The 288,358-nt window shown below is 48.5% G+C and overlaps 3 protein-coding genes across 4 annotated transcripts; 2 read left to right on the top strand and 1 right to left on the bottom strand.

Moving 5' to 3' along the window:
* Window positions 1-9,418: 9,418 nt before the first annotated feature.
* LOC115098276 (sodium/calcium exchanger 1-like) lies at window positions 9,419-71,989 on the top strand. Its single transcript, XM_029614784.1, has 6 exons — window positions 9,419-11,178; window positions 30,783-30,889; window positions 67,157-67,269; window positions 69,985-70,084; window positions 70,277-70,549; window positions 71,293-71,989. Exons 1-6 carry the CDS (start codon window positions 9,425-9,427, stop codon window positions 71,667-71,669), a joined length of 2,724 nt encoding a protein of 907 aa, XP_029470644.1. The 5' UTR covers window positions 9,419-9,424; the 3' UTR covers window positions 71,670-71,989.
* A 10,843-nt stretch (window positions 71,990-82,832) lies between these two features.
* On the bottom strand, window positions 82,833-197,826 carry PLCB3 (phospholipase C beta 3). The gene is made up of 33 exons (XM_029614783.1): window positions 197,634-197,826; window positions 160,811-160,888; window positions 146,939-147,007; window positions 145,629-145,769; window positions 145,054-145,133; window positions 144,331-144,384; window positions 143,979-144,054; window positions 143,469-143,569; window positions 137,222-137,388; window positions 136,951-137,097; window positions 136,583-136,740; window positions 136,321-136,403; window positions 136,073-136,157; window positions 135,460-135,637; window positions 135,225-135,329; window positions 134,939-135,009; window positions 132,904-133,000; window positions 132,647-132,731; window positions 132,361-132,485; window positions 131,829-131,983; window positions 131,337-131,498; window positions 131,022-131,121; window positions 130,307-130,411; window positions 130,123-130,211; window positions 129,649-129,778; window positions 90,822-90,857; window positions 90,457-90,673; window positions 90,178-90,343; window positions 88,675-88,751; window positions 85,871-85,960; window positions 85,539-85,596; window positions 84,662-84,748; window positions 82,833-84,361 (listed from the first exon to the last, which is right to left on the bottom strand). The coding sequence occupies exons 1-33, from the start codon at window positions 197,730-197,732 to the stop codon at window positions 84,044-84,046; spliced, it is 3,789 nt and encodes a 1,262-aa protein (XP_029470643.1). The 5' UTR covers window positions 197,733-197,826; the 3' UTR covers window positions 82,833-84,043.
* A 78,383-nt stretch (window positions 197,827-276,209) lies between these two features.
* On the top strand, window positions 276,210-283,686 carry PPP1R14B (protein phosphatase 1 regulatory inhibitor subunit 14B). 2 transcript variants are annotated; one of them, XM_029614781.1, is made up of 4 exons: window positions 276,210-276,703; window positions 281,095-281,181; window positions 282,284-282,316; window positions 283,157-283,686. In XM_029614781.1, exons 1-4 carry the CDS (start codon window positions 276,497-276,499, stop codon window positions 283,223-283,225), a joined length of 396 nt encoding a protein of 131 aa, XP_029470641.1. In that variant the 5' UTR covers window positions 276,210-276,496; the 3' UTR covers window positions 283,226-283,686. The 2 variants fall into 2 exon arrangements, with proteins under 2 accessions (XP_029470641.1, XP_029470642.1); XM_029614782.1 differs by having other exon boundaries at window positions 276,214-276,703; window positions 281,098-281,181.
* Window positions 283,687-288,358: the final 4,672 nt, after the last annotated feature.

Here is a 288,358-nt window from a genome sequence, read left to right as displayed (position 1 = left end):
TACAGGCAGCGCGCAAGCAGGCAAACCTACATGTTCCACGGTTCACCGATTTGCTTGGCACCGGATTATTCGGCAAGGGTTGCTGCCCTGCGCAGATCCTATGCCCCCCTTTGCAGCCAGCTCCTAGAGAAAAATATCCCTTTCTCCCTGCAATTCCCAGCTAAACTCCGGGTGAACTATGAAGGGAAGTGGATAACTTATGACACACTGGAAGTAGCTACCTCCTTTCCTTACTGGGTTAAACAAGTGACTTTATGATCTTATTACTACTGTGAGTGTTATTAAGGGTTAATTGGCGGTGGACGAGGGTCATGTATCTCTAACACATAGGATGATCTCCACATTAGGCTTTTTAAGTCTATTGGGTTTTCTAAGGGAATGGAGGGGGGGGGGGGGACGAGGGTACTGGAGTAACTGGGAAATATGCGCTCAAGCAATCAGAGTCTTACTCATTACTTCTATGGGAACACGGAGGGACCAACATAATCATAAGGGAAAGGAAAATGGTGATGGGGGAGGGTTAGGCTGGGAGCCCGACCCCTATTCCTACTCTCGCTGGTTTCAGCTATACAGTCTGTATTTCAATTCAAGACATGGCGGGAAAATATAGAATTATATCTTGGAACATCGGATGGGTTGGGATCACCCATAAAACGTAAAAAAGTATTTCAACAGCTGCAGAGACTAAAGGCTAATATCGTATGCCTACAAGAGACGTATTTAATTGCTTTGGAAAGCGCAAAGCTGTGTAGAGAGTGGGTGGACACTTGTCACTTTACTCCAGCAAAGGGCAAGAAAGGTGGAGTAGTGATAATAATAAATAAAAATAGCCAACTGACAGTTAATAAAGAAATAACTGACACTGAGGGGAGATACATTTTGGTCATGGGTACTTTGGCAGGGAAAAGCATCACACTGTGTAATATCTATGCCCCCAACACACATGACCCAGCATTTTACAATCATATCATTAATGTAATTCTGGCCAAGGTGGAAGGGGAGTTATTAGTGGTTGGTGACTTGAACTGTGTCCATGAGGCCCAAGGGTTATAAAGCTTGGGCAAACAATGGGGTAACCCTATGTGATGCCCTTGGAGCGGTCTAAGACAGGAGAAGGTCGGAGAACAGCCCAGGCTGGAGTCTGTTCTGCTTTTCAACAATTTAATTACAAAAAGCTCAGCAAGACAGAATCAAAATGGCTGCTTACCTCAGCAGACTGACAATGCAAGAACAGTTTTTCCAAAAGAGAATAGCACTCCATTACAGCCTCCTTCTTCTCCCTGGGGCCTATCTAACTCTCTCAGGGCCTCACCTTTGTATCCCTTACCTCAGGGAAACATCCCCACCCGAGGATCCCTTTCCTGTCTGTCTTAAGGTGGACCGGGCCAATAAGGCAGTCTGAGGCTCTCTGTCATATACTCTATCACAGGCAGTCTGAGGCTCTCTGTCATATACTCCATCACACTCTACTAAATAAAAGGTGGAAAGAAGGCAAAACGATTACCGGCATGGTTAAAAGGGGAGGTGAAAGAAGCTATTTTAGCCAAAAGATCTTCATTCAAAAATTGGAAGAAGGATCCAACAGAAGAAAATAGGATAAAGCATAAACATTGGCAAGTTAAATGTAAGACATTGATAAGACAGGCTAAGAGAGAATTTGAAAAGAAGTTGGCTGTAGAGGCAAAAACTCACAGTAAAAACTTTTTAAATATATCCGAAGCAGAAAGCCTGTGAGGGAGTCAGTTAGGACCGTTAGATGATCGAGGGGTTAAAGGGGCACTTAGAGAAGATAAGGCCATCGCGGAAAGATTAAATGATTTCTTTGCTTCGGTGTTTACTGAAGAGGATGTTGGGGAGGTACCCGTAATGGAGAAGGTTTTCATGGGTAATGATTCAGATGGACTGAATCAAATCACGGTGAACCTAGAAGATGTGGTAGGCCTGATTGACAAACTGAAGAGTAGTAAATCACCTGGACCGGATGGTATACACCCCAGAGTTCTGAAGGAACTAAAAAATGAAATTTCAGACCTATTAGTAAAAATTTGTAACTTATCATTAAAATCATCCATTGTACCTGAAGACTGGAGGATAGCAAATGTAACCCCAATATTTAAAAAGGGCTCCAGGGGCGATCCGGGAAACTACAGACTGGTTAGCCTGACTTCAGTGCCAGGAAAAATAGTGGAAAGTGTTCTAAACATCAAAATCACAGAACATATAGAAAGACATGGTTTAATGGAACAACGTCAGCATGGCTTTACCCAGGGCAAGTCTTGCCTCACAAATCTGCTTCACTTTCTTGAAGGAGTTAATAAACATGTGGATAAAGGTGAACCGGTAGATATAGTATACTTGGATTTTCAGAAGGCGTTTGACAAAGTTCCTCATGAGAGGCTTCTAGGAAAAGTAAAAAGTCATGGGATAGGTGGCGATGTCCTTTCAGTGGATTGCAAACTGGCTAAAAGACAGGAAACAGAGAGTAGGATTAAATGGGCAATTTTCTCAGTGGAAGGGAGTGGACAGTGGAGTGCCTCAGGGATCTGTATTGGGACCCTTACTGTTCAATATATTTATAAATGATCTGGAAAGAAATACGAGTGAGATAATCAAATTTGCAGATGACACAAAATTGTTCAGAGTAGTTAAATCACAAGCAGATTGTGATAAATTGCAGGAAGACCTTGTGAGACTGGAAAATTGGGCATCCAAATGGCAGATGAAATTTAATGTGGATAAGTGCAAGGTGATGCATATAGGGAAAAGTAACCCATGCTATAATTACACAATGTTGGGTTCCATATTAGGTGCTACAACCCAAGAAAGAGATCTAGGTGTCATAGTGGATAACACATTGAAATCGTCGGTGCAGTGTGCTGCGGCAGTCAAAAAAGCAAACAGAATGTTGGGAATTATTAGAAAAGGAATGGTGAATAAAACGGAAAATGTCATAATGCCTCTGTATCGCTCCATGGTGAGACCGCACCTTGAATACTGTGTACAATTCTGGTCGCCACATCTCAAAAAAGATATAATTGCGATGGAGAAGGTACAGAGAAGGGCTACCAAAATGATAAGGGGAATGGAACAACTCCCCTATGAGGAAAGACTAAAGAGGTTAGGACTTTTCAGCTTGGAGAAGAGACGACTGAGGGGGGATATGATAGAGGTGTTTAAAATCATGAGAGGTCTAGAACGGGTAGATGTGAATCGGTTATTTACTCTTTCGGATAGTAGAAAGACTAGAGGGCACTCCATGAAGTTAGCATGGGTCACATTTAAAACTAATTGGAGAAAGTTCTTTTTTACTCAACGCACAATTAAACTCTGGAATTTGTTGCCAGAGAATGTGGTTAGAGAAGTTAGTATAGCAAGGATTGGATAAGTTCTTGGAGGAGAAGTCCATTACCTGCTATTAAGTTGACTTAGAAAATAGCCACTGCTCTTACTAGCAACGGTAACATGGAATAGACTTGGTTTTTGGGTACTTGCCAGGTTCTTATGGCCTGGATTGGCCATTGTTGGAAACAGGATGCTGGGCTTGATGGACCCTTGGTCTGACCCAGTATGGCATGTTCTTATGTTCTTACCCTGGACCCCGTGGCTGGTGGGTGGAGGGAGGATTCTGCATTGAGAGTTGGGAGGATGGTTGGGAGAAAACTACAAACTATATAACAGTAAACCTGAAAAGGTACAAAAAAAAATGTTTCTTTTTTTCATTTTTCTCACAGTTTTTCATGGATGTTCCTTACAATTGGGATTCACAAGTATGTTTAGTTCCACAAGGGTCTAGTTTACCTGGGAGCCCACCTTAATACCTAATAATTTGTTTATAATTAATTAGTGGTTTATATGATAACTAGCTAGTTAAGGGGGCAGGTTGATGCTGTTACGATGATATGTATAGAATTTACATCTATTCAACGTGTTAGTAGGAAAGCGCCATTATGTGCTACAATCTCTTCTGTAGTATTGCGATATTTCTGTAATAAGACCATGATTGTCACACTCCCTGATGTATGTCTGCTACATGGTATGGTTTGCTGTTAATAAATATAAGTATACAAAAAAAAAAAAAAATAAAGGCCCAATATTATTTTTATTGTTAAGAATGACACAAGGGAAAGATACATATACTGTCTGAACAGAAATTGCATAAATAGTAAACATCCCACACCAAAACAGCACCAATTTCCATACTCAAACGTGAACACCTTACTTAAGAAAAGGCAACACTGAAAATATTACACCAGGCCTTAAGATATCAATACACCTCCTATTAGGAAAACGGACCAAGTCAGGCTACTATAGAGCCCTTCACAGAAACTACACGCCAGCAGAAAACCTCACTTGAATCTTGTGCTGACCCTCACCTAACAAAAAAAATAGAGAGACCAAAATGCACAACTAGAAGCATGCAGACAAAAACTGAATTGGAAACTGCGTCAAACCAGGGTCTCTGTATGCAGTGTAACAAAGGAAAAAGAAACATCACCAGTCCTTATAAAACAAATCAAGAAATATAAAATCAATAGCAGCAAAACCATACTAACAAAAAGAAAAGATTATTTCGAAACAGCTGATGAATGGAATATCCAATGATTAAAAACTCATATAAAAAATTTCTAGATACCAATAAAATATTTCAAAATAGCAGACACAAAGGCCCAATAATGAAAAATAATAAGGATACAAAAAATGTTTTGTTCTGCATTCCTGGGAACGTTTGATATCCAGGTGTCCTGAGATTGTTTTGAATTAGCAGGAGGAGGGATGGTTTGCTTGCAACTTTCTCCTCTCTCTCTCTCACACTGGCTTTCAATCGCTCACATAAACACATGCTTTTTCTCTCTTACTTATATAGGCTCTTAATTACATATTTACATACATGCTGTCTATCTTTTCTCGCTTACACACACACACTGGCTTTCAATCACACACATACATGCTGTCTTTTTCTCTCACACACAGACTCTCATTCACATGCTTACACACATGCGCCCTCTCTCTCTTTCTCTCATTTACACACAGGCTCTCAATCACATACTCACCTGCTCCCTCACCTAAACCAGCTCTCAATCACACACAGACACACATGCTCTCTCTCTTACTTATACACATAGGCTCTTAATCATACATTAATCATACATCGTACTAGTTCGCAGTTAAATTAGGCCTTTTATTTTATTTATCTATAAGTTCTTTATTGTTACTTTGTTACAATGTATTTCGCCCCTGAGGCAACAATTTTAGTTACTTGTAAACCGGTGTGATATGTATTTTATACAGGAACATCAGTATATAAAAATTATAAATAAATAAATAAATACACATGATCTCTCACACAGAAAGGATCTCAATCATACAGGCATACTCTTTCACACAAACAGGTTTTCAATCACAAACTTACACAATTCTGTCTATTATTCATGGCCTGATTCATAACCCAACCTCCACCTGGCTTTGTTCTTTACTGCGGATTTACAAACCTACCCGTCATCTACGTTCACTTACCCAAAATCTCCTAGATATCCCATCTCCTAAACAAGCGAGGCTAGATGTCACCTGAAAACGAGCTTTCTCGGTAGCCGGACCCATTTTGTGGAACTCCCTCCCCAACCCTCTTCGTTCAATTTCAAATTCTTCTCATTTCAAAAAATCACTCAAAACCCACCTGTTTCAACTAGCATTTAAAGCATTTACTCAAGACCAAACATAAAGTCTCTTTACACCCTCCCTTCCTCCACCCTCCCTTTCTTCACCCTCCGCCCTCCCTTTCTTCCCTATTTTCCCTTATTTTTCTTCCCTTCCCTTATTTTTACTTTTTGTACCTTTCCTCTCTTCCCCCCCCCCCCCGTCCCATTACAATAGCAGGTCCACGGCAACAATTATTTTTTATTTACTTTAGTAAATATTTGATTTATTTCTACCTAGAATTTTGCTCCAGCTATTAATTAATTTTATGTATTTTTTAACTTTGTTTATTTCTTATCGTTTTGTTATGATTTTTATTTCTATTTTTATATTTTTTATTTTTTATTCTATGTAAACCACTTTGACAAAACCGATTTTATAAAGTGGTATATAAATACTCTTAAATAAATAAATAAATACACATGCAGGTTCCCAATGGTAAACTTACATTCATGCTCTCTCACTCACAGGCAGGCTCTCAATCACAGACATACTCTCTTTCACATATACAGGCTCTCAATCATTCACATACATGCAATCTCTCACTCACACACACAGGATCTCAAACACACACATACTCTCTTTCACATATACAGGCCTCAGTCATTCACAATAAAGCAAGAGGGTAAGCTGTCTAAGAAAGCCGTTTAGGCAAATATGTAGGTTAGACCCTGAAGGTTGTCCAAGTTTGAGCTTTATTTGAATGGAGACATAAATATGTGTTTGTGCCCGACTCAGGCCGAGTTTCGCCCCACCTGGGGCTGCCTCAGGGTCTAAAATCAATAAATAAAAATGTGAACAATACAGGACATACATAAATAAATTAAAAATAAACCATGAAAATATTTAAAACATTGAAATGTGTAAGACCAGGTAACACATGAAAAACAAAATCATAAACAGAACTTAGACTAAAGGAAAAAAAGAGAAATGATGAATCAAGGGGCAAGAGATACAGTGAAAAATCATATTTTTACCTGTGTATAGATGAACAATATGCGTACCAGATTGTTCTCAAATTTAGTGCAACAAAAATCTAGCAGTCAGGTGGTCTGCAATGAATTGGAAAAAATGAAAAAAAAAAAGGCACCATAAGGCTCAATATAAAGTTAAAAAATAAAGTAATTAATAAACAAATATTAATAAATGAATAGAAAATTCAAATAATAATGAACAAAAAAATAAAATAAATTACTAGTGTAGTACAATAAGGCTAGCAGACACGAAATTTATATTGAGATATGTTTATCTAAAAATCTGTAAAACTGAAACTACTGAAACAACTGATTCAGTTTTAGAACTATCAAAATGTATAAATATTCTCTGAAGGGTCCCTATTGGACCCACACTAGTTCATCCCGGCTTTTTTATAATTGATACTGCATATTGCTAAAAATCTCTTCTGGTAACGCTACGCGTGAATGGCTCTGCCTCTCGGGTTAGGGCTTCACTCTGCTTTAAAAGAGACAACTCTGATGTGTGCTGTATGATTGTCAAAAAAAACCTAACAAAGGATTTCAACTTAATACCAAGTAGCCACAGTTACCTTTTACCGCTTTCAAAATGAAATTTAAAAGAAATTTAGAAACCTGGAAAACTTACTCAAATTGCCGCGGCTACCAACTGTGCACTGTATCGCCATCATAATAATTTAATATGGCTCCGATATAAACAAACTCGGCCTGAGTTGGGCACAAACACATATTTACGTCTCCATTCAAATAAAGCTCAAACTTGGACAACCTTCAGCGTCTAACCTACATATTTGCTCAATCATTCACATACATGCTGTCTCACTCACACACACACACACAGGATCTCAAACACATATGCTTGCTCATTCACTCACTCCTCCCCCTCCCCGAACTAGCGACAGCAACAGCCTCTTCCACTTCCAACCCTAAAGGCAGCAGCAGCCTCCTTCACTTTCAGCCCTCACAGAGAAAGGAGTCCCATCGGCCGTGGGGGGTTGACATTGTTCTTCCTTTTTCTCCGAGCCGCGCTGCTCATTCCCCAGGCTGCGCCTCTCTTTTCTTCTTCAGGCCGACGCTGCCCGCACTAGCATGGTCTCTTCTTCCCGTGCATGCACCCGCTGCTCACCACTTGCTCTTCCGAGCCATGGGGGGGGGGGGGGTGGGAAGAAGAGAGTATGCCGGTGCCTCTGACTCCAGCTGTCCTGCCGTGTTTTGCCTGGGCTATCAGCGTTTTAAACCCAGGCGGAGGGACCTATTTTGCTTGGGTGGGGGAGCAGCTAGGTCAGGGGGGGGACCGGGAAGTGTGGCGACACACCAGTTGAGAACCACTGGGGAAGAGGATAGGATTAGGGCCTGGCTATGAATGGGGTAGAGGGCAGGATTAAGATTTGGCTATGAATGGGGTAGAGGGCAGGATTAGGGTTTGGCTATAAATGGGGTAGGGGTAGGATTAGGATTTGGCTATGAATGGGGTAGGGCGAAGGATTAGGGTTTGGCTATGAATGGGGTAGGGGGTAGGATTAGGGTTTGGCTATGAATGGTAGGGGGTAGGATTAGGGTTTGGCTATGAATGGGGTAGAGGGTAGGATTAGGGTTTGGCTATGAATGGGGTAGGGAGTAGAATTAGGGTTTGGCTATGAACAGGGTTGGGCGTAGGATTAGGGTTTGGCTGTGAATGGGGTAGGGGGTAGGATTAGGGTTTGGCTATGAATGGGGTAGGGGACAGGGTTAAGGTTTGGCTATGAATGGGGTATGGGACAGGATTAGGGTTTGGCTATGAATGGGATAGGGGGTAGGATTAGCGTTTGGCTATGAATGGGGTAGAGGGTAGGATTAGGGTTTGGCTATGAATGGGGTAGGGAGTAGAATTAGGGTTTGGCTATGAACAGGGTTGGGCATAGGATTAGGGTTTGGCTATGAATGGGGTAGGGGGTAGGATTAGTGTTTGGCTATGAATGGGGTGGGGGTAGGATTAGTGTTTGGCTATGAATGGGGTAGGGGTAGGATTAGCGTTTGGCTATGAATGGGGTAAAGGGTAGGATTAGGGTTTGGCTATGAATGGGGTAGAGGACAGGATTAGGGTTTGGCTATGAATGAGGTAGAGGGTAGGATTAGGGTTTGGCTATGAATGGGGTAGGGGACAGGATTGGCTATGAATGGGGTAGGGAATAGGGTTGTCTTGCCAATTAATGCCTTTCCCTCCTCTCTTTTCTTCCTTTGTAGCCTCCTGTACTTTGACTGTGTTTAAAAATAATCCCTTGGCAGTGGAAGCTGCACATCCCACGTGCACACATTCAGCTATTCTGAGATCAGACTGGCAGGAAGCTCTCGTCGTTACACCCACCCTGGCACAGATAAAGGCTGAATGAGGCAGCAGAGTTAATAAGCATTAGAGATGTCTCTTATGGCCTATAATAGAAGTTAATAAGTGCTTTCAGTGATGTCTCTTACAGCCTATAATAGAAGTTAGTGGGTGCTGTCAATGATGTCTCTTATGGTGCATTGTAGAAGTTAACAGAGCCACAGGTGTTGTCTCTTATGACGTACAATAGAAGTTAACAGAAGCTGCCAGTGTGGGACTGAAATGGTATTGGAAAGTAGAAGGGGTGAGGAAAAGGTGTTTTAGCCATGGAAGAGTTTCCTTGGCTAACATACCTTCTCCTTTTTGATGGGCTATGATTCTTCTCAAATGGTTGTATCCTCTCAGTCTTTTATCATTTTTCCTCTGCTTCCCTTCTAGACAGAAGATATCCATAATGCCCTGCCCGCTGCACCCCTCCTGCTGGCAAATGACCCTACTGATACTCGCCCTCCTTTTCCATAGCCACTTGGCTGAGATGGAAGTTGACATCGAGGCAGACACTAAGAATGCTAGCACCTCTTGCCACAGTGTCACAGAATGTCAGGAGGGGGTTATTCTGCCCGTCTGGCTTCCACAGAACCCTTCTGCGGGTGATAAGGTGGCACGGGCCATTGTGTATTTTGTGGCACTGATCTACATGTTTCTGGGCATGTCCATCATCGCTGACCGCTTCATGGCGTCCATTGAGGTCATCACCTCCCAGGAGAAGGAGATCACCGTCAAGAGGCCCAATGGGGAGACCAGCACCACCACCATACGCATCTGGAACGAGACCGTCTCTAACCTCACACTCATGGCGCTGGGATCCTCCGCCCCTGAAATCCTCCTCTCCATCATTGAAATCGTTGGACACAACTTTGAGGCGGGGGACATGGGCCCAAGCACCATCGTGGGCAGTGCTGCCTTCAACATGTTTGTCATCATTGCCATTTGCATCTATGTGGTCCCTGAAGGCGAGACACGCAAGATTAAGCACTTGCGGGTCTTCTTTGTCACAGCAGCCTGGAGCATCTTTGCCTATATCTGGCTCTACCTGATCCTAGCCTGGTTCTCCCCTGGAGTGGTGGAAGTGTGGGAGGGGCTTCTGACTTTCCTCTTTTTCCCTATTTGTGTTGTCCAGGCCTGGATTGCAGATCGGAGGCTTCTGTTTTACAAGTATGTCCATAAGAAATACTGGACCGATAAGAACCGGGGGCTGATCATTGAGACAGAAGGAGAAGAACACTTCCCCAAATTGGACATCGAAATGGACAATTCTCACAAGGAGGCCTTGGATGGGATCCTTGTCAACCCAGAAGACAATAAGGACCAAGAGGATGAGGCCAGGAGGGATATGGCGCGCACATTTAAGGACATGAAGCAGAAGTATCCAGAGAAGGACATAGAGCAGCTCATTGAGATGGCCAACTACCAAGTTTTGATCCAGCAGCAGAAGAGTCGGGCCTTCTACCGCATCCAAGCCACACGCATGATGATTGGTGCTGGCAACATCCTTAAGAAACATGCCGCCGACCAGGCGCGAAAAGCCATCAGCATGCAGGAGGTCCGTCTGGACGAGGATGAACGAGTGACCAAAGTCTTATTTGAACCATCTCACTACCAGTGCTTCGAGAACTGTGGTTCCTTAGTGCTCTCTATCATCCGCAAAGGTGGTGATCTCAATCACACTGTCAAAGTGGATTTCAAAACAGAAGATGGCACTGCCAATGCTGGCTCAGATTATGAGTTTGCTGAGGGCACCCTGGTCTTTAAGCCTGGAGAGAGCCAAAAGGAGATCACGGTTGGCATTATTGATGATGACATATTTGAAGAGGACGAGTATTTCTATGTTCACCTAAGCAATGTCCGGATTCTGTGGATGGATGGGAGAACAGAGCCTAACGAGGCACCACCCAAGGCCTGTCTGGGTACTGCCAAGACAGCTACGGTCACCATTTTTGATGATGACCATGCTGGCATCTTTACTTTTGAGAGCGATTCCACCCGTGTGAGCGAGAGCATTGGGGTTATGCGGGTGAAGGTCATGAGGACCTCCGGCGCAAGAGGGAAAGTGGTTATTCCCTTCAGAACCATTGAGGGCACTGCAAAGGCCAGCGAGGATTATGAGGACATGATGGGGAAGGTGGAGTTCCAGAACGACGAGACGGCGTGAGTATTCCCCTCCTTTCTCATGGTCCCTGCTGCCCCCAGACAGCACTTGTATGGTGTCTGATGGCATCAGATGACAGTGTTCCAGAATATGTACGGTTCTAAAAGAAGTCGGAAGCCTCCATAAATCAACAGGGAGGGATTAACACATTCGGTGGAATGTAAAGTTACTAAAGCATTTCAGATGAGAAAGGACCATTATAGGAATATGCCCATTTGGATATGTAGACCTGTGATCCTGTTTTTATTAGGATAAACCAAAGTACAGCCTTATATACAATAGTGGTTTATGACATTGACCTGGTTATCATAGTTATACCCCCTGCCTCCCTTCATAAACTCAAATCATAATCCTTGTATATTTTCCATATGCTAATCTCCAGCTTTCTAATGGACATAGGCTCTCAGCTGTCAAGCAGACATCCTCCCTTCCCTCCTGGAGGAGAACAGAAGATGGGAGAGACAGATAGATGCAGAAAGAGGACTGACAGAAAGTCTTTTATCTCCCCTATCTATCCAGCAAGTTTCCTTCCTTTCGCCTCTACCTGGGTTTCTGCCTTTCTATCTGTCTCTCTCTCTCTCTCTCTCTCTGAGGAGAAAGGAAGGAAACGTGCTGGATAGATAGGGGAGATAAAAGAAATGAGAGCATCAGGAGAGACAGAGACAGACAAGAAGAGGTAGAAAAAGAGAATATTGAGAGAGAGAGAGAGAGACATGAAGGAGCTGGCAGAGGAGGAAACACTGAGAAAGTGACACCTCTGCTTTCTGGGTAACGCCAGGGTTGGCAGAGGGAGTGATGCCAGGTTTTCTCTCAAAGGAATGGGCACAGGCTCTCTGGATCCTGCCCAAGGGTGCCACAGTTAGGAAGCAGGTCACGTCCACCCAGGATAAACTTCCCTCATTGGCATTCTGCGGGCAGAGCCTCTTGCAGACCTGGGGAAATCAGTGAAAAAACAAAGCCTTCACAGTCTACTAAGCAGCCACGACAGTGCTGGTGGAGAGGGTCCAGCTCTGAGGAGAGGGGGTGGGAGCCTGACAGAGGGGCTGGCTTAGGCCTGGCGACATGCAAACAAATAGGGACACAGCAGGCCCAAAATTGCAAAGGATTCTGGGAAGCATGGCTCCTTGTCAGAAAGGAGTAGCTGAGCTGGGCCTGCTTTTACCCCCATTGCATGCTGGCACTTGTAGTTCCTAAACTGCAAATGAATGCATGCAGTAGGGTTTAAAAAGGCCTAGATCAGACTGTCCCTGTGACGATAGAACTATCGCATGGCCTCACTGTGAAGCTGCACCTTCTTCTGTGTCTTCACACACCATGGTGTGTGAAGGGACAGGAATAGATTAAGGATGCCTTGGTCCCTCTACTCCCATTACAGTTTACCCTTACCGTTAATCTAACCCTGTATGGACACTCCTTTAGACCTGGGCTCCAGGGAATTGTCCTATCCCCAGATTACTGAGGGGGGAATAAACGGCAGGCAGAGGTGAGGGAGCCCAATGATGCGAATTCCAATCCCCATGGCATGCTCTTACGGGGCAGTGTTGCCAAATGGGCTTGTTTTGTGCATACTATGACAGGAGTCTCTCAAATACACTGCTCGTGCTCTTGTTAATAATTGCATTGTGCCAAAAACTGCCTCCTTCTGGAGTTTATAGGATCTTATAAGCAAAGGCAACATAGCCAGCAGTGTCTGGAAGTCCTTTTTAATCAGGCCTGTGGTGCCCAGTACAACTGGGACTATTTCTGTATCTTTCTACCACATTTTCTTGGTCTGTGATTGCGTTTCTCAATACTTAAGGATCTTCGCTTTCTCCATGCATTGTACAAAGTAATTGCATCATACCGACACTCCTCTCCCAATGTGGGTACTGGGGTTGCCTCCCAGCTCAACTGAACAGGCTGATACGGTTCTGGCTTTGCCCCATTACTTATATCGATCTGTAGTTCTGCTTTTCCCATTGATTTCCCAAAGAAAGGCAGAACTGCGAATCTTAGCATGCACTGGATCAGCATCCTATTCAGCTGATCCTGGGTAAGGTGGCCATCCTAGAAAAGACTGTATAGAACTCTTTCACTGATGGTTAGGGGACAGGCAACAGGTCTGAATCATTCCATCTCGGTATCTCTAGGATCGTTTCTCTCCTTCCCCTCTCTCTATATCCCAGGCCACTCTCCTCCCCACGTACTTCACCTCCCCCACACACACACAACCTTTATTTGATTTTGCCAAAACAAAAAAAACCCAGAGCTGATAAATGCCTGAGATTTCAACATTGGCTGGTTCCTATCAGGTACTGAAAGCTTTTTATCTTAGGAAGGCAGATTCTGCTGGAAAATTAGATTTAAACTAAATATACAATCTTGGTTGTTTTTCAGGACTTCTGGAAAGGAGGCGAGTTTTACTGCTTCTCCTTACAGCTCCTCCTTACTGCGTGTGCGTACATGCATCTATTCTGGTGCACTTTTATATGTGTGCTAAGCTTTTATTTTATATGCATATAATATGTATGCAAACAAAAATAATATATACTACTCTGGACCACAGCCTTAATATGTCAAAAATTGTTCTATTATTATTACAAAACCCTTCTGCTTTATTAATTCCTTACCAAAGAAATCATACACATGCTGTTAACCCCCCCCCCAAGCAATTAAAAATATAATACACCATATACTCCGTACACACCACACTCATACCAATCACACGTTCATAACAATTAAAGCATACAACAGGCATCAAATTATATGAAACAAAAATCCTGAAGGGTGGTTTTAAACACACCTAACCTTCTTCAACATTCCCCTTTTATTGAACACACCTGATCTTTTCCTACACATGCACCCAGCCCCTGGCCTCCTCACGTCTGTGTACATATGGGTGCCTGGGTGTTAGATGTGTCTTCTATTTTGAGCCGGCAGGTTGTCCAGCTCACTGAGAACTGGGGCTGGGGTCCTGGCACCGTGAGCCTTAACTCACAATGACCTGGAGATTTTTACCTCTATTTTAAGAGATCCCACCACTAGTCTGGTCACTGGGGGCCATGTACCAGAGACTCCCCCTGGTGACCTGCAATCATGGGCCATAAATCTGGCCACCAGGTGTCACCCTTATTGAGACGACAATCCTCTCTGCCTAGCTCTTGAATTACTCTCAGGATGGGCATTGAGAGCTCTGGGAGAGAGGTGAGGTGGGATACAAGAGAATCCAAAGGGCATATTTTAAGAAACTCTCATTCTTCTGTTTTCCTGGGGAGAACAGTCTCATTGTGATGGAGATTCCCTGTACGTACCCGGATCAGTCCAGACTCCTGGGTTTTGCCTCCCCTCCAGCAGATGGAGACAGAGAAGTTTTAACAGACTCCGTCCTATACCCCTGAGGTGCCACCTAGAGTCTGTCAGTATTTTTCTGTCTCCAGCAGATGGTGGAGGTGCAAAAACCTTTAGTCTGTGTTTAGTGTTAGGTTTTTAGTTTTGCTGGTATTCGTTCCTTAGGGAATCTTTAAAAAAAAAGAGAGAAGATATCTCTTTAAGCCTCCCAGGGGGTTGTTAGGTCCTGGTGGGACCATCCCCCCCTGGTAACAGAGGGTCTGGAGCAGAGGGTTGGGAGCCCTGTGACTGCCCGCGGCTGAGGCTGATAACGGGGAGCCTGGTTCACTCACCCTCTGAATATCTGCACACAGGACAAAACAACGCTGAGGTGATTTATTTAATTTCTGAGCCGGCCTAGCGGTCTCTTTCGGACCTCCTTCCTTCCGATGCCGTTTTTGCCGTCCTTGTCAGTTCCTACGAGCTCCTGGGGGGGGTTTGTCTTGGTCGCGCTGGTTCTTTTTTCGGGCCCCGATCCTAATTTAGCTCGGGGATCATGCCGCATGGTGGCGGCCTGCGGGCCGGAGTTTGCACCGGGTGCTTGTCGGGAAGGGGAAGGCTCTTCGGGGAAGCCGATTCCGGCGAAATCTCATCGCAGCAGCTCTAGAGCACACAGGGACCCTGGGAGGGCAGAATTGCTGCGGCAGCCTCAGGACCCTTTTCTTCTCAGCGCAGGTACTGAAGCCTTACTGCGAATGTTTAGGGAGCAGGAGAAGGCTGCCCTGGGGGAGGGGAGCTCTCCGACACCTCTTTCGCTGGGTTCTGCTGCCCCTGGGGGGCGATTTGCAGGCAGCGCAGATCTCTTCCTCAGAGGAGGAATGGGGGAAGGACTCGGATGAGTCTTCTTCCTCGTTCTCCTCCGATTTTGTTTTGTTGCTGCATAAAGCCTTCAAAGCACGAAAAGCAGCAAAGAGCCAGGGTACTAAAGTACCTCGTGAGGTCCCGCCATCGCTGGGGGCTGGGACATGAGCTTCATCACTCCACAAGCGTACCAAGTCACACAGTGGCATGGAAGCCCCCAAGGCCAAACGCCCTCTCTGGTCCTTTTCCTTTCAGGTGCACAGTTCAGATATGGACGGGGTGGATGAAGGCGAGTCTCCTCCGCAAGCCCCTGTTGAGGGACCGGATGCGGATCAGGATCTCCAGCTCCAGCCGGCCAAGCCAGTAGATGCGCCTTAGAAGGTTTCTATCTCTTTAAAAAAAAAAGAAATAAAAAATAAAAATGTACTCGAGATTGTGAAAACAGTGGCAGAAGGCGCAGCAAGTTCCTTTGAGCCTCCCAGGGGGTTTGCAGGTCCTGGTGGGACCATCTCCCCTGGTATCAGAGGCAAAAGAGCAGGGGGTTGAAGACCCGGGGACTGCTACAGCTGGCGGGTGATACCGGGGAGCCCGGCTCACTCACCCGCGGCAGGCAGCTCAGCACAGCCTTCGGAGCACTGTGGAAAAAAAAAAAAAGGTAAAAGTGAGTTTTTTTTCTGGTCGGCTGGTCCAGCGTTCTCTCCAGCGCCTCTCTGCCTACCCTACCGCTGCTTTTCGGCTCGCGGCCCGGTCTATTTTTGGCTCGCGTACCTCAGTTGATCGGAGCTAAATGTAGCCCGAGGCTATGCCTCGTGGTGCGGCCTGCTCTGCGTGTGGCAGGGCGCGCACCCGCCTCTCTAGAGCCGGCATCTGTGCAGATTGTGTCTCGGGAGGTGAAGGGACCTCGGGGAGGTCCGCTGAGGGGAATCCCCGTGGCAGCAGCAGTTCTTTGCGGCGCCCGGAGCCTGGGAGGCTTACAGCTCAGCCGCAGCCACCTGATCCATTCCTGCTTAGTGCAGGGACGGAGGCCATTTTGAAAACGTTCAGGGATGCAGAGAGAGCCGCGATAGAGGCACGGAGTTCCCCGCGACCGGGGCCCTCCAGGGAGGGGGGCAGGTCGCAGGAGGATCGGGCTGATACTTTGGATGGTGATCCTGAGGGGGCCTCAGATGGGTCTTCTTCGTCGTTCTCCTCAGACTCGGTGACTTTTTTTCACAAGATGTTCAAGGCTCGGAGAGCATCCGAACGCAAGAGGGGCAAGGTCTCTGAGGTTCCCTCCTCCCCTAAGCGTCCCAAGTCTCTACTGGTGGGGGGCATACTAAATCTAAGCGCCCTCTCAGATCCGTGGCAGGTCCTGATGATTCGCCTTCGTTTGATGGAGGAGACCCTTCCCCGCAAGACCTTCAGGGGGTAGACACAGGCCAGGATGGTCAGCCCCTGGTGCCCAAGCAGGGAGGCGCTTCTGCGGTGGACGGTGATGATCCCAAGGTGGTACGCTTGTTCCGGAGAGATGAATTGGGTCCACTTATCCCGAATATTCTGGAAGAGCTTGGAATTGAAGTCCCGCAGGAGGCTTCGCGTACGGGAGCGGTGGATCCCGTGATGTTAGGTCTAAGAGGTCCGGCTCGCTCTTTTCCCTTTCATATATGTCGGTCACTGACCTCTTGTTCCGGGAGTGGGACACTCCGGATCTAGGTTTGAAAGTCAGCCGCGCTAGGGATAAGTTGTACCCACTACCGGAGGACGCGCTGGAGCTGCTCAGGGTACCCAAGCTGGATGTGGCAGTCTCTGCAGTCACTACAAAGACCACCATCCCAGTCACAGGAGCGACGGCCCTAAAAGATTTGCTGGACCGAAAGTTGGAGGTACAGCTTAAAAAGATATTTGAGGCCTTCGCCCTGGCAGTGCAGGAGGCCATGTGCAGCAGTTTTGCTCTGCGTGCGAGCCTGCGTTGGGTGCAGCACTTACAATCTGTGGCATGCCTTTCGGAAGCGGACGCAGCTCAGGCTGGTCGTTTGGAGGCGGCGGTGGCTTACAGTGCAGACGCACTGTATGATCTCCTGCGCACGTCGGGAAGAACAATGGTCTCCGCCGTTTCGGACCGCAGGCTCCTTTGGCTCAGAAATTGGTCGGCAGATGTCTCCTCGAAAGCTCAGCTGAGTTCCTTGCCTTTCAAGGGAAAGCTGCTCTTCGGCCAACAGTTGGAGGACATGATTAAGTCTGTGGGAGAGAATAAGGTCCACAGGCTGCCAGAGGACAGGCCAGGAGCAGAGACTCTCTTCCTCAGAGGTCTAGACTCCGGGGGAATCGTCGTTTTCGGGCCTCACGGTCTTCTGGATCCTCCTCTCGTCAGGCTCCCAGCCGTGACGGATTCAGCACGGTCCAGTCTTCTTTGGTGGCTGTGTCCAGATTACGACAGGGTGTGGATTTGGAAATTCCCTCCTGGATAGTGGTAACCACTGATGCCAGCCTCTCCAAGTGGGGAGCAGTTTGTTCTTTCCTAGTAGACTCCTGCACTCCAATCGTCTTCCCTGATTCTGGAGCTTATTGCTGTATCGTGTTAGGGGAGCTGCTGGAGCCCCTGTGTTCTTCACTGATAAACACCGGACACCTTGAAGGAGGTTAGGGCTGTTCAGCTTGGAGAAGAGACGGCTGAGGGGGGATATGATAGAGGTCTTTAAGATCATGAGAGGTCTTGAACGAGTAGATGTGAATCGGTTATTTACTCTTTCGGATAATAGAAGGACTAGGGGGCATTTCATGAAGTTAGCAAGTAGCACATTTAAGACTAATCGGAGAAAATTCTTTTTCACTCAACGCACAATAAAGCTCTGGAATTTGTTGCCAGAGGATGTGGTTAGTGCAGTTAGTGTAGCTGGGTTCAAAAAAGGTTTGGATAAGTTCTTGGAGGAGAAGTCCATTAACTGATATTAATCAATTATACTTAGGGAATAGCCACTGCTATTAATTGCATCAGTAGCATGGGATCTTCTTAGTGTTTGGGTAATTGCCAGGTTCTTGTGGCCTGGTTTTGGCCTCTGTTGGAAACAGGATGCTGGGCTTGATGGACCCTTGGTCTGACCCAGCATGGCAATTTCTTATGTTCTTATTGCCTCTTTTCAGTCATTCCCTGGTTGCTAGCATAGCCACACTTGCTCATGTGGTACCTAGGGTGAAGACGGGACCCCCCACACAGCTCCGCTGTGTTCCCAACACAGGAGTCGTGCCAAGGCACAGGTATAGCATGTGGCACACAGCGGGAAAGCAAAGCAAGCTCCTTCCAGCTTCAACATCACGTGTTCCCAGGCCCACTCTCGGATATCGGAACAAAATAGGGAACCTGATGGACGTTTTAGAAAGTTGCTAAGCTTGCTCAGGAGAAGGGGAGGGGGGGGGCGGAGTTGTTGCCAGCGGAAGCCTGAGTTTGGGTGGGGGAGGTTATGGCCCCCTACAGCTCCCTCCCTGTTTCAACGCCTGTTTTCAGCCCCTGTACACTCTGGGGCCGATGCAATAAAACATGCGTTAGAAAGGGTGCTTGCATTGAGCGCCCATTTTCCTGTTGCAGGCACAGCTACATCCCCTGGGCGCCCAGTGCGTTATTAAGATGAGGTACTGCGGTAACCACAGTACACACTTATTTTACCACAGGGAGTTTCGGCCAGCTGGCAATCCGACAGCATTCAAACCCTGGATAGACAAAGGAATATTGCAATGGTCGCACATCTGGTCCCCTGGGGGGCTGACCACCTTTCCTACACTCAGCCGCCAATTCCAGCTGGGGCCTGCTGATCTTTTTTCGCTACCTGCAGGTTAGGCACTTTTTTCTCAGGCATAGGGTGGCAGTTGACCTGGCAAAGGGTATTACTTCTTTTGAAAGTATGTGTCGTCATGCACATTTGGTTACCAAACATATATCCAATCTATACTGTTTATTAAGTGATGACTTTGCTCTGTCTGCGTCCCATATACAAGCGTGGCCTGCGGATTTACAATGCGATTGGACCAAGGAGGATTGGCTGCGGACATTTCACCTTCTGAGGAAGGGACTGATATCAACCCAGCACATAGAAAATGGATATAAATTATACTTTCGATGGTATGTCACCCCGTGTCTCATTCAGCGTTACTCGCCCAGCACTCAGGGACTGTGCTGGAAACTCTGTCAGGAGCGAGGTACTTTTTTTCATCTCTGGTGGCAATGCCCCAAAATTCAAAAGCTTTGGACATCTATATCGACTTGGATATCCACAATTCTGAATACACGCATCCTGCTTACACCAGCACAAGCACTACTGAATGAGGAACTCCAAGACAGATCTAGATTTCATAACAACTTTATTAAATTTGTGGCTACCGCGACCAGATGTGCTATAGCACATAGCTGGAAGGATCCTAGTGTCCCAACGCTACCAATGGTACAAGCATTGGTCCTACACACGCATACCCTGGGCAAGATCACAGCATTTCGCAATAAGTCGACCCATAACTTTCACAAGGTCTGGGGCCAATATGAACGATGGCTACGGATCTCTGTCACACAGTAAAGGCGGGGGCTTGTTGACTACAGGTTGGGAGCGCCTAGCTACCTGTGTACCAGCGCTGGGATATTAGACTCAAAGGGGTCTTCCTATCGTTTACGGCTGTTGTACTTCCACGGGACTTGTCATTCACCAGGTCTCTTTCTTCTTTGATGATCGACAGCATGTTTCTTGATTACTATGTGTCCTAATGTTATATATCAGCTACCTCTAAAGGGAGGGGAGGGGGTCTCCAGGGGGTATATTTGGGTAAAATGGCTTCCAGTTATGCTGTACATTAGCTTTCTTTGTTCTATAATGCTTGCATTTATTATGTACATGATGCATTTTTGACTTGTTTCATGCCAATAAAAGCTAAAAATGGAAAAAAAAAAAAAAAGATGAGGTACTGCGGTAAAAACGATGCGCAAGGGAAAAATTGTGCGTCTCTGGCACTCAAATGTATTGGGCGCCCAGAATTGCAATGGCTGTATGCATCCGTTTTTATCCCACTTCAGGCCGATTTCGCCCCTTGCTATTGTGCGTGTAGATTTGATGTATATATTTTGCGTGTAAAGTGTGCAGCCAGAATTTATTTTTTACATTAAGCCATTAAATTATACCTTTATTTTTAAACACCAAGAGGTAGATTTAAGTGTCGCAATGATACTTGAAGTAGGAGGAATCACAAACATCAGTATTTTTTAATTTCTCATGAGGCGCTTTGTTCGTGGATCGACTTAGCACCAGCTCCGTGATTGGAGTTAAGTTTGCCCCATTAAAAAGTTAGCATTGGTTGCCGGGCGATTTTCTGCATTGGGGGGTAATAGGTAATAGCCTCATCTACCTGGCATTTACATGTGATGAGCGCTATTGGCTATGCCTTTGTTTGGGCACGCATTTTGGACAAGCTAATCCCCTTATTGCATCAGGTGCTAGTCTAGTGCGTCCAAAACGTGCACATAACCGCACGTAAACCTGTGCGCATTTTATTGCATTGGCCCTTCTGTATGTTGGTGGAGTCTCCTCTGGTGTTTTCAGCCCCTGCGCTCTCTCTGCATGCTGATGGATTCTCTTCTGGTACTACCAGCCCCCCTCCCCTGCACTCTCTACAATTTGCTGGAGTCCCTTTGGCACCCTCAGCTCACTGATCAAAATCTCTAGAATATCTGAAAGTCTTCAGCCAGACTCCTGGCAAGCTTGCCTTAGCTGCTTCTTGGACCTCAGCCCTGCACTCTCCTGCATGTGCCTTTCCAGCTCTTCTCCGCTCCTAGTCCTCCTCCTCCCTTTCAGTTTAATGTCTGCTTTATGATCTTTACATTATTTATGTAGGTTGTAGGCAGAGTGCCAGCCCCGAGGAAGATGCTTAGAACGTGGAAAATCGAACATCAGCAAGCTTGTCTGTGTGTATTTGTGAAGGCGTTCTGTTTGTGTTAGAGAGAGAAAGAGACCATAGAGGGGCTGAGAATGAGAGCAGAGGATGTGTCGTCCCTCACCCCTCGCTGCATGGCTGGGCAGTGCTTCCTTCCCCAGACCTGATACTGCAGCAGAATGTTATCTGGCCCTAGATGGCGCAGAGCCTGCAGTCCCATCCCCTGGCTCTGCTGCAGCATGTTAAAACCATCTCAAATCTCTGCTAACTCCCATCATCAAGGCTCTTCGGCTAAACCTGGGGTCTCTCCACATCCATTGTTCTCTTTTCTACAGTCCTTTTAGCCCTGCTAGGAGTACTGACTCTACAGCCCTGGGGGTCTCTGCCGTAATTCTGGGTCTATAGCCTTTATCTCAGGGTGAATGGATGGTGGGCTATGTGACCCTGCTAGACCCATGGCCTCTGGTTATCATTCCATCATACAGATCCAGGCTGTGTACACGTATCATATAATCCTATGTATGTGGATCCATGGGAGTGAGTGAGTGAGCGGTGGGCTCACACACGGGGTGCAAGCCCTTGAATTATTAGTTGGTGGATTTCAGGCACGTCTGACTCCCCACCTCACCCTCATTCTCCTCTCCCCATGAGCTTCTGGCTAATACTGGTTGTGTTTCTGCTTCTATTTATATTCTGGCTGGGGGGATGGGGGGAATAATTTCACGCTCTTTTTAAATCCTAAAAGTGCTGATGACTCCAGATGTTTCAGTGCAAGGCACGCTGATGAGGGGAGGACAATGTGCTAAGAAGCTTTAAGTGTCTCACAGCAGCCTTGGGATGTGCTGAAACCCTAACACATAAAAGCTGGGCAGACGTTTAACCCTGATTTACAGGGTTTGCTGTTTTAAAGCGTGAAATAGGCAGCCCTGCTGAGGGGGACAGACCTCACATACGGGCCGAGACAGTGCGAACGCCCGCTCTCCCGGCGTGCGATTATCTTAATTTATTTAAATTAGGCCCGGCGGTAAAAAGAGGCGCTAGGGACACGCTAGTGTCCCTAGCGCCTCTTTTTTGACAGGAGCGGCGGCTGTCAGTGGGTTTGACAGCCAATGCTCTATTTTGCTGACGTCGGTTCTCAAGCATGCTGACAGCCATGGGCTCGGAAACCGGACGCCGGCAAAATTGAGTGTCCAGTTTTCGACCCGACAGCCGCCGGCCCATTTTACATTTTTTTTTTTACTTTTTTAAACTTTCGGGACCTCTGACGTAATATCGACATGATATTAAGTCCGAGGGTGCACAGAAAAGCAGTTTTTACTGCTTTTCTGTGCACTTTCCCGGTGCCCGGAGAAATTAGCGCCTACCTTTGGGTAGGCGCTAATTTCTGAAACCAAAATGTGCGGCTTGGCTGCACATTTTGTTTTCTGAATCGTGCGGGAATACCTAATAGCGCCCGCAACATGCATTTGCATGTTGCGGGCGCTATTAGGTTCGGGGGAGTTGGACGCGCTATTACCCCTTACTGAATAAGGGGTTAACGCTAGCGCGTCCAAAACGCGCGTCCGAGTGCCGGCTAACAGTGCCCTCCGTCGGAGCCCACTGTACTGTATCGGCCCGTTTAAGCCCCCCAGGGCTGTTGGATTCTCCGGCTTCAAGCACCCTCCACAGTGAGGCTCTTCTGAGAGGGGAAGGGAGCAGCATTCCCCTGCCTTATCTGTCCTGAGAGGCAGGGTAAATGTCAGGGCACCACAGCAGGAGCTGAGTAGTCCTGTCCTGTCCCTCCTGAGCCAGCAGAGACTCATTAGTAGGGCCGAGTGCTCCTGTAATGGGTGTCCGGGAGCCGGCAGAGACCCAGTAAAAGGGTCAAGTTAAGTATTCTTGGTGCAAGGACTGAGCCAGCGGGGCTCTTGTAAGCCGCCCTCCGACCTCCCGCCTCAGTGGAGGTCTCTGAATACTCAGCGCTGTACGGGGCAGGATGGGGGGAGGGAAGGGAAGGGGGTGGGGGGGGGGAAGCGCCATGTGCTGCCGCAGCGGGTCACTCCCTCCCTCTCCTGCTTGTCCCTGTCTTCCCGATGCTAATGATCCGGCTAAGAAACTAATTTCCAGGAAGAATGAGCGGGAAGAATAAAAAGCGCACGGCTCCTTGTTTCCACGGCAACCAGGCTATTCCCTGCACGGGTCGGAAGCGAGGCGGGAGGCGGGAGGCGGGAGAGGCCATGGTGGAGCTGCTGACGCCTGGCCGAACCCCCCCCCCCCCCCCATCCCCCACCCATCTCTATAGCTTTATCTACCCCCCCCCCCCCCCACCACCACATCTTTTTGCCCCAGATAGGTGGTATAGCCAGCTCCTCCCTTCCTCCACCCCAACTGGCATATCCTCATTTCTGTATGTGCCCCTCCTCCCTCCCCATGAGGGATTTATCCCTTGCCTGGCCCTGTTAACATCTCCTACGTTCCAATATAGGAGAGAAAGTCATCACAGAAACATAGAAATGACGGCAGAAGAAGACCAAACGGCCCATCCAGTCTGCCCAGCAAGCTTCGCACTTTTTTTTTTTTCTCTCACGTACTTATCTGTTCCTCTTGGCTCTTAGTAACCTTTTGGTTCTATTTCCCTTCCACCCCCACCATTAATGTAGAGAGCAGACGCTGTCAGGGAGAAGAGGCCTTTGGGGGCCGATGCAATAATTTTAGCGGAAAGCGGGTGCTGACTTTTCAGCGCCCGCTTTCTTAACGCCCGCGGGGGAGGGGGGGGGGCGCCATGCAATAGGCAAATTTGGGGGTCGCGCTAGCAAGGAGGCGCTAGGGTCGCTTGCACGACCTTAGCGCCTCCTTGCTAACGCGACCCCGCGGCGGCTGCCGGTTATGAAGACCGACGCCGGTAAACTCGGCATTGGTTTTTATAACCGGTCGTCTGCCAGTAATAAAAACAGACGCCGGGTTTACTGGCGTCGGTCTTCAATAACTCGGCGGTCTGCCGAGGGGTTTTTTTTTTTTGGTTTGTTTTTTTACTGAAAAGCAGTTTTTTCTGCTTTTCTGTACTTCTTTTACATGCGCTCAGCTTTTATCGCCTGAGACGCACATTTATTTTTTTGAATGCGGAGTGAATGGGTAATAGCCTCATTCACGTGCATTTGCATGTGATGAGCGCTATCTCATTCACTCCGCATTGGATGAGGGTTAAATAGGCGCTAATCCCCCTTTCCCTGTACGTACCAGGATCAGTCCAGGACACCTGGGTTGTGACTCCGCACCAGTAGATGGAGACAGATTAAAACTTGTGGGCGGAGCCATATATAAGCCCCTGTGCCAGTCACAGCCCCTCAGTCTTACTCTGTCTCCAGTAGATGGTGCAGGTCCAGTCACAGCCCTGCCTGACCTGATTCTGGTGTTGGTGTTAGTCAGGTTTGAATTTTTTGGGCTAGGCTTTTCTATTAGGCTTAGTTGTTTATATACCAAATTGGGGTTTTTTTCTTTTAATCTCTTAGTCCCGGGTGCCCTGCCTCCCAGGGGAGTTGAGAGGTCCTGAGGGGACTACCCTCCCCCGGTTGAGGCCGCTGCCAGGGTTGAGGACCCGGCTAAGCTAGTGGCAGCGTCAGGGGTGACACCAGGGAGCCTGGTTCACTCACCCCTGCAGGAATAAGGGCTTTTCAGAACCAGGGACAGCGTTTTTGTTTGTAAAAAAAAAAAAAAAAAGTTTTTACTTTTGTTTTTGCGGCTCTCTGTTACCTGCTGTCGCCGCTCCGTTTTTCTCGGTGGGGGGGCGTCATTGGCAGGGGGGAGGTCGCCGAATTGCTCTGTTTGTTTATTTTAAATTTTTTAATTTTTGTGGTAATTTTTTCGCCGCGGCCCCGTTTTTCTCCCGCGTTTTCGCCAGCATGCCGCGTGCTGCACAGTGCAGGGCCTGCGGCTCGGCGCGCGCGCGTCTCTCTAGGGACAGCCTTTGTTCAGCCTGCGTCCCGGGTGATGAGGGACCCTCGGTAGCGACGCGGGGGGCTCGTTCCCGGGTCGTGCGTTCGCCGTCGCGCGGTGGTAGCTCCGCTGACAGGCCTCAGGATCTTTTCCCGGTTAGTGCGGGAGTGGCGGCCATCTTGGCCACCGGCCGGGAAATTTCGCGGGAAACGGTGGGGGCCTCTTCCTTTCCTCCTGCGCTTTCCCCACAGCGTGTCACGGCGGGGGAGGTTCCCTCGGAGGGGCTTCGGTCCCGGGAGGCTTCCGAGAGTGATTCCTCGGATTCTGGTGATTTTTCTGAGGATTTTGCGCTGTTGCTGCGCAAAGTCCTCAAATACAAGCGCAGCAAGCGCATCCGGGGGAATGGCTCGCGTGCGGCCGACCACGGGTCCCCTCCACGGAAAAAGAAGACCAGGAAGGGTGCGGAGATCGCCCACGGTGCGTCCCGGGGGAAGCGGCCTCCCAGGGGGGTGCCGCAGGAATCGGATCCCGAGGATTCCCCTGAGGATGATACGGAGTCCGCCGAGGAGCCCCTGACGGGGGCCGGGAAGGCAGCAGTGGATGGTACTGCACAGCCCATTGCAGAGAAAGCTGCACAGGCTGCAGAAGGGGATGACCCCAAGGTGGTGCGGCTATTCCGCAGAGAGGAACTGGCACTTCTCATCCCTGGCCATTCTCCATGAATTGGGAATTGAAGCTCCTCCGGTGGTGGTCCGCCAGGAGGCGAATATGGATCCTGTTCTTCTCGGCCTCACAGGACCGGCGGTCGCCTTCCCTTTTCATTTCTTGTCCACGGATATCCTTTTCAAGGAATGGGATACTCCGGAGTTAGGTTTGAAAGTCAGTAAGGCCATGGATAAACTCTATCCTTTACCGGAGGAGGCGCTGGAGCTCCTCCGACTTCCAAAAGTGGATTCGGCGGTGTCCGCTGTCACGAAGAGGTCTACCATCCCTGTCACGGGAGTGACGGCCCTCCGGGATATTCAAGACCGAAAGTTGGAGGTACAGCTCAAAAAGATTTTTGAGGTTTCCGCCTTGGGAGTGCGAGCTGCCATTTGCACGAACTTCGCTATGCGAGCTAGTTTGCGCTGGGCCCAGGTACTGCAGGCGAATGCAGGTCTCTCTCCGGAGGAGGCTTCCCAAGCAGATAGGTTGGAAGCAGCTATCGCATATGGGGCCGATGCGCTCCATGATCTTTTACGCACTTCAGCTAGATCCATGGTGGCAGCGGTGTCGGCACGCCGCCTCCTTTGGCTGCGCAACTGGGCGGCGGATGGTTTGTCCAAGGCTCACCTCGGGGCATTGCCCTTCAAAGGGAAATTGCTGTTTGGTAAGGAATTAGATGACTTGATGGTTTCCCTGGGTGAGAACCGAGCGTTTAGGCTGCCAGAGGATAGGACCCGGTCGCGCTCTTCGTTTTCTGGCAGAGCCTGTTTCCGGGGTCCCCGGAAGTCCAGGCCGCAAAGATCCACCGGACCTTCGTACAGGCCGGCCTCTTCTCGAAACACTCACTGGCAGCAGTCCTTTCGGGGCAAACGTTTTGGCAGGCAAGGAGGAGCCCCGTCGGGTACGGGTTCCAAACCTTCGCAATGAAGTTCGGCCGGCCCATCCCTCGTCGCGCCCTCAGCACGCTGTCCCAAACGTGGGGGCGCGTCTATCCTTATTTCTCGGGGTATGGGCCAGCATGACGTCGGATCAGTGGGTCCTCGACGTGATAAGACACGGTTACGAGTTAGATTTTGCTCGCATCCCAGCGGACAAGTTCCTGGTCTCGCCTTGCAAGGATCCCAAGAAGAAGGCGGCAGTGCTAGACACCATCCGAAGACTAGAAAGCTTGGGGGCCATCTCTCCAGTTCCGGCCGATCAGTACGGCAAGGGCCGGTACTCCATTTACTTCATAGTTCCCAAGAAGGACGGCACTTTCCGACCCATACTGGATCTGAAAGGAGTCAACAGATGTCTTCGGGTCCCTCACTTCAAGATGGAAACCATTCGTTCGGTGATCGCGTCAGTGCGGCCAGGCGAATTCCTTGCGTCACTAGATCTCACAGAAGCATACCTTCATGTGGGCATCCAGCCAGCCTTCCAGCGGTTCCTGCGGTTTTGCATTCTGGGCAGACACTTCCAGTTCCGGGCTCTTCCGTTCGGCCTGGCGACAGCGCCTCGGACATTCACGAAAGTGATGGTGGTAGTGGCGGCGCACTTACGTCGGGAAGGCCTCCTGGTTCACCCTTACCTCGACGACTGGCTGATTCGGGCGAAGTCAGAGAGCCTGTGTCGGCAAGCGGTATCAAGGGTGCTACAATTCTTGCAGTCCCTCGGCTGGGTGGTCAACTACAACAAGAGTCATCTGGAACCCACTCAGTCCTTGGAGTACCTTGGAGCCGTTTTCGACACAAAACGGGGCAGAGTGATTCTCTCTCAGGATCGGATATGCAAACTACAGTCTCAGGTACGACGTCTTTTGTCTCAACACCGTCCGCGAGTCTGCGATTACCTGACAGTTCTCGGATCTATGGCCTCAACGCTGGCGTTAGTCCCTTGGGCGTTCGCTCACCTGCGGCCACTGCAGTCTTCATTGTTGTCCCGCTGGAAACCGATTTCAGAGGAATATTATCTTCCACTGCCTCTCGAGAATCAGGTGCGCTCCAGCCTGGGCTGGTGGCTGGATTCCAAACATCTCTCCTGTGGAGTATCTCTTCTTCTTCCCAACTGGACAGTGGTGACCACGGATGCCAGTCTTTCCGGTTGGGGTGCAGTTTGCCAAGAGAAATCGGTTCAGGGTCTGTGGTCAGAAGATCAGACCCGGTGGTCTATCAACCGCCTAGAGTTCAGGGCGGTCCGTCTGGCATTGCAAGCTTTTCTACCCCTTGTACGAGGAAAGGCGATCCGAGTATTGTCGGACAACGCTACCACCGTGGCTTACATCAATCGCCAGGGCGGGACGAAAAGTCCTCAAGTAGCAGAGGAAGCATGTTCCTTGATGGCCTGGGCAGAGCGGCATCTCAGCGATCTCGCTGCGTCTCACATAGCAGGAGCCGACAATGTCCAGGCGGACTTCCTCAGCCGACACCACCTAGATCCCGGAGAGTGGGAGCTAGCGGAAGAAGCGTTTCTTCTCATTTGCAGGACTTGGGGAACGCCCCACATGGATCTCATGGCCACGTGGAACAACTCAAAGGCTCCGAGATTTTTCAGTCGACGCCGAGAAAGAGGAGCAGAAGGGGTCGACGCGTTAGCACTTCCCTGGCCGGCGGAGGTGCTACTGTATGTGTTCCCACCGTGGCCCATGATCGGCAAGATACTGCGGCGCATAGAATTGCACCCGTCCAACGTGATCATGGTGGCGCCGGAGTGGCCGCGCCGTCCGTGGTTTGCGGACCTGGTCCAGTTGTCGGTGGCGGCACCCCTTCGTCTACAGGGGTTTCCGGGGCTCCTTCGTCAGGGTCCCGTCTGTTTGGAGGATGCGGATCACTTCTGTCTCGCGGCATGGCTTTTGAGAGGTATCGGTTGAAGCAAAAAGGTTACTCGGACGCGGTAGTTGCCACGTTGCTGAGATCCAGAAAACAATCTATGTCTCTGGCTTATGTTCGAGTCTGGGTAGTCTTTGAGGAGTGGTGCGTGGAGCGGGGTCTTAATCCCACTTCCGCTGCTATTCCCGATATTTTGGCTTTTCTCCAGGCTGGGCTGGCCAAAGGCTTAGCGTGCAGTTCCCTACGGGTCCAAGTCGCGGCGCTTGGTTGTTTGCGTGGTAAGATTCGGGGAGTCTCCCTGGCTCTCCACCCGGATATCTCCCGTTTCCTTCGGGGGGCGAAACACCTCCGTCCTCCTTTGCGGCTCCCTTGTCCTTCTTGGAACCTCAACTGGGTGCTCTCGTCCTTATGCTCAGCTCCTTTTGAGCCTCTGAAGCATTCTACGATCAAAGATCTCACGTTAAAGACTGTATTCCTGGTAGCCATTGCTTCGGCTCGCCGGGTTTCTGAGTTGCAAGCTCTATCCTGCAGAGAGCCCTTCTTGCGCTTTTCTGATTCAGGGGTTTCCTTGCGGACCGTTCCCTCTTTCTTGCCTAAGGTCGTATCGGCTTTTCATTTGAATCAATCGATTGAACTTCCCGCTTTCGCGGTTGGTGATTCTTCCGACCCGAAGTTGAGGGATTTGAGAAAACTAGATGTGCGGAGGTCTCTTCTTCGCTATCTAGAGGTCACAAATTCTTTTCGTTTAACGGATCATCTGTTTGTGTTGACGTCGGGTCCGAAGAAAGGTTCTGCGGCGTCCCGCACAACGATCGCCCGTTGGCTCAAGGAGGCCATTGGTTCCGCGTACATTCTGCGCGGTAAAACACCGCCAGTGGGTCTTCGAGCTCATTCGACGAGATCTCATGTGGCGTCCTGGGCGGAATCTTCTCAGGTGTCGCCTCAAGAGATTTGCAGGGCGGCTACCTGGAAATCGTTGCATACCTTCATTAAACATTACCGATTGGATGTTCAAGCTACTGATGCTGGGGGATTTGGAGAGAGGGTACTCCGAGCGGGACTCTCTGCTTCCCACCCTCGATAACTTAGCTCTGGTACATCCCAGGTGTCCTGGACTGATCCTGGTACGTACAGGGAAAGGAAAATTAGTTTCTTACCTGATAATTTTCGTTCCTGTAGTACCAAGGATCAGTCCAGGATCCCGCCCGCAGTGTGGCGCTATAGTAATGGAGAGTCCGCTCATTGTTGTTTTTTAATACGCTGACCCCTTCTTTTGTTCGCTCTCCCGGTTGGAGAGTCTGTTTTTCCTGTAGGGGTGTTGGAGTTATTTTACTTAGTAAGTTTCTATGGTTAGCTATGTTGGCTTTTGGATTTTTCTACTTTGACATTACGTATGACTGAGGGGCTGTGACTGGCACAGGGGCTTATATATGGCTCCGCCCACAAGTTTTAATCTGTCTCCATCTACTGGTGCGGAGTCACAACCCAGGTGTCCTGGACTGATCCTTGGTACTACAGGAACGAAAATTATCAGGTAAGAAACTAATTTTCCTATTGCATTAGGAGGAGGATTAGCGCCTATTTAACCCGTGTCTGACAGCTCGTGTGAGCGCACTGTATTGCATCGGCCCCTTAAGCAGCTGGAGCTTGTACAATACAATCTGTGGCTCCCGCCCCCACCAAGCCCTCATACCCACACACACCATCCCTCCCCCACTCCCACCGCACCCGTTCTTTCACACGCATCCCCACCTTGCTGCTCCCACATTCATCCTCATGGTTTCACATCCACTTTCTCATGCTCATCCTCACCCGCCAACCATACTCTTCCTCACCCTGCCCTGATCACACGTCCCATGTTCATTCCTCTTCCTTCTATCTCCTACTCACCAACACCTCTCTCATATCCCCCCATATTCTCTCATACTCACACTTACCCTTACCCACCTATTCTCTCACTGTCACTCTCAGCTCACTGCCTTGCTCTCTCATACCCTCCCTCACTTTCATTCGCTCGACCCCATGCTCGCATCTCCCGCATACTCTCCTTTACCTCCTGTTCTCTTATATTCAAGCCCCTTGCCCTCCTTCACCACCGTCTCAGAGTTTTGTTTGTTCTTTTGCAGGAAACTCATTGAGATCAAAATCATTGATGACGAGGAGTACGAGAAAAACAAGAATTTTTTCATCGAGCTGGGGGAGCCCGTTTTGGTGGAGGTTGGACAAAAGCCAGGTATCTGGGGACTGGGGGTCACAAAATGCAGGGACAGGAGGTATCAGCCTACAAGATGAGCTGAAGCAGCAAGGGCACAATAAAATTACCATGCAAAAGATAAATGCAGGATGTCAGAAAGGAGAGCACAAGAAAAAATACCTGAATAAGCTGAGAAAGGGCAGAGGTGGGATTGTAAAACTGAGAGGAGAAAAGGAGGAGGGTGTGGATGGGGACCAGGGAAAAGCAAACACTAAACAAATACTGTTGTTCAGTATTCACCAAGGTAGCAGGGTTAGATGTGGCAGCAAGGCGGATGCCATACCATTTGCGGGTTTGCATTTAACTAGTAAAATTGAAAGTGGACAAAGCTATGGGCCTGGATGGGGTACATCCCAGGCTATAAGGGAGCGCAGAGAGGCGCTGGCGCGAGGCCGCTGAAGGATTCGTTCCATAGATCTTTGGAGATGGGAGCTGTTCTGTGGGACTGGAGAAAGGGTGGATATCATCCCACTCCCTAAGGGTTGGCACCAGAAACTACAGACGAGTTAGGCTGGTCTTGGGAGTGGATACATAAATGGAGACTTTACTAATCCTGAATCCAGCACGCTGTGCGATGCAGGGCAGCTCGGTGGTAACCGAAGATTGTGTCTGATCGATTTCTTTCACTAGGTGACCAAAGACTTGAATTGCAGACGGGTGCTGGAGGTGGGATGCTTGGATATCAGTAAAGTGGGTTTTTTGTTTTTTTTTATAAAAGTAACACTCTCATCATATTGGTCCACTTGAATGTGTGAAAATAAAGGTTAACAGAAACAAAAAATGAAGGTGATTCCTTTTTACTGGACTAACTTAATACATTTTGACATCCATATTCAGTCATTGCTGAATTAAAAAATTAGCCAGATAAACGTATCTGGCTAACTTTGAAGGTACTCTCAGTAGTGTGGCTGCACTATTGAATACACCCAGCTATCTTAAAGTTAACTGGCTAGACTGAGCCGGTTAACTTTAGGACAGCACTTTGGCCTGACCAGATTAGCTGGCTGAAGTGTCCAGCTAACTCTGAATATTGGAGTTAGCCGGTTAATTTAGCCAGCTAACTCAACTCCTCCCTAACCTAGCCCCCTAAATTATTAGCTGACTAGAATTTAGCCAGGGAAGTGCCCAAATATTCATGCTTCTGAATATGGCCTTCTTCTTGACCAGCTTTCAGGAGCTATACTCCCTTTATTAGTTAAAAAATAAGGGGTTTTGAATATACAAATGAATCATGGGCTACATGACAATGATGGTGGGAAAGGGAGGAGCAGGTCAAGCAGAGTGATAACCCTCCCAGCACACACACAGCCTTTCCCTACCCAACACCATTGTAATGTAATCTGTGATGCACTTGTATATTCTAACACCTTCCTCTCTCTTTACTTGCTCATTGTATTTGACCTGGGGAAGAGAGCGCTAGCTCCTGAAAGCTGGTCAAGAAATGTGTGAAGTTAGTTCAATAAAAGGGTTTACCTTCACCCTAGAAATCCCTAGTTCCCTGTACGTACCCGGATCAGTCCAGACTTCTGGGTTTTGCCTCCCTTCCAGCAGATGGAGACAGAGAAAAACTTCGAGAGCACCCCCTCTTAACTGGGTGTAGCACCTGCCTGTCCTCAGTATTAGAATTCTCAAAGCAGAAAATGTATTGCAACCATTCTTGGAGGAGAAATCCATTACCTGCTATTAATTAAGTTGACTTAGAAAATAGCCACTGCTATTACTAGCTAGAGATGTGAATCGTATGCCCGATCGTTTCCGCTTTCGGTTTTGTGTGGCCGTGGGAAAATCTCGTATTCTTGCGGATCGGCCTTTTTTTTTTTTAGTGCACACTAAGCCGAAAAATGATTTTTTACGAAAATTTGGGGAAAGTTTTATCGGTTTCCCAATACATGATGAATTAGGAAATATCGTATGATATTTCCATTCGTCAAAAAAACGATGCACATCCCTATTACTAGCAACAGTAACATGGAATAGACTTAGATTTTGGATACTTCCCAGGTTCTTATGGCCTGGATTGGCCACTGACGGAGCAGCAGGTCATGGGTTAATGGTCTCTGAGTGTTGTGCCGCGGCAGCGATTCTCTGGCCCAGCCTAGCATCACCCTTTTTACCATGAAATGGGGCTCAGTGCGACCCGTTTCAAGCTTTGAAAAGAATGCTAGGGCTGCTGGGTGAGAACAAGGCATGTTCCTGGACAATCCCTACCACTTGGCGTGAACAATATATCTAATCAGTGAGTCCTCTGGAACGCAGTGTCCAGACTAGCAGTTTGTAATGAGAAACGTCTTCACTTTGCTGTAGTTGCAGACGTATGTGTTCCATGTAGCTGGGGCAAGTGATCTTCACAACATTTCACGCGCTGTCCGGTTCTAGAGGAGCAAAGCTGTTCTGGGACCTCTCTGCCTTCAGTTCAGCTTGCGGCAATGAGAAAGAGTCAGCTATCTCATTGCGCATTCCAGGAACATGCTTCACTTGCACAACAATGTTCGCGTGTAGACAGCATAAGACAAATTTCCTCAGCAACTCTGCCACAAGGAGACACTTGGAAGTCTGATTATTAAATGATTGAAATACTGCCTCGTTGTCATACCATAGTACCACTCATTGGCAGCAAAGGTCGCTGCCCCAGATATGTACAGCAACAACGATGGGGAAAGAGCTCCAAAAATGTGATATTTCTGGTTAGGCCATGCGCGATCCAGTTGTCTGGTCAGCACGCTGCACACTAATCATCCCTAAAATAGACACCAAAACTAATGGCACCTGATGCGTCAGAGTATAACTGAAGGTCTTTGCTGCTGACAGGGCTTGGGAGTCAGGCTGAGACTGTTATGGTTTTGAGGTGTTGGAGTGGATTCTTGGGTACTGAGGTGATGGCCACTCCCACAGGGAGGAACCGCGTGAGGAACCGCAGTACTAGGCTAGACTCTATACACGCAGACACAGAGGATAGAATTTTATTATACAGCTTGATGGCACTGCCCGGGAAGCGGGCAGCAGTGAAGATAACCCAGTGAAGCAGTCAGGGATCCTCAGCAGAGGAGAAAGTCTCTCACTTGAGTAGATGGTAGGCAGCACGGCGTAGCGGGAACAGGTCCCGGATGTAGAGCGGAACGCTGAAGCTGAAGACAGACTGAAGGTTAGTACTCACTGAAGCTGAAGCTGTAGATGAAGGTCCAGTCAGGCAGAAGTTGATCAGTGGCAGGTACCAGATTAGGGAGAGCAGGCCCTTGAGGAGTGAGTACCCGGTCTCCCAGGATAGGTACCTGAAATAGAGCAGAAGGGCCCCCGGTTAGAGAATTTATCCCAAAGGGCAGAGAGAGCTTCCTGCGACAGCTAGGAAGCAGCAGAGCAGCTTGGACTGAGGACTGGGTAAAAGAGGAAGTCACCGGCTGGAGGTAGAAGATAAGCTGATCATCCTACGGTGAAATGATGAGCTGGAAGAAGGATCCGAAATCCAGGGGCAGGTATCCGGAGACGTTAAGGACAGGTGGAACTCCAAGGAGAGAATGGGAGCAGAAGGGGCCGGAGGAGCGGGTGCCCAAAAGGTCCAGACGGTCAAGATGAAGAGAGAACGAAGGAGCAAGATCCAATGAGAAGAAAAATCTGTGAAACAAGAATATCCTGAGAAACTAGGAAACAGCAGACTGGCTCCTTGCTAACTCAGGGAATGAAGGTCGGAAGAAGCCTTAAATATCCTGCGTTGATGACATCATCCACAGGGCGGGGTCAGGGCTTCCCACCCTGGCCTCTTTAAATCCTTGTGGATAGCGCACGTAGGAACGTCCAGGGAGTGGAGCTTAAAGTGGGGTGGCGGCGCAACCGCAGTACCAGGCCCCCGCCCGCGGGACAGGCCGCAAAGCACTGCGAAATGCCGGAAGGTGCCCCACCTCTCCGCGGCGCGGTCAAAGAGACGGCTGGCTGGCAGGTGAGCAAGCTCGGTCGCATCTAGCTGGGCCGGGTGGTGCAACAGAGACATTATTGTCTCTGAGGAACTTGGACCAAAGCTTCAGGTCCTCTTTGATGGGCCTACTAACCCGCAAGTGATGATGGCCATGAATCAGGCCTACTGTGGACTGAATCAAATGACACAGGAATATCCTTCCCATTGGAATAACCCACACTGTGAAGGCAAGGCTGCCTATAAGGGACCTCATGTGTCTCAACGTGACTTTCCCACTGCGCAAGTTGGCGGCCACCAACTCTGACAGCTTCACCACTTTGTCCCGTGGGAGCCTAGATTCCATGCGCATAGAATCAAGCTCAATCCCCAGCAAAGTGAGGGCAGTTACTGGGCCAAGGGACTTGTCTTCTGCCAATGGGATGCCAAATCTGCTTGCCAAATTGCGAAATGTGTGAAACATCTTAATGCATTCCAGCAAATCCTTTTCCCTATGAATAGGAAGTCGTCTAGATAGTGAACTAGCGATGCTAGGCCGGAAGCCTCTTTAGTCGACCAGTGAAGGAATGTACTGAAGGTCTCGAAATAAGCGCAGGAAATCAAGCATCCCATTGGCAGACACTTGTCGTAGTAAAAGGTACCCTCAAATTGGAACCTGAGCAAATGGAAACTGCTCAGGTGCACTGGCAGCAGCCTAAATGCAGACTCTATGTCTGCTTTAGCCATGAGGGCACCCTGGCCACAGGATCTTAGTAAGGCCAACGCAATGTCGAAGGACGAATATTGCACTGAGCAGTATTCTACAGGGTTATGGTTGTTCACAGAAGCACCGAGTGGGTGAGAAAGGTTATTGTTGAGCCTTTATCTTCCGGGCTTCCTCTTGGGAATGACCATTAGCAAGGAGAGCACCAGGTGCTAATAAGGGAGGCTCAGCAAACGGGCCAGTTATGCACCCCAGCTAAACCTCCTTCCCAATTTTTTCCCGTACTATGTAAGCCAGAATGCAAGCTGAAGGTGCGTTGGCCACCTTAGTGGATTGTGGCTGATCCATGTGGGGAATAAGGAAACACTCTCGGCAACCGCTCAGTACTGTATTCACCGCGGCCCTTTTGGGATAGTGGGCCAACAAGGGCAGCATCACTTGCCACCTCACAGGTGTTGGGGCTAAGACGGGTTCCTTTTTCTCACTTATCGCTGCGTGGACATTTGTTGGCCTGGTGAAGTGCAGCGCATCAGCTGCAGATGTGTTTAAATCTGCAATCTGTCACAGAGCAAGCACCTCGGTTGAATTTCCAGCATGCGCCTGTAGCACCTTGTGCGTGCTTAGCCTGTCCATCGTGCACCAGCTCACTACGAAAGGGATGAAAACTGGCTTTTGCATCCATGGCCTGGGTAGACATTTTTGTGAGCTAAAGGCCAACATCGTGTCTTCCCCATGACATGGCGGACCTACTAGCCATTCTCTCATGGAAGGCCTCGTCGTAGTTGAGCCAAGCGAACCCACTGTATTCTTTGTAGGTGCCCAGGATAGTGTCAAAGTACGATAGCATGGACTGCATTGCGGCAGGCTTGGAATGCACCACCATGAGGTCAAACGAGCAAAGGCCCGTGCCCAATTAATGATCTCTCTTTGCGTGGGCTTGGTTGTTTCTAGTTCCTTTCTCCTCTCCCGCTTGGTCTGGCCCCATCTCCTATGCCCCTCCATCAAGCGGAACAAATCAATATAATGCCTGTGTCTAATGCAACGCCTAAGGGGCCTAGGCACCAGTTCCCACAATTTTTGTTCCGATTCCACCAGTGCGCAGGGGTGGGCAGCATCCTCCCTCTTCTGCCCGCGAGCAGCAGAGGCAGGACCTGAACTACGGGAGGAAGAGCAGAATTAACTTGAAGAGCCTCTAAGCAAGGAAGAGGAAGACGACGAGTGCCTGCGCCTAGGGCATTTGCCCCTTTCCCTGCCTGCGCGCTCCTGTGGGGGAAGCTCTCACGCTATCATCATGAGGCTAACCCTGCTCCTCGTCTGGGTTCCTCGTGGCGGCTTTGGCGTCAGGGATCTGCGAGTGAGACGCTGTGATGGGACTCAGCTGAGTGAAGTGACATGGAGCGATGTCTTGGGCTGCATGCATTGCCATTTCCCCTTCTTTGCAGGCTGTCCAGAGACACCGGCGGCCACTTGTCGCGACCGTGGCTACCTCTGCAATGCTCGGGTAAAAGGCTGTGCCCTCTGAATTTCTGACCCCATTTGGAATAAGGTGATGGATCCCGATGAGAGTGCAGCAGTGATCGGAAAGCGGGAGGGGAATAGCGAGGCCAGCTATCCCACCTGGGCCATGGGTCAAACTCATAAGGCCTGTATCCCCAGTAATGTGAGGGGCCAGCCGGGTCCCCAAAAGGTGTTATGGTTGTAGAAGGGCCATTTGTACAGCCGGCGCCAAGAACCAAGGCTGCTGTGGAAACACTCAGACGGCGAGCTTGGAGTCTGCCAGGATGGGGACCTGTAGTGCTTCACTCTAGGGCTACGGGAGTTCCTGGCGCTGGGCTAGCGAGGAGATGCTGAGGCGTGTTTGCACGGCCCACAGGGCTTTGTGCACCTGCATTGGTAAGGATAGGTGGGACGACTTGCCTCTGAATGGCTGCTCTATCCTTCATTTCCTCAGGGCAGGCTGCACGATATCGGTGCTGAGGGCACCGCTGCCGCTGCCCACCGATGCTTTTCCTCAATGGCCTCCACTTTTTGCCAAATTAGCCGACTTATGCTTTCTGCTTGAGGGTCTTTTGGGCCTTTTATGGAAACATTTGTGCCGTGAGGCGGCCTGGATGCCCTCCCTCTTCCCAGACGGCTTCTCGCTCCCCTGCGGTCAGAGACGCCAGCAGGTGGGAGGACCATGCGGTCGGAACCAGAGAGTTCCGTGCTAGTGGGCACCTCGGGGACGGGGGTACCTAAAACCCTCATAGTGCACTGTGCTGGGGATTGCCAAGCCTCAGCCGAGGAGTCAGACCTCAGGGATATCCGTGCAAACATTTGCAGCACCTCCTAACAAGACGTTTATCAGCCGAAATGCAAGCCAATTAATTTAACTTAAAAGAAAAATATATATGTATATATTTTTTGGAGCAGAGGGAACTGGCCGGAGCGTGCGCTAAATTCGGTGCCGAGAGGCAGGACCCAAAGTACCCCAGGGGAGGCGCAGCAGCTCTGACTACCATAATGGAAGTCAATCAATTTAAAGAGCTCCAAGCAATATAAGAAATACGGAACTCTTGCTGCCGTGAATCCTCTCTCTCTTGTCCCTTTTTTTTTTTTTTTTTTTTTTTAAATAGAGGGACTCACCAAAGAGAATCCGATCCGCTCCGCTTGGGAACGAAATGGCTCCGTTTGGGGGCCAAGAAGGAAAGAGGCTGTCTTGAGGGTTCCGGTGGGATTTAAATTGCCCACCAGCCACCTCCCCTGACGTCAGCCATTAGTGCTCCCCTCCTGCCAATCAAGTGGGCCAATGTCGGGGGCACGCTTTGATGGCATCACCGCACCCAACATCGGGCCAATCACAGGGGGGGAGGGGGGGAGCTCATCAATGCGCTGCAGCGCCCCGCAGCGCTGACAACACGAGGCTGGCGCCATTGATGCCGTCATGCGGAGGGGAAGGGGGGGTTGGACCCTTCCCCTTGTGTCGCTGCTTAGGTACATCTCGGGGCACGGCAGGGGGAGGTGGCCGCTGGCACGGGTGCATCGGGGGCCTGGTTATTTGTGGCGCCCGCACATCCGTGCTGGGGCGGCCACCCATGAATATCAAGTGGAGGCTAACGAAAGCAATGATCAGGAACAGTTATCCAACTATATAAATGATAACCATAGGCTACACTGCACTGCTCACACTGAAAATGAAACTTTGCTGAAATTAAAGCTTGAAAAGTTATCTATAACACTGTCAGTACTTCAATGGAAAGTAAAGCGAGATTTGAAAGGCACTCTTGCTTCATTGACCTTAAATGGCTTTTAATGCTTTTCAGTTTGCTAAATATCCCCTCACAAGATGCCCAAGGAGATGTCCACAGTAAGCATCAAAAGTAAAGCAACTTGAAGATCTGGACAAACATCTTTGCCGTACATTACAATGGATTCTAGTAGTTCCTTGGCACTTGATGGCATAGCAATGTCATTTTCTTGGCGTTTCTTAAACATTCGACTGTCCAAGACATCCTGAGAGAATGATTCTGCCTGAATCATCAGGTCTATAAAAAGCTGCACATTTTTTTGCAATATTCTTTCAACAGAGAGCTGTGGATCAGAGCTGAAAAGAGCCTTCATATCAAGCAGAAGTCCAAATCAGTTATGAAATTCTTGCAGGCAACTACCTCTGCTCCTTATTTCCTCTTTCACTCTGTCAGTCTCAAGTACATGACAGAGCTCAAATTTTGCTGCAGAGGCAAACCCACATCTTCTGCTTTTTCTGCAGGCATCTTTTAAGAACATAAGAATATAAGAAATTGCCATGCTGGGTCAGACCAAGGGTCCAGCAAGCCCAGCATCCTGTTTCCAACAGAGGCCAAACCAGGCCACAAGAACCTGGCAATTACCCAAACACTAAGAAGATCCCATGCTACTGATGCAATTAATAGCAGTGGCTAGGCTATTCCCTAAGTAAAATTGATAAATAGCCATTAATGGACTTTTCCTCCAAGAAGTTATCCAAACCTTTTTTGAACCCAGCTACACTAACTGCACTAACCACATCCTCTGGCAACAAATTCCAGAGCTTTATTGTGCGTTGAGTGAAAAAGAATTTTCTCCAATTAGTCTTAAAGGTGCTACTTGCTAACTTCATGGAATGCCCCCTAGTCCTTCTATTATTCGAAAGTGTACATAACCGAGTCACATCTAATCGTTCAAGACCTCTCATGATCTTAAAGACCTCTATCATATCCCCCCTCAGCCGTCTCTTCTCCAAGCTGAACAGCCCTAACCTCTTCAGCCTTTCCTCATAGGGGAGCTGTTCCAGCCCCTTTATCATTTTGGTTGCCCTTCTCTGTACCTTCTCCATCGCAACTATATCTTTTTTGAGATGCGGCGACCAGAATTGTGCACAGTATTCAAGGTGCGGTCTCACCGTGGAGCGATACAGAGGCATTATGACATTTTCTGTTCTGTTAACCATTCCCTTCCTAATAATTCCTAAAATTCTATTTGCTTTTTTGACCACTGCAGCACACTGAGCCGATGATTTTAAAGTATTATCCACTATGATGCCTAGATCTTTTTCCTGGGTGGTAGCTCCTAATATGGAACCTAACATTGTGTAACTACAGGAAGGGTTATTTTCCCTATATGCAACACCTTGCACTTGTCCACATTAAATTTCATCTGCCATTTGGATGCCCAATCTTCCAGTCTTGCAAGGTCCTCCTGTAATGTATCACAGTCTGCTTGTGATTTAACTACTCTGAATAATTTTGTATCATCCGCAAATTTGATAACCTCACTCGTCGTATTCCTTTCCAGATCATTTATATATATATTGAAAAGCACAGGTCTAAGTACAGATCCCTGAGGCACTCCACTGTTTACCCTTTTCCACTGAGAAAACTGACCATTTAATCCTACTCTCTGTTTCCTGTCTTTTAACCAGCTTGTAATCCACGAAAGGACATCGCCTCCTATTCCATGACTTTTTAGTTTTCGTAGTTTTCGTAGAAGCCTCTCATGAGGGACTTTGTCAAACGCCTTCTGAAAATCCAAATACATTACATCTACCGGTTCACCTTTATCCACATGTTTATTAACCCCTTCAAAAAAATGAAGCAGATTTGTTAGGCAAGACTTCCCTTGGGTAAATCCATGTTGACTGTGTCCCATTAAATCATGTCTTTCTATATGCTCTACGATTTTGATCTTGAGAATAGTTTCCACTATTTTTCCTGGCACTGAAGTCAGGCTCACTGGTCTATAGTTACCCGAATCACCCCTGGAGCCTTTTTTAAAATGTTTTCCCTCTTCCTAGTTCCATATTCCGTGAGAATGTCATATTTTTCAGCTACTTGAAAACCAACTGCAATAGCCTCCTCCACTATTCCCATTTCGTCCAAAAAAAGGCCAAGATGTTCCATGTTTGCTGCAGGTTCTATAATAGTCATCTTTAGATCTTGTAGTCTTTTCTGTCCAATTTTAACTCTCCTAAGTATTGTACTCCAAAATGGAAGTAGGACTGGAAAGGGAAAGTTCAACAGACTGTTCCGTAAACTGTCAGCTTTGCTCCTGTTCTCCGTGTTCTCAAGAGCACCTTAACTCATTGCTTCAAGCAGCTCAACTAAATGGTCAAAACTCTGCTATATCACTTGTACAGCACCTTCCCTTGCACTCCATCTTGTGTCTGGACTTAGTTTCAGGGCAACTTCCAGTTTGTCCTCCCATTCTTTTCCAGTGACTAGTGAAACCCCCAAAGAACACATTCATGGTTTCAGTTGTTCCAAAAGGAAACAACAACTGGGTCAACAGAACTAGCATACACACAAGCTAAGTTCAGGGAATGGTAATCAAAGTTAAATACAGCTTTGTGGTTGAACACCTCTGCTGTGACCGCTGCATCATCATACATTTGGCTTCAACAATTTTCAAAAGAAAGGCCATCTGACTTCAGATTTTCATGGAGTAAGGCTTCATAACTAGCTGCATCCTTCTGTGTGATCTTAGTGAAACTGAGGAAGGCTTCATGAATTTCTACTTGGCTTTCCTTGTAATTAAGGTGGATGTAATGAATAACTTGACTCTTGTTCAATATGCGAGGGATCTGGTGTTGAGTCAATAATTATTGCAAAGTACCTCGCCCCCCCCCCATATCTCATCAATCAGTCAACTTCGAACCTAATTTCCAAAAAGCGAAATTAATCCATTCTATATCTGCGGGGAAAGATCCCACCTTGCCCAAGTGAGGTGCTCTTCCACCAGAGAATCATATTTGGCAAGCAATTTTACAGCAGCCAAAAAATTTCCTGGCCTTGTCTAATATGACAAAATACTTTTACAATGGTCACACAAAGGTAAATTCTGGGTAGATAGTAGTTTAATAACATCCAATAGTTGTCGCAGTACTTTCCCCTCCAATGATTCTTTTCATCTCGAGTCTGTTTTACAATAGTATTGTTGAGCGTAACATTAATATGTAATCGATCCTCTGTGTCTTTTCATGCAGTTTCAGCTTTTCAGTTTTTTTCTGCGGACTGAACTCATTCTCTTAAGTGATGACTTAGGGGCTTTGGAGTGGCCAGAGGGCTACCACCAGAGGGCCGCCCGGCTCTAACAGTTTGCCGAGGCCATGAGCTCAGTGAATGTGTCCCCGCAATGGGCCACTGCAGCATTGAGCCACCAGGTGCAAGAGCAAAAAGCAGAATTGATTGGTCTCCTGCACCAGTTCATGCAACAGGCTCAGCAGCAATTTGATCAAAATAAAAAATTTGATATAGACCTTGTCTCAGCATCCCATGTCTGGCTCCTGCTCCAGTGCCTGTCCTGGGGAGTCCTGCACCGTCACCCATCCAGGCTATGGAACTCATGATTCAACTTTCTCCACCTCCAAGGTATAGTGGTGATCCTAAGGGATGCAGAGGATTTCTCAATGTCTGCAAGATGCAGTTTGAACTTTAGCCAACTCTTTATTTTTCTGACAGTGTTAAAATTACTTATATTCTTTGCTTGTTGGATGGCCCCACTCTCGCCTGGGCTTCTCCCTTGTGGGAACAAGATGATGTACTTGTCAAAAATCTGGAAGACTTCACACAACTATTTCACTTGATCTTTGACCAGTCTGGACGTGTTTCATCGTCTGCCATGGAACTCCTTCGTATCCACCAAGGCATGCGCTCAGTTGGCAAGTACGCAGTTGAATTCCACACCCCAGCCTCTGTCTCACTTGGCTTCTTTCCTGCCAAAAGGGTCTTGGGGCCCTATTCTGCCTGGAATCTCTAGTCCTCCATCTAAAGTCTCCCAGGGCTACGGCCCAGGACGGAAGGGTTAGGCCGGCCATCATAGTTGGTGATTCAGTTTATTAGAAATGTAGATAGCAGGGTGGCTGGTGGTCGTGAGGACCACCTGGTAACTTGCCTGCCTGGTGCGAAGGTGGCAGACCTCACGCATCACCTAGATAGGATTATAGACAGTGCTGGGGAGGAGCCGGCTGTCGTGGTACATGTGGGCACCAATGACATAGGAAAATGTGGGAGGGAGGTCCTGGAAGCCAAATTTAGGATTTTAGGTAGGAAGCTGAAATCCAGAACCTCCAGGGTGGCATTCTCTGAAATGCTTCCCGTTCCATGTGCGGGTCCCAAGAGGCAGGCAGAGCTCCAGAGTTTAAATGCACGGATGAGATGATGGTGTAGGGAAGAGGGATTCAGTTTTGATAGGAACTGGGGAAACTTTTGGGAAAGGGGGAGACTTTTCCGAAAGGATGGGCTCCACCTTAACCAGAGTGGAACCAAGCTGCGGGCACTAACTTTCAAAAAGGAGATAGAGCAGCTTTTAAACTAGAACAAAGGGGAAAGCCGACAGTCACTCAGCAGTGCATGGTTCGGAGAAATACATCCTTGAAGGATACTAATGAAACCAGGAGAGTTAGGGCATCTCAACAGAGAGGTTCCAATAAAAGCAAACGTAGTCCATGTGCCTATATGTAAAAAATCACCGAAGCTAATGATTTCCAAATTATTCCTAACAACTGAAAAGGAGGTTGTTAATATAAGCAAAAAACACACTTTGAAATGTCTGTATGCCAATGCCAGAAGTCTAAGAAGTAAGATGGGAGAGTTAGAGTCTCTAGCAGTAAATGATGAGATTGACATAATTGGCATCACAGAGACTTGGTGGAAGGAGGATAACCAATGGGACAGTGCTATATCAGGGTACAAATTATGTCGCAATGATAGGGAGGATCAACTTGGTGGGGGTGTGGCACTTTATGTCCGGGAGGGTATAGAGTCCAACAGGATAAAGATCATACAAGAGACTAAATGCTCAGTAGAATCTATATGGGTAGAGATCCTATGTGTGTTGGGTAAGAGTATAGTGATAGGAGTATACTACCGTCCACCTGGACAAAATGGTCAGACAGATGATGAAATGGTAAGAGAAATCAGGGAAGCTAACCAATTTGGCAGTGCAATAATAATGGGAGATTTCAATTACCCCAATATTGACTGGGTAAATATAACATCAGGACTTGCTAGAGACAAAGTTCCTGGATGTAATAAATGACTGCTTCATGGAGCAATTGGTTCAGGAACCAACAAGAGAGGGAGCTATTTTAGATTTAATTCTTAGTGGAACGCAGGATTTGGTGAGAGAGGTAATGATGATGGGGCCACTTGGCAATAGTGATCATAACATGATCAAATTTAAACTAATAACTGGAAGGGGGTCAATAAGTAAATCTGCAGCTCACACACTAAACTTTCAAAAGGGAAACTTTGATAAAATGAGGAAAATAGAAAAAAACTGAAAGGTGCAGCTGCAAAGGTTAAAAGTGTTCAACAGGCATGGACATTGTTTAAAAATACAATCCTAGAGGCGCAGTCCAGATGTATTCCAGGCATTAAGAAAGGTGGAAGGAAGGCAAAACGATTACCGTCATGGTTAAAAGAACATAAGAACATGCCATACTGGGTCAGACCAAAGGTCCATCATCCCAGCATCCTGTTTCCAACAGTGGCCAATCTAGGCCATAAGAACCTGGCAAGTACCCAAAAACTAAGTCTATTCCATGTTACTGTTGCTAGTAATAGCACTGACTGTCAACTTAATTAATAGCAGGTAATGGACTTTTCCTCCAAGAACTTATCCAATCCTTTTTTAAACACAGCTATACTAACTGCACTAACCATATCCTCTGGCAACAAATTCCAGAGTTTAATTGTGCGTTGAGTAAAAAGAACTTTCTCTGATTAGTTTTAAATGTGCCCCATGCTAACTTCATGGAGTGCCCCATAGTCTTTCTATTATCTGAAAGAGTAAATAACCGATTCACATCTACCCGTTCTAGACCTCTCATGATTTTAAACAACGCTATAATATCCCCCCTCAGCTGTCTTTTCTCCAAGCTGAAAAGTCCTAACCCCTTTAGTCTTTCCTCATAGGGGAGCTGTTCCATTCCCCTTATCATTTTGGTCGCCCTTCTCTGTACCTTCTCCATCGCAATTATATCTTTTTTGAGATGCGGCGACCAGAATTCTACACAGTATTCAAGGTGCAGTCTCACCATGGAGCGATACAGAGGCATTATGATATTTTCCGTTTTATTCACCATTCCCTTTCTAATAATTCCCAACATTCTGTTTGCTTTTTTGACTGCCGCAGCACATTGAACCGACGATTTCAATGTATTATCCACTATGACGCCTAGATCTCTTCCTTGGGTGGTAACTCTGAATATGGAACCTAACATTGTGTAACTATAGCATGGGTCATTTTTCCCTATATGCATCACCTTGCACTTATCCACATTAAATTTCATCTGCCATTTCGATACCCAATTTTCCAGTCTCACAAGGTCTTCCTGCAATTTATCACAAGCTGCTTGTGATTTAACTACTCTGAACAATTTTGTATCATCTGCAAATCTGATTACCTCACTTGTCATATTTCTTTCCAGATCATTTATAAATATATTGAAAAGTAAGGGTCCCAATACAGATCCCTGAGGCACTCCACTCCCACTCCCTTCCACTGAGAAAATTGTCCATTTAATCCTACTCTCTGTTTCCTGTCTTTTAGCCAGTTTGTAATCCACGAAAGGACATCGCCACCTATCCCATGACTTTTTACTTTTCCTGGATGTCATGAATCGTGCTGCCCACGGGTCTCCCCGCAAGCAGGCTCACTGACTCACCCACGCTGTGCTGATCTCGCCGATGCGGCAGGACGCCGCCGTCGGCCTGCCCATGCGGCCCGGAGGTCGCCCTGCATCCTTCTGGCTTCCGCGGCCGGAGCCGCGGCCTTCTTCGGGGCTGGGATCGCCCCCGACGCTGACTTCCTCTTCGCAGCGCTAAGGCCGCAGCCCCGGGCTGGAGTAGCGGCTGGAGCTGCCCCCGGAGCCTCTTGCAGCGGCTGGAGCCGCTGCCGACGTTGGGCCCAGGCTGCCGACGAAGTGTCCCAGGCCAGCCCTGCCTCGTTTGATGCACTACGTCTGTGCAGGCCGCTGTCCGCGGTCCTGCACAGCTTCCTGCTTCTCTTAGGCGCTCGGCCGCGTCTTCCTGCTTCATTTAAAGGGCCAGACACAGGAAGTGTCTTGGCCCCACCTTGCTGACTGTTTCCTGTACCAGCCCTATAAAGGGCTGCTCCGTCTGTTGTTCCTGGCCTTGCATTGTCGTGGAGTCTTCGCTCTGGAGGCTCCAGCCTGCCAGAGTCCATGTAAGGTCTTCTAGTCTTGTGGAGCTCCTTATCATGATGTCTTCTTGTTCTACCATGTCATGTCTTCGTGCCTGAGGTCCTCGTCCAGGTGTCTCGTTCTCCTACGTCCTGGTGTTCCTGCCTTCCTAGATGTCCCTTCCTCCTTCTCGCCTTCAATGCTCTCGAGCCTTCTGGTCCGGTAGGCCGGGGGTCCCTCAGATGCAGTACTCCTGAGTGGACTAGCCTGCTGGTGGACGGTTGTCCTGTGCTCCTGAGCCGTCAAGTCCCGGATGTGTGTTCCTGTGCTGTCCCGCTCCCGTCGTGGTCCGTGACCAGCCTCTGGGGGCTGTGTAGGGCGCGTACTGGGACAGGGTGGTCCGTGACTCAGTCCCGCGGGTGGCCTGAGTAGGGCGCCCTGAGAGACAGTGCCAATGTCCATGCCTTGTGTTGCCTTTGTGGATGTCAAGAGTCTCGTCCCTGGATGCCGTTGCATCAGCCAAGTGTCTTCGCCATGTGATGCCGTCGCATCAACCCAAGTCTCCGTGCCATGGATGCCGTCGCATCAACCCAAGTCTCCATGCCATGGATGCCATCAGATCAACCCTGAGTCTTCGTGCCATGTCATGCCGTCGCATCAACCCCGAGTCTTCGTGCCATGTGATGCCGTTGCATCAATCCAAGTCTTCGTGTCAAGGTCCGTCTGCCCTCAACCTCAGGCCAGGCCTGCTGCTCCATGCTGCTTGCAGCAGGTCCGAAAGGGCCCGGAATGGTCGGAGGACCATTCACCTTCCATCATCCTTGGATGTTGGCCATGGGAGCTTGCCGGCCTGGCCGAGGACAAGATTGTTCAGCCACGCGGAGCCACTGTCAACCCTTGGCTCGGCCCTGAAGGTCTGGGTCGGGCTGAGGCCCATGGGCACACGAAAAACACCGTTCTCAACACTAGAAGCCTCTCATGAGTCAGTTGGACCATTAGATTACCGAGGGGTTAAAGGGGCTCTTAGGGAAGATAAGGCCATTGCAGAAAGACTAAATTAATTCTTTGATTTCATATTTACTAATGAGAATGTTGGGGAGATACCAGTTCTGGAAATGGTTTTCAGGGGTGATGAGTCAGACGATCAGAACGAAATCACTGTGAACCTGGAAGGTGTAGTAGGCCAGATTGACAAACTAAAGTGTAGCAAATCACCTGGACCGGATGGTATGCATCCTAAGGTACTGAAGGAACTAAAAAATGAATTTTCTGATCTATTAGTTAAAATTTGTAACCTATCATTAAAATCATCCATTGTACCTGAAGACTGGAGGGTGGCCAATGTAACCCCAATATCTAAAAAAGGCTCCAGCCGCGATCCGGGTAACTATAGACCAATGAGCCTGACTTCAGTGCTGGGAAAAATAGTGGAAACTATTCTAAAGATCAAAATCGTAGAGCATATAGAAAGACATGGTTTAATGGAACAAGGTCAACATGGATTTACCCAAGGGAAGTCTTGCCTAACAAATCTGCTTTATTTTTTTGAAGGGGTTAATAAACATGTGGATAAAGGTGAACCGGTAGATGTAGTGTATTTGGATTTTCAGAAGGTGTTTGACAAAGTCCCTCAGAGAAACATACATAGAAATGATGGCAGAAGAAGACCAATAGGCCCATCCAGTCTGCCCAGCAAGCTTTCACACTTATTTTCTCATACTTATCTGTTACTCCGACTGCTGAGTTCAGGGCCCTTATTGGTAACTTTTTTGATTCTAATTTCCTTCCACCCCCGCCATTGATGCAGAGAGCAGCGTTGGAGCTGCATCAAAGTAATGCATAAGACTTAATATTTGAGGGTAGTAACCATCGTATTGAGCAAGTTACCCCAATGTTTGTATACTCCATATGCTCAGATCAGTGCCTTGTTAGATGTTGTCTGGATGTAAATCCTATTTCTTCATTCCCCCCTGCTGTTGAAGCAGTGAGCTGCGCTGGATATGTATTCAAAGTGAAGTATCAGGCTTAATTGGTTTGGGATAGTAACTGCCGCAATAAGAAAGCTACTCCCATGGATATTAGTTTACCCTAACTGTGCAAATTAGTCCTTGTTGGTTATTGTTTGAATATAAATCCTCTTATCTTCATTCCCCCCTTCCATTGAAGCAGAGATCTACGCTGGATATGCATTGTAAGTGAAGTATCAGGCTCAATTGGTTTGGGGTAGTAACTGCCGCAACAAGCAATCTACTCCCACGCTTATTGTTTACTCAGACTGTGCTATCTTGTTGGTTGTTGCCTGAATGCAAATCCTCTTTTCCCACATTTCCTCTTGCCATTGAAGCATAGAGCAATGTTGGAGTCACATTAAACATGTGAACGTTTATTGAATAAGGGTATTAATCACCAGGTAGTGGCCGTCATTCCTGCAAGCCACCCCCATACCTCTTCTCTTCATTCCCATCCTCCAGGCTTTATGAATCCACAGTGTTTATCCCACACCCCTTTGAAATCCTTCATAGTTTTGGTCTTCACCACTTTCTCTGGAAGGGTGTTCACCACCCTCTCTGTGAAGAAATACTTCCTGACATTGGTTCTGAGTCTTCCTCCCTGGAATCGTGACCCCTGGTTCTGCTTTTATTCCAATGGAAAAGGTTTGTTGTTGACTTTGGATCATTAAAACCTTTCAAGTATCTGAACGTCTGTATCATATCACCCCTGCTCCTCCTTTCCTCCAGGGTGTACATATTTAGATTCTTCAATCTCTCCACACAAGTTTATTTATTTATTTATTTAACACTTTTTCTATACCAACCTTCATGGTAATGACCATATCAGATCGGTTTACATCGAACAGGGATTAAAACTGAAACAACAAAATTAAAAATTAAAAATTAAAACATATGAACGGAGGTAGCAAAAGTTACATTTAACAAGGATGGAGAACTTGGAAGCTTAATCAGCTAGAAAGAGAGGCCTAGGGTGGCAGCAACAAACTAGAAATATAATACAATAAGGTGGGTGGGCTAGCGCTTGATGAACATTGAGGTACAAGATTCCATCGATCATGAAGGAATTAGGTCATCTAGTGTGTATCCGGGGGATCCGAGAAGGCTTGGCGGAAAAGCCATGTCTTCAGTTTTTTCCTAAATGTTGGGAGACATGGTTCTAGCCTGAGGTCTGAAGGGATGTTATTCCAAATCGATGGTCCTGCTGTAGAGAACGCTCTGTCTTTGGTCGAAGTGAGGCGCGTGGTTTTAGTTGGAGGAGCTTGTCATTTGATGAAGTCATTTGATGAAGACCATCCACCTTTTTGGTCGCCCTTCTCTGGACCGCCTCCATCCTGTCTCTGTCTCTTCGGAGATACGGTCTCCAGAACTGAGCACAGTACTCCAGGTGAGGCCTCACCAAGGACCTGTACAAGGGGATAATTACTTCCCTTTTCCTACTCGATATTCCTCTCTCTGAGAGGCTTCTAAGAAAACTAAAAAGTCATGGGATAGGAGGCGATGTCTTTTCGTGGAATACAAACTGGTTAAAAGACAGGAAACAGAGTAGGATTAAATGTTCAATTTTCTCAGTGGAAAAGGGTAAACAGTGGAGTGCCTCAGGGATCTGTACTTGGACCAGTGCTTTTCAATATATATATAAATGATCTGGAAAGGAATAAGACGAGTGAGGTTATCAAATTTGTGGACGATACAAAATTATTCAGAGTAGTTAAATCACAAGTGGATTGTGATACATTACAGGAGGACCTTGCAAGACTGGAAGATTGGGCATCCAAATGGCAGATGAAATTTAATGTGGGCAAGTGCAAGGTGTTGCATATAGGGAAAAATAACCCTTGCTGTAGTTACACGATGTTAGGTTCCATATTAGGAGCTACCACCTAGGAAAAAGATCTAGGCATCATAGTAGATAATACTTTAAAATCATGGGCTCAGTGTGCTGCAGCAGTCAAAAAAGCAAACAGAATGTTAGGAATTATTAGGAAGGGAATGGTTAATAGAACGGAAAATGTCATAATGCCTCTGTATCGCTCCATGATGAGACCTCACCTTGAACACTGTGTACAATTCTGGTCGCCGCATCTCAAAAAGATATAGTTGCAATGGAGAAGGTACAGAGATGGGCAACCAAAATGATAAAGGGGATGGAACAGCTCCCCTATGAGGAAAGGCTAAAGAGGCTAGGGCTGTTCAGCTTGGAGAAGAATCAGCTGAGGGGGGATATGATAGAGGTCTTTAAGATCATGAGAGGTTTTGAACGAGTAGATGAGAATTGGTTATTTACACTTTTGGATAATAGAAGGACTAGGGGGCATTCCATGAAGTTAGCAAGTAGCACATTTAAGACTAATCGGAGAAAATTCTTTTTCACTCAACGCACAATTAAGCTCTGGAATTTGTTGTCAGAGGATGCGATTAGTGCAGTTAGTGTAGCTGGGTTCAAAACAGGTTTGGATAAGTTCTTGGAGGAGAAGTCCATTAACTGCTATTAATCAATTTTACTTAAGGAAAAGCCACTGCTATTAATTGCATCAGTAGCATAGGATCTTCTTGGTAATTGCTAGGTTCTTGTGGCCTGGTTTGGCCTCTGTTGGAAACAGGATGCTGGGCTTGATGGACCCTTGGTCTGGCCCAGCATGGCAATTTCTTATGTTCTTAAGCTTCTAAAAGAGCCTTGATTCTGGTTCTCTGGGAGTCTCTGAACTTTCAACTCTCCTAGGTTTTTCATTAGTTTCTCTATGGTTTCCCCAAGCAATCAATGACCCTTTCTCAGCATTCAGACAGGTTAAACCATGACCAGTGGGTGATGAATCTAGCAGCAGATAGAGACGGAGCAAAGCTGATGTCACGGTATATATACCCCTGCTCTGACATCAGTCTGCCAGTAATCTCCGTCTCCAGCAGATGGTGGACGTGCAACTCTGTATTGGGGATTGCTTGTTTACAAAAAAGAAAGGAAAAAGGAGATGAATCATGCACTGCTTCTCCTGAGGTGATATCTTATGGTCCCTCCCTCAATCGAGTTCTCCTGAGGGCATTTGTAGTACGAGCATTCAACGGAGTGTATAGATCTCTCTCTCTATATATATATCTATATAGCAGCTTGTTGTGCTACTGGACAGGCTTATCCATGGTGCTGGTAGCAAGGATGCCTAAGTGCCTTGCAATTTGCACTGTTTGCCATATTTGGGCATCACAGCCGAGGGTCCCTTCTAATCTTTGTCAGTGCTGCTTGGGGGCTCAGGGCGAGTTGTCTCCTGATTTTGTTGAGCCAGCCCTTTCCAGCAGGTTACAGGAAGAGAACCGGAGAGGGATCTGTCATAGGTTTCGCCTGGGTTTGAGTCTCCCTAACTGGTTCATCAGCAGGGGAGGGCAAGTCAGTGGGTGCCAGACCCACAACCCTTGGTTTTAGTATGGACCCTTCTGCTTGCTCTTGGGTGGAGTTTTTTTAGGGGCTGCAGCCCTTTTTACAGAAATGTTTGGCAGAGCCAGTCAAACCTGAAAGTTCAGGATTGCAGGCTGCAGAATCCCGCAAGGCTGGTGCCATGGGTAAATGTCAGAAGGCGTCTTGTTCTGTTGCGGGCCACACTGATGGGGACCCGGATGGCATGGATGAGGAAGCCAATCCTTACTCCCTGGAGGATAGGGAAATTCTCCGGGATTGGAACCTTATAGAACGATGTTGCGCTTCTTTCATAAAAATGAGTTGCTGGCACTAATCTCTCAGAGACTGAAGATGTCAGGAGTGCCAGGTGCTGATCCCATGTCTAAGTCAAAGAAGAATCCCATTTTGGTTACTTTGTGTAAAGCATATTTCTTCCCCATTATGGATGCTATTCAAGAGTTGATTGATCTTGAATGAGGGGCTCCGTAAGCTAATTTTAAAGGGGGACGAGTCTTGGAAGGTCTGAACCCCCTGATCCAGTGTTAAGAGAACAGTTGCGTTTTCTGAAAGTGGATGCGCTAGTGTGTTCCGTTACTAAGTGGATGACCATTTCGGTAGCAGAAGGAGCAGAATTAAAGGATGCTCAGGATAGGAGAATTGAAGCTATCTTTAAGTAGGCCTTTGAGGTAGTGGCAATGAATCTGCAGATAGCCTCTTTGTGCTCCCTGGCAGCTCACACTTGTTTGCTTCTATCTCAGGAGGTTGATGAGACTGGTTTGAATTCCAGGGCAGTGATGCAATTGGCAGCCACCTTTTTGGCAGATGCGGGCTGCGACTTGGTCCATACTGCTGCCAGAGGGAAGGTGTGAGCTGTGGCTGCGGAATTGGTTGGCCAATGCAATTTCAAAATCTAATCTTACGAAATTGCCTTTTAAAGGATCACTTATTTGGGAGCGAGTTAGAAAAAATGACTGATAAGTGGGGGAGGGGGGGGGGGGGGAGTCCCAGGTTCCTTATTTGCCAGAGGATAAGAAGCAGGTGCCATGCTCATTTGACGCGAGAGTCTGTACTAGAGTTTTCAGATGTTTTCAACCCTGCAGAGGAGCGGCTTCTCAGAGGGCTACCCCTTTGGGTAGGTCTCAGTCCTTTCGGCCAAGGAGGCCCGGATTCAGATAGTGGTGCCTCCCAACCCCCCTCAATGAAGATGAACTGATAAAACCTCCTACAGCAGAAGATAGACGACTCCCTACCTCTGTTTTATCGGAGGTAGGTCAGGATCACGTCAGACCAGTGGGTTCTGGAGATAAGGGATAGCTGTGCTCTGGAGTTTCTTAGCATTCCTTGGGATGTCTTCATGAGGTCCCCTGCAGCTCCCCACAAAAGAGACAGGCAGTGGAGGTTACGTTGTCAATGCTCCTGAGCTTGCGGGCCTTTATTCCAGTGCCCATGTTACAAGAAAATGTGGACCACTATTTCATTTATTTCATTGGGCCCAAGAAGGAGGGTTCTTTTCAACCCATCCTGGACTTAAAAGGAGTCAATAGTCATTTGCGAGTGACTAGTTTCCACATGGAAACTTTTCGCTTGATGATAATGGCAGTACAGGCAGGAGAATGTTTTACATCTTTGAAATTGTCAGAGGTGTATCTACATATTCCCATTCGACTGGAGCATCAATAGTTTCTGCGATTCACCATTTTGGGACAACATTATCAGTTTCGAGCGCTAGCCTTCGGTTTGGCCACCACACCCAGAACCTTCTCCAAGGTCATGGTGGTGGTAGTGGCAGAGTTGAGAAAGGATGGCATTCTGATCCACCTGTACCTGGAAGATTGGATAATTTGGGCCAAAAGCTTGAAAGTCTTCAAGCCTTGCGCAAGGTGGTCTCCTTGCTGCAGCAGCTAGTTTGGGTGGTGAACTTTTCAAGAGCAATTTACAGCTGTCTCAGATGCTGGAGTATCTCGGTGTTCATTTCAACATGAAGCAAGGCAGAGTTTTTCTGCCAGATATCCACATTCAGAACTGCTGGCTCAGGTGCGACTATTGATAGAAGCAGTTGCCCGACAATATGGTCTTACCTCTAGGTAACAAATCCAAATACCCATGTATTATATTCAACCATTTATTACAAAATCAGCATAAAACCTATCAAAAATTTGTATATCATACAATACATGTATACCCTACCCTAAACATAAATATATATAATAACACGTCATGCAATACAAAAATAACATTCAACAAATCAAAAACAAGTTGTCATATACCCCTGTTACAACCTGTTTGTATACCCAACAAAGGCCCTTGTTTCACCAATGGCTTCAACAGGGGATGTTATAAGATAACTCAGGGTTAATACAGGGTTAATAACTAATGGAAATGAATAAAATTCACTGTCATGCAATCTCCCAATCAGCAATTGTTCACTTGCGGTTCTTATGATGTGTGTTCCAAACACATTATTCAAAGATGAATCCAATTCTCCTCCGATAACCGACCCCAAACGTTATGTTTCAAATATTGAACCTCCATAAATCTTCAACCATCCATTTCACTAAATAAACTGATGAAGCTGTAACCACTCATAAGTTACAAAGATGCTCTAAAAAAACCCAAACCTCTCACCGATCATCAAATCCCAGAGCAATCTATGTATCTAGAATTTCAATTGGAACCCTTCTAATATACGACATACTAACACTCTTCCTCATGCCAAGAATCAATGCCGCTGCTACAATTAAGTTCTCTAATGTCGGTGTTCACTAAGACGCTGTGGATTTTGTAATAAATGGTTCAATATAATACATGAGTATTTGGATTTGTTAACTATACAGACAATACCCGTTTTTGCCTTCTTTTTTATAGCTGTAGGTACTCAGTTTGATGTTGGCCACCTAGAGGTGGTTCTGTGGGCAAGGGCGCATATGCACCCTCTTCAGCGCACACTGTTTGCACAGTGGAGTCCAGTCTCAGGACTATTCAATATGGCTTCAGTTACTGGTGGAGATCGGCATCCAGCCAAAATGGTGGTTGCACGTGGATCATCTAAGGAAGGGAGTTTCCTTGCAAGCCCTGAACTGGCTGGTGCTTTCGACAGATGCAAGCCTCCAGGGTTGGGGGGTGCACTGTCAGGAGTTGATAGCACAGGGGCATTGGAGTGCAGAGTTGCTGCTCTGGAGCATCAATCATCTGAATGCTCGTGCCGTTTTGTTGGCATGCTTGCGGTTTGTCAACCGCTTGCAGGGTCAGGCGGTCTGAGTAATGTCAGACAATGCAACGACAGTGGCTTACATCAATCACCAGGGAGGCACCAAGAGTCAACAAGTGTCGCAGGCAATAGACCAGCTCATGGTATGGGCAGAGGTACATCTCCAGGAGATCTCTGCCTCCCACACTGCATGAGAGCCAATTTTCTCAGCAGATACTGTCTGGATCTGGGAGAATGGGAATTGTTGGACGTAGTGTTCCAGCTCATAGTGGGCTACTGGGACCTATCACATCTAAACTTGCTAGTGACGTCACACAATGCGAAGGTTCCTCATTTCTTCAGTCACAGGCGAGATCCAAAGTTTCTGGACATCAATGCTCTAGTGCAGAGTGGCTGAAGGGCAAGCTTCTATATGTTTTCCCCCCATGGCCCTTGTTAAGAAGGTTGGTTTGGAGGATCAAGAGGCACATGGAGATGGTACTTCTGGTGGGTTCCGACTGGCCCAGAAGGCCATGGTAAGCAGATCTGTGGAGACTCTTGTCAGGCTCTCCTCTCCAGTTATTGGTCCAAAGAGATCTGTTACGACAGGGGCCTATTCTTTACGAGTGTCAGACTATTTTGTCTAACGGTATGGCCCTTAAAAGGGCTCGGTTGCTGAAACGTGGCTATTTCACTGCTGTGATTTTCATCTTGCTTCGAGCTCGGAAGTTCTCCAGGTTTGGTGAGTGTTTGAGGGTGCGAGGAACGAGGGGTTCATCCTCATTCAGTTAAGATTCTACTCATTTTGGGCTTCTTGCAGGATGGGTTGATTAAATGCTTGGCCCATAATTCCTTAAAGGTACAGGTGGCAGCTATTGCCTGTTTCTGGGGCCATGTGAATTGTGGACCCTCATCAGCCCATCCAGATGTGGCCCGGTTCTTGAAGGGGGTAAAGCATCTTTGTTCTCCCTTGTGGAGGCCAGTGCCTTTGAGGAGCCTTAATTTGTTTCTGGATTTTCTGGTGGGTCCCACTTTTCGACCACTGCATAGCCTCTCCTTGAGGTTACTTCCTTGTAGATGGTTTTTTTTTGTGGCAATTTGTTCTGCGCGTAGAGTTTCAGAACTGCAGGCTCTCTCTTGCCAGGAACAGTTCCTGCGAGTGCCTCCAGGGGCGGTCCAGCTGTAAACTGTTCAGTCTTTGCTGCCAAAAGTGGTTTCAAACTTTCACTTGAATCAATCGATTTCCCTGTTGATGCTGGACAGGGAGAGAGATGTGGATGAATATAGTCTATTAAGGATCTTGGATGTCAAGCGACATTCTTGAGGTATTTGGGAGTGTCTAGACCTCTTAGGAAGACTGACCAGCTGTTTGTACTGCACGGTGGGAGTAAACAGGGTGAGCTGGTGTCATGGGCTACAATAGCTCACTGGATTAAGGAGGTTATCACAACCATGTATGTGGATGCTAAGCAGCCGTTACCTAAACAGGTTAGGGCTCATTTCACTAGGGCTCAGTCAGTATCATGGGTGGAGCTTTGATTGTTGTCTCCTGTTGAAATTTTCCAAGAGGTGACTTGGTCCTCCTTACATACTTTTTTTGGGCTCCTCAAGAATTAATGCCTGCTGTGGGAAGGCATTAATTTTTGAGGGTAAAATATGTGCGTCGGGCACACTTTTTTTTTTTTTTTTGTATCGGGGGAAATAGCTAATAGCCTCATCATCACGAATTTACATGTGATGAGCGCTATTAGCTGCATGCTCAGTTGGATGCACGTTTCGGATGTGTTAACCTCCATTTTACACCGGGGATATTGGATGGGATTCCAAAACATGCATCCAATTGCTGGCTGAGCTGTGCACTGTGGCCAGCATACAGTATTGCATCGACCTGCTTGTCTGAGCTCAGTGTTTCCCGTTGGCTGAGTGCTTGACTGTTAACGGTTATCATCAAGTATTGCTAGTTTGTCTGCAGTTGGTTTTTGCAGAAAATACAGGCAGGCTGATGTCAGAGCAGGGATATATATTCCGTGACATCAGCTTTGCTCCGTCTTCATCTGCTGGTAGAGGTGCATAACCCACTGGTTGTGGATTAACCTGTCTTCATTAGAGAAAAGGAAATTATCAGGTAAGTAGTAATTTCTCGTTAAAGGGCACTTTAGTTACCGGGTGTTCTGGGTATACAGAGGAGCTTGCCTGTACTCCCACAGGCCTACCTCGGGGCTAATTCTCAGGAAAGAGGGAGATACCGATGGGCTTCATACCTCAGGACTTCTCCAATACACCAACAGACATGCACACATACCTGGATCTTGGTATACTGACTCAGTGTATTAGATGGAAAGTTTATTTGAGCACTTACTAAGCAAGAGGATAAAACAAATCTTAAGCAGCAAGCACTGGAGAGGTGATTGCAAGCAAATAATAATAATGATTAGAAAGGTATTAAAAGATACATATAAAGATTGCAAATCTTACGTTCCTAATGACAGATGAAATGGACCCAGGAATAAATGTGTTCACCTCCGGCCATCTGAAATAAGTAACTCCTTTTCTCACAGCCCTGCTTACTTTTATCCTAACTTGCTTGAAGCGCAGAGGAGCGGAGTCTCCTTCCCTACTACTGTTTTTATCACACTCCAGCACATCTGCTTGGTACTGTCTGGTGTTTACTGCCTCCCCCTGTTACTCCCAGGTTTCTGGTCTGACCTTGGGCTAACAGCTCTCATGGTTTCAGCACATAAGCATTTTTAGTATCTGCACAGCCTTTGGAAAAAATAAATAACTTTTAGTTCCCAGAGACTTCTAGGAAGGACTCTAAGCATAACAACATTTTCAACAGGTGTCAGACATCTTCCTTCTCTGTGGCCTTTCACTTGAGAATTCTTTCACTAACTGAGGATTGCTAATTATGGCCAGCAATTAGACAAACCCCCACCCCAACACCCAGGCTTTTGATTGGGCATTTGCGGACTAATTTCTCAGCCACAAATACCTTCTAGCCCTCACCCTCATTGATACCTGTTTGCCGAGGCTCTTCTCAGATCATATAGGGTGTCCACTACAAAGGCTGCCCCTGCCTCTGCCTGAGCTGTAGCCAAAGAGCCATCTTCCACTATGCCAGCCTCTTCTTGCTATTTCTGGGTCCATTTTATTAAGGCCCTGGCCACATAACCTCCGCAGGGAGAGGCTTGCCACCTCAAAGGATCTTTATAGGATGTGCTCTATTTTCCGATCCCGTGTGTCCTTGGGGGCCACGCACCCTCCTACAGGAGTAGTGGTTCGATTCTAGACTGCTGCCTCTGCGGCATCGATTCTGGGCAACTTAAAATACTGCTCCACTTCCTCCTCATCCAGTGGATACAGATTACACACAGTGCACTTAGCCTTTAACTGCGTATCTGGGGTGTCTCATTCCTTAACATCTTGGCGTAGGGGGAGATGCCTTGGCCTGCCTTTAAGAATGGGAGTCTTCCTACCCCAGCTCCAGGGAGGGGCCCAAAAAACAGCAGGGTAGGCGATCCAGTATAGCCGTGAGGAAAAAAACAAAGAAATGGATGCCACAAGATAGTCCTTTTCCACGTTTAATCAAGGAGACGTAAAATTCTTATAAACATGCCCGACTCTGGCTACGAGAAACGTGCGATTGACATAGATATACATTTGATCTTATTTGGACCACCATCTGAATACTGCTCTGTGACCAACAAGCCCCTGAGGCAGCCACCATTGGTGGCGAAACTCGGCCAGAGTCGGGCATGTTTATAAGAATTTTACGTCTCCTTGATTAAACGTGGAAAAGGACTATCTTGTGGCATCCATTTCTTTGTTTTTTTCCTCCCAGCTCCAGGGAGGTCACCACTTGCTGGATGAGGGGGCCCAGTTCCTCTCTCCTGAACAACCTTACTGCCATGTCCTTGCCTTCCTCCACCTCCTCTTCCTCTCCCTCTGAGCCCTCTCCTGACTCCAGAGGGTCACTACTGGGAGAACGCTGGGGGGGGGGGGGGGGGGGGCTTTGGGCTTTCTTCATATCTACCCCTCCCCCAGGCTTACCAGGGGATGGTTTTGCTTCATATCCTTTGTTGATGCATTAGTTCTCTAGCTCATGCATTACTCATGTTTTTTGCCCATCAACACTGTTCTCTGTTACCTGTATATCCCCATTTAGCCTACCCTCTTTTTTTAGCCATTCCCTACATTTATTCACGTTATTTTGACGAGTTATTGTTGTCTATTTAATATTTATGTTCTTATGTTCAGAAACTCTGTTTAATGTAACGCCTTAACCGCGACAGTTTTGTTCTAATTTGATATTTGTATTGAGAATGTCGGTATATAAAAATCCTAAATAAATAAATAAATATCACCCCCTTATGCATTAGTCGAATGAATACAGAGGAGATTTCATTTTCACGCTCCTCCTCCTCTGGTTCGCTGCCAGGGTGATCCCCTCTACTTGGACCCGCCTGCTCCATAGGCCCCCCCCACCAAAGCTACCCCCGCACCCCTTCCCCGTCTGTCTCTCTGGGCAGCTATCAGCTCCTCTTCCTGGACCATTTCAGGTGAAGCTGGGTCTTTCTGCTGCTGCCCCCACCTCCTGGCTCCATGTTCCAGCTGAGCCGTTTCCTTTGGCGGGTCCGGTGCCTCACACCCGCGGCAGTAAGAGCCCATTGCGGTGGCTGCACTGGGGACATTTCTTTCCCCGGTCTGCCATCCTGCAGCTGCGCTCCTCCGGGCTACAGAATTACTTCTCCGCAGCGTCCCCTTATAATATCCTGCTACGACTGAGCTCCCCAGCGCTGTGCGGGGAAAAGAGGAACGCTGCACCAGCCTGGAAAAGGTCTGGAGTTTACAGAGGGCCCACGCGCCTGCTGCTCTTTACTCCGTTCAAAAACCTTTTTTTTTTCTATAAATCTCTGCTATTCCTGAGAACCTCCACTGCCAGAGGCAGAGAAACTACTGACAAGTTGCAGGCTATCCCAGAAGATATAATGGCAAGAAAAAAATTAAGGAAGGAAGTTTTCCGTCTCCACTTGCTGGTGGAAAGAGGGATCCCAGAAGTTCAGACTGGTCTGCAGGACAAAGAGAAAGTAGAAATAGAAACATGCAGACAAAAACTGAACTGGAAATCCCAACAAACCAAGAATGGAAAAACAGAAGCATCACCATTCTCATAATAAAGCAAATACATTCAAGAAAAATAAATCAATCCAATAACAAAAATATGTAAAGAAAACTCATAGAACGTTTCCAAATGCCAATAAAATATTTCAGAAACAGTTGATACATAAAATAATATCCATCCAATAATTAAAACTAATAAGGATAAAAAAAAAAAAAATCCCCTGCTTTTCATTCCTGGGAACTTTTGATTTCCAGATGCCCGAGGTTGACATGGATTAGCAGGGAGAGCGGAGGGATTTGTGCACAAACTTTCTCCATGCTCTCTCTTACACACACACACAAGCACACTCATACGCCATCTGTCTCTCAGATACTTAATCGTACACACGGGAGGGAAGAGGAGGAGGAGTGGTGGTGTAGCCAAAACTGATGGTTAACATGGCTGGGCAGTAGGCATACAGGTCCAGGTCCTACTATTGATAAATAATGCCTGACAATGAATTTCTAAGTGGTTTGCAACAGCCATCATGCATCATGAGTGACACTTTAAAATATTTTAAATTAAATTATTGCAAGCACTTACCAACCTTAAAAATGCCTTTGTAAGGATGGCTGATCACATCCTCTGGACTGGAGCAGTAAACCATGCTGACTACAGCCTTTTTCAAATGCAATATTCACTTTCGTTCACACAAACAAACATCAAATGCTGGCAATCACTGCCTCCCTTTGCAGTATTCTTGCAGTTTCAGCTTCCACACAGATGAGGAGACTGCCTTCCCGCAGGAAAGTGGGCCTTCAATACTCACAGTACTTCCTAGAGAGGATCAGGAGCTCCGACTCCTGGAGACGTGGGGCCACTTGAACCCCAGCTGAGCTTACACTCTTATCTCATCCCGGCTGGTCCTGCCCTCAGAGGGTCCCACTCTCTCTCCCTGTGGGATTTAAGGTGGACCCCGCATCTAGCATGGTCCTGCATACAGAACAAGGTGAAAAACAGGGGCACTACATCACATACCCCCCCTCAGCTTGGAGCCGTTAGTCCAAGCATTATTACTCTACCCTGGATCCCATTCAGGGAAGTACCACGCACCCCACTCCCCTTCATATGACCTCCCACCAGCTAGGCTTGGGGGTCTAGGGTTACTCTCCTATCCTTGCATTATGGTTACCCCTGACAACATTAGTAGCACCCACTGCGTCCTGTGCCCAGTGTTCACCCACAGTCCTTTTGAATGAGTTCCTTGTTGGCTCCAAGTTCTCATCCTGCCTTGGCCGGACTCCGGATTGGCTGTGGGACTTCACGTGCTGATTCCTTTGTGGCATCATTTGAAGGGGTCCTCCACCAGCTGGTATTCCCCTCAGTGCCCTCCAAGCGCCAGTCCCTGGTTCCTCTGCCGTGCCATGTCTTGGCTCCTTTGCGCCCTCTCTCGCTGGGGTTTCCATGGCATCTCTCTCCGGGGTCACCGTAGCACCTCTGCACTGCCTCCGGGAGGCCAGTCAGTGCTTGCAGCCAGGGGCCCATTCTGAATTGCCCTGTCCTGGGTAGTGAGCTTTGCTTTCTGCAGGCCCAGCTATGGGGCTCCACCAGGAGCCTTCTATTTTCTCTGACTCAGTCACCGCAGGATCGTTCCTCTGGGATCCCAACTGCTTTACTGCCCTCTCCTCTGGAGTGGAGTCTCTTTTAAGGGTCAAGCACCAGTCATGTACTCCAAACAGCTGCTGTGCTTGTTCTGCCTCCATCAAAGCAGTGTCCCGTTCTAGGGTAGGGCAGATGGCTGACTTTGGTAGCTGTAGCACTGTCTCTGCTTCCAGCTATACTGAGTCTAGTCCTGGTTTTATTTTAGCCAGACTGAGAGCTAAACAGGTCCTGTCTACTTCCAGTTCCTCCCCCCCCCCAAGAGTTTGTCCAGGGACTCTGGGACTGCAAGACACTTTTCTGCAGCTGCTTCTGCCTTTCTAGGAGGCTCTGAGCCTAGTGCTTGCCAATTAATTCCTCACATGCTGCCACTCTGCCGCACGCAGGTGCTTAAGTGCAAAGCCTGCTTGCTGCTGGGGGCTATGGCCTGTGCACCTTCTAGCAGTTTCACTTTCTTCTAGGGCCACTCCCTGCTCTAGGCCCAGTGCACAACCCCTTTTTTTTTTTCTTGAAAGGAAATTATGTAATAAAATAAAATAAACCCTGCCTCGCCGGCACCGACTGTACTGATTATTACAGTTCTTTCTTCAGATGGAGCTTGGGTCCTTAGTCTGCACAAAAAAAAAAAAAAGTAAATTTAGCTAACTGGTACAGAGTGCATTTGATTGAGCAGGGATGAACAGATTATACCACAGTAGTAGATTTTATAGCAACTGACATCTCTCATCTCCTCTTTACCAGCTGGGATTGCTAAATCTGCACAAAAAACCCCAAACAAACAAACAAACTAAATCTGCTTCTTTCCAGGCCCCACAGAGGTAAAAGCAGTTTCATTGTTTTTTTCCTTCCCTTTTTTTTTCTCCTCTGTTCTTCCTTGAGCCTGCCAGAGTTTAACTCTTAGGGTTCTGCAGCCCTAGCAGCACTGCTTTGACTACAGACACCGCAACTTTAATTTGCAGGCCTCCTCTGGAGACTTGGGGTTTTTCTCTGTGCCAAGCTTTAGGAAAAAAAAAAATCCCTGACCTGACACCATACAGTGAGGATGGCTGAGCAAATCCTCTGGGCTGAAGCAGTAAACCGTGCTGACTCCAGCCTTTTTCTAATACAATAGTCACACGAACAGACATCAAATACCGACAACCACTACCTTCTTTGAGGTATTCTTGCAATTTCAGTTTACATATAGATTAGCAGACTGCCTTCCCTCAGGACAGTGTGCCTACAAGACTTCCTAGAGAGGGATCAGGAGCTCCTACTCCTGGAGACGTGGGGCCTCTTGATCCCAGCTGGGCTTACACTCTTATCCTGTCCCAGCTGGTCCCGCCCTCAGGACTCTCCCCTGCTGCAGTGTCCTGCACACAGTGCTCTCACTCTCTCTCCCTCTCTCTCTCTCTCTCTGTGGGATTTAAGGTGGACCAGGCATCTAGCCTGGTCCTGCATACACAATAAGGGGAAAAACAGGGGCATTACATCACAGCCTTGTTAATCTGTATTAATCTATTTTATATTTATTGCAGTTTATAAAGAAATAACATCATGTAAAAAGTAAATAAGGAACACAAAACAGAAACATCAGATCCAATGACGTAATGAAACAAATATCAATATATTCTTTTATGAAAAGACTCTTTCCAAAAACTCAGAGAATATTATAACTACAATGAAACAGCAATAATCATAAGAACTGAAGATTTACAGAGGGTGCAGAAAAGAACTAGGGCAGTTCATATTACAACCCAACATGCAAAACAGAAATATATTCAAAGTCTGGTGTCACCTCAGTAACAGCACAACCAGGTCCATCCGTTGCCAGACTCTCTGAGGCCGAAGTAACAAGGAGCTCTAAAGCTGCAGCACGTGTTTGCGTATACTTGCGCGGGGTATTGCTCGCGTTTTTCCCGCGCTAGCCTTGTGCGGGGCATGTAATAAAGCGTCCAGCACAGGGAAAATCCCGCACATAAACCCACTTTAAAACACGTGGCTGGTTTAGCACAAACGCGTGCAAACGAGGCAATTAACAATTCACGGGGTATGCAGGGAGCCGCGCATTGGTTAGTACGGGTTTCTGAATGCGGGGGTGGTTTTTTTTGTGCCTTGGTCAGGGCCGGAGTTAAGTTAAAGTGCATGTCTGAAGCCCGGTTTACTCTGCGGTAATCATGGGTTCCCTTCACTTTTCCTGAATGTTTGGAACACTTTTGTGTGTTGGGTTAGATATTGCTCTACCCACCTTCACCTCCACTCCCAGACCGCTAACTCTTCACTGTTTTATACAAAGGGAAGGCTTTCGCTATGAGGATCACTCGCAGACCATCACATTAGTGCGGGTTTCAGTGCGGGTTTCTGCGCGGTCTGTAACATCGGGCCACGAGCGCTCATGTTTGCTCACGTTTTCACGCAGGTTTCTCTTTTGCGTGGATTTTCTGCACGCATCTCATTTGCATATGGGCCCCTTTATTACATCCCATGGAGGTGTAGGCTTTGTTGCTCGTGCTAAAAAAAGTACACGCTGACAACTAGTGCTAATTTCACCATGGGGTCTTATTACATCGGCCCCTTCGTGAAGTAACATAAACACCTGCGAAAAAAACCCCAAAAACGCCTAGAATCTTGCCATACCATACCACATCAGCACCAACTCTCAGGATTCAAACAGCGGTCAGCTTGATACCAGGCCCTAGAACACTAATGCACATCCTACTGGACAAACAACAAGCTTAGAAATCCCTACAGAGCAACTACCCACCAGCAGAAATACTGCACTTCTGTCACTCCTGCGCAACACAAACAGACCTCACCTAATGCAGAATAAGAGCCTACAAATTAGGAATAGAAACGTGCAAGCAAAACCTACATGAAAAGCCTGCGTTTCGCCATCCTCATCCCAAAAGTAGTCGGTTTTATAAATTGAGAGGGGCAGGAGGTGGATGGGTGGAGGCTGGAAAAATCGTTACGGAGGGAGGGAGAAAAATGGGGTTTGAAATTCTGTCAACTGCAAGTGTCTTTGTCTAATTTTGATACTTTTATGGTGATTGTGCTATTTAATGCTGTTGCCTGCACTCATGATTATGGTGCATGGAAAACTGAAATTATTATTACTAGTAGTAGTAGTATTAGTAATATCCTTCTTATTATTATTGTTATGTTTGTGGTTAGAGATTATTATAAATTGATGAACTTGTACCCAATACAAATTTAGAATAAAAAATAAAGAAAAACAAAGCGTGTAAAAGGAGAAAATGACAAAAACATTACTAATAGAGGTGTCAGCATTAAATGACCATTTCCCCATGCAACTCACCGTTCAAAAAACAATTCCAGTTCTGGTGTCATCTCAGTACCAGCAACACAGACTGTCGCCACTAATGGAAATACAAAATCCTGCCAATAAAAAAAAAACAAAAAAACCACTCAGCGCATACGTGGCAAATTTGTCAAACTACAACAGCACTAACTCCCAGGACTCAAACAGCAACAACACTACCATCCTGTTAGGGAAACACAACAAACAGGACTGCCTCAGATCCCTGCATGGTAGTGGACAGTGATTGGGACTCATCAGAACCAACCTAACACATCCTACCCCACCCCTGGCTCCACATCTTCTGCCCAGTACCAGTATCTCCCAACCCTCTCTCCTCCCAGCCCAGCGTGCAGCCAGCTTCCCTGCCTGAGCTCCAGCCATGCGGAGGCCTCCGTTCCGTGCTCATCTCATGAGACCGAGACTGTGAGATCAACGCAGCTGCCGCTACTGCGCCTCCTGCTGATCTCACAGTCTTCACTTCCATGAGATTGATGCTTGTGCAGGCACCTGTGCAGCTCGAAGTCAGAGGGCTGCACCGTGCCAGCATTAGCAGTTTGCGAGCTCAGCCGAAACGCCGAAAACTCTCAGTGGCCCAGCATCAGTGAAACCTGGTGTGGCCTGGTCCCGTGTGGCCCGCCCTATTCTGAAGCCTGTGCCCTCCCCCCCCCCCCCCCCCCCAGACCAAGCCCAGCAGCACAGTGCATACACTCCAGTGGCCCCTCCTCTCCCCCCCAGGCCCAAACCCAGCAGCACAGCACTTCCCAATCCAGTTCCAGAATCCAAGCCCGCGGCAGACAGTTCACTCTAATAGTCACCCCTCACTTCTGCTGATCTCAATAGCAACCCCGCTGGCCGCCGTTTTTCAGCCCCGTCATTTCCAGCTGGCACTGGGAGCAGCGCTGCAGCACGTCGGTCAGCAGGAGAGGAGCAGGTGTGACGCTGCTTTTGATTGGAGGGAGGTCCTTCGGGTGTGAGTCAGGAGATAGTGCTGCAGGCAGCACCAGGACCCAGGTCATATGGTGGGGGTGGGGAGGGTTGCATCTGCAGTCCACTCCAGGAACCAAATAAATCAGACAACAGGACCCAAATAGATCAGACAAGGCAGGCAGCAGGAGGAAACACCCTGCTGGTCCCAACACCAACTCGATGTCCCTAGCATGCTGAGAGACACAGACTGCTTCAGCAAGAAGTTACACGTAACCGTGTTTGCTGACCTATGCCTTATTCTGTCCCTCCCAATAAAGCCTATTTTGCGAAACACATAGGCGTCGGGGATTGACAAATTCCTATTTGAACAAGTGAATTTCTTGTGCACCTTGTTATTTACTACATGGGCCTTGAAGTGATTCTGTCCTCATCCCACCCCACTCTTTTTGTTATTTTGCATCAGACTGTGTGGGCTTGGTTTCTTCCGCCTGCGACATTGGATTATCCTTCATCTGTCCCCACTGCAATCACCGGTGCACTGACCGAGTCTACCCTCTCAGGAATAGATAGGGTGCACGACAATAAAGGAGACCAGCAAGATTCGTGTTGCCGCATTATGGATCCCGAGCTTTGGACGGTACTAAACGCCCTTCCCTGTGGACCTTTACGTGCAGGCCTCAGCAGACGCTCTGCTGGGTAGTCCCAGCCGTGTGGAACTTTTCCATAGTTCCTCAGGTCTAAGGGTCGCAGAGAGGGACTCCTTTTCCTCGTGCGTGGACTGTCACCAAGTTACGCTTGGAAAAGGTCTTCTGCGCCACCTAAGCAAAACAAGCCACCGATGGATTTCCGCAGCACCGCGTAGGACTGACACCAACTCTTCCCTGGCTTGATGCAGCAATTTGGGCAGCATCAGTCTGACTTTGGAGCAGCTTTTGCAGAATTTGATGGCTTTTATTGTTTAGTACATCTTTATTCTATTTGAAGTCACATATTTTTTTAAGAAAATGTATAGGTTTATCTCTGATGCAGACACGTCAAGGGCTTGGTTTTTTTTTTTTTTGTTTGGGGTTTCTCAACATTTTGGAGAACCTGTTCATTCGATCTTTGTTTTAATTTCCTGGTTATTTGTAATAAAATGTTTGTTCTAGTGCTTATGCTTTTTAAATTTGATTTGCTTGTCCCTGAGAGTGTAGACTTGGAATACATGTGCCCTATTTTCTTTCACACCTCCCCCACTCTTTTGTCTCCATTTCTGACAAGTAGGATGGTGTGGTTTTCCCCCCTCTCCCAGTCGCTCTTAGGTCTGACGAGAGGGTCTTCAGGTGGGCGGGGGGGGGAGAGAGAGGGCAAAGAAAGGCATTATAAAACTGCTGCTTTTTTTTTTGTCACCCATCATAATGTCCCATCCCTCTTCCTTTGTTTCTGCAGGGGACTCCAACGAGAATAAGCCAGTGGAGGAGGAGATCGTGAGGATGGGATGCCCGAGCCTTGGGGAGCATCGCAAGCTGGAAGTGGTGATTGAAGAGTCCTACGAGTTTAAGGTGAATCTGCTGCTTCTCGCGGTCCGCCTGCCGCCTCCAGCCAGCCCCAGCACCTCTCGTGAATAATATAAAAAAAAATATCTCTCTCCGGAGCCCGGGAGCGGGAGTTTCAGCACTTAGCCCTGTGTCCAGCTGCAAGAGACAGTGAGATTAGATGTTCCTGCAGAGGATTTTATCAGATGAAGGAACTGGCACTGAGGCCGGCTCCCTGGCAGAGAGGGAAGGAGGAAGAGAGCCCCATTTGTACTCATTTGCAAAATGAAGGCTGTACTAATTTAGTTAGGGACAATGTTCTTCTCTGCATCCTACACAATGTGTCTTCTTTTACTCTGCAGCGTGAGTTTATTCTCTTAAAACATAGCTGCTTATTCCTTTTCCTTGAAGGATTAGTATATCCCAGGGATAATTATTAGACAGGGGCTTGATTTTCATTTTTTGTGCTTTCGGGTGCCGACACCCGATCTGAGCACCTCTCACCCCCCCCTGATGCTCCCATTTCTCATGTCCAGTGTGAGCCCCCGCCATGCCCACCCTGCCAGCCTCCCATGCTTGCCACCCCCTCCCACTCTCCTTACCAAGGAGATGCACGGACTTGGTGGGGGGCAATGGACAACTGCGGTCTGACCCACAGTCTCACCTTGTGACCTCTCCAAGGCTTCAGGGCCTGATTTGTTAGCACTCGCCTCTCGGCATTCTGGGAACTCTACTCTGCTCTTGCAATGGAGAAGCACAGCTACTGGCCTGACCAGCAAGGGCCCCAGTTAGCTAGCTGCAGGTCCTCGGAAACAGGAGCATCCATTTCTAGTTTTGCCCTTCCCACCCCTCTTTCCGTAGATTAACCCATAGCTCTAATTTCTTTAAGAATAGCAGAAAACTACAAGTCCCTAGATGCAATGGCAACAAAACTGTGACCGACTGAGCCTGTCCCTGGTAATCGTGAGCCGGCTGAAGTCCCTACCAACCAGGCCACAAATGGTATTGCCTTTGCCTATTGTCTTTAACTCCTTGGGATGTGGGATTTTTCTGATATTATGGATATCTCACTTGCCGAGATGGGACCAGCATGAGAGACTCCTCACCCACCAGTACCTACCTTTTGGCCTCAGGATGTGGAGGTGATAGTGCGGGTAGGCTTTCTCCAGTGATGCGCGCTGCCATGTTTATCACAGCTGAGGACCAGGCTCCAGTTTTACGAAATGCCTTTTACGCTACAGCCTGCGCACCAAGGCCTGGGCTACCTGCCCCCTCTGCCAGGGGCCCAGCTGCTCTGCCTGACTGATGCTTTAATATCCTAATGCAACCGGGATCTTGGGAGGGATTTACAAATAGATCCTTGCCTGGCAGGAAAACTTACAAGGGGTCATTATATGTGTTGGCTGAACTTGTGAGGGAGCAGAGAAAGTCACAAAGAATCAGTGAAGCAGGAAGGAGGAAAAATTCATCTTTTGGGTACTTAGAAGACAAATATTATGATGGAAAACTTTGCTGGAAATGTTAATGCCTTCCATTTTGCTGAGTTTCATTTTTTCTGCCTTCTGGTTACAACAGTGCACATGAAGCAGCCGTTATACATAGGCCTTCAGGGTGCCACTTTCTCCTTTCAAGAGCAATATTAATGAATTACACAGTAGCCTTTGGTGACACCAGTCCCCAGTGATTTCGGAAGTTGGAAAGGGTGGAGGGAGAAGGGAGAGGAGACCTTTGTGAGATCCAGAGAGGCGTTATCGTGTAGATTCTTATCCCGCCTAAAGTTCATACGGCCCAGCTCGCCCTCACTGAAAGATGGTAGCCCTCCCACGGAAACACAACTTGCACCTTGCGTCACACTCTTACATAGCTTCTGCCATTTCTAAGTCTTCTTGTATGAAGTAAAGCAAGAATCCCTTATGTAAGGATCATAGCTGTCTGGTTGCCTGTAGGTAATCTAGTGGTAGGAGACAAACCGCCAAACACAACGAGATGAGATTTTACAATTCATCTTTTGGGTACTTAGAAGACAAATATTATGTTGGAAAACTTTTTTTTGGAAATGTTAATGCCTTCCATTCTGTCGAGTTTCATTTTTTCTGCCTTCTGGTTACGACAGTGCACATGAAGCAGCCGTTATACGCGCGATACAAGAACACCACTCCCACCTGTGCGATCGTAGTGGGAAAACACATTCTACACTTGTTTCCCCAAACTGTAATTTATTGTAGAAAAAACAAAAAAATTCAACTAGGAAGCTGCAGCCCCGTGTGAAAAGGATGTGGAGGAGTAGCCTAGTGGGCTGTGAACCAGCAGACCAGGGTTCAAATCCCACTGCCGCTCTTTCAACCCTTCCGTTACCTCAGGTACAAACTTAGATGTGAGCCCGAGGAGAGGGAAAGACCTACAGTACCTGAATATAATCTGCTTTGATGGGTGGAAAGGCAGAATATAAAAAGAAAAATCTAGGAGACCAGAGCAAGAGAAACGTCCTTGTGGCATAGGCAGATGGCAGGGGATGCTTCAGATTGCTACTCACCAATCGCCTGATTGATGGAAAGTGACTTTCCTCTAATTATGTTACCATGGCGATGAGTCCATATGTGCAAATGGCTCTCTATAGAGATCCCCGTGTCTTGGGGGGGGGGGGGGGGGTCTGTATACCTCAGCCTTCTCCCCTCCCTGCCCAGCCGGAATACCTGCCCCCCCATCTCTGATTAATAGCTGCTGCTGCCTTTGCCTCTGCAGAGCACGGTGGATAAACTCATCAAGAAGACAAACCTGTCGCTGGTGGTCGGGAGCAGCAGCTGGAGGGAGCAGTTTGTCAGCGCAGTGACCGTCAGCGCAGGTAAGGGCCAGCAGAGGCAGAGGCCGGCCCCCCCCCGCTGGCCCACGCTATTACCAGGATCCGTAGGGTCAAGCAGAGGCCTCTGCAGAGAGGACAGACACCTCGTTTCTAAGGCCTGTTTCTCACTCTTCCCTCAGGCATTCTCCCGCCCTGATCCCCCGCTTCTCCTCTCTCTCCCCCCCCCCCCCCCAGGTGACGACGACGACGACGACAGCGGGGAAGAGCGGCTCCCCTCCTGCTTCGATTACATCATGCACTTCCTGACGGTGTTCTGGAAGGTTCTCTTTGCCTTCGTCCCCCCCACCGAGTACTGGAGCGGCTGGGCCTGCTTCATCGTGTCCATCTGCCTCATTGGCGCCCTGACTGCCGTCACCGGAGACCTGGCCTCGCACTTTGGCTGCACCGTGGGGCTGAAGGACTCCGTCACAGCTGTGGTGTTTGTGGCCCTGGGGACCTCCGTGCCAGGTGAAAGGGGCTTCTTAGCTAGCGAGTCTGGGCTGCCAACGAGCTCAGTCATCAGGGGCAGGCTCAGCCCAGGACATCCATGGAGACATAACTCCCGTTTCTCCAATCAGGCCATGCTGACCTGAGGCTTCTTGGCAGCACAGTGAGCCAGGGTAAGGGCTGGGGGATAGCTGTAACAGTTTCTGTATGCACAGTGCTGGTGGTGGTACTGGAAAGAAGACCAAACGGAAGGGGGAGGAAAAGAACTCTCTTTATAATTAATGTAATTACCTTCCTTAATAATCCATTTGGCACAACAGCACTGAGCAGATCTTAGGCACAGAGCCATGACACCTGTCTCTCTCGCATTGTCTTTCTCTCTTCGCTTGCATCTATCTCCATTTTTCTCTCCCTTCCCCGTTTCCTCTTTTGATGTCATCCTTGTTCCCAAAGCTATCTACCCCGCTGGTGCTGATGATGATGGCTTCCTGTTCCCTACCTCCCTCTCCTACATGATTGTTTGGCAGAGGTCATGTTCCCATTTTACCATTCCTGAGTTCAAATGATTCACTGAAGGAGGCTAGAGAAACATGTTGCTGCTTTCCTGTCCCCTCATAGTGACTTCAGTTTCTCACACCTCCCCAAAAGGGGGCGAGAGGGAAGTTCTGATCCCAGTCATAGTGTTCAGACAAGTCTGCGTCGTTTTCTGGATATTTATTTTGTGTTGCCTGTCTGTGATGCCCTCCTCCTCCGTCCTCTTCCAGATACCTTTGCCAGTAAAGTGGCAGCGATCCAGGATCAGCACGCAGATGCCTCCATTGGCAACGTGACGGGTAGCAATGCAGTCAACGTCTTCCTTGGCATTGGCGTGGCCTGGACTATCGCCGCCATCTACTGGGCCAGCAAGGGTCAGCCCTTCTTGGTAACCCCAGGCACGCTGGCCTTCTCCGTCACCCTCTTCACCATCTTAGCTTTCTTCAGCATCGCCATACTGATGTACCGCCGGCGGCCTGCCATTGGAGGTGAGCTGGGGGGCCCCAAGACTGCCAAGCTCCTGGCCATGGCGATCTTCATCAGTCTCTGGCTCCTGTATATCCTGCTGGCCTCACTGGAGGCATACTGCCATGTCAAGGGCTTCTGAGTGCCAGTAGGGATGCCATAGCGAAAAAAGCAATGGAGCTGCTGCTACGAAAGGAAACAAACAAAAAAAACAAAACAAAACTGGGGCCAAGCAGCACAGCATTAAGAGCACAAAAGGATAGCGGAGGAGGAGGAGATATGCCTGATCTGGTGCACCTCCTACCCCCACCCAAGACTTCACCAGGATTCACCGTGGTGCCCAACGTGAAAGCCTCTTGGCCCTAGGCCTACACCCATCCATTGGTGAAAGCTCCCACCTGATGGAAGTGTGGAGTTGGGGGGTTGAAGGGGGAAGGCACAAGCGCATGAAAAAAAATGCATTTTGGGTTCTGTGGTGGGTGGGTGGGTGGGGGGGGGATTATCTGTTCTCAGGAAACGAGAAAGGAAGATAATGGAGTGGGTGGGAAGAGCAGGCAGCGACATTACAGCTGGGATGATGGAAAGACCAGATTCTCCTCCGGTAAGATAGGGATACTGGCTTTCCCCGAGCATTTATGGCCTCTCACCCCTGCTCCAAATAGGGTCCCTAGATTCAGCAGACCTCTCCAGTACAGTATATAAAATTGGGAAGGGTGGGGGGTGGGCAGCACTAATAGCCAGGGACCCACTACTTTTACCTCACACTCACCTAAGTCTTGTGGCGTGGTTCAGTGCCCAAGTGTCCGTCTGTCTGTTTCCATGTCCCAGTGGCTGTAACACACATTTCTGTGATATGTGCGTGATTGATGGGAGGTGCAGGCACTGCAAGGGGGGGGGGGGGGGGGGGGGGGGGGGGGGGAGAGAGGACTCCAGGATGGACCTGAGGGTCCGGCGGCAACTAATAGGAGAATGAACAGATACGGCCTACCACCATTACTGCTTGGGAAGAAAGGCGCACTGCTGAAGTCCCCATCGATAGAGGAGAGGAGGTAGAATCAGCAGAAATGGGACAGCGGAAAGGAAAAATGGGGAGAGGAGGAGGGGTAAAGGGTAGGAGGCAGCTAGAGTAAAAGGGAGGTGGAAGGTGAGAGTGAGGCAGGAGAGGGAAATGAAAGGGTGGATGAAGGATGGTGGATGATGCGGGGAGAGTAAAGGGAGGTGGAAGGTGAGAGTGAGGCAGGAGAGGGAAATGAAAGGGTGGATGAAGGACGGTGGATGAGGCGGGGAGGGTAAGAAGGAGGTGGAAGGTGAGAGTGAGGCAGGAGAGGGAAATGAAAGGGTGGATGAAGGACGGTGGATGAGGTGGAGAGGGTAAGAGGGAGGTGGAAGGGAAGGTTAGAGAGAAGGATGTGTGAGAAAAGGTAAGTGAGGTGGAAGAGGTGGAAGAGGGAGGAGCAGGTGTATGAGTGTGTGAGGAAAGGTTAGAAGCAGGGGACTGAAAGGGAGGTATAAGGATATGGGAGGGAAAAGATGCAACAGGCATGAGGGTGACAGAGAGAGGCATGGTGTGTGAGGGTGGTACGACAGTAATAAGGGGGCAAGAAAGAGGATGAGAGATAGGGGTGAGGAGAACAATTTAAAAGAGCATGGGATAAACATAGAGGAACCCCAGTGGCTGGAAGAAGGAAATGAAAAATCAAGGTAACCTGTAGTAGCTCTGGTGAAGCATTTCAGCATGGGGGGTAACCTGCACGGAACAGCAGCTACACACCCAAACAAAAAGCATGGGGGTTAGCCTGCACGGAGCAGCAGTTATTACCCTAAACAGCCTTCTGGGCAGACTGGATGGACCAGTTCCGTCTTTAGCTGCTGTCATTTACTATATTACTACGTAAGAAGACGGTGTCATCGATGTAAGTCCTCCATTTCCCATTTCCCACTCGGGGGCCAGGCCCATGATGGAGGATGCACGACAGTCTCTGGATTCCTGCGGTTCAATGTGGTTGGGAACACTGTGACACTCTCTGGGTTTTACGGCCTGATTCTGAGATACTCGTTTTGTTGTTCTGTGTGTGTCAAAACTGTGAGCGTTGTGTATTTACAGTCTCATGTCTGTGTTGAAGTTGTGACTGCCTCTGGCTGCACTGGAGGAGGGTCAGAGCGTGGGGAGAGGCGATATTAACAGGCGATGCATATAACTGAGTGTTGCAACACTGTTCTTTGTGCAATCTGAAAAAGCTTTCCTGAATCCCACTGTAGGCCAAGCTACCACTACCAGGCAAATGTACCTCAGAGCTGTTATGTGCATTTTATACAAGTAGCACCTGGTGGGATCCAGGTTGAATGAGTGGTGCTGCCTTTATCCATATGCAGCTTCTCCCCTCCCCATCTGTCTCAGAAATGTCTCGCTGATGCATGTCAATTGTTGCAAATAATAAAAAATGTCTAGAAAATCTAGAACTGTCTTATGCAAAACATCTGTATACAAGGCAGAGGCTGACTCCACCCAGGTCAGTAAGGGCGCATTCATGCCTGTTCCTAGCACTGCTCCCTTTAGTTATCCTGAGCATGTTTCAAGTCCGTCACAGTGCTGGCCTTCCAGAAGCCAGTTTTAAAGGAGGTTGGGCTTTGCAGGCCTTGTACCCTCTGGACCTGTTGGTCAAAGAACGCCTCCATTTCCCAAAAGTGGGTGCCCTGGTCTGCGCCGTCTTGAAGTGAACAACTATCCCAGTAGAGGGATGCCTTGAAGGATGCACAAGATAGGCGTTTTGTTTTTTTTTAAATTTTTTTTTCCATACTGGGTCAGACCAAGGGTCCATCAAGCCCAGCATCCTGTTTCCAACAGTGGCCAATCCAGGCCATAAGAACCTGGCAAGTACCCAAAAACTAAGCCTATTTCATGTTATCGTTGCTAGTAATAGCGGTGGTTATTATCTAAGTCAACTTAATTAATAGCAGGTAATGGATTTCTCCTCCAAGAACTTATCCAATCCTTTTTTAAACACAGCTATACTAATTGAACTAACCACCAGAGTTTAATTGTACGTTGAGTGAAGAAGAACTTTCTCTGATTAGTTTTAAATGTTCCACATGCTAACTTCATGGAGTGCCCCCTAGTCTTTCTACTATCCGAAAGAGTAAATAACCAATTCACATCTACCTGTTCTAGACCTCTCATGATTTTAAACATCTCTATCATATCCCCCCTCAGTCGTCTCTTCTCCAAGCTGAAAAGTCCTAACCTCTTTAGTCTTTCCTCATAGGGGAGTTGTTCCATTCCCCTTATCATTTTGGTAGCCCTTCTCTGTACCTTCTCCATCACAATTATATCTTTTTTGAGATGCGGCGACCAGAATTGTATTCAAGGTGCGGTCTCACCATGGAGCGATACAGAGGCATTATGACATTTTCCGTTTTATTCACCATTCCCTTTCTAATAATTCCCAACATTCTGTTTGCTTTTTTGACTGCCGCAGCACACTGAACCAACGATTTCAATGTGTTATCCACTATGACGCCTAGATCTCTTTCTTGGGTTGTAGCACCTAATATGGAACCCAACATTGTGTAATTATAGCATGGGTTATTTTTCCCTATATGCATCACCTTGCACTTATCCACATTAAATTTCATCAGCCATTTGGATGCCCAATTTTCCAGTCTCACAAGGTCTTCCTGCAATTTATCACAATCTGCTTCTGATTTAACTACTCTGAACAATTTTGTGTCATCTGCAAATTTGATTATCTCACGCGTCATATTTCTTTCCAGATCATTTATAAATATATTGAAAAGTAAGGGTCCCAATACAGATCCCTGAGGCACTCCACTGGCCACTCCCTTCCACTGAGAAAATTGTCCGTTTAATCCTACTCTCTGTTTCCTGTCTTTTAGCCAGTTTGCAATCCACGAAAGGACATTGCCACTTATTCCATGACTTTTTACTTTTCCTAGAAGCCTCTCATGAGTAAGAAAAGGGAAGTGATTATTCCCTTGTACAGGTCCTTGGTGAGGCCTCACCTGGAGTACTGTGTTCAGTTCTGGAGACCGTATCTACAAAGAGACAAAGACAAGATGGAAGCGGTACAGAGAAGGGCGACCAGGAAGGTGGAGGATCTTCATCGGATGACGTACGAGGAGAGATTGAAGAATCTAAATATGTACACCCTGGAGGAAAGGAGGAGCAGGGGTGATATGATTCAGACTTTCAGATACTTAAAAAACTTTAATGATCCAAAGACAACGACAAACCTTTTCCGTAGGAAAAAAATCAGCAGAACCAGAGGTCACGAGCTGAGGCTCCGGGGAGGAAGACTAAGAACCAATGTCAGGAAGTATTTCTTCACGGAAAGGGTGGTGGATGCCTGGAATGCCCTTCCGGAGGAAGTGGTGAAGTCTAAAACTGTGAAGGACTTCAAAGGGGCGTGGGATAAACACTGTGGATCCATCAAGTCTGGTGGGCGTAAATAAAGTGGAGGCAGCAAAACACTGCACGGAGCGGCAGTAGCCACAGAGGCGTTCATGGAGCGGGATGCCAGTGGCCAGTAGGTGCTCCACCTTCAGGCAGCAAAACACTGCACGGAGCGGCAGTAGCCACAGAGGCATTCACGGAGCGGGATGCCAGTGGCCAGTGGTTGGTGTTCCGCCTTCACGGAGGGCTGCCATCTCCAAAAAAAACTAAAACAAGAAACAAACAAACAAAGCAGGGGTGGGTAGGAGTATGGGGCAGGGGTGTGGCCTGCTTGTTGCGGCGGTTGCTACCCCTGTTTGAGCTGGATGTTCACTGGGATGCGGATACAGTGCTGCTCTCTGCATGGAGGAGGGGTGGAAGGGAGTTGGGGCCGGAGGGTGCTGGAAGCCAATAGGGATGGGTGGGAGAGAAAAAGGGTGGAGGGAGAAAAAGGGTGGGAAAAAAAATAAAGAAATAAATAAATGGATGAACTGCGTGGCTTGCTGGGCAGACTGGATGGGCCGTTTGATCTTCTTCTGCCATCATTTCTATGTTTCTATGTTTCTAAGAAGTCCAATACCAGATTGAGGTTCCATAGGGGAACAAGTCACTTTAAGGGAGGTTGGAGGTGTTTAACTCCTTTTAGGAAACGGGCCAAGTCCATATGTGTTGACAGGCGGGCTCTGTTCACCTCTCCTCTGAAACAGGAGAAGCTGCCACCTGGCTATTCAAGGAGTTGAGAGACAGTCCTTTATTCAGGCCAACCTATAAGAATTCCAGAATCATGGGGATCTTGGTCATCCTAGGGGGCACCCTGCATTCCTTACACCAGGCCTCAAATATTCTCCAGATCCGCACCTATGCCAGGGACATCGAGAACCTCCATACACGGAGCAAGGTGGTGATGACAGCCGCCGAATATCCATGCTTCGCCTGGGGAGCCCTTGCAAGGGCCAAGACCATAGGACAAAACCAAGTTGGGTCCTCATGAAGGATCGGACCTTGTGGGATAAGGTCCCTGTGCGGAGGGAGGCATAGGGAGCTCTCCACTAGAAGCCTCTGCATGTCTGCATACCACAGGTGTCTGGGCCAATTCGAGGCCACCAGAAGAACTGTGGCATTCAATCTTGCCCAGTAGAGGCAACGGAGGGAAGGCGGTTAGTAAGTTCTCCTCTGGCCAGGTCTGGACAAGGGCGTCGATCCCTTGGGAGTGCTGATCTGTTCTGCGACTGAAGAATTGGGGGACCTTCGCATTGTGAGATGTGGCCAGTAGGTCAATGGATGGGAGGCCCCAATGATCTACTAGGAGCTAGAAGGCTCTGGTCGACAATGCCCATTCCCCTGGATCCAGACTCTTCCTGCTGAGAAAGTCTGCTTTGACATTGTCTTTTCCTAAGATGTGAGAAGCCGAGATCCCCTGTAGATTTAACTCTGCTCATTCCATAAGGGGGTCTATCTCCAGAGGCACTTGGTGGCTTTTTGTTCCTGCGTGGTGGTTAATGTAGGCTACCATTGTTGCGTTGTCCGAACACATGCGGACTGCTTGTCCCTGGAGCCTGTGGCTGAATTGCACACACGCTAATCTGACAGCTCGGACTTCCAGGCAGTTTATGTTCCAGCGCGCCTCTTCCTTGATCCATCGCCCCTGGGTCAATTCCTGACAGCGGGCTCCCCACCCTCAAAAGCTTGCATCCGTCGTGAGGACTAGTCTGTTTGGTGGGGACAGGCTTACACCCTTGCTTAGATGCACTTCCTCTAGCCACCACTGGAGCAGAGAACACACTTCCATCAGTAGGTGGAGGCAAATTGAGTAGTCTTGAGACAGTGGGTTCCAGCTTGACAGCAGGGACATTGGAGTGGCATCATTTGTACTCTCACCCATGGTACTACCTCCAGGGTTGATGCCATCAGGCCGAGGACCTGGAGATAGCTCTACAACCTTGGGCGCATTGTGTTCGTCAACCGACGCACTTATAGAAACATAGAAATGACGGCAGAAGAAGACCAAATGGCCCATCCAGTCTGCCCAGCAAGCTTCACACATTTTTTCTCATACTTATCTGTTTCTCTTAGCTCTTTGGTTCTATTTCCCTTCCACCCCCACCATTAATGTAGAGAGCAGTGATGGAGCTGCATCCAAGTGAAATATCTAGCTTGATTAGTTAGGGGTAGTAGGGGTAGTAACCGCCACAATAAGCAAGCTACACCCATGCTTATTTGTTTTACCCAGAATATGTTATTCAGCCCTTATTGGTTGTTTTTCTTCTCCCCTGCCGTTGAAGCAGAGAGCTATGCTGGATATGCGTGAAGTATCAGTTTTTCTTCTCCCCTGCCGTTGAAGCAGAGAGCTATGCTGGATATGCGTGAAGTATCAGTTTTTCTTCTCCCCTGCCGTTGAAGCAGAGAGCTATGCTGGATATGCGTGAAGTATCAGTTTTTCTTCTCCCCTGCCGTTGAAGCAGGGAGCTATGCTGGATATGCGTGAAGTATCAGTTTTTCTTCTCCCCTGCCGTTGAAGCAGAGAGCTATGCTGGAAATGCATTGAAAGTGAAGTATCAGGCTTATTTGGTTTGGGGTAGTAACCGCCGTAACAAGCCAGCTACTCCCCGCTTTGTGAGTGCGAATCCTTTTTTCTTCTCCCCTGCCGTTGAAGCAGAGAGCTATGCTGGATATGCGTAAAGTATCAGTTTTTCTTCTCCCCTGCCGTTGAAGCAGAGAGCTATGCTGGATATGCGTGAAGTATCAGTTTTTCTTCTCCCCTGCCGTTGAAGCAGGGAGCTATGCTGGATATGCGTGAAGTATCAGTTTTTCTTCTCCCCTGCCGTTGAAGCAGAGAGCTATGCTGGATATGCGTGAAGTATCAGTTTTTCTTCTCCCCTGCCGTTGAAGCAGAGAGCTATGCTGGATATGCATTGAAAGTGAAGTATCAGGCTTATTTGGTTTGGGGTAGTAACCGCCGTAAGAAGCCAGCTACTCCCCGCTTTGTGAGTGCGAATCCTTTTTTCCACATTTCCTCTTGCTGTTGTAGCTTAGAGCGATGTTGGAATCGCAGTAACCATGTGTATGTTTATTGAATAAGGGTATTATCTCCAGGCAGTAGCCGTCATTCTGGCGAGCCACCCACTCTTTATTGACGGCCTCTTGATTTTATGGATCCACAGTGTTTATCCCACGCCCCTTTGAAGTCCTTCACAGTTCTGGTCTTCACCACTTCCTCCGGAAGGGCATTCCAGGCATCCACCACCCTCTCCGTGAAGAAATACTTCCTGAATCTTCCTCCCTGGAGCTTCAAGTCGTGACCCCTGGTTCTGCTGATTTTTTTCCTACGGAAAAGGTTTGTCATTGTCTTTGGATCATTAAAACCTTTCAAGTATCTGAAAGTCTGTATCGTATCACCTCTGCTCCTCCTTTCCTCCAGGGTGTACATATTTAGATTCTTCAATCTCTCCTCATAAGTCATTTGATGAAGACCGTCCACCTTTTTGGTCGCCCTTCTCTGGACCGCCTCCATCTTGTCTCTGTCTCTTCGGAGATACGGTCTCCAGAACTGAACACAATACTCCAGGTGAGGTCTCACCAAGGACCTGTACAAGGGGATAATCACTTCCCTTTTCTTACTCGATATTCCTCTCTCTATGCAGCCCAGCATTCTTCTGGCTTTAGCTATCGCCTTGTCACATTGTTTCGCCGACTTCAGATCATTAGACACCATCACCCCAAGGTCTCTCTCCTGCTCCGTGCACATCAGCCTTTCTCCCCCCATCGAATACAGTTCATTCGGATTTCCACTCCCCATATGCATGACTCTGCACTTCTTGGCATTGAATATCAGCTGCCATATCTTCGACCACTCTTCCATCTTCCTTAAATCCCGTCTCATTCTCTCCACTCCTTCCGGCGTGTCCACTCTGTTGCAGATCTTAGTGTCATCCACAAAAAGACATACCTTACCTTCTATCCCTTCCGCAATGTCGCTCACAAAGATATTGAAAAGGACCGGTCCCAACACCGATCCCTGCGGTACACCGCTTAAAACCGCTCTCTCTTCAGAGAGAGTTCCATTTACCATCACACATTGTCTTCTGTCCGTCAACCAGTTTGCAATCCAGGCCACCACCTCGGCACTCACTCCTAAGCTTCTCATTTTATTCACCAGTCTCCTGTGCGGGACAGTGTCAAAAGCTTTGCTGAAGTCCAAGTAGATGACATCGCGTGCTCTTCCTTGATCCAATTCCTTGGTTACCCAGTCAAAAAAGTCAATCAGATTTGTCTGACAGGATCTTCCAATGGTGAATCCATGCTGCCTCTAGTCCAGCAATTCTCCCGACTGTAGATAGTTCACTATTCTCTCTTTCAACAGTGACTCCATTACTTTTCCCACCACCGAAGTGAGGCTAACTGGTCTGTAGTTACCAGCCTCTTTTCTGTTCCCACTCTTGTGAAGCGGGACCACCACCGCTCTTCTCCAATCACTCGGCACCACTCCCGTTTCTAGGGATCTATTGAACAGGTCACACAGCGGACCCGCCAGAACATCTCTGAGCTCCCTCAATATCCTTGGATGAATCCCATCAGGCCCCATGGCTTTGTCCACTTTCAGGTTCTTTAGCTCTTCCCACACATTTTCTACTGTAAAAGGATTTTCATCTATTCCACTTCCCTCCAGTTTCTTGTTGTGTAGAGATGGTCCTTCTCCAGGGTCTTCTTTAGTGAACACAGAGCTGAAGTATTCATTTAATATTTCTGCCATTTCTTTGTCTCTCTCCACACATTGATCATTACCACCTTTCAATTTCACTATACCACTATGGACCTTTCTCTTTTCGCAGTGCCTTCCTTTTGGCCGCTACATGCTCTATCTCTACGCCTGTTAACACTGAAGACTGTATTCTTGGTGGTGATAAGCTCAGCTCGTCACATCTCTGAACTACAGGCGTTGTCATGCTGGGAGCCTTTCCTCCAGTTGACTCCAGGAGCGTTACAGCTTCGCACTGTTCCTTCCTTCTTGCCAAAGGTAGTCTCAGAGTTTCACCTGAACCAGTCCATTTTCTTACTGTCCCTAAACAGATGCAAGGACTCTGAAGGCTACCGCCTCCTACGCCACATAATAGTCAGTAGGCTGTTAGTACAGTATCTAGAACACACAGAACTAGTGTGCAAGATGGACCACTTGCTTGTTCTTCACGGTGGAAGGAAACAAGGCAAAGCAGCTTTGCGAGCTACCATAGCTCGCTGGATCAAGGAAGTGATCATGGGAGCTTTTGCAGAGGCAGGGAAACCTTTACCCCTTCAGATTAAGGCTCATTCCACTAGGACCCAGGCAATATCCTGGGAGGAAGCTAAGCTACTGTCTCTCGTCGACATCTGCCAAGCGGCCTCAGGGTCTTCCTTGCACACTTTCTCCAGGTTCTATCACCTGGACGACCAAGCCTGAGAAGATGCAGCCTTTGCAAGGGTAGGGCTAACCGGACCACAGGCAGCCTCCCACCCGTTCAGGAGTAGCTTTTGTACGTCCCATTGGTCCTGAGTCCATCTGACTACACACTAGGAAATGGAGAAATGACTTACCTGATAATTTCGTTTTCCTTAGTATAGACAGATGAACTCAGCATCCTGCCCATGGCTGCCCATGAACAGTGCCAAGGAATCGCACATGAATCTCGATCCCAAAGAGATGACGGGTAAGCCATCACCCTATCCCTAGATCTTGGCATCTATAATATTGCTGGGATTCAGCACTTATGTTTGGCTGAGTACAGTTATGGTCACTAGTTTTAATCAGGTTTTTAATCAAGTTCTTAATCAAGTTATTAAATTGTATTCAAGTTTTTCAATAGTAGGTCCACAAAGGCTTTTGAAGAGAATACTGAATGGCTGAGGTCACTGCAGGGGTATATCTAGGGTGATGTCAGCTTTGAAACCTGACTCCATCACCATATGCTAGCAGGGGAGCACATAACCCATTGGTCCTGAGTCCATCAGTCTACACTAAGGAAAACAAAATTATCAGGTAAGTAATTTCTCCATTAACTGCCATCGTCCGCCATAAGAGACACCCCTCCCCGTGCCTATTAACTGCCATCGTCCACCGTAAGAGACACCCCTCCCCGTGCCTATTAACTGCCATCGTCCACCGTAAGAGTCACCCCTCCCGGTGCCTATTAACTGCCATCGTCTGCTGTAAGAGACACCCCTCCCCGTGCCTATTAGTTGCCATCGTGCACCGTAAGAGAGACACCCCTCCCGGTGCCTAACTGCCATCATCCACCGTAAGAGACACCCCTCCCAGTGCCTATTAACTGCCATCGTCCACCGAAAGAGAGACACCCCTCCCGGTGCCTAACTGCCATCATCCACCGTAAGAGACACCCCTCCCAGTGCCTATTAACTGCCATCATCCACCGTAAGAGACACCCCTCCCAGTGCCTATTAACTGCCATCATCCACCGTAAGAGACACCCCTCCCAGTGCCTATTAACTGCCATTGTCCACCGTAAGAGACATCTTTCACTATCTGTATACAGTGCGTATTAAGTCATGTAAGGCAAGAACCAGAGCGGTAGGAGAGTACCAGTAGGTACCAGGCAGCCATAGTTTCTCCACATCCATATTTATTGCAGAGATATTAAAAAAAAAATCATGGAAGAATTACATACATCTAGCAATGGGCTGCTTTCCCTTTCAACAGCGCCAGGGGGGGGGGGGGGGCTCTGCGACGAGGGGGAAGAGCCGCAGGTGCCCAGGAGACGAGACATGGGCGGGAAAAGGCTTACTGTGCTCTGCAAGCTGAGCCCGCAGTCCCTCCCTCCCACCTTTTTACAAAATATTTATCATAAAATAAAAGATTTATTATACAAGAAGAGAACCTGTAGAAGGCTCAGCCGGCGGTTTTTAATTACAAAAATAAATTGGGAGACTACATTATAAACCTGCTGGAGCTTGTGCAAGGGAAGGAAGGGTTTGTGTAAGTAATGTATCAGGGTGCAAGCATGGGGGGGATGTGTGTGTTTCAGAAGAGGGGTCTGGGGAGCAGGGTTATCTCCCCCAGCCTCAGGATACCTGCAGCACATGGTCCGCATCAGTCCGCTGCTCTATTACAGGGCCAGAGCCGTAGGATAGTATCGGGTGGGGGGGGGGGGCCTTGAATGGTCACCCCCCCCCCACCCCCCACATCAGCAGCGTGGAGCTCCCACTCCCAGCTTGCCTTGCAGGAGACGGGGAAGGATTGCTGGGAGGCCTCAGTGTGCAGAGAGAGAGGGGAACCGTTCAGGCTGCCTCCCCCCCGGCCTACCCAGAAAAGAAGACGAGGAGAGCGGTACAGAGGAGCGAGTCTTTCGTTCTGGTATCACAGGCAGGCCATCTTCCTACGGACAGAGCTGCTGATAATGTCACGGGGAAGGAAATGCAGTTGCGCCCCCCTCCCCCCTCAAAAAAAAAAAAATGTCAAATACTAAATCACATTTCCTGCAATCCTTAACCCGAGAATCGTTCCCAGACTCCTCCAGTGAAAACTGCCCCAGTTAAAACCATGTAGCCTGCAGCCCGGCACACACATCTGTGCTGCTGTAGGAAGCGGCACTGGTCTGACAGCCTCTCTTTCGAGCCCCTCCCCCCTCCCCCTCTCCACCGAACCGCAGCCCACGCACAAGAAGCGACCTTTTCCCCAAAACGTTCAGCAAGGGGCCTGTCTGGATGGTACAGAATTAAAACAGGCGTTTAGAGTGACTTTAAAAAGCAGGCAGGGGGTTTGGGGCTTCTCCCCCTTAAGCACGAACGTTGCAGAGGCGGCTGGTGTGACCGCGCGAGCGTCACGGTGGCAGAAGCCACGCACCATTGGAGCTCCAACAGAAAACAGAAAAAAAAACGGACGGACGGACGCACACACACACACACACACACATACACAGGGGCTCTTATCGGTCTGACCAGAGGGCTGGGATAGGGGCCGGGGTGTAGGCCCCTGGGCGGCCTTCGTTACTGTCAGCCATGCACAGCAGCAGGCTGGGTTTTGCTCAAGCTCGTAGGCCCAGGGGGATCGTCGACGCGAGAGGGAAGGGAGGGGGGGGTCACAGCAGCGTCGTCTCGTCAGCAGGATTCACAAGCGCAGCCAACACAGGACTCTCCTGCAGCGAGGATGTGCTATCGTCCAGGCTCTGGTCGCTGCGCCAGCCAGAGCGGGAGATGGAAGACGGGGTGCTCTGGGCAGAGCGGAGTCCCGAGAGCGGGCTGTCAGTGCTAGGTGAGTGTCCGTTGTTAACGCTGCCAGGCAGGCTGGCAACCGAGCGGCTCAACTTTCCCTCCAGCTCCTCTTGCAGGTAACGCCGGATCTCCTGGGGAAGTAGCTGCGATTCCACGTCACACTCCTGCTCCAGCTGTTCCAGCAGCTGTAAGAGATGAAAGCCATATGGTTTTGTTTTTTTTTTTAATACATTTGGATAGGATTGCTCTGAAAGATGATGAATTACCCACACTGCACACAAGTCACCCTGTCCCATACTTACTAGGGGCTAAAAATTATTTAAATTCCACTCTGTTCCCTGCTGTTTGCCCCGTGCCTCCAGATTTATTTAAAACACCTCTCTAGGTCCTGCTCTTTCCCAGAGGTATGGAAATTTGCCCAAAATGATCCCCTCTCCCAGGGCTGAAGATTTAACTAGAATGGGTCCCAATCCCTGGGCCCTTACCCTGGGCTCCTCGTCTTTGATGTGCCGGAGGATGTCCTGCTGCTCACCGATCAGCTTCTCCTGCCGTCTCGTCTGAGCCTCCTCCAGCTGAGACAGGAACATAGAATAATGAGGGTGAGATGTCAGGCCAATGGGGGCAGGGGAGCTAGTGGAAGCAGATGAGGTGCCCGGGGAATGGAGGTAGGGACCCAGTGAGATTCCTGGCCAATGGGCGCATGGAGCTGGTGGGAGTAGGTGAGATGCCCAGCCAATGGGGGTGCAGAGCCGGTGAGAAGCCGAGCCAATGGGGGTGCAGAGCCAGTGAGAAGCCGAGCCAATGGGGGTGCAGAGCTGGTAGGAAAATGTGAAATGCCTGGTCACTGGAGGAGTGGACCTGATGAAATGCCTGGACAATGGGAGCACAGAGCCGGTGGGAGCAGTCAAGATGCCTGACAAAATTTAATTATTGTATTTGTACCGGGATGCAAAGCAAGTGAGATGCCCGGCCAACGGGAATGCAGAGCAGGTGGGGTGCCCGGCCAACGGGAATGCAGAGCAGGTGGGGTGCCCGGCCAACGGGGGTGCAGAGCAGGTGGGGTGCCCGGCCAACGGGAATGCAGAGCAGGTGGGGTGCCCGGCCAATGGGAATGCAGAGCAGGTGGGGTGCCCGGCCAATGGGGGTGCAGAGCAGGTGGGGTGCCCGGCCAATGGGAATGCAGAGCAGGTGGGGTGCCCGGCCAATGGGGGTGCAGAGCAGGTGGGGTGCCCGGCATCTCTGGGAGTTGTGGGAGTGCACTGGATAGAGCAGAAGAGGTAGATAGGGGGGGAAGGTAGGTGAGGAAGGGGATGCATTTGGTGTGGCAGTGCTTCCTCCCTCTCTCCCCAGTTTTCCACTTACCCGCCGTATGGCATTGACAGATTCATTAATGTGCCGCCGATTAATCTCCGTTAGTTCCCTGCAGAGAACAAAAGGGAGGAGAATGAGAGTAGCAGGTCAGAGTGGCTAGGGGATGGGGGCCCCTTTGTGCTCCTGGTCTCACCCATGGAGCAAGCCCATAGCCCCATCGGTGGCTTGGGCCCGGGACTTCCCCCGCCCTCACTATAACCCCTGTGTCCGCACCCAGATCCCTCTTGCAGGGTTGTGGATCCCTGCGCACAGGCCCCACCCTGGCATCAGGCAACCCTGCCGTGGCCATGGGCCCGGCGCCACCACTCCCCTTGCCCACTCACACTTCCTTCTTCTGCTTTTCTCGCGACTTTGCCTCCGTGATACTGTTGTGCCGCTTCCGTTCCAGGATCTTCTGCAGTTCCTTCTTCTCCCTGCACCGGTGGAAAGGAACCACAGAACACTGCCTCTTTGTGCCTGCGCTCAACCCAAATCCCTACTATAAAAATAACCACCGTTCAAAGTGAAAAATGCAAAAATCACTAAACAATCACTTTGTGACGGATGTCAAAAAAATAATAAAATGTATGAATGGTGGAGTATCTCATAGTCAGCTCACTTAAAAGCATTAGGGCCTGATCGTCCAAGCTTTGAATATCTACCCCTTAACATTCAAACTTAGAGCTTAGTTATAATCGTGATCCACCTAAAGAGTAGAGGTGTGCATTCGTTTCTAACGTATGAGATAAGAATGAGAGAAAACAGATAAGTATGAGAGAAAAAATGTGTGAAGCTTGCTGGGCAGACTGGATGGGCCGTTTGGTCTTCTTCTGCCGTCATTTCTATGTTTCTATGTATTGGTAATCTGCAACGTATAGGGCCATATTCGTGGGGAAGCGAAACGTATCGCGATTCCCCAAGAATACAACGAATCTTCGCCGAATTATTCGGCCGCCTAAAGGAGTGAATTTAAACAAACCCCCCATCCTCCTGACCCCCCCCCCAAGACTTACCAAAACTCCCTGGTGGTCCAGCAGGGGGTCCGGGAGCCATCTCCTACACTCACGCCCTCGGCTGCCGGTATTCAAAATGGCGCCGATAGCTTTTGCCCTTACTATGTCACAAGGGCTACCGGTGCCATTGGTTGGCCCCTGTTACATGGTAGGAGCAATGGATGGCCGGCGCCTTTTGGCAAGTCTTGTGGGGGTCAGGAGGGTCCCCCAAGACTTGCCAAAAGTCCCTGGTGGTCCAGCGGAGGGTCCGGGAGCCATCTCCTGCACTCGGGCCGTTGGCTGCCGGTAATCAAAATGGCACCGATACCTTTGACCTTACTATGTCACAGGGGATACCGGTGCCATTGGTCGGCCCCTGTAACATGGTAGGAGCATAAGATGGCACCGGCCATCCATTGCTCCTACCATATGACAGGGACTGACCAATGGCACCGGTAGCCCCTGACACATAGTAAGGTCAAAGATATCGGCGCCATTTTGAATACCTTCAGCCAAGGGCGTGAGTGCAGGAGATGGCTCCCGGACCCCCCGCTGGACCACCAGGGAGTTTGGTAAGTCTTGGCGGGGGGGGGGGGGGGGGCAGGAGAGTGGGAGGTTGTATGTAATTCAATTTTAGCCGGGAAACGAATAAGAATGAACGCATTAACGTATCGGGGGCCCCCCTTGCCAAATGCAACGTATCTGCCCCCCCCAACGAATACAAATTCCGAATGCAACGTATGGCGTCCCTCTGCACATCCCTACTAAAGAGTAACTAAAGAGTACAAAATGAAATTATTTTTATCAAAAGTTTTTTTTTTTTTTTTTTTATGAATAATGCAGGTAAAAACTTCTCTAACGCAGTCTTGAAAATCCATAAATCCACTTGCATGCAGCTCCAGCTCCCATGCCACGTTGCGAAGAGACTTCAGACTTTCTTCATCGGGGAATGCTGCTGTGATCAAGCCGCCAGAGATACAGAGGACTCCATTTTGACTTTAAATTCAGACATCCATGCTATGGACTCCCACGTCCTGCCAGAGCAACCAATCAAAACGTTAAGAAAGTTAAGAAAGAACCTGTCAGAGGGTGGGTTGTGGGTGGCTAGGCCCTTTCTTAACAATTTGATAGGTTGCTCTGGCAGGACGTGGGAGCCCTTAAAATGAAACACGTGAAGTAAAAACGGAGCGCGACGGCCCCTCTGGGCACGCCAGCCGCAAGCCCTGGAAAGCTGCTTTCTTTCTTTTCAATCAGGTTGGCAAGCAGGAGGAGGAGGCACCGTTCTGAACAGCCCTTCCCCTTTGATGGAGCTGGAATGGCCGTCCCTGTTGTAAGGAGTTATTCAGATTTATATTTTATTTGTAAGCAGCTCTCTTGAGAGCTCTGGGGCAGTGTAGTTGAGTTTGGAGGAAGATGGAGGGGTTTTTTTTTTTGCCCCCGATTTGGATTTCTGGCCTACCTGGGGACTTGGGGCTTCATGGGCCAGGCCAGGGACTCCACCTCCTGTATCCCCACTTCTCAGGTGCAGGCCCAACGCTGGCCCGCACCTGAGCTGGAGCTGCGAGTGGGTTTATGGATTTTCAGGACTGCGATAGAGAGAAAGGTTTCTACCTGCATTTTTCATAAAAAAGTTTTGCGATAAAAATAGATTTCGCTTTAGACTCTGGAGGTGGATCACAATGATTATAACTAAGCTCTAAGTCTGAACGTTATTACTTTAAGTGAGCCGACGATGAGATATTTCACCATTCCTATTTTTCATTATTTTTTTTTTTTATATCAATTACAAAGTGATTTTTTTTTAGTGGTTTTCAACCAAATCCCTCCAGATCTAGCAACCCGTGATGTGACACCAGCTCAAGCAGCCCAGTGTAGGTTATGACCCCCAGAACCCTCTGCTGCCTGGGGTATTAACGGCCAGGAACTGCCCCCCCACGCAGGAGAATTATAGGGAAGCCCAGACGGAGCTGTAACTGCCAGGATCTGGACAGAGGTGACCTTTGTTCTGACGCCTCTCACAAAATGGCGGCCACGGCAGCGGCTGGCTTCCCTTTTCAAGGCCCACGCTCTTGGCTTTGCCACGTGGAGGGAACGTACGGCCAAGGCTATGTCCTAGTTAAATGAAACTGAAGGGAGGGGGGGCGGGGGGGCCTTACTTTTCGTTGACTTCCTTCAGCCGCTTCAGCTGCCCGCCTTGACAGTCTGAGGCCACGTCTTGGAGTTTCTGCAGGGCCTGTGAGGGATGGGGGCACAGACACAACGTCATTCCCACGCACCCAACGCTGCTGCAAGTTCTAGAAGGTAGCAAAATGCTCACGAGGTGGAGCGAAGAGCCTGGTCATGTGGCAGCAGGGACGGAGGCCAAAGGTCGTGCAGCACCAAGGGTTGGATGGGGGGGTGGGGGGAGGGATACAGATCATTCAGTGGCAGGAACGGAGGATCAGGGACATGCAGCAACGAGGCTGGGGAGATAAGGACATAAGAATTGCCTTTCTGAGTCAGGCCAAGGTCCATCGAGCCCAGCTTCCTGTCTCGGACAATGGTCAGTCCAGGTCACAAGTACCTGGCAGAGCCCATAAAGTAGATCCAGGCATAGTAATAGCTTTCTTTAGTTTACCTGGCTTGTAATATGTTATGGACTTTCCCCCGCCTGGGTCACATCCTCTGGCATCACAGATTCCACAGCTTGACAGCGCGCTGAGCGAGAAAGTACTTTTCTACAATGTATTTGGAATCTGCTGGTTTCATGGGAGTGGCCCCTTGTTTTCTGTCTCCATCTGCTGGACGGGGGACATAACCCACCCTCTGGACTGATCCTGGTACGTACAGGGAACTGCTGGTTTCTTGTTACTTGTTGAGTATTATTTGAAAGGGCAAATAATCATCCTTTACGTCCCCATTTCACCCCACTCCTGATTTTATAAACTTCAAATCAAGTCCCCCTCTCAGCTCTCGCTTTTTCCAAGCCTAAGAGCCCGAGCCTATGAGGCCTCTCGTCACAGGAGAGATGTACTCTCCCCCCCTCATCATTTCTGTGGCCCTCCTCGGCACCTTTTCTAGTTCCACTATGTCTTCTTGAGATGGGGCAACCAGAACTGCACCCAATACTGAAGGGGTGCTCACACCGTGGCTCGTTACAGAGGCAATATAGTATTTTCTCTTTTATTTTTCTCCATTCCTTTTCAGATCTCCTACTATTCTATTTACTTTTTTTTTGGACCATCCCCTGACTTCTGCCATGCACCGAGCTGAGGATTTCAACGGATTGTCCACAAGGACTCCAAATCCCCTTTCTGGGGCAGTGACTCCCAGTACAGAAGCCCGCATCGTCTACGTGGAGTGGGGATTATTGTTCCCTGCGTGCATCCCTTTACATTTTTCCACATTAAAGTTCATCTGCCATGCAGTTGCTCAGCCTCCTGGTCTCACAAGGTCCTTCTGCAGGTTCCTTGCAATCCACTGCTCGTTTCAAATTCAAATAATTTTGTCTCGGCCGAGTCATGCAGCAGCACAGGTGGGGGGATTCAGATCACCCAGTGCAGTCACACCAGGGAGAGAGGGTATGGGGGTCAGGGGTATGCGTCGTGCGGGGGCAGGGGAAGGGATTATGCATCACACGGCAGTGGGAGGGCAGGTGATGCAGTCGCTGGCCTCCTCACCTGCTTCAAGTGGTCAAACTTCTTGGTCTTTTCCAGCTGGTGCTGAGAGTCCCGCAGCTCCAGCAGCCCTCGCATCTGCCACTCCTGCAGCTCCAGCTTCTTCTGGCTCACCTCCTTCTCCAGCTGGCTCAGCTGCTGCTTCACGGACTCCGAGGAGTCGCTGGATCTGTAAAGGGAGCAGGTCCGGGGGATGGGGGGGGGAGGAGAGGGTCAAGAAGCAGACAAGACACTCCACCGCCACCTCACCAAGCTCCTGCCCGCGCGGGCCCGCGCACTCACTCCTTCCGCAGGCTCCTCATCTTCTTCTCCACCTGGGAGCGCCGGCGGGTGCTCTCGCTGTGGAACTCGCTCAGGCGCGCGCTCTGCTCCCGATGCAGCCCCGAGATCTTGCGCATATGTTTCTTCCGCAGGTCCTTCAGCTCTCGGTACTGCTTCTTCAGCAGCCGCACAAAAGCCTTCTGCTGCTTCAGCTCCTCCACAGTCTGTGCCCGTACCTCTGCGAGAAAAACAGGGTGGGGAGGTCGGTGGGGATGGGGAAAGCGCTATCTGGCATTCAGGGGGTGGCACGCCCACTGGTACCACGGGGTGGGAACGTGCTCTCACACAACCCCCCCACACAACCACCTTTATTTATCCCCCCTTACCCGTCAGCACGCTGGCAATCAGATCGTCCTGCTGACCTAAAACAGAAACGCAAGGGAAGAAGAAAAAAAAAAAAGTGAGTGAATGTAGTCAGGAGAGGCAAACTCCGAGCCTCCTCCCCCCCCCCCGAAAGGACCCTTCCTCTTCTTCCCGTTCTCCCATCGAATCCATGGGTCCCTTCCCATCATAATTCCCAGTTCATCTTTTCAAAACCCATGGAAGCACATATTTATTTATTTATTTAAGGGTTTTTATATACCGCGGCACGTTGGGAAACACCACCTCGGTTTACAGAGAACATTAAATTAGCAACAAGCTTTACAATCCACATCAGTTTACAATGAACATTAAATTAGCAACAATCTATACGATCTGGCAATTCTAGAATGGTACATCGGATAAAAATTAAAACTATAAGCTAATTAACACATAATACACATATTTACAATATTGGAATAAGGAACGGGCGATGGAAATTGCTTGAGAGTCAGGCATTGATATACAGGTTAGAAGATCATATTATTCTTTGCAATAGTAAGAGTCTTGCAAGTCTATATTTACCAGTTAAAGAGGCAGCCCCGGCTAGGACCACACAGCGCGTGCACCCGTCAGCCACATTAAGAGGCCTCGGCTTCAGGCCGGGGGAGGAGGGGGGGGGGGGGATAATACTGCATGGACGGCAGTTTCAAATCCACACCTGGGTCTCTTTCTTTCTCGCAAAACAAAATGTGCCCGCAGATAAAGCAGGGCAACTCCGTGCTCCGTTTTAAGGTGACGGCACAGGCGGGTACTTTTGAAAACCAGTGCAGAGACCATGGCGGGGGGGAAAAAGTAGCCTCGGCCGTTGCAGCAACGTGGGCACTTCAAAAGTGGCTCCCGTCACGGTTCACCAGAAAGCGCACTGCTTGCGTCGGGCTGCGGGGTTCACCAGAAAGCGCACTGCTTGCGTCGGGCTGCGGGGTTCACCAGAAAGCGCACTGCATGCGTCGGGCTGCGGGGTTCACCAGAAAGCGCACTGCTTGCATTGGGGCTGCGGGGTTCACCAGAAAGCGCACTGCTTGCGTCGGGCTGCGGGGTTCACCAGAAAGCGCACTGCTTGCATTGGGGCTGCGGGGTTCACCAGAAAGCGCACTGCATGCGTCGGGCTGCGGGGTTCACCAGAAAGCGCACTGCTTGCATTGGGGCTGCGGGGTTCACCAGAAAGCGCACTGCTTGCGTCGGGCTGCGGGGTTCACCAGAAAGCGCACTGCTTGCGTTGGGCTGCGGGGTCCTTAGCATTTAGTGCCGTTGTTTAAAGACAAAAAAGAAAAAAAAAAAATCCTCAAGGGAGCGATGTCGGTGCTTCTTGTCCTGATGTTTCTGTAGCTTCACTGGGGGCCCCGGACTGTTGTAAAACACCGTTTCACTTTGATACCATTATTTGTAACGTTTGATTTCTTTCAGAGATTGCCCTGCTGAGATATTCTCCAAAAATGTCTGCAGAAACCTTTGAAGCTCGCAGGAGCACTTCTGCATATGCATGAGGCCCTGTTGTCTGACATTTGCATTTCTTTTATTAAATTTTCAACAATGCCTATAATCCACTGCAACCAATAAAACAAAGCCAAGTACACAGGATCAGGTCTCCTTCTGACCCTTCCCAGGGACCAGTATTCATAACCATTAACGTTCCTGTCCCCTACAGTCCCCCTCCCTGGGGTATCCCCCATCCTAAAAGGTTCTTCCTAGCGCCTTTCTCCTCTAACACCATTTCCCCCCCCCCCATGTGTGAGGGGCATCAGAATTCACAACTTTTTACCATCCCTAATCATTCGGAACCAGGCTCCTCACCCTAGGCAGCAAAGACTGTAAATAGGAGCTCCAAATCTGCAAAAAATGCCTTTTTCTTTTTATTTAATTCCATCTGTTCCACATATTTGTCACAAAATGTATGTAATGGATTTGATTCCTCCACTGCACTGTGTTTGGTGAATCCTCCCCCAACCAGCCTTACCATTTTGGCCAAAACCAGGACTTTACATTATCAACAATCCCACACAAATCATCACACAGTAACATTTTGGCCTGATAAGGTACACATTTGTTTGTAACTTTGTACATATAAACATACCACAGACTTCCAGAATTTGCCTATAATTGTGCAGCCCCAAAACTAATGACACAGGGTACCAGGGGATAACTTATGTTTAGTACAGGCCTCTGTCCGAGCGGTTCCCATTGCATATACTAACTTTCGGGGAAAGCAGTATCGCATTAAAAACTTAATATTGTACTTCCCGTATAAGAACATAAGAACATGCCATGCTGGGTCAGACCAAGGGTCCATCAAGCCCAGCATCCTGTTTCCAACAGAGGCCAAACCAGGCCACAAGAACCTGGCAATTACCCAAACACTAAGAAGATCCCATGCTACTGATGCAGTTAATAGCAGTGGCTATTCCCTAAGTAAAATTGATTAATAGCCATTAATGGACTTCTCCTCCAAGAACTTATCCAAACCTTTTTTGAACCCAGCTACACTAACTGCACTAACCACATCCTCTGGCAACAAATTCCAGAGCTTTATTGTGTGTTGAGTGAAAAAGAATTTTCTCCGATTAGTCTTAAATGTGCTACTTGCTAACTTCATGGAGTGCCCCCTAGTCCTTCTATTATTCGAAAGTGAAAATAACCGAGTCACATCTACTCGTTCAAGACCTCTCATGATCTTAAAGACCTGTTACAGGTCTTTAAGAAAGCGCAGAAAGCGCAGTTGCTTACCTGTAACAGGTGTTCTCCTAGGACAGCAGGTGATATGGGTGACATTATTTATTACTTTTCTATACCGAAGTTCAAATAACAGAGTTAATTATCACTCCGGTTTACATTGCAACATTCAACAAACGGTGACAAAAGAAACTGTCTTTACATAGAACAGGAGGAGAAAACTTGGATACAACTTAAACAGGGGGAAAAATTAATAAATCGACTGTTAGGAGCAAAAACAGAGAAAAGAGTTGTCTTATTTGGAGATGGAGCCCGGCACGGAAAACATTTGACAAAGTTTCTAGAAACTTTGGCCAGCAGACTGGGCAGGCACAGCCTGCTGCTATCTGCGCATCCATGCGAGGTCCCCCTTCGGTCTCGTAATATAGCAAAGCTGACGATCGAAAAAAGAAAAACAACAAACCGAAGGTGAGCCAAGCATCCTGGGGAGGCGGATGGGATTCCTGAGGACTAACATCCTGCTGGAGAACACCTAGGAGAACACCTGTTACAGGTAAGCAACTGTGCTTTCTCCTAGGACAAGCAGGATGGTAGGCCTCACACGTGGGTGAGTACAGAGCTCCAGACTGCCCCATTCCACCACAGCGACCAACAGCGGCCGAACAAGGTGCCAACGGGCACAATACAACTGCAGCGCAATGGGAAAAACAAGGGGAGGTCTGGTCCCACAAGGAGCACGATAGAGAGAGTTGGGTTCAGGTCTGGAACAGGTTTGCGCAGGACGGACTGACCAAAGCCACTGTCCTGATTGCTATCCCTGTCAAGGCAGTAGTGAGCTGCGAACGTGTGAAGGGAAATACAGGTCGCTGCCCGGCAAATTTCAGTGACACACATGGGCCACCGACACTGCCATGGTCCACACAGAGTGAGCCTTCTCTCTGCCAGCCAGCTGGAGGCCTGCGTGCTCATAACAGAAGGCAATGCAATCCGCCAGCCAGTTTGATAGGGTTTGTTTACGCACTGCCGCCCCCAGCTTGTTGGGGTCAAAAGACACAAAGAGCTGGATGGACTGTCTGTGGCTTGCTGTGCGGTCTAGGTAAAAACCCTGTGCCCGTTTACAGCCCAGGGTATGGAGAGCACATTCCCCTGGGTGGCAATGTGGCCTCAGAAAGAAGGTGATTGATGTGAAAATCAGTCACCACCTTGGGCAAGAATTTAGGATGAGTACGCAGGATCACACGGTCGTAGAAGAACTTCGTGTATGGTGCGTACGTAACCAGGGCCTGAAGCTCGCTGACTCTGCGAGTGGAAGTGATCGCCACCAGGAATATGACTTTACCGGTGAGGAACGTCAGACCACAGGACTGCAGGGGCTCAAAGGGAGGCCGCACCAGTCTTGCCAAAACCACATTGAGGTCCCAGGACGCTGCCGGAGGCCGAAGAGGGGGTTTCAATTGAACTCTGATGGAACTGGTCTCTGCCCAGACTCAGACAGGTGCCACAGGTAGTTCAGCAGCCAGGGAAGAGGGCAGAAGAAGGGGTCCAACCCATGCCCTTCGCACCAGATGGAAAAACATTTCCACTTGGAGGTGTAGAAGGTTTCAGAGACTCAATCAGGACTCAGTCAAGACCCGAGAAACACAGTCCGAGAGCTATAATGCTGGAGGATCAGGCGCTCAATATCCAAGCTGTGCGGTCTAGCGCCCAGAGATTTGGGTGGCACAGGGTGCCTTGGGTTCTGTGTTGAGGTCGGGCGCAGTCCCCAACAGAATGGGCGCCTGAACCGACAGGTCCTGTAAGGGCGGAAACCAAACCTGCCGAGGCCAGGAGGGTGCCACGAGGATCATAATCCTCCCGTCCTCCTGAAGCTTTGACAGGGTCTTCGAGAGGAGCAGGAGAAGTGGGTATGCATACAGGAGGCCTTGCCTTCAGTGAAGGGAGAAGGCATCGCAGGCTGGATGGCCATTCCCCACTACTAGGGAGCAGAATTTGCTCACTTTGTGATTGAGAGAGGAGGCGAAGAGATCCATATCTGGCGCACCCCAGTGGCGGAATAATTCAGCCGCTACCGCAGGGTTGAGGGACCATTCATGTGGCTGGAAGGACCGGCTGAGGCGGGCTGTTAGCATGTTGAGGTGACTTGGCAGGTAGGTCACCCGCAGATACATCCCTTGGGAGAGGGCCCAGTTCCAAACCTGCACTGCCTCCTGGCAGAGGAGAAACGAGCCCATGACGCCTTGTTTGTTTATGTACCACATCACAACCTGGTTGTCCGTCCTGATCAGGACCTCCTTGGATGACAACTGATCCCGAAACGCCCACAGGGCATACCAAATCGCCTGAAGCTCCAGAAAGTTTATCTGGCAGCGTGCTTCAGCGGCGATCCAAAAGGTCTCGAGTGTGCAGACCGCAACTGTGGTGAGGGTCACCTGGGGCAGCGCGGGCTGGAAGAGAAGTTAGGTGTTCTAGATTGGGGAGGGATTTCCACCAGGCCAAGGACAGCTTGAGAGGATCCGTAACTGTGACCAGAGCCTCTAGATCCTGGGATGATTGCTGGCACTGAGACCGCAAGGCCCACTGAAGGGTCCGCATGCGGAGATGAGCTAAGAGTGTGACATGGACAGAGGCCGCCATGTGGCCCAGCAGGCAGAGTAGGGGGTGGGCCGACACCCTCCAGCTGTTGCGGATGAGGGTTGGCCAGCGTGGAGAGAGCAACCTCCCAATCCTTGGGCAAGAAAGCTTTTGCTTTTGCCGTGTCCAAGCTGGTGCCTATGAAGACCAGCTGTAGGGATGGGCAGAGGTGCGACTTGGGGAGGTTGATCACAAATTCCAAAGTCTGCAGGGTCTGAACCATCAGGGCCAGAGCTTGCGAGGCCCCAGAACGGGAGTCGCTTCTGACCAGCCAGTCATCCAGGTATAGGAACACATGTACCGAGCAACGCCTGAGGTAGGCAGCCACCACCGCCAAGTATTTGGTGAAAATGCAGGGGGCTGATGCCAGCCCAGACTCAGACAGGTGCCACAGGTAGTTCAGCAGCCAGGGAAGAGGGTAGAAGAAGGGGTCCAATCCATGCCCTTCGCACCAGATGGAAAAACATTTCCACTTGGAGGTGTAGAAGGTGTAGAAGGTTTCAGAGACTCAATCAGGACTCAATCAAGACCCGAGAAACACTGTACTGAAAATGTGCATTCCCCACCATGAAGCGGAGGTACTTCCTGTGGTTGTGGACGATAGCAATGTGTGCGAATGCCTCCTTCAGGTTAAGGGAGCAAGGCCAGTCCCCTCTTTGGAAGGGGGGGGGGGGGGATCAGCATGCCTAGGGAGACCATCTTGAATTTTTCTCTTATGAGAAACTTGTTCAATGCTCTAAGGTCGAGAATGGGGCGTAGGACGCCATTCCTTTTTGGGATGAGGAAACGCCTCGAATAGAATCCCCAACCCTGCTGTTTGCGAGGGACCAGTTCCACTGTGCCCGCTGTAAGAAAGGCAGAGAGTTCTTGTTGAAGAACGACCAGGTGGGTGGATGAACCCCATGAGGGATGTGGGGGGAGAGGTCTCTGGGAGACGGCAGAAGTGCAGATGGTACCCCTGGAGTACGATGGAAAAGACCCAGAGGTCCGATGTGATCTCCTCCCAGTGCCTGGTGAATCTGAGAAGCCTGCCACCAACTGGTGGATTGGGTGCCAGGGGAACTGCCAGCTGACTTAAGCTCCCTTGCTGCCAGTCAAAAGCCTGTGGCCGGGGTTTGCTAGGGGGCCAGTTGGGGTCTGGGGGCCTGCTGCTGGCTTACGAGAGCCTGGCCTGGAGGATTTCCTGGCTGAGAATGGCCCCTCTGAGGGCCTAGCAGACAACTGCTGGAAGGTGTCATGATGGTCCTTCAGCTGTGCCATTGTCTCGGACCTTGTCCCCGAACAGGTTCTTGCCTGTACAGGGGAGATTTGCGAGCCTATCCTGGACCTCCGGTAGGAGGTCTGAGGCCTTGAGCAAAGCCATCCGTCTGGCACCAATGCCTTTGGCGGCTAAGCGGGCTGCAGTTTCAAAAACATTGTAGGTGGAGTTCACCTCGTGTTTCTCTGCTTTCAGACCCAGCGAGGCAATTGCGGCAGGTGCCTCCTGCTGCTGCTGGGGGAGACCCTCTGAAAGATCTTGGACTCGCTTCCAGAGATTGCAGTTATATTGAGTCATGTAAAGTTGGTAAGCTGCAATGCGAGTGACCAGCATGGCACCTTGAAAGATCTTTCTCCCTATGACATCAAGCTCCCTATGCTCACGTCCCGAAGGAGCGGAAGCATGGGTGTGGGAATGCCGGGCCTTCTTAAGGGCGGACTTATCTACCACCGACTGGTGGGGGAGCTGCCTCCTTTCGAACTCCAGGGCCTGCTGCACCAAGTAGGTGGCATCGGCCTTTCTGTTTACTGGGGAGATGGAAATGGGGTGCTCCCACATGCGGAGGAGGAGTTCTTTAAATGTCGTGGATTGGAACTGCCATGATCTTTTTAGGAGCTTCAATGAACTGAAGAACCTCCAGCATCTTGTGGCTCGCATCCTCCTCTGTAAGGAGCTGAAAGGGGATGGCCTCAGCCATAGTCCTAACGAACCCCGCAAACAACAGGTCCTCCAGTGGCGACCGGCGCTGCTCCTCTGAGGGCAAAGGCGGGTCATTGGAGTACTCGGAGGACGAGTCTGTGGAGCCATCACCCCAAGGGTCATAGGAACCCTCTTCCTCACTCGGACCAGGACACCGATAGCTCCAATGGATCCCCCAGCATTGAGGGGGGTCATTGGCTGTGGTAAGCCAGAAGGGCCTGGCAGTGGCTCGGGCAAGGCTGCCTGGTCCCGGAGGCTTCATCCTCCTCCTTGGACCCGGGAATCGAGATCATTCTGATGGAGGGCATCGGTGGCTCTTCGGGCACTTGTTGCATTGGTAGGAAGCCGAGAAGGATGTCTAAACGCTCTAGCAGGGGTTCCAGGATTGATGGTGGAGGCTCGGGCACCGGCATGGGGGCCGGTGGCACCAGTATCTAAATGCCTTGCAGCTCTTTGAACACTGTTGACTGCACCCTGTGGTCCAACTCCTCCTTGAAGTGCTGTGTGGTCAGGACTGTTGGAGGGGGACGAGGCAACGCCAGCTCATCCTCAGGTCCCCGAGGTGGCACGGTGCCCAGCACCGGTATTGGTGGAGAACACCTCAGGCTGCTGGGGGCACTGGAGAATGGAGTCTCTGGTGGCCAGTGCTGCTTCGATGGTGGCTCGGCAGCCACCAATGCCGCTCCAGAACTGGAACCGTGTCGGAAAAGTGACTGGTGTCGGTACTACGGAGATCACTTCTGATGCTTGGCTGGGTCTTTCTCCACTGCCAAGGTGGTCGATGATCCCATGGTCTGGGGGAAGGGAGAGACCATACTGGATCGATCTCCCTCTCCTTGATCCTTGGGGGTGGAGATGAAAGGGACCACGAGAGTCAGAGACGGGGACAGTTCCCCGCGATTCTTGGGCATCGAAGCACCCAATGCAGGAGTGGAGGATTTCGGGGTCCCGAAAATATCTCTATCATAACCCCCCTCAGCCGTCTCTTCTCCAAGCTGAAAAGTCCTAACCTCTTTAGTCTTTCCTCATAGGGGAGCTGTTCCATTCCCCTTATCATGGGTATTGTGGTCTGCTTTCTCTGAGGACGAGCAGGATGGCAGTCACCCAACTGTCTTCCTCTACTTTTCAATGAAATGAATGTTTCCTCCCAGAGGACCCTCTCCCATTCAAATTGCTTAAAATCCTGAGCTTGATCTCTTTCCTGTTTTAGCCTCTATTATCAGCTCTAGCCTAACCCAAAGCTCCCTACCATACAAACTGAAAGAAGTGCAAATTCACCCTGTTCTTAAACAAACAAAACCCCCCCCCCCCGCATTTATATTCCAACTTATCAAAAAATTAATCTTCCCTCTTTCACTAATCATTAAGAAAGTAGTGTTCTCCCAACTCTCCATATTTCTTGAGAAGACCTTTTTTCTTTAGTTAGGCTATCGAAAAGGTTATAGCACCAAAACTGCTCTTATGTCAATACTTTTCGAGATCATTTATGTCCAGATAAAGGGAAAGCAGTGCTGGTTATCTTCCTAGACTTGACAGCAGCCTTCGATATCACTATCAGCTGCTACTTGCTCATCTTGCTGAAATAGATTTCTGTGATGTTACCTTCACGTGGTATTACCTCTTTTCTAGTGAGCAGAACCTTTCACGTATACAAAGTCCAATCTGTCATGCTCTTATCCACATACCTGTGGGGTTCCACAAGGCTCAAAACTCTACCCCATTCTTTTTAATTGATATTTCTCACCACATTGATACAAAGCCTAGGTTATAGTTCTTATTTTTATGCCAATGATATCCAGATAGTTGTGAGCACAGGACCAAAAACCTCTCTATCACCAACAGAGTTTAACAACTGCTTGGCAAAGGTTTCTGAATGGCTTCACTCTTTCAAGCTCAAAGTTAACGCCACAAAATCTGAAACCAAACGATTAGGGACCTTAGTTTTCAGTTTTTTATTTTATTTTGCCTGGGAATTTCAATGTTAGAATAAAAAAAAGAAATCAGTGTAAAAATGACTTTTCCACCGATTTTCTTTCTTGTGTGTTACATTGAAGTCATTTTTCCCACTGACATCTTTTGTTATGACATTGAAATTCCCAGAAAAAAATAAAATAAAAACTGAAATCGAAGGTCCATATGTATGGGTTACCAGATCCATAGGCTCTTGATGGCCGGTTACCAGATCCATAGGCTCTTGATGGCCGGTCTACCTATCCAGCTGCAGGAAGAGATTTCTACTCTGGGAGTCTGGTTTGACTAAGCACTCAAGTTTGACAGCCATGTTTCCAGCTTGATTAAGTGTTATTGTTTTTTTTTGCATTTGATTTGTAGACTCACAGGAATTTGGAGTGGTGTAGTCATACCTCCAACAGGATAATATGGAAAAGGGGGGTTGGGTAAGGAACAGAGGAGGTAGGTGGGAGGATGGGTGATACAGAGGGGTTTGTATTAGATGGGAAGAGATATCGTGGGGAGGTTGTGTGTTTAGCTGAAGGTTGGTGGACTCTACATAAAGGGAGATTGGACTTGGAGTTCGGGGGCAGGAAGGTGGTGAGTAGAAGGCCCAAGGCTCATTGGCTGGTATGTTCTTAATATATATACATGAATCGTTTAAAAATTGTTTCATTGAATACCAAGGAGCTTAATACTAAAAAAAAAAAAAAAGTCACTTCTTAAAGAGGCAGTGTAGTCCAAGCCAGATATTTATTTTTGTCCAGAGACACCTGTGCGTAAACGGCATGAGCGATTGCTTATATCTAGGCATTTTCTGCAACAATACTTTGCAGCAGCAACTGTAAAGAATACATACTGCAATGTGGGGATATTGCTTTCTAAAGATACTGTACTAGATATTAAGTGGGACCAGGAAGGTCGCTACATCATCAGAAAATAGAAACTGAATAAGGACATTTTTACTTTGGTGAATATACATGCTCCAAATTCAGCGCAGGGTCGTTTTCTAGAGACTATCTAAGATTCTTGAAAATTGGGCTGAGGGTCATGTGATATTTGGAGGAAGTTTCAATTTGTCTGGATACCCCCACATGGATAACTTGGGTGGGGGGTGGGGATTTACTCACCAGCATAGTCTGCAATTGAAAACCCTGATGTCGGATTGGGGGCTAATAGGTGTTTGGAGGTTACAACGCGTAATTATACTTTTTTTGGTGGATGCATCTCGGATGCCGAAGGTCATTGATGCAGATATTATTTTATTTATTTATTTTAAATCTTTTATAGCCCATTTATAGAGAACAAGTTGGTCTAAGCTGATTACAACAAAATATCAGACGATATAATAAAATATTAATTACAAACATAAATAATAAAACAATACATCATTAAAAAATAATAAACAAAAATCCAATATCCTCACAAGCTCAAACAGACTCATTGCAAGCTTCTCCAAATGCTTCTCTAAAAAGATGGCCTTCACTTGTTTTCTGAAGACCTCAATATCCGAAATAACCCACAATGTAGCAGGTAAACAGTGTTCCATAATACAGGGGCAATAATGGAAAAAGCTCAATTTCTCATCTCACATAAATGTGCCATTTTAACCAAAGTAATTACAAGGAGACCCATATCTTGGGAACACAATAAGTTCTTCAAATAACAAGGACCATCCATTTGTGAAAACTAGTACAAGAATTTTAAACTGAAGCCGTTGAGGTGGCAGTAACCAATGTAATTCATACAAAATTGGCTTAATACGATCCCAAGGGAGCCCACGAACTATTAATTGTATTACAGCAGAATTCTGTAAGACACAGAGTGCCCGATTTTCAAGCCACTACAAAAATCAATTGTTGATAATACAAACGACTGTATCAGGACACAAAAATCACTTTTATCTAACATATACCTTACATGGCCTTAACATTCGCAGTTTAAAAAACCCAGATTTCAAAATAGCTCTCGAATGGGGTAAAATAATTCAAATGCGAATCAAAGATAACGCCCACATTTTATAACCACCATTTTAATTGGGAATCTAATCCCAATAACTAAAATGGGACGATTCTCTAAATCAGGTAAGAGCCATATTTCATGAGAAAAACAAATTAGCTCTGACTTGCCCAAGTTTAATAATAAACTATTCTGTTCCAGTCCTAGACTTATTATTGGTAATATTAGCCACCGTGGCCTCTACTGACTGTACCACGGAAAAATACAACTGTAAATCATCTGCATGTGCCCTAAATTTAATCCCTAAGTGTTCAATCAGAACACGCAAGGGAAGCAAATATATATTAAACAGAATAGATCCCTTGTTGGGGCAGATACCAACTGGAATGAGACCCATATAAAGTGGACCCATTACTTCCTACCAGACAAATTGGACCAGAACCACTGATAAACGATGCCCTCAATTCCCAATTGTTGTAAGCGCTGCATTAAAAATATCATGCGCTGTCGCGTCATAGGCAGCTGTTATATCGAGAAAAACAGCAGTCACCGAGTGATTTTTATCAAACTGGCATACCCAAAATCCAATGGGGAAATTAACAGTGTTGCTGTGCTATGCTTCTTATGAAAGCCACACTGAAAATGTTATCTGAAAGAAAATCATTCAATTGCCTATAAAACTATTTTCTCCATTAATTTGCCCAAAGTATTTAAATTAGATATTGGTCTATAATTCAAAGGATCATAAATAGGCTTGTCATTATTTTTAAACACAGGGCAAGCTGAACAGTTTTAAAACGTCAGGCACTTGTCCTTCCCGAAGTGATAAATTACACCTATTTGTTAATACTCCCAGGAAAACATCCTTGAATACAAATAAAGCAAAAGGAAATGGGTGTAACAAAATACGAGAATTTTTTTTTTTTTTTTTTAACATATTCATATGTCCTACATCAAAAAATCCCCCTGTGGCCCTACCCAGGTCACTAAATATTACAGGAGAGACCGCCTGATCTACATTCTTAATCCTAACCAGAATATCTAACTTTGTTTAAACAACTATCACCAATCTCTTGAACAGTGAAATAAATGTTAGATGGACTTAATTTTTTGTCCCAGCTCTTTTATGGACCATTGAAAACAGCTCCTTAAGGCGATTTAATGAATTGTCCAAACAAGTTCTAAAATATTCTTTCCTAGTTAGCTCAAAACACTGTTTCTAATCGCGACGAGAATTTAAATATAATTAACGATTATCAGCATTTGGGCATTTCCACCAAACTCTCTCCAGCCGACAATATTGGATCAATGTCGGTCTGATCACTTTACAATTTGGAGAAAAGCTGCACTATCAGGAGAGAACCCGGGCAGATGTTTTTGGAAATTGAATGAAAGTGTTCTGAGTGACCGGGAGCTTTGTGACCGGTTGAGAGGGGACATTCAGGAATATTTAACTTTGAAGGATACAGGGGAGGCATCAGATGTGGTAGTTTGGGACTGCTTGAAGGCAGTTGTCAGGGGAAAAATAATTGAGAGGTCTACATTTAATGTGGAAAATGTAGAAAATTGCAAAATTGGAATCAAAACATTTAAGATCTCCTTCTACCCCAGTATTAGAGCAATTAAAAGCTTTACATAAAGAACTCCAAGTTCTGGACTTAGAAGAGATTTTCCATTAACTAGATAAAGCTCAACAGGAGTATTCTGAAGGGGGAAATAAGGCTGGAAAGCTATTGGCGCAAAAGTTAAAAAAAAAAAAAAGAGAATGACTCATATGAAATAAGGAAAATTAAAGATTGCCAAGGCAGACCACTTTCTGATACTCAAGAGTATTAGGGAGCATTTTTCTCAATTCTATGGAGAATTGTATACTTCTGATGGGATTCTCTCTCATGCAGCAATAAAGGAGTATCTTGCAGAGCTGAATCTTCTGACGCTGGAGATATTGAAAAGGACAGAATGAATAAAGAAATTACCAATATAGAGGTTGAACATGTTATTAAAGATCTGAGTCTGGGTAAAGCTCCAGGGGCAGATGGATTTTCTGCCAAATTATACAAGGAAATGAGTTCTGTTATAGCTGATCCCTTGATTTATATGTTCAACTCTTTATTGGAAGTGTTTTATACATTTTATATAAGTAAATAAATAAACACACAGACAGCTGCTTCTTCTGACAAGGCGGGTATAGTAGTTCTGGCCAAACCAGGGACGGATGCCAGGCTATGCAGGTTATATAGACCTATTTCGCTAATTAATGTTGATTTTAAAATTTTGGCAAAAGTATTAGCCTTGAAATTAGGTTCTATAGCCCCTATTCTGATTCACAGTGATGAACAATGACCAAACCTGGTTTGTTCCATGGAGATTAACGTCGAATAATGTTCATAGAGTTTTGAATTTAGTGTGGTGGGCTCAGCATCAGCATATATCATCTATTTTGCTGACAGTAGACACTGAAAAAAGGAAAATTGTTTCTTACTTGCAAATTTTCGTTCCTGAAGTACCACAGATCAGTCCAGACAAGGGGGTTTGGCATCCCTAACGCAGATACGCAGATGGGGGCAGAGAATAAAAACTTTGAGGCACTGCTACATAACAAAGAGTGCCACCTGCAGTCCTTCAGTATTGACCTGTACCCAAACCAAAATGAAACACAACTATCCCCTGTCCCCTCAGGGCATACATCAAACCAAGGGTTGGAGCCCCCTGAACTAGAGCTCTACATCAACCCCACGCCTCGCATCTACCTCGCCGGTAGATGCAAGAATTAAATACAAAACACTGTGCTTAATCCATAAAGCTATCTATGCCGACCATGTTGATTGGCTGAACGCAATGTTACGTATTCATACTCCACAACGTATCTTACGTTCTGCCAATAAAGGGTTACTAGTTATTCCCTCTGTGGCAAGTGCTAAACTTACATCTGTCAGAGAAAAAGCTGTCTCGTTAGCTGGCCCGAAACTTTGGAACACTTTATCTGTCGAGTTAAGACTACAGAAAAACCTAAAATTGATTAAAAAGGCTTTAAAAACGTGGCTTTTTAATCAAGCATTTGGAACAGACACTAGCCAGTGATTATTATTTTATGTTTATTCTTAGTTGATTTGATTATATTTTATTTTTTATTAATTAATTTAAAATTAAGATTTTATTTTATATGTTATTAAGTATGTGTTTTGATAGTTTTAATATTCATATTATGTTTTTTGCATTTTGTAATGTAACTATAAACCATTGTGAAGGTCAACACCAAACATCGGTATATAAAACTGATTAAAAAAATAAAATAAATAAATAATCAATCCTGTTTAGGTTCTGAATATAAGAACATAAGAAATTGCCATACTGGGTCACACCAAGGGTCCATCAAGCCCAGCATCCTGTTTTCAACAGTGGCCAATCCAGGCTACAAGTACCTGCCAAGTGCCCAAACACTAAGTAGATCCCATGCTACTGATACCAGTAATAGCAGTGGCTATTCCCTAAGTCAACCTGATTAATAGCAGTTAATGTACTTCTCCTCCAAGAACTTATCCAAACCATTTTTAAGCCCAGCTACACTAACTGCACTAACCATATCCTCTGGCAACAAATTCCAGAGCTTAATCGTGCAATGAGTGAAAAAGAATTTTCTCTGATTAATTTTAAATGTGTTACTTGCTAACTTCATGGAGTGCCTCCTAGTCTTTCTATTATCCAAAAGAGTAAATAACTGATTCACATCTACCCGTTCTAGACCTCTCATGCTTATCATATCCCCCCTCAGCTGTCTCTTCTCCAAGCTGAACAGCCCTAACCTCTTTAGCCTTTCCTCATAGGGGAGCTGTTCCATCCCCTTTATCATTTTGGTCGCCCTTCTCTGTACCTTCTCCAGTGCAACTATATATTTTTTCAGATGCGGTGACCAAAATTGTACACAGTACTCAAGGTGCAGTCTCACCATGGAGCAATACAGAAGCATTACGACACTTTCAGTTTTATTCACCATTCCCTTCCTAATTCCTAACATTCTGTTTCCTTTTATGACTGCTGCAGCACACTGAGCCAATGATTTCAATGTATTATCCACTATGATGCCTAGATCTTTTTCCTGAGTGGTAACTACGGCATGGGTTATTTTCTCTATATACAACACCTTGCACTTATCCACATTAAATTTCATCTGCCATTTGTTATGCCCAATCTTCCAGTCTTGCAAGGTCCTCCTGCAATTTATCACAATCTGCTTGTGATTTAACTACTCTGAATAATTTTGTATCATCTGCAAATTTGATTACCTCACTCATCTTATTCCTTTCCAGATCATTTATAATTATATTGAAAAACACTGGTTCAAGTATAGATCCCTGAGGCACTCCACTGTTTACCCTTTTCCACTAAGAAAATTGACCATTTAATCCTACTCTCTGTTTCCTGCCTTTTAACCAGTTTGTAATCCACGAAAGGACATTGTCTCCTATCCCATGCTTTTTAGTTTTTTTTAGAAGCCTCTCATGAGGGACTTTGTCAAATGCCTTTTGAATATCCAAATACACTACATCTACCGGTTCACCTTTATCCACATGTTTATTTACCACTTCAGATTTGTGAGGCAAGACTTGCCTTGGGTAAATCCATGTTGACTGTGTTCCATTAAACCATGTCTTTCTATATGCTCTGTGATTTTGATCTTTAGAATAGTTCCACTATTTTTCCCGGCACTGAAGTCAGGCTCACTGGTCTATAGTTTCCTGGATTGCCCCTGGAGCCCTTTCTAAATATTGCGGTTACACTGGGCACCCTCTAAGTCTTCAGGTACAATGGATGATTTTAATAATAGGTTACAAATTTTAACAGATAGATCTAAAATTTCATTTTTTAGTTCCTTCAGAACCCTGGGATGCATACCATCTGGTCCAGGTGATTTGCTACTCTTTAGTTTGTCAATCTGGCCTACTACATCTTCCAGGTTCACAATGATTTGGTTCAGTTCTTCTGACTCATCACCCTTGAAAACCATCTCTGAAACTGGTATCTCCCCAACATCCTCATTAGTAAACACAGAAGCAAATAATTCATTTAGTCTTTCTGCAATGGCCTTATCTTTCCTAAGAGCCCCTTTAACAGTCCAACCAACTTCCTCACAGGTTTCTTGCACTGGATATATTTTAAAAAGTTTTTATTATGAGTTTTTGAATGGAAATCAAGAGCTCCCACAGAAGGGGACAGCAGGGGCTTTTTAAAATCCTTATTAGTTTAAATTATTGAATATTATTTGATATCTGCTCTTTTTGAAATATTTTATTGGTGTTATATACACATTTTTGAAAATTTCCCTGAGTTAAATTACTGGAGGTTCTATTCATCAGCAGTTTTGAAATGTATATTTTTAGTATGATTTTCCTATTGTGATGTTTTATAGTTCTTGATTTTATTGTTTGATGTTTTATGAGGAATGATGGTATTTTCTGTTTTTCCATTGCTGCATTACTTACAGTCTAACTTGTGATTTCCAGTTCAGTTTGTCTGTGCATTTCTGTATATATTTTATAGTCCCTTTATTCTGTATTTGGTGACTCACCAAATTGTATGTGTAATTGGGTACCCATGGGCCAGTATGGAGAAAAATCCCCCGGCCACTATTTTCCCCTGCTCTTACCCAAAACACATGGGATTTCCACCCATAGAGATTCTACTGAGCATTTAGTCTCTTGTATGATCTTTATCCTGTTGGACTCTATATCCTCCTGGACATAAAACATGCCACACTCCCACCAAGCTGATCCTCCCTACCATTGTGATATAATTTGTACCAAACTGGGCAAGGATAATAAAAATCCTCAGATTGCATCCATGCAAGTCGAATGGTCTTCTGTCTTTCGTAAATAAGGGGCTGGGTCTTGGACTGATCTGTAGTACTTCAGGCTCGAAAATTAGCAGGCAAGAACCAATTTTCCTTTCCTGTTCATATCCCAGATCAGTCCAGACAAATGGGATGTACCAAAGCACCCCTACATTGGGTGAGCATGCGAAAGACCCACTCTCAACACACACTCACCAAAACTCTGTTCCGCTGGCTCCTGAACATACAACGGACTCCAATGGGTCAGCAGCACTCACTGGAGAGGCCACAGGTGGGCTAATGCCCATGGCACCAAATTTAGCGCAGATACTCTAGAACCCAACACCTGTAAATAATACCAGGTCTTGGGAACTGGTAGCCTCAAGAACATCCTATCTGACCCTGAAACTTTGAGATTCTCTCAGAGGTGAGAAAAACTCTGACCAACCAGGTATCGAACTGCACCCCCAGATAATCCAATGACTGTGTCGGCACCAGATGACTCTTGGCCAAATATATCAACCATTCGAGCGTCTGTAAAACCTCCATCACCCGGTGTACAGCCTGACAACATTCCTCTTCAGACTTTGCTTGAATGAGCCAGTTGTCCAGATAAGGGTAGACCAGAATCTCTTCCCTCCTTAAAGCCACCGCCACCACCACCATCACCTTTGTGAACATTCGTGGTGCTGTGGCCAACCCGAAGGGAAGGGCCTGAAACTGGAAATGATGTCCCAATACCATAAACCTCCAAAACATCTAGTGCTCCGGCCAAATAGGAATATGAAGATAGGCTTCTGTCAGATTCAGGGCCACCACAAATTCTCCTTTCCAAACCTCTGCAATAACCATCTGCAGTGTCTCCATCTGGAAACGCAGCACATGCCGTGCCAAGTTGACCTTCTGGAGATCCAAGATGGGTCGGAATGTATCTTCTTTCTTGGGAACCACAAAATAAATCAAGTACCTTCCTTGTCCCCTTTCCGGAGCAGGAACCGGCACAATAGCGTCCAGCCCTTGCAAGTGAAGTAGAGCATCCTATATTGACTTTTGCTTGCATCGGGATATGCAATGGGACACCAGGAAAGCATCTCGTATTGGCCGAAAAAATTCTAAGGCATAACAGTCTTTTATCACCTCTAGAACCTAGTGGTCTGATGTGATCCTGGTCAACTCCTCATAAAAGCAGGACAATGACTTTCCTACCGCTTTGACCGAAGAATAGACCAGCTTGATTTCAATGCAAAGTCTTACCTCCTCCAGTTCCCTGGAGTGGAGGAGGTAAGACTTCCCTGGAGTGGGGACCCCGAAAGAACTGCTGCCAACCCGAGACCTACTTTTCCCCGAGCCCGAGGCCATCTTGCCAGACCGAAACCAGGCACGTGGCGGAAAAGTCTTCTTGACAGCTTTCTTGTCCTCCGGAAATCTATTCCCTATTGATTCCCCAGGATTTTCATCAACTACTCCCGGTCTTCACCAAACAGCTGCTTTTCTTTAAAAGGAAGATCACACAGCTTCAATTTTGCCCACACATCCTTAAACAAGTAAGCAAGAGCAAAAGAAGAAAAAAAAAAACCCCAATCTGGTATACAAAGAAAGTGGCTGATATTGTAAGAGCCAAAAAACAGCATTCAGGAAATACAAAGGATCCCAAAAAGTGGAACACAGGGAAGAATATCGGAGGAAACAAAAAAGTAATCAGGAAAGCAAAACGTCAGGCAGAGGAAAAAATTGCAAAAGAGGTTAAGAGAAGTAACAAAACATTTTTCAGGTACATCAGTGAAAAGAGAAAAATCCAAAGAGGCATCCTGAAACTAAAACATGACAGATCATTGTGTGGAGGGGGGACAAAGAAGGCAGAAATATTAAACAAATACTTCAGCTCAGTGTTCACTGTAGAAGACCCAGGAGAAGGACCTCTGTTGGTTAAGACGACTGTAGATGGGGGTGAAATAAAAGATTTGCCTTTCATGGAAGGGAATGTATGGGAAGAGCTAGGTAAAATGAAAGTAGACGAAGCCATGGGGCCAGACGAGATTCACCCCAGGAGACTGAAAGAACTCAGGGATGTGTCGGCAGGTCCTCTACGCGTCCTGTTCAATAGATCACTAGATACGGGAGTGGTGCCTAGAGATTGAAGAAGTGCGATGGTGGTACTGCTACACAAGAGTGGGAGTAGGGAGGAGGTTGGAAATTACAGGCTGGTCAGCCTCACCTTGGTGGTAGGCAAACTAATGGAGATGCTGTCGAAAGAAAGGATAGCGAACCATCTATAATCTGAAGAGTTGCTTGATCCGAGACAGCGTGGATTCACCAAGGGAAGGTCGTGTTAGACTAATCTGATTGACTTCTTTGACTGGGTGACTAAGGAACTGGATCAGGGAAAAGGGCTAGACGTGTTCTACATGGACTTTCATAAAGCTTTTGATACAGTCCTACACAGAAGACTCGTAAACAAAATGAGAAGTTTAGGACTGAGTGACAAAATGATGGTGTGGATTACAAACTGGTTGTCGGACAGAAGACAGCGTGTGATAGTCAATGGAAGCTAGTCAGAAGAAAGAACGGTGTTGAGTGGTGTGCCGCAGTGTTCGGTGTTAGGACTGGTATTATTTAATATCTTTGTGAGTGACATTGCTGAGGGAATAGAGGGTAAAGTCTGCCTATTCACTGATGACACTAAGATCTGCAACAGAGTGAACACTTTGGAAGGTGTGGACAGAATGAAAAGAGATTTAAGGAAAAGAGGAGTGGTCTGAAACATGGCAGCTAAAGTTTAATGCCAAGAACTGCAGAGTCGTGCATCTGGGGAGTGGTAACCCAAAGGAGCTATACAAGCTGGGGGGAGAAGGGCTTATGTGCATGGAGCAAGAGAGAGACCTAGGGGTGATAGTGTTTAGCAATCTGAAGATGAAAAATCAATGTGACAAAGCGATAGCCAAGGCCAGAAGAATGCTGGGCTGCATAGAAAGAGGAGTATCCAGTAAGAAAAAAAGAGGTGATAATTCCCTTGTACAGGTCCTTGGTGAGGACTCACCAGGAGTACTGTATATAGTTCTGGAGACCTTACCTCAAAGGGGACATAGATAGAATGGAGGCGGTCCAGAGAAAGGTGACCAGAATGGTGGGGGGAGTCTCCAGCAAAAGTCTTACGAGGAGAGGTTGAAGGTCCTAAATATGTATACCCTGGAGGAGATGGAGAAGCAGGGGAGACATGATACAGACCTTCAGATACTTAAAAGGCATAAATGATGTTGTTGGAAAGAAATAAGGAGAACTAGAAGTCACGAAATGAAGCTCCAGGGAGGACGTTTCAGATTGAATGCCAGGAAATATTTCTTCATGGAGAGGGTGGTGAACACATGGAAGGCCCTACCAGAGGAAGTGGTGAGGATTAGGACAGTGAAGGAATTCAAAAGGGCATGGGATAAACACCGCGGATCCCGCGGATCCCTAGAGGAAAGAGGCATGTTAGAGGCAGGAGCCTTCATACAGTAAAAAAAATCTGACAGCAGAAAACTAAGACATGAAATATATAGACTGGGGGGGGGGGGGAAGGGGGGGGGGCAGACAGGGAAAACAAGAAATCACAGGGGTGAGGTACCAGTGTAAATCAAAAAGCATAAGAGGAAGTATAGGTATATAAATAATCAAGGAGGGGTGACTTACAGATGTGACACATATTACCCTTAACCAATTAACCATGACGCAACTCAAACAAGTAATCTACAAGGCCCAGACCCCGATGGTCTGTGAATCATATAGGATGTGAGCTTGCTGGGCAGAGGAGATGGGCAATTGTGTCCTTTTCTGCTGGCATTTTCTATGCTTCTATGATCAGTTATGCAACCTTCTTGCCACCACCGCCAAGACCATATTCTTGGCCGACGTCCGGACCAAGTCATATAACGCATCTGCCACATAGGCCACCCCAGCTTCCAGCGAGCCACCTGCTTAGAATGTTCTGACAGAATCATCCTCCTTCCGTGCCTTCTGCACCCAGCGCAAACATCCCCGCTGCATCAGGCTACCACAAATCGCTGCCTGGAGGCTCAAGACCTACACCTCTAACATCCTCTTCAACTGGATCTCCAGCCTGTGGTCCTGCCCACCCTGCCACAGGGATAGTGGTCTTCTTTGTGACTGCCGAAACTGCCATATCCACCTTGGGCAGCCTCAGCTGCTCCAAGGTCTCCTCTGTCAGCGAATATAATTTCGCTATTGCCCTGCTGACCTTCAAGCCAGCTTCCGGAGTATCCCACTCCCAATCTACTAGCTTCCTGATGTTTTTGGGCAATGGAAAAGCCTTCAGTGGACCCCGCAGGCAATCCACACCCTCAGGGTCTGAATACTACGGAGTGATCTTGATACCCAGCTCATCCAAGACATGCGGAATAAGGGGCCTCAACTCTTCCCTCCGAAATAACTGAACGACCCTCGGGTCATCCCCTTCGGTCACCAAAGTCTCCTCCGTATCGGCCGTAGCATTATTCGCCCCTGGATTGTCACCTGGCATGCCCATTCCTAGGATGTCCCCCAGGTCTCTACCAGCCTCAAGCAGATCCTCCAGATCTGAGAATTCCTTGGCATCTGCATGGTCCATCTCTCCCAAGGACTGAGCCAGTCCCAGGCAACACAGCAAAGCTCCAGAGCCCCCCTCCACCCACCTTGACCTTTTTCGAGGGGCACTGTGGCCTCCCCTTCAGAGGCTACTTCTCTGTTGCTCCTCACCTGGCCAAATAAGCCTTGGGTAGGAACAGGACAAACTCCGTAGAGAAATCCTCCCCATCCACCTGATCAGTCTCCTCCAGATACCCCGGGGAAAGAGGAAGTGGAGTGTCCCTGGGCCCTGTGGGAGAGGAGGTCTTTCTGCCGCATGTCTCAGGATGCATCTCCGCAATCCCAGCTCCCCCAGGAGCAACCAACATGGGCCCCGATGAATGGGTGCATCTCCGGCCGCCTGCCACCTCTGCGGAGTTTCTCTCACCCCCCCCCCCCGAGGTGCAATTGCTGCAAAGGGCACTCGAATTCAGCTGCATTTGGCATGAGCCGTAGGCCCAACAGAATTTGGCATGCTTCGATGCGGGCGCCATTAGGCCTACCACCATGGCCACCTTGCTGCTGATGCACCAGAAAAAAAAAAGGCCCGCAGCCGCACCAAACAGGCACCCCTGACAAGCCCCAGGACCACCGACAACGTCAGATACTTCGAACAGCCTCTCCCAGATGTGATTGCAGCCCTGCCACACCAAGGCCTGCCCGGGATCAAGCCCAGTCTCAGCTCCACTCAAAGGACGTGTTGTTAAATTTAAAATTAACACAAAAAATAAATGAATAGAAAGGCTGCAATATTTCCCTGCTGCTAGCCGATGATCCATGGAGAAGCCCTCTGTGGGGATGAGTGGACCAGAACTCCTCGGTCACCCAGCTCCATCTGAGGGATAGCCCAGAAAGGTACATAACACTTCAGGGAGCACAATCTCCTTTCTCTCTTGCTTCAAATCTCCAATTTCTCTCTTTTTTTTTTTTTTTACTCTCACTCAGACTGCACCTCTACCATCTGCTGGAGACAGAGAAATACTGAGGGCCTGCAGGTGGCGCTCTCGGTTAAGTAGCAGTGCCTGAAAAGTTTTTTATTCTCGGCCTCCATCTGCTGGAAGGGAGGCAAAACCCATTTGTCTGGACTGATCTGGGGTATGAACAGGAAGCGTTTGATTTGTTACACTGGGAGTTTTTGTTTGCCGTTTTGGAAAAAATGGGATGGGATGGGATGGGATGGGATGGGATGGGATGGGATGGGAGCTCCATTTTCTTCAGTGGGTTAGAAAGTTATATATGGATCCTTCAGCAGGTATTAAGGTAAATGGAGGCTGCTCTGCACCCTTTCAGGTTGGTAGGGGAACTGGGCAAGGACGCTTATTTATCGCCTTTATTTGCTTTGTATCCCCTGCCTTTCGCGGAAAGCGTTCAAAGAACAGATGGAGTCAGGGGAATAAAAGTAGAAGATAATAAATGTAAACTATTGCTATTTGCAGATGATGCCCTCTTCACTGTGGCAGAGCCTTTGAAGTCTTTGGAGATTCTTATTGGGGGGGGGGGGGGGGGGAACTGATTTGTTTGGAAGGATGTTCAGGGATTAAGATGAATGAGGAAAAATCTGAGATTTTGAATGTTTCAGTTTCTTCTGAGCAAATGGAGAGGATTAGAAGGAAGTTCACTTTTAAGGCTTTAAAATATCTTGGGAGTACGCATTGGGGGCCACATTAGAACATCTGTTCAAAGGGGTCGATTTTAAGTCCCGCACGCACGTTATAAAAATCTGATGGCTGCGCGCACATGTGCGCCGGATTTTAAAATCCGGGCGTGCACGTGTGGGCGGCCTGCGACTCGCGCACGGGGGGATTTTTACAAAGCAACGTGTGGCCATGCAAGTAAAGCTTCCCCAGTTCCCTCCCAGTCTGCGCCAAACTAAGGAGCGGATTGGGAGGGAACTTCCCTATACCCCTACCTAACCTTCCTACCTTTTCCCCTCTCCTCCCCGACCCCTAACCCCTTCCTATTAGGTTTTTTTTTTTTGTTTGTTTTCAACTTACTTCAACTCCAAAGTTGAAGTAACCTCCATGCGCTGGCAGCAGACCGGTGCGCGCTTCTCCGGGACTACGGCCAGACCACACCCCCCAGCCCGCCCCCACCCACCCATGCCCCCAAGCCTGTCCCCACCCAGGCCACACCCCCAAGCCTGTCCCCACCCAGACCACACCCCCAGCCCGCCCCCACCCACGCCCCCAAGCCTGTCCCCACCCAGGCCACACCCCCAAGCCTGTCCCCACCCAGACCACACCCCCCAGCCCGCCCCCACCCACGCCCCCAAGCCTGTCCCCACCCAGGCCACACCCCCAAGCCTGTCCCCACCCACGCCACACCCCCCAGCCCGCCCCCACCCACCCACGCCCCCAGCCCGCCCCTTCGGAGAGGCTCGGCACTTCTGCGCGTACCGGGGTATCACACGCGTGGCTAGGCCCGTTGTAAAATTAACGCGGTGCGCACAGAGCCCGGCCACATGCGTAAACCCCGAAATTTATGTGCGTAGCCTTTTTAAAATCTGGGCTTTAGAGGATTAATATGGTTTAGTGAGAGGGAATAATCGCAGGATGGGATAAGGAAGATCTCACTCGGTAAGGACAAATTGTGGTCATTAAGATGAATGCATTGCCTGGGTTTTGTTAATATTTCCAAACCCTTCCGGTACATATCCCAGATCTCTGCTTTCAGAGGGGGCAGAAGGAACGCTTCTGTTTTTATTTGGCAAAGGAGGCTGCCCCAGGGTATCGGGGAGAATCCGGTATCAGCCAAAAGGTAAGGGGTGGATTAGGAGCTCCACGTCTTCGGTGGTATTACAGAGCTTCGCAAATGCAGGCTGTAAGAGTTTCGCATAGAGAAAAATAAATCAAAAGATGGCTTCTTATTGAAAATTCGTTGATGAAGGAGTTTGCCATTGGGAATACAGATTTGATCGCCTAGTCATGCAGGGATTCCCAGGCATGTGATTCCTCCTCTCCCTGCTTTAACATTTGAGGTTTGGGATGAGCGGAAACGTGTTAGTAGCACAGAGGATTTATTGCTATAGGTTCTCGTTTCATTCTAAGAAGGAATTTGCACCAGCAGTCACATCAAGTGCATTTTTGGAATGAAGGGAAAAGAGATGCTCTAGGTTGGGACAGACTTGGGAAGATAAAGAAAGTTTGCCTTTTTCCAAACTGCCACAGCTCGTCCAGATACCAGATAAAGGTGCTTTATTATTATTTGCAACTCAAACACTTTATGCAGCAACAGAAGGTTATGGGAGACGTAGGGAAGGGCAAATCTTTATCTGAAGGGTTTTGTGATCATGCTGATGAAGGGAGTCGAGCGATCTCTAGGATTTATGGGAAAATTGTTTCTTACCTGCTAATTTTCGTTTCTGTAGTATCACGGTTCAGTCCAGAATCCTGGGTTTTGCCTCCCTGCCAGCAGATTTTATTTTTATTTATTTATTTATTTCTTTTGTATACCGACATTCGATCGAGATATCACATCGGTTTCCAGATAACTAAAGGAATAGGGTGGTAACAGCCCTATTTTACATTATAACATGGTATTAAATAGATATAAGAATATTTTACATTATAACATGGTAATAAATATAACAAGAATATTTTACATTATAACATGGTAATAAATATAACAAGTTGTAACAGAACTAACAGGAGTACATGGAACATTAGACTATAGTATATAACATATATACATAACTGGCTTGTTGATGAGGATAAATTATGGTAAGGAGAGCAGGGAGTGTAAAGGGGGTAGGGGAGAGGAGGGGGTGAGTGGGAGGAAGGTAGTGATAGGGAGGGAAAGGGTGGTGGGAGATGCTTGTGTAGGGAGGGAAAGGTGTGGGGCGAGATGCTTGTGGAGGGGGCATGGAGTGGATGGTGCGAATTGGGCGGGTTATGTGTCGGGTGGGAAAGCTTTTAAAAATAGCCATGTTTTGAGGTGTTTTTTGAAGACTTGCAGTGAAGGTTCGTTTCTGAGACAGGTGGGGAGGGTGTTCCATAAGGTGGGGCCCGCTATTGTTATGGCTCGTTTGCGGGTGACGTTGAGGTGTGCAGCTTTGAGATTGGGGACGGCTAGGAGTCCAGTGTTGGTGGATCTGAGAGTTCTTTGAGTAGGGTAAGGTTGTATTCCGTTGTTTAGCCAGTCCATTTTGTTGTTGTTTATTTTTTTGTGCATGAGGGTGAGGGTTTTATACTGGATTCTTTGTGTAATGGGTAGCCAGTGGAGTTCTTTGAGCGTGGGTGTGATGTGAGGGGATTTTTTGTTGTTAGAGATGATTCTGGCGGCAGCGTTCTGTAGAACTTGGAGGGGTTTGATGTGTATTTCTGGTAGTCCGAGGAGGAGGGAGTTGCAGTAGTCGAGTCTTGACAAGATAATTGATTGGAGGACTGTTCTGAAATCGTGCTCTTGGAGAAGGGGTTTGAGTTTTTTTAATGTCTGCAGTTTGAAGAATCCATCTTTGATTGTATTGGAGATGTGTCGTTTAAAGTTGAGTTGGCTGTCAATTGTTACGCCTAGGTTTCTTGTGGACGGCGTGAGTGAGGTTTGTGAGATTTGTGGCACTCCCGGGTTGATTGAGTTTCCTGGGTGGTCAGAGGGGGTGCACTTGAGTGGATAGGAGGGATGGTCATCGTGGATGTGAATGATTTCTGTTTTGGCTTGGTTGAGACATAGTGATAATTGAGATAGTAAATGGGATAAGTTTGAGCTGAGTTTGTTCCATTTTTCCATAGTGAGTTGAATGGAGTTGTTTATGGGGAGTAATATTTGTATGTCGTCTGCATAGACAAAGTAGGTGAGGTTTGCCTCTGATAGGTATTTGCATAGTGGGATGAGATATATGTTGAAGAGGGTTGATGATAGGGAAGAACCTTGTGGGACTCCATGAGTGAGGGGCACTTGTGAGGATTCAGATGAGTTCATCTTGACGATGTAAGATCTGTTTGAGAGGTAGGATTTGAACCACTTGATTGTGGTGTCTTGGAGACCAATTTCTTTAAGTCTGGTGAGGAGTGTTCTGTGATTGATGGTGTCGAAGGCGGCTGATATATCAAGAAGTATCAGGAGGAACGATTTGCCTTTGTCGCGGCCTTTGAGGATGGTATCGGTGAGGGAGAGGAGGAGGGTTTCAGTGCTGAAGAGTTTTCTGAAACCATGTTGTGTAGGCTGAAGAACATTAAAGGTTTCAAGGTGGTCTGTGAGTTGATTGTTGACTGTTTTTTCGATGATTTTTGCTAGGAATGGGAGGTTGGAGACTGGTCTGTAGTTTGCTGGGTCGGATTTGTCGAGTTGAGGCTTTTTGATGATTGGTTTGATGATGGCGTTTTTGAGTTTTTCTGGGAAGATTCCTTGTTCTAGGGATAGGTTGATGATGTAGGTTATTGGTTTGACAATAATCTCTCTGATGAGTTTTAGGGTTTTGATGGGGATGGGGTCTAAGGGATGGGATGCAGGGTTGGTTTTTCTGATGATAGGTTCAATTTCTGTGGTAGCAACAGGAGTGAATTGTGACCATGAGTGGATAGGAGGGGGGGTGTCAATTAAGTCATTGTGGGTTTGCGGAATCTTGGCAATGATGTTGTTGACTTTATCCTTGAAGAAATGTGCTAGTTTTTCACTGGAGATGTTGCTGGGGTTTGGCGTATTGTCATTTTGTCATTTGTCATTTGGATGGGGTTGGTAAGGTCTTTGACATAGGCGAAGAGGGTCCTTGGGTTAAATTGGTAATCGTGAATTCTTGATGTGTGGAAATTACGCTTTGCTGTGTTAAGGTCAGTTGTATAGTTGTGTAGTAGTGTTCTGTATTTGTCTTTCAGGTTTGAGGTGGAGACAGACACTGTACATAACCCAGTGTCCCACCTGCAGTCCATCAGTATTGACCTGTACCCAAGACAAGACGACAGCAATTTCTAAGCAAGCTTCTAAGCAAACTTGCTCCCCTCCAATGAGCCGGAAGAAGGTGAATTTATCCAAAGAGATAACATTTTCTCAAATTTAACATACGTGATCAGCATTGAAAACCTCCAACTCCGCACTATATACAAAGCAACAGTATGAGCGGCAGACTCTCCCCCCCAGTAAATGGGCGGGTCTCTGGACTGATCTGTGGTACTACAGGAACGAAAATTAGCAGGTAAGAACCAATTTTCCGTTCGTTGTATGTACCCAGATCAGTCCAGACTCCTGGGATGTACCAAAACGCCTCTTAAATCAGGTGGAACCTGGAGAGTTCCACTTGTAGAACACTCTCACTAAAGCACATGGAAGTTGGAGCTCTGACATCCAAGCGGTAATGCCTAGCAAAAGTGAGCAACTTCCCAGTAGCCATCCAGCAAATTTCATGCTGAGTCACCTGCTGCGACTCAGCCCAGGAAGTTGCCTGAGAACACGTCAAGTGTGCCCCTAGAAAGAGGTGATGCAATCTATGGAAATCATAAGTGGCCTTTAGATACCTCAATAATGCATGCCTCCAATCCGTAAAAGTTGGAAGCTCTACTGTCTAACTAAGATATAACACAGAGACTACATCTGGCAGAAAAAAAACGGCACCATGCATAAAGATACCCCTGAATCAGACATCTGTAGGTAGGGATCTTGACATGACAGCGCTTGGAGCTCAGAAATTTTCCTGGCTGAACAAATAGTCACCAAAAAAGCCACTTTAAGAGTCAAGTCCTTAACTGTAGCTCTCTTTAGTTGTTCAAACTGAGCCTCACACAATTCTCTAAGGACTAGATTCAGATTTCAAGATGGACAAATGTTCTGCACCTGAGGACGCAAGTTCTTAGCTCCCTGAAGGAAGCACAGAATATATGGATGTGCGGACAGAGGATACCCTTGCACCTTACCCCAGAGACAACCCAATGTCACTATCTGGACACTCAGAGAAATAAAGGCCAGTCCCTTGACCAGAACCTTTCTGTAGAAAAGCCAAAATATGCGACACCGTAGCCTGAACAGACTGAGGCTGTACTCAGTCAACAGCAGACCAGGACTTGAAGATCTTCCAAATTCGTACATACATCAAGGATGTAGAAGGTGGAAATAACCTTTAGGAATATCCCTTCCATCTCAGTTGTCTCCTCTCAGAAACGAAGCTGTGAGACAGAAGTGAGCCGCCTGACCCAAAAATATTGGGCCCTGGTGGAAAACTGTCGACTGAGCTCAAACCTCAGGGGTCCATCTATGGCCATGTTGCTCAGATCTGGGAAGTATAGTCGATATGGTCACTCTGGGGCTACCAGGATCATGTTGCCTGGATGTTTTTCTATTCACCGTAATCCCTTGTCCACCAGAGGCCACAGGAGGGAAGACAAAGAAGAATCCCTCAAGTCCACGGCAGCACCAGAGCTCTGATTCCTTTGTATAGTGTTCTGTTCAGCAACTGTAAAACCATGATGTTTTGGTATTCTCTTTGGGCGGGATACCCCCATCTTAAAGCCATGAATGAGACACATCGCTGCCTCCGACAGCTCCCCTTCCCCGGGATCTAACTTTTTTGACTGATAAAATCCACCTGAACATCGTTCACTCCGATGATGTGAGACGCTGCCATCCTCTCCAAGTGCTGTTCTACCCAGAGAATCAATTCCTGGGCCTTTCGAGCCATTGCCTGATTCTTGGTTCCGCCTTGACAGTTGATGAAGTCCACTGTTGTTGCATTGTCTGATAGGATCCATACTGGATGGCCCCGTAACCTTGGCAGACAAGCAAGCAACGCAAAATGCACTATTCTCCTCTAACCAATTGAACACTGGCCATGTACTGACTGATCTTGCCACATTGCCCTCCATCCAGGGAGGCTTGCATCGGTGGTGACCATTATCTAATTCGGAATCTCCAATTCCGCACCACGCTCAAGATTGGTGCGAGTAAGCACTTCAAAAGACTGCCCCTGGCTTTCCCCTCTAATGGAAGAGGACAATGAAATTCTTCCAATAACAGATTCCAGCAGAAGAGCAGCCCCCTGCAGAGGCCACATATGTGCGATCACCCAATGCATTAATTCCAATGTCGATGCCATAGAACCAGACCTATAAATAAGTCCCAGACCTTCTAGCAGAAGCCTAATCTGACTCTGCAATTTCAGTAATCTCTTTCCGTGAGAAACACTTTCTGCCAGTGTGTCGAACTAAGCTCTAGATACTCCAGAGTTTGTAAGAGGACTAAATGACTCATGGCTAGGTTCACCACCCATCCTTTTGTACTGATTGTCAGCAGAGGTCATTTGATTTCGCACGAATAAGCCAGTCATCCAGATACAGATACACCAACACACCCTCCTTTTGCAATGAGGCTGCCCGCACCAGTATCACCTTGGTGAACATACATGGAGCCGTCGCCAGCAGAAGGGAAGGACTTGAAACCAAAAATGTTCCCTTAGGACCATGCATCTCAGGAATCTCTGGTGCTTTGGCCTGATGGCTATGTGCAGATACACCTCTATCAAGGCGCTAAGAACTCTCCCTTGCGCTATGACGAACCTCAGGGTTCCATGCAGAAATGGGGAACCTTAAAAGCTGCATTTACCTTCTTTAAATCCAATATCTCTTGAATTGGATACGGGGGGGGGGGGGGGGGGAACAGGATGTTTAACTTAAAATTGACCTTCGGCTATACTAAGCGTGTTCAGGGTCTGAGCTAACAAACTCCACAAGACATCTCTGAAAAAAAGAAAAAAATCTGAGCAGGGTCAAAAGCAGCTTTCAATCATATTCAATTTCTCCCTCCGATGTCTCATGATCCACACCTCCTTGAACATTAGTCACTAGGGACAGCCTCCCTGCGGCATTTGCCCACTGTGACTGACAAATGGGAGACCCGAGCACGTGATCCCTACATAGCAGGTCGCTTCGCCTTCACTGGGCACCCCTGCAAAAAGCTCTGCAGGCCCTGGAAACATTCCACCCAGGAGGATGAGGAGGATGGATCTGTAGCGGAGCCCATAGGTTCAACCTTGCTCTCTCCAACCTCTCTCTCAGGGAAGCTTCTGCCCTCGGGAACAAGGGAGGAGAACTGACCATTGCCTCGCCCCCCACGCCACTCCCCCTCCAGAAACACCATAGGCCGAGGGGTTGTCACAACATTGGCAAAAGTTATAGCAGTCAAATCGCTTTGAGCATCTAAGCAGCGCTGACACAAACGGAGAGAGAGTGAGGACTGAAATGCTATCTGTGAGGCTTGTCATCTGATAGCAAGGCGCTTGGGACCTGTTTGTCCCCTGCGCCTGGCTCTCCTGAACCTCAGCTCTAGGTGTGCGCACACCAATGCCACCTGGGCATACATGCACACCCTTCCAGGACAAGCGCAAATACATGCTCAAGGCTAGGGTGGCAGTCATACGCACACAAGTACATGCATAAATATGCGCTTGTATAGGCCATGGTCGTACGTGCACAAGTAGCTGCACAAATATGCGCTCAAGTTTAGATTGCAGTCTTATGCGCACAAGTACCTGCGCAAATACGTGCTCTAGTTTAGGTTGCACAAGTATCTATGCAAATACGCACACAAGTCTAAGTTGCAGACGTAAACACTCAAATCTAGACCGCGGCCCTTAAGTGCACAGGTTCCAGCACACGCAACCACCATGCAGTGAGAATGCTCACACAAGAGAAAAAAAAAACAAAACGCTGCAGTGGCCTACCACATGGCTAATTAAAGCCTGCCTGTACCTTCAGTGTGTTTAGATCTGGATCCGTTTAACATCCAACACCGAAAATCATCAGCCTGAAGAGATTCTCAACCGTTCAGGCCTCTTGACTGGCTGAGAATCATTGAAGACTGGGGCCAAGTGCCAGCATCTCACTAAACACGCTTGGCGCATAAGCAAATTAAAACAGGTAGAAGACCTCTAACAGAACCAGAGACGACTCCTCAGTGCACGTGCCTCTCTGCGGGACAGGAAACCGCCAGCAATAGTTGAGGGGATTTCCCTTGCCTCTCCCGCTGATGCTGCTAGGGAATCGAAATTGGCTGCCATTTCCACGCTGACGGGGAAAGCCTCAGGCCTAGACCCAGTCACCCATGAGGCTTGTTCTACCGGTGCAGTCAATCTTGATGCTGACCCCTGAATGGTTTGCTGCATGCACACACTGTTCCTCCCAGCACCCTCAGCAGCACTAGCTCCTCAATGCCAAGCAGGGAAACAGTCCCTCAGCACCATGGAGCCAACACTTGGTCTCCGCTGAAGGCAGAGAAGCTGCTGAAACACCCCACTGCTGAGCTCCCTGAGCTGCTAAGGTTGCTTTCTCCCTGGAACCCCGCTGCTGCACAGATTCCTTTATCTAGTTCTTTTTTTTTTACTCTCTGACAACAAACATAGAAACCAATACTTTCCGTTGGTGTAGAGCAGGGATGGTGAACTCCAGTCCTCGAGGGCTGCAAACAGGCTAGGTTTTCAGGATATCCACAATGAATAAGCATGAGAAAGAGCTGCATGCCCTGCCTCCACTGGATGCAAATCTTTCTCATGCGTGCTCATTGTGGATAGATGATCCGACCTCCTGAAACCATTAGTAACCTTGAGATATCGAAGCAAGGCCCTGTGGCCATCCAAAAGCTTAAGCTCTCGAGCATACTGCACAGAAGCATCCAATTCTGGAAAAGCTGGGAGCTCGATAGTCTGATTAACATGAAAGGCAGAGACCACCTTCAGGACAAAGGAAAGAACCGTACGCAATGTGACTCCAGAATCAGATATTTGAAGAAAAAGGTCCCTGCACGACAAAGCATGCAATTCAGAAATCCTCCTGGCGGAACAGATGGCCACTAAGAAAACGACCTTGACAGTCAAGTCCTTAAGGGTCGCTCTCCGAATTGGCTCAAATGGAGCATCACACAATACTCGCAAAACTAGGACGACGCAAATTCTTAACTCCCCAAAGGAATCTCTGTACATCTGGATGGGAAGATAAGATGTATCCCTCAACCTTCCCTTGCAAGCAGGCTAGAGCTACTACCTGTACCCTAAGAGAATTAAAAGCAAGGCATTTAGCTAAACCCTTTTGTAGAAAAGGCAATACGTGAGATATTGGGGCCCAAACCGCCTGTATCCCTCAGTAGGTACAGCAAGCCTCAAACACTTTCCAAACCTGATCATATGAGAGGGAGGTAGACTTCCGCCTAGCCTGCAAAAGCGTAACGATCACTGGCTCTGGGTATCCTCTCCACCTCAAGCAACGCCTCTCAAAAGCCATGCCGCTAGACAAAGCGATCTGCCTGGTCGGAAAATATGGGTCCCTGTTGGAGAAGACCCGGAAGATGACTGAGGCGCAGTGGACCATCCACCGCTAGATTGATGAGATCTGTGAATCACGGTCAACGCGGCCACTCTGGGGCTACCAACAACACATTCCCCAAATGCTTCTCTATGCGGCGCAACACCTTACCCACTAGAGGCCACGGAGGGAAAACAGAGCAGTATCCCCCAAGGCCAGGGCACCACCAGAGCGTCGCCTCCTCGGCCCCGTACTTCCTCCTGCGGCTGAAAAACCGAGGAGCTTTCGCATTGAGCCAAGTCGCCATCAAATTGACGTGAGAACAACCCCACCTCTTTCGGATGAGCTGCATTGCCAACTCCGCCAATTCCCACTTGGCTGAATCTAAGCTCTTGCGACTGAGAAAATCGGCCTAGATGTTGTCGATGCCTGCGATATGAGACGCAGCTAACTGAACCAAGTACAGTTCCGCCCAGAGAAACAGCTCCTGAGCTTCCAGGGCCACCCCCTGGCTCTTGGTGCTGTCCTGACGATTGATGTAAGCTACCATCGTTGCATTGTCCGACAGAACCCTGACCGATCAAACCTGAACGAGAGGGAGGAAGCCCGAAGTGCCAGCCGCACAGCCCTGGTCTCCAACTGATCGATAGGCCACGAGGCGTCTACCACCGACCAAGTGCCCTGGGCTGACTGCCCCTCGCAGACCGCCCCCAACCAGAGAGACTGGCATCGGTAGTGAGAATCACCCAATCTGGAACTTCGAGACTGACACCACGCTGCAGATTGGATGACTGTAGCCACCACAAGAGGCTGCTCCGTGCTGACGCATCCAGCAAGAAAAGCCTGCGTCAGAGGATTCCACCTCTCCAACAGAGCCCTCTGAAGCAGATGCATATGCACGAAGGCCCACGGCACCAATTCCACTGTTGAGGCCATCGACCCCAGAACCTGCAAAAAAATCCCAGGCTCGGGGCACCCTCAACGCCAATAAGCGGCGAACTTGTAACTTGATCATCCTCTCCTCCATGAGAAACACTTTGCCTTGCCTCATTTCAAAACGAGCCCCTAGATAGTCGAGTTTCTGAGACGGCTCCAAGTGATTCTTCGCCCGATTGACCACCCAGCCGAGAGACTCTAGCAGACGAATAACTTTCTTTACTGAAGAATGGCAGCAGTCTAATGATTTCTCCAGAATCAGCCAATCATCGAGATAAGGGTGCACCAGCACTCCCTCACGCCGAAGAGCTGCCGCCACCGCCGCCATTACCTTGGTGAACGTGCAAGGAGCCATGGCCAGCTCAAAAGGGAGAGCCTGGAACTGGAAATGCTGACCCAGCACTGCGAACCTCAGGAAGCGCTGATGATCCGGACAAACGAGGATATGTAGATATGCCTTCATTAGATCCAGGGAAGCCAGAAATTCCCGAGTGCGAACCACCGCAATCACTGATCGTAAACCGCGTATTTTAAAGATGCATTGTCTGACTTGAGGTCCAGTATGGGGCGAAATGAGCCCTCTTTCTTCAGCACCACAAAGATGGAGTATCGACCCCTGCCCCATTCATGCGGAGGAACTGGGATTACCGCCCCCAACTTGCGCAAAGTCTCCCGAACTGCGCGACTCTTTGCCGAAAACCCGCAGGGGGAGACTAAGAACAGGTCGCGAACGGGACATGCAAACTCTAATGCGTAATTATCTCTTATCACAGTGAGGACCCACTGATCCTGCGTAATCTTGGTCCACTCCCCATAAAACCCTGCTAGATGGCCCCCTATATAGGAAACGGCAGAGTGAACCGGCCTTGCTTATTTGGGAGGATTAGAACCCAGTAGCTCCCCCACCACCCATGGGAGCCCTGACAGGTCTCCGGCCACCCCAAAAGGACTGACCCTAATTTGAGCCTCGAGGTTGAAAGGGTTTCTGCGACTGCAACACCACGGGACCCCTAGAAGAATGAGATCATCTGCCATCCCTAAAACGCGACCTGGACTGAAAAGCCTGACGATTCCGAGGCTTGTCCTCCGGCAACTTGTGTACCTTCGTCTCACTCAACTGCTTTATCAGCTGTTCCAACTGCTCACCAAACAACAGATGACCCTTGAATGGCAAGAACCTAAATGGGCCTTAGAAGAGACATCCGCAGACCAATGACGGAGCCACAGCAAATGTCTGGCCGCCACAGCGGAACTCATAATCAGAGATAGCGAATGCACCAAACCACAGAGAGCATCAGCTACGTATGCGACCAATGCCTCCACAAGATCTGCGTTAGACGCGTCAGCCCCTGGTTGCGTTTGCCCGTCCTGAAAACTCTGAACCCAGCACAGACATGCCCTTTGCATAAAGCTGGAGTAAATGGCAGCCCCCTCAAAACTCCTTTTGAGATGAAGCTCCAACTTCCGATCCTGAACATCCTTAAGGGCTGTGGCTCCCGCAACCATAATAGTGGTCTTCTTAGTGACTGCGGAAACTGCCGCATCAACCTGCGGAAGCGCAAAAAGCGCCAAGGTTTGCTCCGGCAAGGGATAGAGTTTAGACATCGCTCTACCCATCCTTAACCTTGAGTCTGGGGAATCCCACTCATGCTCTACCAATTGCCGTACAGACTTATGATAAGAAAAAGCGGAAGGAGGAGCCCTAAGGCTATCTAGGACAGGATCCGCCCCATCCATCTCCGGAACTTCCTGAGGAGCTTTCAATCCCAGCTCCTTGAGAACTTGAAGGAGCAGAGGCTCCAACTCCTCCCTCCGGAAAAAGTGGAGAATTTTGGGGTCATCACCCTCCAAAACTGAAGGGGCCCTCATGTTATCTCCCTGATTCAAGTCTGGGGACCTCTGATCATGTGCTGCCGACACTGCCGCTGCCCCCCCCCCCCCCCCAGAGGGACCGGGACCCCCAAGTCCTCCGCCGTCCCGCCCGGGCTGGGCAAACGCGGGACCCCCAAGTCTCGTGAACCATTCTCTCCCCGAGACAAAAGAGAAGGAAACTAAACAAAAAAACAAAACAGGCACGACCGGGGGGTTGCCCCCAGAGCCTTACCACTCAGCTGTCGTCCCTTTTTCTTTTTTAAACTTTACTAAAAAAAATAGCAGGGAAGATCCTCTCCTAAAGCTGAAAGGAGCTGTCCAGCTCAGTTCAGCCACAAGCCAAACAAGGAGAGAAACCCCTGAAGAAAAAAGGGAGCTGAAAGCCGCTAGACCGGCCTCATGAGGGGAGGGATCTGGATCACCAGATTTACACCCCACGGAACAATTTGGACCTCAGCTGATCCACCTCAACCGAACAGGGAATGGTTCCCTAGGGCAACCAAACCCCTGGGAGGAAGGCTCACCCGAACAATACAAAAAAAGGCTAAAAAGGCAAAAAAGACTGCAGGTTTATGCACCAGCACCATCTGCTGGAGACAGAGAAATACTGATCTACTGCAGGTGGCACCAGGACTTATCAAGCAGTGTCAGCGAGGTTTTTCTCTGTCTCCATCTGCTGGCAGGGATGAATAAACCCAGGAGTCTGGACTGATCCGGGTACGTACAGGGAACACTGGCTATATCAGTCTCCTTTTGTCAAACTTTAGCGACCCAGCCCAGGACAAACTGTATAAAAGGGATACTTCCCTGCTCCACTGGGCTTGCAGTGCAGAACTGCCAGAAGATTCCATCACTGTCTCATGGGGGATGAGGAATCTGGACCACCAGATGATCACCCCACAGACCTCCGGACCAAGCTATTAGAAGGGTCACCACCTCAAACCAGGGGGATGGACCCACCAGGACCTCACAACTCCCTGGGAGGATCCAGAAATTTTGTCTTTTAATCTTTTTTTTTCTCTCTCTCTCTCTCCAGACTGCAGGTTTTACACCATCTGCTGGAGACAGAGAAATACTGAGGGACTGCAGGCGGCACACTGGGTTATGTACAGTGTCACAAACTTTCTCTGTCTCCATCTACTGGCCGGGAAGCAAAACCCAGGAGTCTGGACTGATCTGGGTACGTACAGAGAATTCTTGTTAAACGTTGAATTGAAGGATAAACCCAATCATTAAATTTCTTGGGGAAAAGGACCTGGGTCAATTATTTGAGGAGTCTGCTTGGGACATTTGCTTTCTATATACCAAATAAAGTTGCTAATATTGTAGAAAATGGATATACATTGCTGTTCCGCTGGTGTTTTACTGAAGGATTACCCCTTGGTAGAAGATGTTTGCTGGAGGGAGGGTGGGGGAGGAAGGGAACTCGCTTTCATATATGGTGGGAGAATAATGGAATACTGCATTGAAAATGAAGCGTAGTATGATGGGGATACTGGTTCCGAAAGATCCTGAATTCTTAGGGTGGAATATTCCTACATCAGATTGCGATGTTCTAATGTCTCTTTTGGGATATGAGGGCAACTACAGCACGATGTGAGCTGGCGAGCCACTGGAGAAAGAAAATCGTTCATCAGAAGAGAAGGTATGCATTCACCTGGAGAAAGTTTATTATATGAGTAAACTTACAGCATATAAAAGTAATAAGTTAGCAATGTTGAAAGATATTTAGGGCCCATATATAAATAAATTATAGCCACTGCATAAAACGAGTATTTAAGCATTTACAGCAGATATCAATTACTGGACAGACAGTAAGGGTAACATGCATGGCGTGTAGTATATATATATATATCTCTGACAGTGATTCCACGTCTCATAAATTATAGCCACTGCATTGTTTAAAATAGTTAAACTCCTATCTTTTAACCAATAGTTGGATAATTTTCTATATATATATATTGGTGACAGGATCGCACTACAAAATTGCGATGTAAAATGTGACTTGGACTTCCAGAGATTAGCATTATGTAGTAGCTTGCATTTGTATTAGTAGTGGTAATATTTACTGCTCTTTTCAATCTGTGCAAAGAGAAGGTATCAAGGAGTGGGGAAGAAAATTATCCAACTATTGGTTAAAAGATAGGAGTTTAACTATTTTAAACAATGCAGTGGCTATAATTTACGAGACGTGGAATCACTGTCAGAGAGATATATATATATATATATATACAGACACACACTACACGCCATGCATGTTACCCTTACTGTCTGTGCAGTAATTGATATCTGCTGTAAATGCTTAAATACTCGTTTGTTTGTATTTGTGTATGTTTAAGGAACATTGGACGTGAGGTGTTGGATACTCAATAAAAATCATTAATTGAAAAAAAAAAACAACAACTCCACTAAGATTCGTCCATTAGTATGCCAAATACAAACAGAAGCAGGTTGGGTTTGAAGCCTGGTTACACACCGAAGGACAGGCCTCTATAAAACTGTGAGATCCAGCCCTCGAGTCCGCGCTGTCGGTGTAACCCATACAAGCTTAGCAAAGGCTGTCAGGAAAAAAAAAGTTCCCATTCTGATCTTACAAACAAACAAAAAAAAAAAACCAACCCTTCGTAGTTCCACATACTACTTACAGAAATCTTCTTGGGAAGTTTTTGAGCTGAAGTTGCTGAAAGCTCTGGATGGCTCGTGTCAGAACCCCTGCTCCATGACACTGAAGCACATGACTGCCCATAAACTCAGGAACGAGAGGATGATGGAGGGGGATTTCACACAGGAAATCGAGCGGCTTACACGGCCATTCACGAGGCCGGCCTGGCTCACCCTTTCCTCTTGGTAATTGTAAACGGGCTTCTTTCAATTTTCTTGGGAACATTTTCCACCCCCGAGTCCTCCTGGGTAAACTCTTGATGTCGGATACTATTCGTTCCTAAATATTTGAAAATTTAATCTGCTATTTTGAAAACACAGAGCCGTCGGCAAATCCATCACCCAGGCCCTCTCCTCCAAGCACAGTTCCATCTGCTCTGGGTCCATCCTGCAGCCCTGAGAGGGAACTGCACTCCCACATCATCCTCTCCAGACCTGAAACCAAATCCCCTCCCTTCCCGCCGAGCTGCAGTGCAGAGAGAGAGAGGATCGCAGCAGCATACAAACCGCACGCTTACCTATGTTCCTAAGCCCGGTCAGGCCCGGGGTGACAGTGACGGGGACGTCGGTCTTTGGAGCTGTTTTCTGCACGGGTGGGGATTTAGTGTCTGATTTCGGCAGCTCCTTTGGCTTCTCCATGTTGGTGCCCTGATTACGATAAAAAGAAAAATGTACAAAACGCTCCCCAGGAGAACAGGCCCTCCCCCCGCCTCTCCTCCCCCCAAGCCTTTGTGCTGCCTTACTGCCCCGGTATTGGGATACGCAGCACCCAGCACTGGTAGCACTCCCTGCACAGGTCTCCAGCGCGCACGGGATCCGGCACGGCCTGCTCAAGGGATCCGGCACGGCCTGGGATACGGCCGGGATCCGGCACGGCCTGCTCAAGGAACTAAAGCTGGGAATGAACGCCAGGTGCCTTACCTCGCTCTCTCCAATCAGTTGCTAATAGATGTTTGGGATACGGGGCTAGAGTCATAGGTCATGGCCCTTACCTCGCTCTCTCCGATCAGTGCCACCAGTTGTTTTGTACGCTGCTCCATGTTGACATGCTTGATGGGGTTGGAGAGAGCCTCAGCGTAATCTAGGAGAACAAACCGTAACGCTGTCAATGGGAAGGTTACGGAGCCAGAAGCTGCAATCCACGTCACCACCCAGCCAGGCCGCGCGCCTCCTTACCCTGGTGATCGTCCGGGATGTAGTCACTGGCTTCGGTGTAGACAAGCAGCGCAGGGAGACAGAGGGGCTGGTTACTCTCGTTCCGCAGGGAAATGTAGTGATACCCTGCAGGCAGCCAAGGCCAGAGGCATGAGACAGACAAAAGAGAAAAAGGGAGGCAGAATGAGAGAGAGAGAGAGAGAAGGAGAAAAAGGGAGACAAAAGCAGAGACAGAATGGAGAGAGAGAGAGCGACAAGGAGAAAAAGGGAGACAAAAGCAGAGACAGAATGTGAGAGAGAGAGAGAGAGAGAGAGAAAGAGACAAGGAGAAAAAGGGAGACAAAAGCAGAGACAGAATGTGAGAGAGAGAGAGAAAGAGACAAGGAGAAAAAGGGAGACAAAAGCAGAGACAGAGAGAGAGAGAGAGAGACAAGGAGAAAAGGGGAGACAAAAGCAGAGACAGGTTGTGAGAGAGAGAGAGAGACAAGGAGTAAAAAAGAGAGACAAAAGCAGAGACAGAATGTGAGAGAGACACGTACAGACATGAGAGGAGGGAAAAGAGGGGAGAAAGAGAGACGATATTTAAGGTTCCATAATAGAAAACCAATGCAAAATTAGAGGAAACAACTGCTGTAGAGAATCCTTCTCAGTATGCACAACACATAACAAGCAAGGGACCAGGATTGGATGCACTAGGAAGCCACAGATTCCACCCCCTGTTTCCCACTCCAGTCACCTGGTCTGATGGCGCTCACAGGCAGGATACGATGGCCAATAAACTTTCCTCCTTCCTCAAAGACAGCGATCCTCAGAGAGGCCAGCGTAGGAAGCACCACCTGTGCACGGGGAGGAGAGAATGAGAAGGAGAGGCCTGGGGGAAAGAAGGTAGAAGGGGAGGGGGGAGAGAAAAGGAAGGCGTAAAGGGGACTGGTGGAAGAAGAGGGGAGGGCTGGAAAGGGAGGTGGAAGCGGGGATAAGAGGCGAGCTAGGAGGAGAGAAAGGGAGGTAAAGAGGAAGAAGAAGAGAGGAGGAAGAGGCCGGAAGCCATTACCTTCTGAAACACAAAGGGCTCCTCGTCCCAGACAGGGTTGAAGGAATTGCCCTGTGAGGTCTTGGTGCGAAACTTGCGCTTAGTGTCAACAGGCAGGCCAAACATGTCCACCTCCACAAATATTCCCACCTTCTTGTCCGAGAGGAACTGACCTGAGATGATCTAGAACAGGAGAAAAAGAAGTCAGCAGAGACTGGAGCCCACCAACACAGATCTTCTTCTTTAGCTCACAAGAGTCCCAGGCTCTGACGGTCTCTGCTCTGTCTAGAGAGCCTGACAACCCCATGGTCACCCCCCCTCAGTCCCTGCCCCCATGACCCCTCAGTCCCTGCCCCCATGGTCACCCCTCAGTCACTGCCCCTATGGTCACCCCTCACTCCCTGCCCCCATGGTCACCCCTCACTCCCTGCCCCCATGGTCACTCCTCAGACCCTGCCCACATGAGCAGTCCATGGGCTTCTTGCATTCCCCCTCTCCACCAAGTCCCCTCACCTTGATTTTAACCGTATTGGCCACGATACCGTCCACGATGTTCTCCGTGAAAAGGTCGAAGGGCTTGTCGGTGCGTCGCATGAACTCTGGTTTCAGCAGGTAGCCGCTTCGGTGGTTGTACTCAAAGATGCCCATATTCAGCTGCATGGGGAGATCTGCGGCACAGGCACCAGTGCAAGTTAGTCAGATACTGCCCCAACGCTGGGGGTATATAGGAATTGGAGGGGGGGGGGGGAATGAAGTAGAAACAGGACCACATATCAACCAGGTGAAGCGCAAGAAGAGTGGGGCACAGGGGCTGGGGGAGAGGGAAGAGAAGAAAGGCGCAGGGCCCCGGAAGAGGACAATGATCAACCAGTACTCCCCTTGCACCTCAACAAGTTAAAACAGCCTCAGACATCCCCTGCAGAAATGTACCCAGCAAACCTCTCCCCCGAGACTTGTGTCCGAGCTCCCTGCCACACCCCCAGCTGCTAGCGGTCTTTCTGCGGGTGGGGGAGGGAGGGAGGGTGGGCGGCTCACGCCCCCTTACCGAGGGTCTGGAAGTTGAGGGCCACCATTTGGCAGCCGGCATTCCAGAAGACCTGAGGCATGTAGTTAGACGAGTCCACGCGGGTCCCCTTGGGATAGATGCGACTCAGCTGCTTCTTATTATACCTTAAGAGTGGGAGCATGGGTAAGGAAAGAAACTCAAATAACATGGCACAGAGAGAGAGGAAACACGAAAGGCGCTAACATGAAAGAAACAGAATTTTATAGCACAGGCGCAATCCAAGCCTCTCCCCTCCCCACCAGGGAGATAAGTTTGAGAAGGATACTCCACAAACTCCATGGGACACTTGGTGAGCTGCTCCAGTCCCTTTGTCTCCACAAAAGATGACATCTCATAGTATTTGTTCCGCTCTGCAATGAAAGAAAGAAAGATGGAGAGATGGGAAATCTACAATAAGTAAAGTCACTCATTCTAGGCTCTCATGCCCACCCTCAGTCACACCATGCAACGTGAGGTCCATGTCCTCCACATCAATCACAGCTCCTATTCCCCCCATGACGCTCCGTGCTTTAGGATACTCACTGCTGGCCACATCAAAGCACTTGAACTTCACGGGTTCCACGTAATTTACAAGATTGGACATCTCCTCCGTAGCATTCACCTCACTGCTCGCTGTGCCCTAATGCCAGAAACAGAAATGGTAAGCATGAACTCTACATGACCAGCCATGGTAGCGATGCCAAGGACACACATCAGTGACTGATCCTGGGGGCAAGAGAGAGAGAGAGAGAATCCCAAAGAACATGACTGATCCTGGGGGCAAGAGAGAGAGTCCCAAAGAACACACACAAGTGACTGATCCTGGGGGCAAGAGAGAAAGAGAGAGTCCCAAAGAACACACACCAGTGACTGATCCTGGGGGCAAGAAAGAGAGAGAGAGATTCTCAAAGAACACACACCAGTGACTGATCCTGGGGGCAAGAGAGAGAGAGAGAGAAATTCCCAAAGAACACACACAAGTGACTGATCCTGGGGGCAAGAGAGAAAGAGAGAGTCCCAAAGAACACACACCAGTGTCTGATCCTGGGGGCAAGAGTGAGAGAGAGAGTCCCAAAGAACACACACCAGTGTCTGATCCTGGGGGCAAGAGTGAGAGAGAGATTCTCAAAGAACACACACCAGTGACTGATCCTGGGGGCAAGAGAGAGAGAGAGAGATTCTCAAAGAACACACACCAGTGACTGATCCTGGGGGCAAGAGAGAGAGAGAGAGAAATTCCCAAAGAACACACACGAGTGACTGATCCTGGGGGCGAGAGAGAGATTCTCAAAGAACACACACCAGCCTCTGATCCCAAGCAGCACACAGCAACCACTGATCCCAAGGACCACACAGCAACCACTGATCCCAAGGACCACACAGCAGCCACTCCTCCCAAAGACCACACAGCAGCCACTCATCCCAAGGACCACACAGCAGCCACTCCTCCCAAACACCACACAGCAGCCACTCATCCCAAGGACCACACAGCAGCCACTCCTCCCAAAGAGCACACAGCAGCCACTGATCCCAAGGACCTCACATCAGCCACTCCTCCCAAACACCACACAGCAGCCACTCATCCCAAGGACCACACAGCAGCCACTCCTCCCAAAGAGCACACAGCAGCCACTGATCCCAAGGACCACACATCAGCCACTGATCCCAAGGACCACACATCAGCCACTCCTCCCAAAGAGCACACAGCAGCCACTGATCCCAAGGACCACACATCAGCCACTCCTCCCAAAGAGCACACAGCAGCCACTGATCCCAAGGACCACACATCAGCCACTCATCCCAAGGACCACACAGCAGCCACTCCTCCCAAAGAGCACACAGCAGCCACTGATCTCAAGGACCACACAGCAGCCACTCTTCCCAAAGAGCACACAGCAGCCACTGATCCCAAGGACCACACATCAGCCACTCATCCCAAGGACCACACAGCAGCCACTCATCCCAAGGACCACACAGCAGCCACTCCTCCCAAAGAGCACACAGCAGCCACTGATCCCAAGGACCACACATCAGCCACTCATCCCAAAGAGCACACAGCAGCCACTGATCCCAAGGACCACACATCAGCCACTCCTCCCAAAGAGCACACAGCAGCCACTCCTCCCAAGGACCACACAGCAGCCACTCCTCCCAAGGACCACACAGCAGCCACTCCTCCCAAAGAGCACACAGCAGCCACTGATCCCAAGGACCACACAGCAGCCACTGATCCCAAGGACCACACAGCAGCCACTCCTCCCAAAGAGCACACAGCAGCCACTCCTCCCAAAGAGCACACAGCAGCCACTCATCCCAAGGACCACACATCAGCCACTCCTCCCAAAGAGCACACAGCAGCCACTGATCCCAAGGACCTCACATCAGCCACTCCTCCCAAAGAGCACACATCAGCCACTGAAACTGAGAGCAAGAGAAAGCCCAAGGAGCACACCCCAACTACTGTTCCTGGATCGAGAGAGTGTCCTAGGAACCACACACAAACTATGAATCTTTAACAAGAGACAATCAGAGCTCTGAAGACAAATGGAATCATGCCATGAACTTTAAAGGAGTCTACCTCATCTGTAGTGGGTTTTTTGGGGTCCGACTGCTCCTCTTCCTCTTCTTCCTCACTATCTGCCTCCCGATCTGTGGTGCAAGTGCAGGAGGCCAAGGTTAACAGCAGTGCCCCTTTCCACTAACCACGATGCTCCCCCTTCTCTGCTCGGCACTGACGTCTCCAAAAGCAAGTGCTTGGTGTATATACATGGAGTGGGGGGAAGCAGACATCACAGTACAACACAGGACTATTGCTGGGATAGCAGGGGAAGGACACTTTGCTGGGTCTGCCCTCTGGAACTCACCAATGGATTTACGGGGCTCACTGTACTTGGCTATTTTATCCACCATCTTCTCCTCGCCGTTGGAAAGTGCGTGTCCACCATCAGCGTGGTCAATGAAAGACGAGCCTAGAAAAGGGAGGGAACATCAGCTCGGCAAGCTTAGGAGAACAAAGAAGAAAGCACCATGGGGAGGGAAGAGGGGGACCGATCATGCCAAGATACGATGAGGGTGGAGCAGAGGAAAGGCAGGACGTACTGAGGCTGGGAGAGGACGGTTCACAGGCGCTGGAGTCACTGTAGGTGCTGGACGTCTGCTCCACCAGGCGTTTCTTCATGCTTCCCTCGTGCAACTTATGATGTCGCTTCTTTTTGTTCTTCACCAGGATCTTCCCTAGAAGCTCCTGGGGGCTTGGTAATATCGTACCTGGCTGCAGCTAAATGCGGAAAGAAAGAAAGAAAAAAAAAAAAAAGGAGGAAGTTAGCACCGTGTCAGAAGAATCGCATGAAGCGCAATTGTCCCCCCCCCCACACCGCCCAAACACCGGTAAGGCCATGGCTGCAGTGCTGGGCCCTGATTTGCGTCCCAAGCTTCATAAAGAACCCAGAGAGACCGAGGAAAATCCAGAAGACAAACACTATAAGAGGCGTGGATAATGTCACCTAAGAGGTTACACTAAAGAAGTTGGGTTTATTTAGCCTGGGAAAGAAAAGGCTGAGGAGGGGGTGGGTGTCTATTTTGAGAAGAGGGAATTACAATGAGGATGGGGATCAGGGTAGAATCTGGCAGTCCATGCACCCACACAGACCCATGGAAAGGCATCTTAAACTAAGATAAGACTGTTTCCTCCCACCACTCCCTCCCACCTTACCGGATATTTATCCAGAGGTTCGATCAGTAGCGCATCCCCAAAGATGGTACGACAGTACTCTGCCATCTTGGCCTGTTGTTTAGCACTGAAAAGCACAACATGAGCAAGACTGAACATTTTATCTGCCGGATTATCCACCTGCACAACACATGGCAAGAGCTTAGGCTTTCTGCAGTTCTGGTCTCCCTCAGCAGGGGGCTCTCTAGGGGGGGGGGGTGTGAGAGGAGGAACAAGAGGTTATAACTCACGAGTCCACGTGATTCTCAAAGGATAGGATGACCGGATAGGGCGAGGTCTTGAAAGCACTTTCAGCGATAGCTTCAATCACTTCCTGGAGAACAACACCAAACCATAAAGTAAGAACGAGAAGAAAATGGAACATACAAAGCATAGGATAGTGTCACAGAGAATACAGGGAGAACAGATGAAGAAACATGTAGAAAACATGAAGCACTAAACACGGATGAGGAACACACAAGGATTAAATACAAGAGAGAGAATAGCTGTAACCTTGAATGGGATTTCAGTCGTCATGGTGAATCCGTGTGTGATGAAGGGTTCTTCATCCTGTGGACGCCCCTTCCAGCAGTCCAACTCGATGCAGCGGCATCCTGTGAGCAGCACCTGTCGATACATCTCCACCGAGGAATTCCCAGTCAACTGGCCGGCTGTAAGCCAGCAGGAGAGAGGGGAAGCAAATAGAAAATAAGAAACATAAGAGGAGCAAGAGATGAAGGCCAGAACAAAGATTAATTATTGCCAGAGCCATTCTTGCAATATGGATACAACGGAATAATTGTGTATCAGATGCGTTGCATGCCTGTGAGGCAGGAATGACTGGAGATGTACTGGAGAGGTGGTAGTGATGGTTTGCATACCTGTGAGGTAGGTGTTGTGGGAGGAATTGATAAAGTAGCTGCTCAGGGGTTGGGTCATGTCATTGCAGAGGTCCAGTTTCTCCAGTGGCACAATGCTGTTCTCCTCTCCCCCGAGAAACCGGCTAAAACCCTCCATCGACATTTGATCTAGAAAGAAACAGTAGCCCTTTTAAGCATTCTCTTCTTCCACTACAACCCCCTAATTCTCTCTCTCTCTCTCTCTCTCCTTCACTATTCCCTGTCCTGTGAGAGTTATGCTGCCTCCACTCACCTCGCTCCACAAACTGCCGGTTGGGCTCATACTTTTCAATCAGCTGTCGCACCTGGTCCTTCTTCAGTGGAGGGTACAGGATCTCGTTGAGCCGGGGGTCACGCTGCTTTTGGTTTAGGAAGTCCATTAGCTGCTCTAGCGTAAGGTAGGGCTTTCCTTTGGCTCCCCTGCAGAGAGACAGAAGCAGCCTTTTGTTTTTTTGCTGTGCCTCGGCCACTTTCTAGCAGCTAACGTACCACTCTCAGTAGCTTCCGTAAAAAAAAAGGTAGCAGTTCTCTCTTAAGTGTGCGTCATCCATTAGATAGCAACATCATTAGACAAAAGAAAATTCTAAAGTCCAACATCTCCTTAGGATGAAACCATCTTTAAATTACCCATTCCATTTTCACTGTACAATATGAAGAGGTCCATATTCAAAGCATTTAGCTGGCTAACTCAAAAGTTAGCCGGCTAAATAAATATTTGGGCACTTACCGGTTAAATTCTAGGTGGATAATAAGTTAGCCGGCTAAATTCTAATTCCCTGTACGTACCCGGATCAGTCCAGATTGCTGGGTTATGCCTCCTTTCCAGCAGATGGAGCCAGAGAAAAACTTGAAGGGCACCCCCCTCTTAACACGGTGTGCCACCTGCGTCCCTTCAGTATTTCTTTGTCTCCAGCAGATGAAGGTGGCAGAACCTGCAGTCCTTTACTTTAAAAAAAAAAAAAAAAAAGAGAGGGGATTTTTTCCCTTTGTCCTATGCTAGATCAAGCAAGTTTTTTGAAATATCTAGTCTGTGCAGCGATTTTCTTCTGATTCCCGCCATGCCGCGTGCAACGCGATGTTGGGCATGCGGAGAGCCGGCATCCCGGATCTCCCGAGATAGCCTCTTTTCAAGCTGCCTCCCCAAGGGGGTGGGGGGGGGGGGGGGGGGGAAGGGTCCTTTGGCGGTTTTAGGGAGGACAGTGGCTGGATCCCGCAGTACGGGTCATTAGCCAGTTTCTCGCCTGTGTCGGCCGGCCCTGTTCCCGCTGATTGCGGAAACGGCGGCCATCTTGGATACTTTGTCTACCACAGGAATGCAGGAAGGAATGTGCTGCCTCTGTTCTCCCCTCCCGACTTGAGTCCTGAGGCTCCTCAGGACTCATTCTTGCAACCACAACAGCCACTGGGGAGGTTTCCAGGACCCAGGCCCCTTTTACAACCGACTTTGTGCTAATGATGCACAAAGCGTATTTGGCCAGCCTGTCCCAGCAGGGAAAGCCAGTTATGCCGGGGCCAGGTTCTCAGGGCTCAAGGATTCCTCCTCTTAAGGTCCCCAGGCTTGTGGAGCCACAGGAGGCAATAAGAATTCACACTCTCCGAGATCAGGGGGACCTGAGAGACCCAGACCCGCCAGATATTGTTGTTTCGGACCGCTGGATGCCCTGCTCTTGGGCCAGAAGGACGGTCCTACTGCATACACACCGGTAAAAGGGGACGACCTGTGAGTACTCTGCCTGTTCCTGAGGGACAAGCTGGAACCGCTCATTCCATACGTCCTAGTAGAGCTGGGAATAGCGCTCTCAGGAGATCCCAAGTGAATTCACGATAGACCCAGTTTTAGCAGGTTTGCTTGCTCCGGCTCAGACTTTTCCTTTTCATCAGATGCTCCTACAACTCATGCTACGGGAGTGGGATTCTCCAGAAGGGAGTCTACGAGTGGGGCGGGCAATGGATAAGCTTTATCCGTTGCCTGATTCTTTGGAGCTACTTAAAGTTCCGAAGGTGGATGCTTCAGTGTCGGCTGTCACCAAGAGGACGACTATCCCGGTCGCAGGAGCGGCGGATCTTAAGGATCTGCAGGACCAGAAGCTTGAAGTCCACCTCAAGAGGATTTTTGAGGTTTCAGCCCTTGGGGTCAGGCCAGCTGTGTGTAGCAGTCTCATGCAGCGAGTGAGCCTGAGGTGGGTTCAACAACTCCTCAGTGCCAGGGTTCTTTCTCCCCGGAAGCGGAGTAGGCGGAACGGCTGGAAGCCGCGGTGGCGTATAGCGCTGATGCCTTATATGACTTCTCCCGAACTATGGTATCAGCAGTCTCGGCTAGGAGGCTGCTCTGGCTCCGCAACTGGTCAGCCGACTCCTCTTCAAAGTCACAGTTGGGGGCACTCCCTTTTAAGGGTAAGTTCTTATTTGGGGAAGATTTGGAACAATTGATCAAGTCCTTGGGGGAAAGCAAGCTGCATAAGCTCCCAGAAGACAGGCCTGCCCCCGTAGGTCAGAGACACCCTTCTGCAAGATTGCAAGCTTGAGCTCATTCCTTTTGCAGCTGCAGATCCTCCCAGGATGGGGTTTCTCAGGGATCTTCGGGACCCAAGTCCGCACAATGAGATAGAGCCGGCCCACTCCTCGGTTCCAAGGGTAGGGGAATGGATCAAGATCACGTCGGATCAGTGGGTTCTAAGCATCATAGAACACAGTTATGCTTTAGAGTTTGCTCATCTTCGAGACCGGTTCTTGGTTTCTCCCTGTGGTTCCCCAGAGAAGAGGCAAGTGGTACATCAAACCCTCTGCAAGGCTGGAAGATCTTGGAGCCATCCTGCCTGTTCCTCCGGACGAGTGCGGAACGGGCCTATATGCCATCTATTTTGTGGTTCCCAAGAAGGAGGGGTCGTTCCATCCGATTCTGGACCTGAAGAAGGTCAACAAAGCCCTCAAAGTTTCGTATAGAGACTCTGCGCTTTGTCATCGCCGCGGTGCGCAGCAGAGAATTTTTGGCTTCCCTGGATCTGATGGAGGCGTACCTTCATATTCCGATACGCAGGGATCAGAGGTTCCTGCGATTCATGATCCTAGGGAATCATTACCAATTCTGAGTCCTCCCATTTGGTTTGGCAACTGCTCCTCATACCTTTATCAAGGTGATATTTGTGGTGGCAGCTGCCCTCCGGCGGGAGGGGGTTCTGGTTCACCCGTATCTGGACGACTGGCTCATTCGGGCAAAGTTGGATGACCTCTGCTGCCTGGTGGTCCAAAAAGTGCTGCATCTTCTCCGTTCCCTTGGTTGGGTTGTCAACTATACCAAGAGCAACCTGGTGCCTTCCCAGGTTCTGGAAATTTTGGGAGCGTGCTTAGATACTCGGGTTCGCAAGGTTTTTCTCACGGAAGAGCGCACTGTCAAGCATAGGTCTCAGGTTCAGCATCTATTGTCTCTGGCAGTTCCCAGGGTCTGGGATTATCTGCAGGTACTTGGTTCTATGGCGTCAACTCTGGAATTGGTACCTTGGGTGTTTGTTCATATGTGGCCATTACAGAGAGCTTTGCTTTCCCGCTGGCAACCGATTTCGGAGGAGTTCCATATCCTTTTGCCACTCCCAGAGTTCACCATAACCAGCCTGCATTGGTGGCTGGTCCTAGACCACCTACAGCAAGGAATGGATCTTGAGATTCCTCAGTGGGTGATCGTCACCACGGACACCAGTCTCTCTGGATGGGGGGGGCAGTGTGCCAATCTCAGTCTGCTCAGGGTCATTGGTCGCGGATTGAAGCGAAATGGTCCATCAATCACCTGGAAACGAGAGCGGTGCGCTTGGCATTGCAGAGGTTTCTCCCACTTGTCCGCCATCATGCAGTGCGAGTCCTGTCAGACAATGTAATGACAGTGGCTTACATCAATCGTCAGTGCGGAATGAAGAGTCAGCAGGTGGCCTCCGAGGCAGACAAATTGATGGCCTAGATGGAGCGCCATCTGGCTCGACTGCAAGCCTCCCACATAGCTGGAGTTGACAACGTACAAGCGGACTTCCTAAGTCGTCAATGTCTAGATCCTGGAGAGTGGGAGTTGTCCGAAGAAGCAATAGCGCTCCTCTCTCACTGCTGGGATGCCCCACATCTAGACTCGTTGGCGACCATGAAGAATGCGAAGGTCCCATGTTTCTTCAGTCGCAGGAGAGAACATGGGGCGGAAGGAGTAGATGCCCTAGTCCTCCTATGGCCCCGCGACATACTGCTCTACGTGTTTTCCCCTTGGCCTCTTGTGGGCAAGGTCCTCAGAAGGATAGAAGTTCACCCGGGACTGGTTATCCTAGTTGCCCCGAAGACCATGGTTTGTGGATCTAGTCAATCTAGCGGTGGACGGTCGTCTTCGCCTCGGTCATCTTGCAAACCTCCTGCGGCAGGGTCTGGTATTTTTCGAACAGGCGGATAGCTTTTGTTTAGCAGCCTGGCTTTTGAGAGGAGGAGATTGAGAAAGAAAGGTTATCCAGAGGAGGTCATCTCCACCCTCCTGTGGGCACGAAAGCCTCTACCTCCCTTTACCTACGCGAGGGTCTGGAAAGTTTTTGATTCCTGGTGTTGCGAGCGAGGGATCTCCCCATGTTGTAGCTCAGTTTCTGGACTTCCTGTAGAAAGGATTAAGTAAGGGTTTATCCTTTAGTTCCCTATGGGTGCAGGTCACAGCCCTAGGCTGCCTGAGAGGAAGTATTGGCAGCTCATCCTGATGTGGTCCATTTTCTGAAGGGGGCGAAACACCTGAACCCTCCCCAGTCTGTCCCGTTTGTCCTTCTTGGAGTCTCAATCTGGTGCTACGGGTGTTGTGCGAGCCTCCTTTCGAGCCCCTCAAGCAGTCTACTTTAAAGGATTTAACTTTCAAGACTGTCTTTTTGGTGGCAATCTGCTCTGCAAGAAGGGTCTCGGAGAGTCAAGCATTGTCCTGTCGGGAGCCTTTCCTACATTTTTCTGATACCAGGGTATCGCTCTGAATGATTCCTTCCTTTCTCCGAAAGTCGTTTTGGCCTTCCACCTAAACCAGTCAATGGAACTTCCGGCTTTTCCAGGTTTAGATCGGGAGGATCTTCACTCTAAAAAATTGCGACGTCCTGATATCAAGCGGGTGCTCTTGCAGTACCTCGAAGCCACTAATGATTTTCAGGTGTCGGATCATCTTTATGTGCTGTGGAACAGCCCCAACAAAGGTCATAAAGCATCCAAGACTACAATTGCCCGTTGGCTGAAAGAGGCGATCGCTTCCGCTTATATTTGCCGCGGGCGGCCCATTCCGAAAGAGCTCAAAGCACATTCCCTCCAGTGCAAGTGGCGTCCTGGGTAGAGAGCCAGTCCGTATCGCCGCAGGAAATCTGCAGGGTGGCAACTTGGAAATCGCTTCACACTTTTGCAAGACATTATCGTCTGGATATTCAAGCTTCAGTTTTCGGAACTTTTGGGAGTAAGGTCATCCGAATGGGACTCTCCAGGTCCCACCCTACTTAGGGAAGCTTTGGTACATCCCACTGTCTGGACTGATCCGGGTACGTACAGGGAAAGGAAAATTGGTTCTTACCTGCTAATTTTCATTCCTGTAGTACCACGGATCAGTCCAGACGCCCTCCCATTGAGAAGGGTCTATTCTATTGAGAGTCCGCGCCATTACTTTTCTTTTCATAGGAATGTTTGCAGAATCTGCTACAGGCACCAAAAGTTGCGGCTGAAGAATTTCATTAGTGTATATAGTTGTGGTTGGCATTATTTCTATGCTTGCTTGACCTACCCATTGGTATATTCTTGTTTTATTCTGCTTTGATATTCTTAATACTGTCTTCTTAATACTGTCTTTTTAAACAAGCCTACCAAAAGCTGTTAGCATAATTATCTCACTCTCCTGATTTTATACCAAGGTAATGTATATTTTTATTATACTATCTCTACCCTAACTATACTACCTCTCTAAGTGTTTACACTTTGATTATTTAGACTACTATTTAGTTTACTATGTTAATTATTTATATTATGAAAGAATGTATTTACTTCCTTTCTTCTTTGGAAATGCAAATAATTGTAAATGATTAAATGCTAACTACTGTAAACCGATTTGATATGCTTGCATGAAAAGTCGGTATATAAAAATTATTAAATAAAAAAATAATACTGAAGGGACGCAGGTGGCATACCGTGTTAAGAGGGGGTGCCCTTCAAGTTTTTCTCTGTCTCCATCTGCTGGAAAGGAGGCATAACCCAGCAGTCTGGACTGATCCGTGGTATTACAGGAACGAAAATTGGCAGGTAAGAACCAATTTTTCTCTAAGTTAGGGGCATAAACGGGAACAGCTGAGTTAGCTGGCTAAATTATCTGGTTAATTCCAATATTCAGTTAGCCAGATAAGGTAACCGGCTAAGCCTAATTATGCCTCTAAAGCTAGCCAGATAAGTTTATCCTGCTAATTCTGCTATCCGGATTGTCTCTGAATATGGACTTCTAAGGGCCGAAAAAAAGAGAGTCAGAGGAAACTCACAGCTCCAACAGGATCTTATCAATGTCAGGTCGTAGGCAGAGCTTGTTCAGAAAGCGCTCAAAGATCTCCAGGGTCAGCTCATCTGGCCTAATTGCTTCGCCCTTAAAAAAAAAAAAAGTTTGAAAAAATGAGTAGAATTCTCTCAATGTAAGGAGTTTTTGCTCTGTCCAGCTCCTAAGCTAATGAAGCAAATTAGTTCCCATTTTCTTCAAAGAGGCTTTCTAGCTAGGTCTGAGCACAAAGGGCAAAGGGTAGTTAAGTAACTCAGGGTGTTAAAGGTTACATCAAGCACGGGTGGTAAAAGTGGGATTGGCAGTGGATCTGCTTCGTTACCAGAAAACGCCACTAATCAAAAATTAAAAGGGGCAGCAGTGCTTGGGTCCCGTGGCCCACACCCTCCCCCTTCAGAGTGGTTTTACCCCTCTATCCTATATTCCTCTCCCTCTGCTCCCCAAAACACATATTACAAATGGCACTTGTTCCCCTAAGAGAGAGAAGACGACAGTGTACCCGGTTAAAGTTGAGACCACAAGACTCCAGTGCCGTCTCTACTCTCTTCTTATCAGCTGAGAACATCTTGAGAATACTAGAGAGAGAGAGAGAAAGAGCCAGACAGAGAAACAACACAAGGGTGAAAACACATCACAGCTCATAGCACAAAAACGCCACCAACTTTATTCTTCAGATCCTCACCCCGGGGTGCTACAGACCCTCTCACATACTCCAGCCTCTAAGTGTGGCTGGAGTTGCCCACACGTTACAGTCCACATCCTCTTCCTCCCCCTTTTAAACCGAGGCCCGTCTCCTCCAGGGTCCAATGCTGCTCACGCCCATGCATGCACTGGAGGAGAGCATTACTCACTTTTTCACTGGGATCCTGCCATCCTGGTTTACCTGCAGGATTAGCTTCATGTGCCTATTGGGAATAAAGGTTAAGCAAATAAAACCACCGTGTCTGTGCATTCAAGTGGACTAACACTGCAGCCAAACACTACTTTGTACCTGTTGGGGGAAGGGGGAGAAAAGAAGCAGATACCCAAGGGCATAAAAGCACTATGGTTACCCAAGGTCTTGTAAGGTCACGGAGGGTTCAAAACACGCACGTTCTTATTGCATGCAACTTAACAGAAGGCATTTTGGTTTGTCAAGGCTAAATTATTCTTGCAGAGCTCAGAGTTTCAAACAGAAGAAATCAGATACACAAAATCAGCAAAAGGTGTTGCCTGATACATTAGAGTGGGAAGGTAAGCCTCAGCTGGAAGTGCATGAATGGATTATATGCTCCCTTGTCTGTACAGCCCCCCACGGTAGTAACCATTTTCCCCACACATCTTCAGAGGAACGTAGAAGTAAACCTTTTATGCCAATAAGAGTGTCTCTTGGCTCATCCTCCCAATCTGAAAACATGTGAGATGAATCCCCCCCCCCACCCCCTTCCGGCAGTCATACTCAGGGTCTGTGGTCTTGAGACCACAGAAACAGCCAAAGGCAGAGGCCTACAGTTCCACCCCCAGCCACTGCATTCCAGTGGAGCAGACGGCCTGAGGGTGGGGGGGGGGGGGGGGGGGGGGACTGTGCAACTTACACTTTCTGCAGGAAGGAGTTCCGGGAAGTATTCTGTGCTAGGATGTTTGTGGCCAGTTTAAAGAGCTCTTCAGTCCAGATCTGTAAAATAAAGTGCACGTGAAAAACAGCACGAGAGAAAGAGAAGGGTAGTGAAAGATAGCACAAGCATAGAAGAGAGAGAGAGGAGAGAGAGACACACACACACACACAGCATGCCATGAAGAATGAGGAGGAGCAGGAGAAACTGGAAGCGGGGAAAAGAGAGCCACGAGGTGCATATTTCATACGCACACCATGGCAGCATCCATTCTACCACCACTTAGTGAAAACCACACCCTATCCAAAAGCTTTTCCATAGGGAGAATAAAACCGGGTCCCCGCACACAGGAAGACAGCCAAAAGCATCAGTCATGCAATCTCCATCTCTTCGGATGCATCATGGGGTCTCACCCGCTGCTGCACACCCCACAAGAATCCAACTGTGTATGCTGGTAGACGTTTGCGGCTGTAACTCTGCAGAATGCCACAAAAAAACACCAAAACAAAATGGATCCCAAGGGCTGAAGCATGCTGCTTCTGGAGCCCACATCTCACCTTGGCCGTGTCCTCCTGTACGGCCATGAAATTTAAGAAGCTGATGTTTATCAAGTCCACCCCATACACAACTGTCACAAGTTTGTCCTCCGGCCGGGTCTCTGAGCTCCCAAACCCCAGCACCTCCCGGATCTTTGGGTCCTGCAGGTAGGAAGGAGATGGGTAGAGATCTCAGGGTTGGGGTCTGAAGCAGATACGTCCCCTCACACACCAAAGTACTGCAATCTGATCTTCCCCCCTCAGTTCCTCCAACGTTCCCTCCTCCTGACTGATGCACTGTGTAACTTTGGAACAAGTCACTTTAAAACGGAGGCACGTGGACATAATCTCCACCTCTGTCACTGTATCTGGAATGGGCCACTGTCTCACTCTGCCTTGCTATAAGCTGGGTAATAATTATGACACTATCCCTGTTGCCTTTCCTCTTCTAGCAGCAAACCTGCATTCCAAAAAGCCAGAAATGTGCAGCCTGGCCTTTCACCTAGAGATGGCTGCAGGCTCTTTTCTAACACACAATGCTATTTGCAGGAAAGATGCTAAGAACCCAAATCCCTGTCTTTGATCTAACCCAGAGAAAGGTTCCATTTCACCACTGGTCAGCAGATGGCGCTGTTGTGTTATCCACAGTCCTGGTTCTCCACCCTCACTTCCTCCCAGACTCACTCCCCAGAACTTCCCTCCTTCCTGCTCTCCTCAATCTCAGGTCACTAACCACTGGCAGGCCACATTCAGTCACAGGCTGCTAGAAAACCTCACCCTTCCTAACACCCACCCCCCTCACAACTGCCACCACTCCCACCACTAAAAAAATATTTTTCTTCTGACAGCGCTCAGACTGTGCACTCAGCCTGATCCCTACAATACAGTAAGAGCAATGCTAGCTGTGGCAACAGCTATGAAGGCTACACTCACAGACACTTAACATAAAATCACTGCAAGTCCTGCATGTATGCAATCTAAGGGTCAGCGGTAGAGGAGCCACCCAGCTCCATTTCATAAGGCTAATCCAGGCCTGGTTTCCCCCTATTGCATGCAGGGACTTGTAGTTCTGATTTTCATAGGTAAATCAATGGGCCAATTAGATCTACAAGTGCAGTAGGGTAAAACCAGGATTGAACTTGCCTGTTCCTTATGACATGGAGTTGTAGAGCCAGGATTAGTACCCATTATCGGAGTGCTCCTAGGTCCTCTCCCTCTCCTGACCCCCCCCATTTTCCTCAATCAGAGAAGGAAAGCACAGAGATGATACTGTTCCCGCCTGTGCCTCGCCAGGCCCAGCCTCCGTGCTCGCCTCTGGCTGTGCCTCTTACCTTGGGAAGCCTGGCATAGCGCCCTGTCCGCGTGTCCCGAATGGAGCTGATATCCACCACGTCCACCTCCTGTCGGGAGAGAAGAGAGAGAAAGCTGGATGAGGGCAGGAACAAAGCACGGTCTCAGGATGGAGGAGGAGGTGAAGGCCAGAGGCTATGATTACAGACCCTCATGAGGCAGCTTCAGCCGACAGTTGTAGTACAGATGGCATATAAGTGCTTTTAGATAAACAAACAATACAAGAGACGTGAACTAATGGCAGAGTGTCACCGAAGGCCACCCAGCAAGGGAGGCAGGAGCCACGAGGACAACCTGTAGTGAGCTTATACCACTGAGGCTTGCAGAGTGTAGCTAACATGGACCATGGGCAAGTGCCGTGTTCCTGTAACCTGAACCAAGTGAAACCAATTCTCTTGCAAATTATCTTTAACCTCAGGTGCCCCTGGAGGTTTCATCAGTAACCGCAAAGCAATGAAGGGAAGAGGAAAGCAAACCAGAGCATTTGCTTAGGAGAGACCAGGAGGGAGGTGCAAGCTTACTTGAATAATGACAGAGTAACACGTCTATTCCTGTGAGGAGCATAGGGGAGAGCTCCCCTGAGTGAGGAGAGAGTGAAGGCCGTACCCCGCCAGGATATGAAGAGAGGTAAATAGGGAACGGTTATTTATCCCTTCCAGTTGTACTAGGGGACACTCTTTTAAAACAAATCAGAGAAAGTCTTTTTTCAATCGGCGCACAATTAAACGGTGGATTTCGTTGCCAGAGCATGTGGTGAAAGCAGCATAGCTGGACAGAGTCAAGTTCCTGAAGGAAAAGTCCATAAGCCACTATTAGCCATGGAGATTTGGGAAAGCCACTGCAAGAAGGACTGGACCTATTCCTACTGGTACTTGTGACCTGGATCAGTAATTGCTGAGACAAGGATGCTGGGCTTCATGGACCTTTGGTCTGTTCCAGTATGGCATTTAAGTTCTCTCTCAGGAGGGCTGCAGAGCTCCCCAGAGTAAGAGAAGGCAGAATTCCTTACCTGTTAACAGGTGTTCTCCCAGGACAGCAGGATCTTAGTCCTCACAAATGGGTGACATCATCAGATGGAGCCCCGATGCGGAAAACGTATGTCAAAGTTTCTAGAACTTTGACTTGGCACACTGAGCATGCCCAGCATGTCCTATACCATGCGTCCACGCAGGGTCCGTCCTTCAGTCTCGCAACACAGAATTAGACATATAACAAAAAAAAAAAAAAGGAGAAACCCAACTCTGCGGGGTAGCAGGCGGGTTTCGTGAGAATTAACATCCTACTGTCCTCAGAGAACACCTGCTACAGGTAAGGAACTCTGCTTTCTCCGAAGGCAAGCAGCAAGGTAGTCCTCACACATGGGTGAATCCTTAGCTACAGGCTGCTCCCAAACATAAAAGGGGAACAACAGACACCCAAACCAGGCTCCAACAGGCACAAAAACAGTGCTGTTGGTAACAAAGGGGGAGACAGCCTGAACCCAGACGACGGGACCTAGGCAGGAGAAAATTAGGTTCTACACCTCAAACAGATTCCGAAGGACAGACTGGCCAAACCTGCTGTCCCGATGGCCATCCCTATCCAAGCAATAGTGAGATGTGAATGTGTGGAGAGAACTCCATGTCGCAGCCTTGCAGATCTCCTCCAAAGGAACTGCTCACAAGTGGGACACTGACACTGCCATGGCTCTGACAGAATGAGCCCTGACATGACCCCCACAATACAGTCCCACGGGGCATGACAGAAGAAGATTCAATCTGCTGGCCAATTCGATAGCGTCTATTTGGCAATGGCAAACAAGGCCCAACCTATTCCTATGAAAAGGAACAAAAAAGTTGGGTAGACTGTCTAGGGCTTCTATCTATTCCAGATAGAAGGTTAAGGCTCACTTGCAGTCCAAACTGTGCGGTGCTCATTCGCCTCGGTGCAAATAGAACCTGGGAAAGAATGTTGGCAGGACGATGGACTGGTTAAGATGGAAGTCCATCACCACCTTAGGCAGGAACTTAGAGTACGTGCATAAGACCACCCTGTCATGATAAAACTTAGTTTAAGGTGGATAAGTCATAAGGCCTGGAGCTCGCTGACCCTGCATGCATGAAGCGGCTCAAAAGGAGCTTTTATCAGCTGATCTAACACCACGTTGAAGTCCCAAGACCCAGCGTGAGGCCTTAGGGGAGGCTTCAATTGAAGCAGGCCCTGCATAAATCATCCCACTGTAGGATGTACAGAGATGGGCGTACCATCTACCCCATGGTGGTATGCACTAATTGCACTGAGATGAACTCTAAAGGAGTTGGTTTTTAAGCCAGCTTCCAAAAGGTGTAGAAGGTAATCAAGCAGTTTTTGTGTGGAGCAGGAGAACGGATCTAGGGCCTTCTGCTCACACCACACGGAAAACCTCCTCCACTTCATGCCGTAGGACTTTCTAGTGGAAGGCTTTCTAGAAGCCACCAGGAACCAAGACACATCCTCTGAGAGATTGAGTGGTTGCAGAATTAACCTCTTAACATCCAGGCTGTGAGTGACAGGGCCTGGAGATTGGGATGTCGCAACCTGCCTTGATCTTGCCTGATGAGATCTGAAGTCCCCAGACTGATCATTCTCCGGATGGACAACTCCCATAGGAGTGGAAACCAGATCTGTCTCGGCTAATAAGGGGCTACGAGGATCATAGTCCCCTTGCCCTCACGAAGCTTCAAGACAGTCTTTACTGCTAAGGTAAATCAGAGGATACGCAAATAGAAGACCCTTGTCCTAGTGTTGGGCCAGGGCATGTAAGGCTGGTTTGCCGTCTGTCCTGTACAGGGAGCAGTACCGAGGTACCTTTCTGTTGCAAGGGGATGCGAAGAGATACATGTCTGGGCTCCCCCAGAGGTGGAATATCTGATTCGCAACTCCCTGGTCCAGGAACCTCTAGTGGGGTCTGAAGGCACGACTCAGTCTGTCCGCTAACACATTCTCTGTTCCAGCCAAGTACATGGCCCTGAGCACCATCCCATGGGACAGGGTCCACGAACAGATCTGAACCGCTTCCTGACACAGGAAGTATGAGCCTGTACCTCCCTGCTTGACATACCACATTGCTACCTGGTGACTGGTTTGGATCAGGACAATTTTGTTGGACAGCCCATCTCTGGAAACAGAGAGCACATATCTAATCACCTGGAGCTCCAAGAAATTGATTTTACAACAGCTTTCCTGGGCAGACCAGAGACCCTGGATACTGAGCCAATCTACATGAGCTCCTTATCCCAGGGTGGATGCATCTGTAGTTAGGACAATTTGGGTAGGAGGACTTCGGAATGAGATCCCCCGTTCCAGATTTGAAAGTACCTGCCACCAGGACAAAGAGTTCTGGAGGGATGAGGTGATTCAGATGAGATCCTGGAGGTTCTGTGTGGCCTGGTGCCACTGCGACCTCAGGTCCATTGGGCCCTGCACATGTGTAATCGTGCCAAGGGAGTGACATGGACGCTTGCGGCCATATGGCCCAACAACCTCAAAGTGTGCCAGGCTGACACCTACTGGCTCGGCTGAATCTCTGCCATGATGGACGTCAAAGTGACGGCCCTTTCACGAGGCAGGAAGGCCTTAGCCTGAGCCGTGTCTAGCAGGGCTCCTATGAAGTCCAATTGAAGCAAAGCTATATGGGCAACTAGCATGGCTCCTCTCAGCTGAGACGGGACTTAGGGGAGCTGATGCCGAACCCTGGTGACTCCAACACCTGGATGGTCAGGCGCATGGACCTGGCAGCTCCTGCCTGAGGTGTGCTCTTGACTAGCCAATCGTCCAGATAAGGGAAAACATGCACCCCCCCCCAGCCTGTGGAGATGCGCCGCCACCATGGCAGGCATTTTGTGAAGAAACGTGGGGCTGACACTAGCCAGAACAGCAATACTCGATACTGGAAGTGATGTTTTCCCACCATGAATCAGAGATACTTCTGGTGACTGGGGAAGATCTTTTCTTTTTTGACAAATCTGTGCAAGGCCCTTAGGTCTAGAATGGGACAGAGTTCTTCTGTTTTCTTTGGAATCAGGAAGTACCTGGAGTAAAATCCCCGCCCTCTCTGCCGTGGTGGAACAGGTTTGACTGCTCTGGCCTTTAAGAGGGAGGAGAGCTCCGTTAGTAGTACCTCCTGATGCACTACCAGCCCTCAAAAAGGGATCAGAGGGTAATTTGGCGGGGCATTCAATAGGTTCAATCGGTACCCCCCAGACGAACAATAGAAAGAACCTACTGGTCTGAGGTTACACTGGACCACTGGTTCTCAAAGAACCACAGGCTGCCCCCGAACGGTAGATCCATCGTCCCGGGTACAAGCAACTGGACTACGCTCCATATGAACCAGTCAAAACCCCGCCCCTGGAGTTGACTGAGGTGCCAACTGGGCCTTGGGGGCTCTCTGCTGCCTGAGACAGCTGCAGGAGCCCTGATGATGTTGACAGGAGCGAGGGGATGGAGGATAGTACTTTCTCTAGCAGAAGAAAGACTTCTTCTGCCCTGATCTCGCCGACCTACCAGCAGAGGATGACAGGTCCGGAGTGCTGGTGGAGTTGTTGATGCAGGGTTTCATGGAGGACCCGGAGCAGGGCCACAGCATCCCTCATCCTCTCTCTGAAGAGATTCTCCCCGGTGCACGGCACGTCCACAAGTCTTTCCTGTATGTCTGGTCAGAGATCACAGGCCTACAGCCGTACCATTCTGTGAGCGCCGATTTCCGCCGCAGAGATCCTCGATGCTGTTTCGAAAACGTTGTAGGTTGCGCGGACCTCGTGTGTTCTGCACTCCAGGCCCTTATATACCAGCAACATGAGGGTATCCTGCTGCTTAAGCAACTGCTGGGCCAGCTCCTGCACCCGTTTCCAGATGTCTCACAAGTACTGGCTCATGTAGAGCTGGTAGGAAGCTATACTGGCAAAGAGCATGGCCCCCTGAAAAACCTTCCTTCCAAGTGCGTCCATTGCTCTGTGATCCTTCCCTGATGGTGCTGAGGAATGGGTCAGAGACCGCTTGGCTCTCTTGAGAGTGGATTTGACTACCACTGAATGGTGGGGAAGCTGTTGCTTATTGAATCTGGGAGCTTTCTAGACAAAGTAAATCCCATCTGCCTTCTTGTAACTCCTTAAGGATCCTGTGCACCGGGACCGCCACAATCTTCTTAGGAGGCTCCACAAACTGGAGTATTTCAAGCATTTTGTGCCTGGCATCCTCCTCAGTCAGCAACTTGAATGGGATGGCTTCCATCATCGCCCACCCAAAACCTGCAACGATCAAGTCCTCAGGCGGAGACTTCCTTCGCTCCCAAGGGGAGACCCTCAGAGCCACTGGTAGAGGACCCTGTGGTGTCATCCCTACAGGGGTCATAGGGGCCCTCATCCTCACTGAAAGCAACAGGGGATGGGCCCTGGGTGCTCAGCCTTTGTCCAAAGGTGCAAGCACCGGTGGAGCTGGATGGAAGTCTGCAGGCGTCAGTACCTCAGCCGGCCTCGGTGGAGCTTCCTCCTCAGAGGAACCAGCCACGACCACCGTATCGGCAGGGGGAGGCTGTGGTGCCCTGCCAGGTACCGGTGCCAGCCCGGGAACAGACACTAACCGGGTCGGTAACATGCTGATGAGAACATGGAGTTTCTCCAACAGCAGTTTCAGAACTGACGGTGCCAACTCCAGTGCCATTGGTGACACTGGACCAATGTCCGGCAACACCCGCTCAACCGCCAGTTGGACTTGCCATTTGAGCTCTTCCTCAAACATTGCTGATGCCAACACCAATTGGGAGAAAGGATGGGTGGCCAGATCCTCTTCAGAACCAAGAGGAGGATCAGTGGAAACTGTCGTGGACCCTCAGCACCGATGGAGGATTGGCATTCCTCACCATGGCGCTTCTGGGGGTATCACAGCATGAGCCGGCGCATCCCTGTGCCTGGTACTGTGCATCAACGGAGACCAATACCGATGCTTCTTCAGTTTCTCTCGATGCTCGGCACAGTCCTTCCCTGGTGCTGAGGCTGAAGATGAAGAAGGAGGAGCCTGACAATGGTCGGTCTCTGGCAACCCCTATCTGCCAACGGCACCGATGGAACAGACAGTCGGTGCGGCTCCATGGTCCTTCAATGCCGATGCCACTCTACATGTCGAGACGAAGACGCCGCCCTTTAGTTGTCATCAAGGCACATTTGCGGCAACTCTGGATGTCATGCGATGCCCCCAGGCAAAGGACATCTTCATTATGGGGGTCTGTGATGGACATGGTCCTCGGGCACAGAGGGCATTGCTTAAACCCGGATGCAGCCATGATGGGACGAAATAGAAGGAAAGAAATATCAAACTCTTATGGCAATGGGCCCCAATGGCTGGTGGGCACCGAAGCACCTCCGCCGCAGGGAACTGATCACAAAAGGAAACGTGCCAAGAAGCATTGAAAACCCTGACTAGGAACACCATGGGGAAGCACCGAGAGGGACAGGGCGTCGAACACTGCAAAGACAAAACGCGAAAAACGCAAGAAAAATGAAAGTTTTCCCAAACAGGCTGAAAAAGCCGAAGTGAGCTCACTCACAGAATTTGGCAATTCTGTGCAGAAAATGGCAGAGGAGACCCTGGCATGCCGCAAATGGAGCACACGAAAATGAAGGCCCCGGCGTGCTCTGCTCGCGGCGAAGATGAAGGCCCCCGGTGCCACGGGATGCGCGCCGTTCAGGGCAAAATTGAAGGCCTCCCAGTGCTGCGGGATGGGTGCCATTCGCCGCGAAAATGAAGGCCCCTGTGTGCTGCGAACAGAGTGTGCTCCGCTCGCGGCGAAGATGAAGGTCCCAGCGAGAGTGAATGTGTGTGTGTGAAAGGAGAGGGAGAGGGGTGTGAGAAAGGGGAGGGGGTGTGAGAGAGGGGAGGGTGCTAGCCTGTGTGAAGGGATTGTGTATGTGTGAGACAGAGCCTGTGTGAACGGGTGCATGAGAGAGAGACATAGGTAGCCTGTGTGAGGGTGTATGCATGAGAGAGAAAGGGAGATTGTGTGGATGTGTATGCAAGAGGGCCCTGTACGAGGGGATGTGTGTGTGCAGAGAGAGTAAGGGAGCCTGTATGAGGGTGTGTGTTTATGTATTAGAGAGAGGGAGGAACAGAGGGAGCATGTGTGAGGGGCAGTACTGAGAACGGGGTCAAACTCTGGGACTGGCAATAGAGTGGAAGGGGTTGAGCCTAGAGGTGGAGGGGAGAGATATGGGCAGGTGGAGGAGTTGGGGACTGAGAGGGCAAAGTGGCCAGGGGAGTAGGGAGAGCGAGTGGAAGGGGCACTCTTACAGTGAATTTCTTGGGAAATTCTGAACAAAATATTTAAAATTCTGCATCTCTGAGTAATAACTTTTTTTCTGTATTAATTTAAAATTTAATTACTTAAAGACTGTCATGTAAATTGTGTTATTTTAACCAATATAAAGTTATAGAATTTTGCAGAATTTGTAATTTTTTTGCACAGAATTCTCCAGGGAGTAAAGGTAGTATCCTGTGGGGAGGGGAGCTCCCCTGAATGAGGTGTGTGAAAAGGTTGTATCCTGTGAGGAGGGAGGGGAGGAGAGCTCCCCTGTGTGTAAAGGTTGTATCCTGTGAGGAGGGAGGGGAGGAAAGCTTCCTTGTATGGACAGGTTGTATCCTGTGAGGAGGGAGGGGAGGAGAGCTCCCCTGTGTGTAAAGGTTGTATCCTGTGAGGAGGGAGGGGAGGAGAGCTCCCTTGTATGTAAAGGTTGTATCCTGTGAGGAGGGAGGGGAGGAGAGCTCCCTTGTATGTAAAGGTTGTATCCTGTGAGGAGGGAGGGGAGGAGAGCTCCCCTGTGTGTAAAGGTTGTATCCTGTGAGGGGGAGGGGAGGGGAGGAGAGCTCCCCTGTGTGTAAAGGTTTATCCTGTGAGGAGGGAGGGGAGAAGAGCTCCCCTGTGTGTAAATGTTGTATCCTGTGAGGGAGGGAGGGGAGGAGAGCTCCCCTGTGTGTAAAGGTTGTATCCTGTGAGGTAGGGAGGGGAGGAGAGCTCTCCTGTGTGTAAAGGTTGTATCCTGTTTGGTGGGGAGGGGAGGAGAGCTCCCTTGTATGTAAAGGTTGTATCCTGTGAGGAGGGAGGGGAGGAGAGCTCCCCTGTGTGTAAAGGTTGTATCCTGTGAGGGGGAGGGGAGGAGAGCTCCCCTGTGTGTAAAGGTTGCATCCTGTGAGAGGGGAGGGGAGGAGAGTTCCCCTGTGTGTAAAGATTGTATCCTGTGAGAGGGGAGGGGAGGAGAGCTCCCCTGTGTGTAAAGATTGTATCCTGTTTGGTGGGGAGGGGAGGAGAGCTCCTTTGTGTGTAAAGGTTGCATCCTGTGAGAGGGGAGGGGAGGAGAGCTCCCCTGTGTGTAAAGGTTGTATCCTGTGAGGTAGGGAGGGGAGGAGAGCTCTCCTGAGTGTAAAGATTGTATCCTGTTTGGTGGGGAGGGGAGGAGAGCTCCCCTGTGTGTAAAGATTGTATCCTGTTTGGTGGGGAGGGGAGGAGAGCTCCCCTGTGTGTAAAGATTGTATCCTGTTTGGTGGGGAGGGGAGGAGCGCTCCCCTGTGTGTAAAGGTTGTATCCTGTGAGGGGGAGGGGAGGAGAGCTCCCCTGTGTGTAAAGGTTGTATCCTGTGAGGTAGGGAGAGGAGGAGAGCTCCCCTGTGTGTAAAGGTTGTATCCTGTGAGGTAGGGAGGGGAGGAGGGCTCCCCTGTGTGCAAAGGTTGTATCCTGTGAGGGGGAGGGGAGGAGAGCTCCCCTGTGTGTAAAGGTTGTATCCTGTGAGGGGGAGGGGAGGAGAGCTCCCCTGTGTGTAAAGGTTGTATCCTGTGAGGAGGGAGGGGAGGAGAGCTCCCCTGTGTGTAAAGGTTGTATCCTGTGAGGTGGGGAGGGGAGGAGAGCTCCCCTGTGTGTAAAGGTTGTATCCCGTGAGGTAGGGAGGGGAGGAGAGCTCCCCTGTGTATAAAGGTTGTATCCCGTGAGGTAGGGAGGGGAGGAGAGCTCCCCTGTGTATAAAGGTTGTATCCTGTGAGGTAGGGAGGGGAGGAGAGCTCTCCTGTGTATAAAGGTTGTATCCTGTTTGGTGGGGAGGGGAGGAGAGCTCCCCTGTGTGTAAAGGTTGTATCCTGTGAGGTGGGGAGGGGAGGCGAGCTCTCCTGTGTATAAAGGTTGTATCCTGTGAGGTAGGGAGGGGAGGAGAGCTCTCCTGTGTATAAAGGTTGTATCCTGTGAGGTAGGGAGGGGAGGAGAGCTCTCCTGTGTATAAAGGTTGTATCCTGTGAGGTAGGGAGGGGAGGAGAGCTCCCCTGTGTATAAAGGTTGTATCCTGTGAGGTAGGGAGGGGAGGAGAGCTCCCCTGTGTGTAAAGGTTGTATCCTGTGAGGTAGGGAGGGGAGGAGAGCTCCCCTGTGTGTAAAGGTTGTATCCTGTGAGGTAGGGAGGGGAGGAGAGCTCTCCTGTGTGTAAAGGTTGTATCCTGTGAGGTAGGGAGGGGAGGAGAGCTCCCCTGTGTGTAAAGGTTGTATCCTGTGAGGTGGGGAGGGGAGGAGAGCTCTCCTGTGTATAAAGGTTGTATCCTGTGAGGTAGGGAGGGGAGGAGAGCTCCCCTGTGTATAAAGGTTGTATCCTGTGAGGTAGGGAGGGGAGGAGAGCTCTCCTGTGTATAAAGGTTGTATCCTGTGAGGTAGGGAGGGGAGGAGAGCTCTCCTGTGTATAAAGGTTGTATCCTGTGAGGTAGGGAGGGGAGGAGAGCTCCCCTGTGTATAAAGGTTGTATCCTGTTTGGTGGGGAGGGGAGTGGCGAGGAGAGCTACCCGGAATGAGGACTAAGTGAAGGCTGTGAGGGGAAAGAGCTCCCCTGAGTAGGGGCTCTGCCCCCCCCCCCCATGAGGGGAGAACGAAGGTCACAGCCTGTGAGGGGGGTGAGTGTGAGATCTCCTGAGACAGGAGAAAGTAAAAGGTTGTATCTTGCGCCCAAGTCAAAAACTGAATCTTTAGAAAATTTGACCGACTGCTATTTCCTTATAAGAGACCCAAGCAATTTACAATAAAATACTGCCAGGGACTACGCCGAGCAGCAGGACCTGGAGGCTGCCTTTGTCGTTTCTCTTCTGTACTTTGTAATTCTAAGCTTTTACCCTTTTCTGGAACGGTTTGGCGACACATTGTCAGGCCTAGAAAGGCTCTTGAACGTGAAAGGGCAGCTTAGGGCTGCTCTCTCTCTCTCTCTCTCTGCCCCGCTAGGATCCTTACTTGCTTGGCTGATGCCGCTAGATTTTATTTATTTATGTATTTATTTATTTAACATTTTTATATCCCGCAATTCATGTAGCAGAGTTACATATCATTTCGGTTTACATTATAACAATAACAGGCATGTAAGAAGGCAAATACATTAAAACAGGGGAAATGAACTAGGATAAGAGTGAACAGGGTAAAAACCATAGCTTATAAAACCATAGTTATATTGTGAGTCTCTTGATCGATTGGCTATAGCTCTGGGTGAGAAATAAGGTTAATACATTTTACGGACTATGGATCATTTATTTGTGATGAGGAAAAAGAGATGGAGAGTTACTCTAATATGCAATCAGGTTGAAAGACTATTAGGTATTTTGTCCCTAATGCAGGTGGAACCTGCAATCCCAGAAGAAGACAGGAAAGCGAGTGTGAAGGAGAGCTAGGGGAGGAGAGCAGGATAGGGAGGGACCCAAGAGGGGTAGGAGGAGACAGGACAGGCGGACAGGAGCCTCTCCCTGTCCTTCCCCTTTTATTCTAGTCATTCTGTGCCTTGCTTTGGCAGCACGTGTAAAGCTGTCCTGCCAATAAAGTTGTGTGAATCTGAATGTGCAGGACAGGACAATCCAGGCATTCCTCCCCGGGCCCCAGGCCAGAGAGCGCAGCCTGAGGCAGCAGCAGCTGCCCTCTGCCAGATGTGAGGGTCAGGCAACTCTGCCTGTGAGAAGGGAAGCAGTAAAGCATCCCAGACCCCCCCCCCCCGACCCCTCACCCCACGTTCCATTCCCCGTTTCCTCCCCTCATCCCTCCTTTCTGTGTCACTCCTCCCCCCCTCTGCTATCAGATACAGGCTTCTGTCTTTGGCTTTCCTTCCATCTTCTCCTCTCAGAAAGGGTTAAGCCATTGGCACTGTGAATACATCTCTGGGGGTTTACAGAGACCCTCTACCCCCTCCCCCCCTCCACCATACACACACTGTAGGGCAAGTTCCTGGGCTCTTCTGGCAAATCACCTGCAAAACCAGGAGAATGACTTGGTAATGCAAGGATTTCCCCTCTCACCATTCCCAGCTTCCCGAAAATCATCTCTGACTCTTCCTATGCAGTTACTACTGAAAGATCAAAATATAAAATGGATTTCTTGGAAGACTAACTGGGCCCCTGGGCTGTCCCTGCCTGGGAGCCCCCCTCATCCATCCCAGCACTTCCTCTGGGGCCTCGCCATACTCCCACAGCCTGCAGGCCCAGAGAGGAGAGGTCATGGGAAAGAGCAGAGAGAGGCCCAGACGCCATCCAGATGCTGGGGCCCAGGGAATGGAGGCACCGAGGCCCGGGGACAGAAGGGACCCCCTCAGCCAGTCAGAGCCTAGGGAGGAGGGAGGGCAGAGGCTGCGTAATGAGGCCTCGATCATTAATCTCCATGCTCAGAGAGGGGCACGCAAAACAAGATTCCTCTACCACTTCACTGCATCCCTAATGCTTGGGGAGGAGGCAGGGGGGCATTCTCTCCTCAAACCAAGACATATCTACTGCCCCCCTGCACTCAGTGCGGTGTGGGGGTGCCCTCTCCGGAAAACAAGGCATCTACCAGCCCCTGCGCTCTGGGGGGGGGGGGGGGGAACTCTCTAGTAAAAACACAGTACAGGACTGTAGATAAGGAGCAGCTGGCCCAACTAGCCTGCCCGGTCATCTTCCTCACTAGTTCAAAGGTACATAAATACATAAAATAATCAAATCATCACTTTGGATAAATGAGCACAGAAATTCCCATATTTAAAATCAACCCATCCCATGTCTTTTACTCTCACTCTCCAGCGTGTTCCTACTGCTGTCCTCTATACCTGTCCCAAGACGTCTCTATCATCCCCCTCGCCATCTCCTGCAGCAAAAGGGGTGCTTTCTCGAGACACCAGCATTGTCCTGTGCTTAAGGGTTTATATACCGCAAATCAAAAATTTCTAAAAGGGGAGCTATATGGATTGGGATGCACACAAATAGAGAGGCAGAGAAACAGAGAGATATGCAGAAAGCACAGGACAGCAACAGCAAGAGACATATAGAAAGACAAAGACAGAGACAGCCGGATTGGTTGTCCCTTTTTAATGCAGAGACGAGCTCTGTCTGTGAGTCCATGGCATCAGTAGCAAAGGAGGAGATATGGAGAAGGGAGGATACCCAACCCAGAGACGAAACAAGCCTTGGACACAAAGCCCAACCGTCTCGGGAGAAACGAGAAGTCTGGTCAAACCAGTCAGATGGGCCAAGAGTGATAATACACTGGAAACTGAGAGGAACTGGGAGGGACTGAGGAAAAGCAAGAATACAAGCAAGAGAAAGACACAGAAGGGAGTCCATCTCTCCCTCAAAACCACACACAACCCCCCCACCCCCGGAAGCTAATTGCTGCTCTCTCCAGAGCTGCTTCACCCTGGCTTGTGCTCCTCGCCCAGTGACGGCGAGGAGCACAAGCCAGGGCTCTCTTCTCCCACAGCAGTGCAGACAGGATGGCACCTCCGATGCTGCAACAGGGAAGAACCAGCAGTCACACACGGAGGGAGGGAGGCCAGCAGCAGGGAGAAGGCTGCAAACAGCTTGCCAGGAAAGGCCGTACCCTCCGAGGGCGGCGAGAGCGTGCCCCAGCCCACACTGGGCCTGCTGGGGACTGATAAGCACCCAGCATGAGAAAAGAATTAGGCAGTTCAGTTCAGAAAGGGACTCCCGTCTGCCTAAACATGCAGAGAGGGCAGGATGGAGGAGGTGTGGACGTGTATCCGAGCTGCACCCTCCGCACACTGTATGTGCGGGGGGAGACTCACTCACACCAACCCGTATGTTTATGGAGCTTTATAAATAGATAACTGGTTCCTCTACATTTTTATACTGCACCATCCTTGGACAGAATTGTTTGTGGCAACCAAACCCCTCTCTATAGAGCAAACAGAGCTTTCAGCTCCCATAAGCCACCTTACAAACACATGTGCATACATAAGCCTGTGTGAGCCACTGTGCAGGAGCGTTTGTGGGGTGCCCAGGCTGACCAACTGCCCGGGCTTTCGACCAGACAGCCCGGTTTTGCAGCCTGTTGTACAGTGTGCGGTTTACAAGGGTAACCGGACACTGTAACACCCGGTCAGACAAGGCCAGGGGCCGATCAGTGGTGGCAGCCTGGCAGCACCACACTCGTGTGCCTGTTTTCGGGGGCTCGGTTTGACTCTCCTCCTCTGCCTTCTCCCCTCAGCTGTGTCGCACTTGTTGCCGTTTCGCTCTGTCCTTCTGGGAGTCGAAGAGGAGAGGGGAACTGAGCCCCAAAGACAGGCAAGGCAGAATCTGCCTAGGAAAAAAAAAAAAAAAAATCAACCCTGGATTTGAGAAACTGAGGGGGGCGGCTCCGGCCAGCTGGTCCCGCCCTCCCCCCCCAAGCTCCATGGAAAAGCTGGCAGCCCTAGCTACCCCCGCCAGCACTCCAATGAGAGCTCTGGCCTCCAGAAGCGAAAGCTCCCCCCAGTCAAAGTCCTGGGCCAGGCACTGAGGGTGGCGTCATGGCTGCCATGGATTCGCTGTCGTGAACGTGGCGGGTTTGCAGGTCACCTGACATATGTGGGTGCTTACCATGCTGGGTCCACTCCAATAAAGGTAAAATCCCTGGGGGTCCACGCGGAGGGTGATCAGGCTCCGGCTGCTGGGCTCCTGGAAGGGGCAGGAAGGAGAAGCTTGATTAGAGGAGGAGGTGTGGGGGGGAAAAGGTCAGGCTACGAAATCAAAAGGCAGAGTTAAAATTGCTCTCATCTGCATTTAGCTCCTGCAGAGAGTTGCTTCCTTCTAAAGCCCAGGATGTTTTCCCTCCTCCTATGATAGTGCCTGATAGCGGGATTTTAGACCCTATTGGCATCAGCTACAGAAAAGCCACATCCTAGGCTTTGAAGTCCAGTTTCTCTGTGCAGTAATCAAGCATATAGAAAAAAAAAAAAAGTTATTTTCACCCAGCGACCTAAGCAAGTCTGAGCTGGGAACAATGGAATCACAGAGAGAATCGCTCAGACGTCTCATCTGGATGAGGCAGCTCATTCTAGTCAGATTCAAAAAACAGTTCCTGTGAAATCTAAAGGTATAAAAGAGGAGCCTGACCCCTGCTCCCCTCCGCAGGCCCAACAGAGCTGGCAGTGCTCCGAGAAAACAACCACGGAATGGGGAGTTATTTTTAAAATACTCTATAAAAGGGGGCAAAGAGATAAACAAAAGCTGGAAGAGGATGAGAGGGAGATGCTGCTGTCATCACCAAATTAGGCAAAACCCAAGCGCATCAGCATTAGTTCCAACAGGAGGTAGATGTCAACTCTCCTCCGATACGGCCACCCAATCTCTCACTGCAGGGTCTTATCCTCCCTCCCTCTCCTCCTCTCTTCTTGCCCCCTCTTCCACTCAGCGTACATTAGCTAATTACAGCCCTGAATCTCTGCCAAGGACACTTACCAGGCTAAGAATTCCCATATCCCATTATCCCTCATTCCATTTCCTCTGTCCCCCCTTCTGGCTACAGTTATAAACACAGAGAAGTCTCCACATCACCAGAGGGGTCCCCAGACAGACCCGCCACCATACACCAGGGGGGCTCGAGGGGCACCCGACACGCATGGGGCCCATCAGTCAGGCAACGGTAGCCAGAGGACAGACCCCACAGCCACTCGTGGGTGCTTATGGCGAGAGATGCACATCAGACAGCTGGGATGGACTCGAGTTGCCAGCATGCCCTGCTTTCTCAGGACACAGACAACACGCAGCAGCATCGGAAGCTTAAAACTGTCTTTGTTATTGTCCTCACTCTACTTGGGAATTTGATTTCTCTGTGTTATTTGATTTAATTTCATTTTTGGTGGGCTCTGTAGTTTCCTCCTGCTCCCTTGGGCTTTTGGTTCAGTCTGAACCCGGGCTGGGATCTGGCACCATGTGCCTTCATCCACAGATACCTCTCCCTCCCCTCACTTCCTTTAGTAGAGTCATCTCAGCGATGGTGGGCCCTCAATCTGGCCACTAGGTGTCGCCAACGTGCTATGACTCCTGACTCCCTCTCCCTGCCCCAGGGGGGCTGTGAGCACTGCTTCCGCAGCGATCCCCAGCACTCGCTGACCCAGGAACCCTCTCCGCCTGGCAGCGCAGCCCATTTTGATGATATTTTCTCCTTTTTATCCACTTTAAGAATTACTTTGACAGTTGCCTTTAATGACAATTCTCCACCCACGGAAACATGCATTAAAAAATTATAAACAGCCAGTGCAACACTCCGAGTGCCCGAATCCTTCTACTAAACTAGGGGTGGGCAGACGTTTTTGTGCTGGGGCCACATTATAAGCTCTTGTCCAAAGCGGGGGGAGGTGGTCTCCCTTGGAACCCTGGAGGAGTGAGAGACTAGAACCCCAAAAGTAACTATAGCAAGCATAAGACAGCTGTATGTCCAAATCTACAGTAATTGCCCGTTTTAGCACACAATGCACATCTGCCCAGAATATCCACTGCTTCCACTCGCATTTGCTGCCAGCCACAGTGCACCCTTTGCTTATAAAACCATAACTTCTAGTGCTGCTCCTATCGCCAGACCGCACTGACACCATCAGCCAACTGGAGGGCGTGGTCATCCAACGTGGGAGACGGACAGATATCTTCAGATGTGGGAGGGAAGAATTCGTTGTTAGAAGCAAGGCCGAAACTGCGGGCTGCCCCTTCCGCCAGGGCTAGCCGGGCAGGGCAGGCAGCTGCTGCGGTAGCGCCAGGGGGCACCCGCTTCTCCAACTGGTTGGCGGAAGGAAAAGGCGCCGATCATGTCTTCTTCAGCCCGACCTTTTGCACCTTTGCTGACGATGCCGAGCATTCAGGAAGCCTGGGCAGTGCACTGGCGGGCCACAAGTAATGTTTTTACAAGAGGTAGGTGGGCAGAGAGGAAGGTGTTAATGGGCCAGATTTGTCCACTTCTGTACTAAACCATAGCATTTCATTAAAATGCTTATGTATTTTAGTCCAAGTTAAGTACAGTATGTTATGTAACTGAGATTCTCATCATCTGAAAGGAAATCCTCACCACTCCACCACCCTCTTCCCTTTCTATCAACTCAACTATTAAATCATCACTTTTCGTCAGAGATCTAGGCGTCATCCTAGACAACCAACTTAACCGAAAGAACTTCGTGAACACCACCGCGAAAGATTGTTTCTTCAAATTACAAGTCCTCAGAAACTTAAAACCACTCCTTCATTTCCAAGATTTCAGATTGGTGTTTCAAGCCATCATCCTGTCAAAACTGGACTATTGTAACTCCCTCCTGCTCGGGCTCCCAGCCAACACCATAAAACCTCTTCAAATGGTTCAAAACTCAGCAGCCAGGATCCTCACCAACACCAAAAAGAGGGATCATATCACCCCCGCTCTTCAGCACCTCCACTGGCTACCCATCAAGTACAGGATCCTCTTCAAAGTCCTCACGATCATCCATAATGCCAAACACCACCTCACTTCCATCGACACCACTATTCAATTCACACCACGTACCTCATCCAGACCAATTAGAAGCGCCTACAAAGATACCCTGTTTGCCCCACAAGCAAAATCAGCCTTAAGAAAGAGGGCCCTTTCGACAGCAGGACCTCATCAATGGAATGCATTACCTCCGGACCTCAGGCAAGAGCAGTGTCCACCTTCTTTCAAAAAAAGACTTAAACCATGGCTATTCAGCCTAGCCTTCCCTGACTCTTAATTCTGTCCTACCAAACTCTAGACTCCTGCCATCACAGACTCTTATTTTCTAGTCATTTCAAGCTCTTAATTCCCACCTCTAACACCCCAGGCAGTCGACACAGTCAGTCTTTTCGCTTATATTATGTTTCTAATTCATCCTTCCCACGTGTTCCTCTAATTTGCCATGTTATGTTACGACATAACGGGATTGGTTATTTTGTCTCAGTTATTTGTCCTAAACGCTCTCCTAAGATACCTGTATCACGATATATTACGATATGTTGAGTTATAATACATGTTAGTTCTGGCTAAGACCTGTTACGATATGTTAAATTATACGCTTTGATAAGTTACATGTACTATATGTTCAAGTTATAACACATTCCATATTCAATTCCCTTCACTGTTCTATGTAACGCTCCTTAGCGAATTTTTTTAGTTATATTGTAAACCGGTGTGATTTGTACTTGTACAGGAACTTCGATATAGAAAAATAAAAAAAAAAAAAAATGTATTTTATCCAAAGTAGGCATTACCAGTGATTTAGTTTTCAGTGATAACGCTATGCACGCTATACTATGTCAAGCCACCAAACTCCAGGTTTATTTGTGGCCACTTTAAATTGTGGTTCCCCACCTCGGAGGAATTTCTTATTCAAAAAGTCAGGTCATAAATCCAAATAATAAATATAAAATAGATTACATTGAATCAAAATCCGCTTTTACCCCATTGCATAATTTGTAGTTACCCTTGAGGTGGGGAGGAGCTAGCTACATCTCCATGCATGCAATTGGGAGGGGTAAAAGCAGGAGTGGAACACCTCTGTCCTGAAATATGTCAAAAAAACACCGTTAGGTGGTCACCCCAAGTTGGAGTTCCACTAGCGGAGGGAAGACAGAGACAGGTGTAGCTGAGGGGACTAGAGTGCAAACTGCTCTTCAGAGCAGTAAACAACTTCACAGAGCCCTCCTGGGGGTTGTGGGGGGGAGAGAGTGAAGAGAGATCTTCAGATTGACCACCAGGGAGACGCGGTTAAACTGTGGTCTACATTAAACTGGAAATGCTTTAGCCAAACCCAACCCTTCCCTGACAATGAGAAGCCATGGGGGCACTTAAAGCCCCATAAAATATTCATAGCGCAGGGAGGTGGCTGGAGAGGGAAGAAATGCCATCCCCTGCTTCCAGCTGCCACCGGCAATTAGAAAGCGACCAATCGGCAGCCAACTCGGGGTCCAGCCCTCCAACCAGAAGGCTGCACACGCACAGCAGCTGCTCCACGATTGGTCATCACTGCAATCCACTGGAGAGGAAAAAGAAAGAGACACTAGGAGCAGAAAAAAAAATGATGAACTCCAATAATTTGAAATATGACTTCTCATTTTCAATCAGCTCCCTGGCTCTGAGAAGCCAAACCAAGGTTAAGGAGAGTTTTGTTGAACCCCTCTAGGTATTGCTTTGGCACCATTAGCACAAAAACTGTCAGGCCGAGAAAATTTCCTGAATCTGAGAAAAAAGTGTCTAAGGCGAGCGCAGATCACCAGAGCTTAATGGAAATTGGAAAAGTAACCAGTGGAAAGCTGTAAATGAGGTGACAGAAGTGTAAACAAAGGGATAAATTATGTAAACAGGGCAATAGAAGAGTAAGCAGCAAGTGCTGGTATAGGGCAATCAAAGAATACAGCCCATCACTCAGCAAACAGCAAAATATCCCTTTCTGCAAAACTGGGTGACCTGCCTCTCTGTCTGACATTATAAACACACGTCGGGCCGATGCAGTAAAGTGCGCTCAGGCTGAGCGCACTGTCAGCCCCCGTTTGGCCGCGCGTTTTCCACGCGCTATTTTTACCCCTTATACAGTAAGAGGTAATAGCACGTGGAAAATGCGCGGCCAACCCCCCCCGAAACTAATAGCACTCATCACATGCAAATGCATATTAATGATCCTATTAGTCATTCCTGAGCGATACAGAAAATAAAATGTGCAGCCAAGCCGCATATTTTACTTTTAGAAATTAACGCCTGCCAAAGGCAGGAGTTCATTTTGGCCAGCACCAGGAAAGTGTACAGAAAAGCAGAAAAAACTGCTTTTCTGTACACCCTCCGACTTAATATCATAGCGATATTAAGTCAGAGGCCCCAAAAGTAAAAAGAAAAAAAAATGTATAAAATCTGCCCGCGACCCGCGGGTTGGAAGATGGACGCTCAATTTTGCCTGCGTCCGTTTTCTGAACCCGTGGCTGTCAGCGGGTTCGAGAACCGACGCCGGTAAAATTGAGCATCGGCTGTCAAACCCGACAGCCGCTGCTCCTGTCCAAAAAGAGGCGCTAGGGACGCGCTAGTGTCCCTAGCGCCTCCTTTTATTGCGGGCCCTTATTTACATATTTTCTTTTACTGAATCGCGCACCCAGGAAAAGTGGGCGCTCGCCAGCTCTCCCGCGGGTTTTTCCTGTATCGGCCCAACAATGAGAGAGAGACCTACACATTTATTTATTTATAGAGTTTTATATACATGCGACAAAACCCACAAAGACCGTGGACAGATGCACACGTATCCACACTCGTTCAAAACTGAATTATCAGTGACATCTGCAGTAACTATGCGTGATAACCACCAAGAAAACCTCCACCGCCACCCCCCCACATCTTAGAGTCATTCACCCCGACCAACTGGAATTTCCAGAGATATTACTAAAAACTCCAACTAGCTCTGCTGAGATCCAAATGCTAACTAACCCAAGCATCCAAAATTAGAGCTCTACCAAACAGCCAGGCAGGGTTGGAGAGTGGAAGGCGGGAAACTCTGGAGATCAGATAGTGGGCAAATCCACCCCTCCAGAGTCCCAGAATGCCTTAGCACTTCCCCTTTCAAATGGATTGTAGAGCAGGCTCATTCTTGGCACAGTTGCCCTTCCCTTTGGCCTGCATACTTTGAGCCTTTAAAATGTGGCAATTTTAAATGTGCCTATGTTGGCTATGCCTAAATCCAGGCCTGGTACCAACACTGCAGCCCTAGCACTCCTATAATGCATCTTTCATTGGTGGTCCATGCACTAGTGGTTACCTGTATAGTTTATTGTAATGTCCTATTCAGGGCATCACTTCCACTAATTTGAAAAGGTTATAGCTTCTTTAAAATACTGCTGCAAGATTGCTTTCCAGGAGAAAGAGTTCTAACCGCATTATGCCTGCAGAGTTTAGGTTAAAATTTAAACACGCATCTTTAGATGCTTATAGACCATGTACCTAAGTATTTAGCAGATCGCCCATTACTTAAGGTGCCTAGATAGACTTTAAGATCTCCTCAGCAGGCTCTTTTGGCCATCCCTTCCTTGGATGCAATATACTTTTCCTGTACCCATCAAAGAGTTTTTGCTTATGTTGCACCTATTCTTTCAAAAATGGAGAAATTACTTACCTGATAATTTTGTTTTCCTTAGTGTAGACAGATGGACTCAGGACCAGTGGGTTTATGTTCCCCTGCCAGCACATGGAGACAGAGCAAGCTGATGTCACAGTATATATAATACTCCGGGGGGAATTCTGTGCACAAAAACTTAAATTCTGCAAAATTCTACAAACTTTATATTGGTCAAAATAACACAATTTACATGACAGTCTTTAAGTAATTACATTTTAAATTAATACACCAAGGAAAACAAAATTATCAGGTAAGTAATTTCTCCATTTCCTAATGTGTAGACAGGACTCAGGACCACTGGGATGTACCACTGCTACTCCCCACCAGGGTGAGAGGCTGCCTGCAGTCCAGTCAGCACCGCACATACAAAGGCTGCATCCTCCCAGGCCTGCACATCCAGACGATAAAACCTGAAAAAAGTGTGTACGGAGGACTACATCATAGCTTGGCAGATATCGAAAGAGACAACAATCTAACATCCGTCCATGACACTGCCTGAGCCCTGGTGGAATGAGTCCTAACCTGAGTAGGCAACAGCTTTTCGACTTCCACATACGTGGCCATGACTGCCTCCTTAATCCAATGAGCTATGGTAACCCGCGAAGTCGGAGTGCCCTGCTTACTCCCGCCATGGAGAACAAACAGGCGATCCGACTTTTGACAAAGGTTCAGAAACCTCCAGATACCGCACAAGTCACTTGATATCCAAGGAGCGCAAGCCACTCCTCTGCATCCCTGACCTTATCCGGGGAGGGAAGGAGATGGACTGATTCAAATGAAAGTCCGTGACTACCTTGGGCAAAAAAGATGCAACAGTACGCAGCAGTTAAAACCCCCGGAGTCACTCGAAGGAACGGCTCCTGGCAAGACAAGGCCTGCAGCTCAGAAATTCAATGCACAGAACATATAGCAAACCAGGAACACAGTCTTCAAAGTCAACAACTGCAAGGCAAGGCTACGCAGTGGTCGGAACGTAGGGCGTGCCAAAATATCCAGCACCAAGTTAAGACTCCACAATGGAACCAGTAACCTCAAGGGAGGCCTAAGATGCTTACTCCTTTCAAAGGAATTCTGGAATTCCATCCAGACTCATCAACCTCCTGAGAGAGAAGCAGACAATATCGCGGCACTAGGGCACAACAGGAAGCAATCTGTAAAGTCATTGCCACCGACTCAAAGGCTTACTTAAGAATAGCCTCAATCTTTCCATGATGTACATCCTTCAAGGTCGCACCTCCCTCTATGAGGATAGTTGTCTGCTTATAGATGGCACCAGTGCATCTGCTTTGGGAAAACGCAAACGCTCTCTCACAGCCGGATCCAGGAGGTACAGGCCTTCTAATGTCCGACCCCCTTTAAAATTTGGCTCTGGGGCATCCCATTCCAGATCAATCAATTCCTGAATGGCATCCATCACAGGGAAAAAATAAGAGGCTTTACATAAGGAAACCAAAACAGGATTCTTCCTCGGCTCCGACATGGCATCCAAACCAGGACACCCAACTGTTTCAAGGTCTGGGAAATCAGGGCCAGCAGTTCATCTCTACGAATGAACCGCAACTTGAGGGTCTGACTGGACAGAAATGGGGGAAGTGGAGGGCTGCGCCTGAAGAAAGGCTTGTAATCCTTGAAAAGATTCCACCCAAGAAAAAGCAGCTGGGTCCAGACCAAGCCCAGAAGGAACTGGAGCTGGTTCCACAGAACTTCCCTCGCCAGCGCAGGAGCCAGTCAAGGGAGAACCAAGATATGGCGTCCCCCCCCAGTCAAGGCCGTGACCAACCCACCATCAGAATGGGAAGAGCCAGGCTTAGCAAAATCCGAGGAAGACAACTCTCCCTGAGCATCTGAGCAGCACTGACACAGGTTAAGCTGAGAAGCCCTAATATGACAGGCCACACAAATAGGAAGACGCTTAGGCTTCTTGCTTACTGGCGCCATCGTGGTGGTAAATGTGCTTCTGAATGGCTCGCGCTCAAAGGGGAATGCACACAAAAAATAAGCGCCTAGAAGAAAGTGCAGCAAGGCGCACGCACAACTCAGGCACCAAGCTAAGCGTGTGAACAGTGTAAAATCTGTGCGCGTAAAAAGCACGCCCAACGCATGCACAGAGCTGACACACTGCGTACACCGACGGCCTGTAGACGGCAGCAGAGCATGCTGCAAAAAACGCCGCCCCCAACCTACCATACGGCGTACAAGAAAAAAGCCTAATTGCTGGGCCTAGCCCACCGGGAGCCGCTCAACCCGCCAGGCTGCCCAGCTCCCCAACCTCAACGGGAGCGGGAACGATATCAGTACGGCACGCCAAGCATGGAGATAGGAAGAAGTCCTGAACCCACGCTAAATGTCTCTGATTCAAAAAGTAAAACTTTTTTTTTTTTTTGTTTAATCTTACCTGCGCTCAGCCTCTTTCTGGCTGAGTACAGAGACAGTCTCCGGCTGTGGGGGGGGAGAGGGAATCTGCTGTCATCGCCACGCTCGACCTCCTGCACCCGCTGCCTTTCAAGCTGAACTAGCAGCTAAGTCCATGCCAGGAAACCCAGCTACCGGACCAAGGCACACCTCTGAGGGACCACAGGAATCACCTCAGGAATTCTCATCTGGGGGAGGGACCTTTAGGTTGACTGCAGGAGAGCGGGGCTTTCTTTTCCTGAATTTAGAATTTCAAATTTCTCCTTCCAAAAAGCAATCCCCATAGGGAGATGCACGTCCACCATCTGCTGGAGACTGAGAATACTGGCAGGCTGGGGGCCACTGCAGGGTTATATATCATGTGACGTCAGCTTGCTCCATCTCCATCTGCTGGCAGGGGAGCATAAACCCACTGGTCCTGAGTCCATCTGTCTACATGCTAGGAAAGTTTACTTATGGGGTCTGAATCCAACTATCTTGTGAAGGCTTGGATTTACCAGGTGGCATTTGGTTAGGCTTCATGCTGTTTTTACCCATTGGGTTAGAAGGGTTGGGCCTTCTGTGGTTTGGGTAGAGAGGCATGGTGTAAGAGTGTATTGCTATTCGAATTGACTCTGTTGGAGGATGGTTGGTGGAGATGGCCTGAGGGTATTATTTATTGTATGATTTGGATTATTTTTTACTAAGCTTATAAACTACTCTGATGTTTTGGGAAAGGTGAGGTATTATGTGACAAATAAATAATAAATAATATAGCCTTACCGAGTACACAATGCTAACCAAGAGCGTCTCGCCTAATGTATCCATTACAGCCCTACCAAGCACATCTCATCCCATCCTTACCAACACTAAATCCCTGCCAAGCACATGGCCCTATCCAAGAATGTCTCACCAGACCAGTATCCAACACAACAGCCCTATCAAGCACACAACACTGAAGAGTATCTCACCCAACGGTATGCGACACTACAGCCCTACTGAGTACAAAATGCTAAGCAAGAGTGTCTCATCCACTGGTATCTGTTACTACACAACACTACCAAGCACACAACACTAAACAAGGGCATTTCATCCCACCATTATCAACACTGCAATCCTATGAGTGTCTCATCATACTAGCCATACCAGCATCCAACACTACAGGCCTACCAAACACACCTTACCTCTACCAAGCACTCAACGCTGCTCAAGAGTGCCTCAACCAGGTTTCTTATACTACAATCCTATCAAGCACACAGCAGTAACCAAGAGCATCTCATTCTATCAGTATAAACACTACGGCCATACCAAATATACAATGCTAAGCCAGAGTCTCACACCCCACCAGTATCCAACACTACAATCCTTCTGAGCACACATTAACCAAGAGCATTTCATCCCACCAGTTCCAACCCTATAAACCTATTAAGCACCAAAACAAAAAAGGCATTTTATTCCACCAGTATCCAACAGTGCCATCTTACCAAACATCTGACCCTAACCAAGAGCATCTCATAGCAACAATCGCTAACCATATGGGAGCATTAAACTCTAACCCGGATGCAACTAGGAAGAGGCTCTTAGTGGGTAATAACAGACTCTAGTACACCAAACAAATCTATATAAAAGCAAGAACTCCACTATGGAGAAAATAATAGGAAGCAATTCAGAAGCAGGGAGACGGGGGAAGCACATTCTTGCCCCAGGACGTGGCTTATGAGCATCTCCAGAGAGGTCAAATGACACACATTGGAAAGGTCAGGAGGCCAGGCACCTTGTGCTCTAGCCACCTCCTGTGAGGGCAGGGAACCCTGCAGCCCTAACTACAGCCAGGACCAAGCGAAAAGAAAGGCACACAATGCTTGACAAGGTCTGAAGCTTTATGGCTTCAGGACTTTCCGTTTTGTATAGAATTCATCAACATCACTAGACATCTTTCTTCTGTCTGAGAAGGGCTCGAGGAGCATGGCCCAGCCTCCAGAAACTGAAGTCTGATAATCAGGTGACTTGGTCCACCAGCAAAACAGACTACCTTCTGAGCGTGCTCCGCCATCACGCTAAGCAGCCGATGCAATAACGTGCGCCCAGCCTAGCGCACAGGTTAACGGGCGGTTGGACGCGTGTTTTTGGACGTGCTAGACTAACCCCCGATCCAAAAAGGGGATCGGCGTGTCCAAAACGCAGGCCGAAACAAAGACGCAGCCAACAGTGCTCATCACATGTAAATGCTATATCAGGCGAGGCTATTAGTTATTACCCTCGATGCAAACATTCGCAGTGCGCCGATGTGTACTTTTTAACCCGTCAAATTTAAGGCCTGCCCAGGAGCCGGCGTGAAGTTTTGCCGCGCGACAACGCTCAATTAAAAAAACAAACAAAAATACTGCTTTTCTGTTGTTCCTCCTACTTAGGTATAATCATGATACCTAAGAAGGAGGAACCACATGAAAAAATAAAAAGGCTTGAAGAAAAAAAACACGTTTCTGGGCCCACAATATACAAGCTCCAGGCCATGTACACCGTGGGTGTATATTGTGCCGGTAAATTAGCTGCCGTGGGATAAAACAGACGCTTGTATCGGGCATCCAATTTCATAACCCGCACACCGCCACGTCTCCTGGGAGCCCAATGCCACGGACGCACAATTTATCCCTGGCACATCCTTTTTAGCACCGCAGCTCATAAGATTAATGCATCGGGCACCCAAGGAGAGGAGGATGCGTGCGTGGTTGAAAAAGCGGGGTGCCCCGTTTGGACGTTTTAACGTGCAAGATATTGCATCGGCCCCCCTAAGCTTTGTGATGGGAAAGGTGTCAAACGAGAAATTACTACTCACTGATAATTTCCTTTTATTTGGATAGTCAGATGAATCCAGAACAAGTGGGTTATGCACCTCTACCAGCAGATGGAGCAAGCGGACGTCACAGTACATATACCCCTGCAGTGACATCAGCCTGCCAGTATTTTCTTTAAAAGCAACTGTGGACAGAATAGCAAAAAGCCATTTCAATACTCAGCCAACAGGCAACAATGTAATAACAGTAGTCTAGGGACTGGAGTAACACCTACCAGTAATCTCTGCAACATCTAGGCACCCAGGAGGATCAATATGCAATGATTCAGCAGCCAAGGGAGGGAAGCTGGATTCATCTGATTGTCTTAAAGAAAAGGAAATTATCAGGTAAGTGGTAATTTCTCATTTCTTAGCGTCCAGTCAGATGAATCCAGAACAAGTGGGATTACCCAAGCTACTCCTGAATAGGGCAGGAGGCTGCCCGCGGTCCAGTCAAAGCCGCACGTGCAAAGGCTGAGTCCTCCCGGACCTGCACATCCAGATGATAATACCTGGAAAAGGTGTTCAAGGAGGACCACATCGCAGCTCGGCAAATGTCAATGGGGGGACAACAATCTAACGTCTGCCCATGACACTGCCTGAGTCCTAGTGGAATGAGCCCTAACCTGACTAGGTAAGTGCTTCCCAGCATGCACATATGCAGCAGAGACTACCTCCTTAATCCAGCGAGCTACTGTAGCCCGCGAAGCCAGCTCGCCCTATTTACTTCCACCATGGAGGTCAAACAGGCGATTCAACTTCCGCAAAGGCTCAGTAACCTCTAGACGCCTGACAATATGCCTCTTGACATCCAAGGGTCACAAAAGACGATACTTCTCTGCATCTTTCTCTCTGTCCAGAGAAGGCAGGGAGATAGACTTAGTCAAGTGAAACTCAGTGACCATCTTCAGTAAAAAGGAAGGAACAATATGCAGCTGTACCACTCCTGGAGAAATGGCTCCCGGCAAGACAAGGCCTGCAGTTCGGAAACCCTATGCACAGTACAAATTGCCACAAAGAACACCATTTTCAAGGTCAGTAACCACAAGGACAGAGTACATAGTGGTCTAAACGTAGGGCCTGCCAAAAACATCCAAAACCAAAGACTCCATTTCTTTAAAATGAAGCAATCCCCAGTGGGGAGATGCACGTGCACCATCTACTGGAGACGGAGAATTCTAGCAGGCTGATGTCACTGCAGGGGTGTACATACTGTGACATCAGCTTGCGCCGTCGCCAGCTGCTGGTAGAGGTGCATAACCCACTTGCCCTGGATTCATCTGACTGGATGCTAAGAAATGGTATTTCTAGGGAGTCCATACTCCTCGGTTACATTTTCAGATATGCTCCCACGAAACAACTAATAAGGCTAATGAATGGGAGGCAGGCTGTATCCTGCGGAGCACAGACAAAGAACCCACAGCAGAAGTACAGATCCACATGAATGCAAAGGGTTTGCAGAGTCTGCTCTAGTTAGCGATCCCCGGTCCTAAATCAGAGTACGTTTCCAGTCCTGCAGTGCCCCCCCTGGTTTTCATTATGACCTTTATCAGGGCTGGGAATAGATGGATGCACTTTGTTCCCAGGGAGATAAAACTGGGGGAAATAACAGATAACAAGCCAAGGACTTCTCTTACTAAAGGAGACATCCTCCAACACTGGGGAAAGGAGGAGAGAAGGGGGAGAGAGAGACAAAAAGTCACACGAGCAGAAAAGGAAGGAGTGGGGAGGAGAGACACATTAAGATGGGAGAGATAGTAACCTAGAAAATGACGGCAGATAAAAGACCTAAAAGGCCCGTCTAGTCTGGTATGCGCCATCTTCCCAAAGTAGATCAAATTGCCACGTGGAACCCACCCCCAATCCAGCACCGCTAACTACGTCGAGGGCGGGGGTGGAAGGGAAATAGAACTAAAAAGTCACTTCAAGGGACAAGAGTAACAGATAAGTATGGGGGGGGGGGGGGGAAAGAAAGCTTGCTGGGAAGACTGGATGGGCCGTTTGGTCTTCTTCTGCCGTCATTTCTATATTACTGTGTTCCCTTTAGGATTGCAACTGCTGCTCCGTGCAGGTTACCCCCATGCCCTCCAGGAAGCACGGGGCAGCCCAAGGCAATCTGCTGCCTGAGGCAAGGGGTGCGATGGTGCAGCACAGGTCAAATCATCGAGAGGGCCAAGTGGGAGCCCTTCGACTCGGGCCCTTCCAGTGATTCGAAACACCTAAGAAGAGGGAAAGCAGGAGTCCGGGTGCCCAGGGGAGCGGCAGATAGCGTCCGTGATAACATTGCTAGGAAAACTGCCAACCTCCCAGGAATTCTACGACCCGCTTCCCACACTTCCCCAGCATTTGCCCCCCCTGGAGACACGGGAGCTGGGCGAATGGTGGAGGTCTGAGTGGCGGACTGTTTCCAGGTTGCTGCAGTGCCCTAGGAGAATTTTAGCCTTGCGCCCCCCTCCCTCCCGGCCCTCACCGTGCATAACTAAAAATTATGCATTTATTTTTTACATGTAAAAGGACATTCATGGTCTTCTAAGGTAAAAAATATCACATGTATATTATTTTTACATATACTGCCGTGGTGCCAAACAGAAAATCCTGCAAAAAAAACCAACAAAACAACTACTTGGAACCCGTATGGATTTAAGCCTATTATAAAGTGAGTTTGATGTGTGCTTGGCCCTCAGAAAGCCATGAGTAACCTGAATTACAATTACAATATAGTAAATCTCCCATATGAAAGCAGCATTAACTGCCAGCACTCAAACAGTAACAATCCTATCTACGAAAAGGCAAAACTGCAAATATTATACCAGACCCTAAAACACCAATATTCCTTCTTTCAGGAAAATAGAATAAGGCAGGCCGCTATAGATCCCTACACAGAAACTAGATGCTAGCAGCATACCCCATCTCAGATACAAATGCAGAATACAGAAAGACCTTCAAATACAGAATAAACCACGTGCAGACAACAACTGAACTGGAAACCGCAAGAAGCCAGACTTTGTATGCAGTGCAATAGCAGAAAAACAAAAACATCATTATTCCTCCTAAAACAATAATAAAAACAAAAACCATCATAATATTTATTTCATTTGTATACTGTCATGCTATATAAAAGTACAGTAAAATTATGTTAGTAAAAAGAATATTTCAAAACAGGTTATGAACAGAACATCATTCAATAATTAAACTCAAAAATTTTAAACATTCTCAAAAACCAATAAAATATTTAAAGACAGACATATCAAACACCACCTAATAAAAAAATTCTCTGCTCTCCATACTTGGGATCTTTTTCTTTCTAAACACCCTGAGATGTCGTGGATTAAGGATACAAACTACGTGCACACACACACTTACACACTCCCTCACTTAAACAATACGGCTCTCACTCCCTCACACATATACATGTTTTCATGCTCACCCTCTCTCTTTCACACACACAAGCTCTCAAGCACACTCTCTCACACAAACCCTCTCTAAGACACTTGCATACAAGTTGCTCTCATACACACACACACAGGATCTTACACAAACTCTCTCACACACACACATTTACACATGCATACAGGCTCTCACACCCTCTCTCCCTCTCACATACATAGACTCTTACTCACACCCTCTCTTGCATACACCCACACACATACACGGGCTCTCACATCCTCTCTCTCACATGCCCACTCTCACACAAATATACAGGATCTCTCATACCTGCACACAGGCTCTCTCTCTCACTCACACACACACACATTCAGGACCTCCCTGTCTTTCTCAGAACCCCGCGGGCTATTTGCTTCCTGGCGCTACCTCAGGGTTCGTCTGGCCCTCGGGGAATGGGAACCCTGTGGGCATGTAATTTTTTCTGCTTCGGCAGCAGTTCTTTCATCTTCTAGAACTTGTCTGGTGGTGAGGAGAGGCAATTGCTGCAGGCATAGTTTGGGAGGGCATTGTTTACTGCTTTAAAATTTTGCCGTCTGAGGCAGCCACTGAATTCCGGCTTATTATAAAACTACCCCAGCATATGACAAGATTCTTTTCCCTTACCACGAACTGGGAGTCCCTCTGAAAATACTACTATCCTTCCCTGATGTTTGAGCCCATTCCCTAAAGTCTGGAAATCACTCTTTACTGACTTCATTTTCAGCCAGGTCACTGGTTCCCAATCGGACTGGGAAATCAGTGACAGAATTCCATTCTTCTATAATAGAACTAAGAATCCGGTTTGTATTCCTGCAAGCTGAGGATGCTGGTAAACAGATGATATTTTTGTAACTTTCCAAGTTTGTCTCCAAGTTAATGCCATTAATAATGAAGCCCCTCTCCAAGAGAAGGATTTTTCTATTTTGACCTCTTAACAATAATGGGGAAAGGAGGGAAGAGAGAGAGGCAGGAGGGCCAGAGATGTAAACAATGAATCGAACCATTTGATTATTAAACCAGTCCTCATGTGTCAGTGATATTTGGGAGCAAAATCAAAGAGGTGGTAAAGTAAACATAAGAACACAAGAAATTGCCATGCTGGGTCAGACCAAAGGTCCATCAAACCCAGCATCCTGTTTCCAACAGAGGCCAAAACCAGGCCACAAGAACCTGGCAATTACCCAAACACTAAGAAGATCCCATGCTACTGATGCAATTAATAGCAGTGGCTATTCCGTAAGTAAACTTGATTAATAGCCGTTAATGGACTTCTCTTCCAAGAACTTATCCAAACCTTTTTTGAACCCAGCTACACTAACTGCACTAATCACCTCCTCTGGCAACAAATTCCAGAGCTTTATTGTGCGTTGAGTGAAAAAGAATTTTCTCCGATTAGTCTTAAATGTGCTACTTGCTAACTTCATGGAATGCCCCCTAGTCCTTCTATTATCCGAAAGTGTAAATAACCGAGTCACATCTACTCGTTCAAGACCTCTCATGATTTTAAACATCTCTATCATATCCCCCCTCAGCAGTCTCTTCTCCAAGCTGAACAGCCCTAACCTCTTCAGTCTTTCCTCATAGGGGAGCTGTTCCATTCCCCTTATTTTGGTAGCCCTTCTCTGTACCTTCGCCATCGCAACTATATCTTTTTTGAGATGTGGCGACCAGAATTGTACACAGTATTCAAGGTGCGGTCTCACCATGGAGCGATACAAAGGCATTATGACATTTTCCGTTTTATTAACCATTCCCTTCCTAATAATTCCTAACATTCTGTTTGCTTTTTTGACTGCTGCAGCACACTGAGCCGACGATTTTAAAGTATTATCCACTATGATGCCTAGTTCTTTTTCCTGGGTGGTAGCTCCTAATATGGAACCTAACATTGTGTAACTACAGAAGGGTTATTTTTCCCTATATGCAACACCTTGCACTTGTCCACATTAAATTTCATCTGCCATTTGGATGCCCAATCTTCCAGTCTTGCAAGGTCCACCTGTAATGTATCACAGTCCGCTTGTGATTTAACTACTCTGAATAATTTTGTATCATCCGCAAATTTGATAACCTCACTCGTCGTATTCCTTTCCAGATCATATATATATATATATTGAAAAGCACCAGTCCAAATACAGATCCCTGAGGCACTCCACAGTTTACCCTTTTCCACTGAGAAAATTGACCATTTAATCCTACTCTCTGTTTCCTGCCTTTTAACCATTTTGTAATCCATGAAAGACATCGCCTACTATCCCATGATTTTTTAGTTTTCGTAGAAGCCTCTCATGAGGGACTTTGTCAAACGCCTTCTGAAAATCAAAATACACTACATCTACCGGTTCACCTTTATCCACATGTTTATTAACCCCTTCAAAAAAATGAAGCAGATTTGTTAGTCAAGACTTCCCTTGGGTAAATCCATGTTGACTGTGTACCATTAAACCATGTCTTTCTATATGCTCTACGATTTTGATCTTGAGAATAGTTTCCACTATTTTCCCGGCACTGAAGTCAGGCTCACTGGCCTATAGTTATCCGGATTGCCCCTGGAGCCTTTTTTAAATATTGGAGTTACATTGGCCACCCTCCAGTCTTCAGGTACAATGGATGATTTTAATGATAGGTTACAAATTTAACTAATAGATCAGAAATTTCATTTTTGTGTTCCTTCAGTACCCTAGCATGCATACCATCCGGTCCAGGTAATTTGCTACTCTCTAGTTTGTCAATCTGGCCTACTAAGTCTTCCAGGTTCACAGTGATTTTGTTCAGTTTGTCTGACTCATCACCCCTGAAATCCATCTCCGGAACTGGTATCTCCCCAACCTCCTCATTAGTAAACACAGAAGCAAAGAATTCATTTAGTCTTTCTGCAATGGCCTTATCTTCCCTAAGAGCCCCTTTAACCCCTCTGTCATCTAATGGTCCAACCGACTCCCTCACAGGTTTCTTGCTTCGGATATATTTTTAAAAGTTTTTATTATGAGTTTTTGCCTCTATGGCCAATTTAATTTCAAATTCTCTCTTTGCCTGTCTTATCAATGTTTTACACTTAAGTTGACAAAGCTTATGTTTCATCCTATTTTCTTCAGATGGATCCTTCTTCCAATTTTTGAAGGATGTTTTCTTGGCTAAAATAGCCTCTTTGACCTCACCTTTTAACCATGACGGTAATTGTTTTGCCTTCCTTCCACCTTTCTTAATGTGTGGAATACATATGGACTGCGCCTCTAGGATTGTATTTTTAAACAATGCCCAAGCCTGTTGAACACTTTTAACCTTTGCAGCTGCACCTTTCAGTTTTTTTCTATTTTCCTCATTTTATCAAAGTTTCCCTTTTGAAAGTTTAGTGTTAGAGCTGCAGATTTACTTATTGTCCCCCTTCCAGTTATTAGTTTAAATTTGATCATGTTATGATCACTGTTGCCAAGTGGCCCCAACACCATTACCTCTCCCACTAAGAATTAAATCTAAAATAGCTCCCTCTTGTTGGTTCCTGAACCAATTGCTCCATGAAGCAATCATTTATTACATCCAGGAACTTTATGTCTCTAGCAAGTCCTGATGTTACATTTACCCAGTCAGTATTGGGGTAATTGAAATCTCCCATTATTATTGCACTGCCAAATTGGTTTGCTTCCCTGATTTCTCTTAGCATTTGATCATCTGTCTGACCATTTTGTCCAGGTGGATGGTAGACTACTCCTATCACTATACTCTTACCCAACTCACATGGGATTTCTACCCATATAGATTCTACTGAGCATTTACTCTCTTGTATGATCTTTATCCTATTGGACTCTATACCCTCCTGGACCTGAAGTGCCACACCCCCACCAAGTTGATCCTCCCTATCATTGCAATATAATTTGTACCCTGATATAGCACTGTCCCATTGCTTATCCTCCTTCCACCAAGTCTTTGTGATGCCAATTATGCCACTGGTAGACGAAAAAACGATAAAGGTGCATGTAGAATAAATTCAGGAACTGTCCAAATCCAAGGAAATGTAATAAATATTTATTGTGAGCGGGCACTCAAATGTTTATAGACAAAAATCATAGATATTTGCAGTCCATCTCTGGAACTAAGTTCACTACCCCCACCCCAGGAAAAAAATCTACCCCATGTCTCTTACCGTATCAGCCTGTTCTCAATGTCTTCCAAACTGCCTGCAAATTTATCCAAGGAACAGAACTAAACCAAGGAACAGAACTAAACCAAGAACATCTCCAATTTCCCGCCTTCACTCCCAGCAGTACGATGCAGAAAGCTGTGTTCTGGCCAATGCACTGCTTTGCCTGCATTTAAACACTCATTTTATGAGCGTAAACTTTACTGCCAATGCAGCAAGGAATTTTAAAGTCCCAAAATGAGTGTTCTAAAGTGGGCATATTACCTAGCACCCTCGAATGGAAATGGGATTTCCATTACTCTCTGATGCAGAGCGCTGAGTTGGCCCAGCCAGCATTTTCTTAGCACTGGAAACTTAACTCCAGGGTAGTCCTGGGGGAATTCTGCGCTACTGCGGAGCACAGAATTTGCACAGAATTCCCCCTGCGCAGAAAATAGCAGAGGAGACCCCCGGGACGCCTCGAAAGGAGCGCGTCCCGCGTGTGCCTCGGGACGTGCTACACTCGCGGCAAAGATGGAAGGCCCCAGTGAGAGAGAATGTGTATGTGTGTGAGAGAGAGAGAGGAGAAGAGAGGGGGAGAGAGAACATGGGAGGTAAGAGAGATGGTGGGATGCTTGAGTGTGGGTTTCAGAGAGAGGGAGCCTATATGAGGAGATTGTGAAGGAGTGTGTATGTGTGTGAGAGATTGGGAGCTCGTGTATGTGAGGGTGCTAACTTGTATGAAGGGATTGTGTATGTGTGAGACGGAGCCTGTCTGAACGGGTGCGTGAGAGAGACATAGGTAGCCTGTGTGAGAGAGAAAGGGAGCTTGTGTGGGTGTGTATGCAAGAGAGAGGGCCCTGTATGAGGGGATGTGTGTGTGTGCGAGAGAGTGAGGGAGCCTCTATATGTGTATTAGAGAGAGGGAGCATGTGTGTGAGAGAGGGAGGAACAGAGGGAGCCTGTGTGAGGGGCAGTACTGAGAACGGGCGTCAAACTCTGGGACTGGCAATAGAGTGGAAGAGGTGTGGAGGGGAGAGATATGGGCAGGTGGAGAGGTTGGGGGCCTGAGAGGGCAAAGTGGCCAGGGGAGTAGGGAGAGCGAGTGGAAGGGACACTCTGACAGTGAATTTCTAGGGAAATTCTGCTCAAAATATTTAAAATTCTGCATCTCTAAGTAATAACTTTTTTCTGTATTAATTTAAAATGTAATTATTTAAAGACTGTCATGTAAATTGTGTTATTTTGACCAATATAAAGTTTGAAGAATTTTAAAATTTTGTGCACAGAATTCCCCCAGGAGTATAGAGATTAAGCCTCCAGTGCTACTGTGCTGGCATTTAGAACCAATAAAAAAACAAAAGTCAAATACACGTTGTGGATAAGTACTGACTTATTGGGGAAACTGGCTGCAGCCACCTCCACTTAGCTGGATAAATACTAATTTATCCAGCTATCTGGCGAGGTTCATCACTGCCACTCAACCAGATAAGACAGTACTTATATCTGGCTGTGTGGTGCAGGTCACCGCTATTTAGCCGGATAAATGATAGTGGTGAACCTCACCAGATAGTCGGATGAGTCAGTACTTATCTGACTTAAGTAGTGTATTTTTTATTTATTTATTTAATGTTTTGGGGTTTTTAAATTTTATATCCCACTTTTCACACTTTTTTCAGCGCTTCAAAGTGGATTACATTCAGGTACTGTAGGCGGCTGCCACTGTATCATCTGCCTGTCAGGGATTGCCCCCCTCCCCCCCTTTCCTGAGTTAAAATGTGTGTCGGCCTGTGCCAAACGTACATTTTACGTGCAGTCCTGATACATTAGCATTCCATTGGCTTACTGCACTGGGAGTTAAAAAAAGAAAAGAAACTGTGTGCTGAACTGCAGCGCAGTTTTAATGCTCGGGTTTCTGCAATCGGCCTGCCAGAGAGAATCAAGTTGTCGAGAGGCAGCCCCCTCATCTGACCCATTAAGAGCATAACTAGGTCCAACCAATCAGCACCGAGACATCGAGGCACGGGCTCCAAAACGCCAAAACTCCTCATCCGCCCTTAAAGTTCCAAGTGAAAAGAGGGCAAGGCTCCCGATGAGGGGATGGGAGGGGAACTCTTCAGCACAGACCTTTCCTGCCGAGTGGCGAAGCTGTGACCAGAGCGTAAATCCCTACCACGCATGGTCACTGGGTACTGAAGGGGATTATCTTAAAAGAGCAGAAGCACCATATAGAAACATAGAAATGACGGCAGAAGACGACCAAACGGCCCATCCAGTCTGCCCAGCAAGCTTCACACTTTTTTTTTTCTCTCATACTTATCTGTTTCTCTTGGCTCTTAGTACCCTTTTGGTTCTATTTCCCTTCCACCCCCACCATTAATGTAGAGAGCAGTGTTGGAACTGCATCTAAGTGAAATATCAAGCTTAATTAGTTAGGGGTAGTAATCGCCGCAATAAACAAGCTGCACCCATGCTTATTTGTTTACCCAGACTATGTAATTCAGTCTTTGTTGGTTGTTGTCGTCTGTATATAGATCCACTTTTCTTCATTCCCCCTGCCGTTGAAGCAGACAGCTATGCTGGATATGCGTGAAGTATGCTAACCAGATCTAAATCACATCACACCCTGGTTATAAAGGCAAATGAAATATAGGTCTGAACGTCATCCCTAAGGAGGGAGGCTGAAGGGCTGCAACTGTAAATGAGCGAGTGTGATTGTCTGTGGGGGGTTTGTCTCAGGTGCTTGTCCTAGGTTTCTGCACAGGTTAGCAGGGACTCTAACCCCCCCATCCTCCTGATACAGCAAAGGCTTCTTTTCTTTTCCCTCCTCCCCCACAGGAAATACAAGATTTATCACATTCAAGGGAACCCCTTGGATCAAAATGTGCCACTATGTTTCCTGGAAAAAGAGGAAAAGGCCGGAAGAGATGACAGGAGCCATCAGTCTCTCCAAGCAAGGGGCAGAGGGAGGCTGCAAAGGCGGAGGAGGTGAGAGGCCTCGCTCAGAGCTAGGGGCACAGGGCGGGTTAAGAGCAGGACTGCTCTAGACATGACGAGAGAGGAACACGCTCCAGTGCCATCCGCTATGCATCAGCCAGTTAGAATTAGGTGAGGAGATGCCCCAAAGCGTCTACAGCCCAAGGGTTCCCTCCACCCCCTACCCCCACCACATAGCAATATCAGTCCTTGCTATAAAGCAGGCTGAGGAAACAGGAAACTCTGGTCCCAGGTGGATAGTGGGGCACAATTCTGGAGGCAGGAGGAGAAGGGAGTACAACTTTATTCCCGTTAAAGTCTAAGTCATGTTTCTGTGAGGAAAGGAGGACTGCAAATCCCAGAATTCAGTGGGAGGAAAAAAAAAACTGCCATCTTAAACTTAACATGACCTTGGAACTTCTTGTCCCCTCCCCCCCCCCCCCCCCCTCCCAAACACACATCCACTTTTCCCTCTTTCTGTGACTCTGTGGATGTCACGCATCCTCCCAGTCCCCTCGGTCCGTAACCTTGGGGTCCTCTTTGATGCTTCTCCCTCCTTCTCTACACCCATCCAAATCACTGCTAAAGTGTGTTATTTCTTCTTCTATATATTAGTGCTAAAATCCATCTCTTCCTTACAGGCCGATTAAAAAAAACTGCAGGAGAGCGGGCGCTCCGAGGCGAGCGCCCGCTCTCCTGGGCGCGCAATACACTATTTAAATTAGTGTCGGCGCGTCCCTAGCGCCTCCTTATTAGTGGAAGCGGCGGCTGTCAGCGGGTCTGACAACCGACGCTTAATTTTACCGGTGTCGGTTGTCGAACCCGCTGACAGCCACAGGTTCGGAAAACGGACGCCGGCAAAATTGAGCGTCCGTCTTCCAACCCGCGGGCAGATTTTTTTTTTTATTTTTTTTTTTTTTTAAAGAAGTTTTGTTTTTTTTAAATTTTGGGGCCTCCGACTTAATATCGCTATGATATTAAGTCGGAGGGTGTACAGAAATGCATTTTTTTCTGCTTTTCTGTACATTTGCCCGGTGCTGTCTGAAATTAACGCCTGCCTTTGGGCAGGCGTTGATTCCTGAGAGTAAAATGTGCGGCTTGGCCGCACATTTTACTTTCAGTATCCTGCAGGCTCATACAAATGCAGGGGGGATGGCCGCGCGTTTTCCACGCGCTATTACCCCTTACAGTATAAGGGGTAATAATAACGCGTCAAAAATGCACGGCCAAACGGGGGCTAAACGATGTTCTCGGCGAGCACACCACTCTGTATCGGCCTGTTAATGAGCCTGCTACCAAAACACATATCCACCCTCTTATCGCCTCCAGCTTAGACTACTGCAACCCGCTCTTCGTGGGTCTCCCACTGAACCACCTTTCTCCACTGCTGTCTATTCAAGAGTCGACTGCACGACTTATCTTCCTGCTACATCGCTGCGTGCATGAACCCCTCTTCAAGACACTACACTGGCTCGCCGTCCTCTGCGTTGAAACTTCTCTTACCTACAAGGGCTTTCGCTCCTCATTCTCTCTCCTCTCTTATCTCCTCCTACACCTTTCCCTCATGAACTCTGTTCACAAGTCGCTCTCCTCCTTCACTACCAACTCAACACCATGCTTTCCACCTTGCAGTGCCAGATGACTGAAATATTCCAGTCCAGTCTAAAAACTCACCTTTTTAAGGCTGCTTTTAACTCCTGACCACTTCTCTGCAATCAATATAGAAACATAGAAACATAGAAATGACGGCAGAAGAAGACCAAATGGCCCATCCAGTCTGCCCAGCAAGCTTCCCTCATTTCTTCTCCCATACTTATCTGTTTCTCTTAGCTCTTGGTTCTAATTCCCTTCCACCCCCGCCATTAATGTAGAGAGCGGTGGAGGAGCTGCATCCAAGTGAAATATCTAGCTTGATTAGTTAGAGGTAGTAGGAGTAGTAACCGCCGCAATAAGCAAGCTACACCCATGCTTATTTGTTTTTACCCAGATTATGTTATACAGCCCTTATTGGTTGTTTATCTTCTCCCCTGCTGTTGAAGCAGAGAGCTATGCTGGATATGCATCGAAAGTGAAGTATCAGGCACATTTGGTTTGGGGTAGTAACCGCCGTGACAAGCCAGCTACTCCCCGCTTTGTGAGTGTGAATCCTTTTTTCTTCTCCCCTGCCGTTGAAGTTATGCTGGATATGCGTGAAGTATCAGTTTTTCTTTTCCCCTGCCGTTGAAGCAGAGAGCTATGCTGGAAATTCGTGATGTATCAGTCTTTCTCCGATGCCGTTGAAGTAGAGAGCCATGCTGGATATGCGTCGAGAGTGAAGTATCAGGTACATTTGGTTTGGGGTAGTAACCGCCGTAACAAGCCAGCTACTCCCCGCTTTGTGAGTGCGAACCCTTTTTTCTTCTCCCCTGCCGTTTAAGCAGAGAGCTCTGCTGGATGTGTGAAGTAACAGTTTTTCTTTTCCCCTGCTGTTGAAGCAGAGAACTATGCTGGATATGCATTGAAAGTGAAGTATAAGAATGGAGTGATCAAGCTAGTTGAAAGGCATCAGGAATAGAGGAAGGTGGAGGTAGTAATCTGGATATTTGGTTTGGGGTAGTAACCGCCGTAACAAGCCAGCTACTCCCGTCATTGTGAGTGCAAATCCTTTTTTTCCACATTTCCTCATGCTGTTGAATCTTAGAGTGATGTTGGAGTCACAGTAACCATGTGTATGTTTATTGACTAAGGGTATTGTCTCCAGGCAGTAGCCATCATTCTGGCGAGTCACCCACTCTTCATTGGCGGCCTCTTGACTTTATGGATCCACAGTGTTTATCCCACGCCCCTTTGAAGTCCTTCACAGTTCTGGTCTTCACCACTTCCTCCGGAAGGGCATTCCAGGCATCCACCACCCTCTCCGTGAAGAATACTTCCTGACATTGGTTCTGAATCTTCCTCCCTGGAGCTTCAAATCGTGACCCCTGGTTCTGCTGATTTTTTTCTTATGGTAAAGGTTTGTCATTGCCTTTGGATCATTAAAACCTTTCAAGTATCTGAAAGTCTGTATCATATCACCTCTGCTCCTCCTTTCCTCCAGGGTGTACATATTTAGATTCTTCAATCTCTCCTCGTACGTCATGCGATGAAGATCCTCCACCTTCCTGGTCGCCCTTCTCTGTACCGCTTCCATCTTGTCTTTGTCTTTTTGTAGATACGGTCTCCAGAACTGAACACAGTACTCCAGGTGAGGCCTCACCAAGGACCTGTACAAGGGAATAATCACTTCCCTTTTCTTACTCGATATTCCTCTCTCTATGCAGCCCAGCATTCTTCTGGCTTTTGCTATCGCCTTGTCGCATTGTTTCGCAGACTTCATATCATTAGACACTATCACCCCAAGGTCCCTCTCCTGCTCCGTGCACGTCAGCCTTTCCCCCCCCATCGAATACAGTTCATTCGGATTTCCGCTCCCCATATGCATGACTTTGCACTTCTTGGCATTGAATCTCAGCTGCCATATCTTCGACCACTCTTCCAGTTTCCTTAGATCCCGTCTCATTCTCTCCACTCCTTCCGGCGTGTCCACTCTGTTGCAGATCTTAGTGTCATCCGCAAAAAGACACTTCCCACAGACTCTTGTTTGCTACGTATGTTCGTTTTGAATAGATTGTAAGCTCCATGGAGCAGGGACTGTCTCTAACATGTACCGTACAGTACTGTGTACACGTAACAAGCATCTTGTTCATAATGCGGATATTTGGATTTGACTACTCGAGTTAGATGGCAGGTACAGTAGTTGACAGACACAAAGCAGGGTTGTGCTAGGTTTTCGCTACTGATATATGTGAGCAGCTCCTGGGCTTACCCTGTGTCCATGGCCCACTTCTGCGGTACATCCTCCATTCCTGAGAGAGCCTCTTCAAACCCGGAGCTGGGAAAAGCTCTTCACTTGGCTGCAAGGTATCCACAGCAGCCTGACAACTTGTTCATAATATTGGCAGCAGCGCTTGGCACCTAGCTGCTAAACATGTCCTCTCAGCGTTGAGCAAACACATTAACAATCTCTAAATGTCCTGAGGAATGAACAGAATGGAGGAAGGAAGGAGAGAGAGAGAGAGACCCTGCACTACCAGACACTTTGTGGTAGCACAAAATCGTACAAAAAGAAGACGGTCAGAGGGGGTCATTTTCAAAAGCGATCGCACGCGAAAAGGGACATTTTTCGCGTGCGATCACTAAATGGCGTGGAGTCGGCCCCGGAAGAGGAGGAGTCGGGGCGGCACCGGGGCCGACGCTGCGAAAACATCGCTGGCGGTGAAAGGTAAGGACCCTTATCGACGCCAGTTTCGCACCAAATAACTACACCTTTTATGGTGTAGTTATTTGGTGCGAAAGCCGGCAGCCAGTGCACCGCAGTGGTGCAATGGCTGCCGGCTTTCGCAGGCCCCCCCCCCCCCCCCCCATTACCACCGGATTCTCTTAGAGAATCCAGGCCTTAGAATCTATGTAGCAAACTGCCATAACTGTAACAGCACTAACTGCCAGAACTCAAACAGTAACAACTCCACCTATGAAAAGGCAGCACTGCTAAATGTTACACCGGACCCTAAAATACCAATACACCGCCTCTGAGAAAACACCTGTCAAATATAGAACCCAACACAAAGTTCTAGCATTAATCCATAAAACATTGTATAATGGCTAACTTCAGTCTTACGTTTTCATACTCCTGCAAGAACGAAAAGATCAACTGGCACTGGGACGCTGCCAATACCAGCTCCCAAAATTGCACATCTCAACAAATGCCCGTGAAAGAGCAATTTCCATTGCCGGACCAATATTATGGAAGTCCCTGCCACAAGACTTACGGACGGAATCAGATATTAAATTAATTTAAAAAGGGCGTAAAAACATGGCTGTTCCAACAGGCCTTCCAATAATTTCTCTGATTTTATGCCCTTTTAATATTTAATAGTTATTATTTATTATTTTAACTACTGCTTTTATCTTTTGAAACTTAAAAATTATTTTGAAAAAAAAAAAAAAATTTATTGGGATAGAACATGAACAGGGAAGAAGTTCCACACAAGGACAGGTATAACCAACTGCAGAACAACTGAGACAGTGCAATTTGCTAATATAAACTGGCAACAATAAAACCACCAGCATGTCGCCATCCCATCTTATTTTCCATTTTTACCCCATACCCAACCCACCATACGTCCAACCCATACAACACACACTCCCTCACACATACCACACTCCATTCACCCTACCACACTCTTCCCCTTGTCGCCACTTTCCGCCCCTCCCTCCCCAACTGAGACCCGGGAGTATACCATTCAGGCTCATAGCCCCCAGCCCGTAGCCCCTCCCGGACAGTGGCCGCTAACAGAGGAACGCAAACCTGCCAGCAGGCCTTGTACAGTTGGTCCGGTTTCCGTTTACCCAGGATAAAATCCATACGTTCCAGCTGAAGGAATAAGGCCATTCGCCGAGACCAGGCCAGCACCGACCGGGGTTGCATCTAGGGCCGCCCAGTCGGAAAGCATCGTGCGGCACGCCAGGAGGACGGCCACTCTGCTAAATTTATCTTTGGAACGACATAGGACAGGAGTACAGGCCTGGGGGGGGACTAGATAACAGAAATTGGCCAGAGGCAGGTAGCGAGGCGGTGGTACAGTGCAAAATGACATCTGCCACCGAACCCCCCAAAGCTATTCGGAGTCCGGCAGTGAAAGAGGCGGTGTGAGAGTGCCCCTTCAGCAGCCCTGCATCTGATACAAAGAGGGGAGTCCGTACACCCCCATCTGGAATCGACGGACATCAGTACAATAAATGCGGTGCAAGATTTTGAACTGGAGTTCCCGAAGACCAATGTAGAGGTGTAAGAGGCAAGGCAAGTTCCGTGGACCACTTGACCGCCAAATGTTCCAGTCGGCTGCCCATTCGTAAGGTCCGGCCAAACTTGACCCACCCGGAGATAGTGTTAGCGAGCAGGGCCGCGTCAAACACTTTGGTGGCAAAAGCGGACTCCGCCCGCCCTGACCTCTGGTGTCCAGTGGAAGGAGGCCAAGTAATGCCTTGCTTGCAAGTAAGCGAAGAAGTGCTTGTGAGGTAAATGGTAGTTAGCAGCCAGAGTCGCATAGTCTAGCAAGACATACGCGTCGTGATCATAGCAGTGAAATGCAAATACCTCTCCCTCGCGGGCCCAGAATTGAAATCTAACGCCTCTGACCCTCCCCGGCACAAATCCCACATTCCCCAGGAACGGCATCAACAGTGAAGTTAGCCCTGCCAGGTCCCCAGGCTCCCCCGTGACCTCAGCCAACGCCAGGCCCGAAGGCGTGGAGTTAACAGCACTCTAGGAAAGCTCAGCACCCGCCGCGCTCCCTCGTTCGTCTGTAGGAGGCTTAAAAGGGGACCAAGGCGCTGTCATGGACTCAACAGGCCCGGCTCACAGTGACGGTAAGGGTCAGTAAGCCATTCTCCCACGAAGCGCAACTGGCAAGCGGCATTGTAGAGTCGGAAATCTGGCAGGCCGTATCCCTCCCCTTCCCTTAGGGCACGTCAGCGTCACGTAACTAAGGCGCGCCTTCCTCCCCTTCCATAAAGATTTTTGTATCGAGGCACACCGTCGTTTAAGATCCTTAACCTTGAGCCAGCAAGGAATCGTATGTAACCCATAGATAATTTGGGGGGCAATTACCATTTTGATCAGCGCACACCTCCCAAACAGGGACAGCGGCAGAGCGCCCCAGGCTTCTAATTGCGTCTGTACCTCACCCAGCACAGGCCGCACCTTAAGGTCATAAAGACTCGCCAGGTTCCGAGGCGAGTCTTTATGACCTTAACGCCCAAATACGCAATTAGAAGCCTGGGGCGCTCTGCCGCTGTTCCTGTTTGTCAGCAGCCCACCAGAGAGGAAAAGGGGGGCCATCCCATGTATGCTGCAGCCGCAGGTCCAACGCCAACGCTTCTGACTTAGCAAAATTGATTTGTCAGGCCAGCCACCCTCTGAAATTGAGCAAACAGATCAATAATCCACAAAAAGTAGGTGGTCATCAGCGAACATCGCTAGTTTGAGGGGGTGATTATCCACACTAATACCCCACACCCGGCGATCCCCCCCGCAGGCGAGTGGCTAAGGGTTCAAGGGCCATAATAAAAAGTAACGGGGAGAGAGGGCATCCCTGTCGGACCCCACAGTCTAGATCAAATGAGGGCGTTGGGGCTCCGTTCACTAGAATGCTAGCACTGGGGCTGTGGTACAGTAACTCGAGCCACTTCAAGAACGCCCCCGAAATTCCATACTGTCGCAGCGCCCAAAACAAGTAGTCCCAAGACAATGACTCGAACGCCTTCTCCGTGTCAAGGCTAAGAATCGCCGCTCCCCCCCTCCCCAGAGGAGTAGCTGAGAGATGCAAATCAGGCGCCTCACATTGCGCACTCCCTGACGCCCCTGAACCAACCCCGTTTGGTCCCCATGAATGAGAGAGGGACGTAAACCACTCAAGCGCGCCTCCAACATAGTTGCCAACAGCTTGAGGTCGACGTGAAGGAGAGAAATTGGTCGGCACGAGCCGACTTCCAACGGGTCCTTGCCCGGCTTCGGGAGGACCACGATGACCGAGTGACTTAAGGCTGCCGACAACGTGCCCAGGTCCAGCAACTCATTATAAAAAGTGACCTAAGGGGTGACGAGGGGGAAAGTTTCAAAATTTTATAGAATTCGGAGCCCAAGCCGTCCTGCCCCTGCAGCTTTCCCTAATTTGAGTTTCTGTATGGCCGCGTATACCTCCTGATCACTAACAGGGGGCATTAAGAGTCAACCGCTGGTCCGAAGATAAGCACGGCCAGGGAATGCTCTGAAAAAGGGCCTCAGTAACCACCCGGTCCTGAGGGTTCTCCGCATACAGCTGTGGATGGTATTCAAAGAATCTGGCAGCAATGTCCTCTGGGGCAGCTCCGTGTTTACCCTGACGATCCCTAATACCTACAATTGCCCTCCCCTGGTCCCGAGGGCGCACTAAATTGGCCAACAATTTACTGGCACGGTTCCCGTATTTATACAACCGACACCGGTAACACCGAAGGGATTTTGACGCCCGTTGACATAGTAGGTTATTGAGGGCTTCCCGCGCCTGATCAGCCTGGCCTTTAGCTTCCGGGGGTCATATCAACCACATGTTTCGACTGCGCCCTCCTGAGCACCTTGGTAAGGCGCAGGATCTCAGCTTTCCGCTGCCTATTATTCCTGGCTACGTAGGCAATGATTTCCCCCCGGCCTCCCACAGCGTAGCCGCTGAAACGTCCGGGGCGGCAGTGAACGCCTCGTAGTCCTTCCAGCAGCGCTGTAAAGGAGCATGAAAAATCCTGGCTTAAGGTAAAGATCGGGTCGCCTGCGCCACGATGACGGGGGGGGGGCGTGGGCCACGCTCACAGGTCAAAAGGGCCGACACGGGGTGGGCACGATCTGAGACAGCTATAACCCCAATAGTCGCCTCCTCCACCCTAGGGAACCACCTGTCAGAGATCAATAAATAGTCCAAGCGCGAATAGGCCTGGCGTGGGTTGGAAAAAAAAAAAGTAAAGTCCGTCTCACACGGATGCGGGACACGCCACACATCCAGGAGTTGGAGCTCGGGGCGTAAAAAATGGACCCCTTGGTGTGGATCACGTGCGGCAGTGGGCTTGGCCGGTTTACAATCTATCTGCTTATTGGCCCCCCCACCACCAAAACATGATCAGAAAAGTCTGCCAATAGCCCCCAGCAAATGAGAAAAGAATTCTTGTCAGTAAACGTTGGGGGTGTACACATTACAAAACACCACCTTCTGCTGGTAGGAAACCCCGGCTGGAAGAACATAGCGACCCCTCCTCATCATGACAGGTTCTAGCGATTTGGAATGGCAAAATGTCTGTGAACCAGCAAAGCTACGCCACGTTTGCGGGCCGTGTAAGAGGAGTACAGGCATAGGGCCCAGCCTCCCTGGTTTAAGCTTCCGATGCTCAGTATCGCACAGATGGGTTTCCTGGAGAAAAACCACCTGGGAGTTCATACGACTAAATTGAGCCAACTTCTTCCGCTTCAGAGGGGAGTGTATGCCATCTACATTTAAGGTGGTCACTCTAACCTTTGCCATTCCACCAATCAGCACAGAACGCCAAAACCCACACAATAGGCAACCTTGCAGCTCCCCAGCCTAAGCCGCAAGCGTCGGATCTCACATACAAAGTGTCCCAAAGTCCCCTAGTCTCAGTTTTCTTATTCCCCGTCCCCCCCCTCTGTCATGTCCCTGACACCCAGAACCTCCCATTCACACACCCCATCCACATCCACACACAGACACTCACTGCCCACTCCCCTCCTCACCCGCCCCAAGAGACTCAGAGCCACTCCTCCCCACCCTGCAGCAGGATGGCGGAGGGGGTCTCCCCTCTAACCCGCCCCGCCCCCCCCCCCCAGCCCCGCCTCGATGGCAACATTGCAATAGAAAAACGGCCCTCCAAAAAGGCACAAACACCTGGGAACTTCTAAAATTCACTAACTGGAAAAGCGAGAAAGATTTAAAGCCTACGGTCCCAGGTCCAAGGCCCAGGAGGAGCTACTCAGCGCAGGATACTCCATCCCCTTAAGTCGTAGGCATAAGATAAGGTCCGCGGCCAGCAAACAGCAGATTACGTCCGGCCTTGGAAATGGCCAACAATAACAACACTGCCATCAAGGCCAGCAGGTAAATGCCCTTCACTCTCCATCAGCCCGGGGCAAGGTAGCAATGAATTTCTCCACGTCTTCTTTACTAGTGAAAAAAAAAAAAAAAAGAGTACTTTGTTATCGTGAGAGACCCGCAGCTTGGCCGGATAGAGCAGGCCGATTTTTAATGCCTCGCTTGTGCAGCTCCGTGCACGCCGGTGACATCATTTTCCGCTGCGCCTTCGCGGCAGCCGAGAAGTCATCGAAAAGATGAATCTCGTGACCTTGGTACTCCGTGGCGGCTTGTTGCTTGAATGCCCGCATTATCCTAGTTTTAGTGAGCCCAGCACAATATTCTCGCCATCACGGGTCTGGGTCTCGCCGGCCCCTCCCGCAGCACTCCTACACGGTGAGCTCGCTCACAAATCAGCGGAGCACCGGAGAAGCCGGCCCAAGCTGCGCGGGCAGCCAGGTTCCCACCAAAGCAGGCAGGTCATCGTCCTTCGCAGACTCTGGCACGCCTACGATGCGAATGTCATTACGCTGACTCCTGTCCTCCAAGTCCTCGATCTTAGCCAGTAACTCACGCCTGGAGTACTTCCACACGGCGCTGCGATTCCCCCAGGCGATCACCGTGATCCGATAGGATCATGTTCCGCTTCGTCCAAACGCTTGGTTTGTCCTTCCCAGGCCGATTTAATATCCTCCGTGGAGGCTTGTATTTTAGTGAGGCGAAGATCCAATGCCGCCGTGACACTCAGAGCGTCTGCGGATAGAGAATCTAAGACCTTGGTTCCTGCAGGGGCTTCGCCATCTTAGAAGCGGCAGACAGCACTTTTTCGCGCGTTTCTCTGTCGCATCGCCCACGCTCCTGGGAATGAACTGGGCCCTCGGGGGAGGGTGGGGCAAGGCACGTGGCCCTGAGTCCGCCGTCAATGAGATTCTGGCCAGTTACCTCAACCAGAGGAGCCAAAGCCAAGGGCGCAGGGCGGACACTTGGCGGCACAAGGCCCGCTGAGGTGCCAGAGACGCTTGATCAGATCATCAGTCTTAAGTCACTCAAGGCACTGCTACCAGCTGGCTCGGGGGCCCAGTCCGTCCTCCCCTCACGCAGGGAACCAGAGACGGGCAGGAGATAGCAGAGTCCCCTTGAGAGATGCCTTAGATGCTACAGGCTAGAGTCCCCACACGCCAGCCCCCGCTCCAGCAAACTCCCTGGGGCGGCTGCTCTTGCAGCCAGGCAAGCTCTCCTGCAATTTCGCCCGGTTCTGGGGTGGGGTTTTTTTTTTTTGTTGTTGTTGTTTTTGCCGCTCGCCTGAGGCTCCGGACCCGGTGAAATGCTGTCAGGAGGGCTCCGGAGGTGAATCGCCGCCGTTCCGCCAACCTAAGGCAACAACAAAGGGGGGGGGGGGGGGGCGGGGGCAGCGCACCGTGCCGTCCGCCATCTTGAAATCACCGCGCTGAGCTGACGTTTCCTCCCGGCCGAATCCGCCACCATCCGCCGCACCCGAGCGCCGAAAGTGGCTGCAGCAGGGGCCCAGCTGCGATGAAAGCCCTCCTAAGCTTATTGCCGCAGGTATCGTTGCCAGGGGGGGGAGGCCGGCGAAGGGTCCCAGAGCTCAGAATGCTTCCTCCCTTACCGGTGACGTCATCGCCGGAAGTCGAAACTTTAATTTTTAATTTTAAATTCTGTCTTATCTATTTTAATATTTTATTATGAAACTATGTATTTGTATATCTTTTCCTTTATGTTTGAAATGCAAATGTTTTTAAATGAAGATTTGCCCTTAAGTGTAAACCGACGTGATATGTTTTCATGAACATCGGTATATAAAAACAAACAAATAAATATAGATCCCTACGTAGGATTTACACACTAGCAGAATCCGTCACCTCAGTCACACACAGAAAACACAGACCTGACCCTCACCAAATACAGAATAAGGGCCCACACATTAGAAATAGAAATGTGCAGAGAAAACTGAACTGGAAATCCCATGAAACCAGATTCTGAAAATGCAAAAAGATAGAAGAAAGGCACATTCCCTGAAGCAGAGAGAGAAAAATCAGACTTCTCGCAAAAGAATAAGCACGAAAAACTATCTAATCCTGAGGGAAACTGGAGAAACAACAGCTAAAGCAGCAAAATATCAGGCCAGAGACATAACATGTTCAAAGATAATACAGTCAAACCTCAGAATCCAGAAAGCCTCGTTATTGTTCTGTTTGCACTTAAGTTTATTTTGTTTATAACTACTCTGAAAGCCTGATTTTTTTCCCCATAGGCACATAATGAGAAAAAAAAACCCTTCACAAACAGGCCCTAAGTAGTACTGCGGCAACAAATGCAGAAACTGTCAAACCACAAAAAGATTTTTAATTCTGAGAGTCAGAAAAGGACAGAGTGAGAAGAAATTAAAAGAAAAGGGAGTTGCGATGGCCCATGCCCGTGAATATACTCCACCCAGAAAGTACAGAGAGCATTATATTATGTATGAGACCAGAGTAACAATCTGTAGCGCTTTTGCCGATATATAAATTATAGCCACAGCAACTAAACGAATGAAGCAAAAAGAGAAAGAAGAAGAGGATGGGGAGAGGAGACAATGAAATAGCAAGACTGGCAGGCTTAGAAGGGGGGGAAGGAGGGAGACGGAATGAGGAAAGAAGGGGGGGGGGGGGGAAGGTGGAGAGCAAGCGATGGCAGCGTCCAGCTTCCGCAGTTCCGGCTGCTCTCGGCAGGAGGCGCTGTAAGCAAGGGTGCAGGAGCGCAGGCTCTAGGGGGAGCTCACAGCTCCCGCAGGCCCAGCCTTAGATGCTGCAGAGCAAGGCACAGGGTAGGATGGCTGTGAGGAAGCCCAGAGCCCCGGCAATCCCGGTCTCCTCCCACAGGAGGCGCTGTGGCGTGGAGCAGGGTGCGGGAGCCCTCCTGTAATCCCAGCCTCTCCTGGCATCACTCAACCACAGCATAGGAAAAAAAGATGGCATAAACTCCCCCCCCAAAAGCCAACATGTTAGATTTACAGCAGAGATGACATTCGCGTCCTGATAAACCAACAGTTAAAACATCTGGATTAAGTGCAAAAACAGCAGCTGGGGGGACTGTGCTGCCTTCATAAACTCTGCCCAAGCAGTGAGCCCAGCTAGGTGTGCCTCCACCACAGGGCAAAATTCACCATCTTGGGAGATCTTCGGAAAGTCACCGCAGACTTTGTGAAGCGGCCTTCCCCTCCCCCCTCCCAGCCTGCTTAAGGTTCCAGGGAGCTCCTCCAGCACATCCCCAGCTGCAGGCAGGCCAGGGGTGCCTGGCATGAGCAGCCCCCGTGCCAGCCAAGGCATCGCTCCTCTCCCACCCCCTTCCCCAGAGCCCCGCCACCCAGCGTGCCAAAAGAAAAGCTGCAAGCAGCCAAGCCACCAGCTCAGTTCCGGTCTCTCCCTTATTTATTTGTTTCTTTTCTCCTCAACAGTTTCCTTCCACTCTCCCTTGAGCTTGCTGGGTTTGGGCTTTTCTTTTGGATGGAAACTTTCTTTCAAGGACCTGGGGGGGGGGGGGGGGGCCATCCCCGTGCTGTTACCTCTCCATCCTCTCTCCCCCCACTCTGTTTATCTCCCATTCTCAACTCCTCCACTTCCTTATTTGGGGTTTTGTTTTTTTTTTTCCCAGAAATATATCTATGCACAAAAAAAAGAAGACCTTTTGAAATGTGCTTGGCTTGCAAAAGTTTTCGCAATCCAGGGCAAGCCTTTGGAGAGAGTGAAAGAGGGAGGGAGCTAAAGGAAGAGAGCGTGAAAGACGACAAGATATGGAGAGACAGGCACAGAAGCGGGGTCAGACTGCCACAGAGGAGCCAAGGAAAGAAAAAGGGGCAGAGAGTACCCGCCATAAGACAGATACACAGAAAAAGACAGGAAAGGGACACAGAAGAGGGAGGGGGAGAGAGAGAGACCTGCTTCCTAGCACAAGTTCAAACTTCTCTGCCACTTCAAGAGGAATTTGCCCCCTAGTCTCTGGCTGTGGCAGCCCCGGTGGCACCGACACACCCCACCCTACTGACATCAGGGCTCGGGAGAAGTGACTCACCCAGTAGCCCCAGACTTTCAGACCTTCCACCCCCATCTCCTAGAGAAGATAAAGGGAAGGGACTGCTGAGGGTGGGGAGTTTTTCCCAGGCTCAGGGTAATCTCCTTTGGATATAGAAATGGAGGAAGTGGGAGAGAAGGAAAAAGGGGTAAATGTGTTTGGGTGGAGAGTAACCCCTTTACCTCTACCCAACAATCCTTTGCCACTCATTCCATCCTACTTGCTAACTTTGCTCTCAGCCCCCTCCTCCTTCCTACCCTGCTGTGCTCCATCTAATTCCACATTCTCCCTCTCAAGCACCTTCGCTGGACCACTGCCCCCCTCTGCACCAGGACTTTGCAGAGTTTTCTACCCTCTCTCAAGTTTCCTGCATCGATATTCAATCCATCCTTTTACCCTTTCTCCCTCTCAGGTGCTTTTCTTTTCTTTTTTTTTTTTTAACCCCCACCATTCACATCTCTTAACCCCCTCCTAAGAAGTGCCACATCCCCATGCCCTCTCACTTTACCCTCCCACTCTTAACTCCTTCCTTATGAAGATGCCCTCTCTCTACATTCCTACCATGGATACCGTCTCAAATGCCCCACTTTATCCCCTCCCCAACTTAAGATGCCTCCCTTTTTCTTCTTTTTTTTTTTTTAAATACTCTTCTTCCCTTCATCCTCTTTGTTACTTCCTCCCCTCGCAGTTACCCCTTCTTTTATCCCTCCTCCTCCTCGCAGTTACCCCCCTTCTCTTCCCCACTTCCACTGCAGTTACCACTCTCTTTAAACACCCAGAGGGGGGCACTCACCTCGTCCCATTTGATGAACTTGCTGCCCTTCTTCAGGGTCTCGTGGACGGGGACGGCTTTGAGCTGCAGGGCGTGGACCCCGGGGCAGGCCCCGGCCATGGGGACAGGAAACGGCAGTGGCCCGGCGCTCGGGCCGCGCTCTCCTGGGCAGCTCCGAGCCCTCTGAGCCGCCTCCTGCCGGGGAGGCGCGGGCCGCACTCGGCCGGGGAGGGGCCTGCTGGGAGGGCCGGGCCAAATCCCGGGGAAGGGCGGGGACGGGGCGAGAGGGCGGAGAAGGAGCCTCACCAGCCCTACTACTACTACGATACTTTCAAGTGTTATTTCATGTTATGTACATTGTTTAATGCATGTGAGGGGGTTAGAGGAAGGGAATTAATGAGGTCTTGAGTATGATTTAGTTTTAATTTACTTTGCCTTCTTTATCATGGCATCATTTAAGGGTGTTTTCTTTCCAATAAAATTTGTTCCATTTGTTTACGTCTTACCTTCATTCCAAAGACAATTACAAAAAAAAACCCAAACATTTCTGGGCAACACACTATTATTATAAAATATATCAGTCAATATACATGTATATATAATGCTCTTGGAATAACATTTATTCACATCACATACTTTCTTCATAGCTCTGTACTTGACTGATTCAGCAATAGGTGTTGGGGCAGAAAGAATAAATGAAAATTGGAATTCAGAGTGCATAGTATAAACACAGAGCATCCCTAATGGCTAAAGGATGGAAAAAATGGTTAACATGAAAAGTTGTTGTAGCGGAAAGCAGGTGCTCACATGCAGGCCGATGCAATACAGTGCGGTTGGCCGAGCACACGACTTTGCCGGCACTTGGACGTGCATTTTAGATACGCGTCCAAAACCCCTCATGCAGCAAGGGGTCCAAACAAGCGCAAAGCTATTATCCACCAATGCAAAAAAAAAAAAATGTGCACCAAATGCACATTTTTACTCTCAAGAATAAATGCCCTGGTGCAGGCGTTTATTCTTGAGAAGCCCCAAAAGTTTACAAAAAAGCAGAAAATACTGCTTTTCTGTAGTTCCCATGACTTAATATTGTGGTGATATTAAGTCGGGGGAACCTTAAAAAGGAGTACAGAAAAAAAAACTCTCTGTCGGTCAGGTTAGGAAAATGGGCGCTCATTAAATTGTGTTTATTTTCCTAATCCACTGACAGCCACCTCTTCTGAGTGCCTGATGCCAAAGAGGTGCTAGGATGCAAAATTTTCCCTAGCACTTCCTTTCTACCGTGGCAGCCCATTTAAATATTAAATTGGGCGCCCGAGAGAGGTGGATCAGTGTACGTTAAGAGAGCAGGTGCTCATGACTGAGCGCCTGTTTAATGCAAGCCAATATTGCATTGGCCTGATAGTTGGGTCTGTCTGGCAAGTTGCGCAGGGAATATCGGAGGCTGGATGTTTAGGCAAAAGCCATGTTAGTATTGCGGGCTATTTATTATTACAGATTCTTGTGGTTAGACATAGTAAATAGGGGGGTTCTTTTACGCTTTTGTCTTCTATCCAAGATAGTGGAGTACAAAAGAGAAATCTTACAGGTCCACTGTGACTGGCAGCCGTGATCAGACTGGATGGCCGGTGAGCTGTTTTTCTGCCATCTTCTACTATGTTATTTATAGTATTGGATACCTTCTGGATAAATTATATCAATGAAATTTGGTACATGAAATTTTGGAGACTGTACCTCTGAAAGGATATAGATAGGCTGGTTGCAGTTCATAGAAATGTAACCAAAATGGCACAGGGTCTGTGAGACTTAAAGGCCTAAATATGTATACCCTAAAGGAGAGGAGAGACATTCAAATACCTGAAAGATTACAGTAAGTCACAAGAAGCAAACCTTTTTCAGAGGAAGGAATGCTCTAGAACAAGAGGTCAAAGTAACAATCTCCAAGGGGGTAGTCTCAGGAGCAAGATCAGAACATATTTTTTTCTTAGCATACGGACAGGTGGATCCAAAACCAATGGGTTATGCACCTCTACCAGCAGATGGAGATGGAGCAAAGCTGACATCACGGTATATATATATACCCTTGCAGTGACATCAGCCCGCCAGTATTCTCCGTCTCCAGCAGATGGTGGACATGCATCTCCCCCCCTGGGGATTGCTTAAACTATTTTTCAGAAGAAAAGAAGGAGATTTATTCGCCCCTATCTCCTGTGGTGATACCTTATGGTCCCTCCCTCAGTCGAGAATTCCTGAGGTGATATCTTTGGATCCCTCCCTCAGATGAATGCCTTGGTCTGATGTGGACTTAGCTGTAAAAAAAAAAAACAAAAAAAAACTGCTGAAAGTCAAGCGAGTGCAGGAAGCTGAGCACAGCAGTGAAGGTCCTTGCCTTCTCCCCCTGCAGCCGGAGACAGACCTTGTACTCATCCGGGATGGGCTGAGCTCAGGTAAAGAGTAATTAGAAAAAAAAAAAAAAAAGAGAAGAAGGGGAGTTCAGTAGGGATTCTCTGTATGTACCCAGATCAGTCCAGACTCCTGGGTTTTGCCTCCCTTCCAGCAGATGGAGACAGAGAAATCTTCACAACCACCGGCTCATAACCTGGTGTAGCACCTGCAACCCCTCAGTATTTCTCTGTCTCCAGCAGATGAAGGAGGTGCAAAACCTGCAGTTCTGAACTTCTTAAACAAAAAAAAAGAAAATAGGAAAGGAAGGATTTCTTCCCAGAGGATTTCCCTCCTTGGAGGTTGGCAAATCCTGGTGGGACCATCTCTCCTAGTAGTAGGGACGGACGAGCAGGGGTTGGTGACCCAGATTTGCTCTGACTGCCGTGCTGGAGGTTGAAAGCTGGAGTTCCAGTTCCCTCACCTTCCAGAGTTCGGAGGTTGAAAGAACCTTTGCCAGGCTTCAGATAAGGCTGCCTCCTTTCTCTTAGTGTGTGTGTCATAAGAACACTGTAAAGTTCTTTTGGGGAAAAAAAGAGTTTGTGATCAGGATTTCAGACAGGATGAGGGTTTTGGACAATGCTCTCTTTAGCCTTGTCACTGCCTTCTTCCCGATGCAGGAGGGCAGCTCCAGGAATTTTTTTCTCTTCTTGTCTTGTCACTCCCGGTGGCCTTTTTTTCTCTTCCTCCCGTGAAGGTGTCTACCGCGTAGTTTGAGCGATGCTCTGACATTCCTAAGTCGCTCCGGTGCACCATGTGTGGCTGCAACTCCTTGTGTTTATCGCGGGATGGCCACTGCTCCCAGTGCCTCTCAGCAAGGGGAGATACATTGGGAGGGACTACGGCAGTTCCCCTGCTGCAGCGCCGGTCTGGGGGGCCGAAGGCAGCACGCCGTGAGGCCGACGATCCGTTCCCACTGAGCGCGGGAACGGTGGCCATTTTGGAAACTTTAGCCGCTAAATTCCAGCCTGCAGCAGGGGGAGAGGATCTCCTGCCGGCGATTTCACTTCCCGATTTAAGCCCTGAAGAGGCCCCGGGGGTCCTGTGGAGGGCAATCGGGGGAGGAATCAGATCCTCTGGGGGAGGATTCTGAATGCTTTTCTCCCTTTTCATCCAAGTTTGTGGTCTTAATGCATAAAGCCTTTCTGGCCTGCCAGGTCGCGGGGCGGCCCTCTCACAAGCGTAGGGCTGTTAAGCCCTCTTCCTGTAAAGAGCCCAAATTGTCAAGGTCCTCAGCAGCCACCAGAGTCCAGAGGGTTCGTGGTCCCTCGATGTCAGGGGCCCCGGAGGAGATATCCTCGGAGGAGTCGGATCAAGATGGGTCGTTGGGGGATGTCACTTCGGATGCGGAGCCGGATCGTGCTCCGCAGGGTCTGGCCGAGGATTCGGCAAAGGTTCCCACTATGGACAGGGATGATCCCAAGGTGCTTCGCCTTTTTCAGAGGGACAAGTTAAGTCCCCTGATTCCGGCTGTCCTGGCAGAGTTGGGTATACCGACACCTCTAGAGGAATCTGACTATGAGGATGTGGACCCAGTCATGGAAGGCTTACGGAGTCCGGCTAAGACTTTTCTGTTTCACAAGTCTGTGAAGCAGTTGATGGTCAGGGAGTGAGATACTCCGGAGACTGGCCTTAAGGTGAGCCGGGCTATGGACAAGCTGTATCCGATGCTAGAGGAAACACTGGAGCTCCTGAGGGTGCCGAAGGTGGATGCTTCCATTTCTGCAGTTACCAAGAAAACGACTGGTGGGGGCCGCGGCTCTGAAGGATTTACAGGACAAAAAGCTGGAAGTGCATCTGAAGAAGATCTTTGAGGTCTTGGCTCTGGGCATCCAGGCGGCTGTCTGCAGTAGTTTTATGCTTCGGGCATCCTTGAGATGGGTGCAGCAGCTTCAGGAGAACAGAACTTTGCCTTCCTCAGAGGCTCAGCGCGTGCAGCACCTCGAGGCTGCGGTCGCTTATGGCGCTGCTTCCCTCTATGACCTTATTCATACTTCGTTGAAGATGATGGTCTCCGTTGTCTCCGCCAGGAGGCTCCTTTGGTTGAGAAATTGGTCGGCTAATGTCTCCTCAAAGGCTCGCCCTGGTCGCTGCCAAGGACCTTGATAACTTAGGCTCTTTATAGGAAGAGGGCTCAACAGCCCTATGCTTGTGAGAGGGCTGCCCTGCGGCCTGGTGAGCCAGAAAGGCTTTCTGCATTAAGACCACAAACTTGGATGAAAAAGGAGAAAAGCTCCTCTTCGGTGAAGATCTTGAGCAGCTGATAAAGCTCTTGGGTGAAAAAAAGGTCCACACATTGCCAGAAGACAAGCCTAAGGGGTCCAAAGAGTCTCTTCCAGCTCATTCTTGTTTTTACATAGAAACATAGAAACATAGAAATGACGGCAGAAGAAGACCAAACGGCCCATCCAGTCTGCCCAGCAAGCTTCACACGTTTTTTTCTCTCATACTTATCTGTTTCTCTTAGCTCTTGGTTCTATTTCCCTTCCACCCCCACCATTGAAATATCTAGCTTGATTAGTTAGGGGTAGTAGGGGTAGTAACCGCCGCAATAAGCAAGCTACACCCATGCTTATTTGTTTTACCCAGACTATGTTATACAGTCCTTTGTGGACAACACCGTTTTTGGCAGAGCAGTGCTTTGGCTACAGGACAGAGACAAGCCTCAGGGGGGTCGCAGTCTTAGAACTAGTCCTTTCAGGTCCATACAGCGGGCAGGGAGATCTCCAGCCAGGGTTCTGGTGGCAACAAATCTACACATTGAAGCGAGGCTGGCCCACTCTTCTGTCCCAAGGATTCGAGGTTGTCTCACGTGTTTTTATGAGGAGTGGGCCAAAATAACGTCGGACCAGTGGGTCCTTGACATGATAGGAAGAGGTTACGCTTTAGACTTTGCTCAGCCGCTCAGGAGTCTTTTTCTGAGGTCCCCCTCTAGCTCGGCAAGCAAAGGGGTTGCAGCAAACTCTCAAGCGCCTGCATATGTTAGCGGCCATAGTTCCTGTCCCTCCGCATAAGCGAGGGAAGGGCCATTATTCCATCTGTTTTGTGGTTTCCAAAAAGGAAGGCACTTTTTGTCCAATTCTGGACTTAAAGAAGGTAAACCTGGCTCTCAAAGTGCCACGTTTTCGAATAGAAACTTTGCGGTCCATCATCGTGGCTGTTCAGACAGGAGAATTCCTGGCATCTTTGGATCTGATGGAGGGCAACCTGCACATCGGACTCCATTCAGGCCATCAGAGGGAGCATATTCAATTTTATGCTCTCCCGTTCGGTTTGGTGACAGCTCCATGGACTTTCACCAAGGTGATCGTAGTGGTGGCAGCGGCCCTCAGGAGACAGGGGATTCTGGTGCATCCGTATCTGGATGACTGGCTAATTCGAGCAAAGTTGCAAGACCTACGCAGTCAAGCAGTGGAGATGGTGAGGCGCTGCTTGCATTCCTTAGGGTGAGTAGTGAACCTATCCAAGAGTCATCTTCTCCCCTTACAGGTTTTGAATTTTCTGGGGGCATGTTTCGATACTCACGTGGGGAAGGTTTTTCTCCTGGAGGTGCACATGCTCAAGTTGCAGTCTCAGATCCGGAAGCTTTTGCAGACCTGGGTCCCCAGTGTCTGGGATTACTTGCAGGTTCTCGGTTCCATGGCATCTACCTTGGAACTTGTGCCCTGGGCATTTACACATATGAGACCACTTCAGCAGGTGTTGCTGTCCCACTGGAACCCAGTATCGGAGCAGTTTCATCTTCCGCTACCCACTTACCGACTCAGCACGGTCCAGTCTGTCTTGGTGTCTTGGTGGCTTTCGCGCAGCCATCTGGGCTGTGGAGTAGACTTAGAGGTTCCACAGTGGATGTTCGTGACGATGGATGCCAGTCTCTCTGGCTGGGGAGCAGTGTGCCAGTCCCAGTCAGTCCAAATGCAATGGTCATCATAGGAAGTCTTGTGGTCCATCAATCGCCTCGAGACGTGAGCAGTGCGTTTGATCCTTCAGGAGTTCTTACCACTTTTGCGCGGTTGGTGGTCAGGATCCTATATGACAATGCGACAACAGTAGCCTATATCAACCACCAAGTGGGGACCAAGAGTCGAGCAGTAGCTTGGGAAGTGGAAATGATGTCTTGGGTGGAACAACACCTAGCTCGGATAGCGGCTTCTCACATAGCGGGGTCCGACAATGTGCAAGCCGATTTTCTCAGCTGTCAGTGACTAGATCCCGCAGAATGGGAGCTATCAGACAAAGCGATGTGTCTCATTACACACAGATGGGGGGTTCCTCATATGGATCTAATGGCGACTCAGCAGAATGCCAAATCTCCTCACTTCTTCAGTCACAGAAGAGAGCAAGGAGTGGAAGGGGTCAATGCCCTGGTTCTTCCTTGGCCAAGCAACATTCTCATTTATGTGTTTCCGCCGTGGCCTCTGGTGGGCAAGATACTCAGAAGAATAGAGGTCCACCCAGGAAGAGTGATTCTGGTGGCTCCAGATTGGCCTTGATGACCTTGGTTTGTGGTCCTGGTCAATCTAGCGGTGGATGTCTGTTGAGGCTGGGACATCTTCCAAACCTGCTTCGACAAGGGCCCACATTTTTCAATCAGGCGGATCACTTTTGTCTAGTGTCTTGGCTTTTGAGCAGCAGCATTTGAGGAACAAGGGATATCCGGAAGATGTTATCACCTCTTTGTTGCAAGCTTGTAAGTCCTCCACCTCATTGGTTTATGCTAAGGTGTGGAGGGTTTTCGAGTCTTGGTGCGCTTAGAAAGAAATTGACCCTCAGCAAGCCTCATTGTTCCAGATTCTGGCTTTCTTGCATAATGGGCTAATTAAGGGCTTATCATGCAATTCTTTAAGAGTGCAGGTCTCCGCCCAGGCTGATATTTGTGGCAAGGGCAATGTAGGCCACTGGCGGCAAAACCAGATGTGGTGTATTTTCTTAGGGGAGCAAAGCATTTGCATCCTCCCACTCAAGCTGTTTGTCCGTCTTGGAGCCTTAATTTGGTCTTTAGAGGCTTGTGTGCAACACCGTTTGAGCCCCTTAGAAGAGCTACCATTAAGGATCTCACTCTGAAGGTTGTTTTCTTAGTGGCTATTTGTTCGGCCAGAAGGGTTTCGGAGATTCAGGCCTTATCCTGCAGGGAACCTTTTTTGTGGATCTTGGACTCAGGGATTTCATTGAGGACGGTTCCGTCTTTTCTTGCTTAGGTGGGGTAGGCATTCCACTTGAGTCAGTCAGTGGAGCTTTCGGCTTTTCAGAATTTGGAGTTGGGTTCAGCTCATGCTTCAGAGCTAAGGTGTTTAGATGTCAGGCAGGCCTTGTTAACGGTATTTGAAGGTTACCAATAGTTTTAGGGTGTCGGATCACCTCTTTGTACTGTGGAGTGGTGCAAAAAAGGGTCAGAAAACTTCAAAGGCTACAATTGCTTGTTGGTTGAAGGAGGCTATAGGTTCTGCTTACATTTGTTGTGGTCATCCGGTCCCAGAGGGGTTGAGAGCTCATTCAACACAGTTTCAGGCTGCCTCCCGGGCAGAGTGTCAGCTAGTGTCTCCACAGGAGATTTGCCATGCAGCGACTTGGAAGTCTTTGCATGACTTTGCCAGTCACTATAGATTGGATGTCCAAGCTCTGGAAGTTGATGGTTTTGGAGAGGGCGTCCTTCGAGTGGGACTCTCACAGTCCCACCCATGTTAGGAAAGCTTTGGTACATCCCAGGAATCTGGACTGGTCTGGGTACATAGAGGGAAAGGAAAATTGGTTCTTACCTGCTAATTTTCATTCCTGTGGTACCACAGATCAGTCTAGAGTCTCGCCCGGTTATGGAGAATCCGCTCATTCTATCTGTCTAGTTTATTTGTTATCTGAAGAACAGCACAGTTTTTTTGACTGGCGCATAAAGTTGGCATCATTGTTGACAATTGCATTTCTTCTTTCCATCTGCTCGTTCGGGGGAATACTGTATTCTTAGTATGATTGGAACTGTATTTTGCTGGGTATCAGCTTGGGTACATAGTAATACTGCGGGGTTGCAGGTGCTACACCAGGTTATAAGCTGGTGGTTGTGAAAATTACTCAGTCTCCATCTGCTGGAAGGGAGGCAAAATCCAGGAGTGTGGACTGATCTGTGGTACTACAGGAGCGAAAATTAGCAGGTAAGAACCAATTTTCCTTTCCTCTCCCCCTGGTCTCCATCTTCGGCACGCCGATCCGACATTCGTTCCCGTCTCCAGGGGAGCTTAGGGAACGTGGGCGGGTTGAGCAGCCTTTTGGCTAGGCCCTGCTCTCAGGCCATAGTTGCATTTTCACGCATTTTCTTGCGCATAAGACTGCCCTTTTTAGTTGCTTCGGTTTGGTTGTGCTCCTAGTTGTGTGCCCAGTTGGGCACCAAATTAGGTGCCTAGTTACACGCATAGGAGTGCCTCCTAGGGCGCTCAGTTGTGCTCGCTCATGCACGCACTTATTTTTGCGCATTATCTGAAGCGCTTATTAGCGCGTACGTGTTGAGCACCTGATTTTTGGATGCCTACATTTTGGGTGCCTAATTTTTGCAGCACAAAAACAGCTGGGCACACTCTTGTCAGACGCCTGTTAGGATGTATTGAGAGACTGATGGCACCCACAGTAAAGAAGCCTAAGCACCTTGCCCTATGTGTTGCTTGTCAAATTTGGGCATCCCAGCCTGGCTGTCCCTCTAACTTGTGTCAGCACTATTTGGAGGCTCAGGGAGAATTGCCTCCATCTGATTTTACTAAGCCCGGTTCTTCCCAACCTGGTGTAGGAATGGAAAAAGAGCTGCCAGAGGTGTCACCTGATTTTGGGACCAGACTCCCCTAACTTGTTCGTCAGCCAGGGAAGGTTGTTCAGTGGGTGCAGGTCTGATGCCCCCCCTGGGTTTGGGGGGGCATCAGACCTGCACGCCCCTTTGAAGGACTTCAAAGGGGCATGGGATAAACACTGTGGGTCCATCAAGTCTAGAGGACATGAATAAAGAGGAGGCAGCAAAACACTGCACGGAGCGGCAGTAGCCACAGAGGCATTCACGGAGCAGGATGCCAGTGGTTGGTGTTCCACCTTCACGGAGCGGAAGGATGGAGGGCTGCCATCTCAAAAAAAAAAAAACCAGGGGTGGGTAAGAGTATGGGGCAAGGGGTGTGGCCTGCTTGTTGCAACGGTTGCTACCCCTAATTGAGCTGGATGTTCACTTGGATGCAGATCCGGCGCTGCTCTCTACATTGGTGGTGGGGTGGAGGGGAATTAGGGCTGGAGGGTACTGGAAGCCAATAGTAACAGGTGGGTGAGAGAAAAAGACTTAAAAAAAAAAAAAAAGATAAAGTGCGTAGCTTGCTGGGCAGACTGGATGGCCCGTTAGGTCTTCTTCTGCTGTTATTTCTATGTTTCTATCCCTCTGCCATTTCTTGGGTAGAATCTTTTTCAAGGATTGCAGTTTTTTCTTCAGGCGCAGTACTCGGCCCCAGCCAGCCTTAACAGGACAGGATTGCAGGCTGCAGATTCCAGCATGCCTGATGCTGCAGAGTAAGCCTAGATCTGCTGCGGGTCTCCCCAGTAGGGACCCAGATGGCATGGATGAAGAAGCCCCTAAACCCACCCCGACCCTTGGAGCACTGGATGGCCCGCGCCATTTTTAAAGATGGCGCCGGCCATCCAGTGCTCCCTCCATGTGACAGGGGCCGGCCAATGGCACGGATACCCTGTCACATGGTAAGGGCAAAGGCCATCGGCGCCATTTTTATTAGTGGCAGCCAACGGCCCGAGAGCGGGAGATCGCTCCAGGGACCCCCACTGGACCACCAGGTACCTGTAAAATGTTTTTGGGGGGTTCGGGAGGGTAGGGGAAGATAAGGGATTCGTTTTAAAGGGTCGGGGTGGGTTTTTTGTTTATCGGCGGGCGCAGCCGATAAACAAAACCGCGATTGGGCCGGACAAAAAAAAAACATGATGTGAATCAGAACCGGAATCCGAACCGATTCCGGTTCCGATTCACATCTCTATTGCAGATAGCTTCTTGTTATTCTCTGGTGGCTCGCTCTTGTTTGCTTCTCTCTCAGGAGGTCGATGAATCTGGTGTGAATTCCAGGGCAGTGATGGAACCAGCAGCCACCTTTTTGGTAGATGTGGGCTGCGATTTGGTCCACACTTCGGCCAGAGGGATGGCTTTGGTAATAGAGACTAGGTGTCAACTATGGCTAAGAAACTAGTTGGCCGATACAACCTCCAAGTCTAACCTTACGAAGTTGGCCTTTAAAGGCTCGCTCTTGTTTGGGACTAAGCCGGAGAAAATGGCCAATAAGTGGGGTGAGTCCCTGGTTCTTCATTACCAGAGGATAAGAAACAGAAACTGCGCTCCTCCAGTACAAGAGGTCGTACTAGGGGCTTCATACGTTTTTGACCCTAGAGAAGCAGCCTTTCAGAAGACTTGGCCTTTGGGTAGGTCTCAGTCCTTTCATCCCAGGCAGCCCAGAAGGAGCCCCTCAAGCCTCCCAATGAAGGTGTTCTTACCCACCCCCAGGATCAGGAGATAGGGGGTCGCCTCTCTCTTTTTTATCAGAGGTGGGTCGAGATCACATCAGACCAGTGGATTCTGGAGGTGATAAAAGACGGCTCTGCTCTGGAGTTTCCTGGCATTCCATGGGACGTTTTCATGGTGTCTCCCTGCAATTCTCTGCAGAAGAGACAAGCAGTGAAGTGTATATTCCAGAGCCTATATCTCAAGAAAATATGGGCCGATATTCCATTTATTTTGTTGTGCCCAAGAAGGAGGGCTCTTTTCACCCCATCATAGATCTCAAGGGAGTCAACCATTTGCGGGTGACTCATTTTTGCATGGAAATCTTGTGCTCGGTGATAATGGCAGTACAGTCCCCCTGAAGGAGGAGACAGCTATATATATATATATATATATATATATATATATATATATATATATATAATTTATTTATTTATTTATTTGATTTATATTCCGCTGTTTGGTACTTCAAAGCAGATTACATTTAGATACTGTAGGTATTTCCCGATCCCCAGAGGGCTTATAATTTGTTTGTATCTTCAGAAAGCAGCAAGAGTACTCTCATACACCTTGTAGTATGAATACAGCTTCCTGTGAGATATGAATTGTTGAAGGGAGAACTCAGGGGAGGAGCCAGAAGCGCCAGCAGAGATTCTAAGTATGAATACAAGAGAGACCTGGGGGGGCGGAGACGGGAGAGAGCAGCAGACTGAGGCATCCAAAGTATGAATACATCAGGAACAGCTGAAGAGAGAGACAGCAGCACCCTGATAGAGCTGTAAAATGCTGAAGAGAGATCTTTGCTCACATAGGGGATTTACAGCAATGTAGTGAAACTGGTTTAGTAAAGATCAGTATCAGGCACAGTGACCTATGCTACCAGTGCATGTGTGTAAAGGTGTCCAGGAGCCTTCACTTCCGCCCTGTATCTCGGCAGACATAGGTGATACGCAACTCAGCTTGAGCTGCAAGTAGGCCTGCCCGAGACTGGAGTTCTGGCAGGATAACATTCCTGAAATATCTCATCGCTGACTACTCCGCACTAGTAATTCCTCAGGGCTGGAATCAGCTCCCAGGGAGGGTGGGGGAATGAAAGGTACATCAGCAGTCCTGGGAAACTTGAAAACTCTTACACCCCCTCCACATCTCCTCAGTTCTGCGTTTTGCTGATCTCCCAACATTTCTAGCCCCTGTTCTCTCTGCATTTTAATGCAGTCTCCTCCTACCCTTGTGTGCTCTGCTTTTTCCCAGATTCATTCAGCATTTTCAACCCTTGCATTTTCGGCACTTTGCTGGAGTCTCCTCCAGCACCTTTATTCCTCTCCTAGTTTTTCTTAATTTCAGTTCTTTCCTTTATTTATTTTTTTTTTTTTTGTCCAGAACAAATACTCTCCCTTCCCCCTGCCTATTTCTTACACTATTTCATATCTTGATGTTAATAGTGTGCACTGGTCGTATATAGTGGCCACCAATGCAAAGTGTTGAGCTCCTCCCCTGACTGTGATAAAGGGTGCAATGTCAAGTACCACCTCACTTCCATTTATGCGACCTATTGTTTGTGGTACAGAAGGGGTATGAAATGATCATTCTAGCTGGCTTGTTGGCAGATGTGGTGCTGTGTGCAGAGAGGCTTAGGGACATCACACTAGGCAGGTCTTTGGGCCTGGTTTTGTGGTATAATTAATATATAAGCAATAACTGGGATGGATTGTTGGTGGGGTGCGGCAGGGGAGCAGGGATCGGCAGAAATGCGGCCTCCACCACAGTCTGCAATTCCTGTAATATCATTGCTGTGAATGGAGGTGCTGCCATCTGGTGGCCAAATGGGAGATGTGTTGCAAAATCGATCCCCACAAAACTGCGCTCATTCCTTCCTTTATCAGTATGTCTCCTGATTTTAACAATAAATACATACGGTATTGATTTTTTACAGTTTTGGGATGCTCTGGGTTTGAGGGGAGTAAGGATCACAGCCAGAAAAAGAACTGATGATCATTGGCAGTGAAAGACTTCCCACAAAAGAATGAGCAGGAAAACTCTGTATAATCCTGTGAAAAAAAAAAAAGGAGAAACATTGGATACAGCAGCAAAATATATGGTATCCTGCCATCAGGCCAGAAATGAAACACAGAACTATGACTGCAGAAAAAGACCGTATGGCCCATCCCATCTGCTCATCCATCCAATTAATTTACCATTATAATTCTCATCACATACTCTTGGGATCCTGTATTTATTCCGTGCTTTCTTGAATTCAGATACTGTTTTTGTCTCCACCACGTCCACTGGGAAAGCTGTTCCACAAATCCACTACCCTGTCTGTAAAGAAATATTTCCTAAGATTACTCCTGAGTCTGCCCCCTTTCAACCTCATCTCAGGAGCCCTCATTCTAGAGCCTCCTTTCCATTGAAAAAGGCTCACCTCCTGTGCATGGAAACCTTTGAGATATTTGAATGTCTTTATCTTATTTCGCCTTTTCTCTAGGGTAGACATGTTTAGATCTTTAAGTCTGTCCCCATGTGCTTCAGAGCAAAGACCAATGACCATTTTAGTAGCCATCTTTTGAACTGATTCCATCCTGTTTATATCCTTTAGAAGGTGCGGTCTCCAGAACTGTACACAGTATTCCATGTGAATGGTAATATTGCCTCCCTTTCTCCGCTGACCATTCCTCTCCCTATGCAGCCAAGCATCTTTCTGGTTTTTACAGTTGCTTTCTTTACATGAACAGGGACAATACGGACCAGCACCTAGACTTGAGACATGTCTTTGATATGGTACTTTCCGTAACCTTTAAGTTTACTATTATTTTGTAATTTTTTCTTTTCTTCTCTTCCCCTTTTTATTTCAATCATTCTGTATACAGCTTGACAGCACATGTAAAGTTGTCATGCCAAAAAGTTATCTGAATCAGACTCAGTCAGTATAGCTGGAAATATGTCATTAGCTACTCAAAGAAAATAGTGTTGACAGTGACATAGCCATATGTCGAAATGATGGGAAGAGAGAGAGGCCAATATGTAAATGTACTATTTATACTACTATAAGAAGGGGCATTTTTAACTCGGGGTGAGGTTGGGGGGGGGGGCATTTTTACATACTCAGAGGTATGATCAGCAGAGTTGACATCACTGAAGATTTTCTGTCAATTGGAGCGATGAATGGTAAAGAGGAGTTGATTTGTACAATGTACTCTCTGCCTAGTGATGTCAACCTGGTTCAAAGCCTCTTGCTCTAACCACTGGGCTACTCCTCCACTTCATTCAGGGGCACGGCAGAGCTTTTCCCGCCACGGGCCCTTTAAGAGGCGCCGGCCATGATGCCACACACTGTGTGAGTGCACCTAAGTAAGCCACGAGACGAGCAGAAGCATGGAGGTGGGGAGTGACGTCGGAGCCACTGTAAGGACTGGGGCTGCACCGGGGTGGGGGTGAGTGTGGTAGCTCGCGGGGGCCTCCCATGAGCTGCCGATCATAACAGTACCTCCCCTCCAAAGCCCCCCTCCCCCTTTTCCTGGATTTGAGTTTACGGGGAAAACTCCTGTGAAAGTCCTTGAGCAGTTGTGGGGCTTGGAGATTAGAGGCTCGCTCGCAAGAGTTCTCCTCAGGTCCAAAGTTTTTTCATGAGATTAGATATTTGGTTCCTCACCCTGCAGGAATCCAAGATCTCCTGGACCTCATATTGGGTATCCTCTTCAATGGGATCTGCTGTAGGTCGGAGGAGTGGTCTGCCCGGCCAAGAGAGAATTGCGGATTTCAGCAGGGGCACATGGAAGACATCGTGGATCTGCAAAGATAATGGTAATTTGGCTTTGTAGGCCACAGGACCTAATTGTCATTCAATGGAACATGGACCCACAAATTGCAGTGCAAACTTCAATTGCAGGTTCTTTGTACTGAGACAAACCAAGTCTCCTGAGTGAAGCTGGGGCACAGGGAGCTGTTTCTTGTCTGCCTGCTTCTTGAACTGCTCCACTGCTTCGACCAGGAGATGATGTGTCTTCTGCCAGACCTCCCCAGTGTTCATGCCCCATCATGCCACTTATCATTTTGGTCACCCTTCTCTGCACTTTCTCCAGTGCAGCTATATCTTTTTTAAGATGCGTCAACCAGAAATGCACACAGTATTCAGTGTGCAGTATTCAGTGATGGTGTGTTGTACCCCTTCCAGCCACTGTCGCCATTCCTCAAAAGCCAGTTTTATGGCCAGGAACTCCTTACCCCAATGCCATAACCTCTCTCCATGGGAGAGAACTTACGGGAAAAATAGGAGCAGGGATGGAAGATTCCCTTAGCAGTGAGCTGGCCCAGGACTGTCCCGACTGCGATGGAGGAGGCAGGGCACGTGGAGAAAGACTTGCTTCAGGTTCGTAAAGGCGTCTAGCGCTTCTGCAGGCCACTGTCTGGTATTGGCTCCTTTCCTAGTGAGTGTGGTAAGAGGGGCGACCAATTGAAAGTAGTGGGGAATGAAATGCCTATAGAAGTTGGCATAACCCAGAAATCGCTGTAAGGATCGAAGCCCGGATGGCTGTGGCCAGGCCCAGATGCAGGCTTCTTTCTCTGGATCCATTCTGAAGCCTGTACTGGAGATAATGTACCCCAGAAAGGGGAGAGACTCTGCGTCAAATGTGCACTTCTCCAGTTTCACGTTGGAGAACCCGTTGAACATTGCGACGGTGAGACTGGAGGTCCTTTGAGAAGACAAGAACTTCATCGAGATAGACTACTAATATATAGTAGGTCCCGAAAGATCTCATTCATCATAGATTGGAATACTGCGGGGGCGTTACACAGTCTGAATGGGTATTAAAAGCGGTTTTCCACTCGTCTCCGGGTTTAATTCGGACCAGGTTGTATGCCCTTTGGAGGACTAACTTAGTAAAGATTCGGGCTCCCTGCAGATGCTCCAACAGTTCCGGGATGAGGGGTAAGGGGTATCGGTCTTTCTTAGTTATGGCGTTAAGCCCCCAGTAGTTGATGCAGGGCCAAAGGGTGCCATCTTTCTTGGCCACAAAAAAGAAGCCGGCCCCTGCCGGCGATGTTGAGGGGTGAATGAACCCCCTTTCCAAGTTCTCCCGAATGTATTTGGCCATGGCCTCGGTCTCGAGAAGGGATAGGGGTTCACCCTTCCCCAAGGAGGGGTGGTCCCAGGAACTAAGTCGATGGCGCAGTCGAACAGATGATGTTCTGGCAGGATTTCCGTGTTCTCCTTGGAGAAAACATCGGCGTAGCTGGCATACTGTTGAGGCAAACCCCTGGAAGCTGTAGTAAGAAGCATCGAGGGAGAGCTCCTAACAGAAAGGAGGCACTCTTGGTGGCATCAGGGACCCCATTTGGCCAGTGGGAGTGTCTTCCATTTGATAACAGAGGAGTGCCGCTAAAGCCATGGCAACCCAAGGAAGATTGGATGGACGGACTTCTCAATTATGTGAAGCATTAGTTCTTCGGAATGCAGCATGCCGGTCCGGAGGCGCATGGGAAGAGTGGTCCTGGTGATACGCCCTGGAAGGGGGGTCCCCCGAAATCGAGAAGATCACCAACTGGGATTTTTCAGTACTGTGGGCAGGTCGAGATGATCAACCAGGCTCTTCATAATGACGTTTCCCCTGCACCCGAGTCCAAAAGGGCCAAGGTTGAGAACTCCTGTTGATTCGTAAGAAGGGCCAATAGGAGCACGAGTTGGGGAGCAGCCTTTGTGAAACCTAGAATCATCTCCCCAGTTGGTCCTAGGCCCGGAAGTTTCCCAGCTTCTTGCGACATCAAGCCAGGAAATGCCTCTTCCCTGCACAGTACTGGCACAGACCCATGGTCCAGTGGTATGGCTTTCTTCAAGTGTCAGAGGGCTTCTTCCCAACTGCATGGGCTCTTCCTGCTGTTTAGTTCTGGATATCGGAGTGGTGCCAGCAGGGATTTGGAGAAGGATGCTGCCAAGGGGACCGGTCTGCAAGGTCCCCTCAACTCCCAGGCGCGCTGCTGGAGGCGGCGATCTATCCTGCCAGTCAGGTCAATGAGAGCATCCAGGGATTCCGGGAGGTCCCGGGCTGCCAACTCGTCTTTAATGCGTGAGGACAGGCCTTTCAGGAGATACTTCTCAGACTATCTTCCCGCCAATTTAGCTCAGTGGCCATGGTACGGAATTCTATGGCGTAATCCGACAGTGGCTGTGCTCCTTGGCAGAGGTGTAGGATAAAGGAGCCGGTGGCGGCCAGTCGAACAGGCTCATCAAAGTTCTGCTTGAACACCTGGACAAAATGTTGGAGGTCCTGGAGGAGCGGGTCCCCTTGTTCCCATAGGGGGGATGCCCAGGCCAAAGCCATGCCGTCAAGGAGGGAGAGGATAAAGGTGGTCTTCACGGCATCAAAGGAAAATTGTGCAGGCTGTAGCGTGAAGTGCATGAAGCACTGGTTGAGAAAGCCTTGGCATTGCTTGGGGTCCCCACATACCGGGAAGGAGCCGGTAATTGGGGTATATCTCTTACATATTCCTCAGTGAATACCAAAGCAAAGAATTAATTTAGTCTCTTTGCTATGGCTTTGTCATCCCTAAGTGCCCCTTTTATGCATTGATCATCTAATGGTCCAACTGACTCCCTCTCAGGTTTTTTTATCTTGAATGTACTTGAAAAAGTTATTATTATGAGTTTTTATTTCCAAGTCATTTACCTTTCCTTACACCTTTTCTAATGCATGGAATACATCTAGTCTGGGCTTCCAAGATGGTATTTTTAAACAATGTCCATGCCTGAGCTAAACTCTTAACCTTTGCAGTTGCTCCTTTCAGTTTTTTCCTAACCATTTTCTTCATTTTATCATAGTCACCTTTTTGAAAGTTGAATGCTGTTGCAGTAGATTTATTTTTTGTGCTCCCTCCAGTTATTAAGTCAAATTTGATAATTTTGTGATCACTATTGCCAAGTGGCTCCAACCTCTCGTTTTTTTTGGGAAACGAATACATATGTAACTAATGAATGGATCGGGGTCCCCCGAGAACGGATGCAACGGATTTGGGTCCCGACGAATACGAATACCGAATGGGACGAATCCGTCCCTGCTGCACATCCCTAGAGATGGAGGTTCTGGAATTCATCTTTCTGCCTAAAACCCTAAATTTGGCTTCCAGAACCTCCCTTCTGCACTTTCCTATGTCATTGCTACCCACATGTACCAAGACAGCCAGCTCCTCCCCAGCACTATCTAAAATTCAATCTGTGTGATGCTTGAGGTCTGCCACCTTCACACCAGGCAGGCAAGTTACCAAGTGATCCTCATGTCCACCAGCCATCCATCTAGCAACCTTCCTAATAACTGAATCACCAACTATAATGACCATCCTAACCTTTCCTTCCTGGGCAGCTGCCCCTGGAGACCTATCCTCGGTGCAAGAGGATATTACCATAGGATATTACCATAGGATACCATAGGATATTACCATAGGATATTACCATAGGATAGTTACCATAGGATATTACCATAGTTATATTCCCATAGTTATTTTTATTTTATATATCTTTTTTACGTTTAATATTTTATATTTATTGATCTACGTTCTTTTGTTCAATAATTTGTTGATTGTTTAATGTTATGCTGCACGTTCTCTGTTCAATACTTTGTCTATTGTTTAATGTACTCCCTTTACCTTTACCATGTTTAATGTAACGCCTTACCGGCGACAGTTTTGTTATATGGAAACCGACTTGATTTGATATGTATATCGAGAATGTCGGTATATAAAAACCCTAAATAAATAAATAAATTACATCACCTTGAGGACAGGTTCTAGCTACAGGATTGATTCCTGCCTCATCAAGCTGAAGCTCTCCTTCCAGGTGACCTTTCTTCTCCACGGCAGCACAGACTGGAGGTGGGACTTCTCTACTATGTCCTTGAAGGTCTTCTCTATATACCTCTCTGTCTTTCTTAGCTCTCCAGGTCTGCCACTCTAGCCTCCAGAGATTGGGCTTATTCTCTGAAAGCTTGGAGTTCTTTGCACTTACAACCTCTCGCCAGCTGGGAGATAATCATACATGTGGCATTCAGTGCAAAACACTGGAAAGCTTCCCTCTCGTTGCTGATCTACTTCCTGCATCACAATTTTGGTGATTTCCTAGCGTGTGGCCAGATGGACTTAGGACCAATGGGTATAGTGTACTCCTGATAGCAGATGGGAGACGGAATCAGATTTCAAAGCTGACGTCAGCCTACATCTACCCGTGCAGGAAGCTCAGCTCTTCAGTATTTATCCATCTCCTAAGCAGATAGGGACACTACACACACTAGAATAGTGTTAGAAATTTTAAACCAAAGAAGAAAGAAAACTTACCTCTACAAGACGAGTCCCGCTCTCCTGCGGTGATACCTAACGGTCCCTCCCCCAGTCGAGAATTCCTGAGGTGATTTCCGAGATCCCTCAGAGGCAAGCCTCGGTCCGGTATCTGGCTCCCGGCGTGGACTTAGCCCCCAGGGTGGCTGAGAGGAGCGGGTGCAGAATCGAGCACGGCGGTGAAGGTAACTCCCTCTCCCCCTACAGCCGGAGACCGCTCGGCACGAGACTGGGAAACGCCTAGACCAGGTAAGGTAGAAACTTCTCTTAAAATCTCTAGTCTCCGAGGCTCAATTAGCCACACAGATCATTCTTCCCGGCGTCTGTTAAATCGGGTTGAGCAGCTTCATCTGGGCTAGACCCTGATCTGGTGTGAGGGTCCAAACAAGTGGAGACCCTCCGGGGGGGGGGGGGGGGGGATGTCGCCATCTTGTCCGTGTGTTCGTCGGCGCCATTTCCCCCCCCTCGACCGCCGCAGTGTCCGCTCAACTGAGCCGTGCGCACAAGCGACGCACATAACAGTGCCGGGCACATAGCGGACAGTCAAAATTCCCATGATCCTGGAATTTCTGCAGGATGGCTTGAAGAAGGGGTGGTCTCTCAACTCCCTCAAGGTTCAGGTGGCCGCGCTGGCCTGCTTCAAGCCAAAGTGGACGGCATCAGTCTATCAACCCATCCAGATGTTTCCCGCTTCCTGAGAGGGGTCAAACAAATCTGACCACCATTAAAGTGGCCAGTGCCCCTATGGAATCTCAATCTAGTACTAGATTTCCTAGCAGGAACTTCCTTCAGACCAACGCTTGGGCTGTCACTACGGCTTCTGACCTTGAAGACTGCATTCCTAGTGGCAATATGTTCAGCCTGTTGCATCTCTGAGCTTCAAGTGCTATCCTGTCGGGATCCGATCCTCAGGTTCACACCGGGAATCATACAGCTACACACTGTCCCCTCCTTTCTACTGAAAGTGGTTTCTCATTTTCATCTAAACCAAACCATCTCGCTGCCATCTCCAGACGAACATAAGGACTCAGAAGACTCACGCTTTCTTCACTATCTAAATGTCAGCAGACTCCTAGTTCGATACCTGGATAGATCGGAATCTGTGCGAAAAATGGACCACCTATTCGTCTTTCACAGCAGAAAGAAACAGGGGGAAGCGACCTCACGGGCAACCATAGCCCGCTAGATCAAAGAAGTAATCAATGGCCTCAGTTTCCCCACAAACACCTCAATGTCACTTAGGACGTGGTTGAGGACTTCCTGCTCCAGAAAAAATGTGAATGACTTGTACAGGTTATTATGATGAACTTTTCTGTACCTTGACAAAGATCTTGTGCATGGATTTTGTTAGATTAATATTCACTGCAGATTTCTTGACTCTGTGTCAACAGTTTTATTTATATGGACAACATAAATGCCTTTAGCATTATGTAAAATAGAAAATTATGATATAACAATCAAAGAGCTGATTGAACTGCCCCAAAAAGTTTGTATCAAATGTAGAAGAAACAGCAAAATAATAGCAAAATACAGAGGAAAGGTGCCCCGCACCTGTGTCACTGGAATGCAAATAAATAAATAAATAAGCCCCTCTGCTCTCCACCCCTGAAACATGCCACGCCCCTGGATTGTTATGATTGACAGCAGGAGGGAGGAGAGCAGGCCTCTCAGCTGCAGTTCAGGAGAGGCCGCAGTGCCAGTAGGGAAGAGAGAGAAACCCGTGATGATCCCCCCACCCCCGGCAGAGGTCCGAGAGAGGGTCAGAGAAGCACCAGATATGGGGAGGGAAGAGACGATAGATGACAGGAAACTGTAGGGAAGTGGAGGTAACAGAAGGTGAGACCGCACCTTGAATACTGTGTACAATTCTGGTCGCTGCATCTTAAAAAAAGATATAATTGCGATGGAGAAGGTACAGAGAAGGGCTACCAAAATGATAAAGGGGATGGAACAGCTCCCCTATGAGGAAAGACTAAAGAGGTTAGGACTTTTCAGCTTGGAGAAGTGAAGACTGAGGGGGGATATGATAGAGGTGTTTAAAATCATGAGAGGTCTAGAACGGGTAAATGTGAATCGGTTATTTATACTTTTGAATAATAGAAGGACTAGAGGGCACTCCATGAAGTTAGCATGGGGCACATTTAAAACTAATCGGAGAAAATTATTTTTTACTCAACGCACAATTAAACTCTGGAATTTGTTGCCAGAGGATGTGGTTAGTGCAGTTAGTATAGCTGTGTTTAAAAAAGGATTGGATAAGTTCTTGGAGGAGAAGTCCATTACCTGCTATTAGGTTCACTTAGAGAATTTATTTATTTATTTATTTATTTATAACTTTTATATACCGACATTCAAATGAATATCACATCGGTTCACATACAACTGGGGAGTCAAAAACTAAAAGAGAGGAAGGAAGAGTAAAAAAGTTACAATTAACAGGGAATCATAAGGAACTGGGAGAGAGGGTGGAATGGTCTAAGGGGCCAAGACAAAGTGTTAGCAGGAAGCATAGAGGAACAAAAAACTTAAGACTTTGTTGCGATAGCAAACTATATTACATAATGTATTTACACAACTGTACGACAGTTAAAGGCATTAGCTGTTGCAGCAAATTGAAGTGCCAAGCCCACTGCCATTAGCAATGGTTACATGGAATAGACTTAGTTTTTGGGTACTTGCCAGGTTCTATTGGCCTGGATTGGCCACTGTTGGAAACAGGATGCTGGGCTTGATGGACCCTTGGTCTGACCCAGTATGGCATTTTCTTATGTTCTTATGTTCTTAAGGTGGCTTACGTGGAGGTAGGGAAGCCCCCACCTCTACAAGTCAAGGCCCATTCTACAAGGGTCCAGGCAGTGTCCTGGGCGGAAACCAAGATGCTGTCACCTGCCGAGATCTGTCGGGCGGTGACATGGCCCTCTATACCCACCTTCTCCAGGTTCTACCGCCTGGATGTCCAGGCCTGGGAGGACACAACCTTTGCAAGAACAGTAGTAAGTGGGTCACGGGCAGCCTCCCGCCCTGTTCGGGAGTAGCTTTTGTACATCCCATTGGTCCTGAGTCCATCTGGCTACACGCTAGGAAACGGAGAAATGACTTACCTGATAATTTCATTTTCCTTAGTGTAGACAGATGGACTCAGCATTCCGCCCACGGCTGCCCCGGAATCCGGGAACATCGGGTGACAAACCCTGAGAATAAGACAAGCATGGGTAAGCCAGGTATTACCCCTAGTTCATAAGAACATAAGAAATTGCCATGCTGGGTCAGACCAAGGGTCCATCAAGCCCGGCATCCTGTTTCCAACAGAGGCCAAACCAGGCCACAAGAACCTGGCAAGTACCCAAACACTAAGAAGATCCCATGCTACTGATGTAATTAATAGCAGTGGCTATTCCCTAAGTAAACTTGATTAATAGCCATTAATGGACTTCTCCTCCAAGAACTTATCCAAACCTTTTTTGAACCCAGCTACACTAACTGCACTAACCACCCTTAGTTGCCAGGTGTCAGCGTTATCTGGTTGAGTGTACTGGTGGTCTCCAATTTGGAAATCAGTTGAACCAGTCCTAGTTAATCAAGTTAACCAAGTTAATCAAGTGATTAGAGCACATATATATCCACAATTGCTTTTCGAGGAGAATACTGAAGAGCTGAGCTTCCTGCATGGGTATATGTAGGCTGACATCAGCTTTGAAATCTGACTCCGTCTCCCATCTGCTATCAGGAGTACCCTATACCCATTGGTCCCGAGTCCATCTGTCTACACTAAGGAAAAGTAAATTATCAGGTAAGTAATTTCTCCATTTGTTAGGGATGTGCAGAAGGGACATATTCGTCCGATTCGGTATTCATATTTGTCGGGACCCAAATACGTTGCATTCGTTTTCATAGGGGGAAACCCGATTCGTCCATTAGTTGAATTCGGTATTCGTTTTCCATTAAAGTTGGAAAAACAAAAAAAAACGCCTTCCCAACACTTTAAATTTAATTAACTGCAACCCCCCATCCTCCTGACCCCCCTTCCCCCAAGACTTGCCAAAAGTCCCTGGTGGTCCAGCGGGGGTCCTGGAGCGATCTCCTGCACTCAGGCCGTCGGCTGCCAGTATTCAAAATGGCGCCGATAGCCTTTGCCCTTACTATGTCACAGGGGCTACGGGTGCCATTGGTCGGCCCCTGTCACATGGTAGGAGCAATGGATGGCCGGCGCCATCTTGTAACGTATCATTAACGAATAAAACCCCCACCCTCCTGACCCCCTAAGACTTGCCAAAAGTCCCTGGTGGTCCAGCGGGGGTTCTGGAGCGATCTCCTGCACTCAGACCGTTGGCTGCCGGTATTCAAAATGGCGCCGATAGCCTTTGCCCTTACTATGTCACAGGGGCTACCGGTGCCATTGGTCGGCCCCTGTCACATGGTAGGAGCACAAGATGGCGTCGGCTGTCCATTGCCCCTGCAGGGGATCGCTCCAGGACCCCCGCTGGTCCACCAAGGACTTTTGGCAAGTCTTGGGGGGGTCAGGAGGGTGGGGGTTTTATTCGTTAATGATACGTTGCATTCGTGGGGGTTCGCCATATGTTTCGAGAACCCACGAATGAAACAAATAGGGACCTATACGTTGCGGATTGCGCATTCGTTCAAAACATCCGTACCATTTGTTATTGAGTTCAAATTTCTAAGGAAGCAGGGATGTAAAGCTAACCTAAAATAATTTTAGTCTATAGTAGATCTATTTTCTTTTTGTCTGGCAATGGCCCTCAAACACTACAATTAATCTACCTAGTTACCTATTTTATTGACTCTTGTTTTGAATTAAATTCTGTATGAAATCTGCAGCAAATTATTTTTAGCAAACAAAATTACCATGTAAAATCAAAACATATAAACTAAATTTAAACAGATAAGTTCTAGTAAACAGATAAAGTATAGCAAGGTAAATAGAGTACAGTAAGGTAGTTTTAGGTGTGTGCACCAAATGGCATGCACGTCTGGTCCTTTTCTACTGCAAGGGGTGGGGGAATCTGGAAGCTGGGGCTGTGGAAGCCTGGTGACACGTTCGAAGCCTGGATCACTCGTTGTGACCTTTGGAGTCCTCTCTCGGGGCTGCTGGGAATGGTATGCAGATGAGCCTTCTGGAGCTTTTCTGCTGCACTTAAATAGGGCAGGCCTGCCGATGTCATCCAAGGGCACCATGGAGCTTTTTCTGCCACAGCCCTTTAAAGAGATGCAGCGCACCGCACATGTGCTCCTAAGGAAGCTACGGGGAGGACAAGAGTATGCTAATGGGCAGTGACAGCAGAGCAGACAAAAGGACTAGGGCCGCATTGGGGGTGCGTGAGGTGACTTGCAGGGGCTTACCGTGAGCTGCCGATTGTAACATGGATATGGGTGCAGAGATACAGACCCTGCGACCTCTAATACTGGAGGGAACAGGAAATGGATGCAGAGATACAGAACCTGTCACCTCTAGCCCTGGAGGGAACAGTAAATGTGCGAAGAGATACAGAACGTGTCACCTCTTGTACAGGAGGATTCAGAAGTTTGGTGCAGAGATAAAGAAGCTTTCACCTCTTGTACTGCAGAGCTCAGGGAGATGGGTGCAGAGATACAGGGCTGTTGTGTCTGTTGACCCTTGGGCTGAAGTAGGATTGGCGCAACCTGCAGCGAGGAGCCCTGCAGGTTCCCACCGTCGGCAGGCAGACCCGGGCATAGCAGAGACCGAGCAGGACCTTCATCTCTCCTAGGATTGAGCTTTTGTGTGCCGGGGCCGGCACGTCTTAGGTGGGGTCTCTGCTGATGGTAGAAGTAGTGGTCCTTGGATAGCTTGGGCCATAGGCAGGCGGAGGTCAGGCTATCTAAGATCAGGCAATGATCAGAGGCAGGTAGCAGACAGACATATCTGAGATCAGGCCGAGGTTACACCAGGTATCCATCCAAGAGGAGAGGAGGGACGGATAGGCAGGACAGGCAGGCAAGGAGAAGAACAGGCGGGCAACGAAGAAGGAGATAAATTCTGAAAACAGGGCAGGGACTGAAGACAGGACGCTGGAGCAACACACTCTACTCTGGAGTAGGTGGACCTGTTGCTGAGGCATCGAAGCAGAGCCAGCAAGGGCCTTTTATAGGCCTCAACATCTGATGTCATCCAGAAGTGCCACAGGGCTTTTCCCACCACAGCCCTTTAAATCAGGAAGCAGACATGCACACACCTAAGGGGAAGCGCCAGTGGTTGTTGGTGGCGTCCTGCTGCATGGAGGTTGGGCTGCGTTTTGCCGCACTGAAGTATGGCACTCCACCACAGAAAGAGCTGGAGGGTCCCAGGTATGGCAGGGGCCAGAAGCCCAACCAGGAGGGTGACTGTGGCAGTCCACGGGAACAGCCCATGGACCACCAAATGCAACATTACTCCCCTTTTTCAACCCTCTCCCAGAGACTCTGGATTTCTTGGAGTACAGTAGATGACATTCTCTTAAAAGATTGTGGTCCAAGATGTTGGAGGCTGGCTCCCAAGAATTTTTTTCTTGGCTATAGTTCTTCCATGAAATTAGATATTCAATTTTCTTGCCTCTCTGATGAGAATCTCAAACCTCCTGGACTTCATATATGTCTCACTCTCTGATTTAATTCTAAAAGGACTAGATAACAGCCAAAAATGCATCTTGATATTCCTCAATATCTCAGCAGCTTTTGACACCGTAAATCATATTATTCTTTTGAAAAGACTAACAGAAATTGGCTTATGTGATACCACTATCAACTGGTTCACATCATACTTGCATAATAGATCATATATTGTTCAAACTAACTACAATGAATCTAAAAGTATACCTCTTTCACATGGAGCCCCTCAAGGTTCCTCACTATCCTCTACTCTATTTAATATTTACATGCTCCCATTATGTAAACTACTATCAGATCTTAAATTAACTTATATTTACACAGATATACAAATTCTTCTCCTGATAACAACTAATATTATTAATACGCTTAATCTTTGGAATTCATATCTTACTACAATCCAAAATCTATTAATACTAATGTCCCTCTCACTCAATCATAATAAAACTGAAATACTATATATTTGTAACAAATCCTCACCTGAGCCTGACCTACATCTTAATAATTATTTATCTAGCAAAACAATTTTACTCAATGTAAGAGACCTTGGAATTAATGTAGACTCTGAAATATCTTTTAAGAAGCACGTTAATAACATTATAAAAGTTGGCTTTTTCAAACTTCAAATTTTGAAAAGGATTAAACCCCTCCTTCACCATTTTGACTTCCGCATTGTTCTGCAAACTCCACTATTTACCAAAATAGACTATTGTAATACATTACTCCTGGGATTACCTGCTTCTTCCATTACTCCTCTTCAACTTTTACAAAATGCGGCTGCTAGATTTCTCAGTAATCACAAAAGGTCAGATCACATTTCCCCAGTTCTCAAATTTCTACACTGGCTACCAATATTTTATAGAATACAATACAAGACTTTCTCTCTTATTCATAAAGCTTTATACAATAATAAGTCTAACTAGATGGATACAACACTCACTTTTCAATCATCAAAAAGAACTTTACGTTCCACAAACACTGGCCTCCTCGAAATTCCCTCTCCTAAAAGATACCGTCTCATCTCAACAAGACAACGTGCCTTCTCAATTGCTGGCCCAATACTATGGAATTTCCTACCAATTGATTTAAGATTTGAGCCTTCTTCACAATCTTTTAAAAAAGAACTGAAAACATGGAATTTTTCAAAAAGCATACTCAACATGATAAATCGTATTATTCTTCTAATCTCATTTTAACTATTTCTCATTACTTCTTTTTCACCCTTTTTATTTTGTCTTCTCTTTTTACATTTAGTCTTCTCACTGTTATGATTATTACAATGTAACATTTCTAACTTTTTGTTATATGTACACCGATGTGATGACTCTAGTTGAATATCGGTATATAAAAACAAACAAATAAATAAATAAATGTCATCTTCATCAGCAGCCACATCTTATGGCTCAGATGGTACTCTCGAAGGCCATTGTGGATTTTCAACATGGGTGTGCTAATCTTAGTTCATATGTGACAGGGCCTACTTGCTGATGCACAGAGAAATGTCCAGTATAAAATGGTGTCAGGCACATAGATGGGAAACGTAAGGCATAAATGCCGAATACTCAGCCAGACTTTCTCTCCTACTATAAACTGAGGGGTCGGTCTTCTATGGGATTCAGGCTCTGGCAGTGGCTTTCTCAATAAAGTGATTGGTCCGTTCCCATAATTCATGCAATTCCTGGGCAGAGAGTTGAGCTGCTGGAGATGGGACTGTCACAGGCATTGGTAGAAGAGTTAGAAGCTGTTTCTCATAGACCAGCTGAAAAGGTAAGGAGCCGGTGGCCACATTGATATGAGTGTTATGAGAGAATTCTGTTGTGTGTCCCGCCCGCAGCAGGACCTCCAGCGCCCAGCTCCTGGACCTGGCCCGGCCTCACTGGCGGCTGTAGGCAGCCGTCTGTGCTCCTGCACCCCCATTGCCTCCTCGACTGTTCCTGGCTCCTCTGCAGAGCTCCCCGGCTCCCGGCAGGTTTCCCCATGTGTGCCGCGGAGAGACACCGCCATCCAGTGTCCTGCCTCTCCTAAGCGTGCGTTTAAAGGGGCTGCGCGGGAAACTAACACGCGGCCCTGGATGATAACATCATCTGGCCCTGCTCCTTCAAAAAAGTGAAGCAGATTTGTGAGGCAAGACTTGCCCTGGGTAAAGCCATGCTGACTTTGTTCCATTAAACCATGTCTTTCTATATGTTCTGTGATTTTGATGTTTAGAACACTTTCCACTATTTTTCCTGGCACTGAAGTCAGGCTAACCGGTCTGTAGTTTCCCGGATCACCCCTGGAGCCCTTTTTAAATATTGGGGTTACATTTGCTATCCTCCAGTCTTCAGGTACAATGGATGATTTTAATGATAAGTTACAAATTTTTACTAATAGGTCTGAAATTTCATTTTTTAGTTCCTTCAGAACTCTGGGGTGTATACCATCCGGTCCGGGTGATTTACTACTCTTCAGTTTGTCAATCAGGCCTACCACATCTTCTAGGTTCACCGTGATTTGATTCAGTCCATCTGAATCATTACCCATGAAAACTTTCTCCATTACGGGTACCTCCCCAACATCCTCTTCAGTAAACACCGAAGCAAAGAAATAATTTAATCTTTCCGCAATGGCCTTATCTTCTCTAAGTGCCCCTTTAACCCCTCGATCATCTAACGGTCCAACTGACTCCCTCACAGGCTTTCTGCTTCGGATATATTTAAAAAAGTTTTTACTGTGAGTTTTTGCCTCTACTGCCAACTTTGCCTCTACTGCCAACTTCTTTTCAATAAGAGTTTACCACTCTGAGTACTTAAGGAAATTAAGGACCCTCTGGGCCGATATATTATACTGATAACTGAATTGTATCGGACCCCTGTGATTTTATGCAATTTATATGCTCCTAATAACTATACTCCAGAGTTTTTTCGGGAGCTCTATCATCTGTTGCTGCCACACCTCGGGGACCTTCTTAATGTGGGGGGTGATTTTAATACATACTCGGATCCCCAATTAGATAAGTCTCCTCCTGCCGGTCAGGGTTCTGGCTTTAGCCAGGGGCCCTCTTTTTTTAGAAAAAACCCTGCAATTGATCGATGTGTGGCGTGTATTGCACCCGGGTGATAAAGACTTCACACACATATCTCGGGCTCATGGCACACTTTCTAGGCTAGACTATTTTTTGGTCAGTGTGAGTGGGTTATCTAAGGTACGCACCACTGTTATTGATGACATTATCATCTCGGATCACGCTCCGGTTCGCCTGGACTTAGTCTTGAGTCCTTTGGGCCCTGTTTCTGCTCATTGGCGGTTTCCATTTATCTGGCCCAGGATGTTAAGTTCCAGGAGTATTTACGTGCTCGATGGAAGGACTTTGCCGATTTGAACATGCAACATGTGACGTCTCTGGTTCTTTTTTGGTCAGCTGCAAAAGCGGTGTTGCGAGGGCATTTTATTTCATATGTGCCATATATTTCATATATGCCACATCGGAAGAAGGCTATGGACCACAAAATCTTGACTTTGACTACCCAATTAACTAGGGCTAGGGCTTGTCTGAATAGAGTAAACACAAGAGAGGCTAGGGCACAGTTTTTGACTATTCAAGGCGAATTAAATACTGTATTACATCAACGAGCATGTAAGAGTTTCTTGTATTACCAGTACAAGTTGTTTCAGCATGGCAATAAATCGGGCAAATTACTTGCGAATTTAGTGCATTCAGCACATGGCTCCTGGTTCGTCTTGCGCTTCGCACCACTTCTGGTCAGATCTTCACGCAGAACATAGACATTTTGTGGAGGTTTCGGGAATTTTATAGTCATTTGTACATTTCCGAGGGGTCGGATAGTTTGGCTTGTGAGTAATTCTGTTCTCAGTTAAATCTCCCCTCCCTGACAACAGAACAGAAAAGTGGACTATTACCTTGGAGGAGGTTCTTTCGACTATGAGACAGGCTAAGCCTCTGAAAGCGCCAGAGCCAGATGGATATGGCACGGAGTTTTACAAATGTCTGGTGGATTTGATAGGGACCCCATGAGTCAATGTCTTTTCGGAATTGGTGAAGATAGGTTCCTTCCCAGCCCATACTAACATGACCAATATTACACTTATTCCTAAGCCAGGGAAGGATCCTCTGTTGCCTGAGTCTTATCGGCTGATCTCACTATTAAAATTTTGATCACAAACTCCTTGCCAAAATATTGGCAGATAGGTTGGTGGTGATCCTCCCATCACTTATTGGTAAAGATCAAGTGGGTTTTGTCAGGCAGCGTTATGCTCTCGCTAATATCTGCAAAGTGTTGGCAGGCATGTCAATGTACCAGCACATGAACGCCCCATTCCTGGTTATAAGTTTTTGATGCGGAAAAAGCCTTTGACAGGGTGGAATGGGAGTATCTCTTTCATGTGTTGCGGACGATGGGATTTGAGGGGCTTTTCTTTAATGCGATCCATCTTTTATTTCAGGATCCAGAAGCGGTAGTAATAGCTAATGGGTCTGCATCTGAGGCCTTTCCTATTACAAGAGGCACTCGACAGGGCTGCCCGCTATCACCCTTATTGTTTCTCCTTCAGCTAGAACCCTTACTTCAGTCAATTCAGTTGGCTAAGGGGATAAAGGGATTACGGTTTAATTCTACTACCTTTAAATATGCCATCTTTGCGGACCCCCGTGGATCCCTGCATCCTCTTCTGACACTTTTTTGGGCCTTCGGAGTATTTTCGGGCTTAAAGCTCAATATGAGGTGTTTAAAATCATGAGAGGTCTAGAACGGGTAGATGTGAATCGGTTATTTACTCTTTCGGATAGTAGAAAGACTAGGGGGCACTCCATGAAGTTAGCATGGGGCACATATAAAACTAATCGGAGAAAGTTCTTTTTTACTCAACGCACAATTAGACTCTGGAATTTGTTGCCGGAGGATGTGGTTGGTGCAGTTAATATAGCTGTGTTTAAAAAAGGATTGGATAAGTTCTTGGAGGAGAAGTCCATTACCTGCTATTAAGTTCACTTAGAGAATAGCCACTGCCATTAGCAATGGTAACATGGAATAGACTTAGTTTTTGGGTACCTGCCAGGTTCTTATGGCCTGGATTGGCCACAGTTGGAAACAGGATGCTGGGCTTGATGGACCCTTGGTCTGACCCAGTATGGCATTTTCTTATGTTCTTATGTTCTTATGAATAAGTCTATGGCATTGGCATTTCCGGAAGGCCTCCAGAGGGATGGGGGGGGGGGGGGGGGGGGAGGACTTTCCTTTACATCGGGCACTTGAGTCAATTACTTACCTAGGAATTAATATCCCTCGCACGCTTTCACATCTTTCCCGGCTGAACGTCTCTCCCTTACTTAAGACCACTCAAGATAAGCTGCTCTCATGGAGTTCTCTGCTGCTCTCGTTGGGGGGCAGAGTCAACCTATTCAAGATGATCCTTCTCCCTAAGTGGCTTTACTGTTATGGTGTTAGGTTTGTACCTCAAGTCTGTCATTGCTCAATTTACTTTTTCTGTATTATGTGGTGTTCTATCTTATAATAAAAATCATTTTACACTAAAAAGATAGCGACCAAATTGTCCTCTCGCCAGTTTAGCTCAGTAACCAGTGTCCAGAACTCTATTGTGTACTCTACTAGGGTTCTGGAGCCTTGACGGAGGTGAAGCAAGTTGGAAGTCATAGCAACTGCATGGCCAGGCTCCTCGAAGACAATTCAAAACTGTTCAGTGAACTGTTGCAAGTTGAGCAAAAGGGGATCCCCTTGTTCCCAGAAGGGAGAGGACCAAGCTAGGGTTATTCTGTCCAACAGAGACAGAATGTATGTATTTTTCACCTGGTCATCAGGGAATAATGGTGCCTATAATTGAAAGTGCACGTAGTACTGGTTCAAAAAATCCACGACATCACTTGGGGTCCCTACAGTGGAGCTGGTAAATATGGCATGGGATGGCTAGAAACCACAGAAGGTAGCAATACCGGTGCAGGTGGAGGTGGCATTGCAGAAGTGGTCAAGGCGTCCAGGTGAGTGGATAGTCGATCCATCAAGGTGGCCAGAAGTTCCAAGGTTCTTTGCTGATTGTGCAGCCTGTAGGCTAGACCCGGAATGGCCTGCAAGGAAGTCAAGTCTGCCGGATCCATGGCCTCAGTAACCTGTTGTATCCTGAAGCAGGATTGGTGCTATCTGCAGGGAGGAACCCTGCAGGTTCCCACCATCGGAAAAAGTACCCGAGTGAAGCAGAGACCCAGAGGGACCTTCACCTATACCAGCCCTCGTTCCCCTCATGTTCAACCATTGGGTGCCAGGGCCAGCAGGTCTTAGGTGGGGTCTCTGCTGATGGCAGAAATGGTGGTCCATGGATAGCTTGGGTCATAAGCAGGTGGAGTTCGGGCATATCCAAGATCAGGCAATGGTCAGAGGCAGGCAGCAGTCAGGCGTATCCAAGATCCGGAAATGGTGAGAGGCCAGCAATGGTCAGGTGTATCAGAGATCACACCAGGTATCCATCCAAGAGGAAATGGTCAGAGGCCAGCAATGGTCAGGTGTGACTGAGATCACACCAGGTATCCATCCAAGAGGAAATGGTCAGAGGCCAGCAATGGTCAGGTGTGACTGAGATCTCACCAGGTATCCATCCAAGAGGAGAGGAGAGATGGATAGGCAGGGTAGGCAGGCAAGAAGAACAGGCGGACAATGAAGAAGGAGATGAAGACTGAAGATAAGGCTGGGACTGAAGACAGGGCTGGAACTGAAGACAGGATGCTGGAGCATCATGCTCTACTCTGGAGCAGGTGGACATGTTGCTGAGGCATCGAAGCAGATCCTTTCATAGACATCAGCGTGTGACAGCATCCTGGGGTGCTGCAGGGCTTTTCCCACCATGAGCCCTTTAAATTTGGCAGCATCAGGCCCAGGCACACATAAGGGGAAGCACCAGTGCTTACAGTCAGCGGTGTTTCGCCATGTCAGAGCACAGCATTCTGCCATGGGAGAGTTCTGGGTATGTCGAGGCCAACAGCCCGATTGATAGGTTGAGTGTGGTGGTCCACAGGACCACCACACTCAACCGCCAAACACAACAAGAACCTATTACCTCATGTCCTGGATGTTTTAAGAGATGGGTGCAGAGATACAGTGTTGTGTGCGGCCTCGAAGGCCTTGCATTCTGTTGAGAAGGGGGTGTTTAGTGTGCCCTTGGGCCTCAGCCCGGGCCCAGACCTTCAGGGCCAGGCCGAGGGTTGACGGCATGCTCCCGCATGGCTGAACACGGTCTTACCCTCTGCCAGGCCTGCAAGCTCCCAGAGCCAACAACATGTGATGTTGGTAGGGGAACGGTCCTCCAACTGTTCCGAGCCCTTTCGGACCTGCAGCTTTGTCGGCATTGGAGCAGCAGGCCTGGCCTGAGGTTGAGGGCAGACGGAGGCCTTGACACGTAGACAGGACTATGACTGATGCAGACGGCATCACAGACAAAGACACTTGGGCTGATGCAGACAGCATCACAGACGAAGACACTTGGGCTGATGCAGACAGCATCACTGGCATGGCGAGGAACTTGACATCCAAACCGGGCAAGACACAAGGCAGGAGGACATTGGCACTGTCTCTCAGGGCGCCCTACACAGCCCACCTTCACAGGCGGACCCAATGGGCTGGTCGCAGACCACCCTGTCCCACTGTGCGCCCTACAGAGCCCCAAGAGGCTGGTCACGGACCACGAGGAGAGCGGGACAAGCGCAGGAAAGACCCAGGCAAGGAGGAACTCCAATGATGAAGCCGATGTCATCCGAAGCTTCCCCCATGGCTGGCGGGAACGGAGGCTCAGGAGCACAGGGACGAATCCCACCTGCAGGCCACTCCATTCTCGGGCACGACATCATCCGAGAACCACGGCTTTGCAGGAACGGAAGGCTCAGGAGCACCAAACGAAGACGCAGGGAAGAACATCCTGGCAGGCAGACACATCAGGACAAGGGAGATCATGGCGGAACATCAGGACATGGTCAGGGACCTCAGGCAGAATATCAAGACACGAAGACGTGGTACGAAGGGAGACGAGACGAGGAGCTCCATGAAAACCAGAAAGCCTTACAAGGCTCTGGCAGGCAAGAGCCTCCTGAGAGAACTCATGCTGGTGCAAGGCAAAGACAGACTGAAGTTGAAGTCCTTTTATAGGGCTGCAGACCGACGACTCCCTGGGAGGAGTTTGGCAGGCCCACACCTAGCTGGCCCTATAACTACGGAGAAGTGCTGCGGGCCGGCCCCTAGGGAAGGGCGTGGCTCAAACCAGGAAGTCCATGCAAGCATAAGCAACCTCAGGCAGGCCCCACGGACATCAAGGCCTCCCAGGCCCTGGAGCAAATCCTGGACAGTTCGCAGGCGAGGCCCTGGCTTGGAGCGGCCTCCAGGAAGAGGTAAGAAGCCTCCTGTAGCCCAGCTACAGGAGGGTTCATAACATACAGAACCTGTCACCTCTGGTACTGGAGGGTTTAGGAAATGGGTGCAGAGATAGAAAACCTGTTACCTCTTGGTCTGGAAAGATGAGGAGATAAGAACAATAAGACTTGCCATACTGGGTCAGACCAAAAGTCCATCAAGCCCAGTATGCTGTTTCCCACAGTGGCCAATTCAGGTCACAGGATCCCAAGGTTAGATAGATTCCAAGCTGCTTATCCCAAGAATAAGCATTGGATTTCTGCACCTCTACCTTAATAAAGGTTAATGGAGTTTTCCTTACCTTTTTTAAACACATCTACACTAATAGCTTTCACACCCCCTCTGGCAATGAATTCCAGAGCTTAATTGTGGGTTGAGATGGGTGCAGAGATACAGAACCTTACACTAGGGTTGTGCACATTTTTTTTATTTCATTTTGCTTTCACATTTTATTTTTTCGTTCATTGTTTCATTTCTTTTAAAGAAATAAACAATAATTAAAAATAATTTACAACATAAAGCAAAGCTAAAGTAAAGAAATTTGGCAAGTCCAGTTGTAGGAAAAAAAAAACATTCATGTGCTCTCTCTCATGTTCCTCCCTGACCCCCGAACCCTTCTACCCTGTAGTTTGAAATTTCTTCATGGGCATTTTTTTTTTTTGGCTTTTCCCCCCTCCACTGTTGCTAGTGGAATTGCACTGGCAGACTAAGGCTGGCGCCATTTTCTACATCAAAAATTAACAATTTTGTGGCACCGTTTCCATCCAATCGTATCAGCGGGAGGGTAGGAGCAGTAGCTTAGTATTAAGTAAAATTCTGTTCATTTTTCTTTAAAAATAAAGGCCAGCCGGGGGGGGGGGGGGGAGTGGGGGGGCACTACTCGCCATGAGGCAAGATGGACGCTAGTGCCTGAAGCTCCTGACCACCCCCATTATAAAAGCTTAAAATAAGCAAGCAACAAGTGCTAGCTTCTATCTTCTGACCAGCAAATAGCGATGTTAAACTGATCTGATGTCCACAAGAAAACGAAATGCAGCTCTGCGGAAATTTTCCTTCACAAGAGCCGTGGCAGAAATACGGCAGACAGGGCCTAGCAGCACTTGTGCTGACAGGGGAGACATAGATGAATCTGATGCAGAAGCCCCGATTCTATCGCCACATAGCACCAACATAAATCGGCGCAGTTTGCCAGATATCCCTACTGCTGCAATCATGAGAGAGTGGTTTATGGACCTGAAAGCGGAGGTTAAGCAACAAAAAGAGGAAATGCTGGCCTCCCTCGCGGACGTGCGGGAGGATCTCGTAGCCCTGGGGAGGAGAGTTGATGAGTTAAGACACCAGGATGGATGACCATGAGATCTCCGTCAATGAACATTCCCAGCAGAATTTAGCAATCAATGAGGAGATCCTAGGTCTCTCTGAAAAGCTTGAAGACCTTGAGAACCGGTATCGCCGGCAGAACCTTCGGATCAGAGGAGTACCTGAACAGGAGGAATTCTCCGACTGCACGACAACTGCGGCGGCGACTTGTGAATTTTTGTTAACACAGGATCCTGATGCAAGCCCTCCGAGTGGCGATACTGGGAGTGTCAAGGTGCAGATTGAGCGGGCACTAGGCCCACGCAGAGAGAACCGACCAAGGGACATCATCATTTATTTTCTACGCTACTCGCAGAAGGAGGAGATAATGAAGATCCGCCAGAAAAAAAACCAAGCCTGGAATTGGAACAACATGGAGCTTTCTATATATCAAGATCTGTCTCCTACTACCTTAAAAAAGCGTTTCGACCTCCGGGCGGCCAAGCAGGCACTGCCACAAGCGGCGATACGCTACAGATGGACCTTTCCCTTCTCTCTTCTTTTTCAGGCTCATGGCATCTCTTACCGGGTAAAGAACGAGAAAGAGGCAGCTGCTGCCTTTAAGCAAGCGGGGACTGCGGCGAATTTTCCGTTACAGGCCCAGACTGCCAGCGGGGGAACTCTGGAGACGCGCTCAAGATGGCGCCGAGCGGGGAAGCCGAAGCGTCGCCCTCTAAACTCGGCTGCCGGCGGCGCGGGCATCGTGGCGGATAAAGGTTGATGCAGGTCGCGAGGCTGGAAGCTGCTCGGAATTAAACAGATTGCCTTAACTTTAGCCAACGGCGACCAAGTTTAAAGTTGCATTTATAATTGCATTAGCTTAGTTACCAGATCTGATGCTTTTTGACATGCTGTCCGTTGTGTCTGGGACTTCAGTACTGGGGGTGGGGGGGTGGAAGGATCGGCAGTGCATTTGCCAGGCATGGAGACTCCCCCCATGTTAGGTTCCGCGTGGGGCTGTCAGCGGATCAGTTAGGGGAAACGACCCACCACACGGGGAGGGAGTGCTGGGGAGTCGTGCTGGTGCGGCTGGGCAAGCACCGCCGGTTGGCATCAGTTAATAAAGTTTGGAAGGAGTTTCTGGAGGAAGATAATCGGTAAAAAAAAAAAAAAAAAAAATTCCAAATTTATAACAATATAATCCCCTCGCAATTCATGTATGTTATTACCTCTTTATAAAAGCCTGCTTCTCAAAACGTGGAGTTAGGGTCTTTACGTGTTCCCCTTCTTCGACCATGGCCTCTTTACATGTAAAGGCTGTGTTATGGTTAAGCAGTGTTTGGGTGGATCCTTGGGTACTGTGGCAGAAGACCACATCCATGGGGAGGAGCCCCAGTACTGGGCTAGACTCAGAACACACAAACACAAGGTTAGTTCTTTATTATATATATATATTTTTATATACTAAGTTTTGTACCTGAGGCAACAGAGGGTAAAGTGACTTGCCCAAGGTCACGAGGAGCGACAGTGGGACTTGAACGCTGGTCTCCTGGGTCATAGCCCGCTGCTCTAACCACTAGGCTACTCCTCCTCCCTTTAGCAACTTGAAGAGTCCACCAGAGGTGGCAGTAGTGAGGCAGTCTGGTAGTAGCAGTCTCAGGGACCTCGGCAGAGGGAGCCCTTCTCACCCTGTTGGTATTGGGAGGTTCAGAAGCAGGTTTCCCAGCAAGGAAGTAATGTGGATGAGATAGACTGAGAGTTAGAGTACTCACTAGGGGGTACATTTTAAAACACAGCGCGCTCGCATACTTTTGTTTGCGCACCAGATGCGAACAAAAGTACGCCGGATTTTATAAGATAAGCGCGTAGGCACACGTATCTTATAAAATCCGGGGTCGGGGCGCGCAAGGGGGTGCACATTTGTGCAACTTGCGTGCGCCGAGCCCTGCGCGCGCTGCCCGTTCCCTCCGAGGCCGCTCCGATTTCGGAGCGGCCTCGGAGGGAACTTTCCTTCCGCCTCCCCCCCCCCGGCCCTATCTAAACCCCCCCTCCTACCTCTGTCGCACAAGTTACACCTGCTCGAGGCAGGCATAACTTATGGCACGCCGGGCCGGCTGCCGCGTGCCATGTTCCGGTCCGGGGGCTAGTCCGGAGGCCGTGGCCATGCCCCCGGAACACCCCCGAGCCGAAACCACGCCCGCGGCACCGCCTCCGGATGACTCGCCGACCGCGTCATGCCCCCGACATGCCCCCCAATGACGCGCTGACCGCGTCACGCCCCCCCAACACGCCCACCCCAAGAAAGCCCCGGGACTTACGCGCGTCCCAGGGCTTTGCGCACGCCGAAAGCCTATGCAATATAGGCTCGGCACGCGCAGGGGCAATTTAAAAGGGTTACGCGCGTACCTTATGTGTGTAACCCTTTTAAAATCCGGCCCTAGGTGTTTGCTGTAGATAGGCCATTCCACCAGGTTGAAGAAGGTAGTGCAGGCACCGAGGCAGGGAGAGCAGGCCCTCGAGGAGCGAGTACCTGTTCCCTGTAAGGCACCTGAAATAAAGCAGAGGGCCCCTGAGGAGCGGGTACCCAGGTTAGCAGTTACCCCGAAGGGCAGAGAGAGAGCTTCCCGCGGCAGCATGGAAGCGGCAGAGTAGCGTAGACAGGAACAGATTTGAGTCCTTGCTAACTCAACGAGCTAGCAAATTAGAATAGGTTATATACCCGGATGGCGTGACATCAGCAAAGGGGAATGCCCCTGAGGTTCGCGCCAAGGTTGGAATAAAGACGCGGGTGGCACACGCACAAACGCGCACACATCCTAGGATGGGAGAAGCATGGCAGGAGGCAGCACCATAGCCGTTCTGGGAACGCCGGAGAGGTCGGCTTGAAGACGCGGCAGTAGCCATCTTTCCCAGGTAAGCGGGAGGAGCCGTGAACAAGGTGAGGCAAACGGGGCGAAGCCGTCTAGCACCAACGGACGCAACAGGCTGATTGGTGGACATTAGGGAAGATCAGAGTTTGGACCTCTGGATGCTTCACTGTCAATAGAGGTGATGATTATTACTTCAGTGATCTACTGTTCTAGATGGAAGTACCACGTGAGATGAGTATCTACCAAGGTGGGTGGGGGGTTGGGAATGAAATGTATATGTTTATGGTTGTTGTCAGTTTTGCATTTTAATATGTCTGAATTGTAAATCATCAAAATTCAATAAAAGTTAAATAAAAAAAAAAAAATGAAGGCCAGCCCCATGGCTGCCACTGTAAAAAAAAAAGGAAAAAACCTCATTCCTAAACTCTGCCACATTCCTCCCCCCTAATCTTGGACTCTCTTACCCTGTAATTTGAAATTTCTTCACGGAGCAGGCGTGATCGCAGGTTGTTCATTTTTCTTTCATTTAAAAATGAATGCACATTCCTTCCTTTCATCTGTAGCACTGGAGGGCTCAGGGGATCGGTGCCAACAGACTGAACCCGTCACCTATCAAAGGATTGGCCCTGGGATACAGAGCCTTGGACCTGAAGCTCTCAGGTTCTAGATCATCCCTGGACACTACAGGACTTTAGATTGTGGGTGAATGTCATGATCTTGGAGATTCTGGCATCCAAACCCAGATTTTCCACTTCGTTGCACCACAGCTGTGCCCCCGGATCCATGGGGCCAGCTCCTGGCACTCCCTTGAAAAGGAAAAGCAAATACAAGAAGCCATTCTTTCAGGTGCAGATGGAGAAGAGATCTAGAAACCCTAAGTGGGATAATCAGAAAATTAGCTAAGAAGTGTCTGAAAGGTCTCGGGAGTCTTCTTAAACACAATGCATGTGCACACAGGAAATTCATTTTCTCTAACAGGCTTTTTGCTTTGTCAGGAACACTCTCCGTTTCTGTTCCACATTAAGCCATTTCACTTCCTTTTAAATGTCCTGGCTACACTCTGACAAGGGTTTAATGAATACACTGTTTTACCAAATTCCTATTAATCTGTCAGTTATTGTTTCTGCTTTGTTCTTTCCTAGTATCATAGACTGCCAAAGACTTGTGCAAGTAGCAGAAACCCAGCCTTTAACATTCTCTAGTGGCATCCAGCATTGGTGACATCACAGTCAATACTTCATCTGTGAGATGATATTCCTTTAACATCTCTGTTACTTCTGACTGAACACTCTAGTGATGTCACAGTCCAGCATCTCTGAGATCACAGCCCTTTAATATCTGTGTTATTCTGGCTGATCACCCTAGTGCTGTCACACTCCAGCATCTCTGAGATCACAGCCCTTTAATATCTGTGTTATTCTGGCTGATCACCCTAGTGCTGTCACACTCCAGCATCTCTGAGATCACAGCCCTTTAATATCTGTGTTATTCTGGCTGATCACCCTAGTGCTGTCACACTCCAGCACCTCTGAGATCACAGCCCTTTAACATCTGTTACTTCTGACTGAACACTCTAGTGCTGTCACACTCCAGCATCTCTGAGATCACAGCCCTTTAATATCTGTGTTATTCTGGCTGATCACCCTAGTGCTGTCACCCTCCAGCATCTCTGAGATCACAGCCCTTTAATATCTGTGTTATTCTGGCTGATCACTCTAGTGCTGTCACACTCCAGCATCTCTGAGATCACAGCCCTTTAATATCTGTGTTATTCTGGCTGATCACTCTAGTGCTGTCACACTCCAGCATCTCTGAGATCACAGCCCTTTAATATCTGTGTTATTCTGGCTGATCACCCTAGTGCTGTCACACTCCAGCATCTCTGAGATCACAGCCCTTTAATATCTGTGTTATTCTGGCTGATCACCCTAGTGCTGTCACACTCCAGCACCTCTGAGATCACAGCCCTTTAATATCTGTGTTATTCTGGCTGATCACCCTAGTGCTGTCACACTCCAGCACCTCTGAGATCACAGCTCTTTAATATCTGTGTTATTCTGGCTGATCACCCTAGTGCTGTCACACTCCAGCACCTCTGAGATCACAGCCCTTTAATATCTGTGTTATTCTGGCTGATCACCCTAGTGCTGTCACCCTCCAGCATCTCTGAGATCACAGCCCTTTAATATCTGTGTAATTCTGGCTGATCACCCTAGTGCTGTCACCCTCCAGCATCTCTGAGATCACAGCCCTTTAATATCTGTGTTATTCTGGCTGATCACTCTAGTGCTGTCACACTCCAGCACCTCTGAGATCACAGCCCTTTAATATCTGTGTTATTCTGGCTGATCACCCTAGTGCTGTCACACTCCAGCATCTCTGAGATCACAGCCCTTTAATATCTGTGTTATTCTGGCTGATCACCCTAGTGCTGTCACCCTCCAGCATCTCTGAGATCACAGCCCTTTAATATCTGTGTTATTCTGGCTGATCACTCTAGTGCTGTCACACTCCAGCATCTCTGAGATCACAGCCCTTTAATATCTGTGTTATTCTGGCTGATCACCCTAGTGCTGTCACACTCCAGCATCTCTGAGATCACAGCCCTTTAATATCTGTGTTATTCTGGCTGATCACCCTAGTGCTGTCACACTCCAGCATCTCTGAGATCACAGCCCTTTAATATCTGTGTTATTCTGGCTGATCACCCTAGTGCTGTCACACTCCAGCACCTCTGAGATCACAGCTCTTTAATATCTGTGTTATTCTGGCTGATCACTCTAGTGCTGTCACACTCCAGCACCTCTGAGATCACAGCCCTTTAATATCTGTGTTATTCTGGCTGATCACCCTAGTGCTGTCACCCTCCAGCATCTCTGAGATCACAGCCCTTTAATATCTGTGTAATTCTGGCTGATCACCCTAGTGCTGTCACCCTCCAGCATCTCTGAGATCACAGCCCTTTAATATCTGTGTTTTTCTGGCTGATCACCCTAGTGCTGTCACACTCCAGCACCTCTGAGATCACAGCTCTTTAATATCTGTGTTTTTCTGGCTGATCACCCTAGTGCTGTCACAACCCAGCATCTCTGAGATCACAGCCCTTTAATATCTGTGTTTTTCTGGCTGATCACTCTAGTGATGTTACAACCCAGCACCTCTGAGATCACAGACCTTTAATATCTGTGTTATTCTGGCTGATCACCCTAGTGCTGTCACCCTCCAGCATCTCTGAGATCACAGCCCTTTAATATCTGTGTAATTCTGGCTGATCACCCTAGTGCTGTCACCCTCCAGCATCTCTGAGATCACAGCCCTTTAATATCTGTGTTTTTCTGGCTGATCACCCTAGTGCTGTCACACTCCAGCATCTCTGAGATCACAGCCCTTTAATATCTGTGTTATTCTGGCTGATCACCCTAGTGCTGTCACACTCCAGCACCTCTGAGATCACAGCCCTTTAATATCTGTGTTATTCTGGCTGATCACCCTAGTGCTGTCACCCTCCAGCATCTCTGAGATCACAGCCCTTTAATATCTGTGTAATTCTGGCTGATCACCCTAGTGCTGTCACCCTCCAGCATCTCTGAGATCACAGCCCTTTAATATCTGTGTTTTTCTGGCTGATCACCCTAGTGCTGTCACACTCCAGCACCTCTGAGATCACAGCTCTTTAATATCTGTGTTTTTCTGGCTGATCACCCTAGTGCTGTCACAACCCAGCATCTCTGAGATCACAGCCCTTTAATATCTGTGTTTTTCTGGCTGATCACTCTAGTGATGTTACAACCCAGCATCTCTGAGATCACAGCCCTTTAATATCTGTGTTATTCTGGCTGATCACCCTAGTGCTGTCACACTCCAGCATCTCTGAGATCACAGCTCTTTAATATCTGTGTTTTTCTGGCTGATCACCCTAGTGCTGTCACACTCCAGCATCTCTGAGATCACAGCCCTTTAATATCTGTGTAATTCTGGCTGATCACCCTAGTGCTGTCACACTCCAGCACCTCTGAGATCACAGCTCTTTAATATCTGTGTTATTCTGGCTGATCACTCTAGTGCTGTCACACTCCAGCACCTCTGAGATCACAGCCCTTTAATATCTGTGTTATTCTGGCTGATCACCCTAGTGCTGTCACACTCCAGCATCTCTGAGATCACAGCCCTTTAATATCTGTGTTATTCTGGCTGATCACCCTAGTGCTGTCACACTCCAGCATCTCTGAGATCACAGCCCTTTAATATCTGTGTTATTCTGGCTGATCACCCTAGTGCTGTCACACTCCAGCATCTCTGAGATCACAGCCCTTTAATATCTGTGTTATTCTGGCTGATCACCCTAGTGCTGTCACACTCCAGCATCTCTGAGATCACAGCCCTTTAATATCTGTGTTTTTCTGGCTGATCCCCCTAGTGCTGTCACACTCCAGCATCTCTGAGATCACAGCCCTTTAATATCTGTGTTATTCTGGCTGATCACCCTAGTGCTGTCACACTCCAGCATCTCTGAGATCACAGCCCTTTAATATCTGTGTTATTCTGGCTGATCACTCTAGTGCTGTCACACTCCAGCACCTCTGAGATCACAGCCCTTTAATATCTGTGTTATTCTGGCTGATCACCCTAGTGCTGTCACACTCCAGCATCTCTGAGATCACAGCCCTTTAATATCTGTGTTATTCTGGCTGATCACCCTAGTGCTGTCACACTCCAGCACCTCTGAGATCACAGCCCTTTAATATCTGTGTTATTCTGGCTGATCACCCTAGTGCTGTCACACTCCAGCACCTCTGAGATCACAGCTCTTTAATATCTGTGTTTTTCTGGCTGATCACCCTAGTGCTGTCACACTCCAGCATCTCTGAGATCACAGCCCTTTAATATCTGTGTAATTCTGGCTGATCACTCTAGTGCTGTCACCCTCCAGCATCTCTGAGATCACAGCCCTTTAATATCTGTGTTATTCTGGCTGATCACCCTAGTGCTGTCACACTCCAGCATCTCTGAGATCACAGCCCTTTAATATCTGTGTTTTTCTGGCTGATCACCCTAGTGCTGTCACACTCCAGCATCTCTGAGATCACAGCCCTTTAATATCTGTGTAATTCTGGCTGATCACTCTAGTGATGTTACAACCCAGCATCTATGACATCACTACAGTGATCCTTTAAAACATCTGCACTACTTCCAGCTTATCACTCTAGGGATGTCACAATTCAGAGCTAATTCCACTGGTCCTGTCTGTATCCTATTGCAATGGAGAAGCCCCAGGGTTAATGCAAAGGTATTAGGGACCCTAGGTATACCTTCAATCTTGCACCCTCCCCTTATACAACTGCCTATCAGCAGCAGCTCTGTCCTAGCAACCCCCCTCTCTCTCCCCACTCAGTATCCACCTCATCCTGTGTCAAGTCTTTCATCCCTGTCCCTTTGTGCACAGTGCCCAGCATCCCTTCTCTCTATCCCCCTATCCAAGCATCTATCCTTTCTTGTTCTTCCCCACACCAGCATCCTCCTTTTTCTTACCATTCAGACAGGTTAATCCACACCAGTGGGTTATACACCTCTACCAGCAGATGAAGATAGAGCAAAGCTGACATCACAGTATTGATACCTCTGCGCCGACATCAACCTGCTAGTATTCTCCGTCTCCAGCTGCTGTGAACTCCGGCCGCGGGCGGCCACGGCCGGGTCCCTTCCTACCTGCTACTCCTCTTGCCTTCTCTCCACGGCGTTCTCCACGTGGCTCCGGGCCGCGGCAGGGCCTTCCCGCGGCGTTCTCCCCACGAGGGAGACGCCGCCGACTTCCTGCTCCAGGCCCCGCCCCTTAGGCACGCCGGAATTTAAAGGGGCCGTGGCGGGAAAACTCGGCTCGGCCCCTGAAGGTGACAAGCCCAGCTTGGATCTTTGCTCCCTGCCTTGGCAACAGATCGTCTCTCCGAGTAACTAGTTGCTGTTCCTACATTCTCCAGTTCCAGTGTTCCTGTTCCAGCTCCGCTCCTGACTCTGTGTTCCTGTTCCAGCTCCGCTCCTGACTCCTTGTACCTGCCTTGCTCTGCTCCCATGTTCCTGGTCCTGCTCCTGTTCCTGCTTCGGCTTATTTTCCTGGTTTGACTTCGGCTTGGCTTCTGGTTCTCTCTGTCTGCTGCCTGCCTGACCTTTGGCTCGTCCTCCAACATCGCTGGTCTTCAGCCTGCCCTGACATCTGGATCTCCATCTCGCACCGCTGCCGCCTGCCACGACCTCTGGACCGTCTCCGTCTCTCCCACGCTTCTGCCTGCCTTGACCCGGACTGTTCTTTGGATTCTTCTTTGCCAGGAGACCCTCGCCTAAGTCCTGCCAGCTGCGGGGAATGAGGACTGGTATAGGTGAAGGTCCTGCCTGGTCTCCTGACCCAGTACCGCCTTCTGGCTATGAGTCCCGCTGTAGGCCTTCCTCCAGCGGATCCATCCAGCACTCTAGCCGGTCCAAGGGTCCACGTCCATAACACCAGCAGATGGTGGACATGCATCTCCCTACTGGGAATTGCTTTAAAAATAATAAGCCCAGCTTGGATTAATTTCCTTCTTTTCTCCTTTATTATTTTTCTTTTAAAGAAGGAAATTAATTTGCCCCACTCTCCTTATGGTCCGTCCCTCAGTCGAGTTTTCCTGAGGTGATATCTGCAGATCCCTTCCTCAGTCGAGTGCCTCCGTCCGGTAGCCAGTTTTCTGGTGTGGACTTAGCTGCCAGGAGAGAATCAGCTGAGAAGCCAGCGGGTGCAGTAAGCTGAGCGCAGTGGTGAAGGCATTAGCTCTCTCTCTCACCGCAGCCGGAGACCGACTCTATACTCGGCCGGTCAGGCTAAACTCAGGTAAAGAGTAATAAATTTAAAAAAAAGGATTGAGGGTTTCCATTCCCCTTCTGGTCTCCAAGCCTCGGTGCGCCAATCTGACATCCATTCCCATCTCCGAGGGAGCTTGGGGAGTTGCGGCAGCTTGGCGGGTTGAGAGCCTATTGGCTAGGCCCTGCTCTCAGGATTTGCTTAGACGCGGTGTGGGTAGGCTGCGGCCGTCTTCGCACGCTTTTCTGCACTCAAGTCTGCTGTGAAACAGTGTCTGATGTCGGTTCGTGCTTGCGTGCCCGGATGGGCGCTTAGGTGGGCGTCTACCTGGACCGTGTATTGTGCGCCTATATATTGGGCAACCATAGTGGCCGTGCATTGGACAGACCTTGTTTTTGGGCAGCCTGTCCATGCTCTCGCTTGTGCGACTGCACAGCTAGGCGCACAATTGTCGGACACTTTGGGGAGCATGCTGCTAGTGGGCGTTTACCCTTGTGCTGCTTGCCATATTTAGGCATTTCAGCTTGGCTTCCCCCCTAACTTGTGCCAGCGCTGCTTGGAGGCTCAGAGAATGATGTGGGAATGGGATCGGAGGGGGACCCTGTCAAGAGGTTTCACTTGGTTTTGGGACTGCCCTAACTGGTTCGTCAGTGGGGGAAGGCTTCTTATTGGTGCAGGACCGACAGCCCCTGGTTTTGGTGTGCACCTCTGCAGCATTCAAGCTCTTTTCTTTGTGCAAGTCTGCCGTGAAACAGTTTGCCGGGTTGAGCAGGCTTTTGGCTGGGCCTCTCTCACAGGTTTTGCTCGGTTACCGCGTGGTAGGCCTAAGAAGTCAGGATTGCAAATTGCGGAGCCCCGCATGCCTGGTGCCATGGGTAAGCATCGGAGTACATCTACACCTGCTGCGGGTCACACCGATAGGTACCCAGATGGCACAGATGATGAAGGAGACCCTTACTCCCTGGAGGATGGGAAATTACTCCGGGGTTGGAGCTGTATGGAACAATGTTGCGTTTCTTTCATAGAGATGAGTTGCTGGCTCGGATCTCCCAGCCACTGAAGTTGCTAGGAGTGATGGGTGCTGATTCCATGTCTGAGCCAAAGAAGAATCCCATCTAGATTCCTTGTGTAAAGCATTACGCATGCTATTCGAGAACTGATTGGTCTTGAATGGAGTGCCCCAGAAGCTAATTTTAAAGGGGAATGAGCCTTGGTAGCGCTGTACCCCTTGGATCCCAGAGAGAGAGCAGTTGCGCTTTCTGAAAATGGATGTGCTAGTGTGTGCATCACCAAGCAGATGACTATCCCTATGGAAGGGGGAGCAGCTTGAAGGAGGCATAGGATATGAAAATGGAGCCTATTCTTAAGCAGGACTTGAGGCGGTGTCAATTAATTGCAGATGGCCTCTTGCTGCTCCCTGGTGGATCGTTCTTGTTTGCTCTCTCGGGAAATAACGAGTCTGGATTGAATTTCAGGGCAGTGCCTACGGCTACATCACCCTGGATGTGCTCAATCTTGTCTAATCTCGGAAGCTAAGCAGGGTTGAGCGTCGGCTATGGCTGGTAAATTGGTGCTGACATAATTTCAAAGTCTAATCTGACAAAGTGGCCTTTTAAAGGATCACTCTGGTTTGGGAGTGAGTTTAAAAAAATGGACAATAAGGGGGGTGAGTCCCAGGTTCCTTGGCTAGTAGAGGATTAAAGGCTGGCACTGCGCTAGTTTGGCACGAGAGGTTGTGCTATTGGATTTCAAACGTTTTCGACCCTACAGAGGAGAGGCTTCTCAGAGGGCTTGACCTTTGGGTAGGTCTCAGTTCTTTGTCCCTGGCAGCCCAGACCGGGTGTGGGCTCAAGTGGCAGTCCCCCCCCCCCCCCAACCCCTTCAATGAGGGTGTGCCGACCCACTCCTGGAAACAGGAGATAAGGGGTTACCTACCTCTCCTTTTTATTGGAGGTGGGTTGAGATCATGTCAGACCAGATGTTTCTGAACGTGATAAGAGATGGCTGTGCTCTGGAGTTTCTCAACATTCCTCAGGACATTTTCATGGTGTCTCCCTGAAGCTCTCTGCAGAAGAGACAGACAGTGGAAGTGTACATTGTCAAGATCAGCCTGCGGACTGTAATCCTAGTGCCCATGTCACAAGAAAATACGGGTTAATAATCCAGTTATTTCATTGTACTCAAAGAAGGAGGGTTCCTTTTGTCCCACCCTAGATCTTAAGGGAGTCAACCAGCTTTGCAAGTGATTTGTTCCCAAATGGAAACTGTACGCTCGCTGACATGGCAGTACAGCCGGGGGAGTTTCTTAAGTCTCTGGATTGTCAGAAGCATATCTGCATATTCCCATCTGGCTGGAGCATTGACGGTTTTCTGCATTTCGCCTTTTTGGGGGCGACATTATCAGTTTTTTGAGCATTACCTTCCGGTTTGGCCACCGCGGCCAGAACCTTCTCCAAAGTCATGGTGGTGGTAGCGGCTGTGTTGAAAAAGGATGGCATTCTGGTCCACCTGTACTTAGACAATTGGCTAATTTGGGCCAAGCGCCATGAAAGAGAGTCTTTAGGTCTCGTACAGGATGATCTCCTTGCTATAGAAACTAGGTAATTACAACTGGTGGACAGTTTGAAAACATTCAAACTTCTATTGAAAACTTGGCTATTCAGATAGTCATTTTATTATCTTTCCGAATGGTTCTCCAAGCATTTCCTATTGACGTTTTTTTATGGCCTTTTTTTTTTATTGTTGTCTACCATGTTTAAGTAACGTATATATATTTGATTTTATGTATGCTTTTATTTGTACATCACCTAGTGCCTTTTAGGTGATTAATACATTTGAATAAAGATAAAGAAAAATAAAGGTTGGGTGGTGAACTTGGCCAAGAACAATCTACAGCCAACCCAGTCACTGGAGATTCTCAGTGTTTGTTTTGACATGAAGTGAGACAGGGTGTTCCTGCCGGAGGTCCGTATTCAGATACTGTAAGACAGTTGCAGCTATTGACAGAAACAATATGCCCAGCGGTGTGGTCTTATCCACAGGTGCGTGGGTTGATGGCAGCCACCTTAGATTCTGTGGGCAAGGGCATATATGTGTCCTCTTCAGCGTACATTGCTTGCACGTTGGAGTCCATAGTCTCAGACTACTCGATACAGCTTCAATTATCGGTGCAGATCAGCATTCAACTGTAGTGGTGGTTGCAAGTGGATCATCTAACGAAGGGCATTCCCCTATGAACACCAGACTGGCTACTACTCACGATGGATGCAAGCCTCCAGGGTTGTAGGGTTCACAGTCAGGGGTTGACAGTGCAGGGGATGACTCCAGAGGAGTATCTTTGGAGCATCAATCAGCTGGTAACTCATGCCATTCGGTTGGCATGCTTGTAATTCTTGACCACTTGTAGTCGAGCAGTCCAGATGATGTTGGACAATGCAATGATGGTGACTTACATCATCGATAGGGAGGAGCCAAGAGCCAGCAAGTGATGCAGGAAATAGCCCAACTCATAGAATGGGTGGAAGTACATCTTCAGGAGAGCCGACCTTCTCAGCAGACAGAGTCTGGATCCAGGAGAATGGGAATTGTACAACGAAGCATTCCAGCTCATAGTGGGCTGCTGGGACCTCCCATTTCTAGGCTTGCTGGCAACATCACACAATGCAAGGCTCCTCGCTTCCTTAGTCGCAGGAGAGTTCTGAAGTTTTCGGACACTGATTCCCTCATGCAGGAGAGGCCGGAAGCAATGTTCCCTCTAATTTATGACATGCTATGTGCGCAAAACGTTTGTTGTGTGCAACTTTTCTGAAACTTAACTTAATGTTGTGCGTCCAAACTTACAACTCAGCCTACTGGAGTTAAAAAAGAAGTAAAGACCAAGTGAAATGTTAACATGTTTATATACTTCTTAACTAAAGAGGCTATTAAGTATAGCAAGTAGAAAGCGTAACAGTTTATTTGTTTTATACCATATATACTGGGCGTCTGCGCCTCATAACTCAGTTCACAACTTCACAATCCATAATATTTACATTTTTTCCCTGCGGTCTTTGACATTTGTCCATTCTTTATAGATTCTGTCAAGATCTATATTTCCGCGTTCTAGTTGATAGTTCTTCACACGCATGATCATATCCAAATGCTCTGTCTGTAACCGATTCTGCAATTTGGTTTTTGTAGCGTTCATTAAACTGAAGCCACGTTCACAGTCTACACTGGATGCCATGAATGCTCCTCCAATATCCATCAACACAGCGAGGTCTTTGAATTGTTCATTATGAGTTCCAAACGACAACATAGATGACCAATTTGAAACAACTTTGTCTTTGGTCAACTACTGTTAACTCCTCAGGCAGAAACTCTTTATATTGAGCACAAAGTGATTTTATGTTATCAATTCCGAAATCAAAGTCACAATTGACAAGTGATCCAATATCAAATGCAGCCCATGCCTGTACTTCCTCTTCTGGAAACCTTTCATCCAGATGAACATACAAGAGATTGATAAATGTGATCAGCGAGCTTGTGTCAACTGCACTATTGGTTGGTACCTGTAATAGTGCTTTAACACTTTGACTCCACTGAGGTGAGCTTGTTAGATATTGATTTCTGATCTTGTTCAGATTGCCTCAAGCTAGATGGTGAGCTTCTAGAGTTGTTAAACCCTTCTTCTTCTGAAGAAGAGTCAATGAAGCCAAATCTGATAGAACATCATTCAAAATTTCCAGAGCTACCCTAAACTCAGAAGTGCTCAGCTTCTTGAAACAGTATTTGGCAATTGGGTCTTTTCCCCGCTCTTCCTCGAAATATTGTTACAAAACAGCATAGTTTTGAACTATAGCTTGCACAGCAAAATGCCTCGACAGCCATCGCACTTCATTTAAAGGTCTGAATGCCACTGAATCATGCTCTGAGGTGTCAACGATTTCTTGAAATTTAACTGTTTTCGAAATAGATCTACTAAACATTGAGTACACAGTTCTGATAAGAGTTTCAATGTCCTGCATCAGTTTGACTTCTTTCCATGTATCAGTTATTCCTAAATCTTCACGATGTGCTACACAGTGTTGCTGAGTTAGGTATGGGATTTCTTTTTTCAACTGTGCTGTTACTCCATTCTTTCTTCCTAACATAACAGAGGCTCTGTCCGATGTAAACATAACCATCTTCCTTAAATCAAGCTTGTTTGCTATATAAAAGAGTTTGATGGCAGATACGATTAAAGCAGCATCGCAATGTTCTAATCGTAAAATGCCACCAAACGATACTTTGTAATCCAAAGCATTGCTAGGCCGATACTTAAAATAAAGTATTAAGCATTTGATCAAAGATATGTCAGTGCTTTCATCAACGGTTAAAGTGTGGAACAATGCCAAAGAAATTTCTTGCATTATATCATTTTGAACAACGCTGTTGATGACTTCAAGAAATTCAAATGCATAATTTATACATCTCCAACTATCTGGCAGCTTTACAAATTTGGCCATGTGTTCATTTATATCTGTAACAGCCAGCAAAGAGGAGTTCAATGTGATGGCTAGCAAGACAGTGTCAATCAGGACCTTTATCTCATTTGGATTTGAACGCTTCCGTTCTACAACGATTTGCCTCCTTTGCTTTTCTTCTGGAGTCTCTAGTAACAGGTTCTTCAACCCACTGCGAAATAGTGGATTCATATTTTTCAATTTTGTTACACTGTCAATGTGAGATTTACTTACTAGATGTCTTTTGAGGAAATCCAGTTTCCAGACCTCGTTCCAACTTTTACCCTAGAAAACTCTCCTTCAGCGCAGATCAGACAAATGACTCCTTTATCTTCATCATACGAAAAAATTTCACGCAGGGCTACACAAGTTTGGCTTTGCGACTTTGCGGTATTAGTTTCAACAGTCTCATCTAGCCATTCGGATTTAAATGATGTAGCTGTTCTCTTGTGTTTAACACCTTTACTCATTTCGATTTTTATGCATTCAAATCTTATTATCTTAATTTTAATTAACTTAAATATTATCAGCTTATTTAAAGTTAACCAGTTGACACTATTTTTTTCTAATGTTTTTTATAAATGATTTATATTACCAAATGTGGTAATATAAATGATTTATATTACCACATTTATATTACCACAAGAACATTAGAAAAAAATAGTGTCAACTGGTTAACTTTAAATAAGCTGATAATATTTAAGTTAATTAAAATGGATGGAGCAGTCATCTAGCTGCTGATGCAGAGCATAGATTCTTGTATGCGTCGCTAGTGTCGGCAGCACGGGACAGACTTAGTTTTTGGGTGCTCACTGGGCACTTACGGCCTGTATCAGACACCGCCGGGCTAGGCGGACCCTCAGCCTGACCCACTACGGCCATTTATTGCGTCCTCTTCACGGAGCGGGTAGAGATCGGCAGGGGCTGCGGGGGATCGTCGTGGGCCGAGGAGAATATCTGGGAGATGGAAAGGGATGAGCCGGGGGTGGGGACGCGTGTGTGCGTACACCCGAGAGAACGGATCAGCGCAGGGTTTACGTGTTCGCGCCGGACTGGTCGGGCGACGGAGCGGGACCCGGGACCGGACGGGGTACGCGTGTGTATTGTGTAGCCTAGCCATGCTAGCATCCCATCCACTTTGGAGCAAGGGTTTTAAACCAATACTATGGACTGTGTAGAGATGAGTCAGAGATCTCTTAACCCACAGAGTGGCACAGACATTATGTAGTGCACATTAGGTGTCTCTGCGCTAAACTTTGTACCATGTGCGCGGCCTTCATGGGCCGTGTGCGCACTCACACATGCACAGCTTAGAGGGAACATTGGCCGGAAGGCAAGTTTCTATATGCCTTTTCCCCCTGGCCCATGTTGGGCAGAATGATTCGGAGCTTCGACAGACACAAGGGGTTGGTGCTTCTGGTGGAGCCAGATTAGCCAGAAGAATGTGATATGCAGATCTGCAGAAGCTTCTGGTGGAATCTCCTCGCCGATTTTTTGTCTTACAATGTGGCCCTTGAGAGGGCTTGGTTACTGAAGCATGGATAGTCCATTGCTGTGTTTTCTACCTTGTTTCGAGTGCAAAAGTTATTCACTTCCCTAACCTATGTTCGTGTTTGGTGAGTATTTGAGGCTTGATGTGAGGAATGAGGGGGGGTTCATCCTCGCTCTGTTAAAATCTCGCTCAGTTGGATTTTTTGCAGGATGGGCTGTTTAAGGACTTGGACCTTAATTCTTTTAAAGTACAGGTGGCAGTTCTTGCCGGTTTCCGAGGTTACGTGAATGGTGAACTCTGGAGCAGGTGTTAATTGCTGAGCGCCTTGAAAAGAAGTACAGAAAAGCAGAAAAAAAACTGCTTTTCTGTACTTCTTTGATAAGTTTAAAAAAAAAAAAACAACCCACCTCAGCCGGCCGCCAAAGAAGAACGACGCCGATGTGCTCGGCGTTAGTTTAACGTAACCGGCCGGCTGCGTTATGAAAACCGACGCCAATTGATTTTCATGACTGGCGGACTGCAGCTATGAAAACCGACACAGAGTTTATCGGCGTGGGTGTTCATTACCGGCAGACCCTAGCGCCTCCTTGCTAACGCGACCCCCTAATTATAATATAGCACGGCACCCCCCTTTGCGAGCGCCATGCGCACATTAAGAAAGCGGGCGCTGACTTTTCAGCACCTGCTTTCTGTGCTTTTTTTTTTGCATCGGCCCCTTTGTCTGAGCTCAGTGGTTTCCTGTTAACTGAGTGTTTGAATGGCTGTCTGTTAATAGTTGTGTTCCTGTATTGTTTAGTTGTCCACAGTTAGGTTTTGCAGAGAATCCTGGCAGGCTGATGTCATTGCAGGGGTGTACACACCGTGACGTCAGCCTTGCTCCGTCTCCACCTGCTGGTGGAGGTGCATAATCCACTAGTGCGGATTAACCAGTCTTCATAAAAAAAAAAAAAAGGAAATTATAGGTAAGTAGTAATTTCTCCTTTCTCCGCACACCAGCATCACCACAATCTCTTTGCCCCTTTTTGCAGTATCCAGCAACCTCTCTCTCTCCCCCCATCTTACCCACCCAGCACCCTCTCTCTACATCTACCCCATCCACCCGTCTTCCTCCGTCTCTCCACCCCCCCCCCCCCCACACCTTCCAGGTGGTGCCAGGCCTTGAAAGTGGCTTAGGTAGAACCTGGAGGTTTCAAGGGCTTTTGCCACCCCCCCAAAAAATGTTAGCGACTGAGGCGTCACCTATTTCGCCTAAGGGAAGAACCCACCCTGGAAAACCGCAGATTTGCTGCCTGCCTTAAACTAGCCTGTTCCTGAACAGAGCCCTGCAGAATCTGGCTGGCCCCCAGTAACATATCATGCTTTATTGTACAGAACACCTGCAGGGGGCATCATTGCCCTGTTAGTACCAGGCAGGGATTTGGAAAAGATCTTTGGCCCTCCCATCTTGTGTCTTCCCTGCCACCCCCCTTCCTCTCCCCCCCCCCCCCTCCATTCCAAAATAAAAAAAGACAGATAAAGAGACACACACACACACACACACAGACACACGCACACACACACACACACGCGCGCACACACACACACACACACACACGCACGCACACACACACACACACAGACAGACAGACACACACACACAGACAGACAGATGCAGTCACACACCCACAAGCTGCCTGCTCCTTTCCACAGCTGTTCCTCTGGCTCATGGGAAGGGGAAATGCTGAATCGGATCTCTGTTATACCTTGGCCCTGCCTCATTCATTTGCCTGCCCCCCCCCTCCCCGGCTCTTAGTGGCAGGGATAAATCCTTCTCAGTCTGGGGAGGTGGGAGGCATCATGTTAAAGGGCCAGTGTTCTTTTACTGTCTTCAGCTGTTCCTCTCATTCCAAAATGTCAGCTGCTCGCTGTATCCACCCTTTCCTTAAGCATAGTACAGGCCACACCAGGCAGCTTAGGGGCCATGCTGGGCTCAGACCTAAAAAAGAACGGGCAGATTGTAGCGGTCTCGTTTTTTTTTCCAGCCTAGACGGAAAAGACAGACACCCCCCTTCCTTAGGCAACCAGTTCTCGCCATTCTAATTCGGGCTTTAATAGTATGAAGGGTGGATTATTTGTAATGTTATACCCAAAACTACAGTTAATACAGAACTGTGCAGCACAAATTGGGGTCTTGTTAACTGGGCCATCCCAAACCTGTCTGGAAGGCACCCACGTGTAGGCATAGGAACCCGAGTGGCTGAGGGGTTCTCAGGGTGGCTCTGGGAAGTCTTGTAAGGTGGTGGCTATTAAGAGAATCACATTGGTTGCCGATTAAGTTTCAAGTCTAGTTTCGAATGCCAGCTCTGGCTTTTAAAGCTTTGAACGGATTAGGGTAAATCTATTTAAGAGATAGGAAGCACTTTTTTCTGTGCCACCGCTATCAGAGGTGAGATTAATGAAAACTTGTGAACGAGCCTTTTCTTTTTTTATATAGCTCAGCTGCAATATTATAGAATTCTCTTCTGCAGGAGAAACATTTTAGATGCTGACAAAATGGTAAAATTAGAACTTATGAATTGTTAACAATGATTTAGGTGGTGGTGTTTCTTATTATGAAATCTATGAAGTTAGTCCGGGTGTGACCAACCTTTCACACGTCAAGAGCCAAGGAATCAGAATGCACAGTACCAAACAGCCTCATGGTTTGATGAGAGGGGGGTGTAGGGGGGAGGGGAGTCCTCCCCCTTCCACCGTCTGTCCACCATGTCCCCCCCAGTTTCTCTCTCTCTCTTTCTAAATCCCGTCCTGTTCCGAGCAGTCTCTCTCAGTCTTCTCACCAGTCTTTCTTGATCCCCCAACCCTGTTCCCACCAAAATCACATCCTGTTCCCCTCATTCTTTCTGTTCCCCCACAAATGTCATTCAAACCTCCCACCCTGTCTCCAGCAATATCTCTATTTCCCACCCTTCCCTCTTTCAATTACTCCACCCTCTGCCTACCAGCCTCTTTCTCAATTCCCCTATCTTGTCCTCACCAGTCTCTCTCTCTCAATTCCCCACCAGTCTCTCTCTCAATTCCTGACCCTGTCCCCTCCAGTCAGTCTCTTTCAGTTCCATCCTGTCCCTCCCAATCTCTCAGCCCTCCCTCCAGTATCACTCTCAATCCTCCTAAACTGCTCCACCTGTCTTTAAGAAGCCTATTCACACACATGGCTCTCACACAGCACCCTATCCCGGCCCTCCCTCTCTCTCTTTCCTCCACCCAAGCCCAGGTCCCCTCACACCTGTTGCAAAACAAGTGGCAGTGTGGGCCTTGGGGAGGAATTAGGTTCCAAACGGTCGGGGGAGCCCGGACAGTAGCCCTCCTGAATTGGCCCGGAACATCTTACCTCAAGGCCCCACGTGAGGGGAGGAGCCGAATCGCACTTCAAAATCTGTGCGGCAGCGCTGAGATGCCGGGGAGACCGGACAGTAGCCCTCCTGAATTGGCCCGGAACATCTTACGTCAAGGCCCCACGTGAGGGGAGGAACCGAATCGCACTTCAAAATCTGTGCGGCAGTGGTGCCCCGCCGCCGCTGGCACGCCGCCAAAGCCGTACGCGCCTAAGGGGTGCGCACGGCTTGGTCCAGCTTAGTCCGAACTAGGAGGTAGCTACTGTCCCCCGTTTACTGAGACCTTCCGGCTAAGAGACAGCACAAATAAAACTTTGTATTTCGAAGCTTAGTTGTTTTTACAATTAGATATGCCTGCTAAAAGAAAAGGGAAGGTGAGGGTATTTCCTTCAGAACCCTTACCTCCTCTTCTCCAGCTTGAAATAGATCGTTTTAGGACACAGTTGGAAAAAGAGGGATCCAGTGAATTCGTTGAAAGCCTCCCAGTAGGAGAACGGGAGGCCCCCTTGGATGAGGCTTCCCTCAGTCCTGACTTACGTCCACCTCCTGCCCAGCGTGGCGCAGACGAAGATGCAGAGGCGACACCTACCGAAGAGGTAAGGCGATCGTCTGTTTCTGAAGGAGCAATCTCCGTACTGGATTCAGAGGAGGAGGAGGTAGCAGCTGGGTCTGCTAGGGAACAGCAAGGAACTCCCCACCTCGAATATTTGGAGGATGTAAGGCCTAAAACAACAACAAGGCCTGAGATGGTAACATTAGGGGCATTATGGGACCTGGTTAGTGGGTTAAACGTGACTGTTAACAGATTGGAAGGAAAAAATGATACAGTATCCTCTAATTTATCTCAACAGTACTTGGGTATACAGCAGCAAGTAAATGAAGTTGTTACAAGAGTGGAGGTAGTTGAAGGGAATATAAGATCTACACAAGCGGTGAATACAATAATGATAAAAGATCAGTCAGTGTGTTCTAGGCGATTAGAAATAATAGAAAATAATATTAGACACTTAAATGTAAGGGTTGTTAATTTTCCGAGAATAGCAGGGGAAATTCCTTATGTTTCCTTTAAAAGATTCCTTGCAGAGGTTCTTGGTTTTTCCGATAATAACATGCTTGTGATAAGTTCTTGCTTCTTTGTAAAGAAAAGAACTTCTGCTCCAGGAGTTTCTATCCCAGCTAATCTCACAAGTTTTTTGGAAAATTCTGCCTTACAGGTTTTGGATAGAGAAACTTTGATGGTTTCCTTTTTATCAACGGCTGATATAAGCAATTTAACGAGAACATATTTTCAGAAATTCCCTATTTCATACTTGGGACAAGATGTTAAGATTTTTCCAGATCTGGCACCAATTACACGTAATAAGCGACGTCAGTTTCTTGAAATGAGACAAAAAGTGTTATCTTTGGGTTTTTCCTTTCTGTTAAAATACCCTTGTCGATGCATAGTAAAAAGAGGAACTGAGTCTTTTATTTTCACTCAGGTGTGAACAACTACGACAATTTGTTGAGTCACGAGAACCTGTAACCTCTTCCCCCGTTGAACCTTGATGAGCAGGAGTTAGATTAAAACCAGCTGCATATATGTGCTGATGCCTTCTGTTTAAATCCACTTTTATTATTCTTCTCTTGAATCTGGCCTTTAAGGTCTCAGATTTCATGTATAATATTTCCTTGAAGTTTATAAGGAAAAAAAGAAAATGGTTTCTTGTCTATTTTCAATAGTATATTGATTTCTAATTTGGGATTATAACGGCAATTTAATGGTATATTGAATGTAATCCAATGTATATGTAAACTGAAAATCATAAATAAAAAAAAATAATAAAAAAATAAAAAGGTTCCAAACGGTCCAATTTGCATTGTTGGCTTCAGAAAAATGGGGAGGGGGAAACAGTATTCATCTCCTCCTCAAAGGGGCTGCATAAGCTCATCCTTGTGCTGCCCCCCCCCCCCAAACCCTTGCAACGTTTACCCCTTTTCCTATCACTGCCCCCAGAAGCATTCGCCCCCTCTTTTACTGCTTCTCCTTCAAGCATTCACGCCCCCTTGTCTCCCCCAACATTCACTTCATGCACTGTCCACCCACCCCCACCCAAGTAGTCATCAACTACATTCACCCCCTTCCCCCCCTTGCCACAGATCATTCTGATCTGATTGGGGCTTTGGGTGGCTCGGGCCTTCCCTCTGCCTCAGATGAATCCCAGACAGCAAACTAGCACTCTCTGCTCCGGGCAGCAAGCGGGGAGAGGGGATTGGACAGGATAGAGAAGGCGGGAGTAGGGAGCCAACCGGATCTTTGCTGTCAGCTCCAACTAGGTGGGATGAGCAGAGAAAAAGCTTCTGATCCCAGCTCCGGTCTCTCTCTTCTGTCTCTGCAGCAACCAGCGACACTGTGAGCTCAGGAGGGAAGGGGCTGGAGCAGGGAGCAGAGCTGGCATTTTTTTTTTTTTCTATCGTGTGTGCTTCCTGCTCCAGTCCCTCCCCTTCCTGCCCTCTGCAGTGCCGCTCAACTGCCATGTGGCCAGAAGTGCAAGAGCCACATTTTCCACATGAAAGAGCCACAGGTTGGCCACCCCTGAATGGGTCCAATAAAAAGATATCACTATATATTTATTTATTTATTTATTTATTTATTTATTTATTAATCTTTATTTCTGTGCATTCAAATGGTAGAAGCAGGGACTGCAGAAAATACACAACGCATTGACTGTAAGTTGAAAATCAGAATCAGCCCAAAATGTCACTCCTTGACCACAGTTATGTGGCAGCACTGAAGGTGCCATTCTTTACGTTCCTAGCATGGGTATGGCCCAAGATTAGGAAAGACTTTAAATGATCCGGAAAAATATTAATGACAGGATGGAGGAAGGTATAGTGGGAAATACTCAAAACTGTTGCAGGCATGGACTCTTAGGTCGAGGTGGGGTGGACGCTACCTGTAGGGAGGAGCCTTGCAGGTCCCCACTGTCGGCAGGTGGACATGGGCGAGGCTGAGGCCCAGCTGGAGCTTCACCTTTACCGGCCCTCATTCCCCTCAAGTTGAGCCTTTAGGTGCCGGTGCTGGCAGGTCTTAGGAGAGGGCTTCTGCAGTTGATGAAGATCCTTTGATGTAGCAGGGTCATTAGTATCCTGAGACATGCTGAGATCAGTGGCAGGCGGCATCCAGGAATGTCCAGGGAACAAGCTGAGGTCAATACCAATTATCCATCTGAAGGGAAAGGCAGGACGGATAGGCAGGACAAGACAGGCAGGCAGACGAGGAGACAAAGATCTGAATAACCGAAAACTGACCACAAGAACTGACCTGGAACAGACAATGAAGACACTGGAACTGGAACAGATGATGAAGACCACTGACGCAACTCACACTGCTAGCAGTAGAGACCTGTTGCTGAGGCGAATTGTGACTTCAACGTTGCCCTCTTTTAGAGTCTAAGGCTGACGTCATCAATAGGGGCCTTAGGGGTTTTCCTTTACATTGTGAGGAGAGATGCACATGTGCCTAGGAAGAGGTGCAGCATTAGGGCTGGCGGCGTCCAACTGTGCGTGCAGACGGCATCCAAAGAGGCCTGGCTGGTTGGGCCGGCAGCATTCTGCTGCATTGGAGGGTGATGTCAGTGGCATCTGAGGCAAGCAAGAGCCCGGCCTGGAGGGAAGGGCGGCTATTCATGGGGTTAGCTGAATGCAACAGTACCCCCCCTCTTAAGCCCCTCTCCTGAGTTTGTGGGGGTACTGGCGATGAAAGTCTTTTTTCCTTCTCTTGCACTGGGGTGGGCTGTGAGTTTCTTGGCTTGGGCAGTAGCCTTACAACCAAACGATTGTTTTTTCCCCATAGTTTGTGCAATTCCTGGGATGAAAGTCGAGCCACAGGCAAAGAGATGGTCTCTTCTGGGCCCTTTTGGTGGTGGACAGCCCCCACTACTGGAGTGGAGATGTCTACCATCTTTTCAGAATCTGGACTGGTAGGACTAGACAGGAGTATAGGGTTGCTTCACCTTTCCTGCTGAAGTCAGGTGTGCAGGATCCATATTTATTCATCTTTCTTGGTGATAAGGGACTCAAACCTTTTCTTGGCACAATTGTTTTCCTTTTCCAGACTCTCTCATTTGTACCTCTCTTCCCCAACTGTTTTTGTAATTGCTTGTGGACCACTTTTAAGGGTATTTTCCTGGAGGCGCTAAAGAGAGATTTGAGTTCCTCTGGACTCTCTACAGAGAGTTGAAAGTGTCGGAAGGATGGAGGCCATGATTACTGGGTGACACAAGCCTTCGGAGGACATACAAGAGTTAATGCATCTGGATCCCCAATGGGCGAGTTCCGATGTGGACCAGTCAAACTGTGGCTGATGTCTCTGCACCCATGGCAGACCTAGGAAAACCAGATTCACGGCTCTGAATGTGGAAACTGATGACTTGTGCGAGGGCCCAATACTTAGTGTGAGGGGCATGATGGATTAGGACACCCATTCTGCAAGGGGATCTCCAAAGATGGACGAGAGCACCAGAAGCGGACTTGTGGGCACAGTAGGTTTTTGGAACTGCTAGACAAGCTCTTGCTATATGAAGTTCTCTCTGGAGCCAAAGTCCATCAAAGCCCGGGCAGAAAAAAATACAGGAGACTGTTCCAAGGTGACTAGCAGAATGAACTAGGGTGTCAGTGGTATAAACCCTAGGGTACCTGCCAACTAACTCAAGGCATTGCATACTCATTCTCTCAGGGTATTGAGCTAAGACGTGACCTTAGGCCATGCAGTATAGGCAGAGGCCTAGTTGTCTGCATCAGTTCTTTTCTTCTGGAGTCAGGCAACATCAGCCCGATTGCATGGACTCTTTCCGTGGAAGGTTTACTGGCATAACGGTATCTGGTGTAGGCAGGGGTTGGAAGGGTTGTGCCCATGGGGTATATTTACATGTCAAGCGGTTCTCTCGGGCTCTTTCCTGGAGGTGCCTATTTTCTCCGAAAGGTCAATGAGCGCTTCCAGTGAAGTGGGCAGCTCCCAGGCGGCAAGCTCGTCCTTAATTTTTGGTGACAGGCATTCTAAGAATATAGCAAGCAAGCTATCTCCCTGCCAATTCAGTTCCTTTGCCAGGGTTCTAAATTCTATGGCATAATCTGCCAGGGTTCTGGAGCCTTGTTGGAGGTGGAGTAAGTCGGAGCCCATGGTAGTCATAAGACCCAGCTCTTCGAAGATTGTCTTATACAGATCTGTAAATTGTTGCATGTTGTGCAACAGGGGGTTTGTGCACTCCCAGAGGGGAGTGGTCCATTCTAGGGCCTTCCCATCCAATAGCGAGAGAATGTAGGTGGTCGTCATCAAATTGTCTGAGAACAATGGTGCTTGCAAGGTAAAATGCACATGGCACTGGTTCAAGGACCGATGGCATTGCTTGGGATCCCCAGCATACCAGAGTGGAGCCAGTATCTGTGGTATGGGCCAATTAGTTGCTGGAAGTGGCACTGGTACTGCTACTGGCGGAGGCAGGGCAGCAGGTACAATCAGGGCATCTAATTGAGCAGTAAGGCGATTCTTATCGGTGACTAAGAGTTCCAAGACCAATTGTAGTGTCTGTAATTTCTGACCTAAGCCAAGGATAGCCTGAAGGGCATTCAAGTCTGCCAGATCCATGGCCTCGGCAATCTGTTGTTAATGTGGACCCTTAGGCCAAGGTGGGGTGGACACAACCTGCAGGGAGGAGCCCTGCAGATCCCCATCATCAGCAGGCAGACTCGGATGAGGCAGAGGCCCAATTGGAGCTTTACCAGTCCTCGTCCCCCTCGGATTGAGCCTTCAGGTTCTGAGGCCGGCAGGTCTTGGGGAGGAGTGGGGGGGGGCCTCTGCAGATGACGGAGATTCTTCGGCATAGCAGGGTCAGGCATATCCTGAAACAAGCTGGGATCAGTGGCAGACAGTGTTCAGAGATGTCCAAGAGTCAGCTAAAGGTCAGTGGCAGATGGCGTTCAGGAATGTCCAGGGAGTAGGCCAAGGTCAATACCGGGTATCTGTCCGAAGGGAAAGGCGAGATGGATAGGCAGGACAGGAAGGCACAGAACAAGACAAGTGGGCAGATGAGGAGACAAAGAACTGAAGAACCAAAGACTGACCATAAGAGCTGGTTGATGAAGACAAGGGACACTGAAACAGAAGATGAAGACAAGGAACTGGAATGGACGATGGAGACACAGGAACTAGAACAGATGATGAAGATTGCTGCCACCACTAGCAGTAGAGATCTGTTGCCGAGGTGAACTGTGACTGCAGCGTTCCCCTCTTATAAGGCTGGCGTCATCAATAGGAGCAGGGGGGTTTTCCTTCTGTAGTTACTTTAAATGAGGAGAGATGCGCACACGCCTAGGAAGAGATGCAGCGCTGCAACTCTCTTCTTTTCAACTTACCTCTAAACACCATTCGCCCACTCCAGATCCTGCAGAACGCAGCTGCAAGAATCCTCACCGGATCGAAAAAGCACGACCACATCACTCCAACACTTATTTCACTTCACTGGCTACCAATAAGATACAGGATTGAATACAAAGTCCTATCCAACCTACATAAAATTATATATGAAGAACAAGAAAATTGGCTAAGCCACTCTATACAACTGCATACCCCAAGCAGAAACCTTAGATCAGCAAATAAGGGACTCCTAAAAACACCACCAATGCACTCAAATCAACTCACCTCAACCCAAAAAAGAGCAATCTCCCTTGGTAGCCCAAAACTCTGGGACTCCCTACCGACTGAGCTCAGAACTCAAGAAAACCTAAAAACCTTCAAAAAGGATCTAAAAACGTGGTTGTTCAACAAAGCATACCAACTCACCCAATGAACAACACAACAACATCGCCCTCCAATCCGTCCTTAAGAATAAATGAAATTCATCACAACTATGTTTTATAAATAAGAAGTGAAACATAAAACTGAACTGTAACCTTGCATATGATGCCCCCTATGCTTAATAACAGTTTGTACCTTTGGAAACCCTGTTTAACCCCCCTTATCACTGTAACCTTGTATTTTGTAAACCATTATGATGGCGTTATTTTGACGATTCCGAATGACGGTATATAAAACTCGTTAAATAGATAAATGAAAATCCAAAGAGGGCTGGCTGGTTGGGCTGGTGGCATTCTGTCACATTGGAGGGTGATATCAGTGGGATCTGAGGCAAGCGAGGGCCCGGCCGGGAGGAAAGGGCAAAATACTAATTGTACTTGGATTGTTGTTTCCTTGTAATTTCTTTTTTATGATTATGCAGTTCAATAAAAAAGAAAGAAAGAAAGAAAGAAAGCATTAATGACTGAGGGAGTAGAGAAAGTCTGCTCTGAGTTATGTAACTATATTCCTATGGTAGGAGTTGTTGCGCTGGAGGTGGACCCTTGGCCTGGTGCAGGATTGGTACGGTCCTCCAGTCGGACCCAGAGAGCACCTGCCATCAGGAGGCGGAGCACAGGAGGAGACAGAGGCTAGCTGGAGCTTTGCCAATAGTAACCCGGGGTTCCCTCAGGTTGAGCCCTTGGTTACCCGGGCCGCCTGGTCTTAGATTGGCCTCGCAGGGTCTTCTAGAGAGGAAGCGCAGGGGAGTGCCTACCACGAACAAGGGGGCGCGGTCGATGTCCAAGCAGGAATGTCCAGAGGTCGCAGGATGCCAGAAGAGAGTGTCCGAGTGGATAGAGAGGATCAAGGCTAGAGTATCAGTCCAGAATGGTCAGCCGAAGCAGGGTCAGTACCTGTAGTCAATCCAGGAGTAGTCAGGTCAGGCAGAGGTCAAGTTCCAGGCAGCGATCAAGAGTAGTCAGTGGACAGGCAGAGGTCGGTTCCAGGCAGCAATCAGGAGTAGTCAGTGGACAGGCAGAGGTCGGTTCCAGGCAGCGATCAGGAGTAGTCAGTGGACAGGTGGAGGTCGGTTCCAGGCAGCGATCAAGAGTAGTCAGTGGACAGGCAGAGGTCGGTTCCAGGCAGCGATCAGGAGTAGTCAGTGGACAGGTGGAGGTCGGTTCCAGGCAGCGATCAGGAGTAGTCAGTGGACAGGCGGAGGTCGGTTCCAGGCAGCGATCAGGAGTAGTCAGTGGACAGGCGGAGGTCGGTTCCAGGCAGCGATCAAGAGTAGTCAGTGGACAGGTGGAGGTCGGTTCCAGGCAGCGATCAAGAGTAGTCAGTGGACAGGCGGAGGTCGGTTCCAGGCAGCGATCAGGAGTAGTCAGTGGACAGGCAGAGGTCGGTTCCAGGCAGCGATCAGGAGTAGTCAGTGGACAGGTGGAGGTCGGTTCCAGGCAGCGATCAAGAGTAGTCAGTGGACAGGCGGAGGTCGGTTCCAGGCAGCGATCAGGAGTAGTCAGTGGACAGGCAGAGGTCGGTTCCAGGCAGCGATCAGGAGTAGTCAGTGGACAGGCAGAGGTCGGTTCCAGGCAGCGATCAAGAGTAGTCAGTGGACAGGCAGAGGTCGGTTCCAGGCAGCGATCAGGAGTAGTCAGTGGACAGGCAGAGGTCGGTTCCAGGCAGCGATCAGGAGTAGTCAGTGGACAGGTGGAGGTCGGTTCCAGGCAGCGATCAAGAGTAGTCAGTGGACAGGCAGAGGTCGGTTCCAGGCAGCGATCAGGAGTAGTCAGTGGACAGGCAGAGGTCGGTTCCAGGCAGCGATCAAGAGTAGTCAGTGGACAGGCAGAGGTCGGTTCCAGGCAGCGATCAGGAGTAGTCAGTGGACAGGCAGAGGTCGGTTCCAGGCAGCGATCAAGAGTAGTCAGTGGACAGGCAGAGGTCGGTTCCAGGCAGCGATCAGGAGTAGTCAGTGGACAGGTGGAGGTCGGTTCCAGGCAGCGATCAGGAGTAGTCAGTGGACAGGCGGAGGTCGGTTCCAGGCAGCGATCAGGAGTAGTCAGTGGACAGGCAGAGGTCGGTTCCAGGCAGCGATCAGGAGTAGTCAGTGGACAGGTGGAGGTCGGTTCCAGGCAGCGATCAAGAGTAGTCAGTGGACAAGCAGAGGTCAGGTCTGGGCAGCAATCAGGAGTAGTCAGAAGCAAGCAAAGGTCAGTACCATGAGATCAGTCCGAAGGGTACTACCAGGGATGGAAAGACGAAGGAACAGAAGACGCTGGAACAGGAAGAACAGGAGACGCTGAAACAGGAGACGCTGGAACAGGCAAACTAGAGAACACCGGAGTGTACGACCCGATTGCCAAGGCAAGAAAATGGTGTCTGACCACTTCCTTAAATCCTGCCGTCAATCAGGGTGCGCCGCGGAGCTGGGATCTGCCCCTGGCCCTTTAAGAGGCCGGGCGGCCTGAGCGTGCGCGCCTAGGGGCAGGGCCGACGCCATGGAGGACGCCGAGCCCCGCCGTGAGGCCTGGACGGGAGACTGAGAGCGGGGGAGCCGGGGACAGCGCGAACTGGCTGCGGCTGCGGAGGAGGAGAGCCCGGAGCTCGTGGACGGGAGAGAAAGGTGAGCAGGCCTGGCTGCGGAGCGGACGCGGCCGGGAAGCGCAACAGGAGTCATGGGCAGATTTAAGATTTTAATGCCCATGGGCAGAGTGATTTGGCGGCTTCCCTTTAAAGCTGTGACAGAACAGGGCCCTAAAATAAGCAAGAGCAGGCTCCTCTTTTGGCCTTGAAAATGTAGTGCTTTGGGCAGTTGCCTGACTAAATCTGAGTCTGGTGAAGTCACTGGCCAGGGCATGCAGGGGCAGGGTGGCCAACTCAAGAAAATGTTTTTTTACTGACAGTTTGCCAGATGTTTACCTAACGTTTTTACAGTCACATGGTTTACCGGTGCCATCTTGTGCACTGCAGGACTTTACTCTGCTGAGATTCGCGTTTTCATGCAGCAAGAGGTAGCCCCCAACTCCTGAGTACTGCAGCCTCCCAGGGCCTGAGCCCACGGCATCAGGGAGACCCGCGCCACATGACATTTTCACTACCATGAAATTATTTTTATGAATGGGTCATTTTTGGTTACCCTTTTTTTTGTTTTTTACTGATAGTTGGCAACCCTGTGGCAGGGAGCGGGCAGGACAAGTAAGTATTTCTCATCGTCAACCTTCTGCGGCACATATATACATGAGGGTGCTAGGAAGATAGTGGTCTTCTCCCCTATATCACTCTTCCCCTAAAGAATACTGACAATGTTTATAAATAGGCCTCCTGATTTTTGGTTAAAAACAATATACCCTGCTAGAGAAAGTGAAATGTATACTTACCCATTCATTTCCTTTCCTTTAGTCCTAACAGACCAGGGCATACATGTGGGACGCGCTCTCCAGCTGGAAGATGAAGGCAGAGACAAAAATCCAAGAGTTGACTTCGCTTTCTATAAAAGGACGGGTTGTGCTTCAGCTCCTCGGGATGCTATGCCGAAGCTAGAAAACAACCAGGAGTCACTGTTAGTTCTGCTTCACCGATTACCATTATAACAAGAACCTACTAAAATCGCCGGCATCTTCTTCTTGGGTACTAAACCTGGGACCCAAATACCAATCCCACGTTTGCCCTCAGGGCCGCCACATTCACCATGGATAACCTTGCACTTTCTCCTGAATGTAAGGCTCCCCTGGAACTAGAGAGAATTAAAAAAAAAAAAAACGATGTTAAGACACAAGAATAATTTTGTAATCAAACTGCAAAGGTCAGGGCTAGAGGATACTGTCTGCTCCCCTCTCCCTGGGCTGTGTTTCTTTGTTTGGCTGCAGGCTTTCTTTTTGTCCATATGCCTACATATATCTGTAAGGTCAATTCCAAATGAGTGCAGACCCTCTGAATATATCACATAAACATCGTCAAAATGACCAGAGGCACATATATGTTAAAATATCATTTATTTCCACAGTCACCTAATCATTTTTTATTAACATTCTTGTACAAGCTATCTTTTTAAAGATCTTCTTCACACCCCCAACATGTGGTGTTTTCAACAACAAGCTGTCCCACAATCTTAATAATTAAAGCATAATCATACCCCTCAATCGACGTTCACACATTCTCAACCACTCATACCATAATACACTCATACACACTCATTAATACGTTTCATTATCCCAAATAAAATTACATGTAGTAAGAGAACAAACCCCCACTACAGTAAATTGTGCCACCTAATACAATACAGAAGTTACCCAAAATCCACAATAAGGTTCAATAATAACAAGGACAATGGCAACACATTGATTGAATTCCCAACTTCGATTGGTATAACCCATACAGCTCCCGACAAGGATCCTCGTTTCACCCTCAACGGGCTTCTGCAGGGGACATTCATCAAAGTGAATTTCGGACTAAATCCCTCCAGAACTCCAATATTGTCTTCTAAATCAAAGCACCACTGTTTTCACCAATCTTCCCACACTGCTTCTTCACATCGCTCAAATCTTCTCTAAATATCTTCCTTAAATCGATCACTATCCAAAGGCTTTTGGCCCCACCCGAATTCCAATTCATGCACTGCAGTATATATATCACAGCACAACACCTTGTTGTGTTGCGTTGTGTTGTGTTGCAGTGCATGATTTGGAATTCGGATGGGGCCAAAAACCTTTGGTAATGACATGGATTAGGGCTGCTGGAAATGCGGAAGCTGTCCATGTAGCCTGCCTTAGAGTCTGGGGGGGCCGCTAAGAGGTCAGCATTAGGAGAGTACAATATTTCAGGGAAGAGTCCAGGCACTTGATCCGGTCCTTCCACCAAGGTAGTGCAATGTGCACAAAAGAGCAAAGTCAACATGGGTTCAGGCCCCATATGGGGCATGTGAAATTTGATTAAGTTCAATTGAGCTTTTCAACTACGTTTCTTTCTCAGAAGTATACTGATGTGCTGGATAATTGAATGTGTGAACGCTTAAGAGCAATACAAGGAAAGTGAAGTTGCTTACCTGTAACAGGTGTTCTCCTAGGACAGCAGGACGTTAGTCTTCACATATGGATGACATCATCAGATGGAGGCCGGCACGGAAAACTTCTGTCAAAGTTTCTAGAAACCTTGACTAGCACACTGAGCATGCCCAGCATGCCACTATCCACACGGGGTCCCTCTTCAGTCTTGTAAGTAGATTACACAAAAATAAAACAACAAACTAGGAGAACCCAACTCGGCGGGGTGGCGGGTAGGTTTCCTGAGGACTAACATCCTGCTGTCCTAAGAGAACACCTGTTACAGGTAAGCAACTTCGCTTTCTCCTAGGACAAGCAGGATGGTAGTCCTCACGTACGGGTGAATCCCTAGCTACAGACTGGACCCAAAAACCAACGACACCAACAGACACCAAACTAGGTGCCAACGGGCAAAACAACGGAGGTGCTGGTGATCACAGCGGGACAGTTGGAACCAAAAATGGGCCTTAGGGAGGAAGAGTTGGGTTCACAGCTGGAAGAGATTCCTGAGGACAGACTGGCCGAACCTGCTGTCTTGGCGGCTGTCCCTGTCCAGACAATAATGAGCTGCGAAGGTGTGGAGAGAACTCCATGTCACAGCCTTGCAGATCTCCCCCATTGGAACTGCATGCAGGTGAGCCACTGAGGTTGCCATGGCTCTAACCGAATGAGCCTTGATGTGCCCCCCCCCCCACCTGGTCATAGCAAAAGGAGATACAGTCTGCTAGCCTGGTGGAAAGTGTCTGCTTAGTCACAGAGCTGGGAAGATTGCCTATGGCCTGCTGTCTGGTCTAGGTAGAAAGCTAACGCCCTCTTACAATTGAGTGTGTGCAGGGCCCTTTCCCTTTGGTTGGAATGAGGCCTAGGGAAGAAAGTAGGCAGGGCGATGGACTGATTAAGATGGAAATCTATCACCACCTTCAGCAGGAACTTAGGGTGGGTACGCAGAACCACCCTGTCATGGGAAAACCTTGTGTAGGGTAGATAAGTAACCAAGGCATGCAGCTCACTGATCCTGCGCGCTGATGTGATTGCCACCAAGAAGATGACCTTCCAGGTCAAATACGTGAGCGTCGAGGAGCACAGCGGCTCAAATGGAGGTTTCAACAGCTGAGCCAACACTACAATAAGGTCCCAGGACACTGCTGGGGGCCATAGGGGAGGCCACAGCTGAAGTAACCCTCGTGGTCTACCACTAGGCTGATGACTGCTTAAAGGAGGGGCAAGTTTCCCTCCCTGTATAGGAGAGGATTTGACTACTTCTTGCTCCACAAGTATCCAAAATCCCAGCTAACGCAAGAGAGGAGTCTCGCTGGGCTCGAGGGATCCAGGCACGAGTGTTTGACCGATATCTGGTCATAGAACTTGGAGGAAATAGGCAGGCATGCCGTTCATTTTAGGAGCCCCGGGATAAAAGAATTTCTCCACTTCATTGAAAGACCTGTAATAAAATCTACAACCCTGAGCTTGCCTTTTTTTTCTTCTAAAAACTGCAAGCCCCAGAATCTGCGAATAACTCCCCTTTGTAGTCCTTTTATCCCTGAGACCTACAGGGGAGGGATTTCACCTTATTGGTGCTCCAACAACCAGAGGGGAGCCCCTGAGCCTCCCTGAAAGTGCATCCATGAATCTGGATTATAACCTGAATGACAACTGCCCCCACGAAACAAAAAAATCTTTTACTAGGCAGACAAATTCTTTGAACACGAGTCTTACACAAGACTGACTTTCATTTTAAGCTGCACTCTGATTACGCAGCGTTCTGCTTACATGCAGTGCAGGGATCTGCCTGTTAACAGAGATAGCGAGGTTCAAACCTATGACCTGGATCAGGGGACTTTGCATGGAACTTCAGGGATTCTTCTAAAGCCCCCTCTACAAGGACCGGGCCATACTACAGTTCTCACAGTGGGAAAAAAACAAAAGAAACTATCATAGAACCTAGATTGTACTGATCCCTCTGACCTGGAGTACCGGGGCCCTGCGTATGCCCTGTGGTCCTTCTTGAACTTGAAAAGACCAGCACAAAACTGTGGCTTTACCCAGGGCAAGTCTTGCCTCACAAATCTGCTTCACTTTTTTGAAGGAGTTAATAAACATGTGGATAAAGGTGAACCGGTAGATGTAGTGTATTTGGATTTTCAGAAGGAGTTTGACAAAGTTCCTCATGAGAGGCTTCTAGGAAAAGTAAAAAGTCATGGACTAGGTGGCGATATCCTTTCGTGGATTGCAAACTAGCTAAAAGACAGGAAACAGAGAGTAGGATTAAATGGGCAATTTTCTCAGTGGAAGGGAGTGGACAGTGGAGTGCCTCAGGGATCTGTATTGGGACCCTTACTGTTCAATATATTTATAAATGATCTGGAAAGAAATACGACGAGTGAGGTAAATAAATTTGCAGATGACACAAAATTGTTCAGAGTAGTTAAATCACAAGCAGATTGTGATAAATTGCAGGAAGACCTTGTGAGACTGGAAAATTGGGCATCCAAATGGCAGATGAAATGTAATGTGGATAAGTGCAAGGTGATGCATATAGGGAAAAATAACCCATGCTATAATTACACAATGTTGGGTTCCATATTAAGTGCTACAACCCAAGAAAGAGATCTAGGTGTCATAGTGGATAACACATTGAAATCGTCGGTACAGTGTGCTGCGGCAGTCAAAAAAGCAAACAGAATGTTGGGAATTATAAGAAAGGGAATGGTGAATAAAACGGAAAATGTCATAATGTCTCTAAGCTCCATGGTGAGACTGCACCTTGAATACTGTGTACAATTCTGGTCACCACATCTCAAAAAAGATATAATTGCGATGGAGAAGGTACAGAGAAGGGCTACCAAAATGATAAAGGGAATGGAACAGCTCCCCTATGAGGAAAGACTAAAGAGGTTAGGACTTTTCAGCTTGGAGAAGAGACGACTGAGGGTGGATATGATAGAGGTGTTTAAAATCATGAGAGGTCTAGAACGGGTAGATGTGAATCGGTTATTTACTCTTTCGGATAGTAGAAAGACTAGGGGGCACTCCATGAAGTTAGCATGGGGCACATTTAAAACTAATCGGAGAAAGTTCTTTTTAACTCAACGCACAATTAAACTCTGGAATTTAATGCCAGAGGATGTGGTTAGTGCAGTTAGTATAGCTGTGTTTAAAAAAGGATTGGATAAGTTCTTGGAGGAGAAGTCCATTACCTGCTATTAAGTTCACTTAGAGAATAGCCACTACCATTAGCAATGGTAACATGGATTGGCCACTGTTGGAAACAGGATGCTGGGCTTGATGGACCCTTGGTCTGACCCAGTATGGCATGTTCTTATGTTCTTATGTTCTTATGTAAAATGGGGACACTCGCCAAATGGAAAACTCCCCATTGCATGTCTTCCCTTTTTCTCATCTCGCCAGCTGTGGATCCGTTCGGATCCCTCTGTCCAAGCCTCCCCTTTCTCGCTGATCCCTACCTGTGAGAGACCCTCTGCACAGCCTCCACTGAGGAACGCTAACCTTACCACAGGAGGTCTTGAAGCAGCAGGGATCTTACTTAGAGAACTGTTTGAGCCCAGCCTACCTCCTCCTGATCTGGGAGTTTTGGATATTTTTTTTTTGGGGGGGGGGGGGACAGCTTTTCTAATTGTCTGCCACTATCTCCAGCTTAAATTGGTTTTACCAGCCTCTCTAGGCAGCCTCCTTCCTGCAGAGGAAAAATGGAGAGGGGATTATCTGGCTTGCTTGCCTTAATAAACATATTCCTTCCTAATATGAGTATATATGAATGTTTTATTGGAAGCTGCTTAGCACATAGAATAATGCAGCCTAAACATTTTCTAAATAAATATATAACAATATATAAATATAGGTATAGATATATAGATATATATAAGTATATACAAGATATTCACACATACATATTTCCACCTACATATCTCTACATATCTCTATATGAAAACCCCCCACATTATTTTATTTATTTTTTTATTTGAGACTCGATACTGACCCTTCTAAAGTCCTGGCAAGCAGCTAGAGTAAGAAGGGCACTAGAACTTGTAATTCACAGCCAGGGTTTCAGGATTATAACTTGCTACTACTCTGCATTTGAGCCCAGCCCGGCTTTCTGCAGGCTGAGAATTTGTTACTGCAATCACTGAGCATTGCTGCCTTTCCCTGCAGGTGGCTCACAAAGTTAAATGGGTTTGATAGCCCCGGCAAAACGTTCCAACATCTTCTCATCCATCAGCTGACCTGCTGATTTCCTCTGCCTTGCATGGGGTGTCTTCTCCAGTTCCTGCTCCTGCCAGGGACAAATCAGGCTCTCTGCCTGCTCTCCTGGGAGCCCACTCAACCAGGGAAATCGGCAATGTCTGCCGGATATCCTGGGAGGCTGTTTTTACCTGCCGATGCACGCTTAGGGCCTTGGATCCCATTTCTCCTCTGTGCCCCCTTATTGAAAAACAGCTCCATTTTGAGTTCCCCCCGCGCTCTGTAGAGAAAAGGGAACCTTACACCAGCCTGAACAGGTCTGGATTTAACTGAGGGCCTGAGGTCAATATTACTCTGGGAGAACACTTCCACCAGGATTCTTCAGACTCTTTGCCTGCTTTCCTGGAAGCCTTGACTGAAGACACCACAGGAACAAGTTACTACGTATCCATCTGACTGGCCAATACAGTAAAAGTCGCGGGAGAGCAAGCGAACGCCTGCTCTCCCGGCGCGCGCACAGGCCACTACCTGTGCGCGCAATTCTGTATTCAAATGAGGTCCCGCGGCAAAAAGAGGTGCTAGGGACACTAGCGCATCCCTAGCGCTAGTGTCCCTAGTGCTAGTGTCCTAGGGGTAAAGCTAGCGCGTCAAAAACGCGCGTCCAATCGTGGGTTAACAGTGCGCTCCGCTGGAGCGCACTGTACTATATCGGCCTGTAACTGTTGCAGCACCAGCCAACATCTGTGCACATCTGCTGGGGCAGAGACATATTGGGGAGCTGAAGCAGCACCAGAGTGAAGTCAGTTCTTGAATTTTTGTCTCTGTCTCCATCTGCTGGCTGAAGGACGTATCCCACATGTATGATGGACTGGTCTGTAGGACGTAAAGAAAATTGGGCTTTTGGTTTTAACTGAAAGCAAAAAAAAATAGGTCTACCTTGAGGTGCTCCAATGATGTTCTCCAGCTGCTACAAGCCAAGAAGCATGCAAGCAGCAGCTGGATGATGTCATCAGACTGGGCCAGAAGGGAGCATAAGCCCTGTCAGCCCAAGAAGTGAGTGGAGAGAAGGAAGGAGAAAGGGAGAGTGCAATAGGAGGAGAAGAATGAAAAGGGGAAGGGGAGAGACGTGCAGAGTGGAATGGAAAGGGGCAGTACAATGGGGAGGGTAAGGGAGTCCCCGAAATCACATAGCCCGAGACCCTTAGGCGCCTCCCCTGCCACCAGCCACCCCCCCTAAGCCAAACACACCCACACACCCATCAGCCACATACACCCATATCATAAAGCCTAGCTGCTTCATTTTGACTATTTTATAAAAGCAACCACTTGAATTAATGTAAATGTAATGTAAATGATTTGGTATAATCCGTGTGTGAAGTACATTTTTGCAAGCTTAACTTTTAAATAATAAAGGCATCAACAAAATTGTACAGAAATTGATTTATGCCTTATTACATGGAATCCGCTTAAAAATATGCCAAACATTACCCTTTGCATCATAAACACACTGTTAGACATCGATTTTTGGTGCCCACCATAAACCCCTAATCACCTGAAATAAACCCCTACATTTTCAATGTATAAACCCTGAGGATCAGAAGCCCGAATTCTAAGTCACTTCTCCTTTGGTGTGTAATTATAAAATGTGCAGAAACCTCATCCGTTTAGAGGGATGACACTCTGATAATACACACCCAGATACAATACCACGTCCCTCCCTCTGAAATACAGTAACACCCAAGGAGCCCATCACACACGTAATACACACCCAGATACAATACCACGTCCCTCCCTCTGAAATACAGTAACACCCAAGGAGACCATCACTCACGTAATACACACCCAAATACAATACCACGTCCCTCCCTCTGAAATACAGTAACACCCAAGGAGACCATCACTCACGTAATACACACCCAAATACAATACCACGTCCCTCCCTCTGAAATACAGTAACACCCAAGGAGACCATCACACACATAATACACACCCAAATACAATACCACGTCCCTCCCTCTGAAATACAGTAACACCCAAGGAGACCATCACACACGTAATACACACCCAGATACAATACCACGTCCCTCCCTCTGAAATACAGTAACACCCAAGGAGACCATCACTCACGTAATACACACCCAAATACAATACCACGTCCCTCCCTCTGAAATACAGTAACACCCAAGGAGACCATCACACACGTAATACACACCCAGATACAATACCACGTCCCTCCCTCTGAAATACAGTAACTCCCAAGGAGAGCATCACTCACGTAATACACACCCAAATACAATACCACGTCCCTCCCTCTGAAATACAGTAACACCCAAGGAGACCATCACACACGTAATTCACACCCAAATACAATACCACGTCCCTCCCTCTGAAATACAGTAACACCCAAGGAGACCATCACTCACGTAATACACACCCAGATATACAACCCCCCCTAAATACATGTGACGGGGGTCCAAGCCGCCACTGAGATTTCCCTTGTAATGGATATTTAGTAGCTGTAGGAGGCGGTTTTTCTATTTGTGACCCCTCCCTGTATGATTTCCCTACTTTTCTGGGTGTTTGGCACCTGGGGTATATATTTCTCAGGAGCGCGCTCAGAACTTCAGTGGGAAGGAGGAGCTGAGAGAGGGCAGAGGGCTGGAGATAGAGAGTTCCCCAGAAGCTCAAGGAAGCAGTGGATTGAAGCGAGTAGTGGAAAGGGAGAGGAGGCGATCCCTTCAGAGCTTGCAGAGCTTTTTGTATCCCCTCAGGATCTACAAGGAGGAGGGTAGAGATTGGGGCTTTCTACAGGGTCTCACAGGACCTTTTGGATGGGCCTTTGCTTGTCACTTTTGCATTTTGATTTTGAAGGACTTTGGATAAAAGATATTCTGGTCTTTGACTTGACCAGTGTGAAGGGAAGGGCTTACCCCCCAGTATCCCAGAGGATTGGGGCAAGGATCCGGTTGCCTGAGCAACCTGGAGAAGCAAAGATGAGAAGGTTTTGATACTTGTTTTATACAAGGGCTGTACCCTGTTGAGACGGTGAGATAGAGGTTTTCCAGTTTGAAGACAAGTTAAATCTTGGATATTCTGTGCGTGGGGACAGTTGTTCTGCAGTTTTTGTGCTTGGGGATTTTCTTCTATTTGCTGATTGACTTCATGCTGGAGCCCCATTCCAGTTTTCCCACATTGCAAGGGGAGCAGTTTTTCTCCACGGATAATGGTGCACGAGAAGTGAGAAGGGAGGTAACGCCTAAGATGGACCAATTAACAATCCTCTCCATCGCTATTCTGTTCTCGATGCTATTCTTGATTTTTAGTATAGTGGCCTAGATTATCCTTTTTAAGTTACAGTAAACACTATTTTACTTGAACACATTCTTAGACTCCAGAGAGTATTTTTTTCTTGGTTTTCCTACTCCTTTTAGTAGTTGAATTGTTTGGCTGGACATTGGTGTGAATCCATTTATTTACCCTTGTTGCCTTATTGCTTTCATTGCTCCTTCTCTGGACTGTCTGGCACCTGTTGCAGGTCCTCTACCTCCGGTGTGAGCGTTGAGAGTAAAGACCGGACAAACACGCCAGTGGCACCGGAAGATTATTCTTCCTTCCTGCCCAGAACTGAACCTGGACTCGCCCCTTAGCGATGCATAAAGCGCCAAACAGGGGACTGGTTATATACAGTAACACAAAGAGTGGAGGAGTAGCCTAGCGGTTGGAGCAATGAGCTGAGAACCAGAGAATCCAGCGTTCAAATCCCACTGCCATTCCTCGTGACTTTGGGCAACTCCCTTCACAGTCCATTGCTTCAGGTGCAAATTTGGGGGCTGATGCAATATCAAGTGTAAAAAAAAAAAACCAAACTGTGTGTCCAAACTGGGTGCCCATCCCCCCTCCCGGGCCTCCAATGCAATAGGAAAATGAGGTGCTGCGCTGAAAAGGACACGCTAGGGATAAATGGTGCATCCCTAGGGCCGGATTTACACCTGGATTTACGCGCGTATGGCTTTTAAAATCTGCCCCCTAATGCGTCCATAGCATCGGGTGCCCAGGAGATGTGGCTGTGTGCAGGTTAGGAAAACGGACGCTCGTAAATTGAGGGTCTGTTTTCCTAACTGAGCAAAGTCAAGATTTTTTTTTTCCATGCTGCTTCCTGTAGTTCCTCCTACTTAGTATTGGGATCCACAGGAAAGCAGTAATTTCTACTTTTTTTTTTTGAGCCCTTGACATGCGTCAAGACTTAACGCCTGCTCTAGGGCTGGCGTGCATTCTTGCATGTAAAAACGTATGCGTCAGGTGCACAGCGATTTTTTTGCATCGAGGGTAATAGCTAATAGCCTCATTTACATGCATTTACATGTAATGGGTGCTGTTAGCTACGAGTATGTTTGGATGCACATTTTGAACATGCTAATCTCCTTTTTGCATCAGGTATTAGTGTAGCGTGTCCAACCTGAATTTAACGCGCCTTGAGCTGCAATGAAAAGGTGTGAGTTAACACTATATAATTAAACACACGAGACCCCCAGAAATACAATAACATAAGGATAATGTCATACACAGAGATGTACAATATCACACACAACCACCACCCCTCGGAAATACGGGAACACAAGGACATTACCACACATGCAGAGATGTATAATATCACAACACCCCCATCACCCCAGAAATACAGTAACAGTCATAATACACACCCAGATACTTTATTTCAGGGTGTGCCTTGTGTGCGTTATTGTAACGCACACACATATATACAAAAATATGATGCACCCCCAGAAATAATGTAATTTACACAACGATTACACAAAAACATGCAGGACGTGGGTTCAATAATATAGCAAAGGTCTTTTGACAGGATACCCTAGGAAAGATACAGAGGTGATTGTTTTCCTTGTGGAAGATCAAATCCTAAATCGGTATACTTCAAAGCAATAATAGAGCCTCTATCTACAGGGAGAGGAACTCAGGGGTCAAGGGGACAGACGAGAGGGAGAGAGAAAAAGGGAGCTAGATAGCGGTAAATGACCGTCAGGGATGGGGAGAGACAGTAGCAAGATAGACTGTGTTGAAAGGGTGGGGCAGTGGCAAATGAGAGTGCTGGGGAGAGTGGGGGAGTAGAAGTGAGAGTGCTGGGGGGAGTGGGGGAGTAGAAGGTGAGAGTGCTGGGAGGAATGGGGGAGGAGAAAGTGAGAGTGCTGGGAGGAGTGGGGGAGTAGAAGTGAGAGTGCTGGGAGGAGTGGGGGAGGAGAAGGTGAGAGTGCTGGGAGGAGTGGGGGAGTAGAAGTGAGAGTGCTGGGGGGAGGAGAAGGTGAGAGTGCTGGGGGGGAGTGGGGGAGGAGAAGGTGAGAGTGCTGGGAGGAGTGGGGGAGTAGAAGTGAGAGTGCTGGGAGGAGTGGGGGAGGAGAAGGTGAGAGTGCTGGGGGGAGTAGAAGGTGAGAGTGCTGGGAGGAGTGGGGGAGTAGAAGTGAGAGTGCTGGGAGGAGTGGGGGAGGAGAAGGTGAGAGTGCTGGGGGAGTAGAAGGTGAGAGTGCTGGGAGGAGTGGGGGAGGAGAAGTGAGAGTGCTGGGAGGAGTGGGGGAGAAGAAGGTGAGAGTGCTGGGGGGAGTAGAAGGTGAGAGTGCTGGGAGGAGTGGGGGAGGAGAAGTGAGAGTGCTGGGAGGAGTGGGGGAGGAGAAGTGAGAGTGCTGGGGGGAGTGGGGGAGGAGAAGTGAGAGTGCTGGGGGGAGTGGGGGAGGAGAAGGTGAGAGTGCTGGGAGGAGTGGGGGAGTAGAAGTGAGAGTGCTGGGAGGAGTGGGGGAGGAGAAGGTGAGAGTGCTGGGAGGAGTGGGGGAGTAGAAGGTGAGAGTGCTGGGGGGAGTGGGGGAGGAGAAGGTGAGAGTGCTGGGAGGCGTGGGGGAGGAGAAGGTGAGAGTGCTGGGAGGAGTGGGGGAGGAGAAGTGAGAGTGCTGGGGGGAGTGGGGGAGGAGAAGTGAGAGTGCTGGGGGGAGTGGGGGAGGAGAAGTGAGAGTGCTGGGAGGAGTGGGGGAGGAGAAGGTGAGAGTGCTGGGAGGAGTGGGGGAGTAGAAGGTGAGAGTGCTGGGGGGAGTGGGGGAGGAGAAGGTGAGAGTGCTGGGAGGAATGGGGGAGGAGAAAGTGAGAGTGCTGGGAGGAGTGGGGGAGTAGAAGTGAGAGTGCTGGGAGGAGTGGGGGAGGAGAAGGTGAGAGTGCTGGGAGGAGTGGGGGAGTAGAAGTGAGAGTGCTGGGAGGAGAAGGTGAGAGTGCTGGGAGGCGTGGGGGAGGAGAAGGTGAGAGTGCTGGGGGGAGTGGGGGAGGAGAAGGTGAGAGTGCTGGGAGGCGTGGGGGAGGAGAAGGTGAGAGTGCTGGGGGAGTGGGGGAGGAGAAGGTGAGAGTGCTGGGAGGCGTGGGGGAGGAGAAGGTGAGAGTGCTGGGGGGAGTGGGGGAGGAGAAGGTGAGAGTGCTGGGAGGCGTGGGGGAGGAGAAGGTGAGAGTGCTGGGAGGAGAAGGTGAGAGTGCTGGGGGGAGTAGAAGGTGAGAGTGCTGGGAGGAGTGGGGGAGGAGAAGGTGAGAGTGCTGGGGGGAGTAGAAGGTGAGAGTGCTGGGAGGAGTGGGGGAGGAGAAGGTGAGAGTGCTGGGAGGAGTGGGGGAGGAGAAGGTGAGAATGCTGGGAGGAGATGGGGCAGTTGCAGATGAGGGTGCAAGATACGGGCGGGGTAGTGGCAGGCGACAGGGTCGGGAAGGAGTGGGACCGGGGCAGCTGAGTGCCTCCGATATAGCGGGGCAGCTCCCGCGTTTCCCCCTCTTCCCTTGGCCGGGGCGGCTTCGCGTGACTCCGCGCCAGGCAGGTGGAGAGACAGAGTGGGCGGGGCCGAGGCGGAGAGACAGAGTGGGCGGGGCCCAGGGAACACGAGACGAGACACCGGGACAAAGGGAGCAAGAGAGAGAGGGCGAGAGCACGGAAGGGTTGGCCGGGAAAGGGGCAGGGAGACCGACAGCTCGGATAAAGAGATCGGCTACAGAAGAAGGAAACAGCCCGGGGAGGGAAAAGAAAGATTAAGCGAGACAAGGAGCGGCTGCTTGAAGCCAGGAAAGCCCGGAGCCAGAGCAGCTCTAGGACAAAGAGAGAGAGGGATCGGCTGAAGGGCAGAGAGAGACGGCGGAGGAGGAAGCCGAGCGCTGGGGCCCCGTCCCATGGCCGCTCTCGGCAGCCCGGAGAGTGGGGCGCACTCGCCCCGCGTCTACTTCGAGAGCCCGGGGGGTCCCGGGGAGGAGCCCGACGAGGGCCCCGTACGGCGCCAGGGCAAAGTGACCGTCAAGTATGACCGCAAGGAGCTGCGCAAGAGACTCAACCTGGAGGAGTGGATCCTGGGGCAGCTGGTGCTCCTCTACGACTGTCAGGTGGGAGCCCCTCCCCAGCCCTGTAACTGAAGAGACCCCCGCCATGTGTTCCCAGGAGCTCCCTCCATCTTTCGCCGAGACCCCTTCCTCCCAGCTCTATTACGGGGGGACTCCCTGTCTCTTCCTCCCCAGGCTCAGTTACCGAGCGAGTCCCCCTCCCCAGCTGTTATTTTTTTACTGACTCCCCCCATCTCTGTGACTGAGATCCACCTCTCCATTCTTTACCTAGCCTCCCCTATTTTTTGTTATTGAGAAGCTCCCATGTGTTACTAGGAGACCCCCCTCTCTCATCTGTAAATGACCCTCCCCCCACTTTTCCCTGGTACTGGAGCACCCACTATCATCCTTACCTACAAGATGAGAGGAGATACCCCCCCTTATGCCCTGTGCTGTGACTTGCGCTTCCATTCCTGTGGCCCCCCCCTCGCAATCTCAGAGACCCCCAAGATTAAGATCCCCTCACTTTTGTGAGAGCCCCAAGCTCTGATACATCACCCCCCCCCCCCCAAAAAAAAAATCAGACATCCTGGAACCCGGAGCGGCTCACATATTTTTTAATAATGCCAGTTCAGACCCCCCCCTCAGTGTCAGTGCCTCTGTGCTCATGCATATTACCACCCCTCCCTTCAACCCCAACTCCCCCACCCGAAAAAAAAAACCTTACTAAAGCTATACCACCCCCTCCCAAACAATACCATCCCCCTCTTGCTGCAGCGATGGAAAGTTCAAAAGGAAAGCAGAAGACTGACCAGAAGTCACTTCCTGCTTGAGAGGATTTTTTTTTTTTTTTTTTTTTAAATCTGCCAACAAGTTTGTAAGAGAGGGGGGGAGGGGGTATTCACCATTTCTACCCCTTCCCACACACTCACTTCTCTCAGGCCATACAAGAGGCCCGGAGTCCCTGACTGCCGCTGGTGCAGCCTCCACGTGTGTAAGTCAGACAGTAAGTGCAGACTGGGCCATGCACCGCTCCCCCCCCCCCCCCCCCCAGCCCTGCTCAGATCCCAGCTAGGGCGGAAAGCAGTGGCTGATCGCATATGGCCTTAGCCGTACACATGCAGAGGCAATAATACCTGCTCTTTTCTGCTGGTCTGGTTCCTTAAGTCTGCCCTGTGGTATTCCTCCTCAGCTAGCAGCAGCCGCTTGCCCTGATCTGTTAAATCAGGCATGAGGGGAGGAGGGACTGCATGCTAGCTTGTATAGGGGGCAGAGAAGAAGGCACGGATAGTGCTGGTATCTGATATGTAAATGACATCGGTTATGACTGAAAAATCTCAGCTACATTGTGTTTTGCCCATGGTGGCACAGAGCCACTGGCAGAGCTGGGGTTTGAACTCCCTCCATTTTTTTTTGTAAAGTTCCTGCTTCTGACCACTGAACCTCATCTCTCCACCTTAAATAAGAAATCTTTTGGTAACCTCTAATATTTCCTTCCCCCCCCCCCCCCCCACTTGCAAGAATAACATACAGGATATTAAAATGTTGCTGTCCCAGTCCTGATAAGAGCTGTTTTACAGTGCTGGCAGAGGTTTTGGGCAATGGCTATTGGAGCCTCATAGAACTTATTCAAAAATCAGATACAGGTCTGTTCAACCTTTCAGCCCAGAGGGTTTGGGGGGAGGGAAAGTGAGGTTTGTTAAGTTACTGGGCTCCAGTGTGCCCACAGTTGGCAGGGTAATGAAGCAGATTAGAAATCTATAATAATATAGTGGCTGAGGCAGAAAAAGCTCACCTGACCCCATCCACACTGCGAAGATCTCTCCCAGCTTGCCTGCCCGCCTGCCGTAAAAGTTTCCGCACTTGTAAGAGATCGCCCTTTGTGCAAATGAATGGCCATGCAAAGATTTCTTAACTATTCCAAAAAACCAAGTCACTCGCTCCCACCCCAAGCGCCAAATGCGGATGATGAGGCAGTAGGGTGATAGCGAGGTCAGTTGTGGGGAGAAGGCTGGTTAGAAGTGCCTGTGAGGTAACAAGAGGCAGGATTCTGACATCACTGGTGACATCAGGCAAGAGAAGGGAGCTTGTCCTGTTCTGACATCACTGGTGACATCAGGCAAGAGAAGGGAGCTTGTCCTGTTCTGACATCACTGGTGACATCAGGCAAGAGAAGGGAGCTTGTCCTGTTCTGACATCACTGGTGACATCAGGCAAGAGAAGGGAGCTTGTCCTGTTCTGACATCACTGAGGAGATCAGGCAAGAGAAGGGAGCTTGTCCTGTTCTGACATCACTGGTGACATCAGGCAAGAGAAGGGAGCTTGTCCTGTTCTGACATCACTGGGGAGATCAGGCAAGAGAAGGGAGCTTGTCCTGTTCTGACATCACTGGTGACATCAGGCAAGAGAAGGGAGCTTGTCCTGTTCTGACATCACTGGTGACATCAGGCAAGAGAAGGGAGCTTGTCCTGTTCTGACATCACTGGTGACATCAGGCAAGAGAAGGGAGCGTGTCCTGTTGTGACATCAGGCAAGAGAAGGGAGCTTGTCCTGTTCTGACATCACTGGTGACATCAGGCAAGAGAAGGGAGCGTGTCCTGTTCTGACATCACTGGTGACATCAGGCAAGAGAAGGGAGCGTGTCCTGTTCTGACATCACTGGTGACATCAGGCAAGAGAAGGGAGCTTGTCCTGTTCTGACATCACTGGTGACATCAGGCAAGAGAAGGGAGGTGTCCTGTTCCCATCACAAACAGCTGAACAGCAGGCAGAGGAATCCATAATGAGCAGTCCCCGTCCCCCCCCAAACTCTCTTTGGACAAAACAGGAAAGGGAACCAAGAATAAGGCCAGGGGGCCACTGGCAGTACAGATGTGCCCCTGCGCCCTCTTTCAGTTGCTTGGGCTCTGGTGCCCTGGGATGTTTCACAGCATTTATTTTTTTTTTTGGATTATCCCAGCTGGAGTAATATAGGGAGGGGGTGAAGCGTGGAGGGAGGTAGCATGGAGCCCTGGGAGAAATGGGGGGGGGGGCCCCCCTTCATTCTGAGACTGGGAGGCCGGTGAAGGATAGGGTATCGGGGATTTCTTTCTTTCTTGGGTTTTTCTTTTGGCTGGAAAGGACTCTGGGATAAGGTTAATGGGAAAGATAACCATTGCAAGCTTGGTTTCAGCCCTCTCTCGTCTCTGGGGGGGGGGGGGGGGGTGGCGACAAGGAGGCAGGCCGGGGTGAAACCTCACCCCGGCCTGCTGTGTGTGCTGGCAGGGCACTGCACCGGGCCTGCCCGGCCGCAGTAACAGGAGGAAGCTACAAATTATTTATAAAAACAATTCTTTATTTATTTTTTTTTTCTGCTGCATAGGGGCCCTCTGCGCTTTAAGTGCTTTTTACAAACAGTAATTATCAAGCAGCTCCAGCGCAAAGGGGAAACCAAGGTCAAAGCCAGGAATGCTGAAGAGATAGAGAGACCCCCCCCTCACCCCGGGAGTACACCCGGAGCCCCGGGGTACAGGAAGGTAACGTGGACTCACTCCAAGGTCATAGACAGAGCCAGACCCAGCCGGGGATTAGAACTCAGCCACAGGCCACACCCTCCCCTCCCCCCAAGGGGTGGGAGAGGGGAACCTGGAGGGAGAAGTTGTTGTGTTCCTGCTTTGAATTCCAGTGGTGTGAGCATCGCCGCTGCTCTCTGGTTTCAGACGCCCATTTGCTTTTTTTGTGTATTTGGTTGGAAGAGTCAGGAGGCACTGGTGGCCTGCAACGACTGTCCCCCTCCCCCAGCGATGGAGGTGAAGATCAGCTGAAGGCAGGGGGCACTGGCCTGGAAAGAGTTGCTGGCCCAGTAGCAATTTCCTGTGGCAGGAAGAGAGAGGGGGGGGGGGAGGGGAGATGAGAGCTGCCTGCCCCTTCCTCCAGCTCAGAGGCGAGCCAGAAAGATTTATGCAGTAAGAGCTAGAAGTGGTAAGTAGTAGTAGTAGTAGAGATTCAGCAGCCATTGGCAGTAATTCCAGCCTTCTGCTCTCTGTGTTAGTCACTAAAACTCATTACGTATTGAGGAAGCCCTGATAAGGCTAAGAGCCAGCATCCCGTCATATCCTGTGACCGGGCCAGAACCCGAGCCGGGCCTTCATGCCCTCCCTGGACCTTTTTTTTTTTTGTAATTCTTTTCTCTCCCTGGCGACGCGTGGACGAGTCGTCAGGACGAGGAAGTCCCTTGGATCTGAACTGCTTGCCTGTGAGGGGCTCCCCAGGTAGGAAACCGTCCCTAGGAGACGAGGCTGAGCACCAGCAGAACTCGCTGCGCGGAGGCATCCCAAGGCGGCGCGCACGCGTGTGTGTGCTGGGAGGGGGATGGGGACATCAGAGGGTTGCATATGGGGGGGGGGCGTGGGGGTGGGGTCTGCATCCTCACCGTGGTGCCCAGAAGCTTGGTGAAACCTTTCCCTTCCTGTCAGCAGGAGGAAGAGATCCCGGAGCTGGAGATCGACGTGGACGAGTTACTGGACATGGAGAGCGACGAGGAGAGGGACGCACGCGTCAAGGTGAGTGCAGGCCTGCCATGGGTGACATCACGTGGCCGGCGCAGGTGTCTTCTTGCTGTGAGTGACCCGGCATGGGTGTGGCACACGTGGCACAGTGCAGAAGGCAGTATATAGGGTGACATAACCCTGAGCTGCTGCCTTTCATCCCCTGGAAAAGCGCAGCCGTGATACTCTGAGCTTTCACCATAATGATAGACTCGGAAGTTTACAGACCACAGAATGAATCACTCTGTGTCACTAATACATACAGAAACCCTGCCAAGTCAGCCTCTCCCCTTTAGATGTAGTGCTTCTGTTTTTTCTTTTTGTAGAGAAATAAACACAGATGAAACACCCTGATGCCATAAAATAACTTCTGTATTTCACCAGTGAACACCTTCCTCCCTCCATCAGGACCTCGCCAAGGCCGCTGTCTGACCGCTTTGCTTGCAGTTTCGGCTGCCGCTGTTTTCCAGGTGGCCCTGGGCAGCTCTGCGAGTTTGAGCAGCAGGGGTACCCATGCTTCCCCCCCCCCCCCCCCCCCTTGAACGGCTGGGCAGAGAAGCTGGACACCAATGTCTGCAAGGAGCCAGTGGAGGGAGGGGAGAGGAGCCAGGGTGGCAGGAATGGGAGAGCAAGTCCAGTTGCTCAGAATTAGCAGTGGATGAGGGAGAGTTAAAATCAGCCATGTGTATGGGTTTTTGGGTTGTTTTTTTCCAGGGGAGCTGTTTTAGATTTTAGCTTAAAGTCAAAATCCTCAAATAATGTATCTTACAAAACAGAAAACATGAAAAAGAAATAAGCACATTTCTTTTTCATGTTTATAACCACCAAACACCAGAAACCTTGCTTTATGTTTAATTTAATTCTGAGATTCTTCGATGCTCGGGGCGGATGGGAAGGCTTCTCTCACTCCTGTTTCCCTGTAAGTGGGTGTGCCGGCCTCTCCCTCCTCTCTGGAAGCCCTCGGGGCAGGGAAGCAGGTGCTGGCTGGCCCCTGAAGACCGGCTTGCTGCATGCAAGCTTCCTTTTCCCCCCAGAGGAGGGTGGGGGGTACGGGGAGGGGGGCTCTGGATTCTCCCCCTTCAGCTCATTTTCTCTGGGTATTTTTGCCTTTCCCTAGGAGCTGCTGGTCGACTGTTACAAACCCACAGAGGTAAGGAATTCTCTTCCTCGGCCGGTGTGAAACGTGTGGAGACTGCCAGGGCCCTGCCGGAAGCAGAACATTATTTCCAGTTAGCAAAGGTGCCCACAGGACGGTACACGTTCTCCTCCTCCTCCTCCTCCTCATCACGCCCCCGCCCGCCTCCTCTTCCTGTGTGTTTCAGCAATTTCTCACTAGCCCACTGCCGGCACCTGTGGGTTGGGAGGGCTGCTTTTTTTTATTTCCCTGAGTCACGGCCCTGGCCCTGCCCTGTCAGGCAGGATGTGCTCCAGCTGTGTAAGGAGGAGTTTGCCGCACCGTCTTGCAGGACCTAAGAGTCTTGCCTGTGGGTCTGACTTTGAGAGGGCCGCGCGGGGGTCCCGGCGTGCTGAGATTATAGTGTTTGGGAATAAGGATACCGATGGCAGCGCAGGGCCCAGGGGTGGTGGCCCCTCCTCCCCCCCCCCCCCCCACTTCACGGACGGGCCCCGCTCGCCTGGCTGGCGATGAACATCTGGGAAGGGTGTTCCAAGGGCCTCGGCAATGGCGAGACTCAGAACTGGAGGGGAAGGCTGCAAGGAGTAAGGCGATTGGCGGAGCTGTGTGGAGAGGGAGGGAAGGGGCGGGGATCTCGGTACTTGAATAGCAGGGTGTAGTGCAAGGTAGGAGTGAGGATCACTGTCGGAGCTTCATCTGTGGGTCTCCCGGTACTGGAATAGCAAGGGATGCTGCAGGGCCAGGACTGAGCGGCACTGGCAGAGGCGCGCGGCGCATGCGTGACGAAGGGGCGGCGGGGGGGGCGAGGCAGGACCGAGGTGCATTAATCCTCTCCGTTCTTTTTCCTTCCTCCAGGCCTTTGTGAAAGACCTTTTAGACAAAATCCGTGGGATGCAGAAACTGAGCACTCCACAGAAGAAGTGACAGCGGGACAGGGATGGAGACAAGCCGGACTGCTAGCCAGTAGGGGTAGGGCTTACCCAGAGGTGGTGTGAGACGTGTCGGCACTGGCAATCGTGGATCGTGGCAAGACCGGAGAGCAAACGTGTTGGTGGACATGGGGGGGGGGGGGGGGAAGGGGGTCGGAGGAGCGGAGCTTTCTTCCATACTGGCTTGTTCCTCCTAACCTTCCAATACTGGGGTTAGAGATCAAACACGTGCTGACCAAGGAGTACCTCGGACCTGCTGGCTCCCTCTATAGCGAGAGTGCTAGCTCGCATTTTAGCCCTGTGAGAACACTGGCCCTGTTTCACCAATCCCCATCTTCCTTCTCAATCTAGCTCTTTTTTTAATTCTACCAAACTTTTTTATATATATATATATATATATATAGTAACTGGATTATTTTGGTGGTGTTTCTAAATAAAAAAAAATAATAAAAGGCAGAGGGGTGTGGTTTCCTTAAATAAGAAAGCATCTGTTTAGGCTGTAGTGGGATCCTTCCTAGTGGCAGGGTCTTGATCTGGGCCTTGTGAATAAAAAATGTAAGTGATGTACATAACTTTTTTTTTTTTTTTTTTTTACAGCTGTGGATAGAAGATGTAGGGGCATTGGCCGAGCTGTGCGTAGGCCTCAGTACTGGACTAGCTGGGGTGCTGCAGGCAGGAAGCGAGATGGAGGTTGTGTCTTAGTACCAGGGAGTGCTGCGTGGCAGGGGTGGGTGAGGTGTATGGTCAGAGCAGCGTGTGCAGAGTTCAATATGGGAATAGAGAAGGGGTAGTGAGTGCATTGGCAGAGCTTTGTGGGGTGCGGAGTTGTATTTTAGTACTGGATCAGGCAGGGGTGCTGTAGATGAGGAATGAGGTGCATTGGCAGAGCTGTGTGTGTGTGTGGGGGGGGGGGGGGGGTCAGTACTGGAACAGCAGGATTGTTGCATGGCAGGGGTAAAATGCACGGGCAGAAAATCTTGCAGTTACGAGAGACACACAAAGCCAGAATCCAGCACCTAGTGGAATTCACTCTGAGAGAAACGAGATTAGTGGAGTGCCTCTGGGTTTGGGCCCGTGGCTGGTTCTGTTCTATATGACAGAAGATCAATTGGGGGATGCGAAAAGGGCTGGAGGGGGTTAGATAAGAGGGTATGGGCTGGGTAGATGAGAGCATCTGGATCAGCTGGAGGGGCAGAGGTTGGGCATCTGTTGATGGCGGCTGCACCGATGGTGACCTCCAGCTTTACTGATGCACAGGAATGTCTTGGGCTCCAGGCCCCAGTAGATAAGCACTCTCCTCTCTGAGGCCTTGCCTGCAGAAAGGGCAGCATCTGAGTCTTCTCCCCAGGTGTTCCTGGGGGTACAGCTACAGAGCTGGAGGCGTCTCGAAAGCAGAGGAATTGACTTTCTTCCTCCATGTGTCTGCACCAGATCTCTCGCTGAGGTAGCAGTACATCTAAGCAGGGTGTGGCTGCATGCGTTCCCCCTGACGGGATGAGTGGCTGGTCAAGAGCACAGCTCAGGCGGGTGCCACAGAATCGGTGTGCAAAACCATCTGCGTGTTGGCGTTACTAGGGATTGTCATCAACTTCACCCCCACTTGAGCCCATCATTTCAATTGGAGTTTATGGGAGTGCTGCTAAATAGGACTCGAGCAAGAGCCTTCCTTCCAGAACAGAGGACTATTGCATTGATATCTGCAGTTGGAGTCAGGAGGCATTAGCATGGGACTCTGAGTTGCCGGGCCTCATGGTATCAAGAGTCCATGTTATTCCCTTAGCACGTCTCCATATGAGAAGAGCCCAATGGACCCGCGGATCCCACTGTCTGCAAGCCATTCACAATCTACATACCATGCAGCTGCTCAAACATCCCCTGTCCTGGCAGCAGGGCAATTCCAATCTGATCAGAGGCATAAAACTTTCCAAATTGCCCCGACTATGGATGGAGCCCAAGTAGAGGGACTCCACACTCAAGACCTGTAGTTTGTTTGGGAAAAGCTTCATAAGTTCCCTGTACGTACCCGGATCAGTCCAGACAGTGGGTTATGTCCCCCCTTCCAGCAGATGGAGTCAGAGCAAAAACTGTAAGGGCGGCCCCTAATAGGTTGGAGCGCCCTCCGCGTCCCTTCAGTATTTCTCTGACCCCAGCAGATGAAAGTGGCACCTGCGGTTCCCCAGTAATCTCTGATAGAATTTTCTATTATCTTTTTTATTTGGATGAATCAATTTTGAAAAAATTAAAAAAAAAAAGGAGCATTGAAAGATCTTGCCTTTTTGTGCTTAGAATTCAGTCTTTCATGAAACTTGCAGACAGAACGTTTGGTAGTGACAGAATTCATATTTTTGTCTATGTCTGTATCACTTGTGGGATAAGTTCTGTGTAATTTTGTTTCCACAGGAATCCTCTTACTTAACTGCTTTCTAAAGGGGTAGAGATGTGAATCGTGTCCTCAATCGTCTTAACGATCGATTTCGGCTGGGAGGGGGAGGGAATCGTATTGTTGCCGTTTGGGTGTGTAAAGTATCGTTAAAATCGTGAGCCGGCACACTAAAACCCCCTAAAACCCACCCCCGACCCTTTAAATTAAATCCCCCACCCTCCCGAACCCCCCCCAAATGCTTTAAATTACCCTGGGGTCCAGCGGCGGTCCGTAGCTAAATCGGGGGAAGGGGGAGGGCAGGAAAACCGGCACACTAAAACCCCCTAAAACCCACCCCCGACCCTTTAAATTAAATCCCCCCCCCCCAAATGCCTTAAATTACCCTGGGGTAGAGCGGCGGTCCGAAACGGCCTCCTGCTATTGAATCGCGTCGTCTTCAGCCGGCGCCATTTTGCAAAATGGCCGCCGCAAAATGGCGGCGGCCATAGACCAACACGATTCGACTGCTGGAGGTCGTTCCGGACCCCCGCTGGACTTTTGGCAAGTCTTGTGGGGGTCAGGAGGCCCCCCCAAGCTGGCCAAAAGTTCCTGGGAGTCCAGCGGGGGTCCGTGAGCGATTTCCTGCCGCGAATCGTTTTCCGTACGGATAATGGCGCCGGCAGGAGATCGACTGCAGGAGGTCGTTCAGCGAGGGTCCCCCCGCAAGACTTGCCAAAAGTCCAGCGGGGGTCCGGAACGACCTCAGCAGTCGAATTGTGTTGGTCTATGGCCGCCGCCATTTTGCGGCGGCCATTTTGCAAAATGGCGCCGGCTGAAGACGACGCGATTCAATAGCAGGAGGCCGTTTCGGACCGCCGCTCTACCCCAGGGTAATTTAAGGCATTTGGGGGGGGTTCGGGAGGGTGGGGGATTTAATTTAAAGGGTCGGGGGTGGGTTTTAGGGGGTTTTAGTGTGCCGGTTTTCCTGTCCTCCCCCTTCCCCCGATTTACGATTTTATGACGATAAATCGGGGGAATTGGTATTGTATCGTGGCCCTAACGGTTTTTGACGATTTAAAATATATCGGACGATATTTTAAATCGTCAAAAAACGATTCACATCCCTATAAAGGGGTGCACGTTGGTGGTCCAACTTCTCCCCCCACCTCCTTACAACGACATGCTGCCCTGAGAGGCCTTTTTCCTCAGGGCAGCTTTCACAGAGAGGCGCCATTCCTCTGTTTGTGTCGACTTTATAGCAGCGTGGTCGTTGTTTTACCTGGCAAGCTACTGGCTGACAGTCTCCGGGGAGTAATTTCTGTGCCGGCTCTGTTTTCTCCCCGATGCCGCGTCCGACGCCATGTTGTGCCTGCGGAGAGCCCGGATCTCGACTCTCCCGGGACGGCCTATGTGCGAGGTGCCTCCCCGGCAGGGATGGTCCCTCGAGGCCAGCCTGGCGTTCTGCTTCGCGCGCTGGAGCACATGCGCCTTCGGGGAGGTCGGCCCTGTTCCCGTCCAACGCGGGAATGGTGGCCATTTTGGATGCTGAATTGCCTGATTCGGCTGCAGACTTCGGCTCTTCATCCTCACCGCCGATACTCACCCCTGCTCTGCTCCCTGATACGGATTTACCCTCAGGGCCATTTCCTATAGTTCCTCCTCCTGCTCTTCCTCCTGGGCCTTTTTCTACGGAGTTTATTCTGCTACTCCATGATGCTTACTTAGCAAGACAGCAACAGGACCCAGCCTCAGCCCCCCCCCCCCTCCCCCCCCCCCCCCAAGGTGATCAGACTGGATGGGACTGGGGACACCATGTCACTCCCTCAAGGGCCAGGAGTCTCCCAGGGGTCAGGACCAGGGGTTCCACTGGGGGCTGCAACAGCAGAGGCCCCCCAGGAGCACCCTACACCAGGGATCCCGCAGGACTCCTCCTGTGTCCGGGTGGTTGCCCAACCCCTCACTCCTACTCCACCTCCTCATCAGGAATCCTACTCCCAATCTAGACCTGGATGACCCCTCTCCATCTGTGCAAATGGAAGGGGATGACCCCTGGGTCTTGAGACTTTTTCAGAGGGATGAATTAAATCCTCTTGTCCCCCATGTTCTTGCTGAATTGGATATTAACCCCACAAGATGCTGCAGGGGCCACTACTTCGGCTAAAAAGGGTGATCCCGTCCTGGCGGGCCTCCGCCCACCTGTGAAGACTTTTCCTTTCCATCCCATGCTTCTCCAGTTGTTGTCCAGGGAGTGGGATGCTCCGGAAGCCTCTCTGAGGGTCGGCAGAGCGATGGATAAGTTATATCCGCTCCCTGAAGAGTCCTTGGATTTCCTCAAGGTCCCTAAAGTTGATTCATCTGTGTCCGCGGTCACTGGAGGCGCTGTGCTACGGGACATGCAAGACTGTAAACTCAAAGTCTACTTGAAGAGAGTCTTTGAGGTGTCCACTTTGGGCATGGGAGCAGTGGTCTGTAGCTCTCTCATGCAAAGAGCAGGACACAGATGGGTACAACAGCTGCTCAGCACCCAGGAGTTACCTCCAGGGGAGGCGCAGCAAGCGGATCGATTGGAAGCGGTAATAGAGTATGGAGCGCATGCTCTGTATGACCTACTCTGGGTGTTAGCCAGATCCATGCTGTCCACAGTCTCTGCTAGATGCCTGCTCTGGCTTCGCAACTGGTTGGCGGATTCTTCCTCCAAGTCTCAACTGGGTTCTTTGCTTTTCAAAGGAAAGTTGCCATTCGGCGAGGAGCTGGACCAGCTCATCA

The sequence above is a fragment of the Rhinatrema bivittatum genome, chromosome 8 (assembly GCF_901001135.1).
Source record: "Rhinatrema bivittatum chromosome 8, aRhiBiv1.1, whole genome shotgun sequence".
NCBI lineage: Eukaryota > Metazoa > Chordata > Amphibia > Gymnophiona > Rhinatrematidae > Rhinatrema > Rhinatrema bivittatum.
Note: the sequence above shows the minus strand (reverse complement) of the source record. Positions and strands in the feature narration are given on the sequence as shown.

What these genes read in the sequence shown, in the direction of transcription:
- LOC115098276 (XM_029614784.1), top strand. Translation starts at nt 9,425, where the DNA reads ATGCCCTGCCCGCTGCACCCCTCCTGCTGGCAAATGACCCTACTGATA. An exon ending in CGCAGTGACCGTCAGCGCAG is followed by an intron (nt 70,085 to 70,276) that starts GTAAGGGCCAGC and finishes CCCCCCCCCCAG; the next exon opens with GTGACGACGACGACGACGAC. An exon ending in CCTGGGGACCTCCGTGCCAG is followed by an intron (nt 70,550 to 71,292) that starts GTGAAAGGGGCT and finishes GTCCTCTTCCAG; the next exon opens with ATACCTTTGCCAGTAAAGTG.
- PLCB3 (XM_029614783.1), bottom strand. Translation starts at nt 197,732, where the DNA reads ATGGCCGGGGCCTGCCCCGGGGTCCACGCCCTGCAGCTCAAAGCCGTC. An exon ending in CGACTGAAATCCCATTCAAG is followed by an intron (nt 136,404 to 136,582) that starts GTTACAGCTATT and finishes GTTGTTCTCCAG; the next exon opens with GAAGTGATTGAAGCTATCGC. An exon ending in TGTGAGCGCCATCAGACCAG is followed by an intron (nt 130,412 to 131,021) that starts GTGACTGGAGTG and finishes GGCTGCCTGCAG; the next exon opens with GGTATCACTACATTTCCCTG.
- PPP1R14B (XM_029614781.1), top strand. Translation starts at nt 276,497, where the DNA reads ATGGCCGCTCTCGGCAGCCCGGAGAGTGGGGCGCACTCGCCCCGCGTC. An exon ending in AGAGGGACGCACGCGTCAAG is followed by an intron (nt 281,182 to 282,283) that starts GTGAGTGCAGGC and finishes GCCTTTCCCTAG; the next exon opens with GAGCTGCTGGTCGACTGTTA. An exon ending in ACTGTTACAAACCCACAGAG is followed by an intron (nt 282,317 to 283,156) that starts GTAAGGAATTCT and finishes TCCTTCCTCCAG; the next exon opens with GCCTTTGTGAAAGACCTTTT.